At 41.1% G+C, this 255,863-nt stretch overlaps 1 protein-coding gene and 2 long non-coding RNA genes across 3 annotated transcripts; 2 read left to right on the forward strand and 1 right to left on the reverse strand.

Annotated features, from left to right (window-relative positions):
- Positions 1 to 6,625: 6,625 nt before the first annotated feature.
- Positions 6,626 to 229,327, reverse strand: LOC122438480. The gene is made up of 6 exons (XR_006268568.1): positions 229,109 to 229,327; positions 216,591 to 216,678; positions 98,321 to 98,375; positions 26,422 to 26,519; positions 15,193 to 15,312; positions 6,626 to 7,015 (listed from the first exon to the last, which is right to left on the reverse strand). It is a non-coding gene; the product is annotated as an uncharacterized LOC122438480 (long non-coding RNA).
- LOC122438482 lies at positions 16,786 to 30,438 on the forward strand. The gene is made up of 3 exons (XR_006268571.1): positions 16,786 to 16,949; positions 21,334 to 21,445; positions 30,279 to 30,438. It is a non-coding gene; the product is annotated as an uncharacterized LOC122438482 (long non-coding RNA).
- Positions 68,728 to 69,282, forward strand: LOC122438478 (ferritin light chain-like). The gene has a single exon (XM_043463370.1). The coding sequence runs from the start codon at positions 68,743 to 68,745 to the stop codon at positions 69,247 to 69,249; it is 507 nt and encodes a 168-aa protein (XP_043319305.1). The 5' UTR covers positions 68,728 to 68,742; the 3' UTR covers positions 69,250 to 69,282.
- Positions 229,328 to 255,863: the final 26,536 nt, after the last annotated feature.

Genomic DNA, 255,863 nt, shown 5'->3' on the forward strand with positions numbered 1-255,863 from the left:
AGCCCACTCCAGTATTCTTGCCTGGAGAATCCCATGGACAGAGGAGCCTGGCGGGGTACAGTCTGTGGGGTTGCAAAGAGTCAGACACAGCTGAAGCGACTTAGCAGGAGCAGTTGTCCATTAAAATGCCTTCCTGGGGAAGACATTTCTTAGCCTCTTTGGAGGATAGTGTTATAATTAAGTATTAGCAATGTCTCCTCCCTTGAACACCCCAACTAGAAGGAGTTCATCCTGGAGAGCACTGACTATGGGAAATCCTCCCCACCAGAGGCCAGGGCAGAGTGCCTTGAAGGATAGCTATTTGTCTTGTCCTATTCTCTTTGGAAGACTATAAATTCTATAAAGGCATAGAGTTTTTAATCTGTTTATCTACTCTATCCTAACAGGACATAGTCTAGGCCAGAGTTTCTCAGTCTCGGCACTGTGGACTTTCGGGGCCGTGTAATAATTCTTTGTTGGGGGGCTGTCCTCTTCATTGCAGGTTGTTTAGCAGCATCTCTGGCCTTGCTTCATACATTAGATGCCAGGACCATTGTATCTTGCAATTGTTATAATACAACCAAAAATTTATCCAGAATTTACTATATGAATTTAGGAGGAATAAGGGAGCCAATTCACCTTGGTTGGGAACCACTGCTCTAGAATCTTAATCAATACCTTTCAATGTATTTTATTACAAAAAAATTACAAGCAAACATAAAAGTAGAAAAGGAAGGGGTAATGAACCATAAGTATCCACACCGCTCTTCAATAACCATTGATATTTTATAAATACTATTTATATTAAATTCCATCTCCCATCACCTGCTATCTTTCTGGAGTATTTTAAAGCAAATCTCAGGCAAAATGTCATGCTACTCCTAAATACTTTGATATCTAAAAGATAAGAACTGTATAGAAAAAGTATTATCATAATAGCATCACATCTAAGAAGGTTAATAATTATTCCTTAAAACTATCTAATACTCAGTCAATGTTCAGATTTCTATGATTGCCTTAAACTATGGATTTTTTTTTCTTAAAATCTGTCTGCTCAAATCAGGATTAAATAAGACTATGTAATGCATTTAAATTTCTTTTTATTTATCTTGTCCATGCCATTAATTATTTTTAATATTTAATATGTATTTCCAATTACTGAAAGTGAGAGATGCTGAACAAATTTTGAGGCAAATAAAAAAGATTTCTGAAAGTTGGTATGAAATTTTCTTCCCTGAAGGTGATAAACACTCTTTTGCTGTCAATGTTGGTTTAGTTTTGCTCCAACTCACCACTGACACACTCATTTATCTAAAATATCATTTACTTCATGCATTTATAAATGAAAATCGTTATTTTATTTTTTAGTGCACTTGTAATGTTCAAGAGTTAAATTCAACACACTCCCTTGTCAAGAATGATGCAATGTGTAATTCAGAGAAGAGAAGAAACATGATCTCCCCCTGTTGTTTTCTTTCTTTGGTCTTCCAATTCAAAGTCAAGTAGAAATGGAAAGGCATCTCCTATTGATATTGCTTGCTTCTCTAATGACCAGGAAGTTCAGATATTCAATGCAATTGCTTCATCCCTTTGATCAGTGGTATACTCATGCTTAAGCATATGTTTCCAGACTTTCGATAATGACTTTCTCTTTGTGTTTATAGGATTATTTCTACAGCAAAACAAGAGTACGATTTATTTTTCTCCACAAAAGTAACCTCAGGGTGATAGGAAAAATTATACATCTATCATGTTGCTTTGTTGCTTGCTTGTAGAAGCTGCAATTTGTTTTCTTCTCTTGAAATATTTGCTTTCTTTGTGATATGGAGAATATTTGGACATATATTATGTATGCATCTGCTGTATGCATATATTCTTGCCCTTGGGTAGAAATCTAGTGTCCATGGAAGAACATGGCATTTGATTGAAAGCCACAGAGTCTGGTAGTTTTCCAACAGTTACAATTCACAGTTCTGCTTGAAGCAAATACCTCCAACTGTGGATAATGGACCTTCCTTAAGAATCTGAGACAAGTCACTGGTTAATGTCTCTGAAACAGCCTGTTAAGACTGTTACTACAAATTAGAGTCTGGATCATTCTGAAACCCAAATAGACTTCTTTCATCTTCCAGATGGCCGTCTGATTGGGAGCTGGGCAGGATCACATTTCAGGTTGTGACTTAATGATTCAGGACAATATTTATGGTTATTACTTGACAGAGGGCAGTGAGGAAAATTAAAGCACAGCCCCATGCTTCATTTATGACAAAAAACAAATTCATGACAGAACTGTAGATTAGAGATGGCATCTCCAAGCTCCAGGCAGAGCCCTGGCACCATTCTGGGATGACCCACTTGACCAGGTACAGCCTGCTTAGCCTGGCGAGTCCTGACTTCAAAACTTCCATTGATACATTATCTCTAGAAACTACCAAGCAAATCTCCAAATAGAAATCTTGGGAAAGGTATAGTTATGAGTGAGAGCTTTCAGAGGAGACAAATAATGCAATTATATTCTTCACTGGTATGATGACTACATGCAGCTGAAATATTATGTTTTGAGGCACATTTTAAACTTTATTATTACAGTTGGTAATATCAACAGGAGAAAAATAATTATGCCTGCCAGTTGTGGGCATTCTGTTTATGTAGTGTGTAATTTCTGCATTAACTTTTTCCTCTCAAACATGCTCTACATGATATAATATTTATCTCTTACATTACCCAGAATTTTAGGAATTCCATAATTGGGTGCTATGGGGAAGAGGAAGACAACATGGGGAAGATGGAGAAAGGAGATAAATAAAGCTCGAGGCAGTTAATGAAAGTGTAGATTGTCTAGAAGGAAAGCCAGGAGAAAGTTTATCTTGCTCCATTAATCCTCTACTCACTCTGTGAAATGAGAATGCACATATTGTTCTGGGGAAAAAAAAAGAGAGAAAACTAAACCATATGCCATTAATACATTTGACCAACTGTGACATTTTTTAAATAAGGTTTTAACTGGTTTTATTACACCAACTGTGTAATTTCAAAATGACTCCATCATCTATTATATCTATTATAAACAAGTACTTTGTTTAACCAAGCCAATAATAACCTTTGCAGACAGAGAAGGTTGGGATTTGAGAGAACCAAATCCTGATTGTTTAGATGAGGGGAAAGAGAGTCTTTGGCTAGAAATAGAAAAAAAGACTATGATTTTGAAAAATTGTAATTTATTACACAATTACCAATAAGTTGATATTTCTTCTATGGTGTATGGGAGCAGTGTCCAGCGTCTGAAGAGGCACCCACTACCCCACCACCCCTGCCCCGTCACATACACACACACACACACACACACACACACACACACACACACTCACTTTCTTGGTTGCACACTCACAATTTAGCTCCCAAAGGGATAGTAAAGTCTGGCTGTGTGAACATCACCAGGGGTGTCCTGCCGAGGCGGGGGTGGGGTTGCCAAAGAACATGTAGTCAGGCGACTTACACAGGAGTCTCTACCTCCTCTTTAGGCCTCTGCCTGGTCAGCCCAAACTGTGACAGCTGCTGATGGCAGGTGGATGGGAGGGCAGAGCAGAGAGAAGTCTCCTTGCCTTTCCCTTCCAGTGAGGTACATCCAGCACTCTCCTGGGTTCAATGAAAAGGCATCAGCGGTCTGGGTATTTTTTAGTTGGTAGCCTTTTTTTGATACAGGCTTTTAACAAATTGCTATGCTCATCACTTTTCTTTCTTTCCAAGCACTTGGCTTTGCTCCTGCCTTCTGGAGAAGCACAGGCTCTTTCATTTTGCAGGAGATAGGCTGGGTGCTTCTTTAGTGTATTGTATGTACCTTTTGTTTTCCGTGGTGTGCAGTATTTGTGGTGAGTGAGGCCACAGCTGGCTCCCTTGGTGAAGGCATTGGTGTCACTTTGGGCTGCTCCTTGTGGACACTGGGGGCCTGCGCCATGACTCAGCTGGAAGGACACAGCTAGACTCACATTCTGCTTCTATCTTCTATGTCATGGTCTCCAACCTCCGGGCCATGGGCCCATACCTCCTGCCAGATTAGTGGCAGCATTAGATTAGAAATAAAGTCAGAATAAATGTAATGTGCTCAAATCATCCCCAAACCACCTCCCCCCCCGCCACACACACAAACACACCAAGTCTGGGGAAAAATTGTCTTCCACAATACTGGCCCCTGGCTGGTGCCAAAAAGGTTGAGGACGGCTGTTCTATGTGATAGGAGGAAACAGTCTGCATGTCCAATTTCATCTGTAAAATGGGAACAATAATACCAGACTCAGAGGATTGTAAGGATGACATGAAATCAAATGCCTGAGACATAGGAAAGGTTGACCCCTGATCTCTGCAAAAGGAAAGCCATCCCACCCGGAATATCATACCATCTGTGTCTCACACCACACAGCTGGAGCAGGAACCATAAAGCCAAGGCCACAGGACAAGTGCCACTGGGTCATCCATGCTCTGTAGTGTAGCCCCTTCCCAGCACCAGCGGCCCATGAGATCCATCTTCCCCTCTTCTGATGCGACCTTGCATTTGCACCTTCATCACACTCAGTCCTGCAATACCCTTAGGTTGTTGTTTGATATTAACATCATCGGAGTCACCAATTTTGTCAAGCTGTAATTGATCTAATTTACTTTCTGGGCCAATCCTTCCCCTTTAGAAGGGAAGTCCAGGAGGCCCAGAAGATTGTGTGACTTTCTACGAACACCAAAGCTCACTTGTGGCAAAGTTCGGTCTCCAGATGCACAGGACAGCAGAGTTTTCCCCAACCCAGTCTCACAATATTATTTAACTTCTGTGTTTTCATGTGTGACTCCTACCCCAGCATCCACCCCAAATGCGCCAACACTGGTTTTTAAAGTTCCCTCCAGGCGTATCTGCTCACAGGCTGTTCTGCATTTGAAGGGAATAATCGATGAAAACTTGTTGAACTGGGCCAGTTGAGAGAAGGAAGAACTCCTAGACATGTCAGCAGACAAACATTTCAAGTAGCTTCCCCTTCAATTTTACAGACATATTGATCTGAAAAGTGATATGGATAAAATTTTCATGTAGGTAGAGGAGGGTTATCTTGAACCAATGGCCACCGCGTGCCTTCCCCCAAGAGCAGTGCCCTTGTGAAGGCAGGAGCTGGGGTGTGTACAGGGCTGCACATTGATACTGTTACTCAGAACACAAAGGGGAAGAATGTTCGAAGTATTTCCTGCACCTTATGATGAATAGGACCTCTTTACAACAGACTAACTGTCCTCAGACTAAGCAGCAGCTCCTCACCTGGTTCACTTTCAAGCCTAGTGGTGCAGGATGAAGGTACAGAACCCACTGGAAGGCACCGCATACATTCAGACAGAGAGGGGGATGCAGGGAAGGTGGAGGCCAGCCTGCCAATTAGGGGACAAGTGAAGCAGATGACACCTGACACTGGGTGGAGAAGGCGGGGGTTTCAAATACAGATCGGATTCCGTGTTTACCAAGAGGGCAGCTTTAATCAGGTTCCCAGTGTAAATATTACCAATATAAACCACATAATGGAGGTTAAATGGCCACTCTCGAGGTCATTGACTCTTGGTCAAGCTGGAAGATTTCACATCAAATGGACCATTGGAATATACCTGGAGGGCCCCCGTGTCTGACCGTGAAACCTGAGCCCACACTGACTCTTCGGCTGTGGATGGAGTGCGCAGGGTTGTGAGAGCAGCAGGGCTGTCTCTGCTTTCGGCTCAGGGATTGTAAACCAGATGCGCTGCGGCCCAGGGTTTCCACAAACACAGAGAGAGCTGTGCTTTCTTCGTGGCTGAGAATCAAAGTGAATGCTGGCTGCACGAGCTGATGTATCCTGCTCACTGATGTCCCCAGGGACGGACACCTGCTGGTCCTGGGAGGGGACCCTTCTCCTACTTGGTTCTGGAAGCTGTGGTTCCTCATGAACTCTCAGGCAACCGTTTATAAGGTGTGCTATGAATTGAGTTACTAGATCTCACTGTATATAGAGATAGTAAAAGTGTTAGTCACGTCTGACTCTTTGTGACCCCATGGATTGTAGCCTGCCAGGCTCTTCTGTCCATGGAATTCTCCAGACAAGAATACTGAGTAGGTTGCCATTCCCTTCTCCAGGGGATCTTCCTGATCCAGGGATCGAACCTGGGTCTCCCACACTGTAGGCAGATTCTTTACCGTCTGAGTCACCAGGGAAGGCCATAGAGATAAGGTCACCATATCAAACTAGAGATGAGCCTGGAGTGGAAATGGGGTCGACATAATCCTGATCAGCTAGGCAATTTTGAGCATGTCTTCCCCTCTTACTGTCTTCCCCTTTTGCTTTTGTCTGGCCATGCAGCATCATTTGTCTCGGTCTCCTATTGTGCCTGCTGCCCAGTTCCTAAAATCACTGTCCTCAGCCTCTCACACAGGCTTCCTTGCTGTCAGGAGTTTATGGTTTCCCAAAGAGAGCAGTATAAGAAGACAGTCTCCTGCAAGGAACTTCTCACAGTTAGAGCTCTCAGGAGGGGAAGGAAGGAGGGTAAACCCCTTCTGGATTGCGGGGGTTCACAGGAGATGATTTTTACTATTATTTGTTTAAAACCCTAACCTTCAAAAAAAAAATGCCAAGAAAGGTCGCAGTGAAAAGCATTTTAATGGACTGAATTTTAGAGAAAGGTTGGAAGGGAGGGTGTTCTTGATAAAGAGAATAAGCGCTCAGAAGGCCAAGGTGTGGATGTGGGAAAGCATGCAGTGTTAGTGGGACCACGAATGAGGGAAATCCACAATGAGCCTAAAAACACAGTCGGGGGCTCGAGGGGGAGTCTCCAACGCTGAGCAGAGCAGTGGGTGCTTGTACCTTCTGGGTAGAGAGGGTGCCCTGTTGGCCTCTGTCTCCAAGCCACCTAGACCTCTGGCTAGAGTCATTCCCTTTCATCCCTCTGCGTGTGGACGTGGTGTGGTCAGCCCCCTCTGCCCTCCTCCCCCTGGACTCCATGCAGGGAAGAGGCCACACAGTCAGAACTCTGCTTCCTGAGTCTTAAAAAACAAACAAACAAACAAACAAACAAAATCAGGTACCTTTATTTCACTGTACCTATTAAAAAATGAAATCATTGCCAAAGCCTTTTTTTGTTTTTGTAACATGCTAATCATTATGCTAAGAGATTTATGTGCTTCATTGCATTTAACGCACACAGCACTTCCACAAGGCAGAGTCCATTCCCAATTTACAGGTGGAGAAACTGAGTCAGGGACGTTAAGAACCTTGTCATACAGTGGAAGACATAGGGATTAAACTCAAATCTATCTGACGTCAGTCTGAATTCTTAACCAGGACTCATGGTGCTTCTTTAAATGAAATCACTGAAATGGTATCTTCTCAGCAGGTGTAGTTTTTGGGTCTCATTCAGTTCTAACCAGGTTTGTGGTAAATAAACAATTTGTCATTTGCATGTCTTAGCCCTTTCTTCCAAAAATGGGCTTGTAATCAGAACTATGGAAAGACGCCCCACCCGACCCCACCCCACCGCACCCCAAGGTAAACCTAAGTGAGAAGAACAGCGTGGACCGGCAGTGTGTCAGGCTGGCCAACTTTGAAGGGTGCAGAAGAGTGCTCTGTGGATATCCCCCCAGCAATGCTCTGCAGCAGCCAGGACTTCCATGACTGTCCAAGTTGGTGCCTTGCTTATCACCGAACTATACATCCAGGAGGAGAGCATGGACCCTATCCGGCTGTAGAGCACCGTGTCTCATCTAGTTCAACACAACAGGCCAGGCCAGTGGAAGGCTGCTGCCTGTGAAACGCAGCCCTTGTCATCTTTATGGGCACTCCAGACCATAAAACCCAAAGACAGATGACTGGAATAGCCACATTATCTCTTTCAAGGCAAAAAGGAGAGGAGGGGCACAGCGAGATTGATGTACAAATGTGCTAGTCTAAGTAAACAATCTACATAAATTTGCATGTGCATGGGAGCATTGTTGTAAAATGTGGTCTTCATTAAAGAGAGGCTGGTGATGTACCTTTAGGAGGGCCTGACGCCAGTGATTTCTGATCATCTGGTTCACTTGTCTCTTTGAAGTCTTCCTGTACATGGAATATTTGCCTTGTCTAAATAATGCAACAAAATCGCCTGGAGTGAAAGCCACTGAAATCTAGACAAGGTAAATATAATACCTACTGTATAATTAATAGGGATTAAAGATGGATATTCACGTGTGCAATTTCCAAGGTCTTAGAAACAGATACATCCTGGTGAGATATTTTGGAAAAATGATTTAAAAGAGGGTATCCTGGTTAAGAATTAACTGTAACGCACTGATCCCAAAGGAAAATAGAGTAAAGAATAATCAAGAGAGACCTAAAAGAACTTCCTTAGTAGAAAGATGGTAGGAAATAGTTGCTCTCATTCTCTCTAAGCCCAGGACTGAATAAATAGAGAAAACAGCCTTTAACAAAAGCATAAGGGATTTAGGTTAACAAAATGACAAGCCTTCTTTTCAGAGGATGGCTTTGTTCAGGCTTCATCTGCTCAAAGAGGCAGATGAAATGGAGGCAGAAAAATTAGGATGACTTGGGTCTCTTTCAGTAGAAGAAATAAGGAAAAAGGAAAGTGCTCAGGCTTGCTAAAGATAATCAAAAACAGAACTACAGTCACTGGAGTTAAAATTAAAGAACAATATTCCAGACTCCGGTTTTCAACTAATAGCTGAGTGACCTTAGAAAGTTATATTGCTTTTCTGGACTTTATTTTCCTCATCCGTAAGACTGGATGGAACTTTGACCTAGAAATATTAATATCAAAGGTTATTTCCAGTTCTAATACTTTGTCGGTTTGAGGTTCCAATGACAAGGAACAGTATGTTGTGATTTGCCTGCAATGGTCCTGATTTATGCCTAGTGTCCTGGAGTGATTATTCACAATGCACATTTTCACTCTCAGAGTATCCTGGTTTGGACCATAAACTATATGGTCACCCTACTGATAACAGTTACTATAACAATTTCCCTTCACACTTGCTTAGATTGTTTTCCACAGTACAGGTTTTATTCAAAAAGGCAATAGAAATATTTAGCTGAACAACTAGTTTGTTTTCTTCCAAGAAACAAATAATAGTAATAATAACAGCTCTTGTTTTTTAAGTTGACCATGTGCCTGGCCTTCTTGTCTAGGCCTTTCCAAGCATTAGCTAATGTGATTTCTCAGTAAACTCTAGAAATTAAATGTTACTCATTTCTCTTTTACATTTGGGACCATTGAGGTACAAAAGGTTAAGACAACTTGCTCAACTAAGGATTTGAACTTGAGTCTCCCTGACTCCCAGGCAGCAGCGTTTCAGTTTTCCATCACGTTGCTTGCAGTACTATGCATTTTATTAATAGCCATACTGTGCCCCCCTCTTTTTATCCAGTGTCTTGGCTGGTTTCAGCAGCCAATTATCTTGGATGTAAAAGCAAAACCTTTGCAAGTTCCAAACCATTCCATATGACATTTAGACTTACAGATGAAAATCTTCCAAAACCACTATGATTTCATGTGAACAACATCTTCTGCCTTCCAGCAAAGAAACTCAGACCCCTGGGTCACTGTGAAAGAGTCTTTGGAGCTCTACACTTTTTGATATTTACTAAACAAGGCCTGCCCAGAGATTATGGGGAATTGTGATGTTGATTAAACCATGATGTTCCTGTTACCCGGCAGGGCAAACGGTTGAGTGATAAAAGCAGTCCTGTGTTCCACAATCATTTTCAAAGCAAAGAAGGTCTGAACAAAATAAATGATTTGAATGCAAGACATAAACAACCAAACAGGCTGGCAAACGAGACCAGTAATGAGGCATCTGGGACACCAGTTCTGCTCCTGATGACTTTCAGGGCCAGCCTTGATGCCTTTCAGATTTTCAAAGAAAAATAAACTGGTGACAAAAGAACAGCAGCTGTGGGCACAATAAGGAAATTAGTTGGAGCAGATTTGTAATTAAGCATTGAAAATGGATCAGTATGATCCCTCCCTGCATACAAGTACCTTTCGTTTTTCGCCTCTTTTCAAAATTCCTTTTATTTTTTTTTCCCTGAAATAAACACACTTTTCAGCTTCAGTCATGCATGTCCCGACCTGGGATATTAGCTTAGGATATTACTTTTTTTTTCTGGGAAAGAAACAAGAAATTAGCTCACAACAAGCCCAGAACCCCGTGAAGTAAAATAACATTGACTTTGGGTTCCCTTTTTGTTTTTTTGTTTTCTGTTTTTTTCATTTTATAACTTTGGAAAGACAAAAGAGTTGTCTCCATTCAAAAGATTGTATGTTTATGTATAATAAAGGAAGGGTGAAAGATCCTGGGGTATTGGAAGGATGATTAAATTTCATTTCCCAATACACGATGAGGAGGAAAATTTTATGATCTTCACGACTGTCTTTGTATCATTTAACAATGGCATCACAGACAAAGCTTAGGCTCTAAAGATATTGTTATACACTGGAAGTTTTTTTAAAAAATAGCAGTATTTTTGTACAGAATGAATTTTAGTGTTAAGTATTTTGATTATGCCTTCCAGGCTAGAGATAGATCTCTGCCCCCCACCCATGTCAATCACTTAGTTGCCCCCACCTCTACAACCCCTATTCAGATACCCCTGTGGGTGTCATGGCTGAGAGTCTCGGTAGCTATTAGATGGGGACAGATCTGGGCCCTTGGAGAAATGGAAATTTGTGTACTTCTCAGAGGAGTGGATTCCTACTTTCTGGTCCACACCGGAGAGTGCGCCCTGTCTCCTGTCTCTTGGAGCCTAGCCCCTCTTCCCGTAAATCACTCTGAGCCCAGAGAAATGTAAGGGGAGCGGGTCAGACCCAGGTGTCCTGAATCATTAAGCATGCTGGCTCCTCTGGGGGGCCAGCTAGACCCTCTGAGTTTTGACAGCAGTGAAATGTGACAAGAAAGTAAATATCCTGGTGCCCCACTTCTCCAGAGGTCAGGCGTCCCTCAATCCGCCTTCTGGAACTCAGTTGAGAAGCAGGAAGGAAGCAAAACAGGCTTGAAGCAGCGGAAACACCAGTCACAAAGCAATGCACTTTAACTATGTCTAATTGACTCTTAATTAACACACACTCCTAACAATCCCATTTCTGTAGCCTCCCAGCCCACAGCGAATTAAAAGCAGAAAATTAGAGGGGGATGAGGAAGGATGGAAGAGAGATTAGTAGTGATCACACCGAAGGCAGTCAGAAATGATGACAAACAGTCTGAAATCAAAGGGAGAGATAAAAACAAGCCCCTTAAAAGCAGTCCCCAAATTAGCAAGATCAGCAGTCCACAGCCACGTGGGATCAATAGCATGGTGCAGCTGTTCTTGAGCACCATGGTTCCTGCTCCAACAGCAGAGACGACCCGTGTGAAGGAGCGAGCCTGTGCTGGGAACACAGAGACCCTGGCCAAGTGTCCATCTCCTCCTTCCTAGGTTGTCCACCCCTAGAGTGCTTGGGAATCTCCTTGGGACCTTGCTGTAAATATGGAGCCCAAAACTGAGGCCCTGCCCTGGGAGATTCTGATCCAAAACATCCGGATCCTCAGCCCAGGATTCTGCATCTTCATAAGGCCCCTCCCACGGTGATGGTGACTCAGAATCACACTTTCAAAAAACACGGCTAACTCCTTTGCCAAACTGGGAAATGGCTTCCTCAAATCATGTATTGTTCTGGGCCCTACTGCTTCTGTGAAAGAAAAGCCCTAGCATGTGATCTCCAAGTTCAGCCAGACCAGCTAAGAGCATATACTAATGTTTATGATCAACTCCCAGGCAGCTGCTGAGCAGTCAGGAAAGTGTTCATGAGGATGACAAACTGAGTCCTTTTTTCAAAAAGGAGTCCTCCCGAAGTATGCTCAGCCAGGGTCTCTAACCTTTTTATAATGGTGCACCTCCTTAGCAAAAATTTTGGGGATACTCACTTTGAATAGATGTGTATTTTTATTTATTTATAGTGTATACATATGCTACTAAAGTCATATATTGTTTTATCATAAAAACATATACAAGATAAAAATGAAATTAAAAGTTCTAACATCTTCTACACATACACTCCCTTTTAAGACTCTTGGGATAAATTTTAGGCCAAATTCTATTCAACATCCACTAGAATGTAAGCTATTTTGAGGGCATATTTTGCTTTATTTATCATTGTATTCAAGGCCCAGCACAATTCCTGGTTTGTGGTCCAGGAATGTTTTTGGGTGAATGAATGAAAGCATGTTTTGGGGTTTGAAGTGGCTAAGGTTTGGTTATTAGGAGTGTTCATCTATATGGAATATCGTTTTCTTCCATGGCAGTCAACAATGTGACTGAATAGAGAAAATACAGACTGAAGTTGAGAAGCATCATTCACATTCGAGGACACTGTCTGTTAGAATTTAGGGAGTATGATTAATATTTATGAAGCTGAGGAAACACTCTCTGGAACAGGGGAATGACTCATAGTTCATGAAAAGGTAAAAAGTGTTGGTTGTTGTGTAACAGGTATGCATTAAATACCATATGTGTTCATGAAGAGTTTTGTGTGTGTGTGTGCACGTGCCTGTGTGTTGATATTCTCTATGAAGTAGCAGTGAATTCCTTTTTCACGTACATTCTCTGTCAGATGCAATTTATTTAACTGATTTTTTTTTTTTTGGTTTGGGAAAACAAGGTAATATTTTTAAAATGTACTTTAAAATTAATACACATACTGGACCCTTCTTATGCAAAGACATTTAAAATCTTGTTGCTCACACAAAACATAATTGATGTTTATGTCATATATAGAATCACTTTACAAAGCCTTGTAGTTGTGTAGCTTTAGTATTTTGGTTGTCAAAGCGACCAAGCCTGAATTATAGTATCTGCCCATTGGTCATTGGCATGGCAATCTCTTAGTGAATTATAAGAATCAATGGTGACTGCTGAGACTGTGAGGAAGAATTTATCTTGGGAAGGAGAGGGTAGACCCATCTTTGAAGAAAATGCAAAATGTGATGGATACCTACCTTCACTTAGTACTAGCACTTCTTAAACTCTCTGGTCTTAGACCTCTTTACATTCTTTAAAATTACTGATGACCTGAGAGAACTTATGCTTATCTGGTTATACATATTAACTATATTGGAAATTTAAATGAAGAATTCTTTAAAATTTAAGAATGCACATTCCATTTGTTAACCAACAGAACAATGGGTGTGTGTGTGTTTGTCGATCCAGTGTGTTAGTTGTATTCAGCTCTTTGCGACTCCATGGACTGTAGCCCACCAGACTCCTCTGTCCATGGGATTCTCCAGTCAAGGGTACTGGAGTGGATTGCCATTCCCTTCTCCAGGGGATCTTTCCAACCCAGGGATTGAACCCAGGTCTCCCGCACTGCAGGCAGATTCTTCCTGTCTGAGCCACCAGGAACAATGATTATAGCCTTCAGAAAACTCGACTGTCAGCTAAGTAAAAGTGAAAAAGGCAAGTAACATTTTGATATTATTACGAAAATAATTTCAACTGAATGAATGCCTTGGTAGAGTCTCCAGAACCCGCAGGGGTCACTGGACCATATTTTGTGAACCACTGACTTTGCAGATTCTAGAGACAAAAACCTAACTTTGTCCACTCTTGGAAGAAGCTATCAACCAAGACATAAGAGTGACATCTGGCTGCTGAAGACTGAGGAATTTCACTAGAATGGAGACTCCGCTGGTGACAGCTGGTGACCCTCCATATTATGACAAAGCACGTACCGTGGTGTGCTGAATGTGAAGGATACGGTATTTATAAGAAAGACCTTTTCACCCCTAAAATATTTGGAACTGGTGACCTTGTCTTTTTGACATGATCCTTGACACAGTGACCCATGTTGCTGTGAATTCGTTGCTGTGGCTATCTCTGGAAATCATTAGCTTCTGGGTATGGGTGAAGAATTCTGAAGGGTGGTTGCTCCAGATTTCAGTCCTTGAGTTTCAATAGCATTATTCTTTTGAACTGAGATCTCTTCATTTCAGCAGGAATTTTCTGCTGTGTCACAAACAGGGTAGAAGAGGCAGCTGTTCTCTTGGGTGAATATTTACTATTTTCTTATTTAAAGTTTAACTATACAAATACACAAATATTTACTTGTTGAATGAATGAAATTTGAAGCATGAAATCAACTGAGTATACTAACCATGGTCTTGAAAGGACAGATCTTTTCTTAAGGCAAAATGGAGGAAGATCTTATCTCTTCCAGTGAGAGAAAGAAGTGGGGTGGACTCACTCTTGATAGAAATAAGTTGGTCATTTAGAGGTGAATCAGGGGCCATGGGGAAAGAGATAAAATGCCAATAATACCATATAAAATACCAATGCAAAGCCTTTTGTTCAAAAAGCAAGAATAAAGGGCATTAGAAGTAGTAAAATATAGAATGCTTTCCTTTCTTTCACAATCTCTCAACTTGTCACAGTTTTTCATTTGCTATCTGATATCTTTTTAAGTAAGTAAAAATAAAAATTTTTAATTATTGGAATGAATTGTACTGTCTTTATATTTTAGAATGCCAGTTTTAAATGCAAATGGAAGAACATTTCACTTGTGTGCAGAATCATTGAAATTATACAATTTGTTTTCCATAGTATGTTCAGTTCACTTCAGTTCAGTTCAGTCACTCAGTTGTGTCCGCCTCTTTGCGACCCCATGAATCACAGCATGCCAGGCCTCCCTGTCCATCATAGTATGTACATGCATATAAATTTAATTCTTACCAGAACAGTGGAAACACTTCACAAGACTCAGTTGTTTGTATTTCACTTCTTGAGACATGCACGTTCTGCCACACTTGGGAAGCAAATGGCTTCTTCCATAATATGCTAACCTTGTACTCACTTTGAGTCTCGTTAAAGTCCCACACAAAGTTGGTCCACCAGCATGCTATACTTGAAAGGCATTGCCAAAGCTATATGTGAATGGGGCAGCAGGGAACCGGGGATGTGCATTACTGTGCATATCTTCTCTGCTTGCACACATGCTCCTTTGTCCAATTGGACCTCACAAGTTCAAGGATAAAATTTTTGAAAATTTCAAGATGGCGATAGCTGTGGTTTAACTAAGCATGGTCCCCTACTGAGTATGGGGCATGGGGTCCTGTCTGACTGCACACCCATGAAGCTGAGCCTGACTTGGAGGTGAGGCTCCTGAGCTGATGGTGGAGGCTCATTCTGGCCAACCTACCTGCTCTGGGTTATGGTGTGTGTAACTCTCTCAAAGGTCAGAGGTCCAGGATTCCATGGGAAAATGCTCTTCTCACAGTGCCAGGGGGATAAGACAGCAGCAGAGGGAGCCCATGGTGATCTGTTGGGGTGCACAAAAGAAATTATTTAACTCATTTATCTACTTACTTTTTAATCTCATTCTTTAAAAATTTCCATGTGGTGTTATATATTTTCAGAATGCATAAAACATGTCAGCAGAGTACCACATGTATAAAATTTATAAATATATAAACATACACTGATGTGTGCACTCAAAAATGTTTTACTGTAAGGAGTACTGGGAAGAACAATTGGAAGGCACCACCCCCAGAAGACAGCATAAGGAATGAGTCAAGGAGTGCCTAGGGACTGAGGAGATGCCCATTTTGTTTACTTAGCAATGGCTTCCTGAGACAAGACTGAGTAGAAAGTGGAGACAAACCAGCACCCTGGCTGGTGTCAGCCCATATCCCAACCCCACCTTCCCCTGATGTGAGGTCAGCAGTCCTACGTGAGCTTCAGCCAGACAGGTGGACTTGAGTAGGTGGGAGGTCCTTGATTTACAAGGGGAAGAATTTAAGTTGTGTCCATGCAAGAGACCCAGGAATAAAGCTGGGGCATCACTGGCTCTTGTTGGATTCCTGTGAGCAAGAGAGAGACTAAAAATTCAAGGCAAAGCAAAAGGAGCCAAGTCAGTAGTAACAACTTATTGACTTCTATGCTGTTGAACTCACTATGAAGTGGGTCTTTACAGATGAGGAAATGGAGAGCCAGGGCATGAAGTGACTTGCTGAGGGTCATGGTTCTATTACCCTGTTCACCTATAGGTTGCAGCAGGCTGAGCAGAGATATCCCCATGTGGCAGGAATTAATAATCATCATCCCCATTTTACAGATGAGAAAGCCCGAGGTTCAGAAGAAGGCTGTAATGATCAGAACTTCTTCTGGACAGAAGCTGGGCATGTGGTCCATGAGTGTGTCAGCCTGAGTCAGTCTAGAGACCAGTTGCCATGACTGAGATGATGACCAGAGTGAACCCAGTTGTCTAACAGGGGTCCCCAACCCATAGTACCAGTCCATGACCTGTTAGGAACCAGGACACACAGCAGGAGGTGAGCAGTGGATGAAAATTAAACCATCCCTTTCTCCCTGCTGGCAGTGGAAAAACTGTCTTCCATGAATCCGGTCCCTGGGGCCAAAAAGCTTGGGGACCGCTGATCTAAGAGGGTGGAGGGATCCAAGGGCTCAAATCTTAATCCCTGGTTTTAGAAATGAGTGAACACAATCTTCAGCTGCTGGACTGGAAATTATAAACTCAATTTACTTTATCTTTCAAAGCAAGTTCAAGGGCATTAAGAATCTCTTTATAATGATCTCTTCGGTATTTATGATATCCCTAAAAGGCAACAAGGCTGCTTCATCTCATATTTATATCCACGCAGAGCTAAGGAGCAGGGACAAGGTCTTCCCACTTAGGATGAAAAAGATGCTAACCAACCCAAAATCCCTGTGCTGGCTCTGACACAGTGCTGCAAATAAGGCAGCTTCTTACTGTCCTTCTTTTCTTATTTTACCTCATTTGGTTAAACCACACAAGCTCCGTGCTTGGAACTTCCGTTTTCTTATCTTGAACATCATGTACTGTTCCAGCTCATAGGCAGCCACCCAGGAAGGAAGCATTTCATTCCTTTCAGACAGAGGGCCTGACTAGCCAATGGCCACGCTGTTGAAAGCTCTGTAAGTATTTAAGAAAATTCTTTTTGCTGCATTAAAAAGGTCAAGAACTGGAAAGTGTGCAGTGTTAGAGTTTAATAGTTATCTCTGATCTGCTTACCTTGAAATCAAATATCAAAAGAAAACTTGGAGAAGCAATGGTGAGAGAGACAGAAACAGACAGACAGACAGATGGAATCAAGTTCATGTCTCTTTCCCTATCCATTTTGAGTTTTCCTACATCCAATTAAAACTTAAAAAATCAATATATCAGGCTTCAACCTACTTCATACTTATTGGAAACCTAAATGGTGCTAATTCTTTATTGTAATCAACTCATTATTCAAATTGCTGTTATATGCTTATCATTTTCAATGTCACATGAAATGTGTTTTTATTCTTCTGTTTTCTTTTTGAACCAACATAACTTGGTTAAGCATTTCATAAAATATATAGACGCCTCAGTGAATGCATTCTTTGGACTTGTGGGGGGAAAAGGAAATTTGTCCAGCAAATTGTCAGTCTTACGGTTTTTGTTTTTTTTTTTTTAAGCTCCTGGTTTCTCAGAAAATGCTCTTTAAACGAGCTGTTTACTTTTGATTTACACAGCAGATGATTTTGAGAAGTTCTAAACTAAATAGGTAAAAAATGTTTCAAATGATGCAAAGATACAAAGAAATGTGACATGGAAAAATACCTGAGTCTGTCCTACCTAAAAAGTTATGTTGGGAATTAAATTGTGAATTGGGTAGAAAAAACCTCACACTCACTTTTTTTTTTTCTATCGTAGGAAATTTTAAAATATGCATTCAATTCTGGACCACTGGGAGTAATAGAAAGTTCACGGATGGTCTCAAAAAGCATTTCTATTATACTTTCATACGTAGGAAGCATATATAGGACTGAAGAGAAAATATATAATGTTTCAAATATCGGTTTTACTCTAAACACTTGATTCTGTATGACTGGAGAACTGTTTGGTTTAGCTCTTCTTCCACCTGCTCACCTCTGATCCTCTCCACAACCTAGAGATATATAACAGACAGCACATGCTTGGTTGGAATTCCTCTTTCTTCCTCTCCCTTGCTGTACAGTCTTTGAACCTTCTTGGCCTTCCATAAACAGTCTCTGAGAAGGGAGAAGTATCCAACAAAAATAGCCAGTGTTTTCTGAGGGCTTACTCTGAACCTCTCTATCTACCTTGACCTAAGCTCTTTAAATGAGCCACAGCATTTAATCTTTACTGCGATCTTTCAAGGTAGGTTCTGTTAATATTCCCATTGTAAAGTTGAAAAGCTGAGTCCTAGGGGAAGTAAGTTGCCCAACGATATATAGTTTGTAAAAGGTACAGCAGGATTTCAACCCAGGCAGCCCAGCCTGTCTCCAAAGTACACACTTGTAACCAACACAGACACACACACACAACCAAACACTACACATACACATAAACCCATCACCCCCAACAAAAGAGGAGACAGGAGTATAAAGGAATATAATGGTTGGAGGGATGGGAGAGTACTGACTTGAAGGAGGGCAGAAGAGAGGCTTGTTGGAAATGACCTGTTTCTTGATCCAGCTGCTGGGTTCAGGCATCTTGTAAAAATCTGTGGCACTGACTACTTGTGCACTTTTATGTATGGATTGTTGTTCAGTTGTTAAGTCGTGTCCAACTCTTTGTGACCCTATGAGCTGCAGCACACCAGGCTTCTCTGTCCTTCACTATCTCCTGGAGTTTGCTCAAACTCAAGTCCATTGAGTCAGTGATGCCATCCAACCATTTCATCTTCTGTCACCCCCATCTCCTGCCCTCAGTCTTTCTTAGCATCAAGGTCTTTTCTAATGAGTTGGCACTTTGCACCAGGTGGCCAAAATATTGGAGCTTCAGCTCACCATCAGACCTTCCTAGTGAATATTCAGGATTGATTTCCTTTAGAATTGACCGGCTTGATCTCCTTGCCCTTCAACGGGCTCTCAAGAGTTTTCTCCAGCAACACAATTTGAAAGCATCAGTTCTTCAGCGCTCAGCCTTCTTTATGGTCCAACTCTCATATCCGTACATGACTACTTGAAAAACTATAGCTTTGACTATATGGACCTTTGTTGACAAAGTGCCGTCTCTTCTTTTTAAAACTCTATCTTGGTTTGTCATAGCTTTTCTTCCAAGAAGCAAGCATCTTTTAATTTCATGGCTGCAGTCACCATCTGTAGTGATTTTGGAGCCCAAGAAAATAAAATCTGTCACTATTTCTACTTTCTCCCCATCTATCTGCCATGAAATGATGGGACCAGATGCCATGATCTTCATTTTTTGAATGTTGAGTTTTAGGCCAGCTTTTCTATTCTCCTCTTTTACCTTCGTCAAGAGGCTCTTTAGTTCCTCATTGCTTTCTGCCATTAGAGTTGTATCGTCTGCATCTCTGAGGTTATTGATATTTCTCCCGGAAATCTTGATTCCAACTTGTGATCCATCCAGCCCAGCATTTCGAATGATGTACTCTCTGTATAGTTAAATAAGCAGGGTGATAATATACAGCCTTGACATACTCCTTTCCCAATGTTGAACCAGTCTGTTGTTCTATGTCCAGTTCTAACTATTGCTTCTTGTCCTACACACAGGTTTCTCAGGAGACTGGTAAGGTGGTCTGGTATTCCCATCTCTTTAAGAATTTTCTACAATTTGTTTTGATCCACACAGTCAAAGGCTTTAGCATAGTCAATGAAGCAGATGTTTTCTGGAATTCCCTTGCTTTTTCTATGATCCAACAGATGCTAGCAATTTGATCTCTGGTTCCTCTGCATTTTTAAATCCAAAGTGTGTATTACACTTCAATAGAATTAAAAGAGAAAAAGGAAATGAGCCTAAATATCTTAATTATTTTTGCTCATTTCCATATATATATACATACATATATGTATATATATATACACACCACTGGGAAAATTGAATAGTCATTTGCCTTAAATAATCTTGTCAAAAGAGTCTCTGAGGGAATTTTTCCCATATGTAGGTAGCTGGGCAAGGTGCCCTGGATTTGAGTGGAGGTCTTGCTGCTAGATGATTTTGCATAATGACTTGATCTCTATCTCTCAGTTTACTTCTCTGCAAAACTGGGGATGGCTGATTCCTGCATTGCAGGGTAGGATTAAACGATCACTTTATATAAAGACTTGGAAGTGGAGATAATCTTGCCTTCTTTGATGCTAAAGTGGTGAGGGCTACTAGGGTGTCCCAGCAGGTGCAGGAGAAGGAGCACTGGGCTTCATGGCTAGTGACCTGGATTCTGCTTCTTAAATAAAGTGCAGATATTTAAAAGCCATTTCATTTATAGGGTCTAGGTGTGTTCCTTCTTCAGGTAAAAAGCTCTTTCCTTTACCACAAGCTGTATGACCAGATCCAAGATTAGCCAGATGGACACAAATGAATCCACTGACTTCTCCTTGTTCAGAAGGTGCAGACATTGCAAAAAGTACATTTCCCTGTCTCTGGAGTGAGTTGTGTTCCAGAATTAAAACACTAAGGTGGAAGTGAATGGATCTATCACATTTCTCAGCATCTCTGACAAAGACTGAATTCCAAGGAGAAGTAAATGAGGGAAGGAAGAAGTTGAATTTCTTGGACAATGTGACTATTACTGTGTCTGCCCATTAGCTTGATGTGCTTTAAACCAGTAACATCTGAAATCTTTGTTCCCTTCTTTTGGGGCGTCCATCACACAAAGCTGGCCTGCAGGCATTTGTAAGATGCCTACTCTCTGTAGCCTTTCACTGTGTCCATCCATACCTGATGGCTTGCCCTTCACAAAAGCCCTTTCTAATTTTGCCAGTGGTCAGCTCCACTTGCCACAGTCCCGTCAAAGCAGACAAATTAAACATGTCAGGTGACATATGGAAGAAAAGAGTTACTGATTTATTGAGGAACTTTTTATGGATAGGAGTTATTTCTCTTGGCCTGGTACCTACTCTCCAGGCTTGATCGCATTTCAAGGTACTACAGTCATCTACTCAAATATTCTAGGTCCTCAGATGTTTGTGTGCACACGTCTGTCTGTGTGTGTGCACGTCTGAATACGGTGGGGAAGCTGCAGCAAGGCTGTTGATTGCAAAGTGAGAACGAACGGGGAAAGTTAAGGCTCCTTCCAGTCCCCGCTTCTAATGATTTTCTGTGACACTATGGCTATCTTAGTTGAGAAAAGGACTTAGGGTCATATTGTTAATGAAAAAACTCTTTAGGTGAACAAGTTTGAAAACATTGTACTGTTTATTTGAAGAAGGACATAGAAAGCCCTATTTTTCCTTCTATTTTTGTTTGCAAATAGAATGCTATTGTGTCTATCTCTTGTATTGCTTTATAAAAAAAGACCCAGTGGTATGGGAAGGTCAGATTTGGGGGTGATCATTCTCCCTCTAGCTTTTCAGATGTCACAGCCAGATGAAGGATAATTTAAGAAGCACGGAGCTGGGTGATGGGTCTTACAGAGCTGCCTGTCTGCTGGACCTGGAGGAAAGCTTACCCCAGCAAGGTAATTTACGACAGAAGACAATGTCAGCTCCCTGCAGGCAGCACAGCCTAAATTCTCCGAAGAATCCTGTTTTATTGGAGAGAGCTGTAAGGCTGGAGACGGGATAAGTTATAGCTTTCCAGTGGCTTTCCCCTTCCTCCTTTTCCTTGTTGTGATTGTTATTTATTATTTGTGGGTACGGATGAGAGGGTTCACTTTGCCAACTTTTGAACTCTCTAGATTCATGGCTCCAAGTTTTGAACTGTCCCTGAACCTTCCTGCCTTCGAGTTCCTATTCTCTTAGCATTCTGCAGCGTCCTATTGTGAATGGAGAAAGACTCTAAAAGGTTTATTTTAAAAGGTTTAAATATTTTCTTAAACATCAAATAGAACTTAAAAAAAAAAAAAGCAGCAACCTGTTGTGATGAGTCAAGAATAAATGAGTCGAAAACATATGCTCTAAATTTCCCCCAGTTTATGCAGCAGGTTCATGGCTGAATTACTATTAAGCTTTCTTGGATTCAAAGTTGATATGAAATGACATGACAAGGGATGCGCCCAAACACATTAGTTCTTTTAGTTTCTGTTGCTTTGTTCCTTATTTAATATAAAATGGGCTTTGGTTGAACTCTGGAAGCTAGGGAGAAGAGAAAAGAGCAGGAGATATTTATAAGCATGTTTTGCCAAGTAAGAACTCTATTAGGAAACAGGGCATTTTGGCTAAAGAATTAAATTCTTGATTTAATGGTTGTAACATTAGGAGGTAGAAATACCTTTGAAGTCTCGGCTGCCTAGCTCTCCACTCTGTTGGAGCCCTTCTCATCATCTTCACGCCTACAGCTCACTTGGCGCATCCTCCTAAGCTTCAAGACCTGTCCTTAAGAACCCTGAGAGGTTATTTGGGTCTAGTACTGTCTGTGGCCAGTTGCCTTGAATATGCTTTACTGAAAGTGAGCCTTGGGGGTATGCGGTGGTAGCTCTGCAAAGGTAGCCGGGGATGAAACAGAGGAAATACTAAGACATTCTGTTCTTCCCTGTGGTCCCTGTGATCAGGGGTGTCCAATGCTGTTTCGACCTCAGAAGACCTGTGTGGGGACAGGGCAGGCTACTGGGAGTCAGAGGGCGTGGTACATGGCTGAAGTTTAGGGGCCGTTTGCCAAATGAATGTCCTGGCACCTGGGCAGCAAAGGCATATCTGATACCTAGAGGACGATACCCTGTAATGTGTGTTTGGGTCAGAGTAACCATGAGCCCACAAACCAGACAGAGCCACGCAAAGAATGTTTACTTTTGCCGTAACATTCCCCCATACATGCTTGGGAACACTAACTCACCATGTGCTATGGGGCTGCCCTGTTTCCCCACCTGACAAAAAAAACTGGGCTCGCCATTTGCCACCCACCTTGTGGGGTGGATGTGGGGTGGGTGTGAGAAATCCTACAGAGAGCTTAGGGATCCCTGGCTGAAAGTCAAGTACCCATACAAAGTACCAAGCACCACTTTTTAGCATTAGAGACAGATGCTCAGAGGGAGAACTAGGTACATTTTGCCACCAGTTCAAAACATGCCTTCGACTCCTGCCCAGAGAGTAAAACATGGTTGTTAAAAGTTGAGATGACAGAAAGTGCTGAAGAGAAGCTGCCAGGAAAACCCCTTTGCCCAGTCCTTGCCCCAGGGTCCCACTGCCAGTGGGGGATTATCTAAAGTGGGTGTCCTTAGAGAAAGCAGGAATTCTCTTCCACCACAGACTGTTGAAACCTTCCCATTTCACTGTTTTAAAAGCTGCAGAGAATTAAAAATAGAAGCTTTTTGGAGGGAGGAGAGGGTCCTTTGGGGGCACTCTGTTTGCTTTGGTTTCTATCTCCCTCCCTGGAATGCAGTAAAAACCTGGGGAAGTCAGCACTCAGAGAGGAGGCCTTTGCAGAGAAATGAAACCCCCTCACGCCAAAGTGAAGGGTGAGGAACTCTTCTGGGTTCTGGTTTTATAATCATTTCTGTTTATAGTAGGAAAGAAATAGCCCCCTTCTTGAATTCAGCACATGTAGTCTTTTCTTAACGGTTCCCCTCCTTATACAAACATGATCAGGCCTAGTCCTTCAATAGGTTATTATTTAGCAGCTAATGTTAAATACAGATGAAAACTTGCCAGTTGAATGAGATGACTGTCCCCCAGGTGTAAAAGTGCCATTCATACACAGGAAGTGACGATTGTAAATGGCGGCTGTCAGAGTCAAAATAGCTGGGGAACCGAAAAGTTTGTATATTCTTATGAAAGTTGAAAAAAAATGGCATGAGGGGAGGACTGTTTTGGGAGCCACAAGTCCCTGGAGCACTGATTTTGGTGCCTGGGGTCCTAAGAAAATGAGGAGGGAGGAAAGATGTTGGAGCTCAGGACAGTCTTCAGCTATTCTTTCTCTCTCTCTCCACCCGCCCCCACCCCTCCAACACACACACATTTACACACAGCCCTATGGCTTATTCTCCTGGCTCAGATTATATAAAATGCCAGAATACAGTAAGTGCTATTCTGGAATTATCTGAAATAAAGTTTTTATTGGGGATCCTAGTGTGTTGTCTGGCCCTGAAACTTTCACCCCTTTTTTCAGAAATCCCTGTGAGGAGAAGAGCCCACAAAGAGAAGCAAGTAAATATACAGAGATTCTGAACACGCTGGCTTACAGAGGGAGGGACCCAGTGTCCCCCCTGCCCTGCGGTGGAGCTGAGTTCCGGCTATTTCCCTCTTCCTCACCCCTGCCCGGCTCTAGTGTGTGGTGCTGCACCCGGGAGGCTGCTCTGGCGGCGACCCTGCTCTGGACGGGTCTTCCTCCCTCCTAGAGGCAGGACTCCGAATTGGATTTATCTGTGCCCAGTTGAGACCTGTGCAATACATAAGACGCTGAGTGGGTACACTTTAGTTACTTCCTTGCTAAGAAGAAAAAATTTCTCTTTACTTTCTTCAGTGAAAGAGAGATTATGAGAAAAGTCCCTCCTCTCTTTACCTCCGAAGGATGATATGAAAATGAAAAAGCTGATGTTTTTGACAGGCACTATCATGCTCAGGTGACAGGCAAGGCAATATTCTGTTTATTATTATGGTTCCCGCCGTGTCCCTGTGTGCTCATTACTTTCTCTCTCTCTCACATCACAGGGGTATGTATGGTCTCCCTGGGAAAAGACAATGGTGCAGACTGCTGATGAGAAAATTCATGGGGCCACACTAGACAAACATTTCAAATTATGGTTTCCCTGGGCATTGATCATGCTTCATTCCCACGTGAGGAAACCCAGTAACCCAGCTACCTTGAAAACAATAGTATGGGCATGGAAGGGTTGGGACAGACCTAAACATTTTAATTAATATCTCAAGAAATGCAAAACTTGGATAGCTCACGAATATTTGATTTATATAGCCTTGTGCTGTCTGGTAGCCATGGGCCACGTGTGGCCAGTAAAACATCTGAAATGTGGTTATTCTGAATTAAGATGTGCTATAATTACAAAACATGCACTGGCTTTTGAAAACTTAGCATGAAAAAGAGGATACAAAATACCTTATTAATATTTATTTCTTATGATTACATGTTGAAATGATATTTTGTATGTTTGCTTAATTATTTTATTAAAATTAATTATAACTGATTTTTAAAAAATGTAGTATGGGGTGGTCATCCCCCTACAGTGGTTTCCAGAAAATTAAAAATGCCATATATGGCTGCATTTGTGGTTTATGTTATATTTCTATTGGACAACCCTAGTATAGACTTAGAGACAGTGTGGGAACTGCTATCTGGAATTCAGTATTTAGGGATATGAGTGGCCTGAAAGGACTGTTGCTAAAATGTTGGGACAAATTGTGAAACACTTTAAACAGATAAAAGAGCAGTTACTGGGTGTCCCATCTAATGTAATCTTGTTGTTATATTCACTCTTCACTGTTTTTAAGCTTCTTTATAATTCTGCAATTTGTAGAAAGCTGATAATAATGAAAATGATTGTTACCTGTTAAAAAGCAAACTAATTTGGTCTGATGAAATGCAATTGATTATTGCCATATGCTTAGAGCCTTCGGCATTTCTGTGCAAATTCATCTCAGCATTCCTTGTAGTCCATATATGTGTGGTTCCTTGAATTATTTGATCCTATGGTAATATCCTACTTGTTGTCTCACTGATTAATGAGTTAAAAATCATCGGCATGAGTTCATTGTATATTTGTGTGAGAGTTATTGTGTTATTGTTTTGAACAATACTAGAAAATTTAGGAGTTAATGGTGGTCAAAAATTAACTACTCTGTCCTTCTCTCCTCCCTTCAACCCCTAGCTACACCTATGGTCCCAGTGGTGGAAGTACTTCTGAAAACCTGAGACAGGGTAGAAAATGCTTTTTTCTATAGAAAGTATATTACCCAGTGGTTTGCCACTTAAGCTCTACTCACATATAGACGAAGCTAAATCATGGGGTATGTTGAATTTTGTGAACGAGACAGAAAATCTTTCTACCTGGTGGAGTATTTGATTCTAAGAGAAGATGTGTTGAGTTCCAATAATGAAGCAGAAATCTAGGATGTAATTCATTCACAAGGCATACACTATGGATGTAGGCCTTCCTGGTGGCTCAGTGGCGAAGAATCCGCCTGCAATGCAGGAAACATAATGAGACACGGGTTCAATCCCTGGGTCAGGAAGATCCTCTGGAGGAGGACATGGCAACCACTCCAGTATTATTGTCTGGAGAATTCCATGGACAGAGGAGCCTGGCGGGCTTCAGTCCATGGGGTCGCAAAGAGCCAGACAGGAATGAAGTGATAGTACACATGCACATATGCACACACATAGATATTGATCAGGCACCCACTTGCACAAAGTCCTCAAGTTTAACAGCAAAAATATTGAAAAGAAAGTGAGTTGTTATAAATCTTTGTTGCCACTCCCCTGGTTTTTTCTTTTTTGTTTTATAAATGTTAAGAAAAAAAAAAAACAGCCTCATTCCTATTTTACCTTGCTGTCATTTTCTAAAAAGAACTGGCTTCCTTCAAAATAATGTGTGACGAGATGGGCCAGGCACATCTGTATTTCTTTCATATTTCCATCTGTTACTGTGAATAGAAAGAATTTGAACAAATGTAAGCAAATTAAAAATGTAAAATAGGCGATTCATGCACTCTGATTTTGTTAAGAATCTGGAAATACTACACTTAAGATATGTTTTGTTTCTTTTCTTTACTATTTTCTTAAAGAAGTCAGCTTTTATTAGCAGAAAGATCATTAAATTTTGTGAGTATTGGCCTCCAGCATTTAAGTTTTTACAGAACATGTGAAAGTTTACCGGTCTTTCACGAGCAGGGACATATGATTTTTATACATCTATAATTTTGAAAATGAAACATTTACTCTACAAATGCAGAACAGTTCACTTATAAATTTTATGTTTTGTGGGCTATTTTTTTTAGTATAAAGCAGCCACCTTGAAGAGTCCATTGAAAGTAAAAGTATACCACATACAATATTCTCCCCTATATAATCTGCCCATATGTAATTATTTTCATTTTTGGTTCTTTGGGAATATAACACGAGACAGCTTTAATAAAGCCCTGGACCCAGGTATTTTAATATCACAGTTTACTTGATGGTGTTACCAAGGAAAACAAAACATATGCCTTTTTATAATTTTCAGTTGTATGAAATTAATTTTTGAATTTTAACTATTATATTTTTATATTAAGAAAACTTCATATTTAAATCTTTCTATTAAGAAAAATTTTTGACAACTGTTAACAAAGAAGAGTATGAATTTGTGCAACTATTTGTGTATTAAGATAACACTGCTTCAAAAAATGGATTTAATTAAATAATTTTTGATGAAAGATCTTTATGTATTTTTAATGTATCTTATAAAAGACTTGTGATATATCTTAATTATCAATACAATGGGGAAGGAACACTGCCACATTGAATCTTCTATCATTTATTCAAAAATAATAGAATATTATAATTTAAAGATAAAACCAAGGTTTTATTTGTATGGAAAATGTGTTTCTCATAGAAGAACTTTAGTCTTGACCCATTTTCTATAAAAAGGAGCTATTATATACTTTGGCTTTTTTTAATACAGCAATTTCCTAATTGGTATTTTCTCTTAAGTTGATTTTACTTGTTTCTTCTCTAAGAAAAAGTGTGTTACAGTGGTGATTAACAGTTATTGCAAAGATACAGATTCTTTCTGGAAAGAAAAGAGTTGAGGAATCTTTTCCAGAAAATAGTTTTATTTTTTAACCTGACAATACTTGAAAGTTTAATAAAAAGATGATATTTTTATCATCTACTATCTATTCAGGACTAACAACATTTGGAAACAAAAAATTACTATTTATGGCATATACTATATTATTTATCAATACTATTAATCATATAAATAATATCACATCCCGTATATGACATATGGTTTCCTATGTCAGGAGATTCTCCATTGTTAATATGTCCATTATTCATGTGAAATATAGTTAAGAAAGGGGTGAATTCAGAAAGTACAAAAATACTTCAGATACTTGTAATTTGGAGTCCAGAAAATCCATTAAATGCCTGGAACTGTTAGACAAAATTATTGTGTTTATTATTATCTTGGAAGAGGAAATCTTTGTCAGAATACTTTAGAAATACTTTTGACCATCTCCCTTCAGAAAAGGTCCAAAATTCATAGCTTGCAGGATTGCTAAGGCCAACTCTATAACATCTAGATGAAGATTTTAAAGAACATCTGATTGTTTTGCCCATATGATGCCCATTCAATTTAAAAAAAAATATGATTTTCACAATTTTGGCAGTATGACTTTAAGGAGACATGGTTCTTTAAATAACAGACCACTTTTCTCCATCTTTCTTTTGAGTATCATACCTTCTCGTCTCCTGTCCCACAGTTTCTTTACCTTCTCCCCTGAATTAACCAAAGAAAACCTCATCGTACTCCTGATTTACAGAGGCATAGATAATTCCAACTTAACAAGTAGGAATGCAGTCCTGTGATCCATTTAAGAATGTGATCAATATATGATCATACAATTTGAGAAGGAAATGGCAACCCACTCCAGTGTTCTTGCCTGGAGAATCCCAGGGACGGGGGAGCCTGGTGGGCTGCCATCTGTGGGGTCGCACAGAGTTGGACACGACTGAAGCGACTCACCAGCAGCATGGTCATACAATGGTTATATGTCTGGAATAAGTTATTAAAGGAATATTGTGCTATCTATAAAGGGTTTTTATTAATTTAGAAACTCAGGACTCTAGTATTTCTATAAATGATATGAGCAAGAAAGTGATGAATTATTTACAGTCAACCATGATGGAAATGATGTTGTCAAAGCCTATTTTTGCTAGTACCATTCCAAAAGTTTATCCACAATTGATTCAAATTTTTCATTCTTTAAAGATTTTCCCATAACCTGAAATAATTTAACCTGCAGGGAAGCAGAAGTTGAAGGAAATTGCAAAGCAACCTCTGAATAATGAATATCTTGCCAGGAAAATGTGTGTGTTCTCCAAGGAAAGGGTGTTGGAAGAGATATGAGATGGCAGGAGGATCTTCTCTGACACAATTTTGAGTTTTCTACAGGAATATTTCCCTGTCTGTGAAGCATATAGAACTATGCTCAAGAACTGAGGAAGTTTTGGAGACATAATCAGAAAGAGAAATGCAGATAGGGAAGTTATTCAAACCAGGTCACTTCTCATCTTGATATTTTCAGAATTCCCCCCTGCATCCCACACTAGTGACAATCCATACAAAAGGCAAAACTTTTCCAGATGGTTTGGTGAATTTAATATTTTTTTCTCTATAAATAATAAAAAATAACTTTCAATTAGGGCTTTTCCAATTGAAAAAGTATACATGTAACATTTCGTTTTCACAATGATCTTTTAAAGTTGCTATAATAATAATATTATTATACTGACTTTTATATATAAAATACTGATGCTCAGACTCTTTTAAATCATCTGATAATACGCAGAGTGGAAATTTTTAAAGCCAAACTGCTGCTGCTGCTAAGTCACATTAGTCATGTCCGACTCTGCAACCCCATAGATGGCAGCCCACCAGGCTCCCGTCCCTGGGATTCTCCAGGCAAGAACACTGGAGTGGGTTGCCATTTCCTTCTCCGGTGCATGAAAATGAAAAGTGAAAGTGAAGATGCTCAGTCGTGTCCGACTCTTCGTGACCCCATGGACTGTAGCCCACCAGGTTCCTCCGTCCATGGGATTTCCCAGGCAAGAGTCCTGGAGTGGGTTGCCATTGTCTTTTTCAAAAGCCAAACTATCAAACCTCAAATTCCCTGCTTTTCTCCCTCCTTTTGGAATAAGTGAGATAGAATATGACATGCATTTTTTAATAAATTGTATTTGCTTTTTTTTGTTAGGAGCTTGGAGGGATATAATACGTCATTTTGTGGATTCTTCTAAATCCTTTGTTTAAAGAATCTAAAGTACTTTGGACTAACATACAATAGGCATACCATTTAGAAATATTTAAGAGAAGAGGAAATACAATTCTTTATTATGAAAATGAACTCACACTATCAGGCCAGGGATTGATACCAAATAAAATATCTTGATTGCTCCATATGTTGTTGGTGGCATTTTTAAAGGTTGGTGATTGGAAGAAGTGGCATCAGCCTAGATGGATCTGTGAATCTATGCCAGACCTCCAGGGTATACCAAAGAGCCTTTCCTCCTTCTGTCACTTCCTTCCATACTTCCTCATCCACTCAGGTGTATGAGAAGGTGTATGAGGAGGTGTATGAGAAGTTACCCGGGTCATTAATGTTTGGTTTGTAATGTGGACACTAACCATTCTTATTTTACAGATGGAAGCGGATAAGCAAAGAGTTGTTGTCAGACATCTACAGCAAAGAGAGGGATCTGTGATGATCTTCCCATGGTGCTGTGCCCTTGCTTCTGATGGCTTTGCAAGAGTACTTCAGAGCTAAACTCAAAGATGAACATCAGAAAGAGGAACCTTAAAAATAAAAATTAAAAAAAAGAGGAACCTTGTAGCCATTTTGTCTCAAGGACTGGGCTGCCTTTCAAACATAGAATGGCGTCTCACTAATATGGGATTAGTTTTCAACAACAGATGGATCTCTAAGTGAAAAGAGACCTCTTCGTTTGTCTGGTGGCATGTGGCCCTCTGCAAATTTACATGTGGTTCTGATTGTCATGAAGGGACCACACGACATTAATGCAATTTCCCCTTGAATGTGCCACCTTGCTATCAGCCCTGATGTTCAGGCATCCATGGTTAAGATGCAGACTTCCATCAGACCAGCATGAATGCCACAGAGCTTTGTGGAGATCTGCCAAAACCACAGGCCAGCATTTGGGAGAGGGGAAGGATGATGTGATTTCAATTTTATACCATCTGTCCCCAGATTTCTTTCACTACCAGGCTGGTCACTGACTTTGGAGAAGAGTCAAAATGCCAGGGCTCTGGACTGCTCTGCATAAGTTGAAAGGAGCCAGCAGTCCTGTGAACTCCACGGCTGGTTCTTGCCATGGGGAAGTGGACCGAGACTGCTGGCTTCCATTAAGAGAAGTATTGAAAGGCCTAATGAAAGCAGTGTTAAGCCTTCAGGAGCTGACTTCATGTCTTAGTGGCTGGGAAAGAGATGTCAGATTGCTTCGTGGGCAAGAGAGAAAATACAGGCAACCAAGGGAAAGGGAGAAGATATGCTGGCATTCTCAACAGGGGGCATTCTTTATTTTTTAATAAAAAACCAATTGTATGCATTTATTTTGGCTGCGCTGGCTCTTTGTTGCTTCACTGGCTCTCTCTAGTTGTGGTGAGCAAGGGCTCCTCTTTGTTGTGGTGTGTAGGCTTCTCTCTGCGGCGGCTTCTCATTGCAGGGCACGGGCTCTAGGGCATCGGGGCTTCAGTAGTTGCAGTTCACAGGTTCAAGAGCTTAGGCTCAGTAGTTGCGGTACACAGGCTTAGTTGCCCCAGGGCATGTGGAATTTTCCCGGACCAGGGATCAAATCCGTGACACTTGCATTCTTAACCAGGCAGATTCTTAGCCACTGGACCACCAGGGAAGTCCGGCATTCTTTATTTTGGGGTTAATAAAGCCTTACCTGCTATTGTCAAACTGAAACCATCTTCCAACCTCTTTCTCCAGGAAGATCTCACCATTCCAATAAGAACACGATCCATAAGGCAAAAACAGGGGAAAAAGCTTTTTTTGGCCAGTGAGTCAGAGATTTTTTTTTTAATGGTGGATTATTTTACACAAACTCTTGAGTTCTTATTTCCTTTGTTTCCAGGCAATCTGGATAAATTAATACCATAAAGGTCTGGAAGCCCTAAGATGTTGGTTCAATTCCCATCTCTGACACAAAGAAACTAAATGACTTGCAAGAGAATTTGTAGGAAAATCAACAACAATTTTCCTATCTGTAAAGGTTGGGGTGCCACTAGAACACTGTATGACATTTAAAAAGTTTGTTCCAAAAAAAAAAATAAATAAATAAAAAGTTTGTTCCAAATGCTAATTATTCACCAGTTGGCATTCCAGATCATGTCTCTTGACACCAGTAAGTTGCTTGCTAACAGGATGATGATATTGGTTTAACTTTTACATGTGAGTTTCAGAAATATACCTTTTTATAAAGTCATCAGAGAAGTAGAAGGTTGGATGCAGAAAAAAAACCTTCTGCCAGAATCATGATGTCAAATCCTGACACTTTACAATGAGGAAACCAAGGCCCAGAGAGGTTAATGACTTGGCTAAGGCCGCAGAGAGGGTTAGTGACAAGCCAGGACGAGGATGCTGGCTTTACCTTTGATCAGTATCACAATTCAGCAGCCATGGTGCTTTTCGTATGCCTGGTTTCTGTGATGATTCCTGGGGAAAGGATTTCTCGTGACATGGGCTTTTCATGGTTTGAGATGGGTGATTTTGGGGCAAGGTGTAAGGGCACTTTGTGATACAGCTGCTTCTGCACTGTGTTCAACACTCACTCCCCAAAGACAGAATTGCCAGCATCTCCATCAGTCGCAGGAGTCTTAGAAGGTATGAAATAAACACAGCTTGACAACTCTGTTCCCGTGTTATGACCTGTTCACCTCCCTGCCACTTCCAACTTGACTTCTATCTGAGTGGCCTCCATGTTATTTAAGTCAGCAGTGCTTTCCGAAATCACGCAGTGTGTGCTGAGGCTGCCAGGAGATAGGACTGTGCAGCTGGTGTGTGGATCTGAGCTCTTTAAAACTCCAGGTTTTGACTGGTACTGAAGGAGCTGAGGTCGCTCTGAAGGTTACCCGTAGTCCCCAAACTTCCAAGTGTTCTCATCCTTATTCTTAATCACTTTATGTCTTGGAATCACTACGATTCTCACTCTAATAAATATTATTTCTTGAACCACTCAGAAGCCTACTTCATCCTGGAATGTTCCAACTGACAGCTTTAATAAATTCATGGATAACCCCTTTAAAAAAAGTGAATCCAAATTACATTTTACAGTGAATGACACTAGCAATTCTACATCAAATTCATTCAAAAATGCCTGTTTGTACACAAATGTTTACAGTTACATTTTCCTGACAGCTACAAAGTGGAAGCAACCTAATGAATGTCTGTCAACTGATGACTGGGTGAACAAAATGCGGTATATCTATATGGTGGAATATTAGTCAGCAATAAAAACAGAGTACCGATCCATGCTGAAATGTGGATGAACTTTGAAAAGTTCATGCCAAGTGAGAGAAGTCAGACAAGAGAAGATCACCTATTGCATAATTCCATTTATATGAAATGTCCTGAAAAAGCAAATGTATAGAAACAGAAAGTAGATTTGTGACTGCTAAGGGTTGGAAGTGGGAATGTAGAGAGACATAGGATTGGAGAGTGGGCCCAGGGCTTCTTTTTGGGTGATGGGATTATTTTCAAAGTAGGCTGTGGCGATGATTGCACAACTTTGTATATTTATTGAAATCCTTGAATTATGTGCTTCAAATGAGTGAACTTTATGGTATGGAAATTATACCTCAGTAAAGCTATTAAACAAGCATGCAACAGATGCCCCAGCTCTTAGCATGGAAGACATTTTGGGGATAGAACAATGTCTGGTGTGATTGGACCCCTAAACTGATTCTGTGTTAGGGTTTCCCAAACCCAGCCACTCCTCATGGAGAACCAGCCACCTTCAAATCAGAGTAGGGGCCCTTGACATGATGCAACAATTTACAAAATCAACTGGCTGCCCTTGTGAGGTGAAGGCTGACAAAAGCCTCAGTTCAGGGACAAATGAATTCAAAGGGAAAATCTCATGACAGTGGCAGCAATTTTGATCTGCAATTAAGACACTTAAAGTGTTTAGGGTTGACAAGGAGTTAAAGTAAATGTTGACTCGGTTGTAAAGTTTTCACAGCCATAACTATGCAGAAGGGTCTTGCACAACTACAGGGTTTTATTTATTTATCCATTGTTATTGTCTCTAAAATAGTCTTTTTTTTTTTTTTAAAGAAAATTTCCAACCAGCACTGGGACTCTTAGCAGGGGAGACTGGAAACAGGTCTGAATAATGCATTGAAGATAATTTCAAAAAATCACCCTTTAATGAGTACCATATTCCCTCCAATTTTCCCTTATATATGATTCACCATTTTGCAAATACTGATATATAAAGAATGCATTGAATGTGGCAAAAGTTGAAGATAGCCCCTGTGGATAAGACCTAATGGACACCATCCTGAAATAATACATACAGCTCAGGCTCCAGACATGTGTCTTCAATTTAAAATAATTCAGCAATCATGTTCAACCAGAACCTGATTACACAAAATGGGACTTTTTAACTCCCAGACTTGGATCAAATTTTGAGGCCACAAAAAAGAGGGGAGATATAATATGTGCCATGTTTATATATTCCAGATACTGTGATTAAATAATCCACACACAGGTTTAACTGTTTCTTTGAGCTTATCAAGGCACCTATTACCAGTTTCTATCTGTAAATATTTGCTTTGCCTTCATGAGAACTGTGTAAAAGTCCTGGGCTGAGAGGCAAAGGAAGGAAGCTGAAAATCAGTCGGGTTCTTCTGTCAGAATATTATGGTTTTCCAAAGCACTGAACAGGGCTTCATTCTCCACTTTGTAACGGAGGCCCAGGAGGGAGGCGACGGGACTGCACAGAGGTGGCTGTGGCTGGGGCGCCCTGGGGAGCCTGGCGTGTTGTGTCCGCTGTGGTCTCCAGAAGATGCTCCATTCCCCTTGGACCTTTTATTTTATTTGTTTTTTTACTGAAGCATAGTCATTTTACAATATTGTGTTAGTTTCAGATGTATAACAAAGGGACTCAGTTATACTATATATGAAATAAATAAGCAAGAAGAATTTACTGTATAACATCAGGAGCAATACCCTGGCTCTTGTAATAACCTACAATGGAAAAATAACTTGAAAACACACACACACACACACACACACACACACACACACACACACACACACACGTTTATATCCCTTCGGATCTTTTACTTTGTTGCCAGCGGCCTTCCTTTCCTTGTAACTATGGCCAGATTCCTTTCTCACATGTAGGTTGAACCTCTGCCTGTACTGGGATTTCTGAGATGCTAAGTCCCCCGGTCCTTCTCTTTTGACAGACAGTCGAATACTTGAACTGCTACCATTATTAGCTACTTATTACTTCAAATTCCTTTGACCACAGGAAATAACGTATAAAAGTGTTTGGTGAATCCCAAGGAATGGTCTCTAGTGATAAGATTGTCAGGTGAAATACAAACACCCAATTCAATTTGAAATCCAGATAAACAAATAATTTTTAGTATATGTATGCTCCACATGTGGCATATGACAATCACATACTAAACAATTACTCGTTAAACTGAAATTTAAATTTAGCCAAGTATCATGCACTTTTATTTGCTAAATAAATTATATTGTAATGAGGTCACCTCCACATCACTAAGAGAAGGGTGAAGACGGGCCAGTTCATTTTACCCTTTATTAAAGCCTCAACCCCTAGGATTTGATGGTCTAAAAACAAAGCATCACACCTAGTTTACCATCTATGGGAACTTGGATAGGATTTGTATGCTACTGTTGTGTGAAAATTGTATAAATCTTAATTATCTTGAATTGGTTCATAGTGCTTTTCAGGTCTACTACGTCCTTCTACTTCTCTGTACATTCTATAAATTTTTGTGAGTTTGATATTGAAACTACAACTAAAAATCTTAATTCATCTGCTTAAAAAAATTGTAATATATAGTGGAACCTTGTTCTGTATTTTCCAAATCTCCCATTAATGTGTTATCATACTTTCATAATTTAAAAAATATTAAAAAAAATAAAAATGAAGCATCATACACCTGAGCATACTAGAAATAAAGGTTTTTGTATGCTTTGTTTTTCAATGAGATGAATATATTTAGAATGGGTGATTTTCTTTTAAAATTGGCAGTATTTCTACTTTTTCTTTAGATATCTTACAGATATTTTATGAATTAAAAGAAAAAAGCAGGGCTGTTTTCAACACTGGCTGAGGGAGGACTTCCTGTTATTTTGGACTCTGACTTCTGGGTCTGAACCAAGGGTGGAGGGGAAAGTGGCAGACAGAGCCTGGAGGAGGGTGTGCGGGGTAGGGGGTTGCGGGTAGTGAAGGGCATCCACAAACTTACTGTCTCACGAAGTCTGTTCCTACATATAAGATAGCAAAATTTGCAAGTGATCTGCTACCCCCTTCCATAAATTAGAGTGAATTCAATGTTATCTCTTTAGTAACTTCACTTCTAGTCACTTGCATAGCAGATGGGAGAAAAAGGTGGCTTGCAAGTCAATGGCCTGAGAATTTCAGGTAAATTGACTAAATCTCCAGTCATCTGTCATTCAGGTGACTGTCAGTTGTCACATGTGCTGAGGTAAAGGTTAGACCGAGATTCACCACTCTCAGATGATACTTCCTAGAGGGAAATCCCAGAGGTGAATTTTCTCAGCACCTTTCTCAGAAGATACAATTTCTTTCTTGCGGTGGCCCCCAGCCTCCTTCAGTTTATTAAGCTCACATATTCAATAAGAGAAGCTATCTTTCTTTCCTTCTTCCCCAATACAGCAAAATTTATTTTTTGCTTCCCTGGTGGCTCAGAGGTTAGAGCCTCTGCCTGCAATGCGGGAGACCTGGGTTCAATCCCTGGGTTGGGAAGATCCCCTGGAGAAGGAAATGACAACCCACTCCAGTATCTTGCCTGGAGAATCGCATGGACAGAGGAGCCTGATGGGTCCACGGGGTCACAAAGAGTCGGACACGACTGAGCGACTTCACTTTCACTTTCTGTGTCACTCAGGCTTGGTGCCTACCCTTGAAGAGCTTGTAGTCCCAAAAAAGGTGAAGGAGCATTTTATAAGGAGATTGAAGATGAAGGACTTTGAAGGCAATGGAAAGGGTTGAGAGGAGTTAAGGAGGATCTGAGTAGGGGAGAAAAAGGATAGAACATCATGGAATGAAATGGATTTGTGAGTTTTGCCTCCTCTTATTTTGCATGTTCTTTCTTTTGGTGAAAGTAGAGAGGTCATGGACAAAGTGACATTCCATCAAATCTCAAAGGCCATTGGTTGTAAGGCATGGAACTGTTTTTGTGTTTTAATATTTACTTATTTATTTAGCTGTGCCAGGTCTTAGTTGCAGCATGTGGGATTTAGCTCCCCAACCAAGGATCTAACCCAGGCGCCCTGCATTGAAAGCAGAGTGTTAGCCACTGGATCACCAGGGAAGTCCGAGTCACGGAACTGTTTTTAGCGCCACTAAGAAAGAAAAAGATAGGGCCATGGAAGCATTCTGAATTCAGAAACTTTAAAATGTTGAAAAATGCATGTCTCAGAATCTATGAAATACAGATAACTCTGCCTAATGCTCGGCCCAGAGCTTTGCATATTGTAGTTTAATTCAGTTTAGTCGCTCAGTCATGTCTGACTCTTTGTGACCCCAGGGACTGCAGCACGCCAGGCTTCCCTGTCCATCACCAACTCCCAGAGCTTACTCAAACTCATGTCCATTGACTCGGTGATGCCATCCAACCATCTCATCCTGTTGTCCCCTTCTCCTCCCTCCTTCAATCTTTCCCAGCATCAAGGTCTTTTCAAATGAGTCAGTTCTTCGCATCAGGTAGCCAAAGTATTAGAGCTTCAGCATCAGTCCTTCCAATGAATATTCAGGGCTCATTTCCTTTAGGATGGACTGGTTGGATCTCCTTGCAGTCCAAGGGACTCTCAAGAGTCTTCTCCAACACCACAGTTCAAAAGCATCAATTCTTCGGTGCTCAGCTTTCTTTATGGTCCAACTCTCACATCTATACATGACTACTGGAAAAACCATAGCTTTGACTAGACAGACCTTTGTTGGCAAAGTAATGTCTCTGCTTTTTAATATGCTGTGTAGGTTGGTGATAGCTTTTCTTCCAAGGAGCAAGCGTCTTTTCATTTCATGGCTGCAGTCACCATCTGCAGTGATTTTGGAGCCTCTCACTGTTTTCATTGTTTCCCCATCTATTTGCCATGAAGTGATGGGACCAGATACCATGATCTTAGTTTTCTGAATGCTGAGTTTTAAGCCAACTTTTTCACTCTCCTCTTTCACTTTCATCAAGTGGCTCTTTAGTTCTTTGCTTTCTGCCATAAGGGTGGTGTCATTTGCACGTCTGAAGTTGTTGATATTTCTCCCAGCAATCTTGATTCCAGCTTGCGCTTCATCCAGCCTGGCATTTCACCTGATGTACTCTGCATTTAAGTTAAATAAGCAGGGTGAAAATATGCAGGTTTGACATACCCCTTTCCCGATTTGGAACCAGTCTGTTGTTCCAAGTCCAGTTCTAACTGTTTTTTCTTGACCTGCATACAGATTTCTCAGGAGGCAGGTCAGGAGGTCTGGTATTCCCATTTCTTGAAGAATTTTCCACAGTTTGTTGTGATCCACACAGTCAATGGCTTTGGCATAGTCAATAAAGCAGAAGTAGATATTTTTCTGGAACTCTTTCTTTTTCAGTGATCCAACGGATGCTGGCAATTTGATCTCTGGTCTCTCTGCCTTTTCTAAATCCAGCTTGAACATCTGGAAGTTCATGGTTCATGTAGTGTTGAAGCCTGGTTTGGAGAATTTTGAGCATTACTTTACTAGAGTGTGAGATGAGTGCAATTGCACGGTAGTTTGAACATTCTTTGGCATTGCCTTTCTTTGGAATTGGAATGAACACTGACCTTTTCCAGTCCTATGGCCACTACTGAGTTTTCCAGATTTGCTGGCATATTGACTGCAGAACTTTAAATGCATCATCTTTTAGGATTTGAAATATCTCAACTGGAATTCCATCACCTCCACTAGCTTTGTTTGTAGTGATGCTTCCTAAGGCCCACTTGACTTCACATTCCAGGATGTCTGGTTCTAGGTAAGTGATCACACTATTGTGGTTATCTAGGTCATGAAGATCTTTTTTGTATAGTTCTTCTGTGTATTCTTGCCACCTCTTCTTAATGTACTCTGCTTCTGTTAGGTCCATACCATTTCTGTCCTTTATTGTGCCCATCTTTGCATGAAATGTTCCCTCGTTATCTCTAATTTTCTTGAAGAGATCTCTAGTCTTTCCCATTGTCTTGTTTTCCTTTATTTCTTTGCATTGATCACTAAGGAAGGAGTTCTTATCTCTCCTTGCTATTCTTTGCTATTCGTACTGTAGGTGGTCATGAAATATTTGTTGAATGAGTGAGTAAACAAAGATGGCAAGCAGAAATCCTTGGGTTTTATGATGCCTACAATCAGCCTCTGAAAACAGGGAACCAGACCTCTTTTGAGGTTTTAAGTAATCACTGAGAAAAGGCAGAAGACTGCTCTCTGATTGCTAATAGTGAAACACAAAGGAACAAAAAACTAAGTTGCAGATTGCATCTCTCCCATCTACCCCCAAAGGACTTAGGCCTCATGTGTTTTTCAAATAAAAAGTGAGTTTTTCATTCCTCTGTCCATCAAAAGAGATTTTTCTCTGAACAAAGAAGGGATCACTTATACAAGGATCACACCAAAGTGTGTAAGAATGTGTGAATGAGTATGTGTAAATTAAGGAAGGCAGGTGGATAGAATACATAACAACAACAACAAAAAATCCATAAACAAATCTTGCTGGGTTTAACATATACATCAGTAAACAGCACACACTCATGACTAAACCCACAGATCTCAGAATTGCAGCTTGCAACTGTGTCTCCTCTCTGTGATAAATATGGGCAATATTAATGTCATCTTCTAAGCCCCCAAAAATATAGCTGACTCTGTCCAACAGAGCTGGTGATACTGCTGCAGGTAAATCATCTTCGGATCAGAACTCCACGTACACATAATCTTCCGGGCACCTGCAAAGTCTAGGGGCACCAAGTGACAGGTCTGGAATATTGATATTACTTCCTAGCCTGTCCTACTTGAGTTTGGGTTTTGTTTTGTTTTTTCCCTACCAGTAACAAAGATATGTTCTCTGATATAAAACCTCCTTATGACTTGACTTCTAGTTCTTTTCAGGGGTCCTGCAAGAAAACCATTTCAATTAATCGTAAGAATTCTCACTGTTTTGGAAGAATGACCTGACTTCTGAAATACTCCTTTTAATTCGTGCTATTTTCAGGAGAATACTGTAAGAATCTCACTCTTTTCATCCTGCAGATTGCCAACCAAGGACAGAGCTTAAGAATTTGATCATTGTTAGAGCCTGTAATGAAAGGATTTAATCATTGTATGTGATTTGAGTGGGCATTTCCTGAGGGCCTGGCACAAATTATTTTTACCTAGTACCCTCTCAATTAATGTTGAGAGAGGGTAATGTTATTAAGCAAATGACTGGATAGATGAATGAATGATGTTGAGAGCAGACATCTCCTGGTAGTACAGTGCAGCAACTAGGATTTTCAAGAGCATATCTAAATTTTTGTTTCCTGAAATGCATGTCTGAAGACTGTGAATAAGTATTATGCAAGAAAACAGATTTGTGTTTAAAAAATGTTGAGATGTGGCAAATTTGACAGAGGTTTTTGAATTCTTTTGCTTGCTCATCACAAATTGCAAGTTACTAAGAACATAATTTCTGGCATGTTTTAAATACTGACATTTAGAAAAATGTTTTAAATGTATCCATAAAATCTACAAATAACATAGCAATTTGATATCATCTTACCATTTTTTAAAAATACAGAAACTCTTGAAATTTTACATTTCTTATTTCCATAAATGTATTATTTATTTTCTACTCTCATTCCAAAATTTCATCCTAATAGAATTGTTTTATGCTTAAAAGACTAGTTACTGAACATTTTATTTTACTTCTTTGCAACGACATGTATATGACTTGAAATACTTTTATTCATTGTATTTTTAATGCTCCACATTAAAAATTCTATTGATATTTAACAAAATAAAAACCTAAACTTTGATTTAAATTATTAAACATGAAAGTAAAGGTTACTGAATATTCACCTCTTAATGAAATGAAATAAGCTTTTTGTTCAACTCAGAATTCAAATAAAGTCCATGCGAGCATGCTCAATCACTCAGTCGTGTCTGACTCTTCGTAACCCCATGGACTGTAGCCCACCAGGCTCTTCTGCCCATGGAATTTTTCAGGCAAGAATACTGGAGTGGGTTGCCATTTCCTTCTCCGGGGGATCTTCCCAACCCAGGGATTGAACCCATGTCTCCAGCATTGGCAGGTAGATTCTTTACCACTGAACCACCTGTGAAGCAAATAAGGTTCATACATGGAGATTACATGGTTGATATGTCTCTTAGGTCCCCTTCAGTCTTTAAATCTCAGTCTCTTTCACTCTTTGCCTCTCTCTCCCCTTGTCTCTTAAACATAGTTATTTCATAGAAGAAAGGCTATTTCTTTCCCTTTCCCCTGATAAAAATAAAGGAACAAGAGCTTATAATCTTTGAATAAATGACAATTCTTCCCAAGAAAGAACATTCAAAAATTTATAATTTCTCTCTCTGTCTCTCTCACACACATATACCCACATATATATCACTGCCCTTATTTTTCTGGGTCCATAAAAGATTTACTATGAACTGGCATTTGGAAACAACTGGTTTAGAGCATACAGTTATCACTTATGGTTTCTGAATATATCCCACGATGTGGTGTGTATGTCAGAATTATGCCTATGAAATATATCTCATATATAAAACTTAGGTACTTCTCTCAGAAGTTTCCCTAGTAAAGTCACTATTGCCTCTTAATATGGCAAAACTACAAAATTTATTATTATAAGTCACCAAAGAAACACATGTTTTATTTTTCAATTCTAACTCACAATGTTCATAACATTTGACTCACAATATTCTGATGCTGCTTCAATACTGTAGGTAAGTCAGGCCCAGGTGAAACTGAGTCAGTGAGCCAACGCAGGCTGTGTGAGTTCTCATCCCTTGGTGAAGGGGGTTCCAGGCCCACAGCCCATTCTTCTGGGGCTGAGCAGGGGTTGAAAGACTACATGCAGGAGACCACCTCTTGCAAAAGACGGCTATAATTTGGGAAGCAGCAGAAATGAAGTTGAGAAAGTCAGGAGGGGCAGGATCATTGAAGGTTTTATATTGCAAAGTAAAGGTTTAGGGCATTATTCTGTGAGCAAAGGGGCAGCTCAAAGAGACCCTAGGATAGACGAACATAATGGTTAAATGGGGACTCTCAAGCAAAATTACCTGGGTTTGAATCCTAGCTCTGCTGCCTAGTACTGTGTGACCTTGCATAAGTTCCTTAACCTCTCTGTGCCTCAGTTTCCTCATGTGAAATGAGGACGATAGCAACAAGTCCTAGTGCATGGGTCTTTTATGAAGATTAAATAAGATAATAAGTAAAGTGCTTAGAAAAGTGCCTGCCCCTGAGTGATAATGTTGTTTTATTGGAAGGAAATTTAAGGACAGGATAACATGATTAACTGCTTTGCAAGCCATTTCTTTTCCTCAGTCTCCCTCTACAAAATGAAGAGATTAAGTCAGATGCTCTAAGTCTTCCCCACTGCTCTATTATTCTCTGATTGCAGTTGCAATGCAATGATAGACTTGCATTTGAACTTGAAAATGGACCTCAGTCCTCACCCTACCCATTTGAAGGCAGGAGACTGACAGCCTAAATGGAACCAAAGCTCTTTAAGCAGAAGAGCTCACCTGACTGTCAAGTGTGATCCAGAGAACTCTCCTGAGAAGCCCTCTTCCAGTTCTCAGGATAAAAAAAAAAGGCAAAGCTGTCTGATATCTTTTGAATTTACACAAACCAGGTCTCCTCCTGCCCCTCCTTCTGAGAGTCTCAGGCCAAATGAATTCTCAATGTCAGCAGAATTTTACATATGTTATGCAAAAGCACATCAACAGAACACAGAGAAAAGACATAAATAATGCAAATTGAGCATCCATCTTCAAACCAGCCAGATGACATACGGGGCCACAATTAGCTAGTCGAGGCCTGACAGTGGTCACTGTGGCAATATTATCTATGGGCAGCGTCCAGTTAGAACGGCACATTTGCAAGGCAGAAATATAGTGCTTGATAAGAGGAAGGGACAGAGAAAAATTGTGAGCAACTGTGAAGCAAGGGAGGGAGACAGGTAAACAAGGACCCTGAGAGGGACGGAGAGAGGAGGTGCTCGTGGGAGCACGGCCAGCATCGCAGCTCTGAACGAGATGGAAAATGGGTGTGCCACCCTCAGAGTCCTCACTTTGGCATCTGGATCAAGCTATTGATTCTCTTTGAGCCTAAATTACAAAGGGCTGTGAATTATACATGGAAGATTGTCTGGGCCCGTCCCTTAGCAGATGGGAAAACCATGGTGGCAAATGAAGTTAGCAGGCTGCCTCATGGAAAAAGCTTCTATGCCTTTCCTCCTTGATGTTTTGAGAGCCTGCATGGGGAATCAATGCCAGAACCATCATTGGGACGTTTTTCCATCATGAACAAAACAACCATTAAAAAAAAACAAACGCAACAACAATAAACTTTTTCCTTTTTGCAGACTTAAGAGACAAATTTTGTTTTCCAAGAAATCGCTACTGGTTTCAATTCTTGGTGGCTTGGGTTGGAGTGGGTATAAGATGAGTAACTCTGGGAACCCTGAGCTACACTGTCACCTCAAGAGGGTTTGACATTGGGCACAGGCAGAACAGCAGAAAGGTGAAGAAAATCAGCCATCCCAGGAGTGAAGCCTGCTCGCTTCCTCCAGCAGGCATGCTGGCCAGAACGAACAGTTTCTGTCTGTTGTTGTTCAATCGCTAAGTCATGTCCAGCTCTTTGTGACCCCCATGGACTGCAGCACATCAGGCTTCCCTATCCTTTACTATCTCCCTGAGTTTGCTCCAATTCATGTCCACTGAGACAGGGATGCCATCTGACCATCTTGTCCTCTGTCACCCCCTTCTCCTGCCTTTAATCTTTCCCAGCATCAGGGTCTTTTCCGATGAGTTGGCTCTTCACCATCAGGTGGCCAAAGTACTGGAGTTTCAGCTTCAGACCAGAACTTTCCTGGTTCCTTGGAGGGTTCCAACTGAGCTCCAGGAGCTCCAAGCAGTCAGCATAGCAAAATCTCAGAGAGAATGACACTCACTAAACAGCCATAAGAAGGCAAACAGGGAGCTCTATAAAATCATCCTTTCCTGATCAGTAGGCTTCTGGGGAGCCAGCAAGGATTTCCATAAACCTAGACTTTTGGAAACTATTTCACTAGACTTGCTTCCTAGGGGGGAGTTGTAACCCAGCAGACAGACACTCAAAATTACAGTAATCATTATAACTATGATAATGATGATAATAATACTAGCCATAATCATCAATACAAACATAATAAAAGCTAATACTTATTTAATGCTTACTCTGTGTCCATCACTGTGTGAACTGCTTTACATGCATTTTCTCATTTAATCCTGAAACAAGATTTTGAGGTAGATACTATTATCAGTTTCATTTTAGAGGTGATAAAACTGTGGTGTAGAGAAGAGAAATGTCTTGCTAAGGTCACAATGGTAGACTGACGGCCAAAGTGGTCACGATTCTTCACTCTCCCAGCATCCTCACTCTGCAGCATGACTTTGCAGGTTTTGGCTGGTCTCAAGGCTTGCTTTCGGCCAGTAGGATGAGGCTTTGCTCATAGTGTCTCCCTTCTGAGTCTAGACCTCAGAACTCTGGCCAAGCCCTTGGAATCTGGGTTTTTATCAGGCTGTTGAGGGAACAAGCCCAGATTAGCCTGCCAGAGGATGCGGGACCACGTGGAGCAGAGAGAGAAAAGCTGTCCCAACCAAGACCATCCTACACCTGCCAGCCTCCTGCGGACACTTGAAAGAGTCCAGATGTGTTCAGATGAGCCTGACCTAGGTGAGCAGAACCCAAGCCTGGTCTGCTGACCAGTGTGCAATAATAAACGGTCATTTTAAGCCACCAAGTTTTGGGGTGGTTTTTACATAGCAGTTAACAATTGAAACAATGACCTAAGTAATACTAGCATTCCAAACCAGGATTCTCTACCCCAAAATCCTTTGCATTTTAGCTTCTAAAATCTAATGACACATTCCCATCTCATTCACCAGCACCATCTTCTCCAATCCCATCTTTCTCTTTCCAGCAGCTCCCAGTAGCAGACATTTCTGATTGCCCACTGATACTCATTTTCTGACAAATGAGAACAGTTGGGATCCCTATCCCAACTCTAGGGGCAAATCTTGACTGAGAAAGCCAGCAATGGTGGCTGTAATCTCTTCATTGGTCATTTAGCAGGAGTGCACACATGACCTGTTTCTGACTATGAGCTGGGGCGGGGGTGAGGGGGTTGGGCCACCTGGAGGGCTTAGGGAAAAGATTTCCTTTTTCTTCTGAGAATAGAAACACCACAACATATAGTCTTTTATTGATTTTGTCTGCTGTCCACCACCTTGTAACAATGAAGGGGGACTACCTGAGTGGAAGATAATGCTCAGGATGGCAGAATACAGACATTGAGATCACTGGAACTACTCGGGCATGGAGACAGAACCACACATAGGATCCATACTGTTCTTCCTTTGAATTTCCCCTTTTCCCCTTTTGTTCAAGCCAGTTTTTTTGTTTGTTTGTTTGTTTGTTTTTTAATACTAATAGCCAGAAACATCCTAAGGGCTTCCCTGGTGGCTCAGAAGGTAAAGAACCTGCCGACAATGCAGGAGACCCAGATTCGATCCCTGGGTCAGGAAGATCCCCTGGAGAAGGAAATGGCAACCCACTCCAGTATTCTAGCCTGAAGAATTCCATGGACAGAGGAGCCTGGTGGGCTACGGTTTATGGGGTCGCAGAGAGTCAGACACGAATGACTGACTTTCAAAAACATCTTAATGGGTAGAGTTCCAATCATCAGCTGAAAGGACCATTTGGTTGTTGAGTCCATTATTCCTATAAAAACCAGATCAAACGCCTTTTATTCCTATAAGAACCAAACAGTTCAGAAGCCACTGAAGCTGATTCCCAAGAGGCAGACCCCAATTTCCTGGAGCCATGTATTTATGGCCCATATCTACTTCTTTTGTCTGACTTTAACAGTAAGTAGTTGCCCTGGGACTCGGAGCAGGATGACTGTAGGTTGGAGGTAAAGGCAGGAGACTTCTGGGAAGTTCTGGGGAGCATGACTGAAGTGTGGCCAGAGGTCCAAGGACACAACAGACATTCAATCAATGTACGTTCTTGTGGGGTATTCTCCTTTCAGCTGGTCCCAACTTTTCCTCTCCATCCCTCTACCCCTGGGGAGCACATGGTATGAGCCTTTATTCAGAGATGACACTTAAGATATTTAACACTCACTATCCTCAGATGCAGACTGGTCTAAACAAGGGCTGCAGTGCCGAGGCTGGGTCTTGGAGGCCCTTGTATTTGGGTCCTAGGGAAGTAGGGGGTCATTGCAGGGCGGGGGGAGGTAAAGGAGGTTCTTGAGGAGGGGTCAGGGCAGAAAGGGTAAAATAGTGGGTAGTGTGGGGCAGAGGGAAGGGCAGCAAGGACAAAATTTAACAACTTGTTCAGCCATACTGGGGCATACCAGAGTGTTCTACAATACGTGCTACATTTTATGTGTGTCTGCCTGCTCTACCAGCCTGTGTACCCCAAGGCTAGAGGGACTGCCATACTCACCTGCCTGTCCCCAGCTCTCAGCACAACCCCTAGCATAGAGCCCGTCACAACATGGTTGGATGAATTGCACAGAATCAACCACATAAACACCCAGATTCTGAACAAAAAGGAATCTGACTGGTCACAGCTATTTCCCTCTGAAACAATTATTTCTTAGGAGCAGAGTTATGGAGAGTTAGGGTGACCTCTGACATTCCAACCTCCTTTGCCCTAAGATGGCTCAAGACTCAACTTTCTCACTAAGCAGAGCAGAAGAAAGAGGGAGCTGGGGGTGGAGGGCAGCCCCCTGGGTCTTGCAGGCCTTGGTGCAAGCTGTGCCCAAGGCTGCAGGACCATCACCATCAGCAGTGACTCCATAGTTCTCATTGGGCTGAGAAAGGATACAAGACGTCACTCCAGGGAACTCCTAAAGTAAAGCCCCAAATTCCAGGGCTTGGACACTATCTAGTTATCAAAGGCACTGCTGTGTCTTACTCATCTTTCTTTTCCCTAACCCTAAGTGTGGCAGAGGCTCGGGGCCACCTGCTGAGAGCACAAGTGACGGAATGAATGAATAAGTGAATTAATGAATGAGGGCACCTCCTTTGCAAATAGTTTTGGTACAAAGAACATGAAATTAACTCAGGAGTCAGATTAATTTGGGTTAACTTCCAGGTTTTGTCACTTAATGGCTACTGAGTCAGGCAAAGTCCTTATCAGAAACTTAAGAATCTGTTTCTTGCGTACACATAAGTAAAATGAAACCAGCATCAAGGGCTTGCAACTCATGTAAAGTGCCTAGTGGAATACCCGAAGTACTAAATAAATTGTAACTTCTTCTCTTCTATCTTCTTCATTTCATCCTTTTGCTTTATGATTATTATTAAACTCACTTCTCAGAGATATAGAGATAATTTTGCACATTTTAGAACTGCCTAGTTTGAATTTTTTTCACCTAAATAATGTCCAGATGAATCAGCATATAAATGGTCTATGTCAGCAGTCTTTGTTATCCATGTATAAGTCATTCCTTTCTCCCCTCAAGGAGAAAGATGTATTTGAAACAAGCCTATGAAAGAATAACATCCAAATACAGCAGCAAGGACTTTAGTTTATCTCCTCCCTCATGATCTTTACTGAGCACTTAGTGTGACAATCACAGCACAAGCTCTTTACTATCCTTGTCTTCTTCCTAATCTCTACCTCAGCCAGGGAGGTGGACAATCTTTATTTTATAGACGAGAAAACTGAGATTCAGAGAAGTTAAATGGCAATGCCAAGTGAATGAAAGTAACAGAGTCAGATTCAAGACATGATGGGTATCTCCTGGCATCGATTCTTTGCTCCTCTCAGGTGTAGCATACTTTTGATTTTGCTGCCCCAGCTCCACCCCCAACTCCAATGAGTGACTCTAATCGATTTAAATCAACCACAGTAGCTTACCCCTTTGGCATAGTGATTGGCTCAGATGAACCAAACCTAAGCCAATCAGTGCAGGGCATTCCTCTAGCCAATCATACTGAAGTGACTGATGCTCCTTAGCCTGCTGGACAAGACCAGTTCTCCATTTTCTTTCCCTGCTGGCCCCTAACGAGAAATCCCTCAATCTTGCAATCTTGAAAGGAATTAGAGAATCAGTCTTAGGGTGAAGCTGAGCAAGTAGAGCGGAGAGAAAAGCCATTGCCTTTCTTGAGTCCTAGGAACAATCAACTCAGAAGCCTGCCCTGCCTTGGTCCAATATATGCCATCTGATTTCCTTTGTCATTACACCATTTTTACTTTGTTGTTGTTACTTGAAATTAAAAGCATTCTAAATGATAGTGCAAGAATCAAACACGTATCTGTTTGACCCATGAGCAGTGGCCACTATGTGGCACGGCTTTTCACTTCTCTAGCTAATAGTCTTGAAACTCACATGTTTATCGGCAGCCTGGAGCATCTCTAATGTCTTAGCCCATTTGCAGCATTTCTGGGGCAGTTTAGCTCTCTGGCTGGAAGGCTGATGCCCCAGGGGGTTGCTGGTGGGCACTTAAGGTCACTCTTGCAAGTTAGTGGTTGGAGGCCATCAGAACAAAGCTGATGTTATTTCTACATACAAAGCAATGATAAATGTCTTTGGGTGTGATTCCAGCCAAGGAAGACTTCAGAGAAACACAGGCTTCAGTGGGACTAGAAAAGCAGACAGCTGAAAGGCTGCTTATCAGGCCTTGATGTATTCAACATGTAAAAATGCTAACCTCCTCCAACTGCAATTGAATTTGTACAAGTGCTTAGAAAGAACACTGAATTTATCAGAGCTCGAAGTGCACAATATTAAAAAATAAATCACTGCTGGTGAAATCCTAGAGCTATCAGGAGATCCATTTGAAAAGAGAGTTAGCAAAGTCAATTTGAGGCACATTCATCAAGCTTTGAAATCAAGGAGGAGGCTCTGTCCACATGGGGTTCCTTCTAGCCAACCCAAGAGGATACTAGAATTTAAGGCTGAGAACAGCTGAAACCTGACAACTAGGAATCAGACCACAGGAAATGCTAATAAGAATATTTAGAAAGAGATAAAAGCAAATGCCCACCCAAGTAGCTGAGATCAAGAGGATGATTTTCCTGGGTAGTTCTTCCTGGGGACACCCATGGCAGGGATTGATCTTGGTTTCTACCTGCAGACCTAGTCATGTGTGAGCTTCTATTAAATATTAAGTTTTGAAAAAAAAAAAGAAGAGAGAGAGAGAGACATTCCTGGCGGTCCAGTGGTTAAGACTCCACACTTCCAATGCAGGGGGTGTGAGTTCAATCCCTGGTTGGAAAACTAAGAGCCCACATGCAGCACGGCTAAATAAATGAGTAAAAACATAAGTAAAATCATTAAGTCAATTTCCCTGGGATTCAGGTGACTATGACAATTGAGAATTTTTTGCATTGAGTGTGGACTCTCCTTGGCTGCCTGCAACTTCTGCAGGGACCTGTGTTGACCTCACTGGGAAGCATCAAACCATCATGCTTACCTAATCTGACCCTTGCAGAGGACTGGGTACCCTAAATTCTGACTGGTCAGTTTCTCTGATAGACCTCCAGCCTCAAAAAGTCCTCTTTTCCTAGATCCCTGGGCTGACCCACAGATGTGTGGTGTCATACCCAGGGCCCATCTCTACAGCCTTGTCTGTTTCCCCTAGACTACTCCAGAGTCCAAGGCCTGGCCCCAGTTCCCTCCCAAGTGCCCTATACTATATGAGAGGGAATGGCCCTGACCCTTTTGTGAGTATAGCACAGTGGTTTAAAGAGCATTGCTTCTCCAACCATCTGTGGTGAACAACCAGTGTTTAATATTTTCAATCTATCACTGAATAAAATGTGGGCTCCCTGTGCATACTAGCATGTAGCTTGTACCATGTGTGACTCACAACGCAATTTTGACATCCCTGAGCTCATCCATACTTTATTCTGTAAGATATGCCCACTGATCATGCACTCGATGTCATAGCAATGTCAAGTTATAAAAAATTCTAATGCTTCCTTTCAGTTTCTATACTTGTCACAGACTGGTGGCAAACAGTTCATATCTGCACTTGGCATTCTGAGTAACAGCATCAGTATCACCTGGGAACTTGCTAGAAATACAAATTCTTAAGCTCCCTCCCAAAGTTAAGGAATCAGAAACTCTGGAGATGGAGATTTGTACTTTTACCAGCTTTCTGGGTGATTGTAGGATCTGTGTCAAGCTGGAGAACCGTCACTCAGGCAGTTGGATGGGGAGAAACAGCACTGACAACAAGAAGTATGTTAGGAGCCTTCTTCTTTTAGAGCCTTAAGTATTATTCAAAGGAAATGGTTATATCTGTCTTAGTGACTCTGGAGCTCCATTTTTAAAGCTTTGAAATGTAATCTCCCTGAAATCAATGAGTAGTGTAAGTCTGCAGAAATGTAGTTACATACTCATCTTAACCAAGCCCACAATTTGGGTTTCAAAGTTAATCTTTAACAGATTTAAGAGTGAGTGACCATTTTATAGCTACTACTTACCCTACTCATATCTTTTGCACCATTCTTCACCAACTCTTCATTAGCAAACACACAGAGATGCTCAGAAGGAATCACAAGAGGCAAGGAATACCAAAGGAAAGAGGGTGAGAAACCCTGAGAGCAAGGATCCTGGAGCCCATTTTTGTGTGTCTGTAGTACCTGGATCATTATAGATGCTCAGTCTGTCTTAATGGGATGAATGAATGGATGAATGAATAAAAGGAACAATGAAATTTGATGAGCTAGAACACTTCGCAAAAGTATTCTAGGTTAATTGAACTTAACTGAACTTGCTGGTCAATTGTATATCCTTTTTGTTCTGGTTATCTTTGAAACACTTTCCTGAAAAAGTGTATTTTGTTTTTCACCTTTAATAGAATGCAAATCCAATGGTCATTTGAGCAAAAGACAACTCTGTTCAAGTGTGATGCATTCAAATTACACCTATCCTAAAGGAGATGGATAAGAAGAAACCCAAATTTCTTGGATCACATGAAACAGTAAAGTTGAGAATTCCATTTTTAAAAATTTTATTACTGAGAATAAATTTTTTTGGAAACCACATTCAGAGAAAAGCAAATAAAGGGGTTATAGCCCCCAAAGCATATGTCATTATTTGGGGGTGAAATGCAATTATTTTTATTATTAATACTTAAATTAAGCACAGCCATATTTGGTATTCCCATGAGCATAATTGGTAAACTGGTTCTATAGCAAGCTCAGAGATGTTCAGGCAGGATTTGTCAAACAGAAATAGGAAAATTAAGCACACAAAATCATATGATGTAAAAATAAAAAACAAATTAGAGAAAAGTAAAAAATGTATACCAACTGATTTGTATACAGAGGACCAAACAGTTGGAATGACGTATTCGCTGAACTTGACCAACTCTTTGTCTTTAGATGCAATGCTAGGACAACCCATCAATTTGAACAGTTCAGCCCTAAATTAACCAAATGGGCTGGTCAGTCTGAGCACCTTGAGGATCTGTCTGTAACATGTTTGTCTTGAATACAATGTCTTGTCTCTTTTAGGAAGGTCTTCAGTCACACACCAGCTCTACCTGATGGAGAATGAAACTTCTGTGGGAACCTGAATGCAAGCAGACCTGGAGGACCACTAACAACTTTCCTACTTTGGAACCCTTTAGGATTTGGGCCAGCTCATACTGGAGAAATTGATGGCCCTTTCCAAAATAAAGTTTTTAACATGACTTTAAATTTTAAAGGGTGACTTGAGTTCAAATATGAACTCTCCCTCTTAAGCCTTAGGGTTGCCCTCCGTAAAATGGGAATAATAATACAATCTGCTTTATGAGCTTTTTTGAAGGATTAAATAAAATAGTGCATATAAAGTTCTTACTGCTACACCCGGCATTAACATTATCTATCATTATTAAGCATCAAGTGTAGAGCTTTTCTTGGTTTGCCTAACATCTCCTTGGTGTTAGATATTTGAGTTAACATCCAAAGTCAGAGATCAGTTGTTTAATGCAAACTCTTCACTCCAGAGCTGAGTTTACATTATACTTTATGAGCTGGTTGGAAAGGAAACGATGCTTTTCCCACCCAAAATATATCGTCCCTAGAAATAGTCCTATCGATGTCCCTGAAGCCAAAAAGAAATGGTAATGAAAATATTATCTGGCTCTAAAAAGAGGGACAAACTTTAGTTTTGAGTTTTGAGAATTCTAAACTCATTGCCTGATAAGTTTTCCCTTATTTGGAAGTAGCTCAGATGAAATTCTAGAACCCTCTGCAGGTCACTCACAGTCTGTCCACTAGCTTTCCTGTTTGCTGTCTTCTTGTCTACTTACATCAACTCTTCTTAATATTTAAGAACTTCTCAGGAAATTCAGTTTTAAAAAGACAGCAAAGGAGCTTTGAATTGGCAAAAGTTTCACATTTCAGAAGTGATACTAATCTAAAGAAACACACTATTATCTTAGTAATTTCCAATTGTTCCTGGAAGCATTTTACTGCAGAGAGTATTGCCAGCTATTAAGTAGAGGAGACTCGTTTTTGGTTGCCAGAATTAGCTGAAATTAAGATCCTTTGACATCTTCTTACAGAAAAAAGTCAGTTTAAGTACAAACAATTTGGAATTTAATAGATTGTGACAGGTTATAAAATTCTATGCATTTGAAAGAAAAGCTTTGCTGGTGGAATAATGTGTTTCTAATTTACACATAATAGGCCCATGAAGCTATGACTAGAAGGACATTAAAGTAATGAGGAAATTCCAGTTATAGACACTTTCTGTAGAGATCTTAAAGATTATGATTAGGGCAGTCATTTTCCCAAGTACCTTATGCAGCTAAAGCCAAAATGAAGGTGGCCAGGACAAAGAAGGAGACTGGAAGGCGAATGGACTTCAGTTGAGAGGGTAAGAAAAGCCTTTTAGGGAGAGTTGCTCAACCCAGGGATGGAGGATTTTATTAACGTAAATAAATGCTTAACCTACTGAATATGCACTCAGGGCCTAGCACTGGATGCTTGTCCATGAATGGGGAAGAATCACCAATCATAGGAGCAGTGAGATAGGCAATGTGATTCTTGTGGCTCAGACTCTTCCCCAGGAAAAAAGAATTCCACTTGGCTTGGATTCTTTGTCCCCATAGTTGTCCAATCAAGCCCCTTTTCTATTCTACTCATGATGAACTCAATGCAAAACAGATCCACTGAATCCTTTCCTTATTTAAAAAGTCTCAATGCTACTATGTTATTTAAAATCTATGCTAAATGGCAGAAAATCTGGAGTGTGTCATTTGGTATGACTTTGGGTGGCTGTTCTCATGCCACACATTGACACAGAGATGGGGAAGTGGCCCGTGCAAAACAGCAGAACATGCTCGTAATCACAGGCACACGCTTCACTTTATTAGCAATTTGTATTTTCCTGCCCTATTTTTTGAGATCAGTTCCTCAGGTAAAATTCATATAAGCTAGAAACCTTCTTTCTGACTAGGAAGTAGTTGGAGACTTATTCCGTTATTGTTTCTGCTATGCAGCATATTGTAGGTAGTCAGTAAATACTAACCACCCACCACCCAAGTGTTAGAAGATCTGGCAATTTTGTTCTTTCTTTAAAAATGTCTCCAGTACAAATTTCATGGCTCTTCTCTTCTCTCTGTCTTCCAGAAAAACTTTTTTTGGAGCATGCTTTATATGCCAGATGTATTCTAAGCTCTGGAGAAGGAGATTTCTAGGTTCAGAGAACTTCCATTCTGGGAGGACAGGTAGGGAGGTAGGAGATAGTCAACTTAGAAAACAAAATAATTCTTCTTTACGTCTCATTTTCTTGCGTATCATGTCTCAGCTTTGGTTTGTTAGGGTCTTGTCTACCATAGAGGTTTTTATTAGCCTTGGCCTTAACTACTGAGTATGGGGTGGGGTGGGGGTGGGGTGGAGAGAGCGCGAAGGAAGTTTGCAAAGAAAGTGGTAGATGTCACCTCTCACCTAGTACGCTGCCATTGGGCCAGTCTGAGAAGATGATGGGTTTAGAGTTTAAAGATCACCATATAACCACAGAAGAGTAGAAAAGATCCAAATGAAACAGAGAAATGCTTGTGCCAGCAGTTTTGCCTCCCAAAGCCCCTCTCTTCCTGTCTCACTCGAGAGGCACGATATCTAGCTATACTACTTCCCTTTTTCATCCTCCATAATGAAGAGTGTCTTTGTGACACTGAATAGCTGGGCAGTCAGGTCAATTCAGTCGGAGAAAACAAACCCATCAAGTTAACATCAAATAGATACTTTTTTTAAACTTTCTAGTTGGTCTGTTATCTCAGAGTGTTCTAGAATTCATTTGTCTGTAACTCCAATTTCCTTCAAAAAAGAAAAGGATTTTCTTCCCTCATCCCTATGTGGTCACTGTGCATTAACCATGAATTAAATTTACACAAAGAAGATCAAAAGCCATGGTGGTCCCATTTATTTAGAATATACCATGTGTTTTCATTGTACAGAATAGAATTTCTTACTATAATAAGATGAGAATTTCCTTGTTACTGGAGAACTATTAATGGAATCCAGGTCTTTGCTGTTCTCAGCATCCTGAGGACTTGAAAAGTTCAACTTCATTCAAAGTGAAATCATACTCTTCTGAAAGAATTTTGGACATAAACTTGGGTTGCGGAGTAATGAGGGGTTGAAATTACTTCAGTGATCTTTAACATGAAAAACAGCCCTGGTTTGTGGTTAAAAGATAAGCTATTATCACTGCTTGGGATGCTAGAAAACTAAACTCCCAATAGACTGAAATTTGGCCCCCAGACAGGTCTGTGATTTTTTCCAGAGTAGGCCCATGCACCAGATAATCATATTCATTTCCTTGTAAAGAATATTAATTGTCATTTAGTTTTATCTTCACCTATCCCAAATCTAATGTTTGTATCTCTTAAAGATCCAAATGTAGTTAAAAATAAATCATCAGTTTTTTATACATGAAAAAGGCATAGCACAGATGTATGCAGTGAAATTCATATAAAGAATCCATGGAGGAACAAAAAGATGCAAAAAAAATTGCAAGTAGCCAACGGCACATCAGCAGCCCATGGTGTGGGAGGTATATATCAAAACTGGCCAACTCTCTCCATGACTTCACCATGACAAATAGAAGACTAAAAGCACCTTTAAAAAAAAAAAAGAAGTTCCCAGCAAAGAACATAGATGTTACTTGCTGCCATTTTTCTATAATCTTTATTTCCTGAAGGTGCCTGTACAATTTATGCAGTTGCTGAAATCTACACTTTAAACTCAGTATTTTGAAAATAACAGTATTTCCTTGTGGACATGTATTTTGAGCATACATGAATTTATTTAATACTTACCACATACCTATATGCAGGTCAGGAAGCAACAGTTAGAACTGGACATGGAACAACAGACTGGTTCCAGATAGGAAAAGGAGTATGTCAAGGCTGTATATTGTCACCCTGCTTATTTAACTTCTATGCAGACTACATCATGAGAAATGCTGGGCTGGAAGAAGCACAAGTTGGAATCAAGATTGCCGGGAGAAATATCAATAACCTCAGATATGCAGATGACACCACCCTTATGGCAGAAAGTGAAGAGGAACTAAAAAGCCTCTTGATGAAAGTGAAAGAGGAGAGTGAAAAAGTTGGTTTAAAGCTCAACATTCAGAAAACTAAGATCATGGCATCTGGTCCCATCACTTCATGGGAAATCGATGGGGAAACAGTGGAAGCAGTGTTAGACTTTATTTTGGGGGGCTCCAAAATCACTGCAGATGGTGACTGCAGCCATGAAGTTAAAAGACGCTTACTCCTTGGAAGGAAAGTTATAAACAACCTAGACAGCATATTAAAAAGCAGGGACATAACTTTGCCAACAAAGTCTGTCTAGTCAAGGCTATGGTTTTTCCAGTGGTCATGTATGGATGTGAGAGTTGGACTGTGAAGAAACCTGAGCGCCAAAGAATTGATGCTTTTGAACTGCGGTGTTGGAGAAGACTCTTGAGAGTCCCTTGGACTGCCAGACAATCCATCCAGTCCATCCTAAAGGAGATCAGTCCTGGGTATTCATTGGAAGGACTGATGCTCAAGCTGAAACTCCAGTACTTTGGCCACCTCATGCGAAGAGTTGACTCATTGGAAAAGACTCTGATGCTGGGAGGGATTGGGGGCAGGAGGAGAAGGGGACGACAGAGGATGAGATGGTTGGATGGCATCACCGACTTGATAGACATGAGTTTGAGTAAGCTCCGGGAGTTGGTGATGGACAGGGAGGCCTGGCGTGCTGTGATTCATGGGGTTGCAAAAAGTCAGACACGATGAGCGACTGAACTGAACTGAACTGAAGGTCTATTAATACCAGATACTTAGAAGCAATCGAAATGAAATGTCTCAAATGGCTTCCCAATTACTAAGGAATATAAGAAATCTGAAAGGAATTTTGCCAATAGTTTTCAAAAGTAGTACAAATGTATACACATTTTGACACTGCAATTCTACTTCTCGGAATTGATTCTAAAAATACAGATTATAATAAGAAAAATGGGAAGTAATCCAAATGCCCAATACTAGGCATTAAGGGAGCTACACATTAGCTTGCTCTAACAAACAATGCCACATCACTGTGGCTTAACACAATACATAGTTTATTTTTCTCTCACAATGCAGTCAGAGGTGATTGGCCTTTCATGTAGTGATTTAGGGATCCTGGCTCCTCTGTCTTATACTTCTATCCTCTTACAGAACCTGTAAGTCTTTATCTAGACCCCTACATTTATCCAACAGGTGAATAAACAGGGTGAGAGTAAAGAGAGATGTCTTGGTTGTTATGGGCTGGACATGCCAGACATCATTCTGACCCCATTCTACTGGTCAGAATGGTCATGTGATCACAGCTAGAGTCAAGGAATGCTGGGAAATGTTACTATCCAAGAAGAGGATATAGGATTGCTGAGCTGATGGCTGGCACATTCACAGACTGGCTCAACCCATGAATGTAAGTTGCATCTGACTCTTTGTGATCCTATGTACTGTAGCCTGCCAGGGATTCTCCAGGCAAGAATACTGGAGTGGGTTGCCATGCCCTCCTCCAGGGAATCTTCCCTACTCAGGGATCAAACCTGTGCCTCCTGTGTCTCCTGCATTGCAGGCAGATTCTTCACCGCTAAGCCATCGGGGGATACCTATCATTTCATATAGTCAATAAAAATTAAAATATTAGAAATAAAAAATTAAAATATGATATACTTTTAAAGACTTCTTTTTATTTTTATATAGAGTCTTTAGAATATGGCTTACACTACAATAGATTTCAGTTTGAACCAGCCACAGTGAGGGTACTCAATGGCCAGCTACATGTGGCCAGTTCTACTGTTTTAGATAGCACAGCCTGAAAGGGTGCAAAGGGTGCAAAGGGTAGGCTGGGCAACAACCTGAGGCAGTCTAGAGGAGGATGCTGTCTTAGGAAATCTTCGTGAAAGAGGTGGCTTTGGGATTGGACCTTCAAGGTATCAATAATCATATGAACAATAACCATGATACAGACAGCATCTAACTTTATTTTATGTATGCTTGCTTCCCTTGTGGGTCAGCTGGTAAAGAATCAGCCTGCAATGCAGGAGTTCGATCCCTGGGTTGGGAAGATCCCCTGGAGAAGGAAAAAGCTACCCACTTCAGTATTCTGGTTTAGAGAATAGGGTTACAAAGAGTTGGATGTGACTGAGCGCCTTTCTGTTCACTGTTGCTATGCCCGTCACTGGGCTCACCACTAGGGGTCGGTAGAAAAGACCGACTATCTGAATAGGGAGAACCCCAGTGGCAGCAAAAGCAATGACCTGCAGGAAGGCAACACACTTGAGAATATTTAGAGGAGAAATTGGAACAATTGGTTTTGGACCCTTAGGAAAGAAGCAAGAGAAAAGACAGGAAGGCCAATTGGAGCCAAGTTTAGAAGCACCTTGAATGTTAATGGAGAAAGTTCATTTATATCTAGTTCAGTAAGAATATGTGGTAATAATAACACAAAACATCCCCTAAATACTTTGTGGGAGGTGTTATTCCAGTGGTTAACAGACATTAACTTCCTGTGAGATAAGTACTAATATTTTCCCCATTTTACAGATGAAGAAACTGAGGCAAAGAGCAGTTAGAAAATTTCCCAAAACTATACAATATGTAACAATATTTGACAGAGCCTGAATTCCAACCCAAGTATTTCTGGCTCTAAAGTCCACCCTTTAACTACTCACAAAGACCATGAATTCTGGAACCAGGAACCCAGACTGGCATCCCAGGCTCTTGTCTCCCTTACTGGGACTTGAAGCAGTTGCCTAAACTTCTAAGAGCTTCAGCTTCCTTCTCCATAAATCGGGACATGCTTTGCCTGGCTACAAAGTGTTACTGGATGCAGAAAGGACCAATCATACTGACTAGCACCGAGTGGACCCCGAGAAACACTGGTTGTCCTGCAGAATGCCCTGGGGAGCACTTTCAGGCCTTTAGGCAGGGGAGCAGAATCACTGGACTTGTACTTCCGGAAGTTTATACTGGGAATACCCATCTCCCCTCATTACTCTGCTGACTTGGAACCGGGAGAAATGTGTTTGAAAGACTGCAATAGTCCAGATAAGAGGTGATGAGTACCTGTGCTGATACAGTAGCAGGGAGAATGCAATTGTATGGTTTAATTGTAGGACATTAAAGCCAGGACAAACACTATCAATGACACACTCCAAACTATCCTCATTTTGCAGAATTAAAGAGCAGATATTCAGACTTCAGTGACTTGGAAGTCATGAAACTAGTAAAGTCCTTCAATTTCCTGGTTCACTATTCTTTCCTCAACTCATAGTCAGAGCTGATGTTAGACTTCATCACCAATATTTCCAATTCAAAAATAACAAAGTTATCTCAGTTTTGCCTAAATCGTATACTTTCTACCCCTCAGTAGCATCCATGGACTTTAATCTCATTTAATCCTGTAAATGGCAACTCCCCCCACCCCTAAGGGAAGGTAGGTAGACTGGAGTCAGAACAATTTCCACACTACAGATGAGCCAACCGAGGCACAGGGAACGATGACTCTTATTTCTGGCTCGAATCCTCTCACATTTACTTTTAAATTAGCTTTCCAGAAATTAGAGTTTGTTTGAGCTTTGAAATGTTACCAAGATGTTGATACAGGGGTGCTATTCATAACACTTCACACCGAACAGAATCTCCTGGGGACAGAATAGCTTAGATCTTTTATAATAACTCACATTTTAAAATTTAATTATCCAATGATTCACTTGAAATTTTGTCCAAAGGAAGACTATTGTGTGACCAGTTGGAAACTGTATATTTGTGGTTGTTCTGTTTTAAATACAGTGAATGCAGGTATCTTTTCCTTAGAAAACTGTGGAGATGCAATCTGTGTTTGTCTCCCATTCACAGCAAAGAAATCAGTTTTCGTGCCTGTGAGGAACGCTCAATTCTACCACAGGGGGGCGCAGGAAACGTCCAGTGCTTTTTTAGATAATTGACACTAGGTGGCGCCGCTCTGCCAGTTTTCTTTACGTCTTTTTAATTTCTTATTTTTTATTCCTTTGTTTGGTAGCAATGTTAATGGGTTAGCCTTAGTCCTGTAAAAAAAAGGATTTTTATTTTTCCATCCTTTTAAAAATATGTCTGGGACTGTCATTGTGCATTTATAAAAATAGGATAAAGAAAGTAGAATAAGTTATTCATCAGTGTACCTTCCTTATATTTTGTTTTTACAGTAATTTTCTGGACATTCAAATATGAGTCCAAATCGAGCTTTCCTTTTTTGTCTGTCAGTCTCAGATTCTTTAGAGATTTCCTTTTAGTTTGATTTTAAAAGAGACATAATTCTGAATCATATCAGAGCTGTAAAAATGTAACATAACTCAAACACTGAAAAGAAAAATAGGTATCATTAAAGTCCCTTGTAGCTCAGATGGTAAAGAACCTGCCTACATTGCAGGAGAACTTGGTCTGATCCCCGGGTCAGAAAGATCCCCTAGAGAAGGGAATGGCAACCAACTCCAGTATTCTTGCCTGGAGAATCCCATGGACAGAAGAGCCTGGTGGGCTATAGTTCACGAGGTCGCAAAGAGCTGGACATGACTGAGCAACTAACACTACTCCTAAAGGAACTGAAAGTGATCCTCTGGTTTGGATTTGTGTAAAGAGGAATTCTCCAGCATTATTTAATTAGTCGTGTGTCTGAACCCCTCTTTGGAGTTCAAATTCCTAATTTTAAAAATCAGGAAGTTCCTTTAAATGTCCTCAAAGACCTCTTTCTAATTTGAATAGTGATGATTTTATGAGTACATAACCACAGTTGTGCTCCCTGCCTGCTCTAAACACATATGCACAAGTTACAACATAAAAAAAAAGAAAATCTGGGTGACGCTCAGTGGTATAATGCAGGCAGTTAAAAGTCCCCACTAGCTTTCCAGTCCATGTTACTCTACAGGGAATTCTGTGAGAATGAAGTCTGAACACAGAGGAATAAGCTGACTCTGGCAGAAACACACCCGTAGGACAAACCTAGTACAGCACTCTGGGTTTGCCTACTAGGGGACGGAATCCAGCTCTGACTCCAGCCCTTACAGGCTGGGAGATGCTAATCCATTAATTAGCACAGAGGCACTGAGATCCATGCTGGACACCATGAAGAAGTAAAAGGCCAGGTGCTGGTTAGCTCACAATCTAACAGGGATCCAAGTTGTCTGTTACTAGTGAGTTAGTAATAATGGGCAATACGTGCCAAAGGAGAGCAGGTCTGCGCCTTTGGCCTAAAACCCCACCCATTGCCCACAGGTGTCCTCCTGAGAATGCAGTCACCACTGAGGACTGGATGGTTGTAGAGAAATCTGCAGATTTGGGTCAGGAAAGAACAGGGAGGGGCTAGAGAGAGGCAGTCATGAAATTAACATTCCCTGCCAACTGGAAGCACAAGTTAGATATCAGAAGCAGTGTATTTTTTATGAAACAAAAGAAGATGGCATTGACATCAATGTATTGGGCTCCCATGGACCTTCACCAACCTGAAAGCTAGTATCTGGAAATCTGAAAGGCAGTGGGCAGAAATGGAGTAACAATCCTGAAGTCACACCATCCTTGATGATGGCCACCAGAGCTGGTAAAACCACCAGTGTGAGCTCATCAAACCAAATGGTTCATACGGAACACCCCTTCAAATGCAGCATTGGCAATACAGGCTCTTTTCTAAGCTCTACTCAACTCAATAAAGGCATAAACAGTTGTGCATCTTTTTGGATGCGATGCCAATTGTTCAGTATGACAGAGTAGCTAAATGACCTGCTGAAGACCATGGAACATATTAGCTTTTACAAAAAACCAGGCAAACTTGGAATTATTTTGTATTTGATGTTGTCTAGGCTTTGGAATACATGGCATGAACAAATTTTCTCCCTAGTGAGAACTACTTAATTGAAAAAGTGGCTGAACATAGTAAAAATAGAGTAGGCATGGGCCTCCCTGAGCCCTGCTGCCCTTCATAGTGATGAGCCTGGCAATGTGGCAAGTTCTCCTGGGGCATGGCTGGGGGTGGGGAGGGGTGGGGAAGTGAGAATCAGAGAGTGAGCGGGGTAGAACCCGAGGAGTGGAACGAGGCAAAGGGAGACAGATGAAGAAGCAGCCATTCCTCACTCCAGGGATATCTTCCCTACCCAGGGACTGAACCTCTGTCTCTGGTGTTTCCTGCACTGGCAGGTGGATTCTTTACCACTAGCGCCATCTGGGAAGCCAAAGAAGTAGCTGCTCAGGAGCATAAGGTCATGAACCAAACCTTTGTAAATCAGGAATGCTGCAGTTCAAGATGGCAGCAACAGTGGCCATCCACAAAAGTGTGGGACTTCTAGGAATGAGCTGGCCTTCCTTCTTCCTGATCTAAGAGAGATATTTCTCAAAGGGTGTTCCTCAGTGCACTGGCCCGCAGGAATGTTAATGAATGGGGAGAACAAATGTTTCTGCATCAGATTAGTTGGCAAAATGCTGGAGTCAACCAAATCTCTTTCCTGCCTGGAACCTTTAATATGCCACCATATAGTACAACTCTTTAAGAAGTTGTAAGGAGTGTTTAGGGGCTTCCCAGGTGGTGCTAGTGGTAAAGAACCTGCCTGCCAATGCAAGAGAAGTAAGAGAAGATCCAGGGAAGATCCCCTGAAGAAGCGCATGGCAATCCACTCCAGTATTCTTGCCTGGAGAATCCCATGGACAGAGGAGCCTGGCGGGCTACAGTCCATGGGGTAACAAAGAGTCAGACACGACTGAAACAATTTAGCATGCACACAAAGAGCATTTATCAGGTCAGTTTCCCAAACCATTTGAGCTCAGAATCTTTTTTAAAATCACAGAGTATCTCAAGACCAATGTTCTGAGAAACACCTCTTGGAAAATAATATCCTAAAGCATCCTAATTTATTTCAGATTAAATTCTATTTTAGCAATTCTCAGTGTGAAATTTTCAGGATAAAAGAACTGACAGAAAAGGAAAAGATTCATTGAAACACCTTTTTTTGTGATGTGATCAAAACCAGGGGTTCTTTTGATTTATTTATTGAAATCATTTGTGGGTGTAGACTCACTTTAAAGGAACGCTTTTCGATTATTTTTCTCTCAGCCCGGCTACACTTGGTCAGCTCTGCACCCCCACAATGAGGCCTTGCCTAGACAGTGCTGCCACCTTGGAGCCTGTATCACGGTGGCTGTCAGCCTAAGTGATAGCTTCTGCTATAAGAATAAGAAGAATAAATACAGTTCCAAATTTCTAAGTCAGAGATAGTGTGAATTGATATTGCACAGTAAAATGCAATGAGATTAAATCAATAACATCTGCAATAAGGCATAATGAAGGTAAAATTATATCTCTGGCTTCCTGAACAGCTGTGAATCTATTTTTAATGATCCTCATTTTTGGCAGTCAGCTAACAACTTCTAAAACGTCCTAGAAATTGGATTGTTAAGCAGATGAGCACTGCAGTGGCTCAGAAAGTCATTAATTTCAGCTGCCCTATCCATCTGCATGGATGAGATGGAGGCATCAAGAAATCACACCCCCCCCATTTGCCCAAATGAGCGCCCCACTAACTGGGCCTTGGGTGGCCCCACAGATGCTGGGAACAGTGAAGCAGGAGAGCTGGGGGGGAGAGGGTCTCTCCTGGGAGGACGGTAGGCTGTTGAATTAGAAAGAGAAAGGAAAGTCCTCCTCGCTTTTATAATGCCATAACAGCAATAATCAGCTTTCCAGTCTACACTGTGCTATTGGAACCTCAAATCCAGCAAAGGGAGCAGGGCATTCTAATGATCCCCATTGACCGATGGCACCCTGGGCTTCCACAACCTTGTTCTGCCTACGACTTGGTCAAGGTCACACCACCAGCAAGTACAGGAACCAGGACTCAATCAAGTCTTATTTCCAAGCCAGGGGCATTTCCACGGCCCAGCAGACCCCTTGCTGGTTGAACAGCAGTCATGGGAATGGCACTGTGATTTGAAATTGAGGAAATGTGGACTACCCACGTTTTTCTTAGCTGCCTGGCATCTTGGCATTTTGCTGAAGCATTTACTAGAAGTTGCGTCTGGGAAACAGGCAGTTGATCCCTTGGGCTGATTGTCCTGAGTCTGCCTCTCTGGGCTGACAGGGGCAGAAGCGTGGTGGGTGGCACCCCACAAGCAGATTCTCAGATTCCCCAGTTAGGCTCACTGGCTGGGAGGCTCAGGAGACCCCAGGCTGAATGGTGTTCCAGAAGATTGCAACTGAGAGTATAAATAAGCCATTTAAATTCCTTATTCACCTGAGAAAAAGTCAAGGGAAGGAGAATGCATTCCTTATTCTCTTCCCTGCACTGGGAAGCCCACGATATTGACAGAGCAGGTTTCTTGGACAGAAGATAAAGCTGCAGCTAAGACAAGCCATGAGTTTATGGCATTGACCCTGTTGTCTGGCTTGCTTTCAGCAGTGGCGCTGATCTTTTGCTGCCCGAAATATCTGACAGTCAAGACGTTTACGTGGAGCATGGAAGGTTTATGCTGTGGCATGTTTTTGGACTGGAGAGAAGAGTTTTGTTTCCAGGAGAGTCATCTGTGACAAAGTGTTACTGAGTAGAAAAGTAAAAATGAATACCTCTCTTAAGCTTGGGGATTACCTCTCTTAAGAAAGGGGATGCCTTCCAGTGGCTGACTTGATGGTCAGGAATGCTGTAAAAGAGGTGGGAACAGACCAGAGGGAAAGAGGCATTTTGTAATAAAGAAAGGATATCATAACATGCTAATGAGTAAAACAATGCCCGGGCTTCCCTGGTGGTCTTGTGGTTAAGAATCTTTCTGCCAATGCAGGGGACATGGGTTCGATCCCTGATCAGAGGTCTCACATGCCACGGAGCAACTCAACCTGTGAGCCACAACTACTGAGCCTGCATCCTGCAAACACTGAAGCCCATGTGCTTAGAGTCTGTGCTCCACAACAAGAGAGACCACTGCAATGAGAAGTCTGTGTACCGCAATGAAGCGTAGCCCCCACTCACCGAAACTAGACAAAGCCTGCCCGTAGCAGCAAAGACCCAGCACAGCCAAAAATTAAAGTTTTTTTTTTTTTTTTTCTAGCCTGAAGTGCTAGAAAACTAAGGTTTGCACGTGAAGATAATGGGGAACTGGGAGCAATCAGGGTTCATGTGAACCCTTCATGTGAAGGCGGACAAATGAGGCTCAGAAAGAGAAGGCAAGGGAGGTCTAGGGGAAAGTGGGAGCTGGCACTGCTGAGCTGATGTGGGCCAGAGGCAGTGCCCTGAGCTAGGGGAATGCTGGGGCTGTCCTGCACCAGGACCTGCTTGACATGCCAGGGGAACAGTGGCGAGGGTCTCAACGCACGGGGACCTGACACATTTCTTCTGGCCCCTGTGTCCTCTGCACTCCCTCATCTGTTAATGAACAAAGCAGACTTTTTGCTGTGGAAACAAGCTCATCTAGCTTTCTTGCTTAAAAAGAACACACATTGACTTGAAAGCATTACCTGGGGGACGCGGCCCTTCACTGCACAATGAACTAGTTGTCAGTGATGCAAACCTCACTCCTTCCTAGTTCACTGACAAGGGTTTAGTGTAAAGTTGGCAAGTAGGTTTCTTCTTATGTGTCGACCTCCATCTTTTGGCTCACTCTATTCCGAAGGACCATGAGGCTAGATCCAGGTTCATGGAGAAGAGTCTTGCATTTGGTTGATCTGCCGTGGATGAGGCAGGGAGGAGGCAAGTTGTCATGACCCTGCATCTCTACCCTTTGACCGCACCCACTGACGTGTTTGCATTTTAAGTGGAGCTGGCAAAAGTATTAAGTCACGGAAACCTCAGGCTCACAAATGAGGGAGATGAAGTGGATAGAGGAGAGTTTCCTACCGATTTCAAAACATACTACCATTTCAGGCTTTGGAAACAGCGAGTCCAAGTCACTGCTGATAAGTCTATATGGGGCTTCCCTGGTGGCTCAGAGGGTAAAGAATCCACCTGCAGTGCTGGAGACCCGGGTTTGGTCTCTGGGTTGGGAAGATCCCCAAAGGAAGGAAATGGCTACCCACTCTAGTATTCTTGTCTGGAGAATTCCATGGACAGAAGAGCCTGGCAGACACGACTGAGTGGCTAACACTTAACTTCACCTCAAGCCTTCAATGGAGGCTCTGAAGAAGGGCTAAGCAGAAGCCAGAGGCCAAACTAAGCTGTCCAGTTAACCTGACTTAAAGCTAAGGGTCAGGAAATTGGGACTATTACCCACCAGATATGAGGCAGCTGAATGGTCTTTTTCTTCCCATTGCAAACAGTGAAGGGGAATCAAATCCAAAGGAAGAAGATGGAGAGGGATGTATATCTGTACACACATTCACACACACACACAAACATTCACACACACATATAATATACAAACACACAGATCATACATATTCATCTGCATCACCTGTTTTGGAAATGAGGAGCACTTTAGAGAATGTAGTGCCAGAAGCCACATTCCCTTATAGGTCTGGGTTGGTTTGTTGTTATCATCACTAACCAGTTGAGACAAATGACCAAAGGCAGTGGGCCAGGAGCCAAGATTGGAGGGCAGCCACCTGATGGTCAGGTATCTAAAAACTGATGTCATGGTCAGTTGTGACTCCCTGGGGCTTCAGAGCAAAAGTCACAGAGTTAGCGAGGCAGTTTGCTTAGTGGCTCTGCACAGATCAAAACCTGGATGTTGGGGGTGTGTGGAAGCTTCGCCATGAGTTTCATTTGGTTTTGAGAGGATCTACAGGGCGTGAGTGGGTTTCCCCAGTGGCTCAGTGGTAAAGAATCTGCCTGCAATGCAGAAGACTCAGGAGACATGGGCTTGATACCTGGGTCAGGAAGATTCCCTCAAGTAGGGCATGGCAACCCACTTAAGGTGGCTTAGAGATAAAGAATCTTCTTGCAAAGCAGGAGACTTGGGTTCAGTCCCTGAGTCAGGAAGATACCCTGCAGAAGGAAATGATAATCCACTCCAGAATCCTTAGGAAATCCCATGGACAGAGGAACCTGGGGGATTATGACCCAGGGTGGGTCACAAGAGTCAGACACGACTTTGTAACTAAACCACCAGTATTCCTGCCTGGAAAATCCCATGGAGAGAGGAACCTGGTGGGCTACAGTCCAAGGGTTGGACATGAGCTGGACATGACTGAAGTGACTGAGCACGCATGTAGGGCTTGAGTAGATTAAAAAGTGGATTTTAATAGTATCTTAAACAAGAAGGTATCCCATTTCTGAGGTAACTCTACATGTTAATATCTTTCTCCAAATGATAGCTTCTTAATAAACTACATTTCACTGGTAGGTAGTATATTGTGATACTAATAAACACTGGGATTTGTTTTTAAAAGGAAAAGCCACATCGAATGTCTGCTTTGACTAGTCTACCTTATGTACTAACTTCACACGTTTGGTGTAAAATTTACTCAGCAGGCTTGAATTGCTGAGTCAAGGCACCTGCTGGATGTGAGGGGCATTAAGTGATAGTCTGAAGGTCTAGGAAGGAGTCGCAGCAGTTAGGGCTGGAACTTAATAGGATTAAGTGGTCACCACTTTGCCCCTTCTGGGCTCAGGAGCAGACATCAGCAAACACAGGAATCCACCACAGAAGCCACCAACACCCCTGGTAGGAACCAGAACCTCAAAATTGTTCTCAAGTAGCACACTAGCATTCCCTACAACTTGATAGCAGCTGACACAAACAAAATGAAAACGATTTGCGTTTAGGGGAACTCTGCCTAGTAAGATGGGTAGCTTTTTGTGCATTTTTCACAGAATGACCAAAAAAAAAAAAGTCTACTGAGATTTTACTTTTGCTAGAGGTCGAGATTGGAAATCATCTCCCTAATTAAATGATAATGGCTATTTAACATTTTGAGTCCTTTGCACTTTCTCCCAGATGCCTTCCAAAGTGGTGCAATATAGGGCTTCTTATCTTAGGGTCTATGAATCCCCAAGTGTGCCATGCATAGAATTTGAGAGTCTATGATCTTGGCTGTGAAAAAAATTAAATTTATTTCTATTTTTGCTACCTCTTAACTGAAATGACATTAAGTGACACTGTATAGGAGACAGGGATCAAGACCATCCCCAAGGAAAAAAGTGCAAAATAGCTGTCTGAGGAGGTCTTACAAATAGCTTTGAAAAGAAGAGAAGCAAAAAGTAAAGGAGAAAAGGAAAGATAAACCCATCTGAATGCAGAGTTCCAAAGAATAGCAAGGAGAGATAAGAAAACCTTCCTCAATGATCAATGCAAAGAAATAGAGGAAAACAATAGAATGGGGAAGACCAGAGATCTCTTCTAGAAAATTAGAGATACCAAGAGAACATTTCATGCAAAGATGGGCACAATAAAGGACAGAAATGGTATGGACCAAAAAAAAAAAAAGAAATGGTATGGACCTAACAGAAGCAGAAGATATTAAGAAGAGGTGGCAAGAATACACAGAAGAACTGTACAAAAAAGATCTTCATGACCCAGATAATCATAATGGTGCGATCACTGACCTAGAGCCAGACATCCTGGAATGTCAAGTGGGCCTTAGAAAGCATCACTAGGAACAAAGCTAGTGGATGTGATGGAATTCCAGTTGAGCTATTTCAAATCTGAAAAGATGATGCTGAGAAAGTGCTGCATTCAATATGCCAGCAAATTTGGAAAACTCAGCAGTGGCCATAGGACTGGAAAAGCTCAGTGTTCATTCCAATCCCAAAGAAAGGCAATGCCAAAGAATGCTCAAACTACCGCACGATTGCACTCATCTCACACACTAGCAAAGTAATGCTCAAAATTCTCCAAGCCAGGCTTCAGCAATACGTGAATAATGCACTTCCAGATGTTCAAGCTGGTTTTAGAAAAGGCAGAGGAACCAGAAATCAAATTGCCAACATCCGCTGGATCACTGAAAAAGCAAAAGAGGGAAGTGCGCTCGGCGGCCCTGCGGATCTGTCTCTCTCTTCAACAGTGCTTGGACGGAACAGACCCAGGGACGCCCCTTGCTCCAGCCTCCGACTACCCTCCAACCTTTTTTCCAGTCGCAAGCTCAGGAGTCAGCAACTCAGCTGTCCGATCACCGGGACCTGCCACCATTTTTTAACTCCTTATTACCGACCAATCATGAGCTCCCAGATTCGTCAGAATTATTCCATCGGCCTGGTTAACATGCAACTGCGGGCCTCCTACACCTACCTCTCTCTGGGCTTCTATTTCTACCGCGACGATGTGGCTCTGGAGGGTGTGGGTCACTTTTTTCGCGAATTGGCCAAGGAGAAGCGCGAGGCCGCGGAGCCTCTCTTAAAACTGCGAAACCAGCCTGGCGGCCCCGCCCTCTTCCTGGACGTGCAAAACCCATCTCAAGATGAGTGGGGTAAAACCCAGGACGCTATGGAAGCCGCCCTTCTCGTAGAGAAGAACCTGAATCAAGCCCTGTTGGATCTGCATGGCCTGGCTTCTGCCCGCGGAGACCCCCACATCTGTGATTTCCTGGAGAACCACTTTCTAGATGAGGAAGTGAAACTCATCAAGAAGATGGGTGACCACCTGACCAACCTCAGCAGGCTGGCTGGTCCCCAGGCTGGGTTGGGCGAGTATCTCTTCGAGAGGCTCACCCTCAAGCACGACTAGGAGCTTTTGGAGATCAGTGGCTTTTGAAGAACCTACCTAACATCAGGGCTGCCTGAAGCCCCTTTCTGCAGCCACTAGGCAGCTTTTTAACATCCTGGAGCCCTCTCTCAAGCCTTGGACCAAATGGAAACAATAAAGCTTTTTGCAGCAAAAAAGAAAAAATAAAAAGCAAAAGAGTTCCAGAAAAACATATATTTCTGCATTGACTATGCCAAAGCCTTTGACTCTGTGGATCACAATAAACTGGAAAATTCTTGAAGAGATGGAAATACCAGACCACCTGACCTGCCTCCTGAGAAATCTGTATGCAGGTCAGGAAGCAACAGTTAGAACTGGACATGGAACAACAGACTAGTTCCAAATTGGAAAAGGAGTACGTCAAGGCTGTATATTGTCACCCTGCTTATTTAACTTATATGCAGAGTACATCATGAGAAACGCTGGGCTGGAAGAAGCACAAGCTGGACTCAAGATTGCCGGGAGAAATAATCAATAACCTCAGATATGCAGATGACGCCACCCTTATGGCAGAAAGTGAAGAAGAACTAAAGAGCCTCTTGATGAAAGTAAAAGAGGAGAGTGAAAAAGTTGGCTTAAAGCTCAACATTCAAAAGACTAATATCACGGTATCTGGTCCCATCAATTCATGGTGAATAGATGGGGAAACAGTGGAAACAGTGACTGACTTTATTTTGGGGGGCTCCAAAAATCACTGCAGATGGTGACTGCAGCCATGAAATTAAAAGACGCTTACTCCTTGGAAGGAAAGTTATGCCCAACCTAGACAGCATATTAAGAAACAGAGACACTACTTTGCCATCAAAGGTCTGTCTAGTCAAGGCTATGGTTTTTCCAGTAGTCATGTATGGATGTGAGAGTTGGACTATAAAGAAAGCTGAGCACGAAAAAATTGAACTGTGGTGTTGGAGAAGACTCTTGGGTGTTCCTTGGACTGCAAGGAGATCCAACCAGTCCATCCTAAAGGACATCAGTCCTGGGTGTTCATTGGAAGGACTGATGTTGAAGCTGAAACTCCAAGACTTCAGCCACCTGATGCGAAGAGCTGACTCATTTGAAAAGACCCTGATGCTGGGAAAGATTGAAGGTGGGAGGAGAAGGGGACGACAGAGGATGAGATGATTGGATGGTATCACTGACTCAATGGACATGAGTTGGGGTAAAATCCGGGAGTTGGTGATGGACAGGGAGGCCTGGCGTGCTGCGGTTCATGGGGTTGCAAAGAGTCGGACACAACTGAGCTACTGAACTGAACTGGACTGAACTGAAATTTAGCATTTCCTTCAATAATGAGTGTCAGCAACAAACCAATGTTAGTACTTGTGATTGTCATTAACAGAAATCACAGATTTCATATCACATAACAGTCATTGCAGACATAAAATCACACGTGTTCATCATGACTCTGAAATTAAAATAGTTCTCAAATCAGCTGCTGGTTCTTGCTATTTGATGTGCTATTATAGAAGCACATATATAATTACTAGATCACAAATTTAGTTTTAAAAATATTTTGATAATGACATTTTAATATTATTGATTTTCTTTGTCATTCCATATATGATATTTTATACATTAAGATATGGTTTCATAAAGAAGCTCTGTGAATAGAAAGGGCATTCCCTTCAGATGAGCAGGCCTGGATTATGGTCCTTGACAGAAAACTTTGCTCAAGTCCCCCCACTTCCTTTTTCCTTTTGCCTTTTTTGTGGGCCAATTAAAATAAAGATAACATTCACATAAGATAAAATTCACTACATTAGAGTGTACAATTCAGTGGGTTTTAGCATATTAACAAGGTTGTGCAAGAATTATTATCTAATTCCAGAACATTTTTATTACCACCCCCAAAGAAACCCCATACATATTAGAAGTCACTGCCATTCTCCCCCTACCACCCCACCCCAGCTTCTGGCAACCACTAATCTGCTTTCTGTCTCAATGGATTTGCCTATTCTGGCATTTTAAGATTCTTTCATATCAAGGCGTGTATCAACACTTCGTTCCTCTTATGGCTGAATGATATCGCATTGCATGGAGGTACTACATACTGCTTATCCATTTGGCCAAGTCTTTCTCCAGTGTTTGCTTCTACACTTTCAAAATGAAGAGATGAGGGCAGACTATGGCCAGTTTTCAAACCTGTTTCTGGACCTCCTTTTAGCCTTGTTGTGTCGCTTTGCATACAGTTCTGTTTATACTCAATTCCAGGTCTCCCGTCCTCAAAAACTGACCTGTCAAATTCCTAAGCATGTGGTTTTAAATTCCATCTGTTGAAATCCACCAAAAAATTTTTAAATTGGTTTGGAGATCTTATCTAATTTAAGCATTGTGTGTCAATGATCTAAAATGGAATGCTATCTTCTCTTCTCCAATTTCTGTTTACAACATTATAGCAACCAAGGAAACTATGATGGGCTGGGCTCATGCATAGGAGACTGAATTTTTTGAAGTGCAATCAAGAGGTGGGGGGAAAAAAAGGCCATGGCATTTTGTATGCCCCAGGGAACAATTTAAGGTCTTATTTTAAGGTTCTTTGCCATTCTCAGAAAAAAAAAATTTTTTTTCACCTGTCACTTTAAAATTTCAGCAGATCACAACAGCTTATTTCCACAAGACTGTAACAGATTGGAAGATAAAGGGGAAAGGGCTCATGGAGATAAGGGACTAGCAATAAATCCTCAAACTGTGTAACTATGTTGTTAACAGAGTTCATTTGAGGATCCAAGACGACTTCTTAACTCATGGATTTTCACTCTCGTTTTTATTAGTTATAAAATAGCACCCACTAACTTTAGTCAGAAATAACACAAAGGTTTCTTATGCAGCACCACCAATACATGTGCATTGTCAGAAAAGAAATGAGTAAATTACTGATTATATTTTGAATTGTATGCTATCTCCCGTCCCCCATGTACATAAATAAAACACGAACCATCCGTGTTTTATCCCCCCACCTTTCTCGACATCAGCTAAGCTCCGTTTTGCTTTCAGCTTGTTCCTTTGTTACATAACCACATTCTCAGTCCATCCTTTCATTTCCTTCCAAGTGCTTTCCATCACGGCTGTGGTGTCTGAAGCTCATTACACCTACTGGCGTGCCGGTGCTGAAGCATTTGCTGTTCTCAGCCCAGCACATTCTTTGCTTGCAAATGCTTTAGATTCTTTTCCTTGGACAATAAACCAAGAAATCTGCAAATTCATACTTAATCTGTCATAGCCCTGTCACCCAATCCAATCCTCTCTAAACAAAATCCTTTTGGTGAGAGGAAGACAATACCTCTGTTTCATAAATAATTTTTCCACCCACCTTAATCTGCTGTCTATGAATATTAATGAGTCTCATCGATTCATGTCTCCATTTTATGTCTGATATTAGACACCTTCCCAGAAAGCTAGCTGTCAAGGTTGCAAAGGAACCTATTTCACTTTCACATTAAATTAGCAAAATTAAAAAGGGTGGATTCTTTGGCTTGTAGATTTCAAGAGATACTCCTTTACATTGTCCCCAAATTACAGATCAGTCCTTGCAGGAAGGAGAGGCGGGTCACTTCTTTTTTGTCTGCTCCTGGCAGACAAAATTGGTGACTTGATACCGAGAAAAATTTTTCAGACACCCATTAAATGTGCTTGTTTTATCTCTCCATTCCTTTGCTTGCCTTTTTAAAAATGTCTTCCTTTTTGAGTCTAGGTCTGAATTCCTATGAGGTTCTGCTTCCTTTGGCTATTTTTGCCTTAAAGTTCTTTGTGTACTGACCACAGATTAACTGGGATAGATTTCAGGGCTGCTGCTGGCCTATAAGAAATCTTTGTGAAAATTAAGAGAGTGTTCTGACAGACTTAATTAGGAAATTAATTTCCTCTAAATGGACATATTAGAAAGAGGAAACCCCCCTGGGTGAGCATACCTGTGGACCAGGATCCAGGGCCTCGTGAGGGGAATGTGGGCTGCATTTCAGCACCTACTTCCTCTCCACAGGGTACCTTGGTTAGCTTCTTTCTTAAATCTTTCACGTGTATCCCTTTGCTGGTTTCTTGAACCCAAAGTGTTTTGGAGACCCCAGAGATTTGCTTAGACCCTTCTCACTTGCAATTCACGTTTTTCCTCCTTTATTCTTTTTCATAGTATTAATGCTAAACCCCTTGTTTAACTGCCAGGTTTTATTGGAGCACCCTGAATTCATCTTTCCATCTTTGAGCAATTTGAATAGGAATTCAAATGATATCCTTGGGTACTTTTTGTTTATGTGGTTGGTTGATTTTTTAATACATGCTTTCACATGTTCAAAGACTTGTTTGCTGATAGCATTATTTGTTGCTTAAATGACAAACATATGGTCAGCTGCCTGAGGAGCTGTGCTATTTCAAGGGGGTTCAGGAAGCCTGCTCTAGGTCTGACTATACTCTTCCTTGCTTACTACTCAGGCCTGAAATTCTACCTTAAAACCATATCTTTTTAGATTAAGTAACTAGCAGCCCTGTTGCAATGTGTTACACTTGGAAAGAACTAAGTAGACCCCATTGTCCCTATCAGTCACTGACTTTAGTGAGAATTACTGTATCAAGTCCTATTCTAAGGGCAGTTAGGTGGGAGAATAAAGATGGTTTGGGGCATGTAATGTACTATCCCCCTAGTGGGAAGGTCTCTTTAGGCTGGCAGAATACACTTTGGCCATTTTGAAGGATCCTTTGGAGAACAAGAGACATGGAAGGCAAACTTCCCTTTGCTCTGTCTTTGTCTAGAGTAATCCCAGGGTAGTATTGATATTACCTCTTCAGCAGCCTTGGTGTTTCCCGCTGTGACTAAGGGTGGGACTCCTCCCCCTGTTGGAGCAGCTGGGAACTCAGCTTTCTTCCTTTGGCCTACAATACTCTCACCCTATTTTGACCTTGCTGTTTGGTATATGCATTGAACTTCTCAAGGGCCCAGGGTTAGTGATATTAACAGGGCAAGACACACATCTAAGAAATAATTCTTACATGAATTATTTTCATGTAAGATCTTTTCCCTCTGTGGAAAGATCTATAGGAGACAGATCATGGATGCAAGAATATTGGAGAAATAAGAGTTTTGAAAAAATCATCCTTAGTCTAGCCCTGGCCCTCTCAAAGTGGGCTGCATATATATCTGAGAGCACAGAACCGTGAGTTATGTAGAAACTAAACATGGTGCATCTTCCTGAGTGTCAATTTTACTAGGTAATTAAATGTCTTAAGTGTTAGTTTTAAATTAAAACAAACTTGACTGTATCATGGAATGGAATACAGCAGCCACAGTAATGCTTATAACAAGCACCAAAGAAAATGAATACATGATCATAGAAAACAGATTGTAGATCTTAGAAATCCTCTAAGCCTGTACTTTCACAAATGACTGTGGATCAGAGCACCTGCAGAACTTCAAAAGAAACTTCAAAACAATACCAATGCTGGGCCCCTTTCCAAATGGACTCTAGAATGCTGATATTTCTCCAAAGCCTCTCAGGTGATTTGAAAGGTGATTTGCATCCATTGTTCTACCTATGACATGCTTCTCACCAGGATCCGCTACATAGCATGTGGGGCCTAGTACAGAACAGAAATGCAGAGCCTTTGTTATAAATTACTAAGAATTTTCAATGGTGGCAGCAGAGCATTAAACTAAGCACAGAGCCTGAGGGCAGTGCCCAGTGCTCATGCCCCTGAAGTCAGTCCTGCCCCCTAAAAGCAGGAAGAGCGCATTCAGCGCCTGCTGCCACCTTTAGAGAAGGCCAGAGGTGTGCAGGTTGGGGAAGAGCTGTGTCTTCCTCTACATGTGCTAGTTAAGGGGACACACACATACACACATACACACAGCTGGGTGGGTAGTTTAAAGATACCCCTTGGTAGAAGTATTTGGCAGAGATTAAATGTGGTTTTCTTAATGTGAAAACACATTTGTTTATCTAAGTTGAGAATGAAACTGTCACATTTTGACTCTGACCTACCTTGGCTGGATTTTAAATTCTAGTGTATATTTTCTCCCCCAATCACAACCTCCCTCCCTATTCCCGCACAGTTTCTCATACATCTAAATATTTATCCAAAATTGTAACTCAGATTACTGGGAAGTGTTTTGTCCTTTTGACCACAACTGAGTTGGGGTCCCTCTCTGAAATAACTGTGTCTGCTGTTTTGGAGAGTGATGAGAACTAAGGTTACACGTATGCACACACATGCGCGTGCACACACACATGTGTGTTGGGGTTACATGCACACACACTTCAGCGTCAGAGAAGGAAAGGTCTGCAGAGCTTGTAAGGATTACAGATCTGAGAATAAACCTCACAATAAGGAGTTCAGGCCACTGTCTTCTCCTGAAGAGGAGAAAGCCTGCAGGATAAAGACTTTGGTGGGGGCAGGAGCAGATGCACATGTGTGGTCCTGGGGGAAATGCAGGGAGGAGAGGACCTGGTGATCTGCTGAAGGAACAGAGTGCATTTGTTCTCTGGAGATTCGGCACACAGGCAGGGTACAGAGAGTTAATGAACCAAAGGGAGGATAGGTACACTGGGGAATTCAGAGTAAGTGAATAAAATTCTTATTATGTCGTCTCTGGAATTAATATGCAAGCTTTCCTCTCTCCCAGGGCTTCTTTTTTGCATTGGCTGCTATGAAATACTTGGGGCCAAAGACAGAACAGAGCCCTAGAGGAAAGGAGGTGATTCACGTTCCTGGGAATTTGCAGCCAACCCGGGAGACACAGCAGAGAGAGGAGGCCAGAGCCTGTAGGATTGCAAAAGCTATCTCAAAGCCCTGGAAATCATTAGCCAGTCCTGATGGCAAGGGCAGTCTGCTCATATGGGTCTGTGGAGAGACCCAGTGTGGGTCGTTTTATGACGACCACTGTTCACCTGACGATCAGCCTTCTTGACGCCAGACCCCTGTCTGTCTCTGATACTTAATGTCTGAGGCTCATCCCTTATTATCCAAAGACCATTTTTCAACTCAGAACCTTATACAAATGAAAGAGTTCATTGAGACCTAGAAAGTCCATATGATGGAATAGCCCATAAACAGCATGGTTTATGTATGCTGAATGTATGACGGCAAGGCATGCACATGCAGAGTGAGGCAATGACACAAAAAAAACCTCAAATCCTGCAGAGACGTTCTTGTGGCAGTGTTCAGGACAGATTTCCAGGTCAGGTAAATATGAGCTCTGCTCCCACCTCTGTGTACTTGGAGACAGATTACTCAACCTCTCTTAGACTTATTTTCTCCAAATAAAAAAGACATTGTGTTGAATACCTGTTTTATAAATTTGTCTTGAGGATTAAATGAGAAGTTGTAGGCAAAGGTCTTAGCATAGAACATAGAAGGTAATCTTACACATACATACTATTTAGTAGGCTAGTAGGCACATAGCAACTATTTACTAGTAATTATTGTTAGCTATCAATCCTTTCCTTCCCTCTGTCCCCACTTTTGGGATAAATGAAAACCTCTGCCAAGAGCGACTTAAAAAGATGTTTCTGGTCAGGTTCTGGCTAGGTTTTAAGATATTCTTGTCCTAATTTCATGTACTTGGCTGGTCTTCTATGCCCCACAGGCCCTCGTCCACAAAAAGCCTAATAGCCTGGGTCATAACAGGCTTGGTAACAGGGCTGATATGTTAATAAAAAGACAGATTTCTCAGCCTCTGTCTTCTGTTGTTTTCAGACATTACACTGGGAGCTTAAGTTGCGACTGCAATCCTGATTTACTTCCTGATCAATTTGGACAATGCTGGAAAAGGAAGTGGTCCCTTCTGTTTCTTCCAGTGTGTGTCAAGAGACAAGACCTCAGAACTGTGACTCTTAGAGCTACCTTCTAGCAGCCAGAGAGAGAACTCACACAGATCAGAAGGTCCCATGGAGTACATGCCTTTCAAAAATGCATCTTTGAGCATTCTGTTGCAAAATGAGATAATTAAGGATGATGAAGTGAGATTTTTTTTTTTCAACAATGCTTTTCATTAATAGGATTATCTTCTGTGCCAAGATTATGGTATACTTTGGGAATCAAGATGTGGGTTTTTTTTTCTTAAGCTTTTGATTTATTTATTTGGCTGCATTGGTCTTAGCTGTGGTACGTGTAATCTTTCATTGCAGTGTACAGATTCTCTGGTTGTGGCACGCATGTTCAGTAGTTGGGGCACAAGGGCCAGTTGCTTCGAGGCATGTGGGATCTTAGTTCCCTGACCAGGGATCGAACCCACATCCCCTGCATTGCAAGGTGGATCCTTAATTACTGGACCACCAGGGATGTTGCTAACTTTTTTTTTTTTTTTTAACTTTTAAGTTTATATTGGAGTACAGTGCCTGGAGAATCCCATGGACAGAGGAGCCTGGTGAACTACAATCCATAGGGTCACAAAGAGTCAGACAGGACTTAAGCAATTTAGCATGCACACATATAGTTGATTTACAATGTTGTGATATGTTCAAATGCACAGCAAAATGATTTAGTTATACATATACATGTTTCTGTTCTTTTTTAGGGATTCCCTGGTAACTCAGTGGTAAAGAACCCACCTGCCAAGGCAGGAGACCCAGGTTCAATCCCTGGGCTGGGACAATCCTCTAGAGAAGGAAATGGCAATCCACTCCAGTATCCTTGCCTGGAAAATTACATGGACAGAGGAGTCTGGTGGGCTACAGTCTATGGGGTTGCAAAGAGTTGGACACCATTGAATGGGTAAAGAACAGTTTTGTTTTCAAGTTCTTTTCCCATTTAGGTTATTACATAATATTGAGCAGAGTTCCCGATGCTACATGAACACACTGCTGTATTTAAAATAGATAAACAAGATGTGCTTTTTGTGTATGTGAAATTATAGATGAGCGGTTTTTTTAATGCCCTGACTTAGAAAAATAAAAAGTAGGCAAACCTATGTTTCCCCCTACCACCATTCAATTTTTTAAAAAATTATTTTTACCAGCTCATGAAATAAAAATGCTGGAAACCACTGATATAGACCACCCTGGCTGTTTGGGGAAAGTAAATAACTTCCAGATTAGCAGCTACCCGGAACATTTCCCCAGATGATAGACCCCCGGGCTTTTGCTGCATAAATTATTTCATGTCTCTTATATGGTGAATACAGCAAATGAGGGCAAAAGGAATTTTATGAGAGTTCACAGGTTCCCCCAATAAACCAATGGTGTACAGTAAGGAGGGATGCAAGGTCAAGAGCGCTGCTCACACTCCCACTGTGGATACAACCCTTCCTTTATGCACACAGGCCTGAGCCCATTCACTGTTGGTGCTGATCCAGTACTTCCAAAATATTACATTAATATTTTAAAACTTTAAAAATAAAATATCTTTTGTTAGAGTTTCAACTTCAACCTGGTTTTGTTTGGGTTAAAAACACCATGTTTCTTTTTTTTTTCTTTGGTGAGGGTCCAGTATTGTAACGGGCTTCCCCAGTGGCTCAGTGGTAAAGAATCCTCCTGCCATGCTGGAGACGCAGGAGACTCGGGTTTGCTCTCTGGGTCGGGAAGATCCCCTGGAGGAGGGTATAGCAACCCATTCCAGCATTCTTGCCTGAAAAATCCCATGGACATGGGGTCGCAAAGAATCGGACATGGCTGAAGCAGCTAAGCATGGCACGGAACATTGTAAAACTGCTCCTTTCATCATTATAACTAGGAGGTCCCAAACTTCACTAGCCATGAGGTCACATGTCCAATGATATATCCTGAATTATGTGTTTTGCCCTATCTTCTCATGTTTGCCAACCTGCTTCAGTGAGTTTTTCTAAAACTCTCTGAGAAGAGTTCATGTGATTCTCTTAACTTTCCTGGGAGTTACATGATACTGGGCTCCATCCCTGAATGGGGGAGATCCCCTGGCAGAGGGCATGGCAACCCACTCCAGTATTCTTGCCTGGAGAATCCTATGGATAGAGGAGCCTGGTAGGCTACAGTCCATGGGGTCACAAAGAGTCAGACATGACCGAGCAACTTTCACTTTCACTTTTCATAAGATACTGACCAGCCATTGGACCTTCATACCATCCCACGGCCCCAGGTCATCCTTCCTGTCCTCTAGGCCTCAGTCTCCCTCATCCTCTCTTCACCTCCCAGGCCATCGTGGTTCATTTCTGCTGCCTCTGCCTGGAATGACTATTCATTCAAATCCTTCCCCTCCTCCAAGGTTCTGCTCAAGTCACATTTCCTCTAGGAGTTCTACAATCCCTAGCATACAAATGTCCTCTTCTCATTTTCCTGATGCACTCTGTACTCCCCAAATCCAGGGCATTGTGATGAATGCTGAAATGGCTATTTATGTGTCTATCTTCCTACCACTTCCCATTACTATGTGAGCTTCGGATGCAAGGACTACATCATTTTCTCCCTTTTCTTTTAACTCAGTGAAGAACCGGCACAGTGTATTAAACACAGTAAGTCTGGTAAATACTAAATAAAACCGAATTGCCTTAAATTCTCACTAAGTTGTTCTCGACTGATTGTCATACTTCCCTGGAGTGTTTAAGAAAAAACTCTGTTTCCGCCAATAGGAATATTTGCTCTAATCAGTCCACAGAGGGAAATAATGACTCTTGAACCTTCCAGGAAACCACAGAGGATGGGTAGCCTCAATCACATTCAGGAAGGTAAAGTGCCAAATAAGCATATGGATTCATGACAAGAATCCACACTGTGTCCCCCACCAGTCACTCCAAACAACATCGCTAGTTGATTTTGTGCAATATTAGCCTCTTTTAACCAGCCATCATTTCCTCTTTAAAAAAAAAATAAGAAGAGTTAAGGGCAAGTAGGAAAAAAAAAAAAGCCTTTGAATTAAAATCTTAGCTTTTCTTTGAACATCCAGATGATTAAATGAGATCCAGACGAAAGCAGGCAATTTCCAAAAAATAAAACCCAGCCGGGGGTATCTGCATTCCCTCATGTTTCTCCTGGTAACCCTGTGGTAAAGTAAAGTAATGATTGATTCAGAGAGAATTATGGCTATTATAAACTGTAATCAGTGGTGGATGAGAATAATTACACAAGGAAAGGGGGAAAAAGCTGAAACATGGCTGAGCAGTGTTCTGATGGATGGGGAAGTCATTTCCTGGCCGTTAATGACTGATTTTTCAACAGTCAGCACACAAGCTTTAATCCCAGAGGCGAGAAGGAGAAAAAAAAAAATGGCCACACTATTAAGGATGCTACTGATGTAACCTTACCAATTTTAATCTGAATATAGTTGGTGCCTAGCCCCCTGTCTGTCCCTGCAATTGCAAAAATACCCTTTGGGGGTGAGGTTAGGGCTAGCCTTTATCTGACAGATACCAGAAGGAGTTACAGTTGGAGAGAAATCCCCCATATCACGGTGGTGGGATACAGCATCCCGATGTCACAGCATTGTAGGTTGCTAGAACTAGAAGGGCCACAGAAATCACTTAATTCTCTGTTCATTTCATAGATGAGCCCAGAAAGGTGAAGGAACTTGTTCAAGTCACATAGCTGATCAGCTTTAGGCTTTATGGAGAAATTGCCCACACAGGACCAGAAGGCAGGTTGGCTTTTGTCAAACACGCGTGATGGGATCTCTGAGGGAGATACCTTTGCTAAACCTCTTTCAAATTCGGCATTAGCTTAGTCTCTTGCCCATTGAGCCAGGCTTTGGAGTTCAATATCCTGCCTGCATGAGTTGTTATGGGTGAGGTTACCAGAGAGCTGAGAGGCCGTGGTCTTGTTTTGGTTTACAGACCAGCAGCGAGTCCTGTAACCTGTGACACTGACACAGAGAGAGAGACAGAGGATCCAGTTTATCTTATCGTTTGCAGCCATAAAACAAGATAACTGATGGAAATAGATTAAAAGTCATAAAACTGTGTAAAGCAGAACAGCCAAAAGTCAGTTGGTGACAACAACCCCCTTTGGAGCCCCATGATTTCAAAGAGCATTTGGAATACTTTAGTGAAGTACTGGGTCTCTCTCTGTCTCATCTCTAGTACAGAGTCTCCTAAAGCAGAGAAGATGGGTGGTAGTGATGAGCCTGTGACAAATTCCAGCAACCTCTCCTCACTCCCCCACTCAAGGACAAAGCACACGAGAAGGAATGAGCGGGTCGTCTCCTAAGAAAATATGACTGCCTCTGGGACTAAATTATGTCAAGATATAAGATCAGGAATGTCCAGATGCTGTTTATCCCTTCTTAATTAAATTTGGACTTCTTTAGGGGAAAAAATACCTCAGTTCCAGGAAAAGTTGTTTTGATTCTGAGGCTATTTGGACTTTGTTTTATGAAAACAAACATTTTAATCAAGATACCACCATTCCTGAATTTTCACTGTGAAGGTATTTTCTGAAGCAAACTCTCTTGAGCAAGTAATAATTGAATAATGATAATCTATTCAGCACTGTTTAATCATCTCAGAATTTTCTCTGTTTCCACTTTTAGTTTCCTGAGACTATTTTCATCAGAATCAATCCCTTTCCAGGGACATTTTACAAAAATACTTTGAGAAAGTATTTGTCCACCTGGCATTCTTTTTACCCTTCTTCTATCAAGCACACCTTACTTGTCCTTTAGGGAACTGTGATTCCCCACATCTACAGGATCCCATATACCCACAAATCCCAGAGCAGCATCCCAGCCTGCCAGCCCTTCACCCCACCAACTCTCCACTCCACCAGGCCTCTACATGACCGCAAATGCAGAAGAGGGCCATGATCCTGAGGGCTAGTCCAGGTCCTCCATCCCCAAGCCAGAGTGATTGGCATTGAGAGGGTCATTTCTACTGAGCTTTGTTACGTAGATGCTGAGAGAGTGTGTGCATGCCTGATCAATTTGGAGCAACAGCTGTAAGGAGATGGTTTCTGAGCTGCCAGTATTATCTTCCCATCTGTAGGCAAAGAGAGAGAGAAAGAGAGACTGAGGGAGAAAGAAACCCTATATGTCATCCAAGCCCTTGGATCTATCAGAGCCTGACTTTTTAAATCTGATAATGGTGGACATCTCAGTTATGTGCATGGATGGACTCCTCTTGTGCTGTAAACTAGATGAAATCAGGTTACCTTCTCTCTAACTACTCAAAGTCCTGACGAAGACTAAAGCTTTTCATTGGACTCGCTCTGATTTAAATTTTGACCAGAAAGTTTAGTACTTATTTTCAAAATTGAAATATTTGTAGTGAATATATATAACAAAGACCTATTGTACCTTTTAGAGCAGAAACATGTATCCTTTGACTGTAACTTGGATTTCGAAGCCCATTATGCATCCAGTTACAACCAATCTTTGCATCATATGTTTGGCATGAATGAACAAATGATTGAACAGACAGATGAGCTAAAAGTCTTTCAGATATTACCCAGAACCTACTGGAGACCTCCATCCTGCCAATGAGCTATTGGAGTGAATAACTATTTTTCTTAACCATGCATGTGTGCAAATACACACACACACACACACACACACACACACTCCAACACTGTCCTATTAAGCTTAACTAGAAAAAAAAGGAAAAGCTCTCTGAAGAAAGTATTGGAAATGATTGTTTAAAATGTGATTTAAGGAAGCATGCCATTCCCCCACGCATGTGTGCATGCGAAGTCACTTCAGTCATGTCCTACTCTTTTCGACCTTATAGACTGTAGTCCATAAGGCTCCTCTGTCCATGGGATTCCCCAGGCAAGAATATTGGAATGGGTTGCCCTTCTCCAGGGGATCTTCCTGTCCTAGAGGTCGACTTATGTCTCTTATATTTCCTGCTTTGGCAGGTGGGTTCTTTACCACTTAGCGTCACTGGGAAGCCCGCCGTTCCCCCATAGGTAACACCAAAGGTTGGATCAAATTTTAAGAACTCCAAAGAGAGGCAGAAACTACAGAGGGGAAATTTAGATATCTGGCTCAGTGTCCCTTTCCCTTTCCCCCTGGAGTCCTCCCTTTCTCTGCTGTGTCTCTAAGGATCTAGTCATGAATAATGAAGCCCTCCATTCCTCATAGGCGTCACCCTGCTCTGCACCACACCTCCAGGGTGAGAGCGTGGCAAGCACTGAAGTCCCGACCAAGTCCTAAGCGCTCTCAGGTGCGCGGTTGAGTGCTCGAGGCTGTGGGCCAAGGCATTCCCAAGGCTCTTCCCCATTAGGGGATCCTTGGGGGGTGCCACATGGCATGAGGGGACCCTGTTAGACACAACACTGGTTGGTGACTGGCAGAACAGGCTGGTGGGGCAGTCAGGCCAGCCCATTGCACATGGTGTTCTGGAGCTGGTGCTGGCCTTGCTCTGCTCTGAGAGAAAACACCCTGCCTGGGCCTACACCATGCGTGTGGAGTGCAGTTTCTCACTCGGGAGGAGGAAGAGAAGCCGCCCCTGGGCACAGATATCAATGAAAATCACCATTACCATGATGGCACACAGCTTCACCTCCAGGCAGGGCCTTCCCCATTTTATTCTGTCAAGATGGCCATCTTCACGAAGAGTAAATGGATTATTTTGCAACAGTCACTTAACCCCAGAAAATGAAGACAGACCCTATCACAGCTATTGGGTGTCTCTTTGTCTTATCTGTTGATAGCCTCTTGGGTGTGACATATTTCTGTGGGCTTACCAGTAGGTCAATTTTCTGTATTGGTGGGGCTCTGAATATAATCATGAAACTTTATATATATATATCCATTTGCTTGCTTGCTCAGTGGTTTCAGTCATATCTGATTCTTTGTGACCCCATGGACTATAGTCCACCAGGCTCCTCTGTCCATGGAATTCTCCAGACAAGAACATTGGAGTGGGTTACCATTCCCTTCGCCAGTTCGCTGGCATGTGCCACCCCAAATCCCCTCTCGCCCGAGCTCCAGTGGTGCACCCACCACTTGCCATGATCCCAGGGAGGTCTCTTGCTTAGCACTGGCAAAGTGCACAGCCCCTTCCCTAGGATGTGGAGGGCAGCCCTGGCCTCAATGTGACTGCAACTTTGCCCTGCAGAGGAAACACCTGTGAGGCCAGTTAGAAAGCTGCCCGTAGACTCGGGTTCAGACCTCAGGCCGGCACTTTCCATCTGGCCTCCCCACGTAGGGCATCTGAACACGTAGTAGCTGAACAGTGCTCCGGAGGTGCTCTCAGCTATTTGTGTAAGTGATGGCTCCCTGTGAGGTGTGTGTATTATTCAGAGAGAGGCAGGGGGACGAGCTGCCTGGGGGCAGAGTCCTGCTGAGTGACTGAGTGAGTAATGGGCCTTAGCAAGGGCAGCAGCTCACGGCTGCCAGCCCCCACCCCATCCACATCCACGCTCCAGCCTTTGCCAGATCCACTTCCATTTGGTTGAGCCCAGAAGCACTGAACTCAGAAAAGGGTTGGGGGGAAGAAATAACCCAAACCCAGGATAGAGGACAAACAGTGTAGAGAAGCCTGTTTAGAAAAGATTTAGGCATAAAGACATTTTTATATATTTTTAAAGCACCAATAAATTCCTTCTCATAAAAATGACAGGAAACCAATTTGGAATGAAAGGGAGAAACTTACAGAATTACCCAAGATACTTGAAAGCAAATGAATACAAGAGAAAAGAGCTCAGAACCTCAGCAGTGACGGAGGTTGAGCTCAGCGCTGCGCTGCAGTAGTAGCCTGACTACAGACCATCCGAGGGGCCCTCCTGGAGGCTGTGCGGGTTCAGGGGAGAAAGTCGAGGCATGCGGGGATCCCAGGACCAATACAGCTCTCTACTGAAGATCTGCCCAGTGAGGTGTCTGCTGAGACCTGGCCTTTCCCCTCCCAGGGTGTAAGGTCCAGGTAGGGTTACATGCCCTGTGAGGGTCTTTGAGGGCCTCTTAGCCCTCTGAGTCAGCTGTTTTAAGATTGTCTGGGACTCTGCTTTCATTAACTAGGCCTATCTTCTTTCTGCTAGTTCACAATGCATAGAACATTTCTCCTAAAATTGTGAAACACTGATTTTTTTAAAAATGTCTACTTTTATTTTCTTTTCTCAAAGCTTAGCTAAATTTTAAATGAAAAAATATTGTTTTAAAATACATGTTACCTAGTTTTTTGATTACAGAAGTAACCTACTTTCATACATCTAGAAAAACCGAGAAAAGTACAAAATATTCACCCTTAGTAATTTTGGACGTTGTTCTTTTTTCTTTTCAGTGATCCTGGAATGATAAATGCTAGACCCTTGGGGTTTTCTTTGAATTGGGGCATTTTTGAGAAGTCCCAGGAAGTAATCTATAAAACACAGTATGCTGTAAAACACACTATACCAGCCCCTTCTCAGAGATGCTCAGAGGAGCTTTGCAGAGAAGTATCATTGTTAGACTTGGTTTACAAAGTCTCAAAATCTTGTTTGATTCCAGAACACTTTGTTTCAGGGAACATACATTGCCATCCTGTGGAACTATTCTGCATACACAGTTTTGAAACTGCTGTTTTATCATCAGAAAATGTAGCAGCCTGCTGCCTTTTCTTGTGATGCTGGCTTGTACGCTCTAAAGAGCAGCTGGTTGACATCCCCAGGCCCTCATATGATGATGTTAATTCAGGGGCTGGTCTTTGAAATACCATTGATTGCAATTCCAGTTTGATATATTGGATAGTTTTATTATTGTGCCTCCTCTTACTGTTCTGTTAAAAACATTCAGTGTCTTGTTTCCTAATGATTATCATCATCATTATCATTAATGACATTTATTGAACATTCACTGCTTCCAGGCACTGTGCTGAGTCCTTCACGTGAATTACCCTATTTAACCTCACACCAGCTTTATCAGGGAGACAATATTATTCTTCTCATTTATTAGATGAGAAAACTGAGGCTCAAATTGGTTAAGTAATGTGCCTGGGGTCAATTAGCTACTAAGTGGTTCAACCAGGATTGAAATTCATATCCCCTGTCTGTTCTTAACCATCACATGCTATTCATTTTAAATATCTCAGGTTCAAGGTTTGCAAACATCCATGGAGATTTAGTGTGCACATCTTAAGATCTTATGGACTTTTCCCCTCAACATATTTATAGCTCTAATCTATCTAATTACCTAGCTGCCTTCCCTTTTTCTTCTGGCCCTTTCCTCTAGCAAGTATTTATTAAATTTCTACTACATTTCAAACACCGAGTTAAATGTAAAAATGAAAGTTCAGTTTGAGACTTAGTCCCTTTCCTTAGGAAGCTAAGAGTTCAATGTGAGATTCGAATGAATGAGACAACACAGATGAATTGCATCTAGATCAGCGGGAGTCAGAGAGAACCCCCTAGAGTGGCTGATAAGAGAGGTGAATTTTAAAGCACAGGTGCCCACTAACAAGGCCAAGGACTGACATTCCAATGTCAGCTTTGTGAAAACAGACAAGTATGTGAAGGCCAAGGAGCCACAGTGCTGGAGCTGGGTTGGACTGAAATGAAAGCACTGGGCTCAGCCAGGAGGAAGACTAGCAGGACAGGTAGAGTCTGGTCTAGAAGAGACCCTGTGGGCTAAATGGAGGGATTTTAGGTGTATGGAGGATGAGAGAAGTTTGTGTTTTAGAAAAACCCCTCGACCATCAGTGGGGAGCTGCCTGAGGAGGAGAGATTAGGCATAGGGAGTAGAATGAGGAAGCTGGAATTTAGGGGGAAAAATAATACAGAACTTCCCTAAGACAATGACAGTTTGGTTAGATAAGAAGAAAGATATTAGAGAAAATTTGGGGGAAAAAATTGAGAAGATTTGACTGACTTTTAGATGTGGGAAGTGAGTGAGGAATAAAATGACCCCTGGATGTTTGTGGGGATGATGCAGGCAGGAATTAGAAACAGCAGAATGATAACCTTAGAAGACGGATAGTACCGGTGACCAAGGGAACCCAGGAAGAGACAAAGAGTTGGTGGCAGGGAGCCTGTGTGTCTGGCTTGGACAGCTCAGTGGGTGACCACTGGGATAATTTGGGGCTTCATCTCAAGAAACCTACCTACTATTTGGCTTGTCCATCCTCCTAGAACTGTGTAACACTGTTGTTGTTGTTGTTGTTGTTTTAAGCATGTTTTTATTTTCTGTGCTCAAATCTTAGCTAAATCTTAAATTTGACAAAATTGTTTTAAGATAAACATTAAGTACTTTTTATTATAGAAGTTATATATTTTTATTTTACACATTTAAGAACATTGAGAGAAGTACAAGATGTTTACCCTTCCTGTTACCTTAGAGAGCTGCGTTTGGAGGTTGTGTATTCTTTTTTTCTTCTTCATTCTCCCCCACCTTCTCTCATTTACTCTTATATGTATGCATTTTATTTAGTCATTTATTCATTCATTCATCTATTTATTCAGCTGGTATTTATTGAACATCAACTCTGTGCCAGGCATTGTTGTAGGCACTGGGGAAATAGCAGCAAGCAGCATAGTACCTCAAGGAGCATAAATTCTAAAGAGAGAAATTCTGACAATAGATAAGCAAAAGGATGTAAAACAGGAAGGAAGCGGGGCAGGGCACATCCTTTGAAAGAATAACATAGCCTGAGCATACAACATAAACTGATTAGAACCAAATGGGTCCAAGATGGTGGACAGGTCAACTTCCACCAGACCTTGAGCCACAGTATACACTCATTGTAACACATCACCAAAATGAATGACAGTCTCTCAAGTGCCATGAAAGTTATAGGGCTGACCATCAGAGACCAAAATGTGGCACAATTCCTGGAAATCTCAGTGGATATTTCCATTTTATGTAGAGTGGTCTGGAAAGACCTCTGATAACATGACACATTCAGTAGAGCTGTGAAAGAGTAGAGAAGCAAGCTGAGAAGCAAACCCAGGGAAAGTGTTCTGGGCAGAGGGAAATCGAGTGCCAAAGGCCTGGGATGAAAGGATGCTTAGCATATTTGAGGAACAGCTCATGACTGAAACAGAAGGAGTAAAGGGGAGAATAGCAGATGAAGTCATGGAGGGAGAGGGAGCCAGATCAGAATTGTTAGAGAACAAATTCTTGGAAGGACACATAGAGACCTGTTTAGGAGGCTACTTAAATATTCTGCTGAAGAGATGATGGTGGTCTGGACTGGTGGGGTTGTGGTGAAGTGGTGAGAGGCAGTCAGATCTGGATCCATTTCCAAAGCAGTGGGAAGGGATGTGTGAGGCAGGGGTCAGAAGATAACACTTTTAATGGAGATTTTGGTCCAGAATGTATAATATTTGTTTATGTATATACTTACATATCTTTTTATATAGTTGAAAATAATTTTATATCCTGCTCTGTCCCACCACCATTTATTTATTCTAAAAGCAAAAAAAACTAAAGGATGCGAACAGCAGACATACTTCCTGTTTACTTTTTTTATCCTTATCTCCTCTTTTCTCTTTTTTCTTGTTGGACAAAGAAAATATACATGAATTAAGCCATGCATTCTGGATTTTGCTTGTGAGGGGCCTCCGCTAGAGGCTGCACTTTATTTGAACTGTGTGGCCCATGGCCAAGGGAAATAAAGTTTAATTAATGCTAATTTTTCTAACCCCTTTCTTTGCCTTTTCAGCAAAATAAAACTACCTTTGGGAGAATGGGCAAGAAAAAAAAAAAGATAAAACAGATACCATACTACTAAATCTAGCCATTGATAGAGCAAAAATATTTTGCTATGTGGCTGCATTTGGTCATAAACAATAAAATAATTTTTATCTTGCTCCTTCCCCTACCTACCTCTCTCTAAGTTTGAACAAGTCAGTTGATTTTCATTTATCTTTGTTTCCTTAGAAGATTTAGACAATCTGTGAGTTTGTTTGCATTGGGCTGTGATCTGAGTGCTGGTCTTGGTTGGCTGTTATTACAGCTAGACTGTAGGGTATGGAGAGAGTCAGCACGGTGGTCCACCTGCTGGGATGCTCATTAGGGTACATTTGTTGGCCTTTCCCATCTGTGAAATCACCTTAGACTAGCTGCTTAGGGCCCAGCTACTAGGAAGCAATCTTTGCCTATTTCCATAAGTAACAGTTTTTCCTTAATTAAGTTGAGAAACAAGGCCTGTCCTTGTTGTTCTACAGTAAAGACCCTCAGTGGCTAGTATTTAAGGGGTTGCTTTCCTGCCTTTGGTCTACTTGCTGAACATTTTCAGGTTATGTTTATAAAGTAGTTAAAGTGTAGACTATGAAGTGGTCTCGAAGCTAGAGCATTCCCATGAGAAAATGGTATAACATAAAGCCTTAGAGTCTTATGGCTGGATAATTGTTTGAAAGAATCTAATCTGGTCCCATTCTCTCCCTCATTTCCCCTTGCCCAGATCAAAAAACAAAGGAAACAAAACAAGCGAATGAACACAAACAAAATCCTCCACCACTATCCTCCGCTATTACGTCCATCCTATTTTTAAAATGAGGAAGCCCAGGCCTAGAGTGTGAGCGGTCACCCAACCTGACAACTACAGAGCTAGCGTGAACCAAGTGAGGCTTGGCTCAGGGGGTTAGCACTGAGGACCCGGTGGCTGCCATGAAAACCCAAACACATTTGCTGTTTGGTTACTCTTTGGCCCTGGCTTTTGATAACATCACAAGTGAAGGCAGAGACACATCTCACCTGGACCACTGCAGTGGCCTCCAAAGTAAGATCCCTTTATAATCCTTTCTCTCCTCTAGTTCCTACTGGAAAGATCTGGGGCTCTGAAGCTGAGGGAGGTTGGGGTAAAGGAGTGGAAGCTCAGAGCTGCACAGAGATGAGACCAAGAGTTGTGACATGAAGCTGCCTTCAGTGGAGAGCTGTATTTGTTTATGAGCCTTCTTCCTGCTGATGGTGGAAAACACTTGATCTTCAAACTTCAAGCTACATCATTTTCTTCTGATAACAATAATAGACTCTTCAGAAAAAATTACTTTCCTCCTCTCAAGGGCTTCCCCTACCTTCTCCTGCACAAAGAGGCATCTTGGTTAGTTGCATGGAAAATCCATGTATCCTCTCGGCATTGGGATATTTATTCTCTAGGACTTTGCCGAATCTGTCACTGAGTGCCTGAGGTTGATGAATCTATCTGTGACCAGGCATGTCACTTCTGGTGGTCCTCTCATCCTCCACAGGGTTGCTTGTGTGTCCTTATGACATGGCAGATGACTTCCTGCAGTGAGTGATCCAAAAGGCCAAGGCAAAAACTCCAGTCCCTTTATAAGCTAGCTGTGGAAGCCATATGTCCCCACGTTTGCTGTATTCTGTTGGTCACACAATCAAACCTTGATGCATTGTGGGAGGGACCTATATAAAGGTGCAAATATGAGCAGACAGGGATCATTGGCATCCATCTTGGAGGCTAGTTTCCATAGCAACTGAGGTGTGTGTGCTCTGGTGGGAACAGATGACCCAGCAGACAATTTAGAGAGCTCTATATACCATCACTAAATTCACTGCTCTGTCAGTGAAACTTTCAATAATATATACACTGTGGGAGGGACTTGAGATTAGGAGGAACTCAAATATTTCTCATGTGGAAATATTCTTACTCACAGCCTCTTCATGTTCCTTAGTCTTGGAATTATAAATAACGCCCCCTCTGTCATTTTGTTATGTCAGAGGTAAATATTTAGAAATCCATTCTCGGTGAGCACCTTAGAGGGTAATGTGTCTTAAGCGTCACTTAGTATTGTGCAACCATCTCAGCCAAGGCATCCTCTAGATAGTAACTTGTTATTTCTCTTAATTTATGGGTGGTTTGTCATTGAGACTTACTGGGAGAAGAAAAGGAGGACCCAGAGGGTCCATGAAGTCTTTCCACTAGTCTTTATTTTAGATAGACAGTCCTTCTCACTTTTGTTAACAAAATTCATGCAGTGCAGTATACATTTATGGAATCTCACCATGTTAGAACTGAAAGAGATTTCCGCAATCATGCATTCCAGCTCCATTCTTTCACAGGGAAGGAAGCCAATGCCCTGATCAGTGAGGAGATTTGTCTATTATCAGACAGCTTATCAGAAGCAAACTGAGAACTAGAAGCCAAATTCTTAACCCCAGTCCATTGTGTTTCTTACTACTTCAAGCTGTTTCTAAATCTTCATTTCAAAAAATTTTTGATGTAAAATATTCTGCCTTTATCACAAGCTTTCTGATGTAGATCATTCCTTTTTTAAAAAAGGAAGTCATTATTAATTCTTCTGGAGTCAGAGTCTATTTTGAGAATTCCATGTCAGGTATAGGCTCACTTCCAGAAATATGCATTTACTCATAGACACACCGGAGAAGGCAATGGCACCCCACTCCAGTACTCTTGCCTGGAAAATCCCATGGATGGAGGAGCCTGGTAGGCTGCAGTCCATGGGGTCGCTAGGAGTTGGACACGACTGAGCGACTTCACTTTCACTTTTCACTTTCGTGCATTGGAGAAGGAAATGGCAACCCACTCCAATGTTCTTGCCTGGAGAATCCCAGGGACGGGGAAGCCTGGACGGGGCTGCGATCTATGGGGTCACACAGAGCTGGACACGACTGAAGTGACTTAGCAGCAGCAGCATAGACACACAAGATTTGATGCACAAATTCAGGGAGTGCAGACCACCTGAAGGCCATCCTAGGGGAGTGAGCAAGTCAGGTCACAAAGCCCTGTTTAAAAGTTTATTTATAAATGTTTCTTTAAAAATTAATGTGTTCTGTACTTCCAAAATTATACTGTAAAAATATTCTTGATGAGCTTTGTTTTCCCAGCATTTAAACAACATTCTCATTTAGATTATGTTACCGTCTTTGGAAGCTGAATTGTCTTCTGGCTTCTCTACTTGCAATGATTTTTCCTCGAGCCCAAAATATTTCTTTAATGCATCTTCCAAAGTATTCTCTTTTAGGTCTCTCCTTGTCTAGGGAGATTGCCTTTATCTCATTTAATTGAGAATATTTTTGTTTTATGGACTGTTTGATATTTGAAAGACTGTGAGGTTAAATCCACCACCTGTAGATCTTCCTCCACTGAGCATTAGGCATTATTTCATCACTACATGACAATTCCAATCAGAATTCAAAGCTTGCACTGACAGCTTGAGTCTGTGGGGTCATGTCTAAGTTTATCACCTAACAATCCAGGAATAGGTTTCTTTGGGTTGTTCATCTAAGTCATTCATTCTGCTGTCCAGCTAGATGAGTGTTTCATATCTTTCATATTTTCCTCCCTCCTCAAATACCAGTGCCCCTTCCCTTATCCTCATCTCAGATGAAGACCTTATTTTCTATTTCACTAATAAATTGCAGCAACCTGCAGAGAACTCACAGGCTCCCATGGCCATATCCTCCCGTCTCTCTGCACCTATACTGTGGGTACCAGGTGCCTGCTGATTAGGATAAGTGAACTGTTCAAGGTCAGTCCCTGCTCGTGCAGTAGGTCTTATTCCTTCTTTCCTACTCAAAGACATAGCTCCAGCAATCTCTTCTTCTTACTCAAACGTTACTCAAGTCCTTCTTTCTGTACTGAATTGCTCCAATCAGCATGCAACCCTACCATGATTTCTCCACTGTACAACAAAGCTATGATCAGACTTTTCTACTCTTAGTTACAGCAAAACTCCTTGAAAGACTTGTCTCTACCCTCAAGAGTGCATTTCTACTCCTCTCATTCTCTTCTAAATCCACTGCAACCATGTTTTCACCCCCACCACTCTGTAGAAACAGCCCTGGTCAAGGTCACCAATGAACACCATGCTAGTTACGGCAACTACTTACCCAGCCCTGCATGTGCTACCTATTGTGCCTCTGAGACCTGTCCCCAAACTTCCTGTTTGTCAAATGCTCAGCCTATCACAAATGGAAGGAAGGTGATTTTACCCATGTGCTCCCCAATTTTGATAATGCTTCATATCCAGCCCCCCTTTTTTATACAATAAAAAAATTTTTTTTTCTTGTGAATTTGTTTTTATTTTTATTGGGCTCTAGGGGATGGGATGGGGAAAGCTCTGTATATACAATAAAAATTTATGAAACAATTAAGTCCATTCAGTGGACTTGTATGGACTTCCATTTTACATAGCATGAAAATGACTTTCATTTATATGGAATGGAAAAATGGACTTTCATTTTACAATGAAAATGTAAAATTTTCTAGTCTACACATACAAAGAGGTGCGTTGGCAACTATCCAATAACCCTGGACTGTTTAGGAAAAGAGATAAAATAACCGAGACATTCTGCTGCCCCTGGCCCCTAATCTCTTGGCCTCAGTTGGAGCTATTTGGGCTTGAAGGATGTGAGCAATGGTCTCAGTGTTTGCTTTCCCTTTTCCTGAGGAGAAGGGCCCAATGTCTAGAATGTCACATATCTTACTTCAAAGGAAAATGCACAGCTTGGAAATGGAGTTTTAGGAGCCAAGCAAGCTACACCGTCTTAACAGACAGCAACCAAGATGGTCTCCATGGGCCCTGGAGTGGACGACTGTGCATCAGACTCCCATGGGGGGCTCAGACTTATGGACAAGACAGTGGTGGTGGACTCTGGTGGGTGGGGGAAAGCATTCCTAATAGAGCTACATTGGAAGGCACTGTGTTACAAGTTATTCGCAATTTATTGCAGTGGGATATATATGTCTTCCTCACCAACCAGGAGGAGAGAAAAAGGAACTCAATTCATCTTTTAAGAACTCAGACTATTTCTTCTTTGTCTCCTCATGGGGCATTCTCCATTCTATCTCCTTCCAGAATGAAAGGTTCATTTATTTTCCTAGATAAGGTCTGAATAAGGGCAAGATATAATTTAAATGCAGTCAAGGCTTAAGATAAATCAGTCATAAAGAGGCAATTATTTTATATTAAATCTGTGTCCTTTCTAAAAAGGAATTTGTATTTATCAATTAACTCATTTTCACCATTTAATTTTTCTAAAGGAGATCATGAACTTTAAAAAAATCATGATTTTTTTTTCTATTTGTAGAAAGATTTAGATCACTTGGGGATTCATATCATATTATAGTCATCTTTTTTCATCAACATTTTATAAATACTGAGAAGTACTGTAGATCTCATTTTTTAACTTAAACATCTAAAACTCATGCTACATTTCTGTCATACTTTCCAGATTATTAGATTAGTGTTAGGAATACACAACAGGCAACTGAGCATAGCAAAAAGTCCAATGTCATTTGCAACCAGACTTGAGTGTGAATTCCAAGCCTACACTGCAAGATCTGGGACTGGCTATTTAATCTTACAACATCTCAATATCCTCAACCAAAAATGGGGACAAAAAGGACATGTAATTGTAGTGAATATCCATTGTTTTTGCCTGTTTGTCATGCATTTTCTTTTCTTCTAAACCAGGTCTTTTTTTTTTTTTCCCCTTAGGAACTGTCCTTCCTCAACTCTTGGCCCATAAAGTCCTGCTGGAGCCCACCTCCCTCTAGGTTTGGGGTTGGACACATGAACTTCCATTCAGGCATCACATTTCCTTGGCCAGAGTGACAGGTGATAGGTATTTGTTCAACAAAGACCCTCCTCCATCAGCAAATCTACTGATGGTCAAATATAAGTCTAGACATTGAAGGTTCTGTGGTAACAGAATCCATTAGGAAAATGATAGTGAACAAGACCCCTAATATGCCTGCTTGGACCTACAATCCAGCTGGGAAGACAGACTTTAAATAAATAAAGACAGAGGACAAGACAGAGTCTGTGATAATTATGACTATGATGGAGCTGTGGAGGGGAAAATCAGGGTTCAGGGAGCATGTTGGAAACTGGAGGGTTAAAAGTCACTTTCCTGAGACTGTCTTTAGTTCCTTTCCTCATCCATAGAATGAGATGGACACAACTGTCCTTCCTATTGCCCCCTATGGGGTTTCAGGAGGATGAAATGAGTAAGCAAATGTGAAAGAAAGTACCCCACACGTACAGGGATATTATTAGAAATAGTCTATGGTGCAGTTCATGAAAAAATGGTACCTAATAAATTTAGGACTATGGAAAGAAGGAAAAGAGTGGGAAATTATATATTTATGGAAGAGTAAGTCAATTATTTGGAGGAAAATTCATTATATACTTGAATAGCTAGAAGGTTTAGAAACGTACCTTTCCTATTGTCGCTTTTGACTGGAGCTAATATTTGTTGAGATCTTTTCCAAATCTGCTAAGACCTTTTCTTTCCCCTCACTCCCCTCACATCTGAGTCCTGAGCAGAGAACATCTGTTTGCTTCTAATACCCAGCCAAGGTTGTGTTTTATTCTTTATTTCTCAACACTACCCAAAATACCTCCAGACATGCATACTGAGAACCTTCTGCTTGTCCAGCCCTATCCTAAGAGCTCTGTGCAATGTGACACAAGCCATCTCAGCATTTTTCTACTTCCCCCAACCCTACTTTACCTCCCCTTCCTCATTCTTGGAGGATGACCCCCCCAGCCACACACATACACACTCCTGTTTTTCCTGAGAAGTATAGGGCTGCATGGACAGTAGGGGTCCTTCCTTTTCAACTCTTGTGTCCTCTTCTATTGAACCTGCCTCAGAAGGGTCCTTTTTCCCTTCTGAGGCAAAACATAAGACTAACTCTGACCTATTCCTCTTTTTAAAATTTATTTTATATTAGATTACAATTGAGTGACAATGTTGTGTTAGTTTCAGGTATATAGCAAAATGATTCAGTTATGCATATACACGGATTTATTCTCCCTGCCCATTCCTTCTTCATTCCAGCCTTGGTCCTTCATTTATCCTACAAACTCTTCCTTTTGTCCATGCATAGCAGTCTCCTCTATTTTGGAAAGAGAATAGCTCTTGACCCTACTCCATCTTCAGACTAGCATGTGCTTTCTCTCCTTCCCACTTTTACTACTTTGTGGGTGAGTTCACCACACCTCTACCTCCTCACCACTGGCTTTTTCTGAATCTGATTCCTGTCTCTCCTGCTACTGAGATTACCCTCAAGAAAGGCTCTATGACTTTTAAACAACAAACAAAGGTGTTTTCTCAGTCCCCTTCCTCTCTGACAAGAGCAAGAATGTATGAAGAGGAACCAAAGAATTGGGCAATACAAAAAATCAGAAGGGGCCTGAAGAGGATTGGATCAAAGTGTGGGTTTATTCATGGCCCCATGTGCCTCTCTTCCTCTCTTCCTTTGAGTGGTCATCAACAATTGTGGCTGGGTGTGATCCCAGGTTCTCCTTCTTCAGCCCTGGCCTTTCTTTAGTCACTTGGGACCATTAGAGCTCTGGTGGTACAATTTGTAATGTAGTTTGAGAATGGCATGAACAATTTACATGGCTTTTAAATATTCTCTCTATTATGTCATCAAAACTCTGGGACTTAATTAAGGCATGCCACCCAAGGCTTGTGAGGCTCCTTGTCCATCCTCCAGAAGGTAAAGAGCTTTACTTAGAATGCATGGAAATAAATGTAGCCTGTCTGAACGGAGTAAGTGCTCAAAGCGCAGGAGCTGTTATGAGTATTAATGAGCACATGGGTTCATGGAGAACCATCCCTCTCATGGCCTTGACAACAATCTACCTGTTTTTTCCATTTTCTAGTAATCAGAAAAAAAGTTGGTTTGCAGTAATGGTTGTCAAGAGAATACAATAAAAGAGCAAATTCCTCTCTTTTCTCATATGCCAGAAATGAGAACCACCTTGTCCTTGCCTGGCCTCTGTGGGGCTGTTATGTGGTCCATTTCCTTTTCTCAACCATCATATTAACACTGTGAGGAGACTGACCATGCTGCCTGCCATGCCCTCCCCCTTCACAGTGGCCTAAACCACTGAATCAACCATTTCCTAGGTCAACTACTTGATCATCATTGACTTGATCTGAGTCTCAAAATGTGTTCTTTGTAAACTGTGTGGACTGAAACTTCTGTATATAAAGAAACACAGGAAGATTTTAACATTGTTTTAATGTTTCCACTCTGAATAAACCACTTAAACTTTGTACATCTCAGTGTAGTTAGAGAATATCTCTGTCTAGATACAAAAAAGACCCTGTGCTGGGAAAGATTGAGGGCAAGAGGAGAAGGGGATTACAGAGGATAAGATGGTTGGATAGCATCACCGACTTGATGGACATGTGTTTGGGTAAACTCTGGGAGTTGGTGATGGACAGGGAGGCCTGGCATGCTGTGGTCTATGGGTTACAAAGAGTCGGACACGACTGAGTAACTGAACTGAAATACAAAATGTCTTAATTTTTCTTTTGATCAATTCAGGATTCCAACTCAATTTCTTATCAGCTAGAGAAATCCCTAAAGTCTCAGAACTAGGAATAGGTGTGCTTCCAAATAAGATTGTTCTTTTTATCCTTTGGTACTAAGCAGCATGGAGTGGCCCATAGTTCCCTCTTTGCAATGGCCACAAGGAAGCTCAAGCTCACATTTGCAGCCTGATGTTGGTAAAGGCAATGATCTACATACACTAGCAAAATGTAAGGTCTATATTTTATATCTAAACTTAAATGGTAAAGAACCCGCCTGCAATGTGGGAGACCTGGGTTCAATCGCTGGGTTGGAAAGATCCCCTGGAGGAGAACATGGCAACCCACTCCAGCATTCTTGCCTCGAGAATCCCCATGGAGAGAGGAACCTGGAGGCCAACAGTCCATGGGATCGCAAAGAGTCAGACACGACAGTGACTAAGCACACACACTCTCTTGGTTTTGCTTATTTTTTTCCCACTTTTATCCGAATCCCCAACCTTTTCCTCACTTTTCAGATTTTGTTTTTATTTTTATATCACTGGCAAACATAAGTCATACTAAAATAAAATGCAAACTCTTAGTACAGCTGAAAAAGTAATCCCATCTCATGTTGCCCCGATCACCCTTCTAAATGCATCCCCCATCATTTTTTCCCTTGTTCACCCTGACCGCTGCTGCTCCTTACACTCTCCACGCACTTTTTTATCTCAGAGCTTTTGCACTTGCTATTCCCTGTCCCTGCCATGCTCCTCCCTATTGAGGCTCACCACTCCCTTCATTCAGGCCCCTGCTCCAAAGCCACGTCTTCAGATGGGCTGCTTCTGCCCTCCATGTCTAAAGCAGCATCCCCTTATCCCTTTGGCCTCGTACTCTGCTTTTCTTATATTAGAAACTTTATCATGGCCTCACATTACAGAATATTTTATATGAGGCAGACTAGGGGAGCGGCTATGAGCACAGACTGGGGAACCGAACTGTGTTTATATTCTATACCACTTACCAGTTGTGCAGCCTTGGACAAGTGATTTCACCCCTCGGTGCTTCAGTCTCTTCCTCTGTAAATAAACATGGTAAATGCTAAGTATCTCATTTGTAAATAAATTAAATAAGTACTACTTTTCATTTAAACCCTACTTGATCTGTCTTATGTATCACTATATTTTTAGCTTGAAGAACAGTGCCCAGTATATGGTTGTATTTAAATATTTGTCAAATCAATTCTCTTTAGGAATGAAGCAAGGACATTAAAAGTTAAGTAAACGCATTTTCAACCTGAAGTTAAGAAGAATATTGGGCTGAGATTTGAAAGACAGAGATTTCAGTTCTTGCTTTGTCACTTACGAGTTAGTTGATTTTAGGCAAATGAGTTAAAATTTGCCCAAGTCAACTACAAAACTAGAATGAGACATCTCAACTCTGCTCCAGAGGCATCGGGAAAGTAAATTAAAACTTTTACAAACCTGCATTTGCTCCATAAATAGAGGCAATATTGTTCCCCAAGGAGAAAAGGAAGCTGTGTTTATTAAGCGCTCCTATGCTGTAGACTCTGAATTAAAAGCCCTGGGAATGTGGAGGCTAAAAGCTTGCCTCACCTTGGGAATGCAGGGACTAAAGACTTTTTGGTCAGCTCCAAAGGAACTGACAGAATTGTAAGGAAGACAGAAAAGTCAGCAATTCCAACAGAGTGATGAGTGCTCTGACTGAGGTCCGTTCCGGAAATGCAGAGGAGAGGCACTTTTAGGTATGACCTTCACACTGAAACTTGGAGGATAAAGTGGAGATGTCTGGGTAGGGAGAGTTGTTTTGGACAAGGGTGTGTGTGCAGATGTGGAGCTGTTTTCAGAGCATGATTCAGGATCTGAAGGTAGTGCAGCCTGCCAGGTGGCAGGTGCCTGGGAGAGGAAGTGGCAAATGATGATGCAGAACAGGTAGGCAGGATCAGGTCTCATGGGGTGATGCTAAGAGTCTCCTCATTCCCCAATTCTTCCCTAAAAGTGGCCTGAGTACCTCCGCAGCTCAAAGATCCCTTTTTGCCCCAGGAGCCCTTCTAACTCCTATTGGCCTCAATGCCGCCTGCTGATATGTATGTCCTGGGCCTGGGGGATGCCAACAGCATTTCTCAGAGAGGAGCTGGATGATAACTCCAGTCATCAGACCTGGCCAAATTTTTCCTAGGCAAATATGCATTAAACCTTCCAATGCTTAACGAGAAGGCTGAAGAGAGTGTGTAAGCAGAAGAAAAAGAAGGGCAGCAGGAGTTAGACTCAATTGTATTCTCTTAAACACCTTGACCCTATTTCTCCTTTTCCCCAAATTATTTCTTTCATTGCCTTCTCCCATCATGGCAAATGAGTTATCCTGATGGCTCCAGTTCTCCAAACTGCTCTCTAGCTGTGCCCTTTGTCATGTGAGTTGTGGCATGAAAAAGCTAGATGTATTTCCCCACCCCCTTGATATGGCTTGGCCACGTGACTCTCTTTGGCTGTAAGAAATCATTGAAGGTGCTGGCAGGCAGGTTCCAAGCCTAGCCCTCAATTCCCTGCTGGAACCTCACCTCCATCACAAGGGAAAGCCTGGGCTGCAAGAAGAGGCCAAGTGTGAGATCGCCAAGTCATCCACTCTGAGGCCGTTCTAGAGCAGCAACCACCTCCACTCCCACCTCCACCTCCACCCCTGGCCCCAGCCAGTCAGGCAGCTGACTGCAGAAGCATGAACAAGGCCAGCTGAGAGGTGCCAAGCCCTGACTACCAGCAGAACCACTTACCCAACCCTTAGGCTTGGGAGAGATCATTACTGGTTGTTGGGTAAACTATAGAATTTTAGAAGGTTTGTTATTCTGGATAGCTAGCTAATATTCTTACCAAAATTCATTTCCATTTGGTTCCTCCTTGCCCTAGAAGTGTTGGGGAGGCATGACCCTGGTGAGTAAATTAGGGAGAGGGCTTGACTCACCATTTGGGGACCTCTTCTCTCTACTCTCTCATACCAGGATGTAAAGTTCCTATTGATATGAGTACTAATGGCCCAGAAGAGACACCACTTGTGCTGCAAGATGAGTTTTCCCTTTCAATAACCCATTTTTCCCTTTACCCACAGCATGACTCCTCTTCATTTCCGAGGCTCAAGGTCAGTGCTAATTGGCATGGTTGCTCAAAGCTTCTCCGGGCATCACATCCTAGAAAATCTTCGCAAATTGGAGGACCCAGAGGGAAATGGCAGAATTTGATCACAGGCTGCAGATAATTTCACTGGCTCGCCACGGGCCTTGTTTGCTGGTGATAAAATAAAGGCTGGGAGCTCAGCAAGCAAAGTGGCTCCAGAGCTGATGTGTGGCCAAATGGTCTTGATGAGAAGGCAGGGAGCTATAAGCCCAGCTCGCCTTTTAATGGGCACTTTGTGCTTGTCTGGCTCCTTGTCCTGAGGTGAGGGAAAAATCTATTAGTGAGATCCAAGTCATTCACTTCACACGCTAGAGCCATCTGGGAGAAGTCTTACTCATTTCTTTTCTGATCCCCTAATTGGAACTGCTGACGGACTTGTGTGTACCTGAGTGGCTTAAGATGGGGATGCTGAGAGCTCTAGTACCAAAGCATTTTAAAGGGCAGCGGGAGATGTCATTCACATTGTCTGCACATCCGTTTGGATGGATGTGGATGGATGCCAGGAGCAGCCGGCCTGGAAGGTCTCTGTGCAAAGACTGCTGATTTGCAGTGACCTCTGACTGCACTTCAGCTGCTAATTCCTGTTGACCCCAGTGAGCTGAGACTGAATGTATTTGAAGTCAGCTGGCAGAGAGTCGGGGCTCGTTTTCTCAGCCTTCCTTCAGCATCTCAGGGTAACACAGACAGGATGTCTTCTGGAAAATGCCTTCTGGCTGTGGTTTTCAGCGGCAGGAGGTAGAGGCTACTTCCAAATGTGATGTGAGAAACAGTTCAGATGTGGTCAGTTGGTTCCAATTAGTCACCCTCATGGGTCTAGAGATGACTGAAGGGGTTATGGACCAACCTTTTGGTTAATGGTTTACACTCTGACAACGTGCTCATTTAGTCATTCCTTGGGAGGTCAGGCTGGTTGTTTCAGGTAACGCAGTTGCAGCATCTCCATGGGAACTTGTGAGCATGAGTGCAGGTGAGAAGGGGTTCAGGGGAAGCCAGGATTCCTTCTGCACTGTGTTCCTTTGCATCTCACCGAATAGGCTCTTCCTACCTATGTAAGGCATTCAAGTCATTCATCAAATTTTTATTGAGCAACTACAATGTGCCAGGGACTGTCATGGGTGGGAATGCTACTACTCATGTGTTGCTCAAGAAGCACCGGGCTCTCCTTTGGGATACACTGTTCTTCTGATTCTCCTAGCCCCAAGCAGAGCAGCAGGACCACCCTCTCTGTTGTTTTTCCTTTTACCAGGTTGAACATGAGAGTCCTTACACAAGAATTGTTAGGCTCAGGTGCCAGTCATGCGTAGGTACTAGATTTTAGAGGGTGCTGAGCAGTACCAGCTGCCTCACACTTGGAGATCTTGGGTTCTATTCTTTGAAAGTGAAGCTGGGGAGCAGCCTCTCCAGCTAGAGGAAAAGGGGTTCAGGTTATCAACTAGCTTGTTGCTATGCAACCCAGAGACTGTCCTGAGGTCATTCCTTGAACAATCTTATTTCCAAAGCTCTATATTTGCACTTTAGAGCTTCCCAATATAAAAACCTTCATCTCTGGGCAAAACCAAAGTAGTGAGACCATCAAGCCACAGGGTATGTTGTAGTGGGAAACTTGGGGCCAGAGGATCTAGTGTTGACCCCCATTTCACTTTGCAGAAATGGCTGCCCACAAGATACCACATGAGGGACTGCCTGTGACTACCCCCCCTCCCTCCTTATATAGGAAGCATTCCCATAATATCTGTTAGGTGGGAGAATCCTGGGAACTTGTCCCTGGAGGCTCCTCATTCTGTGCCCCGAGGGCCCTGATTGCCTTTAATCTCCCTTCCTATCTGTATATGATCTTTATCCCTTCTTATCTCCTCCAGATAAATGAACATACTCTCCCTGCATTTGTCATATAGCTGGTTAGTATATTGGATCAGTCACACTTTCTTTCAGTCCAATCTATTATTGAGTGCCGAGAAAATCAATTTTTTAGGTAATAAAATTAATTTCTTAGCAACTAGATGAGTCTGCAATATCTGTAACACAACTGTGCCAAGGCATTTCAAAAAATCTACAAAGTGATGATAAAGTATCTACTCATTATAGGTTAATAAACTGATAGTATAAGACATTTATTCATTTTCATATAAATGTAGTGGCTACCCATTATCATGATTTATCCCCCAAATTTAGTCTTGTGTGCTTAAATTGAGAAGTTACAACATAGAAGGTTTATCTTTATAGCTGTCATTGGTGTCATATTTATATACATGCTACATCCACCAACATTTTAACAACTGAGTAGCAATATAAATTGAATAACTTTAAAGACTATATATGTTTCTCTCTAGTACAAGTGTACAGTCATTTATATCACAGCCTCATTTCTGTACAGACTTGGCTGCAGCAGAATGGAATCCAAATGGATTCAACCATTGCCCCCTTTTATCCACTTAAACACACAAAAAACCATTTGTTTCCTTTCCTATTGCACTACCAACACTTTTAATAGTAAATGGGAAGGAATGCCTGATGAAAGTATATGCACGATGAATTGTAACTTACATTTGCTGGGTAACAGTTCACATATTCATATTTTTCTATACCTTTTGAAGAGTAAGGCCCTACATCCTATGATATAATCACTGTTAGTAAATGTCCAGAGTCAGATGGACTTAGATTTGGAAGAACTCTGTGGGCCACTTAATCTTCTAAAGCCATTTAATCTTCTAAGCCTTAGTTTCTTCATCTAATAATATTATTTTATATTCCATATATGCATATTATGTAATAAAGGAGATAATATTATTTCCCTCCTATGTATGTTGTAAGGATCAATGGAATACTGTATGTAAAGTGTTAGCATTTAGAGTACCAGCCAAATTTATAAATAATAGTCAGAGTTATAATATTGCTATTATTTTAAAAGTTGAGCAAAAGAATTCCAGATCAAGCTCTCTGTACTTATAAGCTCTTCGAGTCAGGTCAACAGTTAGTTTATCTTTTTTCTAGGACTCAGATCAACTGAAGGAAAGAGTTGGAGTTCCTGGCAGTTGCTCTCCCATGGTAATTTCACATTAAAGAAGTTAGTGGTGGGAGGTCTGTATTAGCATTTTGGGCACCATGGTTTAGGGTGAGAAGATGGAGGCAAAGGGAATTTAGACTTTTGTCCCAGACCACAGAGTGGGAAACAGAGTAGAGACTAAAATGAAGGTCCTTTGACTTTCAGGTCAGTTTCTTTCAGTATCACTTTTCAAATGATTATTGAATTAAACTCATTTAGTATGAAGTTCTTCTAATATGAATATGGGGTCCAAATATTAGAACCTATTATTAGGGTTCTAATAATAGGGATTGTGTTCAAGTATGAAGAAAACTCTCTTGAAATTATAGATATAGTCCTGCCACATGATGTGTGCTAATATATGTTATATATCATCAAGACCCGATAGCTGCATTTCTATACTGTGTAATATTCTACAGCCTTTTTCAACTCCAGTAAAAATTAAATATTTTATTTTATAATAATGTTAGGCCCCTCCTACTCTTACTCCTGCCAAAAGGGGAGAGAGAGAGAGGAGATGGATGCACTTTGATTCTTAATCTTCATCAAGTAGAATTCAGATAAATATAGTTGCTAATTCCTAACAAATTAAACTTTGTCCTTTTATTTCCAAATAGTTTCAGTTTTTAAACCACTTCAGTTGACCTCGAATTTCCTTTGCAGTGTTATTTATTGCCGTCCATGTAGCTAGGCTACTTGAGAGAATGTAATGGAAAACTAATTTTAAAGTGCGCTGAGAGTACCAAATGACATGTGACTGATTCTTACAGAGTGGAGGATGTGTTCTTGAGTTGTTAGCGGTTCTCAGTACTATATGTCACCTCTTTTTTCTTGAAGTTGATGTAAGGGTACTTTAGATGCTATTTACATTAGACTTGACTTGCTTTTCTAGCTCATAGAGTGACAGGATCTTCTTAGGAGAGTGTGAGAAACAAAAAAGAATTCTGAAAAGGAAGGATCTCCTGACCCCTAAGAGTACCTGCTGCCTCTTTGAAGATCCCAAATTGGGCCCACCACATGCAGGCAGCAAGTCTCCAGCAGCAGACACAGCATCATTAAAAACTTCAGAGAGACCTGGGCAAACCATGTCACCATCCTTGTCTTTCAGTTTCTGCATCTTGAAAATGCAACTGCTGATACCTACCCTGCCTCTTAGGATTGACATGTGATCGTTTCATTATGTGATTGAGATCAGTGATTGTGTGATCATTGAAATGTGCATATGCAACATCCCTGCTGCACAGAAGGAGGCTATTATCACGACCAGCAGTGGTGCTGTAACAGTGAAAGTGAAGTGAAAGGGAAAGGCGCTCAATCGTGTCTGACTCTTTGCGACCCCATGGACTGTACAGTTCATGGAATTCTCCAGGCCAGCATACTGGAGTGGGTAGCTTTTCCCTTCTCCAGGGGATCTCCCCAACCCAGGGATAGAACCCAGGTCTCCCACTTTGCAGGCCAATTCTTTACCAGCTGAGCCACAAGGGAAGCCCAAGATTACTAGGGTGGGTAGCCTATCCCTTCTCGAGTGGATCTTCCAGACCCAGGAATCGAATTGGGTCTCCTGCATTGCAGGCAGATTCTTTACCAACTAAGCTATCAGGAAAACCCTCAGCAGCAGATTAAATATCAGTACATCAGGGAATGTTGCCATTGCAGCAGAAGAAATGTGGTCTCAGAGGCCATCAAAGGTAAACAGAGGTCTGTGCTCAAAATGTTGAGAAGAGAGGAAAGGAAAGTGTGGTTAGAGACTAGAGTGCTGTTGGCCCGAAGACAATGCTTTGTCAGCTTGAAGACATTGCTGTCAGGCAAACACTAGAAAGCCCTTGTTGAGAGAAACCACTGTATTATGTCTATAAGACTAGACTGTGATGGAGAGCATGTCACATGTTCTTCCAACAAAAATGCACACTCACATGCATCCTCAGGCCTCCTTTCGCATCCATTCAATAGCAAAGGAGTGATTAAGCCCCGCTATCTGCTGATGACTTGAGGTCTTTAAGGTCTTCATTTTCATGTGCATTATCTCAGTGCAAGCCCAGGGAACACATTAAAGGGGCAGGGTCTGCAAGGACATTCGGAGTCCAGATAAACCATTTTAATCAGGAGGAAATGTTGGACAAATCTAAAGGAGAAGAGGAGAGACTTTTTCTAAATGTTCTAGAAGTGAATACTATGTTTAAAAATAACTTTTATCAGACTTCTCTCAACACAATACCAGTGCTACCAGCAAAGATGTCATATCAACAAATCCTTAAACACAGGAAGAGAATCTGAAGTCAGGTTTATATTTTTAGACCTCAAGCAAAAAAACTTTTATAAAGCACCTACCTCATGCACACACAGACATTCATTCAGTATTTTACAAAATTATGCATCCTACATCTGGCACACTCCTCTTTCCTGGACCTCAAATCTGCCAGGGCTGCTTCAGAGGCAGGTATATGAACAAGACAGGAGCAATGAGAGGAAGTGGTAAAGGTGTGGCTGCCTGTCACAGACCAGGAAGCTTGAGCTAGGTAGAATCGGGATCCTCTCAAGGAGACATGACGTTTCTCATATGTCTGATGTTGTTGAACCATATCTCCACGTAGCTGAAAGTTTACCATATAAGCCCAGCCCATCTTCTCTCAGAACATCATGCATCAGTCTGGCATAATATGAACTGAAGTCCAACAATAAGAACTCAGTTGCTGATCAGCGTGGTCCCTCAGAATTTCCCAAAGAACTTTTCAAAGGTCTGTAGTTTCACAAAGCTAAAAATACTCAATTTAACTAAACATACTTTCCCTTTCATCTTTTAAAATTGTGGTTAAAATACACTTAACACAAAATTTACCATTGTAACTATTTTTAACTGTACACTTCAGTGACATTAAGTACCTTCATATTGTTATGCAATCATCACCACCATCCATCTCGAGAACACTTTTATCACCTGAAACTGAAACCCATTAAACCATAACTCCCCACCCCTCTTCATTTTAAATCTATTCATGCTGTAAGTGAAATTTAATGTTAGATATGGTTTTGATTCCCATTTTCTCCCTTGTAGGTGGCACTAGTGGTAAAGAACTCATCTGCCAATGCAGAGACAGAGATGTAAGAAGCTTGATCCCTGGGCTGGGAAGATCCCCTGGAGGAGGCCTTGGCATCCTACTCTGGTATTCTTACTGGGAGAATCCCATGGACAGAGGAGCTTGGTGGGCTACAGTCCATAGGGTTGCAAAAAGTTGGACACGACTGAAGCAACTTAGCATGATGCACACAGTCTGGATTCCTATTTGCTCCCTTTTTTGATGTCCTTATGTGCTGCTACACAAGATGCTGAAGAAGGCCTCTGGAAATTGTCATTTTTCATCACTGAACTGAGTTTTCACCAGATGCATTAAAACATTAAACTAGAGTGGGTGACAGTACTTAAATTCTGATTCTTGTCACCCCTAAATGGTTTCTAAAAGGGACACATTGAGACCATTACTAGTGACTACTCCAGATACATACTGACATACATTCCCCTGGTCAGTAATAGGGTATGACCTCAGAGGCTTGAGCTGGGGAAGGGTGCCAATATCTAGCATCATAATAGTTAGCCTTATTTCTCCATCCTTTCCTCTTCCAGACTTCAACATGCAGACAACTCTATTTTCCCTAAGATTCACTCCTCACAATTATTCCTGTCTAGAATCTTTTCAGTTGTACAGGTATTTTTATAAAATTCAGTATTCAAAATGACTACCTTCTACAATCTCACTGTGCACCTAATTGGCCATACCTTGACTCTCTTAAAAACCTTTAAAAATATTACAACAGGTTAGATGTACAATTTGGATCAGTATAACTTTAGGAACTGTCTCTTAGTTAAAATGAGGTTTTCTATCTTAGTTGACATTTAGCTAATCATGTCTTCACTTGTTCCTTCGTGAACTCTACAAGCATTTATTAAACACCCTCTATGTGCATGTTGCAGAGGCACATGAGTTACAGTCCAGGGGAAAGGCAGCAGAAACACCTGGCCAGAACATAGCACAGGTCCCTAGGAGACACGTTTTGAGGAAAACAAAATGCAGTGGGAACCAGTAGAAGGAGCAACAAACCATCCCTGAATTCACAAAGGAGGTGCCCCCTGAAATGATCCTGAACGAGGAGGAGGGAGTTGCCTGAGAGAAGGGAAGGAAGGTGTTTCCATGCAGAGGAGTAGCATGCTAACAGATATGGGGTGCTCCAGGTGGTCACGTGGTGACTGACATATGGATGGAGAGAGAAGCCAGACTCAGGATACTATAGGCAACATCCTAGGTGCTGGTGACTGGTTGACTAGATTTGAGGACAGAGGAGTGAAGGAGGAGAAGAATTAAGAGTGCGTTCTGTGATGACCTAGAGAGATAGGATAGGGGGAGGGGAGAGAGCTCAAGAGGGAGGTGATATATGTACAATTATGGCTGACTTGCATTGTTGCATGGCAGAAACCAACACAACATTGTAAAGGAATTTTCCTCCAATTAAAAAATAAATTTAAAAAAAAGAGCAAATGGACCTATTAATTTGAGAGACTAGGTAGCTGGTGACTATGTTCATTATTACTCTACCACAAATAACATGTTCAGTTTTAATAGCAGTTTAGTCTATGATTCTGAAAAAGAAAAAGAAAAATAGAGTTGCAGGAGTTTTCAAATAGACCTGTCCTCTGTCATTTTTAATAAATCTCAATGCAATATTGCCTCAAGAGCCAGTTACAGAGATATATGACTGTAACAACTGATATCTTCCCTTCACGGAACCACTAATTTATGACTTTTTTCCAACTTTTTATTTTGAAAAATTTCAAACCTACAGCAACTTTTGAAAGACTATTACATCTGTGACCCTTCACCTAGATTCAACAATTGTCAATATTTTACCACATTCTCTCCTTTTTGTCTCTTTCATTCTCTGTCACTAATGAGCCCTTTGAAGTGAGTTGTGCTTATTATGATATTTCAACTTTAAACATCTTCTAACAAGGACTTCTTCCTGCATAACCACAGAATCATTATTGCTGCATTTTGTTTACTCATGATATTCAAGTAAAACATTTTTGTTAAGTGTACTAAATAAGTGATGTTATGTACTCCCCCATCACATCAGAAGGCACATAAAGACGGTCTAACATGTTACTGGAAATGCCGACTTGGACCGCTTGGTTAGATGACACTCTCTAACCAATATTCTCTCCATTGTAATTAACAAGTAATCTATATGATGATAATTTGAGATCATGTAATATATTATCCAGCAGTATAACCATCTGTTGATGACTTGCCTGAATTAGTTACTACATTGGTAGGCATTATTTTTAAATTAGCTATTTTTTAATATTTCCTCCATCCCAGCATCTAAGGTCAGATATAATTTTTTGCTGTTGTTGTTTGTTGTCAAAAAAATGAGACCAAGGAAATCATCCAATTCTATGAAAACACTGGTCATGAAATAGAGCACATGTTAGGAAAATGGCCAAAAAGCATTGTGCAGCTATATTTTAGAAATCTACATGTATTTTTTAAAAGGATAACTCTTGCACAAGATTTAGTATTGTCCATGATGTCCAGCTTTTGTAGTTTGTGGAAGAAGCACTGTAATATGTCATTTAACATCGTAAAGCAACCTCTTGTCTGTCCACTGATAACTCATTGGCAATACACCACAGCTGTTAAGAGGCAGCTCAGGAAGACAGAAAAAAGACAAAAAACCCAAAACCTACAAGCTGACCATCTGACTTTAATTAGGAAAGAGAACAGTCCCCAAATGTACAAGGATGGGTTCTTTTGTAGGTCAAAGTAATATAGTGGAACTTAAAAAGAGGTAATATATTAACCCTATATGTGAAGGTTAGTTCATACTTAAAAGGATCTTATAATATGGAGACAGTCTCCAGCTTTCTGGACAAGCCATCCTGTCCTATAGCTGTAGTAAACACTCATCTAGGCACAAAAATCCATGCTTTCTAATTAATGAAGTCCCATTGGATACCAGCACAGTAAACTCCATCACCTGAGAAGACAAAGCCTACACGTACAGCAAGTTCTGTGCATGAAGAAGATGAGAATTTCAGTTTGGGACATGATAATCTAGATATTCACTAGACATCTGAGTGGAGAGACAGCGTTGACAGGTAAATATATGAGCTGTTGCTAAGGGGAGTGGTCATGACTGGAGACATACATTTGAGAATCATTTGCAGTTAGATGCTATTAAAAGCCATGGGACTGAAGAGACTCTGCAAAGGGGTGAGTATAGAGAGAGGAGAAGAGATTGATATCCATGGGCTGAGCCTTGGGGCACTTCAATGCTGTGAAGTTATCAAGCAATAGAGCGTCCAGCAAAGGAGACTCAGAAGAAACAGCAAGTGGGGCTGAAGGAAAACGAAGTGTACAGTGTCTTAGAGGACAAGTGAAGAAATCACTTCCATGGGGAGGGAGCAAGGAACTGTGACAACTGACAGGTGGATTTTGGTGGGGATTGACATTTGGATTTAGCAACATGGAGGGCATTGGTGATACTGACAAGCACAAGTCTGGTGGGGTGTCAGTGTCCAAATCCTGACGGGAATGGGTTTGTGTGAAAAGAGAAGAGAAAATGGAAGCAGTGAGATTGGGTCATCTTTCAAAGAGGCTTCGGTTTCAGGACATTTATTGATTTATTAGCCATAATACTAGATTTCAGCAGGAAAATCACATGATCTACCCCATAAATGTTGAAAAAACATCTGATTTGACAAAACTAAATGTCCATTCGAATTTTATTTTTAATAAACTCAATACAAGGGTTTCGATCTTGCCACTCTTATCGTTCAGTCGCTACATTGTGTCTGACTCTTCGCGACTTCATGGACAGGCTTCCCTGTCCTTCACTATCTCCCAGAGTCTGCTCAGACTCGTGTCCACTGAGTCAGTGATGCCATCCAACCATCTCATCCTCTGTCACTCACCTTCTTCTCCTGCCCTTAGTCTTTCCTACCATCAGGCTCTTTTCCAATGAATCAGTTCTTCATATCAGGTGGCCAAAGTACTGGAACTTCAGCTTCAGCATCAGTCCTTCCAATGAATATTCAGGGTTGATTTCCTTTAGGATTGCCTGGTTTGATCTCCTTGCAGTCCAAAAGACTCAAGAGTCTTCTCCAGCACCACAAATCAAGATTATTTGGAGTGGGAGGGAATGTGGGCCCTGGGGGGCCCAGAGCAGGGCCCATTGCTGACTCTTACTTGTACTGCCTGACTTCGAGCATATTGCTTTTGCATTTCCCATTTGCAAATGGGGAAAAAGCATAAAGACAGGAAAACAAATTGTCATATGAATGTCGGTTATCACTGTTTGGTATGAATCAAAAAGTCTTTATTTCTGCCTGGTTCTTTCTTTTTATTTGTGTTTCTGTTTCTCTATCGTTTGTCTCTTTACCTTTTCAATCTAACTTTATTGTTTCCTACTCAGGCCTTTCTCTTCTCTTTTTCTTACATTCAGTCTGTGAACTTAAGGTCCCTGTGAATGTGACCACTTCTTCTGAAGCAGCTTCAGCGTAGTCTTGTGCCTTTTAATGGGAAAGAGGTTTTGCAAAGTCCTTTTTGGCTGCCTGGTTTGACTGGAGATGGGAGATGCAGGTCTTTGGTGCACTAAAGGTAAAAGACCCATGCATGGCAACGAAGTCTTCATGCATCCTTTCAGAATTTAAGAACGGAGGCCCAAATATGCTCTGAATCAGTGATGCCTCTCCATCTTGACAGATTTTTTTTTAAAGTCTTTAAGTTTCACCCTTAATAGAAATAAACTGTAGCCATGTGACCCACAAGGACAATTTCAAGTCTTTGGAAAATTATTCTCTACTCTTTGAGAGCTGATGTGGTAGAAGTGATATTATACCTACCCACTAATTGTAATACTCAGGTTATAGGAAAGCAATCTATTTCATATTTATGTTTTCTTTTATGGGCCTGATTGAAATAAAATGGTGGCTGGAGTTACATTAGAGTTCTCTGAATGGAGTCTCAACAGAATTGGAAAGAATATAAGGTGGTTGTTCTGAGCAGAAACTTGAAGTATAACCGTTTCATTTGTTCTTCCAGAGACACTTTTTTGCGGTTTGTTTTTGGTTCTCTTCCAATTTGCATGTTTACCAAAATCCCAAGGAAAGAAAAAAAAAAAACCATTAAGATTTTTTCCTATAATCCATTTAAGTCAAAACTGGAGAAGAAGAGAGAGAAAAATTTGTAGCTTTCAAACACCATTAGTTTGCTAATGATAGCTTTCATCCTATGACAGTTCTCAGACTGATAAGATGCTCTAAACATCCACCACGAAGGAAGAGGGCCATTTACAGGCCCCCACTCTGTCTCTGCAGCTTGCACATGTTTTCAAACATAATTTCATGCCTGCTTTCTGACAGCTCATTAAACAAAGGCCTCTCGGTGCCTATATTGCCCGTCTCCCTGCTGAGAGTATAACGTATTTACGGCCTCTGAAGATTGCTGGCTGCTGGCGCCTTCTCTACCCTGCGGCCTGCCTGCCAACTGCTTATCAGTCTCCCCCAAAGGTGACATCCTCCTCGTTTGTTTAGGTAGCGATGGTCCCCTGTTTGACCCTTGGAGGCCAGCAGAAGCGTGATTAGGAGTGGCTCCTGCACCAGCTAGATAAAGGCAATCACGCGGGCGAAGACAGCGCCGGCTTCCAGGGGAGCCTCGGCAGGCTGAGCGCTCCCATTCAGGAACGCGCTGGCAGTTCGTTAGCTTGACAGCTGGCGGTGTACAGACCTTGTGGGATTTCTGCCTCGGAGAAAGCAAACAAGGTTTCGGGAGTGTTGAGGAGCTGTCTGGGGCTGTGTACAAGGGTGATCCGAGCGGATTGCTCCTAATTACCTGTCTCTTGACTGCCATTAAACCATCATTACACATCCAAAGCCATAAAGGGCCCTACGAATGTAGCACCTTATACTTAATTTTTATCCTTTCCTCCTGTGTTTGCCAAAAGCATTTTGCTGGGGTCCTGGGGGGGGGACAGATGAAGACATCTTGGATGGAGGGAGAGGCTGCAGGCTATATCCATCTGCCATTTGAGGATCTGAAAACTGGTAACAGGTTTCTGCCACTGCAGTGTTCTGGGGGTGAAGCATCATTTCCACCGAGTAGGAATGGGGAGAGAGCAGGGAGGGGAGGCAGGAAAGGAAGGAAGGAAAGAGAGCAAGACCTCTTTTTTCCTCATCAGGTGTCAGTTAATTCAACCTTTAGCTGTTGTAGGTTAATGGCCAGACTCCAGAGGCAGGATTTTTGTTAAAGCTTAAGACAATCTCGGCCCCTGAATGGCTGTGTTGTGCCTCTGGGATCCAGCTGGTGCCAAGGCAGACTAAGGTTATGGTGTGACAGCATTTGCCTCCTGGACAGGTGACAGTGATGGCTACCGCTGCTCAAGCACCTCCTACCAACGAGACAGCACATTAAGCATTTTCTTACAGAAGGTAAGAATTTAACACAATGCTACTCTGAGGTAGGCAGCAGTAGAACTATTACACCAATAATAAACATGACGAGCTTGGGCAAACCCTGGGAGATAGTGAGGGGCATGCTGCGGTCCATGGGGTCACAAAGAGTCAGACACAACTTAGCAACTGAACAACAGCAACAACCAATAATAGACTAAGGCTTAGAGAGATGGGAAGTCTCCACCAAGCTCCTAGTTAGTCAGCAACTGAATGCAGATCTGCTGGGTCCAAAGTCCCCACTTCTGATCTCCCACCTTCGGCCCAGTTGATGACTACACTGGAACACCACTACAGTTGCTAAGTCTGCTTCCCCTCTGCAAGCTCTCAAACCCCAGCAAGCATGCCCATCAACCAGAGAAATGGGGACTAGGGGAGACTCCCAGACATGCTGCATTAGGAGAGGCCTCCAGGCAGGGGATGAACAATCTTCCTTTTTTCATCTTTTAGAAGTCCCTTGGGTGATTCTACACAAAGGGTCTTCAGGCAATAGTTCAAGAAACGCTTTCCCAACTTGGGAGTTCTCCTGAGGAGAGAGCGGTCTCATTTACCTTGGTTCCTTTTGTACTCTATCAAGAGCTCCCAGCATGTAGAAGATGCTCAACAAATGCCGAGCAATCAGAGGACTGGTTCTGTTCAACGATTTTTCCTCTGATCTTAAGTTGTACTAAAATTCCTATATCCTTTAATCCTCTTGGAAGAAATCAGGGAATAAATCTTATCCAAATAAAATGGATGTTTCCAATATGCCCTTAGCAATGAAAGACAGGTGAAGTCTTTCATAATTACACTGCCTCCCCTTTACGTGCAGACAACTGAGCCTCTGACCTCCAGCAATTCAACATGGAGATGGCTCTGCCAGACTTTATTGTTTTATTAAATATTTACAACAGAACTATTGTTGCTAGGAAAGCATCCCCATGTGCACATTTGTTAGTTGATGGATATAAGCTTCATTATCTATTACATATAAAATTTGTTTGCCACACTATTTATAAATAATGTGAACTGGGTATAGTATATAGGTTCATGCATATGACAGTTTCTGCAAATTGATACGTGTGCACTTTAGTTCTTTTTCTTTTTTGTCTTTGTTTCTCTGACCTCACCATGTGGCATGTGGGATCTTAGTTTCCCAACCAGGAATCAAACCTATGCCCCTTGCAGTGGAAGCACAGAGTCCTAATCACTGGATAGCCAGAAAAGTCCATGTATGCAGTTTAATTCTTTATGCATGCTATTTTTAATGAATCCAGACTTGGAAAATGGGTATCACTGTCTTCATTTTAAGAAATAGGAAAGTGAGGCTCAGAGAAACTAAGTAATTTTACTAAAATGGCATAGCTAGGAGGTGGCAGAGACAAGATTTAACAAGCTCTGTATGAATCTAAAATAAAATACCATTTCTGTTTCATTATGTTGTCAAAAAACAAACCAATGATTTAAAAATTGAATAGAAAAAATACTGTAAGGAAGTTAGTAATTATTAATGATGACTGACTTTGGGAGATGAGATTTTGTTTTTTTATAATTTTCCATATTTTCTAAATTGTTTACATACAAATTTTAGAATTGTGGCGAAGTTTAAACACACACACATATACACATGTACTATCCTGAAACACACTATCTGATTAAACTTCACTATTGTTCATTTATTTTTGTTAATTTGAATACATGAGTTTTTGACAAAACAAAAAAACAAACCAGAGCAAATATTAAGACACAGTTGGACTTGTTCCTACAGGACATTCTTTCTTGTCATTGCTATGTACCCCATGGGCCCGGTACACACAAGTGATTCCACAAATATTAATTACTGAATTTGAACACAATTCCTAGAGCTGCCTCATAAGGTAGGTTGGCTGAATTCTATCATCTCCTTTTACCAAAAGGGGAACTGAGGGCTGGAGATGAAGTGACTTGCTCAAGAGCTTCCAGTTAGCCAACACGGGCCCGAGAACTCCAATTTAACCTATCTAACGCAAACCTATGTGTTTCCCAGGTGGCACTAGTGGTAAAGAACCCACCTCCAATGCAGGAGACATGAGACATGGGTTTGATCCCTGGGTTGGGAAGATCCCCTGGAGGAGGGCATGGCAACCCACTCCAGTATTCTTGCCTAGAGAATCCCAAGGACAGAGGAGCCTGATGGACTATAGTCTATAGGGTCGAAAAGAGTCAGAGATGACTGGAGTGACTTCGCGCGCAACGCAACACAGACCTAGTCTCTTTTAACTGTACAGCTTCCTGGTGCCTCTTAGGGCCAGATCTGTTCTGGAGCAAGATAGCAATAAAGGTTATGTTGGACCTTTCGTTATCTTTCTAACTGCTGTATTTCAGAACCCATAACCCATTTTTCAGCCTCACACTTACTCAGGGCCCACTGCACCATCCCTTGGATCATCCAACCCCCTTACAGAAGAGTATCTCAGTATTCCAGACTCTTTCTTCTCTTTCTCCCTCTTCCTTGCCTGTCAGTCAAAACCTGAAGAACTTGTGTCCTATTTGCTTAGGAAACAAATGAGTTAGACTATGATAATGCATGATGAAAATTCTTAGGTAACATTTTTGCTGTTTTAAAGAGGAGATTTATAAATGCTGGGCATTTGCCCAAAGGAATGCCCTAGTAGTAAGATAATTAGAAGATATAGGCAGTCAGTGGGGAGAAAAAATGAAAGGGAAAAACATACCACAAATACACTGAAAGAAAAACAAATGAAAGCATCATTTCATTTTAGAGAAATACTCAGTTAGTAGATGCCCAAATTTTACAATTCTTGGAGAGTCATTTGGCAAGAGATAATAAAAATCTTTTAAAAGTTTATAACCTTTGGCTTAATGAATCCAGTTCTGAGAATTCAACCAGAGGAATTATTCTTAATACAGAAAGAGCTTTGTGCATGAAGAAGTTCATTATTTATGATACTCAAAAATGGCAAAAGGGGCACTGATTATGTAAATTATGATACAATGGAATAATCATTACAAACCATGTCTGCAAGATGTTTTGAAATAATATGCAAATTTTCTATATTGTAAGATAAAAATGAGAAGAACAATGTAATTTAAATAGGCACTGAGATAATCATGTTCAAAATATTTGGAAGGTGGTTATCTAGAACTAATTATCCTTAGAAATTATGTTCAGAAATTACTACTGTATTTTTCTTCTTTTGATATTTTTCAAGTTTTCTTAAATGAAAGTTTTAATTTTCTAATGGAAAAAATTAAACTTATTTGCAAAAATGTTATTTTACTTAATACTGTTTTTTGCATAACTCAGGTAATATACAAGGGCTATATCCAAGAGTGACTTAAGAAATGAACATACTGTATAACCATGCAGAAAATAGTTAAGATAGCAGGTCTGATTGGTGTCCTTTTGAAAGTCCTGCCTACAAGTTTGACACTTGCCTGGGGTCTCAGAACTTAGATTTCAGGAGGGTTCCTGTCTTTGTTTGGGCTTCTATTACAAAATGCCAGAGACTAGGTGGCTTATAAACAACAAACAGCCATTTCTCACAGTCCTAGGATCATGGGATCAGCTGCTTCCTAGATGGGTGTCTTCCCTAGGTGCAAGGAATCTTTCTTGGACCACTTTTACAGAAGCACTTGTTCCACTGATGAGGGCTCTACACTCATGACCTAAGCACTTCTCAAAGGCCTGTGCTCCAAAGACCATCAATTGGGCATTAGGTTTCAATGGATGAATTTGGAGGAGGACACATTCAGTCTGATAGCAGTTCCCACCATCATTAACTAAGAGGGGCTCACTATATTTAAACTGTTTGTACAGACCATGCAGTTTAGGCTGAACACCTGCCTTCCCTCTGGGAGGCTGGAATTTGTGGCTGTTTCTGTGAAAATCCTCCAGTGAAAACTCTGGGCACTGAGTCTCTAACAGGTTTCCCTGACTGACAACATTTTACACGTTTGGTCACACCTGTTGCAAGGGAATTAGGTGCATCCTCTGTGACTCCTTGAGGGAAGTCACATGACTCCTTGGGGGAAGTCACATGACTCCTTGGAAGCTTACACCTGGTTTCCCTGGACTTACCTATGTGTCTTTTCTCTTGCCAACTGAGTTTGGTTTCCTATTACTATAATAAATCACAGACCTGAGTACAACTCCATATTGAGTCCTATGACTCCTGCAAGTGAATCTTCAAACCTAGGGATTGGTCTCAGGACCTCTCAGTATAATCATCACTATGATGTAACTCTAAAAAAAAAAAAAAATCACTTTCCATTTTCACCCTTAAGAATTTAACTATATATAAACCACAGACTGATGCATTTCCAAAATATAGCCTGGCAGTGCTTTTGCTTTACAGATGAGAAAACAAGCTGGGAGCTAGTAAAGTAATGCATCCAAATCAGCGTCGGAGCCCAGAATTCCTAATTCTTCAGTTTTTTCTAGAGTATTCCACCTCCTTCACAGATGACTGCTTTCCTGTGAACCAGAGACCATGAAACATAGTGGGCAAAGGATAAGCAATACTAACAATATAAAGTGGAATAAGAGAAGAGTAACTGAGGCTATTGGACGTAAACCAGCTCATGATGATAAAGTGGCTTTATTTCATTATTTATAAGCCATGTATAAATAGCTAGTGGTAGCACAGGGAGCATATCAGCGTGGTCTCAGGCTACAGATTCAGTTACTCTAAATAAGAAGTATTTTTAAAAGGTGAACCCGAGAATGAAAACTTGATCAACTTGCTTTCATTCTTTTGACTGATTGATAGTTCAAGTCATTAAAAATTAGTTTTGTTGGCATTACTCCTTGGAAACACATGTCCAACTCAGGTTGGCTACAACAAAAATGAATATTTAGATGATTATTTCAAGTAGGTCTGCTTGCTTCCTAAGGGGTAAATGGGAAGAGAGTAACAGGGAGGGAGAATCTTAAAAAAATAAATAAATAAAAACTGGATTGGATTGGGAGAATCCAATCAAATATTTCTTACACTTCAAAGATTTTATTCATAAAGTTCAGAAACCTGCCAATATTTATGCTCATCACTTACAACTTGATGACAAGATACTGTTTTTAAAGATCTGTGTTTCACTTATCATAACCCTCTTCAATAAAGGGATAAGACCTTTGATTATCTAATCAAAAACAATTTATTCTCTTATTGGAGTAATCTCTCCAAGTAAGAAGGCATTGGGGAAATAACGAACAGAATGACCATTTAGCTACATAGTAAGTGCTTACTACGCTTCTTCCACCTTCCTGTGTTTTCCTTAATCAGCTCAATAGCGGATGAGATTGGCTTCACACTGGTTGGAGGAATAGGAGAGAGTTCCACACTGATCTCTAAGAACAACTGATGAAAACATGATCCTTTTTAAACTACAGGGAGATTTAAAAACATTATAAATCAATATTTTATTAGTTCATTTGTCTTATTACATTTCTTTGGTATTTGGCATTTCTTTTGTCAATGGCAACTAACATATGCTAAAAATGAGCTTCTGAAAAACAGTTCTGGCATGTGTCCATAAGAGAAGAAGTCCTGGACAATTTATACTTTTGTCCCACTTCTTATTTCTTAAGACAACTTAAGAGTTCTTCTTATTGAAGAAAAATTTGTATCAAAATCTACTCTTCAATAAATACAAAGAACAAGATGTCTGGTTATTAGAGGTATCTGTCTTTGGGAAAAGCTAAAATTACTGTATTTGTTTAATGGGAAAGGACTAGAGTAGTTTGTTGTAGCAAGTCAGGTTTCCTGGAGACACCTTCAGAATCTGAGACAGAGATTTGCATGCAGTAAATTCACTGGGGAATGAACTTTAGAACATTTAGTAGGGAGGTGGGGGTAGTGGGCTTGGGCCAAGGGAGGAGTTGAACTGTGATACCGCTGTGACAGAGGCCTCAGCTGATCCCACTGGGAGCTCTGGAGTTGAGATGGCCCTTCAGAGTTGCCACAAATTGAGGTAACGAGGAGCATTTTTGTGTCCCTGCATGGATTCATCTTTTGACTCAGGCTACCTCTGAGCAGAGGGCAAGGCTGCTTCCTTTGGCAGAGGGCAATTCCCAGAAAGAATCACAGTTATGATCCTTCAGCAGCCACCCCTTCTGGAAGCTGAAAGAATGAGTGCCTCAGTCCAAAATGGGAACTGAGCAGGTATACCACATTTGTATCATTCTAAATCTTCATAAACAGTGTGCACAATCCAAAGAGTAAATCACTGGGTCATCCCTTTATTCAACATTGTACTCAGTCCTCAAACTCAGATGTCCAAGAAATATATTATCTTTGATGTTATCTAATTTCAAATCCAAGTCTATATCCTGCCAGGATCTATCGGAAATGTAACTTTAGATGTTCTTGGGCCTTCCTTTCCAAGTCAGGGTTATTTCTAGGCTCTAGGATCTAAAGCAGGGCCAAGGCTTAGAAGCAGGGAGGAATAGGAGATATTTATAACATGGTCATTCTGGTTGTCCCTGGGAAGATCATTGGCCCCTTTTGTTTATTCCCTTCAAAGCCATATTTGGGAAAAGCTTAGACCTATGGTCCTGTTTCCGTAACCATTCCTTCTGGAAACCTGCCAACTCCCAGAACATTGACAAGGAGAAAGGTCCCTTTCTTCATCATTCCAGGCCCACTGACCTCTTTATACCTGTGACCCTAAGGAACATCTTTCTGACTCAGGAAAAGTCCATATCTACAAACTACATTGACAAGTCACTCCACTTCTTCATATAAACCCCAATTCCCTTGAATCTCCAGCAAAGAAACATCAAATGCTTCTTTCCCAGAGGCAGGGAGGACTTAATCTTCAAACCTTCCTTGCAGGAAATATTTTCAGTCTACCTTTAACAAGAATCAAAGAAAGGGGGAAAAAAAGCAAAACAGTTCAGATCCCATATTAAAACAATCTAAAGATTAATTTTTTTCCAAATCACTTAGAAAAACTCTCATTTGCTACATATTCTGGCTACAAGAAAAAAGTAACATATTTTTCAATAGTCACAACCAATTGGGTTTTATATACAAGACAATTTCAAGAACCGTTGTCCAAAATGACTCTTAAGTTGAAAGGTTACCTCTTTGAGGCTGAGTTGGAATATAAACACATTGAAACATTTTCTTTTAAATGTATCCAAATTTTAGGCCGGTATTTCCCTCCAACCTAGCCTGTGTATTGTAATGATTTCTGTTAGCAAGCATTTTGAACTTAAAACCCTGGTTCTGACATACTGGCAATGTAATCAGCTGCAGGCAGCCCCCAATCTTTGAACGTGTTGCTTGCCAAAAGATTGTTTGCACATCTGTTTTTATTAGAGTATATGTTCTAAGTGTCACAAAACAATAGCATAAATTGTGTGTGTGTACATGAATTTTTTAAGTTCTTTATGGCAGGGATAGTTCCTTTCTCCCTTTCTTTCTCCTTGTTCATAGAAGCTATTACTTAATATTTATCCTATAAACCTAATGTATGTGCATGCAGAAAAAGGAAACAAAGGGTAAAAAATTTTAATCATCTATAATTTCACCACTGCTAAAATTAAGTTTGTATCCTTTTATCTTTTCCGATGCTAGGAATACATATTATTTCTTTTTAACAAAAATTATTATCATATTGTCCATTGTTTATTAGAAGTCTGTATTTCACTTGGTAATACATTGGAGACATAAAAAAGGCTGGTATCTTAGAAGATGGCATAGTCTCACTTTCCTTTCTGCACCTCTTCTAGGTTTATCCTAGACCTTGCTCTCTGCTCCCCAGTTTTCCACTTTCAATCCTCCTGCCCAATCTGCCTTTCCTCTCCCACTACCTGGGTCCCTTCTCAGTCTCCTGATTAAAACTTATTCAGTACAGCTGTTCTTGTTTAGGACTTGGAGAGAAATCTCGGTGACAATATTCATAGGTAGCATCTGAACACCCACTTCCAAGTAGCTTTTTAAAGAAATTTTATTATGCCCCCTCCCTATCCACACCTGCTCCACCCACCTTGCACCCAGCTCCCATCTATCAAGTCCCAGGCCTGTTGAGCCTCCATGCCCCCTCGTGCAGGGTTCTCCAGCACTGTCCGAGGGTGGTTGTCTTTGAACTCCACTAAGGTCCGCAGCATCCTTCTCCTGTGCATTCCTGGCTCCCAACTTTGATACTCCTACCTGTCTTACCCGGACAACACTGACCTTTCTAAAGCAGAGCTCAAACTGTGCCCCCCTGCCTACAGAATAAAGTCCCAATGCCCAGGCCCCTCAGCACCTCTTCAGCCCCATCTTCTATGACACTTAAATTCATACATACCATGAGACTAAAACTCAATAGGACCTGCAGGGCCCTCCTGGGTACAAAAACCTTTCTATGTCCCCTGTTTCTTGTTGGCAGGCCCTCCCTAAGTCCCAAAGGCAGGATCTAAACAGTTATTAACTAGGGAAGTGAAAAAATGCAGAAACAGAGGAATAGCTATCAACAACAAAAAAAATTAGGGTGGCAATAAAATAGAGTCCTAGTTCCTCCTCAAGGGATATACATAACAACCTGATTCATATCTTTGTGTTCTTCTGTAGGAACTAAGGTTCCCACCCATGGGGAGGATGGTAACTTCAAGCTGAGCAGAGGCATGGAGACCTCACACTGTTTGGAACCAGAAGGCTGATGACAGATTCCTGCAACACCAACCAGTCAGAAGAAAGTCACACAACCTGCAGCCCTTACCGCAGATTTGCCTTTAAAATCTCTTCCCTGAGAACCACCAGGGAGTATGGGTCTTTTGAACACAGGCTCCCTGTACTCCTTGCTTGACTCTGCAAATAAATGCTGTGCCTTCCTCTACCGCAACCTAGTGTCTGTAAACTGGCTTTGTTGCACGGAAGGCAAGCAGCGCCAAGTTCGGTTTGGTAACATCACAACCAAACCTATTTATTTTCTGTTCCCCTTGCATTCCTCAAACCTCCCCTGGTTTTCTCTTGCTTTTGCTCCTCTCATCTTCTCAATCTGAACATCCTTCCTGTCTCTGGCCCAGTTTTATTCTTCACCTGTGTATTTGTGCCTAACAAATATATAATGTTCACAATATGCCAGGCACTGTGCTTATCAGTTTCTTTAACTCATTTAACCTTATACCAACTCTAAGACACAATTACTATTATTATCCCCATTTTAAAAATGGGAAAACTGAGGTGCAGAGTTAATCTCTCTGCTGTTTGTTCAAATACTATCCAAATTTTGAGCCTCAGATTAAATGCCATGTCCAGAAAGCATTCCCTATAATTCTGAAATGAAATAACAAGAATGATAAGATGAAAGAAGAGGATATGAAGGAGAAGGAGGAGAATTTTTTTTAAAAAAAATGATAACTGAATGCCAGGCTTTCTGTTTAGCATTTAACTTGAATTGAATATTTCAATACTTACCACAAAGCTACAAAATTATCCTAACTTTTCAAGTAAGGAAACAGGCTCAGAGAGGTTAAGTGCCTTATTCAAAGTCAAACTGGTTTCTAAGTGGCAGAACAGGGATATGTCCCTGCCTTTGGGATGCCCATCATTTCCCACTGTCTGGTATATTCTATATAGAGTGCACATATCTGATATTGTGTGTGTATATTTATCTCCCTGTGCTTGATTGCATTGTTGTTTGCAATTATTTGCTGCCCTCACCGCAAGAGGATCAGAAACCCCAGATTGTGGCCATATGCAGTGCTTCCCTGTGGGAGAATGTTCATGCCCCTTTCCCAACAGGCTTGGCAACATGACTTGCTTTGGCCAATGAGATAGGAACACAACCTTTAATGGCCATCTTTTGCCTTTTTCTTTCCCAGTTTCCTTTCTCCTTTTACCACTGACATGTAAATGGTATGCTCCTGACAAAGGCTGCTGCTTCAGGCTGAGTTCCAGAATGAAATGAACATGATAGCTGATCTTCAGGTGAGATGAGCATAAGTGAGAATAAATCTTTGTTGTCCCACTGAGACTTGGGGATCACTTGTTACAAAAGCACAAGGTATCGAAAGCTGACTGATAAACTCCTCTTTTAGATGATAAGCATTTTGAGTGTAAAATATCTGATTCATCTTTGTATCCTCCTGTACCACTCCCCATATAAACATCCATACCCAATGCAGGCTTTCCTTTAGAAGTCTCTCAGTGTTGAGTAAATGAATGTAATAAATAACTGAAAAAATATAGGAACAACAACAACAAAACCAAATGTCTGCCTTCTAGGAACAAAAATTAAAAACCAAATGCTTTCCTCCTTCCTTCCTTCCTTCTTTCCTTTTATTCCCTTCTTTCCTTTCTTTCTTTCCCAATACTGAACAACCTGCAACTTGTGCCATACCTAGTATTTACCCAGTGGAACTGGTCTCTAGAATTAGGTGGCATATTCAAGCAGGAGGCACGTCAATTCTGACTCCTGATTTACATCACTATCAATAGCTCTATGAGAGAATATCCTTGCTCAGAGCCCAGAGAGCCCAAACAGTGCCCAGACACAGAACGTGCAGCCAAATATTTGATGGTATTTCTTGGATTCATGGGCTTCCCTAGTGGCTCAGATGGTAAAGAATATGCTTGCAATGTGGGACATCCAGGTTCAATGCCTGGGTCAGGAAGATCCCCTGGAGAAGGGACTGGCTGCTTACTCCAATATTCTTGCCTGGAGAATTCCATGGACAGAGAAACCTGGAGGGCTACAGTCCATGGGATCGCAAAGAGTCAGACATGACTGAGTGACTAACACTTTCACACTTTCTTGGATTCATAGATTGATATTCAAAATTCCAGAGAAACTGTGTCTCCTTTGTGAAAATTTTTAGCTTAATCAGTACTTCTTGACACTTTGCCACCACTTATGACATAATTTAGGCAAATCTGAGATTGTTCCCCCAGAGGAGTAACTCAAATTTAAATACAATTCCAAATCTACATAAATCTGCGAATCACTCTGAAATTGTGACTTGTTTAACAAAAGCAAATAAATAGCAAAAACAAAGTAGCTCTCTAGTTATTCAACATGCATAGCTGACACTGTAGGGAAATGAATTCAGGATGCTAACACTGAAGTTACAATACTTTGGCCACCTGATGCAAAGAGCTGACTCGTTGGAAAAGACCCTGATGCTGGGAAAGGTTGAAGGCAGGAGGAGAAGGGGATGACAGAGGATGAGATGGTTGGATGTCATCACCAACTCAGTGGACATGAGTTTGAGCAAGCTCTGGGAGTTGGTGATGGACAGGGAAGCCTGGCGTGCTGCAGTCAGTGGGGATGCAAAGAGCTGAACATGACTGATGATTGAACTGAACTGAATTCAGGCTTCATTTCTTTGCTGTTGTATCCACACATTCACTTGACTTGGCTGATAAGTGAAAAGGACAGATATTCAGAGTTCTTTTAAATTTCCTTCACTTTCAAGTCCAAAACATTTGTTATATCAGCAATAAAAAGTAATTTTATGAATTTGGAAGTTCACAAATTATCTCAGAAAACTTTAATTCTTAAAACTCTCATGATCTGAAATATCAATGAAACAAAACTTTTAAGCCCATTTTTACCACCTTGTTGCTGTTCACTTGTTATGTCTGACTCTTTGCAGCCCCCATAGACTGCAGCACACCAGACTTCTCTGTCCTCTACTATCTCCTGGAGATTGCTCAAACTCACGTCCATGGAGTCAGTGATGCTGTCTCATCCTTGGTTGTCCCCTTCTCCTCGTGCCTTCAATCTTCCCAGCATCAAGGTCTTTTCCAATGAGTTGGCTCTTTGCATCAGGTGGCAAAAGTACTGGAGCTTCAGCTTCAGCATCAGTCCTTCCAATGAATATTCATAACAGATTTCCTTTAAGATTGACTAGTTTGATTTCTTTGTAGTCCAAGGAACTCTCAAGAGTCTTCTCCAGCACCATAATTCAAAGGCATCAATGCTTTGGGGCTCAGCCTTCTTTATGGTCCAACTCTCACATCCATATACGCCTACTGGAAAAAGCATTACTTTGACCCTTCTACCACCCATGAGGGTTTTCAAGGTTTTTGTGATGCTTTCTTTGCTCCCATTTTTGACAAATATCCTATAAATTGGTCATGATTAAGGCCAAATGGTCATGATTAAGATCAAAGCTTATAAAGAAAGATGAGCACCCAAGATTTGATGCTTTTGAACTGTGGTGTTGGAGAAGACTCTTGAGAGTCCCTTGGACTGCAAGGAGATCAAACCAGTCAATCCTAAAGGAAATCAGTCATAAATATTCATTGGAAGGACTGATGCTGAAGCTGAAACTCCAATACTTTGACCACCTGATATGAAGAACTAACTCATTGGAAAAGACCCTGATGCTGGGAAAGATTGAAGGTGGGAGGAGAAGGGGATGACAGAGGATGAGAGGGTTGGATGGCATCACCGACTCGATGGACATGAGCTTGAGTAAGCTCCGGGAGTTGGTGATGGACAGGGAAGCCTGGCGTGCTGCAGTACATGGGGTTGCAAAGAGTTGGACACGACTGAGTAACTGAACTGACTAACTGAACACCAAATGAAAGAAGGTTAGAAATCTTGATTACATTTTCTATCTTAACATAGAATTATCCTGGCTTTCAAAGTTCACAGCAGAGTCTCCATTAATGAATGAAAAAATGAAGATGATATGCAAACTTTTCCTTGGATTTCACTAAGGTTATTGAAACCCCTTCCCGCCCCCCTGCCCCGCCCCATACTAGAAAATAACCAATCTTTTGCAAGATTTTTACAAAAACCTTTTTTTACAGAAAAGCTTTTTGCAAGTTTTTACATTTACTTTTTTAGACATTTAGACCAAAGTTCTCAGATGTTTTATAAGACTTACAAGTGCATACAAGATTTTTGCTAAACTATGGAGGTAAGCAGCATTTGACTCACACATCATAAACTGATGCCTCTATTATATCACTAAGTATATTCATTAAATGCTAGCTTCTCCTCTTTGTTCTGAAAAAATTTTTAAGAGCTATAATTATTGGTTATTGTTATTATTAATAACTCCTGAACAGACAGCCCTTGGTCTTTAAGTGCCTATATATATATTTAACACATAAGTTTCTTTTAATGTTCTCTGTTTAATTTGCTTTTCCTATATTTCACGATCCCTTTCTCTATTCAAGTTGAAGCAGGTTTGGGTTTATAGTCAGCAAGTTGTGACATATTGTTTTATAATTATAACTGTCCCTCTCACTGACACTCAGCTAGAACCCCTGGAGCTAACCTTATTAAGCACAGTGTTGTTAATTCCAATGTATTTATTAAGAATCTCTAGTAGGTGTCTGCTCTGGGAATTCCTCCTAAAGCATTTTGAACACAGCCAGAATTAATCTGACGGAAATACTAAAAGAAGACCTCTTTTCACTGTCCCTTCCACGCAGAAATGCCAAGCCCCGACCAGTTAGGGACAGCCTTGATCCTTGTCTCGATGATATATGGAGCCAGAACTACAACAGCAAGCTGGTACCACATCTGTCCACCAAGACTTTGGTTATAGAAAGGGGGCTTGGCTCCATCAAGATATTAACTTGGCACTTTTCATCTTCATTCAAATGCCTTTGGCAGGGAAGAAACTCTGAACCAACCCTGAATAATAAAACGGTAATAAAAATGAGAATCATTATCATTGGAGTCTCTGGATTTGATTCTCAGCAAAGAAAATGCAAAGAAAGTGCCTTTGAGGAAGAGCCAACATTCCGAGCTCTACCTCTGTCCTCCTCCCACCACCCCCCTCATCAATTCTTTGATGTTCATGGGGAAAATCCTTTATAGGGGCCAGATCCTCTCCTATTGCATTCCCTTCAAGCCCTTAAAACAAGAGCAAGCTCTTTCATTTGCGTGGTGCTCTTGGCTTACAAACTGCTTCCACATCCTCGGCCCCACCTCTGCAGTCCACTAGAGGAAAAGAAGCCTCTGTGTTCTCAGGAGGTACACTCAGCTCAAGTCCCTACCCCAGCCACCTTGCCTAAGGTTAAGCAGGTCCACGTTCCCAATAAGCCTTGTGTAAGTTGTAATTTCCTTAGCAGTTACTGGGCAGTACATACCTCTCACGCAGGTTTCTCTGATCTGACAGCTTGACTGGCAAGTGGCAGAAGCAGGGAGGATCCTGAGGGCTAAAGGAACAAGCCACGCGTGCCCGGGGCCAGGGCCTTTCTGCCATGGCTTCTGTGTTTTGCACACCTGCTGGCTCATGTTTCTGAAGGCAGTTGACATCTGCTGACCAAAAGTCTACCTGAGCCTGGAAGAAGAGGAGGCTGAAGTCTCTCCATTTCTATTCATAGATTTCAACATCTGTAACCCATAAACAACAAGGAGTAATGGGATTTGGGCCTCATGGTTCCAGCAGTCTTCCCTGCTTACTTGTGACCTGATCCGTCTTGTAGTTCTTTCTATGAATTCTCTTTTATTGAAAAACTGAATGTCTTACAAAATAAAAATATAAAAGTACAAAGTTGTATACAAGGAAGAAAAAAAAGTACACCTCTCTTCCACCCAAATTCCCTCATGCATTCTGTCAGAAGTGATAACTGTTAACGGTTACTTGTGTATTCTTCCAGGACTCTCTATACATATACAAGAACTACAACTATACATATACTACTCCATACATATCCGTATATATGTATATATGTGTAAATTAAATTTCTCAAAGAGTGAAATAAACCCACATCAATATAAAACCAGAAAAGAGGGACTTGCCTGGTGGTCCAGTGGCTAGGACTCCATGCTCCCAATGAAGGGGGCCCAGGTTCAATCTTTGGTCAGGGAACTAGATCTCACATGCCACAACTAAAGATTCTGCATGCCACAATGAAGATCAAAGATCCCATGTACTGCAATTAAGACCCAGTGCAGCCAAATAAATAAATTCAGTAAATAAACAGTTTAGATAAGAAGGAGAGAGTGCTAGACTATTCAGCATCACTCAGAGAACATGTTGTTGTTTAGTCGCTCAGTCATGCCCAACTCTTTGCGACGCCATGGACTACAGCATGCCAGACTTCCCTGTCCTTCACCATCTCCCAGAATTTGCTCAAACTCATGTCCATTGAGTCAGTGATGCCATCCAACCCTTTCATGCTCTGTTGCCACCTATGGACCAAATTCTTCATCAGTTTAAAGACATTCATATCACTCATACGTTAAAGCTTTTCAGACGATAAGTTAAATATACATTAAGCACTTTTTCTTTTCTTGGTAAGGCTAACAACCAAACTGAATAATCTTTCCTTATTAATGTAACTCCTTCCCTCCAAGGGAGCTGGTATCAATCAACTTTTAAAACAACAAATACTTCATTTCTGATAACATACTGGCTCCTTGTAAGTTGGTTGTTGAGCCTTTGCTTAGAAAACAAAGCTCTTTTGCATATTGAATAGGAGGGCTACTGAGAAGCATCCCTTTAGCCTCACGCAGTGTTCTACTTTGCTTCTAGCTAGCCAAGTCCTACAGGAACTTCGAATGGCAGAAATCATAGCCTTTACAAGTTAGCTTGTGTCTACTGGAAAAGACTCTTGGACCAAACAAACACTGGACAATACTACTGAGTCCTAACAATACTAACAGCTAATATTCACTTCAGTCACTCAGTCATGTCCAATTCCTTGCGACCCGATGGACTGCAGCACATCAGGCTTCCCTGTCCATCACAAATGCCCAGAGATTGCTCAAACTCATGTCCATTGAGTTGGTGATACCATCCAACCATCTCATCCTCTGTTATCCCCTTCTCCTTCAATCTTTCCCAGCATCAGGGTCTTTTCCAATGAGTCAGTTCCTCACATTAGGTAGCCAAAGTACTGGAGCTTCAGCTTCAGCATCAGTCCTTCCAATGAATATTCAGGACTGATTTCCTTTAGAATTGACTGGTTTGATCTCCTTGCCATCCAATGAACTCTCAAGAGTCTTCTCCAACACCACAGTTCAAAAGCATCAGTTCTTTGGTACTCAGCTTTCTTTATAGTCCAACTCTCACATCCATACATGACTACTGGAAAAACCATAGCTTTGACTAGACAGACCTTTGTAGGCAAAGTAATGTCTCTGCTTTTTAATATGCTGTCTAGGTTGGTCAGAGCTTTACTTCCAAGGAACAAACTTCTCTTTAATTTCATGGCTGCAGTCACCAACTACCGTGATTTTGGTAGTTGATTTCCCAAGAAAATAAAGTCTGTCACAGTTTCCCTATTTACTTAGAACCTCTCTGTTCCAGCCTCTACCCTAAAATTGCATGTACATATACATGTACCCTCTGTCCCCTTCAGGTAAGTATGTCTAGTAGTCATGCTTTATAGATGATGAAAACAGGTCTCAGAAAGGTTAAGCAAACTGGCCCAGGAGCACAGCTTTGCTCCAATAAATGGCAGGGAGGGAATGTTTGGGTTCCACAGCCTGTGCCCATAACCCCTTGGATCACTAAAGCTATCCCTCGTTTTTTGAAAGTTCACGTTACACCACTAAAGACATTTTACTGAAGACTTACATGAGTACTTATTGTTGATAACAGAAAGAAATCTGAAGAGGATTTTTGGTTTTCTAAAAACAAGTGACAAGTGAAAACAGCGGGGCCATTTGTTTTGCAGTGAGTGGTTACAGAGGCAGCACCCGGAACAGTGAGGGCAGCACCGCAAGCTCCATCCCCAGAAGCTCTCTCAGCATCGCAGCATCAGGCTGCCTTCACTTTGAACGGCATCTGTGAGCATCTGGGCTGTATCTCCCTTTATTTTGTGTACCCATTATCAAGAAGTGTCCTAATGTAACTGCTTCTTCGCTTTATGCCATGTCACCTTAGGAGAGTTTTCGCAGGACGGCCCTTCTTTCAGATATCAGGGGAGTCCTTCATATCATACCAGCTTTCAAGTGACACTTGATTCCCACTCACTGCATTCACCAACTTCCTCAGCAATCCCTCATGCTGTTTAATGCACACCATTCCACCTGTAAGGAATGCTTTCCTTTCTCCTCCAGCAAGGCTGACCTGGAGGTCCTCAGGCAATCCTCTGACACCTGTTCTTAGATCTTAACAGATGTCTCTGGGTATGAATTTTTACATTTGGCATCTTTTTGTATTTATTATAATAACCTGTAATTTGTATGTGGTTGAAAGACCTTCCTCGCTGTGGTAATGCCAATCTTGTCTCGGTGAATTCGTGCCATCAGAGAGAGGTGTGCCCTTTAATATGAAGGGTTAACCAGAGATGGGCTTCCCTCATAGCTCAGTTGGTAAAGAATCCGCCTGCAATGCAGGAGACCTGGGTTCGACCCCTGGGTTAGAAAGAACCCCGGAGAAGGGAAAGGCCACCCACTCCAGTATTCTATCCTGGAGAATTCTATTGACTGTATAGTTCATGGGGTTACAAAGAATTGGACACGACTGAGAGACTTTCACTTAACCAGAGATAGAGAGAGGGGCGAGCTCCACACCAAAACTTTCACTCTGCTATCATATGGATGTGCACTTTGGAAATCAAAATAAGTTATTTAATCATGTTTTAGGAAGTGACATGTTCAGAGAAAAGGGAAAATGTCTTAATTCTGGAGTGTGGGCTGAACACAGGCAGTGGATTATGACAAATGCTGTATTTGTCTCATTAGTATTCCCAGCAAGGACTGTGCTACCAAGAATCCAGGAATTACATTTTATCTGGGGACGCCTGCTCCTGAAGCCCAGAGAATCTTTGCCTTTGGAGGAAATACAGGTCTCGTGGTCTGCAGGCGTGTTCCAGAGTTGCTGTGGTTGCCGAGGTGTGAGATGAGAATGCCAATTTGTACGGAGCCTTGCCATTTCTGTGGGCCCTTGGGCAATTATGTTTACCTCTCTTATGACTCTCACTGTTTCATATTCACCACGCTGTCACTGGAGTGGAAGTGCAAGCAAGAAGTTATCTCCAAAGAACAAACTGGGCAAGCAAGAGCAAAGCTACAGCCCAAAGTACTGGAGAAATCACATGCCCCACTGAAAAACACACATCAGAAACAGCAATTCGGGGGTCATAACTGATTTCTGGGTGAATGGCTTTATCAAGCCAAAGGCCTTAATCAAATAAAAAGCCACTTTGAATAACTGCATTTGGCACAGGAAAACAGGCAAAGAACCCAAGAGATGAGGCCAACCCATCTCCTATTCCCTTCCACAGACACATCACCAACCTCTTCCTTTTCAGCTTTCCCTGGTGACCCTGAGAAGGTGAGCATTCCCTCCTGAGCTTGAAGCACAGATGAGTTAGAAGCTCTGTTGGAGCAGCACCTTGAATTTGGCACTGCTTTCAAGAAACACCTGAAACAAAGCTGTTTACCATCTTTTAAACTCTAGGGGTCCAAGTACATTTGACACACAGAGAAAGAGCAAAGAGCAGCAAGGGAAAATAGAGGGTCTGGGATCTGTTTTCTTCTTAGCCAGCTACTCACTCTCTTCTAGATTCTCGCCTCCAAAGCTGAATTCTTTCCTGATATGCTTTTAGCTTAGGAGATCCATTATTCTTTCAGTTTGAGAGACTAGCATGTAGTATAGGTAGGGATAAATGTAGGTGGAGGCACAGATGTAGAAGGAAACAGAAACGTATACATACAATTTCCTCCTGGCGCCATCACAAGGGTAAATAAGGACAATCGGCTCTGTTCTGCTTAATGAATAACCATGAGGTGGAGAGTGGGCTGTCATACTCAATGCCCTCTTTGGAACCAAAGGTCTTTCCTTCCTCTGCTCTTGCCCCTAACCCTCACTCTGCATAAAAACTATCGCGAGGCTAGATTTGAAATGTTCCTGTTTCTTGGGTTATGGATTCCTTACAGCCCTTCTACTTTGGGTTGCTAACATTTCAAGATAAAGTTCAGCTGTATCAGTAGAATGTAATATGAATACAGATAATTTTAGCTTCACAGTGTGCTTTCCTACCTGCTAAGAAACGAAAAGTGTGTGTGGTTTTCACAAATGGGATGTTGCTTACTAGATACAAGAAACAAGTATCTGGTCTCCAAAAGAGTAAGCCTTGGAAACGCTTGTCTAGTCACTAAACCAGACAGGTCTATCTTACAGTGAGGTTTTTGGTCTTTCAATTCCATTTTCTGCCACACTCAACCTATTTTGTTTATGTATAGGGGACTTCTGTTAAGAAAAATAAAGTAGATTAATGGAAGGTTCTAAAATTCTTTTCTTGTATGCCTAAGGTCCCTATAGAATAGATTTCATAGTTTCTGCAATAAAAGCAGCACCAGCTTTAGGTTTTCTCTGACTCAGATAAGTATCTTTAACCACTTTCAAGTTGAAGCAAAGGGAGCTTGGCAATGGGAAACTTTGGAACACTTTGATTCCCAAAATGAGAACTTAGGGGCACGTTGCAGATACATATGCAAGTCATCTTGTGAGCATCAGAAGGATTCCTGATCCCTATGCTACTTTCAGGATTCCCTGTGTCAAGACAGCCCCTACCTGTTGCAGTTAATATCAGTGTAACTCATGTACTCTGTGCACACACCAAAAGCCAGCTACTCAACTTCAGTGGCTCCCTCCAAAGCCAAACCTTGTCATTATGAAGCCCACCACCACCTAGCAGGTTGAAGACAGATTCTAAGTAGTAATTGAGCTGGATCCCTGCCAAGCAGTAGATAAGAACACAAGTAAGACAAAGGCCTTGAATCTGTCTACAGCATCCCCTTCATCATTTCTACGTAGGGGAGAAGGGAGGCCAGGTGGAGGAATGTGCCCCAGGAGGACTCAACAGTGATGGTCAGAAAAATGCAAACTCAGTCAGATCTTCAGGGGCTGTGGATTATGGCCTTGAAGGGAAATATAAGAAAAGAGTTAAGGCAGAAAGACTTAAATGTCTGGCTCCCTCTTGGTCCCTTGACTCTGAAGTGAGTGAAGATAACATATGCCCAGTTTAGCCTCACCTTGTTTTAGGGACCAGATTTCCTGATGCCTGGAGAGCTTTCCCATTTCCAGAGCAATTGCTTTGCAGATTCCACCCATTTTCCACTTTATATCTAAAACTTCAGCTCTTATTAAGTGCAGGTGCTCAGTGAAATAGAAACACAACTCCTGCCCCTTGGCTCTTTCAACTCAACAATGAAGAAGACAAACAGAAACCTAAGAAGAAAGTTCTCCGTTCTCCACTTTCATAACCCTCTTAGAGGCAAAGCGGAAAGTGTCTGACGTAAATATTTCCTTCTGGATCCTATTAAAAGAAGATTTTCCAGCACACAATAAAGGGACAAAGTATCAACAAATTGTCACTGCTCATCTGCTGGCTGCTCCTTGGTTTCTTGCTGAACCTGAAGCTATATCCACATAGAAACCTTCTCCCCCAATGTCTTTTCTGATACTGGCATTGAGACTTAATTCTACCTGTTTTTCTCTTAGGAAAAGGAAATTACTAGTTTCAGTTTTGTCTTTATTAGTTTATTTTCAAATTTCTCCTAAAAGCAGAACTTATTGTTTTAGATTGATAACACTACCCATCATTCTTTTTTGCTAAACAACAACGCAGTTCTCTCACTGAGAGAAACCTCTCCATTTTGGACCTCAAAGTTTATCCAATTCAGTCCTAGATAATTTTCTCCTAAGAGCTTTAAACTTCTACATGGATTCAATTAAGACTCTCTGTCATTTTAGAGGCTTGGGCAACCACCTTTATCAGAAATATTGAATCAATCCCCTTTGAGGACCTCACCTTTTCAAAATATGAGCTATATCCAACAATGATTTCTAGAAAATTCCCTTTGACTCATGAGCTGGACCTAGACATCGATTTCAGAAGATGGACCTACATTTTCTCACTAACTGGGTTTTGTTTTCTTCTTGTGATATAATATGGCCCTCATATTCCTAATACAAATTTATGAACTTTTCACTGCTGAATTGGTGCTATAAAAACAAAATAATTTTCAGACCAAAGGCCATGTATGTGTGATTTTGACAGCCCTGTGCATCATATTGCAAGTAACAATTTTTCTTAATATCAGCCATTGAAACAAAGTTATGTGTGAGTGATGTTGTTATTATATGGAACCACTGATGGCCAAGCTAAATGCAGTGTGATTTCTCTTCTGGAAATTGTTTGCTGTCTCTTCCTTATATGCATCCAGGCACTAAAAAGTCATTTTGACTTCAGCCTCAGGTTTCCCTGTCCCTAATTATGTGTTCCAAAACTTGCAAGGGAAATCAAACCATCCCAGAGAGAAATCATATCTATTTTGGATCATCAGATTATAGAAATGATTCAGGTGTTTGACTCATAGTTTTCCTCCTCTTAATTAAAACTCTTGGAAGTTAATTTATTGGCATTTTTAACCTATTGCAACATTGGCCTAAAGATGCAGTTGTTAAAATTCCTACCAGTAGTAACCACAGCAATAACCAGGTGGCTTTCAGCAATGCTTGTTTATTTTGAATGCAACATATTGGCCTTTCTTTATTTTTAACTTCACAAGGGGAAAACTCAGTATTCATAGTTTTTGTTTGAGGCTATAATCACCAGAACAAACTCGAGAAAAGAAAACAGAGCCCAGAGGAATGAAGAATAATTTACAATTAAACCCATGAAGATGAAAGGGAGAGAGAAAAAAGGGAATTAATGACTTAGCAAGAGTTCAGCCTGACCTGCTCCACAGTTCTGTTGACATCCTGACAAAACTCAGTATCACTTTGACCCACTGTGAGCTGCCCTAAAAGTGGCACCTGGTCTCAGTCTGGCCATGAGTGTGGATCTCAATCTTTTTTTTCTGTATCTCTGAGAAGCAGAGGAAGAGAACCTCTGAGAATCTGAACTTATTTTTCCCTGTTTGGCTTTTTTCAAGTTTCCTCCCTGTATTCTCTTTGTACACGATGTTTCTTTAAAAAATTTAACCAGTTTCTTATACATAATATTCAAAGGCATTTGCTCACATTTTCTTTCATTGACTTGCACATCCATTTATTTCATTTGTTCTTTCAGTGGACCATAATGAAGCTCCAAACAGGACACTGTACTAAGGGTTTAGGGAAAAGAGAGGCACACCAAAGTGAATTAGCAACATCCTTGACTTCCAAGACCTTAAAATTTAGAAGTGAAATAGGCTTTGTTCACAATGACCACATATGCACCATAGAGTATATTAAGCACAATAAAAGTTCATGAACAAAAAATTCTATAAAAACTCCAAAAAGCTAAAAATTTTTCCCTGGTAAGAAACTTATCATGTCAATGCATGGCAAAACCCACTACAATATTGTAAAGTAATTAGCCTCCAAGTAAAATAAGTTAATTAATTTAAAAAATTTTTGGCGAGGACTTAGCCTTGGAATGTATTTGGTAAGAGGGAATCATTTTCAAGAAACCAGAAAGAGGCCAGTGGAGAATGGTTGGCAGGAAAGATGGAAGAAAAGGGCACAGTCATTGAAGGACTGGAGCCTCCAGTTTTACAGAAGCTTAGGGCTCAAAAAAGAGAGTTGGAGAAGCTGACTGGGGGATGGTCCTGCAGTGAATGACACTCTGGAGGGACTGAAGTGAGGACCTGCAATGGAGAATCTGTCGTATAAATGCCTTATGAATTTCATTTAGGATAACAAATGTTCAAAGCTGATGGTGGAAATCTAGGCCAGTCCATATACTTTATGGATAAGGGACCTGAGGTCTCTATGGGTTACATTACTGTCTGAGGTCACACAACCTAATGGACACAGCCTGAACTAGAATTCTTCAGAGTCAGCTTTTTTATTGCTAAAAAGCAATAGAATTCAGTAAGAAGGAGATAATAGCATGAGAAGGCAAGATCAGAAGACAAATGCAACCACACAGCACTTTTACTCCAGATTCAGGATTGTTTTCTCAGAGTAGTAGAACTGTAACGAGGACATATATTTTTAGAAGGAGTGAAGGGTGGGCCCCAGGGGCTCTAGACTGGAAAAGAAGGGCTCAAGGCACAAAGAACCTTTCCTAACCATCTCACCCTTAAAGTGGTCTGTCATCCCACACACACAGAGCCCTTGGCAGCCTTCTTTTTGACTTATTCCTATCTAGAAATGGACAACCAAAGAATACTATGAAGGGAAGTCCATAGTACACCAAAGAATATAGGAGATCATCAAAGAAGAAAACATGATCCCAAAGGACACAGAGAAAAGAGACACTGATACTTCTTATGCTTGGAAGACGTGAGCAAACACTTAACTTACAGTAACTTCTCACCACAGTCACTGTAGCGTGGTAATACACATTCAAATGGAGTCTCCAGTTTGGCATGGCTGATAAAAGGCATTTTGCTACCCAAAGATTAGATAGTAAAGGAAGAGAAATTCCAGGTAAGTCAGATCTACCTTAAATGAGAATTAAAATTGTAAGGTTTGATTGTGACCCTGTCTTCAAAATAAAACTAAGTTCTATAAAAAGTAAGGTTATTGTATTTATTAATATAGAAATTTATCTTACAATTGCAACTACTAATTTTTAGGACTACAAATTTAAGAACAACTATTTATTTTTGAGGGAGAGGTACAATTTTTCCATATGGTTCCTTGACTTACATTCTACTTTCTCAGCATGATCATTAAGAAGGCTATTTCCTTTACAGAAAATTTGGTAGTGTCAAAGCTCTCAAAGGTTTCTTTAATCCTTTGATATCCAGACAGCTCTCTTTTGGAGCTACTATTCTGTTCTCGTCTACTATTGTTAACTTAAAGGAAAAACTAACAGATACTCTTTTGTCAAAGGCCTTCCAAAGTTGCAGGGAGTTTTTTGTTTTTTTTTTTCCTACCACTTGAAAATCTTCATCTTCACTTGAGTTATAGCTTTGCTTTGCAATTTATTTGCATTGTAGTTGCATCACCTGTATTTTACATCAGAGGGCAGTCCTCAGCCTGATGTCACTTAGTGAGTTTATTTCAAATGTACAGAGGTTCCTTCTCCTCATTTTTATCCTTTTGGATTTTGGAGCAGCTTCGGCTAGTTTATGTTCTGAAACTAAAGTGCTAGTTGAAAGCCTAATCATGCCCACACACACAAAATCCCCATATGCATATACCATCTGCAGGTTAAGACTTCTCTCTCTCATGTAACTGAATTTGGGAGGAAATGTGTTGCCACTATCATCTCACCAGTTAAGAAATCATGATTCTTGTGACTTCTAGAATAACAATTTTAAAGTTATTTATAAAACCTATAACATGATGCTATAATTTATATAGTGAGTCCTTTGCTAAGGACCACAGTCAGCTCACCTGAAGAACATGGGCCCACTGAGGGCTGAGAAGTGGCTGGTAGGGTTATGGGCTCCATATTATACCCCCTTTTCCATTATAATAAATACAACATTATAAATTCCACACGGGGTGCAACTTTAGGTCAATGACTCCAGAGGGATGTGGATGGGTATTAGTGATGGTGGAAGGTTCTGTGTCCACCTGTGATGGTTAATTTTATGTGTCAACTTGACTTGGGCAAGGGATGTCAAATATTTGGTCAACCATTTACTCTGGGTGTGTCTGTGAGGGTGTTTCTGGATGAGACCGGCATTTGAATTGGTAGACTGAATAGCTCAGATTACCCTCCCTAATGTAGGTGGGCCTCAACTAATCAGTAGAAGACCTAAATTAAAAAGGCTGAAAAACAGGGAATTCCTCCTGCCTGACTGCCTTGAGCTGGGGCATCACTTTTTTTCCCCCTTTGATTCAGATACAAAGTGAAATATCAGCTCTTCTAGCCTTCAGGCTGGATGCTTAAACCATCCACTCTCCTGGCTCTTGGGTCTTCAGGCCCAGACTGGAACTACCCTATCAGCTCTCCTGAATCTCCAGCTTGTTGAATGTTCTTAGGAATTGTTCTCCTTCATATATATGTAAGGGAATAGCCTCTGTATTAGATGTTCAAATCTCAGTTCTGTTGTATACTAGCTATTACTCATCCACCTTCCCTGTGTCTCAATCTCCTCACTTGGTAAAGGGGACTAATAATAAAACCTCTCCTGTCGGGTTTTTGTAAGGATTTGATAAATGAAAACACATGAGGGTATGTGGAATATAGTGAGTGCTCAATAAATACTAGCTATAGACTTTGAACTCAGAGACAATGAATCTTATATTTATGTCCCTGAATTTGACATCTTCTGGACCCCAATCTGCTTCACTGATGGGGTCTTGAGGTCTAACTCATGCTCTCTTTTCATCTCATCTCTGCCTTTCGTGAACTTTTGCTTGTTTTTCCTTCTCTTAACTACCCCGAATCACAACTGTTTCTGCAAATATTTATATCCCTGGGCTGACATTGTCACCCTGACCAAAAGAATCCATCTCAAATATCCAAGAACTCAGGATCTCAAAAAATGTTAGTACCAGAAAGTAGCTTTGAGATTATATACAAGCATTTTCTTTTATGGAGATAATCAAAAGTTATATATGCTTTTGGTAGTAAAATTCAGAAAACAGAGAAAAGATGATCATTCTTTAGTTCGCATAGTAGATAAAGTCACTTCATTCTTTGGACTCCCACAGCAATTTTTAATTACTTTCTTCTATAACAGTGAGGCTCTCCCTGGTAGCTTAGCTGATAAAGAGTCTGCCTGCAATGCAGGAGACCCTGGTTCGATTCTTGTGTCAGGAAGATCCTCTGGAGAAGGCATAGGCTACCCACTCCAGTATTCTTGGGCTTCCCTGGTGGCTCAGCTGGTAAAGAATCCACATGCAATGTGGGAGACCTGGATTTCATCCCTGGGTTGGGAAGATCCCCTGGAGAAGGGAACAGCTACCCAATCCAATGTTCTGGTCTGGAGAATTCCATGGACTGTATAGTCCATGGGATCACAAAGAGTTTGACATGACTGAGCAACTTTCACTTTCACTTTCTACAACAATGAAGGGTTTGTTTTTCCCTTGAGACTGAGGTCTTCAAGGCAAATTAGTGTCTGCTCTGTATTTGCCACTTTCACTCATGAATGGATGTATGACTAAATTACTGGTTAATTATGTGATAGAATAAGCAGGTAAGTGAAGGAAGAAAGGAAGGAAAGAAGGAAGAAGACTAATAAGCATTTCCCACCACAGTTTTATCCTATAGGAGCCAAATCACTGGAGGCTAGAATGGAAGTCTTAACTATAATTCAGGTTGTATTATATGTGTACACATTTTTATGGCTTACACTGAAAATTAAGCACTTGATAATGACCTATTTCATTTTTATGAATGTGTAAATTAGGATAATAAAACCTGAAATTAAATTCAAAGACCAGCTCAATTTGACCATCTACAGTTTTCCTTGTTGTGTCCTTTCTAGGACATTCAGCTCAGTATTTTAGCTCAGTATGTTTTTAAATTTTCTGGGTTATCTCTTTCCCTGTTTTAACTTTTTCATTGATTCCAATAGATTCTTTTAGAGATGACTGAATTTCCAAGGTTAGATGTGCTAAATAAAAAAATAAATTCACAAAGACATGTCTCATTTTGTGATTTTTCCTCAAGAATTTAGCTCAAATATAAAGAGCTAATAGAGTACATTTTAAAATGACATTGAACCTGGACCTCATCAAGCTCCTAGATCCATTACTAATTAGTAGGAAATAAAGACTAGAGAAATAGGGGGATGTAGTCAGCAAAACCACAATTGCAAAAAACTCTACAAAGCAAAGCCTGGCTCCTGAAGAAAATAAACAGAGAGCAAGGTGTGAAGAAAGAAGAGGGAGAGAGAAGGGTACCTATAGATTAAAAGAGACTTAGGATGTGCTCCAACTAAGGCCAGAGTATGGACCTTATTTGGATCTTGATTCAAGTAAACAAATGGTGAAAATAAAGTGACATTTATGAGATAATTAAATAACATACATTAAAAAAATAATCAGTTTTTAAAAGGTGAGGTAATGGTGTTGTATATTTTTAAAGTATTATTATCTTCTATAGATATATACTAAACTATGAGTAAAATAATTTAATTTTTCAGATTTCAAGTAGTATAGGAGAGACTTCTACTTCCAACCAAAGTGGAGTAACAGGGGGCTGGATTGATACCCTGCCTAAAACTTTCTCTCCTCCAAAAAAGATGAAATATATGAAACAATGGCTTTTAAGGCAGTGGACATCAAGCAAAAAAGGACAGTGTTCTCTGAGAGACCAGGGAAAAAATAAGAGAATCTTATCATTGCCACTGCTTTCTGCTTTGAGAAAGCATCTAGGTGATTGCCATCATCATCTAGATGCTTTCTAGATGCACCCGAAAGAGTCCAAGGCGCTCTCTGAGTTGAGCTGAGAATCCAAGAGGAGCATTGTTGGCAGGACAGAGTACTGTAAATGAGAGACCTACAGCAAGTCACTTTGAGCTTTCAATTAGATATAGGCCAGTGCATACAGGTGAGGAAAGCACCTGATGCTGCAGAAAGAACTATTCAAAAGGGAAAGAGGGTTAGGGTTAGGCTGGCTAAAATAGGTGAATTCTTTGAAAAACACAAACTACCAAAGCTCACTCAAAAAGAAGCAAACTGAACAGTCCAGATCTATTAAAGCAATTAAGTAAGTAATTAAATTATTCCCACAAAGAAAACTCTAAGCCCAGATGAATTTACCAAACACTTAATGGAGAAATACTGCTAATTCTACACACCCCTCCAGTAAATTCAAGAAGACAGAATATTCTAGATGGTCAGCATTATTCCAAAATCAGACAACCACATCGTAAGGTGGATATTTCTGTAAAATATCCACAGAAAATAGAGATTCTTACAAAGTTATTATAAGCTCCAATGAAACAACCAATGCTCAGATTCTCTCTATTCTACCTTCTGATTATCATCTAAGTCACTTCTTCCTGCCCCCAAGAACTTTCAGGTCTCATCCTATTGTATCTGGATCACTGCCCAAACCACCTTACTGTCCTCTCTTTCATTTTCAATCCCTCAAATCCAGTCTCCACACTCCATATGGAGGCATCTCCTTAAAATGTAACTCGTGGCCTCAGTGGCCCTCTGTCTCCAGGTTAAACTCCTTAACAGGCTTATAAGATCCTTCATGATCTGACCTGTTGGTCCCCAGGCTCATCATCTCTCCTCTTCCTCATACTTCTCTCTCTGATACAGTCACACAGACCTGTTTGCGCTCCTCAACACATAAGTCCTGGGCTCACTCTTTCTTCTGGACTCTGATACCCACTGTTCCCTCTTCTGGGAATATTTTCTCTACCCTACCCATTCCCATCTCATCTGCTTCTGGTTAACCACACATATTATTTTAAAATAGATAACAATTCTTCCATGAATCTTATCTGACTCTTCCCACCACCCAATTCCGGGTCACGTGCCCTCCTAATGCTCCCATAGATCATTTAGTTACCACTGCTATGTACCACTGCTACACTGTTTATTGTGATCTAGGACACTTTCCTGCTTATTAATATTTTCTCATTAGGTTCTTATCTCTTTGAGGTCAAAGACAATGTGCTGCTCACTGTGATCCTTCTAACACCCAGAAAATTCTGAGAGATAGAAAAGATGCTCAACCAGTAATTTTTAAATGGATAACAGTTCCATTTATTAAATACTTACAACATTCCAGACACTGTGCTAGGAAGTTTGCAGGCCTTATGTTCTTATTAGCGCCTCCATCCAAGAGGTACTATTCTAATATCCACTTTTCAGAGGAGAAAACTGACATACAGAAAATGACACAACCAATCTGACATCACAGATATCAGATATATTCTAGAGCCAGAATTCAAGTTCAAATCAATGGGTCTTTAGAGCTTATGCTTTGAATCATAGTCATCTACAAACAAATGAATGAATGAATTATTTCAACACCTACTTACTGAGTACCTAGCACATGTGGGCCTGTTCTAGGTCATAAGGATACTATAGAGAATAAAATAAACCAAAGTTTATGCCTTCAATCTTACATACATTGAGAAGACAGTCAATAAGCAAAACACATGAATAATTTGACACATTATAGAAGGAATAAAGGCAAGAAGGACATATTGAGAGTCATACAATTTTAAATATAATGATCAGGGGAGGCATTACTAGGAAAATGACACATGCACAATAATTCATGTGAATAAATGAACAAAAGCTTTTCTAACATTCACAGTGCTTCTCAAGCAAAGACTTTCAGATAAATAACAAATGTGTGGTGTTCAATACCAAAAAATAATTTGTTTTATATTTACATTTGTTAAATTTGGCAACTCTGCACTCATGGCAAATCTTATTTCTGTGTCAGGCCAGGAGGAGCTGCTCATTACCAATGTGGGTCTATGGGATCTGTGATTTTCTGAAAATTCTGAAAGATGAGCTTGCAGGGCATGGGTGTATTAGCATGCAGCTTTAGCAGACTTCTCCTTGGCAGGGCATTCAGCTCTAGAGCAATGTCTCCCATAAGCAGGAAATAACATTTTGTAGATCTTGACAGATGGGTCTTGCCCATGAGGGAGGACGTTTAGGACGATTCATACCAACTGGCATATCAACAGACTTTGAAAGAGAACTATTAAAGATGGGATCATGTCAGCTCTGATTTATGCTGAACAAAAGAAGCAAAACAAAGAACCTATTAGAAGGAAGATGTAAGACATTTAACATTTGAAGACTTTGAAAGGCTGGAGGGCTGCATGATTAATTCTTATTTTGCTACATTGTAAAATTCTTTTCAGAGAAGAGCTTAATAGTAGCATGATTTTTCATTGAACCTAAAATGTTGATATTACCTATGCCTGGTGTGCTGTAATCCACGGGGTCGCAAAGAGTTGGACATGACTGTGACTGAACAACAGCAAAATTTAGGCAGAACCAAATATGTGTACAATTGGGTTTCCTCATCTGTGCTCTAAACTATTTGACAACATGGCAAACTCTAAATCAAGATCAGTTATAACAAGTACACCCCCAATCATATGTCTTCTAATTCTTCCTTTAACTCCAATTTCAGTAGACTCCTACCTGACTCATTCTTCATGTGACAAGTGTAAATGTCACTTTCTCAGCAAGTATTCCTGCACCTCTTCCACAAACCTCTTATCCTTATCCATCAGAGGGAAGACAGTATAAAAACTACAATCACAGAAAACTAACCAAACTGATCACATGGACCAGAGCCTTGTCTAACTCAATGAAACTATGAGCCATGCCAAATAGGGCCATCCAAACCGGATGGGTTGTGGTGAAGAGTTCTGACAAAACGTGGTCCATTGGAGAAGGGAATGGCAAACCACTTCAGTATTACTGCCTTGAGAACCCCATGAATAGCATGAAAAGGCAAAAAGATAAGACACTGAAAGATGAACTCCCCAGGTCGGTAGGTGCCCAATATGCTACTGGAGATCAGTGGAGAAATAATTCCAGAAAGAATGAAGAGATGGAGCCAAAGCAAATCAATGCCCAGTTGTGGATGTGACTGGTGATGGAAGTAAAGTCTGATGCTGTAAAGAGCAATATTGCATAGAAGTGGTCAAACAGGAGATGGCAAGGGTGAACATCAACATTTTAGGAATCAGTGAACTAAAATGGACTGGAATGGGCAAATTTAACTCAGATGACCATTATATCTACTACTGTGGGCAGGAATCCCTTAGAAGAAACAGAGTATCCAAAAGAGTCCAAAATGCAGTACTTGGATGCAATCTCAAAAATGACAGAATGATCTCTGTTCGTTTCCAAGGCAAACCATTCAATATCACAGTAATCCAAGTCTATGCTCTGACCAGTAATGCTAAAGAAGCTGAAGTTGAACAGTTCTATGAAGACCTACAAGACCTTTTTGAACTAATATAAAAAAAGATGTCCTTTTCATTACAGGGAATTGGAATGCAAAAGTAGGAAGTCAAGAGATATGTGGAGTAACAGGCAAATTTGGCCTGGGAGTACAAAACGAAGTAGGTCAAGGCTAACAGAGTTTTGCCAAGAGGACGCACTGGTCATAGCAAACACCCTCTTCCAACAACATAAAAGAAGACTCCACACATGGACATCACCAGATAGTCAATACCAAATTCAGATTAATTATATTCTTTACAGCCAAAGATGGAGAAGCTCTATACAGTCAGCAACAACAATACTGGGAGCTGACTGTGGCTCAGATGGTGAACTTTTTATTGCCAAATTCAGACTTAAATTGAGAAAGTAGGGAAAACCACCAGATCATTTAGGTATGACCTAAATCAAATCCCTTATGAATATATAGTGGAAGTGACAAATAGATTCAAGGGATTAGAGCTGATAAAGTGCCTGAAGAATGATGGATGGAGGCTTGTGACATTGTACAGGAGGTAGGGATCAAGACCATCCCCAAGGAAAAAAAAATGCAAAAAGGCAAAATTGTTGTCAGAGGAGGCCTTACAAATAGCTGAGAAAAGAAGAGAAGCTAAAGGCAAAGGAGAAAAGGAAAGATAGACCCATTTGGATGCAGAGTTCCAAAGAATAGCAAGGAGAGATAAGAAAGCCTTCCTCAGTGATCAATGCAAAGAAATAGAGGAAAACAATAGAATGGGAAAGACTAGAGATCTTTTCAAGAAACTTAGAGATATGAAGGGAACATTTCATGCAAAGATGGGCACAATAAAGGACAGATTGGATCTAACAGAAGCAGAAGATATTAAGAAGAGGTGGCAAGAATACACAGAAGAACTACACAAAAAAGATCATCATGACCCAAATAACCACGATGGTGTGATCACTCATCTAGAACCAGACATCCTGGAATGCCAAGTCAAGTGGGTCTTGGGAAACATGATTATGAACAAAGCTAGTGAGGGGTGGAATTCCAGTTGAGCTATTTCAAATCCTAAAAGATGATGCTTTTAAAGTGCTGCACTCAATATGCCAGCAAATTTGGAAAACTCAGCAGTGGCCACAGGACTGGAAAAGGTCAGTTTTCATTCCAATCCCAAAGAAAGGCAATGCCAAAGAATGTTCAAGCTACCACATAACTGTACTCATCTCACATGCTAGCAAAGCAATGCTTAAAATTCTCCAAGCCAGGCTTCAACAGTATGTGAACCGTGAACTTCCAGATGTTCAAGCTGGATTTAGAAAAGGCAGAGGAACTAGAGATCAAATTGCCAACATCTGTTGGATCATCGAGAAAGCAAGAGAGTTCCAGAAAAACATCTACTTCTGCTTAATTGACTATGCTGAATCTTTGACTGTGTGGATCACAATAAACTGTGGAAAATTCTGAAGGAGGTGGGAATACCAGACTACCTGACCTGTCTCCTGAGAAATCTGTATGCAGGTCAGGAAGCAACAGTTAGAACTGGACATGGAACAACAGACTGGTTCCAAAACAGGAAAGGAGTATGTCAAGGCTGCATATTGTCACTCTGCTTTTTTAACTTACATGCAGAGTACATCACAAGAAACACTGGGCTGGAAGAAGCACAAGCTGGAATCAAGATAGACAGGAGAAATATCAAAAACCTCAGATATGCTGATGATACCACCCTTATGGCAGAAAGCAAAGAAGAACTAAAAAGCCTCTTGATGAAAGTGAAAGAGGAGAGTGAAAAAGTTGGCTTAAAGTTCAACATTCAGAAAATGAAGATCATGGCATCTGGTCCCATCACTTCATGGCAAACAGATGGGGAAACAATGGAAACAGTGAGAGACTATATTTTCTTGGGCTTCAAAATCACTGCAGATGGTGGCTGCAGCCATGAAATTAAATGATGCTTGCTCCTTGGAAGAAAAGTTATGCCCAACCTAGACAGCATATTAAAAAGCAGAGACATTACTTTGCCAACAAAGGTCCATCTAGTAAAGCTATGATTTTTCCAGTAGTTATGTATGGATGTGAGAGTTGGACTATACCGAAAGCTGAGCACTAAAGAATTGATGTTTTTGAACTATGGTGTTGGAGAAGACTCTTCAGAGTCTCTTAGATTGCAAGGAGGTCAAACCAGTCAATGCCAAAGAAAATCAGTCCTGAATATTCATTGGAAGGACTGATGCTGAAGCTGAAACTCCAATACTTTGGCCCCCTGATGTGAAGACCTGACTCATTGGAAAAGACTCTGGTGCTGGACAAGATTGAAGGCGGGAGGAGAAGGGGACAACAGAGGATGAGATGATTAGATAGCATCCTCGACTCTATGGACATGAGTTTGAGTAAGCCCTGGGAGTTGGTGATGGACAGGGAAGCCTGGCGTGCTGTGGTCCGTGGGGTCACAAACAGGCAGACACGACTGAGTGACTGAACGGAACTGAACTGATTCCTGCACCTCTAGGACTCCATTAAATCTCTGTGTTATCTGTCCCCTATCATAACACTCATCACACTGGTAATTAATTGTATAGTCCTCAACTTCCCCAGTAGACTGGTGTTATATATTCATCTTATCATTACCATCTCTCCAGCACCTAGCATGGTTTGGGCAAATAGATGGTGCTCAAACGATTGAACTTATTACAGAGTTTTCAAAGCATTGGCAGTATCACAATATCACAACCCTGAACTGACTACCTATGGATTCTGGTATAACTTTGAATGAAATCAGATTCATAGCAGAGTCAAGAAGAACAGTAAACTACAATTCTTTAAATAATAAATCTGTATAACATTGTTTTCCTAAGGGAAAAATTATAAACATGATTCACTGGAAAAAGGGAAGCCTCAGGACTCAATATTTTATCTTCTAAGATCAAATGAATAAAAGGAGCCAATATATATATGGTGACCTAGACTTTTCTTTCTTAAAGTAAACTGAGTACACATTACAGGATAACAAGAAAATTATGGTCAACAGATATACAAGTTGACTCCATATCATAAGCATCCACTTGTTTTGGTAACATATCCATCTAATGGTAAGATTCAATTTCTCATATCTCTTCCATATCTAGCATTCTATGTCTCCAGGATGCAATCCAGACTAAAGAGGTATTATGTCCACAGGAATAATAATATGTATACAGCTATCCCAGGGTTTTTCAACCTCAGCACTATAGATATTTGGACAGGATAATTTTTTTTTTCAGAGGAAGGACTGTCCCGTGCACTGTAGGATGTTTAGTAGTAGAACATCTGAACTTTACCTCTAGATGCCAGCAGCAACACCCCCCTCCAAGATGTGACAACTTAAAATGTTTTCCGATAGTGTCAAATGGGCCCTGGAAGCAAAATCAACCCCAGTTGAGAGTCACTAAGCTAATCTTTACAAGTATTTAAAACTTTTCTCCATTCTACTAAGTACTCACAGGAGCTATCTGGTTTAATCTTTCCAAAAATTACTATGATAGGAATAATCAGTATACACATTCTATAGATGGGGAAATGTTTAAAGACTGCTGAAAGTCACATAGCAGGTGAGTAGTGAAACTCAGGCTCATTGTCACTACCCCATACTTCAAGTGTTTTGGGGGTAGAAAGAGGGAAACTGGGAATTGGTGAGGGAGAGCAAAGTCCATAAAAGGTGCTAGCTAGTGTGGAGGATATCTATCAAAGGCTAGCTAGGGACAGCTAGGACTTTCCAGCAAAGGCCAGCTAGGGACAGCTAGGACTTTCTCATAGGAGTTTCATGAAGAAGGTGACCCTGGGGCAATCAGAGTCAGCCCATCTTCGTTTTCTGTTTGTGAGTCTGCCAGCTGTCAGCAGGCCACATGCTTAAGTAAACAAGAAAGACGAACAGGAAGATAAAAGCCAAAATTAAACGACTGCTGTTAGTATTTGTTCTCAGACATTTAGAAATAGTGAATCCACACGTTAGTCTATCGTCTGCATGTCAGATTTCAACCCAGGGTGTCAGACAAAATTTGAAACCAAATTTCTGATCCCAGAACTCGTTGGCCCACCCCTGCCCTCCATGTCTGGAAGAGCCAGAGAAAGAGCTCAGGCAGACAAAGCTGAGCAAGAAATCTCTGTGTGTGGTAAAAGTGTTTTATGATCAGTCCCTCTTCTGCATCAGGAAAAGAAAAGCAACCGCAGTGACATCGAAGGAGACTCTCAAGATTCCCTGGCAGGGGACAGTCCTCCAGTCTTGGCTGATGGAAGATATCTCAACTACCAGGACAGTGTCTCTGCAGGATGAATAGTTAAAAGCCCTCCATGTGGGATGCAGATCTGACTGGAGAGGCTGCTCCAAAGGAGATGAGAGGCTTCCTGAAGGATATCCACAGGCCAAATTCCCATCTCGAGACTTCCTACCCTAATCTTTCAGCTCCAAATCTCTCAGCACTACTGGGTCTAACTCAAGGGAAATGCTTCCACAAGTACACCAGGAGGCAGGCATAACAATGTACATGAACGCTTCTGACACCAGTGCAACCTGGATACAAACTCAGATGTCTGCAAATGGGAGAGGCAATGGCCAGCTTGTGGACAGTCCCACAAGAGAACACCACACAGCATTCAGAATGAATGAAGCAGCCTTTCACTTCCAGATAAGATGGAATATAGGAAGCAGGTTTACCCTTCTGCTTGAAACAAGTAACACACACACACACACCACAATCACCACCAGCAACAACAACAAAACAAACAAAACATATCAAACCAACAGTTTTCAAGGCACTAGAAATCAGGCAATGAAGGGTAATGATTTCTGAGAGATAAAAAACAAGTGAGACGAGCTCCACAACTACATGCAACTTACTGACCTAAAAGAATTTCTAGGCCAAGCACAGGAAGGCATACCCAGGTCAGGCTCAGTGCAGTCCCTGATTTTTGCCCATAAAAATACAAATTGTGTCCTATAGAGATGCAGTTGATATTGCCTATAAACACTAAGCAGTTTAACATTTATTTGTAATTTCATTTCAGCATCTTTATCTTCCTATATACATGTATTCCTTTAATTCTTCTTTAAACAGATTGTAACATTTTACAGGTCCCCTCATTAACTTATAAATTAAATAAATCTTTGACTCATGCTCACCTTATATTTATAAGAGAGTCGTGATTTTATCTTTTTAAAAAAATACCCTATTCTGTAGTACGCGAACTCACAAATAGCCAAAGGGACCAGCTACCTGCACGGGAAGGGGGCACTTATTGAAAGCCTACTAAGTGTTGGGCACTTTCATACATGTTATACAATAATCTTGGAAGGTACAACTCAATTGAAACATGAGCAAAAGACCTGAACAGACCCTTTGTCAAAGAAGATGTACAGATGGCAAATCAGCATATGAAAAGATGCTAAATGTTAGATGCCATTAGGGAAATGCTAATTAAAACAGCAGTGAGATACCACACACACCTATTGGCTAAAAGAATGTCTAAAATCCAGAACAATAATAATACCAAGTGCTGGCCAGACTGTGAAGCAACAGAACTTTCACTGCTGGTGAGAATACACAATGGTACAACCACTGTGGAAAACAGTTTGGCAATTCCTTATTAAAAACACTAAACATACTCATACCATATAACCCAGCAATGGACTCCTCATTGTCCCCTGAATGAATTGAAAACTTATATCTACACAAAAAACTGTACACAGATGTTTATAATAGATTTGTTCATAATTGCCAAAAGTTGGAAGCAACCAAGATGACCTTAAGTAGATAAATGAATAAACTGCAGTACACCCAGACAATGGAATATTATTCAGCAATAAAAATAAATCAACTATCCAGCCATGAAAAGAGTGGTGGAAGCTTAAATACATATTGATAAGTGAAAGAAATCAATCTGTAAAGGCTACAAATTTCAACTATATCAAACTGTGGCAAGGCAAAATGATGGAGACAGTGAAAGGATCAGAGGTTGCCAGGAGTCAGGAGAAAGGAAGAACGAATAGGTGGGGCACAGAGGATTTTGGGGGTAGTGAAGTTGTTCTGGAGGACACTATCACAGTAGAAACTGTCACTATACATGTGTCAAAACCTGTGGAGTTACACCATTGAGTGAATCATAGATGTTGTCGATGTAGGTTCATGTATTATAACAAGTGTACCACTGTACCGTGGGATGTTGATAGTGAAGAAGGGTATGGATGTGTGGGGGCAGAGAGTACATGGCAAATCTCTGTGCCACCTGCTCAGATGTACTGCTAGCCTAGGTGTGCACTCAGCCACTCAGTTATGTCTGACTCTCTGTGACCTCATGGACTGTAGTCCACCAGGCTCCTCTGTCATGGAATTTTCCAGACAAGAATATTGGAGTGGGTAGCCATTCCCTTCTCTAGGGAAAGAGTAAAATACTTAGAATTAAAATAAATGCAGGCATTATATATCAATACTTGTGGGAGTCAGGTAAAGTGATATTTAAAGGAAAACTTGTAAATTTCAACATTTTTATCATAATCCAAAAAGAGATAAAAATTAGCTATTGGTCAACTAAAGCAAGCTAGAGAACAAGCAACTGAGTAAACAAAAAGAAGGAAATAAAGATAATGGTGGAAATCAATGAAATTAGAGAACTTAAAAAATGATTAAAATATATGTTGACTCTGAAATCTAACATGCTTACAAAAGCTCACAGTAAAATTGACCATAACAAAGAGGAAAACCACAAATGAACAAAATATAAAATGAAAATGAGCCAACCTCAAATAAGGTAGAAATTTTTAAAGTCTTACAAAAGGATTATCAGGAATAACTATATTCCAATTGGGGCTTCCCTGGTGGCTCAGAGGTTAAAGAATCTGCCTGCAATGCAGGAGACCCTGGTTCGATTTCTGGGTGGGAAAGATCCCCTGGAGAAGGAAATGGCAACCCACTCCAGTATTCTTGCCTAGAGAATCCCATGGACAGAGGAGCCTGCCAGGCTACAGTCCATGGGGTCACAAGAGTTGGACACAACTTAGCAACTAAGCCACCACCATATTCCAATTAACAATACAACCTAGATGCAAATGCAAGTTTTCAAGAAATATATAGTCATTCAATACATAAAGTCATTCATTTGTGACCCCCACAGACTGTAGCCCGCCAGGCTCCTCTCTCCATGGGGATTCTCCAGACAAGAATACTGGAATGAGTTGCCATGCCCTCCTCCAGGTGATCTTCCCAACCCAGGTCTCCCACATTGCAGGCAGATTTTTTACCATCTGAGCCACCAGGGGGAGAAGGCAATAGCAACCCACTCCAGTATTCTTGCCTGGAAAATCCCATGGACGGAGGAGCCTGGTAGGCTGCAGTCCATTGGGTCACAAAGAGTCAGACATGACTGAGAGACTTCACTTTCACTTTCACGCATTGGAGAAGGAAATGGCAACCCACTCCAGTGCTCTTGCCTGGAGAATCCCAGGGATGGCAGAGCCTGGTGGGCTGCAGTCTACGGGGTCGCACAGAGTCGGACACGACTGAAGCGACTTAGCAGCAGCAGCAGCAGCAGAGCCACCAGGGAAGTCCATGAATACTGGAGTCGGTCACCTATCCTTTCTCCAGGGGGATCTTCTCTACCCAGGAATCAAACCAGGGTCTCCTGCAGTACAGGCAGACTCTACCAGTTGAGCTACCAGGGAAGTCTGTATAAAAAGGCTAATGTTTACCTTAAAGAATAGAAAAGCTGAGCAAACTGATACCATTTACAAAGATTGAAACAATAATTATCTCTCTATATCCACTACAACCCCTACATAAGGCACTTATATTGGTGAGATTTATCAAATTTTTAAGGAACAAATAAGATGAGACATTCTAGAGAAAAGAAAAAGAGAAAACATGTCCAATAAATTTTTTCAAGGTTAGTATAACCATTATACCAAAATAGATGTGGACAGCAGAAGATGCAAAAGGGTTTCTTAAGACACAAAAAGACATGATATAAAGGGAAAATTTTGGTGCTTCGTTGCTAAGTTGTGTTCGACTCTTTGCGACCCCATGGACATAGGCCACCAGGGGATTTCCCAGGCAAGAATACTGGAGTGGGTTGCTATTTCCTTCTCCATGGGCTCTTCCCAATTCAGGGATTGATCCTATGTCTCCTGCATTGCAGGTAGATTCTTTACCACTGAGCCACCTGGGAAATTACTTATTCCTTTTTAACCCTTTGGTAGTAGTTAGTATATGTCAGACAGTGTTCTATATGCTTCACAGTTATTCATTCATTTAATTGGCATAGCAACTCTATAAACTAGGCACTATTATTACCCTTGTTTAATAGGCAAGGAAACTAAAACAATATTCCCAGTTTATACAGCTAATGACTGATACTGTGACAACCTCAAAATGAAGATTTGTACTTTAAGGAACAGCATCACAGACAAAACTAACAAATTGAAGATACTAACAATATATAAAACTAACAAATGATTAGTATCTAGAACAAATAAAGAATTCTCAAAAATTGAAAAGAAAATCCCCTATGTTTTATAGTTACATAGCTGCAAATAGATGGGGAAATGATGGAAACGGTGACAGACTTCATTTTCTTAGGCTCCAAAATCACTGTGGACAGTGACTGCAGCCATGAAATCAAAAGATGCTTGCTTTTTGAAAGAAAAGCAATGACAAACCGAGATAGCATATTAAAATGTGGAGACATTACTTTGCTTTCAAAGGTCCTTATAGAGAAAGCTGTGGTTTTTTCAGTAGCATATACGGGTGTGAGAACTGGAAAATAAAAAAGGTTGAGTGCAGAAGAATTGATGCCTTCAAACTGTGGTGCTGGAGAAGACTCTTGAGAGTCCCTTGGGCCGCAAGAAGATCAAATCAGTGAGTCCTAAAGAAAATCAACCCTGAATATTCATTGGAAGGACTGATACTGAAGCTGAAACTCCAATATTTTGGCCACCTGATGTGAAGAACTGACTCATTGGAAAAGAATCTGATTCTGGGAAACATTGAAGGCAGGAGGAGACGGGGACAACAGAGGATGAGATGGTTGGATGGCATCACCGACTCAATGGACATGAGCTTGAGCAAACTCCGGGAGATGGTGAAGGACAGGGAAGCCTGGTGTACTGCAGTCCACGGGGTCACAAACAGTCAGACACAGCTGAGTGACTGAACAACAACAGTAACCGCAAAGCAAATTACTCCCAAATTTAACGGCTTCAAACAGTGCATTTGCTTTGCTCATGGAATTGCAGTTTGGGCAGACCTCAATGGGGACAGCCCATCTCTGCTGTACTGAATTTTAGCTGCAGCATAGGGAGGCCAAACAGTCTAGCAGGCCAAATCCTGTCAGTTTCTGTGTGGTTCATGGACTAAGAATGGTTTAAATATTTACTATTTGGCTCTTTCAGAAAACGTTTTCTGAACCCTGTTCTATGGCTCAGTGACACATGTATCTGAGACACATGTGAGACACATGTATCACAACTGGAAAGCGGCTGAATGCTTAGCTAGAGATGTAGGTGGGAACATCCAACACTGTTTTGCCATGTGGTCTGGGCTTCCACCAATATGGTGGTTGGATTTCAAGGGCAAGAAGAGAGAGTGAGAGAGAAAGACAAAGAGGGGAGGGGAGGAGAAACAGAGAGAGCAGCTGCATGGCTTTCTGCAACCTAGCTTCAGGAAGTCCTGCAGTGACTTCTACCACATTCTCTTCATTGAGGTTGCAAAGTTCTAAATTCATGCAAGGGGGAGTAGACTCCATATCTTGATGGAAAGTGACAAAATTCTGGAAGTAAATGTGGAATGGAAAATATTACTAAGGTCATTTTTAAGAGATATAATCTGTTATAAAAGGAAACCTAAAAGAAATGTGCAAATAATGTGAGTAGGTATAGCAGGTAAGCCTGGATGACTAATAAGCATATAAAGAAATAATAACCAGAGGAAGGCAAATTATAATGATGATATCTCATTAATGTCTACCAGATTGGCAAAATGTTTTAAAAAATCGTTTGATAATATTAAGCACCATCAGGATTGTGGATGAAACTTTATGCCCTTACAGTAAATTGTATGATTTAATGGAAAGCAATTGGAATAATTTAGTTAAATTCTGTGTATGTGCTTATAATCGAACATATCCACAGTTGGCATATATAATAGAAATACTGTCATAGGCATATAAGGAGGATGTCCATTATAACACTGTTTATATTAGCAAAAAATGGCAACAAATTCCCATCAATAGAGGAATGAATAAACAAACTGCAATATATGCAAGTCATAAAATTCCATGCAGCACCTTGATATAAATATATATATCTCAAAAATGTAGTGAGTGAGGAAAATAAGAAGTAGACAGGTATGATGTCATTTGTAAATTGAGAGCATAGGGAAAGGAACCCGCACAGGAGATGGTTAGAACTAGAAATTGAGGGGGAAAAGGTCAAAAATTAAATTTATTTTTCTAGGAAAAAATAGATTACTTGGAGAGCCTACTATAAAACAGTTATCTTAGGCCTTACTCCTGGAAATGCTGGCTTAGTGGGCCTGAGGTAGAACCCCCAAATCTGTATTTTTAATAACAGTTCTAGACTAATGCTAAGATCAGGTGAGTTTAGAAAACACTCTCCATTCACGTATTCAAGGTTGCAAATAAGTTTAGGTTTAGAATTCTGGTTTGCAACAGAAACTGACTCAGTATTATTGGGTCTCAAGGAGTTCAGAGAATTGTCAAGAAGCGTGCAGAACCCAGCATGGAAACAGCAAGAATGCCAGAACTGCAGGGGGCCTGAGGAACAATAGCTGGAATGAATGAAGAACAGTTATTTGCCATTCTTTTTATTGCTTTGCTCACAAAGCAATTTGAATTTTGGGTAGGAAGTACCTTATTGACATGGACAAAATCATCTCAATTCATAGTCCCACTAGCTTGTATTTAGTGGGAAAGGGTAATTCTCTAAAAATAACCCAAGGTTTTGCTACAAAAAGAAGATGAAATATATGATGGACAGTTATATAGCATTAATTCTCTACCATGTGAAGGCAGAGGGCAAAGAACCAGACATGGAAAGACGGGAGACATTGTGCAGCCAAATCAGATCTAGGTTCAAAGTCCGGTTATGCCTCATCCTGTTTTACCTTGAACAGTTTCCTTAACCACTTCTATGAGGATCCCTTAACCCTCATAGAGTTATGCTGTCATATGCAAAATGCCTGGGCTCTTTCCTTGCCATCTTGCTTGGCATTAAGGCAAATGGTCCAATGTGTTCATACAAATAGGATGGAGACCATGAAGTCTTGTAAGAAAGGCTCCTGCAAGTGGAATTTCATCATTGGGAATGTAAAGATGCTTGAAATCAGGTATAGGCTGATTTATAGTCCAGTTTTCAGGGCCAGTGTATTGAACCTCTGTCTTGAGGCCTCTGGAGACTCTCAGATGAACTGTCTAAACATTTCGAACCTTTGGAACTTCCATCATCACCACCATCATCACTGTCATCGCCTTAGGACTCATGTGTGCTCCCCAGTTTTGGCAGCACACTGATACTCGTTGAATACTTCATACACTCTATAAACAAACAAACTGTTTTCTTTCCTTAAACTCATTTGTTTAAAAAATGAAGGGCTTAAAACAAAGATTAAAACTAGCTCTGTGGTGATTTGTAAACAGGGCTACACCTGCTGCTCTCATCAGACTTGTCAGCTCCCAGGGCTCCTTCATAGTCCTAGGGTGTCTGCCTTCATGAAGCTTGTGATAACAGGGAGATATAAACAATGACGTCCACTCAGGGCAAAGGTTAAGTCAGTCACTTGGGTCCTGTAGGAAGGCAATGCTCTCAATAGTTCTGCCATGGCTGACTTTAAATACGGGTGGCCTCCGAAGTTAACAAAAGGTCAGCTGGTGAATTTACTCTGAAAGCCAGATTCCTGATCCTCCTGGTTTTATCTCATCCTCCCTTACCTCACCCAGGTATTAACTAAAGCACCCAATTCATTATGTTGTCAGGTTTTTTTTAATATCCTTTGAAAAGTTACAGATCCCACAGAGATACAGAGATTGTGGTAGAAAAGAATGTTGGAGAGAGTTTATAAGAGGATGAGATGTCATGAGTAAGAATGTTCTGGAAAGAATGGAAATGGCATATATGTAAGGAGAAATCCAGAGAGGTGCTGCTCATAAAGGCACAGAGGCAGTCTGGATAAGGAACTAAGACAGAAAGAAGTAAGCACAATGGAATTTTCTTGAGATTTTTGATGCAAATATATTTGGGCTACACTTGGATTTTGTAATAGCATTTTTAATTTCTGTAAAGTGTTGCCAAAGTAATTCTTATTAACCAATTTCACCCAATAATTTACATCACTATATACTCGGGGAGATGTATTCATTTCTGGGGTTTATCCAGGTGAGTAGTTTGAACAAAGTGACACCATGAGCAGATCAAATCAATATACAAAATAATCTTAACATTAAAATTTTCAGTTTTTTGAGACTCAAGATCCTTCTTTTCCTCATACCATTCTACTTCATTCTACATGTATGTGCAACTTCCTAAAATAAGAATTTTTAAGATAGCAATAAACTATGGAATATGTATACATCTGCACAGGAAAAATTATGTTGTAGAACAGGACCATGTTTCTTAAAGTATGGTTCGAGAAAGACATGGCTTGGGAAAGCTAGTAGTGCTTAAGAAAATTACAGCTTCCTGGATGTGCTTTAGACTCATTGATTCAGGGCCTCTGGGCAAACGAACTAAGAATGAGCAGTTTAGCATTCTTCCCAGGTGGTTCTCAGGCATGGTAAAGGTTTAGAGTCAATGTGGTAGAAAAAGATGTAATGTTTAAGGTAATATCCTTATGTAATATCTGTAGTGTAATTCTTTTTTGGCCGCACCAGAAGGCATGTGAGATCTTAGTTCCCCAATCAGGGGTCAGACCCGTGCCCCCTGCAGTAGACGTATGTAGTCTCAACCACTGGACCACCAGGGAAGTCTCTGTGTAGTATAATTCTAAATTTGTAAAACAGAAAGAATGCATTAAAATGCTCAGAATATAGACTAGAAAGTAGAATGACATCCACCAAATAAGAGCAGCTGTTATCTCTGTAGTATAGGATGATAAATGATTTTTATTTTATTGCTTTCCATATTTTGATTTTCAAATTTTTCTGTACTGAAATACATTGATATTATATTAGGAAAAATCTTAATTTTCCTTAAAATATTATTTGTATAGATTCTGAGGAAGGCCTTACTGATAAGGCCTTGTAAAACAAGAATAAATAAAGAATCGGGAAGATGGTTCTGACAACTGACAAGGATGGAATGTAGAAAAGAGAAAGGGTGCTCTTGAGTCAAGAGCCAGGGCAGGCGTGGGAAAGGGGTATTAACCTGTGGGCAGGAAGGTCAGATTTTAATCCCATGAGTTACATGCTAGATAAGTACTTGAAGCTGCATTTTAAGCCCTTAATGTTTGAGAAAAAAATGTTTAAATGTCTCACAGGGAAAAGGTCAAACCACAAACTATAGACCCCATTCTCTATTGTTGTTTTATTTCCACCTAAGGATTCTCTTTATCATGATGTATTTACTGAGAAAATAACTTTTCATGTCTCACAGAGGAAGAAGGCATCTTTCCCTGTTCTTTGCAGAGCATTCAGTGAGTAAATACTCATTGGGCACCTCCTATGGTGCCCAGCTCTATGCTCTGGGCTGCAAAAGATAAAAGCATAGTATAGTTTGGAAGCCTCTTTTAGGCTTGTCTTACATCAAGGACTTTATAATCTGTTTGGAGAAATATGAGTCCACTGCTTTAGGCAGTTAGCATAGCAATGCTCAGGTGTGTGGGAGAGGGACGTGGGAGACAGGAAGGCACGTTAGGTGTGGGAGAGCTCTCTGCGGGCTTGGCTCATGCACCAACCTGAAGGAGATGTTTAAGATGAAAGATGAATCATAATGTTTTCTGACAACTTCTCAACAAGTTGCAGATTTTATAAGGAAAATATTATCAGCAAGCAAATATAAAGAATAGTACTCTGAATTTTCTTTCTAAAATATAAAATGTACACATATTATAATGAGGAAACAAATGACAGTATTCAGTACAATAAACCATTGTGCAAATATGCCTTATTTTAATGTTTTATAGATGACTAGCATCATGTACCCAAAGATTCCCTTTTGTGGCATTTATACTTTAATAAATAGATATTTTTCTAGGCACTGCGTTAAGTATTTGGGAAATCTTTGTTATGTCAGGGTTTATTCAGAAATTGAATGCTTTGCATTTATTCAGTCTTCTGTTTAGAAAGATGAAAGTACCTAAACACTCATATCTCATCAATAATACTTTTCAGGTCTTTTCCAATCTCAAAATTAAATAGCTCTATTTGTGATTCTCTTCCCAACAAAGGACAAAAATAAGCTGCAAGTGTACGTAACACTTTGCACTTCAGTGCATCTGTGGCAGAAGAAAATCAATAGAACAAATAAGCACTGGGTACCACTGTACCCAACAACCATACACCAATACCTGTCTATTACAAAGTGAGAGTAGGAACATGTATAAGGAAGTGAATTTATAGTTTTAAAATTGTATTACATATCCCATTTTCCCAACATTTTCTTGAAATAGAAAGTAAAGAAGGAAATTCAATTTTCCTGTTTTACTGTTAGGATACATGAGATGCTAAGATGCTGATTATTTGTGGCTATGAACAGTGTGGGGAAAAAATGATTGCATTTAAAGTAACTGCTGGTTTAGTTGGCCTAGTGAAATAAGTGGTCAACTCAATGGAGGGTGACAGCAGGAGGATCTTATTCAGTGTGAAAGCTCTATCTGAGTTTCACTTACTGGACTTACATCAATACAAAAGCCATGTGGAGATTCAAATGTTGCCACTTTATAAAGATGTTGAAATAATTGGTTGATTTGGTTAAAAAAACAACCATCAAAATCACTTGTCTTGTGTAAACAGAAAAACAACCAGTTAATTATGTGAGGTTTCAAAAAGGGGTGAGGAATTATCTATTACTGAATGTATTTGATGCCTATCTAATCTTTTATTGTCCAGAATGAACATTTCTTATTGAATAAAGCCCATATTTAAAGACAGGCTCTGTGTTATTCCTGAGAATCAAGCCTATTATTTCCTAGCATTCCCCATCTTCTCTTCTCTTCCCTCTGTCCCACCCCTGCAAACAAATAGTCTGTTTCCACAATGACTCCTTGTGAAAAAGCAGAAGAGATGGATCTTTTCCTGATGTTTTGGGGCATTTGCATGAAGGTTGGAGTTTTAAGATGTTGCCTTCATTGGTTCCATTCCAGCACACCTAGTCTTGAGGGCCAGAGCTTGTGATCTTGAGTAAGTGACTAAGTTTTCTGTTTAAAAAAGGGATACTAGCATCCACCTGGTAGTCCCATGGACAAAGTTGTTTACCTTCTCAGAGCTTCAGTTTCCTTCTTTTTAAAATGATGGTAATAAGAAAGCACACTCTTCAGGGTCTTAGGCCAAGTACTGTACCAAGTGTTTTTCATACATTATCTCACTTAATTCTCACAACAAACCCCATGACACGAGCATAGTCATAATTTCCATTTTACAGATAAGGAGACTGAGACATAAAGAAGGTTAGTAGCCCACCCAAGTTATACACAGGGTAAGTGTACAAGGTAAGTGGTAGAGGCAAGGCTCGGGTCTAGGTCTACCTGATACTCAAGTCTGTGCTCTTCACCCACATACTCAACCCTCTCTGCTTCACACACACTGCCAATGGAAATCTGGCTTTCATATCTTATGTAGATGGCCTGAGGTCAGTGTCCAGTAAGTCCCAAGGTTGATACAAACACACTTTCAGAGAACAGTGGCCTAAACAAAACTTTTCCTGTATCACTCATGAAACACAAATTGGCAGGTCAGATCCCAGGTGTGTGTGTGCTTAGCTGCTTCAGTCATGTCCAACTCTTTGGAACCCTCTGGACTGTAGCCTACCAGGCCCCTCTGTCCATGGGATTTTTCCGACAAGAATACTGGAGTGGGTTGCCATTTCCTCCTCCAGGGGATCTTCCTGATCCAAGGATTGAACCCGTGTCTCCTGTGTCTCCTGCATTGCTGGCAGATTCTTTACCCGCTGAGTCATTAGGGAAGCCCTTAACCATGGCCAATTGGACTGGCTATTATGGAGGCCGCCAGAAGACAGCCATACATGGCCTGGACATGTTTCTTTCAATAGAAGTTGCTTTTTCAATTGACCGACACCAGACTAACCCTAAGGGACCACAGCTTGTATGCACTGCCCCTCTCTTTAGGGAGGATCAAGGCAGAGCAGAAAAAAAAAAAGAGGCTATGCCGTATCTGTCCTAAAGATGTTAGTAACTCTCCTCACTGCTTGCCCCACTTCAGAGCTGAAGAAACTGGGGCCCAAGGCCACTAGGCCTCAGAGTGCAACCTATCTCATGTTCCCAAGAGTGCTTCTAATTAATCACTCTCCTCCATGGGAAATTCTTTGGGCATACCCCATTCATGTGGCCTTGTGGAATTAGTCCTGCTGGACCAGTCCAATTATCACCAAGCTGTAGAGAACTGCAAGGCTCCTCTGTCCCTGGGATACTCCAGGCAAGAATACTGGAGTGGGTGGCCATTCTCTTCTCCAGGAGTTCTTCCTGACCCAGGGATCATACCCAGGCCTCCTATATTGCAGGCGGATTCTTTACTGTCTGAGCCATGAGGGAAGACTGCAATACATAGATATACATTTTTATATTTTTTTCCATTATGTTTTTTCACAGCATACTGAATACAGTTCCCTGTGCTAAAATGGCCATATTACCATCGTCCCTTTTAAATGCTCTTCCTCACTTTCAGCACTGCCCCTACTGCAAACCCCCAAAGACATCTGCCCTCCTTGACAACATGCCTGTGACTCTCTGATTGACTCCTTCCCCACTTCAAAACATATCAATCTATTGTCCCATTCTCAGCTAATCCGATAAAGAAATGTATTCTTCTGTGATAAGGATTTAATATGTGACATCAAACAACCTACTGAAGTCTTTCATTTTTATGATGTATTTTTTTCCTTTTATTGCCCCTGAGGGCTTAGCAATATCCATATGTAAAAAGAACTCATATCTTTAGCTGTTCTCATGTCCTAAAAGAAAGTGAAATTGGAAGTCACTCAGTCATGTCTGACTCTTTGGGACCCCATGGACTATACAGTCAATGGAATTCTCCAGGGCAGAATAATGAAGTGGGTAGCCTTTCCCTTCTTCAGGGAATCTTCCCAACCCAGGGATCAAATACAAGTCTCTTGCATTACAGGCGGATTCCTTACTAGCTGAGCCACAAGGGAAGCTCAAGAATACTGGAGTGGGTAGCCTATCTCTTCTCCAGTGGATCTTCCCGACCCAGAAATCAAACTGGGGTCTCCTGCATTGCAGGCGGATTCTTTACCAACTGAGCTATCAGGGAAGCCCAAAGTTGATGCATTGGCCAGGAATTGAATCCAGGTCAAAAGAGATCTCCCTATAACCCTGATGGAAACTTCCTGGTACCGCACATGTGAACAAAAGTTGATGCCTTGTCTTTAGCTGGCACGTACTTGGGATCTCATATCCTTGAGTCAGTGAAAAGTTCCCCTGAAGAGCATCTACAAATGGTTTACTGCATATTTAAGTGGGACTGACAGACTAATTGTTAGAGTTGGTTTTTCTTTTCTTTGCAGGAAATTCATGTCCCCATGTGCTTATTTATTCTCCTTGTATAAACTGAACACTTGCTGAAATCTTTATATATATATACATATATATATATATATAAAATGAGCAAGACTTTCCAGAATGATAGAATGATCCCCCTGGGACCAGAGACATAACTTTAGGTTGTGTCCACACAAAGGGAAATGATGAGTTGAAGTAATTATTGAGATGATTCGGGTAAAATAGCCCTTTTCTGCCATGAAGGGGATGGCATCGTTGCTAGGTTCAGAATTTTCCAGATTGGCTATTAATCTTGTTTTTCCACTCTCTGCTTTGTCCATGTAAATTATTTTTCAACTTGAATGGATTTTGTTTTTCTCATGAAGGTGGGGGTGTTGGGGAGGAATGGAGAGGGTAAGTTGGGGAAAACAACTGCATGTCATTCATCGAACTGGGACCTCATCCAGTTTGAGACCCAAGTAGGCTGCATTTCTATGTTTTAAACCATTCCAAATCCTCACCTTGGTCTGGTAATTAGATAAACCAAGACAAATGAGCCAACTGGCCTATGGTACTTCAATCACAATGAGTCCAGAACAAACACTTCTTCTCTCAATAATAGCTGTGCGCCACATCCCAGAGACATCCATTTCCACACCCTGGCTTCCTGGGTCCAGGTGATTGAATTTCTCTCCCAGTTGCGGCATAAATGTGCTCTCTATCACTGGCCATTTCAAAGCAGAAACACTGCCTTCAGTTTGGCACAGCCTGGGCAAGAAGAGCCTGCCTCATTCGGAGATGATAGCTCCTTTCACAGGCTTTATTATTGGCATAATCATTCTTCCAAATGGACCCCTGGAGATTTCTGCCTTCCCCAGCTGCTGTGTATTTTCTCTGATGGGTTTTTAAAAATAAACAACAAAAAGTTCCAAAGTCAAGGAATACTTAGGGTTGGTAGTGCTATTGAGATGGGTCAAATATCACAGGGCCAGTGAGTAGAATGGCAGATGCCAGGGGCTGGTGGCACTGGAGAGTTAGTATTTAATGGGTACAGAGTTTCAGTTGGGGAAGATGAAAAAGTTCTAGAGATGGTGGTGGTGATGGCTGCACAATATACTTAATGCCACTAACCTATACATTAAAAAATGGTTTAAATGATAACTTCTGTGTCCTGTATACTTTATCACAATTAAAAAAAATTTTTAAGAAGAGTCAGGTCCACTTCCAGCACTGGTCGTCATTTCATGAGACAGCTTCTATGATCATGGAAACATTTCTTGAGCCCCCCTTTTTTTAAAGATATATTGAGTGGTTTAATTATTCTAGGCATTGGGCTAAATGCTTTATATGCATGATCTCAATTAATCCTAACTAACATCTTCTGAAACAATATTTTTAATCATCCTGTTTTGCATAGTAAGTAGCTAAATCTCAGAGACATTAAGGTACATTTTCACAATCACACAACTACTGAGTGTCAGATGGAAGTTCACACTTACCTGAGTCCAAGGTCACTGTTTTTAACTACTACGTCATGCTGTCTGAATGAATCTAACATTGTAGAAAAATTCATTGAAAGAAAAGAAACCCTCCCTTTCTGGCCTTAGGTTCAGAGATCCTCAATATACCATCTGATGTAGAGCCCATCTTTTTTGATACTTACTTTTCTGTCCCACTCAATGTTGTAGTTACCACCCTTGAATTCTTGGTTCAAAGGGCAGATCAAAGACAGAGTGGCAGGATATATGCCATGGAGAGACAAACTGAAAATAAGAAATAAGAATGGCTTTCCTGATTGACTGTCTACTTCAGCAGAACAAGGGTTATGCCTGTGGACTCAGTCATAACTGGAAATCTGGAGCTTCTAGCTGTTTTGAAATGTGCATGGAGAGCTGGGAATGACAACAGCTGGAAACCCCAGGTATGATGTGAGTCTTAGCTAGACCTTCACATCTTCTTCCCATAGCCCCTGGGGTATGCCCAGAGCATTGTCTCAGAACATCTAATTGTTAGATCTAATAGTGACCTGGTTGTCAGACATTGTTCTACACTTAGAGAGTCAACACAGGTTCACTGAAGAAATGCATTTACATGATAATTTACACAATTTTGTTTACTTTGTGGGAGTGTGGTTGTTTTGTTGGTTTGTGTCCTTTTTTGTTATTCACACATCAAAACTATTCATCAGGATAGATAAAAAAGAAACGGAATTGATAACAGAGTGAAATAAGGGTCTCTACAAAGATCTTCGTAAAAACCTTAGAATGTTCTTTAAAGTGAATTCCTGGCTGGAAAGAAGAAAAAAAAAAGCAATTACATTTCTTGCAAGCCCTAAGGACTTTTGCTAAAGTGCAGTACACTGCTTCAGATGGAAAACAAAGGGAAAATCGAGTGGAGACGCTAAACCCCCAGCAGAATAACGATCAGTGTTAATGCTTTCTCACACCTTCTGCTCTGCCATTATTTCCACAGTGAAGTAGTTACCCAACAGCGGCCCTGACACCAGTACCTGTGCTCTTGCATTAAAATCTCACTTAATGAGACCAACTTGTGTGTCGCAACTGCTGTTTTGAATCATTTCTGCAGACAAGATGAAGTCATTATGTATAGGCATTGCATCTTTTTCAAATTATTAATGTGAAAAGCTAAAAATGGCCCCCAGCCACCTCGAGGCACAAGCATTCAGAGAGATGAAATGGCTGTTGGAGTTTTTACCAAACCTTTCAAAAATAACACTTAAGTCTGTCTCTGAAAGACTCAGAATCTGCAGGAGAAATAAAACTTTATATAGTCAACTGTGCTTTCCATAAATGGATGTTGCACATGAAAAAGAGACTCTGAGCATGAGCGCAAACAGTAGGCACGTTAGCATTTCAAGCCTTTGACTTTTAAACGATCCCCTCAATCACTGAGCCACAATTTCAAGGCTTCTCCACTGTTGCTTCACTTTCATTCTATCAACTTTTAGGATATGACCTTTAGCCTACTAATCTGCCTGTGGGGGTGGGGGTGTGGTTTCCCAACACATTTATACTGTATTCTGTGCATCATAAATATATAGTCATTTACAGTTTTCCCTGATTGAAATCTTAGAATTCTTGACTTTATGTCTCTGTTTCTCCATATCTGAATCCCCAATATTCTTCCCCCTCCATGCATCTTGACCCTCAAAATGAAAGTAACTAAGAGATAAAGAGATCTTGCAATGAAGAGAAGAGTTGAGTTAATAGCATATTATCTGGAACTTTAAATGAAACAGACTCCTTTAATAATAAGTTCATCTTTCTATAGAAGTGAAGTCTGACAGTCTTGAGAAAAAATGTCATCTTGTTCATGAATGGTTTAGTATCTTACCTGCATTTGATCTCTATATGTGCTCAAAGGAAATAGATGGATCTCTTTAAAGAAAGAAATGAGATGACAGTTTAGATGGTGTCACTGACCAACCTTCAGGAGAGATCAAGAATTGATTACTAAATATTATTTGATAGGTGTATAATGCATTGCCTGGAAACAAAGAAAATCAAATAAAATATTCTAATAATGTCCTAGACTGGCCAAGAATGAAGCAAGGAAGGGAAGAGATAAAAACACAGCTAAAATCATCTATGGGCCTATGTAGTCTTTTCTATTTTCATTAAACTGCTGAGGAAGATAGGAATAATATATGTATTTTAAATGTCATGCATAATAAGAGCAGCTGTGGTTAGAGGAGGCCAATTTAACACAATAAGAATGGCACTTCCTTTTAAAATAATTTTTGTCTAATTCCTATACATTGCATTCATATCTTAAGTCTTATTAAACCCTTTTGGTTGCTTTGTTTCTTGTCTTTTTTATTTTTAATGTCAGATTCTCACTTCTGTCTTCAGGGTTCCAAAAATCCACTTAGGCCCTTGTCATTTTCTTTCCAGTAGCTTTTTTATCTGGAATTTCATAAAAGAGAGTATTCCAAGGGCCCATCCAGTATAGCCAGCTGTTTGCTGAACTATTTCAAATAGAAAATTGATCCAAAAGCACCAAAATATTTTTCAGCTTTTAAAATTTTTTTCTAGGAGAAAGGAAACAAAAGGGAGAAATAAAAATGTGTGTGTGTGTGCACTCACATAGGTATGTGAGTGTGAGTACTGAGGAAGGAAATGTGGACCAGAAATCATTTTTTTATATTCAGGATAAATGTTCATCACATATTGACAATTAGCAGTACTACCCCAAAATTATTTCTAAAAGCCATACAATAGCAAGTGTACATAAAACTTCCTACAAGTCATCGCCTCTGAATCAGGCTTGACTTTGGTTACCAAAGTCTTAAAAGATGAACTGGGAAAGGCTACTGTTTCTAAGGGAAAAAGATTAAATAAAGTGCTTAAGTCAGAGGTAGGACAAAGCACCTCATCAGCCATCAGAAGCTGAAATAGCAATCAGCCCAATTTCTGGCTGTGACTTCAGCTTTGGATTCCTAACCTACAAACTGGTGTTTCCAAACTGCTGGTCTGAATTTTAACTTCCTTAAGTCCTCTGTTTCCTGAACAGTAGTGATTATGGTTTGACACCCGCCTCCTAACCCACTTTGTTCTTGAAGTTCATTGCGGATAATTTAGGTCATCAGATTTGCACTGTTGTTTGGGGATCGGAAGCTCTAGATTCAGTGATCCTTCGGTTTCTATTAGGGTGTGACAATTCTCAAAAGAACATAATACAATGGTATTTTCACACAGATCATCGTGTAACACATCTGAAGTCCAGAAACAATCCAGAATGTTCTAGTGCCCTTATCTCCTACCATATAACAGTAAAACTTCTGCATAACCTCAGTCCCTGCTAATTTTATTTGAAGTCCATTTTAATTTTCTTCTTCCTTCATTGGCCCTGAAGGAGAGTAAGAACTTGGACATATAATAAATTAAGAAATGGTAGAATTGGAGATGATTTTTAATTTCCTCTTTTACTTGTTTGTGTTTTGCAAGTTCTCTCTAACTAACATGTATTATTTTGAAACCAGAATAAGAATGAGAACCAGAGAAAGAATTAGATATTAACCAATAATCAGAGTCAGACTTCATTTTAATCTGGGCATGTAGTTGGGTTTCAGAAATCCAAGATGTTAAAAATCAAGCATTTCTTTCTAAAAATGATAGTTCAAGAGATGAGACTCTCCAATTCCATATGAAAAATATCAACTATCAATGTTAAGTTTGGGTTTTTTTAAATTTTTTTTTGTCTTTGGCTGTTTTCAATTTCTTTTCACATATAGTATTACAATCTGCTTCACTTGGTAAAGGAAACTGAGTCCCAAATCATAACTTTTGCTTTATTATATTGCGCCTATATTATCACCAGACATTATCTGTCTGGCTATATTTATTTGTCTGTCAGTTTCTTCCTCCACTGGAATAGTCTATCCATGAAGGCAAGGACAATGTTTGCTTTGCTCTCCATCATCTCTCAGAAGTTTGAAAAGTAGGTGCTCAATAAATGCTTAAGGATTGATAGCATGATTGAATGTTTATCTACCTAATGTCGGGACTTGAAGAGGTAAACAAGAAGATAAAAGGGTGAGTCAGGTCACCTTAATATAGATCCTGTTACCTTAGATGTGTCAGTATTTATCCGTATTGCTCCTTAGACCAAAAACAAGCAAAATAAAATGAAAACACATTTTTGTCAATATATAAAATATAGGGTTAATAGTTAATAGGGTCACAGGTGAACCTTAGCCAAGTTAATGGGAGATTGAAACATAGGCCAGAATGTTAAGTTCTTTGTTTAGAAACTCATGGGGAACTAGTACGCGAAACAAGCACAGGTAATGTGTTGTAAGCAACAAGTACCTTTATTTTTGCTTTTCCTTATCACTTTAAGTGTGAATTCCATGAGTCTGCCTGGCTCTTCTTTGCCCTCTGCAAGAAGACTCAGAAAGGCCGAACAATGTGTCTGGTCATTCCTAAGTAATAAATAAAGGTCCTACAGTTCAAGTGGAAAAAATCAGTATCAGTTCAGTAATTAAGGTATTCAGTGCAATATAATAATCAATACTCTGTGACTTCTTCCCTCTGCCAGATTGAGCCCACTTGCAGGCATAAGCCTGAAGCCAAAGGGAGACTGGGTCCGTTTTTCCCAGTTTCCTCTCCTTGAGTTGCTCTTCTCTTAGTCACAGATTTGACCCTTCTTGATCAGAGCAGGAAGAGGGAGGAGAGGTAAGGGAGACAGGCATACTTTTCCTGGAATGGTACTGCAGCATTGTCTGAGTCTGTTTGTGGTTTTTATTGATGGGGTAGTGAGCTGGATCATAAAGAAGGCTGAGTGCTGAAGAATTAATGCTTTCAAATATGGTGCTGGAGAAAATTCTTGAGAGTCCTTTGGATTACAAGGAGATCAAATCAGTCAATCCTAAAGGAAATCAACCATGAATACTCATTGGAAGGACTGGTACTGAAGCTGAAACTCCAATACTTTGGCCACCTGATGCGCAGAACTGACTCATTGGAAAAGCCCCTTTTGCTGGGAAAGATTGAAGGCGGGAGGAGAAAAGGATGACAGAGGATGAGATGGTTGAATAGCACCACTGACTCAATGGACATGAGTTAGAGCAAGCTCTGGGAGACAGTGGAGGACAGAGGAGCCTGGTGTGCTACAGTCAACGGGGTCATAAAAATTCAGACATGACTTAGTGACCGAAGAACAACCAGAAGCAGCACTTTGTCATCATGAGCAGTGGAAGGGAAACTGAAGAGAGATTGCTGGGTGCTCCTTATTTGGAAATAGGGTTATTGTAGATGTAATTAGGTAAGTTAAGATGAGGCCCTGGAGTTTGGTAGACCCTTAATCTGGTATAACTGGTACCCTTGAAAGAAGAGGGAAATATGGATACAAAGACAAATGGGGAGAATGACTGTGTGAAGATGGAGGCAGAGATTAGAGTTACGTTGCTGCACCCACCAGAAGCTGAAAGAGGCAAAGAAGCATCCCTCCCTAGAGGCTTTAGAGGGAGGATGATCCTGCCAACATCTTGATTTTGTACTTTTGCCTTCCAGAACTGTGAGAGAATAGCTTCCAGTGATTTAAGCCATCCAGTGAGTGGTACTTTATTATGGCAGCCCTAGAAAACTAATAGAGCACCCAGCAATCTCTCTTCAGCTTCCCTTCACACCTCAAGGCAGCCCTTCTGGACTGTACATAAGACAACCCTATGAGGCTCTTGCTCATATATGGGCTGCATCTAGCCTGGGAACACTCATGCATCCTTTTCTCTCAACAACTGTGGGAAGTCTGTCACTCTCCAAGCCACACTCCTTAATCCTGCTGCCATATACCTCTTCAGCCAAGCTCACACACTTTAGATTTCTCAGGTTTGATGCAGAAACCAGCATCTGAGCCCCCCTGGATTGCATAGGACATATCTCAATTCCTTCAGGCATTCTCTTTAAGGCACTTCTTCATGTGGGCTCCAAAACCTGCTGAGTTTATATATGAAGCTAGTAGAAGAGACTAACGAGAGCCTTTGAATCTCAGTTACAACTTTCTGTGATGGAGAATCTGATTGCCCCAGCTGTGTCAGGAGCCTGATCCCTCGAATCAACTTTGGCCTAGGGGCTAGGGTGGCATACTACAACTTCTAGAATCAATCACTGTGGGTGGGGAAAGCTCAGAGAACGGGGCTGTGGGCTGGGCAGGCTCACCAGAGGGGCCAACAGCACATCCTTGAGTGGAGCAGGGCAGAGTTTCCAGTTCCCCACACAGTTCTATATGGTTGCAGCCGTTCTGGCTCCCCAATTACCGTTTTTTATATTCCACACAGACCCCCTCCTTCTGTTCACATATTCTTTCTTAACTGGACTAATGCCATTAGTTTTGCTATAGTCTATCTCTGTCTAGATCTCTAGGTAGGTAAATCTTTAAACTCATTTTACATATATTTGATTTCATACATTAGTGTTGATGTAATTAATCAAACTAAGTTCTAGGGGAGAGTAAGTGCTGCTGCTTATGTTCACTAAGTTGCAGTAACATTTAGTTCCTTAAAATTTGATAGCTCTTAGCTTCATAAGAATTAAAATAAGAAAAATTTAACTCACTTAAGAATAAACTGCACTAGTGAGTTTGTGATTCTTATGAGAATAAATTTATCTTGGAATTTCATAAATAAAACATGTCATCTTATGAATAAACCAAAGTACACTTAATGCATTTTGAGCTTAGGGTCTTGAATTCCCTAGTATCTTGGTAAATCTGGGCAGGTCTATTCAGTTTCCGCACTTGCTTTCCTTCATTTCAAAAATGAGCAGTAATCACCTGTGCTTGTCTGTTTGTTTTTGCTTTTTTTTAGGGTTTTCTTTTCTTTTTTTAATTTATTTATTTATTTTAATTGGAGTCTAATTACTATACAATATTATAATGGTTTTTGCCATACATTGACATGAATCAGCCATGGGTTTATATGTGCATGTTTGTTAATATTCAGATTCCTGAGCCTGACCTCAGGTATAACGAATGAGAATTCCTGGGCTGGAGACTGAGAACCTGAATTAACCACAAATTCTTAAGGACATTTTGGGCACAGTGAATATCAGAATTATTAGGAAACAATATGATCTCTTGTAGTTCAAGCATTCTATGAGTCTCTTTCTGAATTAACATTTCTAATTAAACTGCATATGTTTCCCTCAGCCCTAAAAATTTCTGTCCAATTTTTTTCCCTAAAGGATATATCATATTATCTTTTTACTCAGTGCACCAAAGTTCTGGAAATATACACCACTCTGAGTAAAAGAAATTTGCTTTATAAAGGCACATCAGGAAGTGTACTGATTTGGGAATTCCAGCCCTGGCACTCACTAACTAGCCCTATACTTTTGTCAAGTAACCTAATTTTTGTACAATGAGTGATTAATCCTCAGAAAAATGGGACCAAACACGCCCAGTTTGAGGGTGCTGGTGAGACTGAGAAGCAGGCACAGAAGTGTCGAGGTTAACGGCAGGGATTCAGGAAGCAGACTGGACCCCAATCCTCCATCTGCTACTTTCCGGCTGGGGGGCGAGAGCAAAAATTCCCTACTCACTCTAAGCCTGAGTTTCCTCATTTGTAAAAGAGTACCCAAAATCACACAGGAGAGAGTCAGTACTAGGGGTCGAGTGAGTTAATATATGTAAAATGCTCTGAACAGGGCTTGGCATATGGCAAGCTCTATCTGAGTGTTGGTTAAATTAAAAACAAGATTCTGTACATGGCAGTGTTTTGCAAAGGACTAACCCAATGTGAGGAATTAAGAAAAAATGTTATTAACAATCCTGTTCAAAAGCATTCAGAAAGTCATGTAACTCTTGAAAGGTCTCTGAAGTCACAATAGAAAAGAGCTTGAGAATCCATTTTCTAAACCATCAATTATCTCTTCTGCCGTCATAATTAATTCCTATTGTTATACTTAATAATGGCCAACATCATCATCTTGGGAGTTATTGTTTCATTCTATTAAGCTATTTCATTACACTCAAACGGGCTGAGGGAATGTGCGTAATTGACTTGTGAAAATTATTCAATTTGCAAAAGAAATTCATTCAACATGTAAGAGAAGTGGGTCAAAGAAAAGCCACACTAACTAAATTATGAAGCCCTTCTATTCACTTTCCCGTTCTCCTAGGGAACATTCTTTTTATAATTAACTGAACAGATAAGAAAAATTTAATTGAACTTTATTTGGAATTTTGAATATGCCTCATTATTGTAGAAGTCCTCACCTTTTTCTAAACAGAGTCATTGACATCCAAGCCCTGGTGTCACGTGGAGACCATGGGAGGCTGTAAGATAGAGGACTTCCAAGAGGAGAAAACAGTGCTGGGGGCAACTGCTACTCCTAAGGGCCAAATACTGACTTGAAACTGATGGCCTTAAACCAGAGGTATCAACCTTTAACTGATGAGATTATGTCTTCCACATCCTTATCTCCTCTCCATCTCAAGCAGGAATGGGGGGCCTGTGAGGAAGGGGATATTTTTAGTAATAACAAAAAAAATAAACTACATTTTTGTCCATATTGTTGTTCAGTCCCTCAGTCGTGTCTGACTCTTTGCAACCCCATGGACTGCAGCACACCAGGCTTCCCTGTGCTTCACCATCTCCCGGAGCTTGCTCAAACTCATGTCTATTGAGTCAGTGATGCCATCCAACCATCTCATCCTCCTTTCCCTCCTGCCTTCAACCTTTCCCAGGATCAAGGTCTTATCTCATAAGTCAGTTCTTCCCATCAGGTGGCCAAAGTAGTAAATAAATGTAACTGTCAAAAGTTTATCATATTAGTAATATTACCTATTGTAATCATCATGACAAACTGTGGAGTAAACAGTATTATACCCTACTTCTTAAATTTTTAAAAAATTTACCATATATCCAAAAAAAGGTGGGGAGGTGAGAACACCATAAAATTGTTTCTTGATTTGTATACTGACAAGTATTTGGCCCCACTGTTTTCTACAAATATTGCTCATCTCTACAATTTTCATCTTTAAATAGATATCTAAAGATTCAGTGAGTTTATGGCTAAATGATGTACAGCTTTTGACCTATCATAGGTTCTTTTCATCTTTGAGGACAATGTGACAGAAGTCTGTCCTTTATTTTCTATTTTGAGAAGGAGCCAGAATCACCTTGGTTACAATTTTGTTGAGGCAAGAGAGCATTAAGCAGATTCTCCCAATTAGTAGTTCCAAAACAAGTGCTTTCTTTGCTCAGACCCTGAGTCTTTATTGTCTCTGCACAGGTTTTAAGTCAAAAGAGGGGGAGTTGTGATCAATGAAGAAAAGAATCATAGGGACTAGGAAGCCAAGGGAACCAGAATTGAGGGCATCCACAGTGAACATTCCATTTTTACCCAGCTGTCATGGTTCAGACGTGGTTCTAGGAGATCCGTCCACTGGTGGTGGTTATAGTTTTTCTTTGTTGTTAGTGTCTTGTTTGTGACTTTTATGTAATCACAGAACAAACACAACTGTGAGCTATGCTTTATGGTGAACAAAGCTGATTTTTTTATTTGTGTTGTTATGGTGGCTTTAATTTTTTTTTTTTTTTTCATTTCTGAGACATGGACATACAGAAATGTTTAGTGTATGCTCTTGGTGTCCTGCCCAAATCCCTTACTGGTGCACCCGTCCCCCAGCTGCTGTACAAATTGGCTGCTAACAGCTCCCAGCTGCACCCTTCCTGGCTCCAGAGATTTGCCATGGCCAGCTGGACATCAGAGCTCGGAGAAGCTTGGGAGGTTCTGCACCATCTCTCCTGCGAGGGCTGACAACCAGAGACTGACTGATACATTTATATAAGTGCCCAACCCCTTTTCCTTGAAAATGAACAACCACTCACCTCCAGAGCCTCCCATGAGATCAGGCTGAGGCAAGATTACACTTGAACCCACATCATTGCTTCCTTTCTTGCCTGCCCTGTACTGCCTCCCCCATTCTCTTACAGGTTTCATCTGAAAACAAGTCTCTCAATAAATTTGTTGCTCAAGAATCAGTATCCCAGGTTTTCTCTAGAGAATGTGACTTAAGACACTTGGGGGCTTTATGTTTTAAAGGGGCCATGCTATCAAATAAAGAGAAAAGAGCTCATTGTGACTCATGAGAGCAGGGCTTGAAAGTACATTCCTGTTCTTATGGTCAGAATTTGAAACAATTTGTAGTTTTGTAAAAACTGTTTCACTTTTCAGATGATAAACAGGAAACTTCCTGGCCTAAGATGAGACCCAACCTACTGAGTAAAATCTGACAGGCTGAGGCTTGGGGAAACAGACACCGGCCTGCATGCAATGAACAGAGTATTCTCAGCTTTCCCCTCTTTTTGGGTGGGTGGCTGCACTGCAAAATGGAAAGAGTGCAATGGTGACACAGGAGGAAAAGAGATGTTTCTTTTTCTTTTGAAAAAGAGGAGAATCAAGCATCATATCACTTCTCATGCAGAATCCTAACCATCCAAATAAATATGCTTGTGACCAGTACTTGTGGGACCTGGCTTTGGTTCTTGGTCTGTTACATGGCAGCTATGTGACCCTGGACAAGTCACCGAGCCGGTGACAGCCTCAATTTCCTTATCTGTAAAACAGGTAAAGTGGAGGGGATGGTATTTGAGAATATAAATACAACACTGGGAGCTGTGGATAGGCAAATTCCATCCCGCCTCATAAATCTCAGAGGAGAGGGGAAAACCTTATAACTGTCATAAACATGAACCAACTGTGAAAATTATGTGAAATCAGCTACATAAATTGTGTAGCATTAGTCATGGATCCATTTGTTCTGCAACAGTGTAAAAATTGCAGATTTCTCAAGTTAGAGGAAAAAAAATATCTGTCTACCACATACAAGCAACCCGAGCCTCTCCACCACATATTACATTTCGTCATGCTACTTGCATGACTAAGAGTAGCAGAATGGTGGGACTACAGGGGTCTTATGATCTCCCCTGGAATCCCTGCAAGTTATTGCTGTCTTTTCACTATAACAACATAGATTCTTCAGGAAACATAATCTGATATGTCTCCCCTTGGCTGAGCCCACCTCTTTTGCTAGGCAAAACAATTTTCATTCTGGGTGAGAAAGAGGTGTGAAGACAGACTAATGGTTCCTATGTCTCACCACATGTGCATGTGGTCAAGTGGAAGTTCCAGGCTCCATGGTCTCACTGAAGTCATGGCATGAATCATCTCTCCTGTTACCTCCAAATATCTGATTCCTCTGTGTAGGCTGGTCAGAAAGTCATGTTTCAAAAGCTTTGCCAGGAATGTCTGCTTTCCTGTGCTGGAAGTTGGTTTTACAATTTTCTTTTTTTCTTTAGAGTGAGCCTGGCAGAATGGCTTTCCCTACTTGGTAAGAACCACTGGAGTTTTAGGAAAGATCCTGGCATCTGTGTAATACTAACAAGACATCATTCCAGCATAAACAAAACAAGACACAGAAGCCAGTGAGCAGAGCAAGCCCTAGGACTTCAATTCAAAACAAAGTTCTCTACTAACCAGATTTACTGGTTTACATTTATGTTAGGGAACCTGCAATGTAAGCATGAGTGAAGTTTTAGACACAAAAATTCATTCAGCCAGTCCCCTTGGAATTCATTCCAGAGATTCCTTGAGCAATGAATTATCCATTTATCTACCCATTCAGTAAGTAAACATTTATTGATTACCCCTACATGGCTAAGTTCTGTTCAACAGAATGTGAGTGCAGGTGGTGTAGACAACTTCTACACTGTTCCTTCAAAGAGAAACGAAAAGCTACCCCTTTCCCTTCTTTCTCCTTCCAACCTGCTGGAGAATCTGGTTGCAAACCATTTTGGACGATGTATATGAAGGTAATCCATTAAAGGTGATGGAGCAAAAAGATGGAAGAGCCAGGACCCCTGGAGGCATCACTGAGCACTTGCCACCATATCAGCTCAGACTTTAACTTTCTTAAGCTACTAACATGGAATTGAAACTGTATCCTAATAACTAAAATGAGTGGCTAGGAACAACAGAATTCTTTTGCATTAACTACCCCAAAGCTTTTATAAATCTTAGAATGTTTGCACACCAATGTTCATAGCAGCATTATTTACAATTGTGAAGATGAGAAAACAACCTAAGTGTCCATCAACAGATAAAGGGATAAAGAAGATACAGTGTGTGTAGATGTATATACATAGATGCATACATACATAAATATATATATGGAATACCACTCGGCCATTAAAAAGCACGAAATTTAACACAAATGGACTTGGAGGGTGTTATGCTAAGTGAAATACACCAAAGAAAGACAAATACTGTATGATATAATTTATATACGTAATTTTAAAAATAAACTAGTGAATATAATAAAAAAGAAAGACTCACAGATACGGAGAACAAACTAGTGGTTACCAGTAGGGAGATGGAAGGAGGGAGTGGCAGGATAAGGGTAGGGAATTAAGAGATACAAACTACTATGTATAAAATAAGCTACAAGAATATATAGCACAACACAGGAAATATAGCCAATAATTGGCTATAAGTGCAATGTGACCTTTAAAACTGAAACACTATGTTGCACACTGGAAAATTATATTTTAAAAAATCTTAGATTGTCTATGGATACCATTGCAAAAGAATTAAGCTTCATATCTAGTGTTAGAGTTGAGGAACCCCCTTTTCCTCCCAAATTGTAAGCTGAGTTAAAAATAAGACAAAAGGGTAACATATATAAAGAGATCAAAATATCACTATAAATACTGATAACGCAGATATTGGAGGCTATGTGACCCAAGCTTGTGGAGAGTGGGTTTCCTAACACTGAACTAAACACCTAGAATTAAAAACAACTACCCAGTATTCACGGGGATAAGTGGTCAGCTACAGACCTACCCACTATGGAGCTGAGCAGGAATGTTACCACTAAGGTTCCCCCACATTAGGACTGAGGAAGAAGCATTAACTGCTAACATTTCAGGTCCCATAAGACAAAAGGTAAAAATTGAAGTCCATTTAGCTTGGAACTAAAACCTTAAGGTGAACAAAGAATCTTCAACATCAGGAAGACTTGGGCTTCGGATTGGCCAGTAATGCTGCATCAACTGAGGTTTTGATAGCTTGGGCTATTCAGGTTTCTAAGTGTATATCAAATGAATAGTCATGACAATTCTACAGCAACATCTTCTGTAGCTTCTCCATGAGATCACCACTTTGGATTTGGTCATCATCTCTCTGGGAGATGAGAATGGGAGGGCAGACCAGGTTCCTAGTAGAGGACTGGACTTTCCACAAGACCACGATTTTCACGTGTCTGATCATCCTAACAAGGAAGGACCAGAGTTGATACTGTCTTATTCATGTCAAATTATAAATTTCTTCAGTGAAGAAGAGAAGACATTCAGTGATCTCCATCCATAACTCAACCAGCCAGAGGACAGACCATGGCTCTCCATGAGAGGCTACATACTGCTTCTAGGGAGGGTGTTTGTGGGTGGATTTTTGGTTGACACAAATGATTGGGGTTTGTACTGACATTTACTGGGTCATAAAGTATCTTACATTCTATGGGACATTTGAACACAATAAAAAGCTGTCCCATGTAAAACATTCATTGCTCTGGTATACACAGACTTAACCTTGTGAAGCTCATGCCACAATGTAGAAAAAGGTCAGCAGAGCTCAGGTCTTATTTCCCAACTCTGCTCCCACAGTGTCCTTCTTGCCTTAGTAAGAGTCTCCCAGGAACAGGGTATTTTGAGGGAACAGAACTATAACTATTCCTAAATACTATATCTCAACACTACTAAATGTGTCTAAATGTATTTATTTCTTCATTCATTTAGTCAGTTAGTATTTGTTGAGCAGCCTGGTGACTCAGATGGTAAAGAATCTGCCTGCAGTGCAGTAGACCCAGGTTCAATCCCTGGGTCAGGAAGATCCTTGAGAAGGAAATGGCTCCCCACTTCAGTATTCTTGCCTGGAGAATTCCATGAACAGAGGAACCTGGTGGACTATAGCCTATGGGGTCACAAAGAGTCAGACACAACTGAGTGACTCACACGCATGCACACACATACACACACACACACACACACTCACACTTCCTCTATTCCAGACACTTTTCTAGGTCCTAAGGATATAGTAGTGAGTTAAAGGAAAACTGACCTATTCAACTTACATTTTTTAGAACAATGGCAAAATTCCTCTTTGTATCTAAAGAAACCAGGAATTATTTAGATTTATAAGCAAAAGAGAAAGAACACCTTCATTTTACGAACAGAGAAACAGGTTCAGAAAGGTTCAAGACTTAGTGAAGGTCACACAGTTCAAAGTCACAATAGCAGGGCTGGAGCCCACAAATGCCAGGTAACAATAGTTTTTCAGTATTTTGTTGCTCTGTATTTTATATCCATCTCTATGAGGAATGATATCAAAAACTCAAGAATAATAATCACTCTAGCTTTGGTTCATGAAACTCGAGATTGCTTCATCATAATCTCCCAAATTATCCTTCCCAGCTGGAAAACTCAATGAACAAATAGAAAAGTGAATGATTATAAGGAAGTCTTTCTAAAAATTTTGGAATCATTCAAATTTAACAGATATTTGTTGAGCATCTACTGTGCGCCAGGTAGTCTACTATGTGTTGTGGGGACTTCCAAGATAAATGGACCTTCTTCTTCCTACCCTCAGGAAAGTTACTGTGTTGTGAAAGAGACAGATGGTATATAACTGTAGTACTGGATAGAATATGATAAATGCTGTAATAAAATTATAAAGACCTGTGGGAGCTAAGAGGGAGAGATGAACACCAGCTCCTCCATAAAGTGTTTTCTAATTTCCCCAAATGGAATTTGAAATGTAACTTGAAAGATGGACAGAATGTTAATAAAGGTAGAAAGACCTGTTTCAAATTCTCTTTCAAGGTGACAAATCTCCTGGAGGTCAAAGAAAATCTGAAACCCAAAAATGACAAAAAGGCAAAGCAAGATAAGTTTTTGGCCATGATTAGACAGCTCTGGCCCTGAAAAATCATTGAGAATCATTTTACAGCAGGATGAATCTCAGGGTTTAGTAATGACAATAAAAGCAGTAATTAAAGAGACCGCATTTATTAAGCACACAATATACATCAGGAGTTAGACTCTTCATATTCATGCTTTATCTCATCTAAACCTCAGAACTCTTTGTAATAGATGTTATCATCCTTGTGTCACTGGAGAAAACTGTGCTATAGAGGGGACATGCCACATGTCTGAGGTCACTTGCACATGTCAGAGTTAGGCTTAAAACCCAGGATTCAGTGTCTCAAGACAACACTGACCGAGTACATCACAGTACATGGTGATTTGACGAATCTTTTTCCTCAAAATTGCAACACTCATTCTCCTGAGCTTTTCAGAAGTAAGTAAAAAGTAGCAAATCTCAAAAGGGACTGTTTAGCCAGCTTGGCTGAGTAACACCCCGTACCCGTCACACATCCTTGTGATGTTGGGCTTCCATTACAACCCCCAATGTGGTGTTTTCAGCCCCATCTGATCAGTTAGTAAATTATTAGCCATATCAGATTTATTCAAATCAATCCCTAAGATTTTAAAAGCCACTTCATATACCTTGAATCAAGGAATCAGAAGATATTCAACAAAAGACTTCATTTTCTCAGACTCTACTTCCTCTTCAAGACCCAAGTCAACTCTTAAGCCCTCGTGGAGCCTCACCCTGCCCACAACATCCGATTTCCTCATGGCTCCTGTTTCCAGTAAGATTTACATGATCCTCAGTCACATTCTACCTGCCACAGGAGGAATCCTAACTCCCATTACCATGTATACTTGATTCCATTTCATCCCACAAGAGAGCAAATATGAAAACCAATGCTTCTAGCACCTCCCTCAACTCTCACAGTTTGCCTTCTCCAAAAGAGGAAGAAAGATTTATGTGATTCAGTGGAAGGAGATGGGGTTAACTGTTAACACTCTGCATGGACCTGGGGAGAATGCAGGATGTCCCTCTTTGGACCTACCTGCCCCCTCACATTCAGGCATGGTGGACCCAACTTTGCACTTCCTCTCATGTTCAGCAAGTGGAAGGAGCAGATCAGGCCCTGGCAGGTCTGGTCTAGTCCCTGATCTGTTCAGCTTCTCATCCTGTGCCTGCCTGAGAGGTCAAGGATGTCTGGTACACTGGCTAAGTTCGGGAAGAACAAGAGGATCCTGCCACCCCTCCAATACAGCTGCAGCACTGAGAAGTTCACACTGGATGAGGATCCCCACCTGGCCTTCTACAAATGCTCTCAACTCATTAGTAACTTGGAGTGTTCTATTACCTACTGTGCATTCTCAGTACATTTTTATGCATACATGTGTTATTCCCTCCCCCAAGCCCCTGGTGGGAGCTCTTTGAACATAGAGTCAGTGTTATGTGATGGGAATAGCACTGGACTAGGAGTCAGATGACCCAGCGTCAGGCCAAGTTCTGCCTGGGAAGGTAGCTTTCCCTTTCCTCATCTGAAAGATGAAAATTGTAGTACTCAATTACTCATGCTCATCTCACAGGAGAATGGTGAGACTTAAAACAAAAACAGATATAAGAGCAAACTGTAAGTTCAGTTCAGTTCAGTTCAGTTGCTCAGTCTTATCCACTCTTTGTGAACCCATGGACTGCAGCAGGCCAGGCCTCCCTGTCCATCACCAACTCCCAGAGCTAATTCAAATTCATGTCCATCGAGTCAGTGATGCCATCCAACCATCCTCTGTCATCCCCTTCTCCTCCCACCTTCAATCTTCCCCAGCATCAGGGTCTTCTCTAATGAGTAAGTTCTTCGCATCAGGTGACCAAAGTATTGGAGTTTCAGCTTCAGCATCAGTCCTTCCAATGAATATTCAGGACTAATTTCATTTAGGATACACTGGTTGGATCTTCTTGCAGTCCAAGGGACTCTCAAGAGTCTTCCCCAACACCACAGTTCAAAAGGAACAGTTCTTCAGTGCTCAGCTTTCTTTATGGTCCAACTCTCACATCCATACATGACCACTGGAAAAACCATAGCCTTGACCAGATGGACCTTTGTTGGCAAAGTAATGTCTCTGCTTTTTAATATGCTATCTCGGTTGGTCATAGCTTTTCTTCCAAGGAGCAAGTATCTTTTAATTTCATGGCTGCAATCACCATCTGCAGTGATTTTGGAGCCCAAGAAAATATAGTCTCTCACTGTTTCCATTATTTCCCCATCTGTTTGCCATGATGTGATGGGACCAGATGCCATGATCTTAGTTTTCTGAATGTTGAGTTTTAAGCCAACTTTTTTACTCTCCTCTTTCACTTTCATCAAGAAGCTCTCTAGTTCTTCTTTGCTTTCTGTCATAAGGGTGGTGTCGTCTGTATATCTGAGGTTATTGATATTTCTCCCAGCAATCTTAATTCCAGCCTGTGCTTCATCCAGCCCAGCGTTTCTCATGATGTACTCTGCAGAGAAGTTAAAAAAGCAGAGTGACAATATGCAGCCTTGATGTACTCCTTTCCCAATTTGGAACCAGGCTGTTGCTCCATGTCCAATTCTAACTGTTACTTCTTGACCAGCATACAGATTTCACAGGAGGCAGGTCAAGTGGTCTGGTATTCCCATCTCTTTCAGAATTTTCCACAGTTTATTGTGATCCACACAGTCAAAGATTCAGCATAGTCAATTAAGCAGAAGTAGATGTTTTTCTGGAACTCTCTTGCTTTTTCGATGATCTAACAGATGTTGGCAATTTGATCTCTGGTTCCTCTGCCTTTTCTAAATCCAGCTTGAACATCTGGAAGTTCACAGTTCACATACTGTTGAAGCTGGCTTGGAGAATTTTGAGCACTACTTTACTAGTGTGTGAGATGAGTACAATTGTGTAGTAGCTTGAACATTCTTTGGCATTTCCTTTTTTGGGGACTGGAATGAAAACTGACCTTTTCCAGTCCTATGGCCACTGCTGAGTTTTCCAGATTTGCTGGCATATTGACTGCAGCACTTTAAATGCATCATCTTTTAGGATTTGAAATAGCTCAACTGGAATTCCATCACCTCCACTAGCTTTGTTCGTAGTGATGCTTCCTAAGGCCCACTTGACTTCACATTCCAGAATGTCTGGCTCTAGGTGACTGATCACACCATTGTGGTTATCTGGGTCATGACGATCTTTTTTGTACAGTTCTTCTTAATATCTTCTGCTTCTGTTAGGTCCATACCATTTCTGTCCTTTATTGTGCCCATCCTTGCATGAAATGTTCCCTTGGTATCTCTAATTTTCTTGAAGAGATCTCTAGTCTTTCCCATTCTATTGTTTTCCTTATTTCTTTGCATTGATCACTGAGGAAGGCTTTCTTATTTCTCCTTGCTATTCTTTGGAACTCTGCATTCAAATGAGTATATCTTACCTTTTCTCCTTTGCCTTTAGCTTCTCTTCTTCTCTCAGCTATTTGTAAGGCCTCCTCAGACAATCATTTTGCCTTTTTGCCTTTCTTTTTCTTGGGGATGGTCTTGATCCCTGCCTCCTGTACAATGTCATGAACCTTCGTCCATAGTTCTTTAGGCACTCTGTCTATCAGATCTAATCCCTTGAATCTATTTGTCACTTCCACTGTGCAATCGTAAGGGATTTTATTTAGGTCATACCTGAATGGTCTGGTGGTTTTCCCTACTCTGTTCAGTTTAAGTCTGAATTTGGCAATAAGGAGTTCATGATCTGAGCCACAGTCTTCAAGATGGCAGAATAGAAGGATATGTGCTCATCTTCTCCTGTAAGAACTCCAAAATTACAACTTGCTGCTGAACAATAATCAATAGGAGAACATTAGATCCCAACAAAACAAGATACCCCATGTCCAAGGGCAAAGGAGAAGCCCCCAAAAGATGGTAGGAGAGGCAAAACCACATTTAGAATTAAACCCCATACCTGCCAGAGACATTCAGAGGGCTTAAACAAACCTTGTGCACACCAGGACCCTGAGACCCCACAGCATCAGAGCCAGAGCCAGAACTGTGTTTGAGTGTCTCCTGCAGAGGTACGGGTCAGCAGTGGACTGCTGCAGGGGCAGGGGCTCTGGGTGCAGCCGACCTGGGTATGACATAAGCCCTCTTGGAGGAGGTCGCCATTAACCCCACCACAGAGCCACCAGAAATTACACAAGACTGGGGAAACAGACTCTTGGAAGGCACAAACAAAACCTTGCACACAGCAGGACCCAGAAGAAAGGAGCAGTGACCCCACTAGAGCCTGACCCAGACTTGCCTGTGAATGTCCAGGCGTCTCTGGCAGAGGTGTGGGTCAGTGGTGGCCTGCTGTAGGACTGGAGGCACTCAGTGCGGCAATGCATGCATGGGACCTTTTGAAGGAGGTCGCCATTATTATCATTACCTCCACCATAGTTTGGCCTCAGGTCAAACAACAGGAAGGGAACACAGCCCTGTCCATCAACAGAAAACTGGATTAAAGATTTACTGAGCATGGCCCTGCCCATCAGAACAAGACCCAGTTTCCCCTCAGTTGGTCTCTCCCATCAGGAAGCTTCCATAAGCCTCTTATCCTTATCCCTCAGAGGGTAGACAGACTGAAAACTACAGTCACAGAAAACTACCCAAACCGATCACATGGACCACAGTCTAGTCTTACTCAATGAAACGATGAGCCATGCCAAGTAGGGCCACCCAAGACGGACAGGTCATGGTGGAGAGTTCTGACAAAACATGGTCCAATGAAGAAGCGAATGGCAAACCACTACAGTATTCTTGCCTTGAGACCCCATGAGCAGTATGAAAAGGCAAAAAGATAGGATACTGAAAGATGAACTCCCCAGGTCAATAGTTGCCCAATATGCTACTGGAGATCAGTGGAGAAATAACTCCAGAAAGAGTGAAGAGACAAAGCCAAAGCAAAAACAACACCCAGTTGTGGATGTGACTGGTGATGGAACTAAAGTCTGATGCTGTAAAGAGCAATATTGCATAGGAACCTGGAATGTTAGGTCCATGAATCAAGGCAAATTGGAAGTGGTCAAACAGGAGATGGCAAGGGTGAACATTGACATTTTAGGAATCAGTGAACTAAAATGGACTGGAATGGGCGAATTTAACTCAGATGACCATTATATCTACTACTGTGGGCAGGAATCCCTTAGAAGAAACGGAGTAGCCAAAAGAGTCCAAAATGCAGTACTTGGATGCAATCTCAAAAATGACAGAATGATCTCTGTTCGTTTCCAAGGCAAATCATTCAATATCACAGTAATCCAAGTCTATGCTCTGACCAGTAATGCTAAAGAAGCTGAAGTTGAACAGTTCTTTGAAGACCTACAAGACCTTCTAGAACTAACACCAAAAAAGGGTGTCCTTTTCATTATAGCAGAGTGGAATGTAATAGTAGGAAATCAAGAGATATCTGGAGTAACAGGCAAATTTGGCCTTGCAGTACAAAACGAAGCAGGTCAAAGGCTAACAGAGTTTTGCCAAGAGAACACACTGGTCATAGCAAACACACTCTTCCAACAACATAAGAGAAGACTCTACACATGGACATCACCAGATGGTCAATACCAAAATCAGATTGATTGTATTCTTTGCAGCCAAAGATAGATAAGCTCTATATAGTCAGAAAAACCAAACTATAAATTAGTGTAAGTATTAGTTACTCAGTTATGTCGACTCTTTGTAACCCCTAGACTGTAGCCTACCAGGCTCCTCTGTCCATGAGATTCTTCAGGCAAGAATACTAGAGTGAGTGGCCATTCCTTTCTCCAGGGGATCTTCCCAACCCAGGGATCAAGATTAAGTTTCCTGCATTGCAGGTGATTCTTAACTATCTGGGCTACCAGGGAAGCCCAGGAGTAAACTATAAAGTGTCCTAAATGTGTAATTTATCACAGGCAAAGCCCATTAACAATTCCTAGGGAATAACAACAGAATCTGAATAATAAAGTTTAACCTTTTTTTCTTTGTCCTTTATCTTCCACTTGCTCATAGGGAGCCATGGGCACAAGCCTCACATCCAGCTGTTCAGACCAGAGTTCCTGGTGCAGAACCACCCTGCCAACATCTCAGCTTGGGGACTGTGTGAAGAAGCACCACATAAGACACTGTGATTCAAGATGGTGGCGGTTGGCCGTGTGCAGAGAGTCTGCACAGGGCCCTGCGATCTGAAGCCTGAGAAGCACAGCTGCACCTGACCTCGGAGAGCTCCACCCCCTCTCCTCTAAAGCAGCCCCCCACCCTCCACAGCAGGGCCGGAGGGTGTGTGCTCTAGAGCCGAACTCACCCATCTCCATTCTGAAGAGAACGGAGATGGGTGAGTTCACTTTGTTTCTGAACCTAACTTGGTCTCCTACTATTGGTGCGGGTGACACTGACCTGGAGGACCCCTGTTGAGGACCAACTCAGGAGGGCTGATAACATAACAGCTGGCTACTATTTGGGCTTTTCTGGTGGCTCAGACGGTAAAGCATCTGCCTACAATGCAGGAGACCCAGGTTCGATCCCTGGATCAGGAAGATCCCCTGGAAATGGCAACCCACTCCAGTACTCTTGCCTGGAAAATTCCATGGATGGAGAAGCCTGGTCGCAAAGAGGAGCCTGGCGGGCTACAGTCCTTGGGGTCACAAAGCATTGGACATGACTGAGCGACTTCACTTTCTTTCTTTATTATTACTATTATTATTATTATCACCAAACTTTCTAATAGAAAAGGGAGCCATCATTTATCACGTATCTACCAAGTGTCAGGTATTCTAAATACATTCACAAACCTTGAGATAATATCTAGTTTGTACAGCTCAGTCTAATGGTTCCCAAACTTTGCTGCACATTGGAATCACCCAAAGGTTTTTAAAAAATACTGATGCCTGTCTCCAGCCCCCAAGTCACCTGATGTACTTGGTATGGACCTGTATGTACTTGGTGTGGACCTGATGTACTTGGTATGGACTGTGGCCTGGCATTGGGACTAGTAAGAGATATCTCCAGGTGATCTGAGTGTGTAGATTGGACACTGTTGGCACAATCTTTTGACAGCTGAAAAAGCACTTAAGCAGGCTTGGGTGAAATCATATCTGAGGCTTTATTTTTTACCTCTTCACCAAACCATTGTTAAACTTCCAGAGCCCACTGGGAAGCATGGTACCCAACTGAACCATTGCCTGTCTGGGTGGTGGGCACCTGCCTACGGCAGTGGGCAGGGTCATCTGAACAGCTGTGGGGTTCAACCGTTGGGAGGTCACTCACTCCAAGAAGAAGCAGAGGCTAAAGGAAAATGGACGCCCTTTTAACAAGCTCTCTAGCCCTCTTGCTGACCTCAGGGTCACTGTTTTACTCTCCTAGGGGGTATGACAAATCTGGATATACTAATAGGAAGCTCCAGCAAGCAATTTAATAGTACCAAATGCCGGTCTCCCTAATGAGGAGGACCAGAGCATACTCTGTGGCTAAATTCACATTTCTCTCACTTCCCAGCCCATTTTTCTCCAGTTCGACTGAGTTCTTTACAAGTCGCTAGTAAAAACAGTTCAGGGAATTTTTCCACTTAAGGATGAAACAAGCACAGATCCCTTTCTGTTGGCTCCCTAAGCAAACTACATGTTTCCAAATAACAGCAGCACCTTGTAAAATCTTATAATCTGTTAGTTCTGCACATTTAAACCCACTTCCTTTCAACTTAGCTTTGTAAAGAATTGTGTCACAGTGAACTATAAATACCACAGATTCTCTTTCTGACTCTGCAAACTGGCCTCCACTGTTTTAATACCGCCCCATCAATTTCCCAGTTTCATTGGTCACCCTACAGGGAAGTAGATGATTATTACAAAATAGTAGTACATAACAGTCCAGCTACCTACAAAGATACCCTGAGTCTTCGTTTATAGGTAGGTATTATGTTTCTCATTTCACAGGTGGAAAACTGAGGCTGAGGTGAATGACTTGTCTTACAGTCATGCTAAGATTCAAATCTGGGTTTGCCTGACTCCAAAGTGTATACATATGTGCATTTGCCCAGTGTATCATATCACTGCCTTCTATATAACTTTAACCCCCAGAGAGTCCTTCCTAAGTTAGAGAGCACATGGAACTTTAGATCATTCACCTTCCCTTCCATAAGCCACAGCTAGTCCATATCGGCTGACTTGGTGCTTGACAATAGGCTGTTTGCCAGTTGTTTGTTGAAAATGATGCGAATGAAAAAAACTGTCAACCTTAGTTCATTTGTCACTCTGAAAGATTTCACAGTATAAGAAAATTCTTAAATCTTTCCTCAGCAACTGCACTGACACATTGGTAGTTTGCTTGTAGGTAAGCATTCGACTAGATAAGAGGGTGCATTGCACAGACCACCAGTGGGAATGTTCCTGCAGGTCCTAGAAAAGACCTCTGTTCAGCATGTCCACTGTTGTTTCTTATCACTCAAAAACCTCCATATGTCAATTACTAGGCCCCTCAACAGTCACTCACTAGAAGCTCTATGTACCAGAGGAGCGTAGACACACATAGTCCAAAAGGTACCCTCAATTGTGTTAGACTAATCCACTATTTCTGATAATCCAGAAGAAAATAAGATTCAGGGAGTTTTCCTTGTGTGAAGACAAAAGCCCAAAGAAAGAAACAAGTGTCAAAGGAAATACTGGACTGTTCTTTGGGGCCCATTCTGCCTTGATCAACAAGTCTTTATTTCCCACCACTCTTCACTTCATCATCTTGGACACGTTCCCTTGAACAGTGATGTGGTCAGCTCTGACATAATAGGAAATAAATCTGCAGCTTGAAAACTCTTCCCCAGGATCAAAAATCCAAAGCAAGGCACCTTGATACTGTCATCCCCAACAGGAAGCAAGGGAAGGAGGGAGGAAGGCGAGGGGATAAAAAGAAAAGCTGCCAAGTGACAGCTTTAAATAAAAGGAGCCAGAACTATCATACGAGGAAAGGAAAGCCATTTAGAGCCATTTTTTACAAACTGAAGGGTCCTTCCCTTTGATACCTCACAGTTAGGGTAAAAGCACCTTCCTTCTGTTCCACCTCTACGTCATTGTCAAGCTGACGGTATGATTACTTACTATTTTATCCTTGCCTCAGGGCATCAGCTTTGATCCCAAAGTATGAAAGCAACCGAGAAGGGAACTAACATGAACAGATGTCTGCTATACATCAACATTCCTCTGGGTGTTTTATGTACATTACCTCATCTAACTTAACTTAGTACTCCACCACAGCCCATTTTACAGATGAGGAAACTGAGCCACAGAGAGCTTATGTGGACGGACCCAATGCCATGTAGCCTGTAAGTGGCAGATCTGAGATTCACACTCACTTGTGTCTGCTCCAGAATCTGTGCTTATTCATTGTATCAATGTCAGTGAAGATTTTTTTGTTTTGCTTGGACAAACTTACCAGGATTTATCCAATAAAATGACGGTTACTTTTCCATGGATGAAAATATATGCCTCTAAAAATTCTGTAAGAATCAAATAAACTCAAAAGCTGAGGTATCAGAACAAGGTACTCATAAGCCATGAGTCCCTTCCCCTCAAGGCCAGTCTCTTGCTCCGTGATGCTCCCCTGACTGATTGTGACCCAGGCTACACTTTCAGAATAATCTTCTAAGATAATTGTAAGTCCCATGAGCCTTATCATTGCACATACACACCTTGTTGTTGATCCAAACAATGGTAACTTTTTCTGATTACCAGATAAGATGCCAGACTTGCTCTGAATGACTTATACATGGAAGCAGTAAATTAAACCACCCTTAAAAACAAGAGCATATCTCTACTGAAGAGCTTCACCAATATGCTGCTGGCTCTGAATTCTAAAAAGATGGTTCAAAAGTATTACCAATAAAGGCATTATCACTGGGGGTCCATCAGTATTCCAAGTACACTACCATGAAAAGATCTTTACTCATTTGCATGGATACTTCAATATGCTTTTAAAAATCAATCTTATTGCCCTGTACTTGTGCTTCTAGGGGGGTTACAAAGTTTCCATGTCTGGAATGTTATTATCATGGTGCTTTACTTTGGAGAAAAATATGCGTTAATCAGTTTAGGCTGACATAATGTATATCATAGATTAGGTGGATTAAACAACATAAGCTTATTTCTTGCAGTTCTGGAGGCTAAAAGTATAGATCAAGGCACCAGCTGACTCAGTTGCTGTTGAGAGCTCTCTTCACACATTGCAGATGGCTGCCTTCTTGCTCTCTCTTTACATAATGGAGAGAAAGTTCTTCCCGTCATCCTCTCCTTATAAGGCCAAAGTCCTATCAGATTAGGGAGTGCATGCTAAATCGCTTTAGTCAGGTCCAACTTTTTGCAACACTATGGATTGTAGCCCCCAGGCTCCTCTGTCCATGGGATTCTCCAGGCAACCATAATGGAACGAGCTGCCATTTCCTCCTTCAGGGGAATCTTCACAACCCAGGGAGGGACCCCATCCTTATTATCTTCTTAAATTACCTTCTAAATCTCAATGACCTTCTAAAGACCCTGTCTCCAGATAGTCACCTGAGGGGGTTAAGCCTTCAACATACAAATCTGGGGGGTGGTGGAAGGGACAAAACTTAGTCTATAACCATTTGTTATAGTGTTTTAAACTCAGTATCTTCCTTTAAGCAAGCAAAAATTTCCAGTGGCATTTGCATCTGGGATCCTGCAAACATATGGATATTCATTCACTGACCTCGAGGATGGACTATTAATTTGCAAAAATTTCTTTCCTGATATATTTTTACTTCCATATCTTTCTGGAAGATCATACCTGAAAATACACTAACAATACCACCTTTGTCTTTAAATTGGGTATTAATTGCTTTCTAATGCCAAAAACTGAGGCTAATTTTAGAAAAAAGGCATTTTTCTAGAGCATCACCTCTCTTTAAGAGCAAGAAACAGGAGAAGTGCCAATTGAAAGTTACCAGTGTTTCCAGTGTTTCTTTAAGGGCTTCCTCATTAATATCACTATTCTCTCCCTTGCACCAATCAAACAAAACTAGTGGTTTTGAGGACTACCCCTCAAGCATGAAAAGCCATAATAATAATCTGGGTCAGCTAAGCTGGAGATACAAGAGTCGATCAAGATTAATTCCCTAATTTAAAAAATATTTTGGTAGGGTGGAAAAGGGCATTTCAGTCCTGTCACCTCCACATACACCCAGGCCCCACGCATGACTGATCTGATTATTGTGGTGAGCTCTGCCCGTCCGGATTTCTATCAGCTCAGGGAGCTGGTGTGTGGGGGGCAGATATTGTAGCCTGCCCTGCCACCATTTTCTAGCCTCTGGTTACATTTTTCTCCAGAGCAAAGATCAAAATCATCATTAAGTTGGAGTCCCAACCGCACCTCCCCCTCTTCTCTCCTTTGAGATGACCTGCTTGTTCCTCTGATCAGCAGACCAGCAAGAAACATCTGCAGCTCAAAAGAAACACATAAACAGCTGCACTCCCTGGATTAAGGGTCAATAGACTTCCTGATACAGAAGATCCTCTCCCCTTACAGGGTGTCTGGTTCCGTTTGCACGCCACTATTAGACACTCCATGTTTCTTTCCCAGTTCCCTCAGCCATGCATTCGACCCAACCTGTTTTGAGCATCAGCAAGCTGTCACAGCCTTCCCCGCACCGAGAGGCTCCCTATTGTCCCCCATCAGAGAAGGGGGCTGCACCAGACACACAGCAGGCCCCCTGGGCTTCCCTTTGCAAAGCCCAAGAGAAAGATGCAGAGGAGGACAACAGCTGCAGTGCTGGCTTATTCTTGACAAATGGGCCTGTCACTCTTCCTATTGATTAGCAATATTATGACATTTCCCTTCAAAAAACGCAGATGTGGCAGGGCTAGTGACAAGACTGTGGCTCTGGGTGGAAAATAAGGTTTGCCATTGTTGTCTCTTCCCTGTCTGCATCTGTTCAATTTCAGGAGGATTTGGAAGCTGAGATTCTGGAGGTATTCAAAAGATTTGAAGAAGTGGAAGTTTTGACACTTACAGAAATAGCAATAAGCTATCACAGTAAACAGGGAAGAGAGAGGGCAGGGCAGATTGGTCCAGGACCATGCAGAAAGCAAGGGGCATCCTGGGTGATGGGGCCTCCCTCTGTCTTGGCAGAGCCACTCTTCAAATCTCCTGACTGCATAAATCAAGCCAAGGAAGGGTCTGTCATTTCTGTCCTTTGCATGAGATGCATGAAGGGAACTGGTGAATTGATGGTTCATTGCCTTCCTCCCTCCAAAAGTGTCTTTAATTTTCCCATCCTGGCCCTGTGGGACTGACGGTGTATTGGGCGGGAGGTGGGGGGGAGGAATGCACCTAATTCCATTTTCTTTCCCTTGTACAAAACATTCACATGATACCATGTGCCCACTTTCACTTGTGAAACTTCTGTGGGGCCCTTCCCCCAAGTCTATTCCCCACATCCATTCCCATGTCAAGGGGGAAAAAGTGTTCTGAATAGCAGTCCATTTAAGTAAAAAAGGAAAAGTGCATCTTGCAGTCCAACATATGGTACATTTTGAGGTAAATTACAGGTAATTCATGAACATTTCCAGCAGCGAGATTGCCATCGTGGGACCCTCGTATATCCATTACGTTCTATTCTCATTTTTGTGGTTAAAGGAATCTCTCAAGCCTTTGAAGCAGAAAAGGCAACACTCTCTGCACCAATTTTGTCCTGCTCAGGAAAGTTATTATACTACTAACACACGGGACTGATCCAGCAACTTGATTTAGGCAAAGCTGATGGAAAGCAGGCAATGAGGGGGCATATGTAGCGCGGGTTTTACATCGTGAAAGATCTGGGGGCTGGCAGGCGCAACAGTTAAATAAGAAAATAAAACTCCAGCAAACTAGAAACAGTCAGGCTGACACTACTGGATGAAAGAGAAAAGAAAAGAGGAAGTCACTTGGGGGATGGAGAGGAGAAACAAAAGGAAGGAAAATACTGCCTGTTAGCTCTGGGGGTGGGTGACGTAAATTAACGTGAGCTAAATGGGGTGTGACCAATTTGTAAGGCATTTGTTTCTCTCTCAGGAGATGGGAGATCTCCATCCCAAGCAATCAGAACTTGCCTTAGGCTACCCCTAGACTAGTCTCTATAACTGTGTTGACCACAACTCTTAATATACAGAACCCCTTGCAGCTCCAATTACATCCCTAGTCCAATAGCCTTGTAAATGTACTCCTGTGGCACTAAGTCTCTCTCCTTGGGACAAAACCTGCATGCTGGATCTGGGGTTCTTGAGAAAGGTGAAGGGGAGATGGAGTAGAGGGGAAAATAAAGGACAGAACAAGCCCTCTCGGAATATTTGGCTCCTCTGCATTGTTTGAGCAGCCTTTGTGTCTGGGCCGCCTGCAAGAATTACACAACTTCCAGCATCTCCTTCACATCAAAGAGCCTCTGGAAGAGCTCTCCAAGCTCTGAGGCTGAGCTGTCCTGTGCCTCCCCTACCCTCGTCCTAAATCAAGCTTTTATCTGCCTTCCCATCAGAACTGATGCTAAGTGTCCTTGACACACACATCCTCCAAATAATTTGAACTTGATCTGAGGCTTTCGGCCCTCTTGACTCAAAAAAAAAAAAAAAAAATTGCCTATGATTTGTTTGGCAGCCATCCACGTCAGCATAGGCAATTGTGGGCAGTGATCTTGATATTTGTGAAGGAGCAGTTGCCATGGCAACACAGAGTTCAAAGGGAGGGCCCTCCGTGGTATTAGAACAGGGGAGAGTGATAATGGAAGGAAGGCTTATATCTTCTTAGGGAGGGGCAGGAACTGGCCATGTCATGATGGGGGAGGAGGGCAGGGGAGGGTGGCCTGGACCATTTACCACTACATATATATCTGAACTATGCATGTATCTTGCATTTTTGGGATCTACAATTAATAGCTTAATGAGAAGTGTAGATGGCAGGGATTCTGAGGACTGTATCCAAGCCTCAACTCTGTAGTTTAACAGTTGAGTGCCCTTAACCTTGTTGCTCATTAGTTTCATTATCTATAAAATAAAGGATTGGACTAATAAAATTCCCACTTCTTTTCTATTTCTAAAATGCTCTGATTCAGTTATTCTAGGCAATCTAGGGACTTTCTGGATCCATCAGACAGTACCCTGATGTGGGTCACATTCTGCTTGTCAAGGTCTTGCAAGATGGAGAAATGGTGACTATCTGCCAACTCTGGGATTCAGACATTCATAGACCAAGTGCTTATTAAGCACCTAGTTGGTTCTAGGCACTGTTCAAGGAGCTGAGAGGGTGGAAAAGACAAACAAAGCTCCTATTCTCAGCAAACACACACTCTGGCAGGGGACACAAGCACCATGGTAATAAATACACAGTGGACCATGTAAGAGCAATATGGAAAGCATTGCCATGTTGGAAACAGCTTATGACTAACAACCCCTACACTGTCTAAGTGAACTGGGGGAGTGTCAGGGAGGCTTCTCAGAATAAGCGGTCTTTGAGATAAGATCTGAAGGATGAGTAGGAGTTAACTAGACAAAGGGAGGAAGGACATGGCCTTCCAGACAGAATGAAGGGCATGTGAAGCTTGGAAGTGGGGAGGAACTCATATGAGTTGTGCAGGGAAGGGGGACACAGCCCCATTGGAGCAAGAAGGTCACATTCAGCTGTTCTGTTTTCAACCTGGGAGGAAGGAGAGGTCACTGAGGGTTTATAAACAGGGTGTTGGCTTCTCAAGATTTACATTTATAAAAGGTCACTTTTGCTTCATTATGGAGGACAGTGGCAATTTGGGGGATGGTATTTGGATTTCAGAGACAAGAACACCCTCAAGACAATTGTAAATAATTCAGGAATCAAATTTCCTTTACTCCAAGTTACCTATTTTGATATTTGAGGGCAATTAAAAAAATAATCTCACAATTTTCTCTCCTTTGCCTTGCCTCAGTAGACACAATGCTTTAATGACTTTCCTGAACCCCAATTGGTTGCAACTGCCAAGGGAATTTGTGTGACCAGGGGTGAATTATTATTGATCTATTATTCTTCCAGAGTACCTCGCCTGCAGACACCTTCTTTTAAGCAAGGTAGGAGTTGAGCGAGAGTAAATTTCAGAAATGTTCCCATAGCCATTCACAGAGTTGCAGCCAGTAATGTATCTACTTTGAATTGGGGAAAATCTCAGCCTCAAAGATGCAGAAACTATGCCTAGAAAGAGTTATTTTTATGCCAATGCTTATTGGGGGTTTGGGGGTGTCAGATGGCCCACGACAGGAAGAAGTTCTGAGCAGCCAGGTTTTCAGAGGGAGAACAAGTTAAGAGTCAGCTAGGTGATGAGTCTGGGATGCCTGGGGGACAGAGGCCAGGCAGTGGATGGATAGCACAGGAGTCTCTTGTCACTTCTTCCAGTTAAAATGCATTGCATTTTTGCTATTCTTCTACGGCCCATGCCAAATGCTTTATGTTCCTTGTGTAATCCTCAGAATAGCCTCATGAATAGGCACTCCTATTATTTCCATCTCACAGGTGGTGAAGGGGAGATTTACTTTACCTGCTCATGGCAGTCAGCTTTCAGACCCTCACAGAGGCCCCTCTGGAAGGAAGGAAATGATGGGGAGAAACTCAAGGAAAGAAGCTTCATGCTTCTGACCCTTCTCTCCCTTCAATCTCATGCCCCCTTCCTCTCTTGTCCCTGCCTCCTTCTTCCCCACTCCTGGAGGGAGTCTGCAGGGAAAGATTTATGAATAAGGAAAAGCTCCCTAGCCCCCTTATAAACTTTATGGGCCATGTGGACATGTACAAATCAGATATAAACATGATGTCCAAGGCCAGAGTTCTGTAAATAGTGATATCACTGAGGAAAATCTCCAGGGGAATCTGGTTCCCGGGAGAGAACAGACAAGGGTCCTGAAAATAGCGTGTGAAGAATGATGAAAGCTGCTTTGAAGTGAGGCCCAGGGCCTGTTGTGTTTTCAGCAGCTTTCCCCCTGCAGCCCTTGGAATTTTAGCTGCAATAAAAGGATACCAAAAGAAAACAGCTGGTCTTCGGACTTGTTAAAGTAGAAGCTCTGTGTGGCCCTGTAGAGAGCGATGTGATGGTGGGAAAGCAGGTGTGAGGAGGAGGAGGGCTGAGCGGCGGTCTTCAGAAACTAGTGTGTGAGGCCCACCAAGGTTTTACCATACACGTCAGATGCTGGGTGGAGTACAGGGCACTTCCACTAAATTCTCTCCTTGGGTCCACACCAGCTCCGCTGGGTAACAAGGGAAGTATTGGCACACACATTTTACAAATGAGGATGCTAGAGGGTTGACTTGGCCAAGGGGAAGCCCGAGAGGGGTTATACCGCCTGCGTAAGTGTCATCTGGTGACAAAGCTGAGGGCGTGAAGATAAGAGGGAGGTTCTGAGCCAAACTCTGCTTGTGGGTTTTCTCATCCGTGTTCATGCTCGAGAAGGTCCTGTGACAGAGTTGGTTGCTGAGGGCCTGACACCTGAGGACATATTAGGTAGCATTCTCACTCATTGATTCCAGCATTACTACAGTGGTCCAGAGACCCTGGAGAGCAATAATGCCAGTGAGGTGGATGAGAGCTAGCTCTCAAATCCCCACCTCTTGGTATTCATACCTGTGTGCAGCCCCTCTTACACTGTACCGGGGTTGGCTGGTGTGGCCAATAGATATGACAAAAGGGGTAGCATGCCACTTCCGAGACATAAATAATGAGGCTTCCATCTCCCTCCACCACCCCTCCTCTGTCTCAAATCACTTGCTCTAAGTAAAGCTACCCGGCAGCTTGTGAGGACAATCAGGCAGCCTACTGAGAGGCCCCATGGCAAAGAACTGAGTTCTCTTCTCAGTAGTCAGTGAGAAGCTGAGACCACCCAACAATCACACAAACGAGCTTGGACCTGGATCCTTCCCCAGCTGAACCTTCAGATGACAGTAGCCCCAGGTGAGTGCCTGACTGCAGCCTCATGGGAACTGTGAACTAGAACCGGCTAACCTGCTCCCAAATTCCTGACCCACTGAAACAGAGATCATAAAGGTTTGTTGTTTTAACCTGCAAAGTTTTAGGGTAATTTGTTACATGCCAATAGATAACTAATATGTTGCATATGCCACATCTTTTCTGCTCTGAGGCACTAAGGACAAATGGAAGAGAAAGAGGACTGTTAAAATTTCTAACACTCTATTGTTCATCTAAGAAAGGTGTTGAACAAAATGCTACATTGTAAACACCACAGAAGATACACTTTTCCTAGATAGATTATGATGTTATCAATGGAACTAAAAAGGAATTCTGCTAAGATCTGGGGATATACACAGCAAAAAAACAGAAGTATTGATGGCAGACAACTTAGAGACCTGAGCTGAATCTCAAGAATGAGTAGGGGACAAGGAGAAGACAGCAAGGAAAGTGAGCCAAGTAACAAGGAAAGAAAGAGCAGAATATATATGAAGAACAAGAAAGATTTTGATATGACTAAAGCAAAGCAGAAAGTACCATAAGATGAAACTGGCCTGCCAAGAGAACATCAGCCTTGACTAAAGGAGATGGAAAACAATGGCCACCCAGCAAAATCAGCTTGTGGCAAGAAAAGAACAAATGTGGATTCACATAGTCCATGTGCAGCTGTACTGTCCAATACAGCACTCACTTGCCACATGGCACTGTCTAAATTTAAATTAATTAAAATCAAGTAAATTATAAAGTTTAGTTTCTCAGTTGCACTAGCCATATTTGAAAAGATCAAGGGCCACCTGGAGCTAATGGCTAGTTTATTGGACAGTGTAGATATAGAAAATTTCTATCATCCCAGAAAGTTTTACTAGACAGCTTTCATACATAGTGTTTGCTAGACAATATCACAAGTATACATTGATGTTTAAGATAAGCTGCATACAAAATCTATGTGCATCATATAGATAATATCCAATACAGTTTTAGTAGGCAAATGCTGCCTAGGTATCCAGGCTCAGATCGAATCTCTGGAATGTGCACTCTTGAACACATACATTTCTTAAAGGTAAATGATTACATAATAATAACTATAAATACACTTAATGTTGCAGTTTTATAGATATCAGCAAATTTCATCATAAAACTCTCCACAGTACTTTTTTTTCCCACTGAAATCCTGTTCACAGAGCTATCGTGTCCTAAGAAGCATAACTGGAGAAACTTTTATCAGCCAGGAGGAATTTGAGGAGAGCAACATGACTTACTGCACATTTTAACAGCTTTCATGGAAAACATTAAGCAGGGCTAGTGAGGAAAAGGCAGACAATTGGGCTATGGTTGCTGTGGTCCAGGAGAAAGCAGTGAGGCCCAAAGTAGAGCTTGGGTAGAGGGCCCAGGGTGAGGGGACAGAGATGCAAAAAGACAACCTGAACATGGTCCTTGCCCTGGAGACGATCTTGGTCTCGTGGGATGCCACGAAGAAAAGGAGAGACACATCTCTGTCTAAAGAATGAAGTCTAGCTACAGAAAACCATTTAAAGTGCAAGATGATGGCTCTGGAGAGCATTCCCCACTCTGTACAATTTGTCATGGCTGAAAACTGCTTCAGAAGATTAAAACATTCGGTTGAAGTGTTCTTTCTCTGGAGCTCTACTTTTTTAACCATGAACTCTTTATTTTTTATTTTGTCTTTATTTTTAACTGAAGGATAATGACAATATGGTGTTGGTTTCTGCCATACATCAACATGGATCAGCCACAGGTATACATATGTCCCCTCTCTCTTCTTTTCAGAGGAGATAGAGAGGCAGTCTGGATGATGGCTTTTGAGTGCAAATTCTGAACCCAGATGGTGGGAGTTCAATCCTGGCCCTACCGTGTGTGGGCTGCGTGACCTGGACAAGTCATTCACCTCTCTGTGCCTCAGTTTCCTCATCTGTCAAACTGAGCTGTCAGTAGTGTTTGGCTCACAGGGTCGAATGTCATGAGGTTGAAAGTTTTATTCCAAGAGCTTAGAACAGGATACGATACATAACAAGTGCTACATAAATATTTGCCCCTTTTACTGTATTTTTTCAGTCTTGACCAGCTAAGTTAGTAATGACCATATGTAACAGCTCAAGGACATGAGACCAATTGAGGCAGGTGGACAGCAGAGAGTGAAGAGTTTCGTGTATGGAGTTTCTGGCATGAGCTATTCAGCTGTGGGTGATAAGATTGAGGGAAATGCTAGGAGACACAGGTGAGCTTCAGTGAAGGAGGTGAGACAATCCCCTAGTTTACAATTTTTGGTGAAGCTGACATGGGTGATTGGGGCCCTACTAAGAGCATTGACTCTGGAGTCTGCTGTAGTTCTGCCTTTTACCAGCTATGTGATTACTCTGAATCTCATCTTCCTCACTGACTAAATAGAGGAAATAATATTGACATCATGAGGCTACTGGGATAATTAAATAAGATAATATGCAGAAAAAATCACAGACAGTAGGCCATTGATAAATGATAGTTTTTACTATACTTCATCACAAGATATTATTGATTATAAGACACAAACCAACCTTAAAAATACTAATGTGTTAAAAAATATAATATAGACAGGACAGAACGGAAGGAAAGGCTGCTTGCATTTACTGAGTTCCTTCTGTGTATCTAGGCACCACTCATTTAATTCTCTAACTGGCTCTACAAAATATGTGGCATCGTCATCTCCACTTAGCAGCTGAGGAAACTGAGACCCGGAGAGTTTATAGAGGCTGTTCAGAGTCACACTGCTGGTAAATGCTAGTATCCAACCCTCTCTAACTTCTCCTAAACCTTCAAATTGGCCCATTTCTTAGGCAGAGAGTGGCCCTGGTGGGGGAGAGGGCTGTAGGCGAGGGAGAAGCCACAAGGTGGTTGATTCACAATCTCACAGAAAGGCAGTCTGCTCAGGCAGCATGAACGTGTTCGCCTCCCCCCATCCTCTTCAGGAGGGGAGGAAGTGGGAGTTCAATGGGCACATGCAGAGGCTTGGCCACCGCGCTACTGCGCAGGGGTCCCCCAGTGAGGGTCAGACAGAAAAAGCTCCTTGCCCCTGCCCAAAGCTCCCCTGTGTGGGCCTCTGTTGCGCCTGACGGCCCTAAGCAGAGGCAAGGCCCAGAACTGGACCCCTCAGTGCTACCAGGTTTGGCTCTGCGGGGGTCCATGTTGTCATCGGGGTGAAGAGTGAGGGGTCTGACCCTGATGTGGAGGAGAAGTAATGGTCTCTGTTTTTCTCAACATTTGTTATGAATCCTGGATCTCACGGAAAACAACCTTCAGGGTGTGGAGAGACGGAGGGCAAATGGGAGGGTAAAACAGGACACAATGATGATGGGAAGGGGGAGCAGGAAACGGAAAATGGGGAAGAGGAGACAAGGTGTTCCTACTGATGCCAGCAGTGCCAGGACTACTGGGATTTCAAGAACCAAATTAAACTGAGGATGGAATGGAATCTATACGCCCACCCCTTGGGGATAAACCAGGCCTCATCAAACAAACAAGAACATAAACTCACATAAAGCCACACAAAGGTGCTAAAATGATAGATAAATTTGCACCAGGCAATCCCCATGTATTAACATCTTTTCTCTTTCTAATAACACTACAAAGTACATGCCATTACTCTCCCCCGTGGTATGGGGGAAGAGGGGAGGAATATGAGGCTCAAAGACATTAAGGAAATTTCCTGGGTCACATAGATGGGAAAAGGTAAAGTAAGGTCTAAATCCAGGTCTGCAACCCACCCCAGTATTCTTGCCTGGAGAATCCCCTGGAAAGAGGGGCCTGGTGGGCTACAGTCTATAGGGTCACAAAGAGTCAGGCATGACTGAAGTGACTTAGCACACACACATGGATGATTCAAGAGGCTGCACACTGACCAGACCGCCATACTGGTCAGGAAATTTTTGAAAATTTCTATCTAAACATAGATGATGCAATACAATGGCAAGTAAATGCTTTGAAATTGATGTCTGATTTGCCTCTAGAGTATAAACATTAAATGGTGGTTTAATTGCTAAGTTGTGTCCTACTCTTGTGACCCCATGGACTGTAGCTTGCCAGGCTTCTCTGTCCATGGGATTTCCCAGGCAAGAATACTGGAGTAGGTTGCCATTCCCTTCTACACTGGATCTTCCTGACACAGGGATCAAACCTTGGTTTCCTGAATTGCAGGCAGATTCTTTACTGACTGAGCCACCAGGGAAGCCCATAAATATTAAATAATTCTAACCAATTATTGAGGGCCATTTATGAGCCATGGTCTGAATAGACTTGTTCCATAACCATATATGGTTTAATATGGTAAAATTTAATAACAAGACTCTAAGGTAGAACTATTCAAAAAAGATCTTAATGACCCAGATAACCACAATGATGTGATCACTCACCTAGAGCCAGATATCCTGGAATGCAAAGTCAAGTGGGTTTTAGGAAGCATCACTACAAGCAAAGCTAGTGGAGGTGATGGAATTCCAGCTGAGCTATTTCAAATTCTAAAAAAAAAATGATGTTGTTAAAGTGTTGCACTCAACATGCCAGCAAATTTGGAAAACTCAGCAGTGGCCACAGGACTGGAAAAGGTCAGTTTTCATTCCAATCTCAAAGAAAGTCAGTGCCAAGAATGCTCAAACTACCACACAATTGCACTCATTTCATACACTAGCAAAGTAATGCTCAAAATTCTCCAAGCTAGGCTTCAACAGTACATGAACCAAGAACTTTCAGGTGTTCAAGCTGGATTTAGAAAGGCAGAGGAACCAGAGAGCAAATTGCCAAAATCTGTTGGATCATAGAAAAAGCAAGATAATCCCAGAAAAACATTTAACTATGCTTAACTGACTATGCTAAAGCCTTTCACTGTGTGGATCACAACAAACTGTGGAAAATTCTTAAAGAGATGGGAATGCCAGACTACCTGACCTGCCTCTTGAGAAATCTGTACGCAGGTCAAGAAGGAACAGTTAGAACTGAACGTGGAACAACAGACTGGTTCCAAATTGGGAAAGGAGTATGTCAAGGCTGCATATTGTCACCCTGCTTCTTCAACTTCTATGCAGAGTACATCATGTGAAATGCCAGGCTGGATGAAGCACAAGCTGGAATCAAGATTGCCGGGAGAAATATCAATAACCTCAGATATACAGATGACACCACCCTTATGGCAGAAAGCAAAGAAGAACTGAAAAGCCTCTTGATGAAAGTGAAAGAGGAGAGTGAAAAAGTTGGCTTAAAGCTCACCATTCAGAAAACGAAGATCATGGCATCTGGTCCCATCACTTCATGGCAAATAGATGGGGAAACAGTGGAAACAGTGAGAGACTTTATTTTCTTGGGCTCCAAAATCACTGCAGATGGTGATTGCAGCCATGAAATTAAAAGACGCTTGCTCCTTGGAAGAAAAGCTATGACCCTAGACAGCATATTAAAAAGCAGAGACATTACTTTGCCAACAAAAGTCCATCTAGTCAAAACTATGGTTTTCCAGTAGTCATGTATGGATGTGAGAGTTGGACCATAAAGAAACCTGAATGCCAAAGAATTGTTCCTTTTTGAACTGTGGTGTTCGAGAAGATGCTTGAGAGTCCCTTGGACTACAACGAGATCCAACCAGTCAATCCTAAAGAAAATTAGTCCTGCATATTCATTGGAAGGACTGATGCTGAAACTCCAATACTTTGGTCACCTGATGCGAAGAACTGACTCATTTGAAAAGACCTTGATGCTGGGAAAGATTGAAGACAGGAGGAGAAGGGGACAACAGAGGATGAGATGGTTGGATTGCATCACCAACTCGACATGAGTTTGAGCAAGCTCTAGGAGTTGATGATGGACAGGGAGGCCTGGCGTGCTGCAGTCCATGGGGTCACAAAGAGTCAGCCGTGTTGGAACAACTGAACTGATAAGGTAGATATTATAGTCTCCCCTTTAAACAAGGGAAACAAGAGATTTAATTTGCTTGTATGGATCAGAAAGAGGATCCACACTTAGGTGTATCTGATGTCAGTGCTCATTCGCTTGCCTTGATGCCAAACCCCCGACTCATATTATCTGTTACATGAAATAGCTGCTTATAGTTAGAATGTAGAAAAAAAGAAAAGGATGGCTGGTTTCTTTCTGTTTTTGTGTGTGACTTGTGCATCTCATATCTATCTAACCATAATTTGGTGCAAGTTTGTTAGTTTGGCTCCCATCCCCACTTCTTACCTCTGATACTCTAACAATCTGTTAGCAGTGTACTACACACTTACATCCCATTTACACCCCCACATATTTCACCCTAATAATTTTGCTGAATGGATAATGCCAGCCTGAGTTATTGGGAATAATTCAGGAATGGCCAATCACCACGTAGGAAAACTGGCCAATTCCATTTCCTCCTCAGTGATGTGCCAGCAGACTGCAGAACTAGAGGCCACCTTTCTCTAATTCTTTATGTAACTTCGCATCTTTTCCTGCTCTATCCAGCTGCTGGCTGCTTGCAATTCCCCTTAGGCAGTCTGCTGCAATTTTCCATGTCCCAATCTTATCCTCCATTACCAAAAAAAAGATGGGAAATATAATGGACTAAAAGAATTCTGATAGCAGATGCCAGACATCAAATTACACAGGTAGTAATCACACAGATTAAGAAACATAATGAATACAATATTCAAGCTGAACACAATGATTTTTTTCAGTATGATACAAGCTTCCTGTTAATAAAATGAAATAACAATTTTCTTCTTATTAAAGCTAAAGCGATCTCTATTTTCTAAAGGGACACATGTCACCCAAACCCATGAGCTGAAATGATTTGAAACTCAGTACACACAGAACCAAATGGACTAATAGACATTTTGGCTGACTCTTACATTTCAGATTGTGTTGCTATTATTGTTCATTATAGAGTAGTTTGGAGGTTTCATCTAACATTTCTAAAACCTTTGTAGAGACAAATGTATTTTTCTCAACACATTAGGCACAGGAAAGTACTGATGTGGGAATTAGGAGACCTGGGTTTTGCTTCACCTTCCGTGCTTAGATTTGGTGACCGTGGATATAGAGAATGATGTACCAGGATGAAGTGGTGGGAATGGTCTGCCCTGGGAGTAAGGGAAAGGGGGGTGAATTGTCTATAGAGAATTTTAAATAAGAGCAAAACTGACTGAAGCCAGTTTGCTTTTTATTATCATGATTCATCCATGCTCAACAGTGTCAGTGATAAAATGCTCCTCCTTCCCCTGAAATCTTTTATTGGTCTAAGGTCTAAGCAATTGATTCTAATCAATCAACCAAATATATATATAGATACACACACTTCAAATGAGCACATTCCTATTACTTGTCTTTTAATAAACATTGTATGCTACACAGAAATTAATTTAAAAACTCCCAGTTTTTAAGTTGGGCTCCAATAAGCATGGACTCAACTATATGCATCTTGTTTCCAGAATCCGTTTGTAATGATTGGGAATCATTCAAGTTTGCTTTGAACTCAGTCTGCATCTTCAGCCTCAGGATATGATAGACTCCCAAACAGTAGATTTGGAATAAACATTAACAGCAAGTGATTATAAAAACAAAACCCAGAACTTGAGTTACTTCAGTTGTGTCTTTCTATGTGACTACTTGAAGATTTTACTTGTTTAAAACTGACAAGAGGGAAACAGTACACATGGTGAGATGTAAAATTTTTGTTTGACAAATGCAAATTTTCATTCGTTCATGGAATATTTAATGGAATTTGAATCACGTCTTTCCATCAAAATGTATCCTTTAAAAATATTAAACTGTTTTACAACTAAAAAACCTCCCAAAATAGTGATTACTGATTATACATGTTTATTACTAAAAATAATTTCATTGTATAGAAGAAAGAGGTGTTAGAAGTGATCGACTGGGAGAGTCAAATACATTAAGTACACACTAAGGAAGTGAACCCATCTGTTTAGAGCTTCTTTCTTAGATCAGAGGCAGTGTTTCCCAAGGAGGGAGGGTCTATAAGTCACTGGCTCCCTAGTTCCCTGAGTCCTGCCATGAAATTAGGAGTCCAGTAGATGTGGGAAGATCTTCCCCCTGAACCCTCCAGAGGATTATATTCAAGTTCTGAGAAATCTTATCATAAAGCAAAACCATGTTTAACCTGGTTAGCCCCAATGGTCGTTGAACCATTTGGGCTGTATTTGGAGTAAGGGTCAGTGAAGAATGGTGGGGGCAGGGGTGGGAGAAAGTGGTCAGTGGCTGTTCGGGAGAGGGAGATATCTATTACCATCATGCAGAACTGCAGAATTCAGTTTGGGTTAGACCAGTGGGTTCTCAATCTTTACTGCATGTTAAAATCCTCTGGGGAGCTCTTTAAAATCTCCATGCCCAGGCTACACCCCCAATTAATTAGATCAGAATCTCTGGGATAGGGGTGGAGCAGACTCAGTCTTTCCAAACAGCCCCCTCACCCGGCCCCTGCCGCCAAGGTGATTCTACTGTGTAGCTAAGGCTGAGGATCCATGGGTTAGACCACCTGAAGTTATTCGTCAGCTCAAGTTGTGCGGGTCTAGGGCTTTTCAACCCCACCACGTTCCCTCCCCATGAGCAGACTGGCGACAGGAAGCAGAAAGAAGAGGCAATGTGACCTTTCTGCTTCAGTCAGGGAAGGGATCATGCTACGGTTCCTACCTCCCCAGCCCACCTCGGTGACCTGAGCTGGCAAGGCTGTCTGGAGCCTGTCAAATAGAGGATGCCATTAATAATAATAAAAAACAAATGGTTCCTTTAGCCAAAAAACTCCCCAGAAGTTGAAAAATGGGATATTTGTGCACTAAGATGGTGCCCAGATGCCTTGAATTGTAAGAAAAGCGGGGAAAGAGAAGAGCTACAGCTGGTTTCTCCATTTCTAGGTTGATTTGCCTATTAACCTCCTGGAATTTTGAGCAGCGGTTCGTTTAGCTTACTTCTCAGTCCCACAAAGGCCCTGCCTCTGGGACACAGTGTGCAAGGGTTTTCATTAAAAAGTTAACATTTGCCACAGAGTTCAGAGCTCCCTCAATATCTCATTGAGAAGAGGGGAAAACAGCTCAGCTTCAATGAGGCAAATGTCGCAGTAAGATAAATGCTAACGTTTTTTTGAAAGCCACTGTAATTAGTCAAAGAGCAACCCGCCATCCCACACTCTCGGGTCTTTCTTTTTCCAAGGACCTCCTCCTCCTCTCCTTACTCGGCAAAACCCCCAGGGCCATTTCCAGTTTTGCAGCCTCGGGGGCACAACTACCACCATCAGTGGGCAACCTTCAAGCTTTATCTTCAGGCAAAATCAGGCCCAGTGTTCTCAAGAACACACTTGCCGATTAATTTCAACTTTATAAACTGTTCCCCAGCTGTACTCTGACAACCAGATTCAGGAAGCAGAGATCTGATTTGGGAGGCAGTAGAGTTGTTCCCGTAAGGCTTCCATGTTCCCACCTCACCCAATTCCTTGATGGGAGTCATGTTTCTGGAAGAGGCTGTGGCAACAGGCAGCATGGTGTCAAACGGAGATTTGTCTCCACTCCAAGCACATCTCCTGAGTGCAGAGGCAAGCGCTGCCTCCCATCTCCCTGTTTGTTGCTATGCCCCCTGCCCAACACGTGTAATTGCTCTCTCCTGGTCCAGTTTCAGGCCACTAACTTCACCCAGTGGTAAATACCCCTATTTGGAAAGAGCACTGTTGTTCTTATCTACCTTCAGCAGCACAGAAATTTGACCAGTTAGACAGGGTCACCCATACTCTATACTGAATACCATCTAGAGTCCTTGGGAGTTACACAACATCTTGAAATCTTCCCAAAATGTTTTCTATGGAATATTAAGAGCAGTTACATATAAAAGGGTTCCCATACTAGATAACAACTGGCACAACATTGTAAACAACTTCTCCAAGGGATCGTCCCAACCCAGGGATCGAACCCGGGGTCTCTTGCATTACAGGAAGATTCTTTATCATCTGAGTCATCAGGGAAGTCTCTTGTAAAGCAACTATACTCCAATAAAAATTTAAAACAAAACAGCTAGCTACAAAAAGCAGAAAAACATTGTCATTTTTGGTGAGACAGAGCCTGGCTGGTATTTTCAATGAATTTGAAACTTAATAGACAGGATCCTTGACTCTGGGGAAAAGGAACACAATTTACATTCTAAAGGAGCTGGGCCCTGTTTTCATATAGCAATTTTGAAACTAACCACAAGAATCCCACAAAGGAGGTTGTGACTATCACTCCATATTTAGGCTAGTAAAACAAAACAATAAGATACAATAAAGGCAACGCTATTATAAAATCTTAAAGACCTTATTTCTGAGCTGTAAGAGGATGAATTTGGAAACAAAGCTGATCTAATTCAGATTTAAATTGCAAATGATCTCAGCAGATTTGCCATATGCTTCCACTCCATTTTTTTGTTTGTTTGTTTGTTTTAAGGATCTAAACATTTTTGGTAACTTTAAAGAAAAGGGATCAGGAGTTTCCACCTCAGGGTGGCTCAGATGGTAAAGAATCTTCCTGCAGTGCAGAAGACCTAGTTCAGTCCCTGGGTTGGTAAGATCCCCTGGAGGAGAACACAGCAACCCACTCCAGTATTCTTGCCTGGAGAGTCCACATGAACAGAGGAGCCTGGCTGGCTACAGTCCACGGGTCGCAAAGAGTTGGACACTACTGAGCAACTAAGTGCAGTGCACACACAGAAAATTGCATATAATTGATGTAAACGATATTGTGTGATTGGAAATCTGTATACATGTATGCCACCATCACCACAAACCGGATAATAAACACATAAAAGATCTGGAGTTTTGAAAGCCCTAGCAAACTTAGTGGAACAAGCACCCACAGATACTCCTGTGTGTCTGATTTCATTTCCAATCTCATTCTTCTTGCCCCATAATAAAGAAGTCAGTAAGTCTTGGGGAATAGGGAAGTTCAGAGGGCACCCATGTACTATTGTTTTCACCATTATATTTCTGGATGCTATTCCGTCTACTTAAACCAACCCAAATCTCAATATAGCACTGCCAAAGCTGATTGGAAAAGGACAACTATAGGTTAAACTATTTGAAAATTCTAATATTCAATCATTTTAAACACACAAAAAAAGCAATTACATGCAGCCAGATTTTCTACTAAATTAAAATTTAAGCCATAATTTGATAAACATTTTCCTAACCTCTTAAAAGAATTCTTCTTTTAAATCAAGAGGCAAGAAATGAAACCTACATCCTTTTGGAACCTAACAGGGCCAACTGGTGTTTGAAACAGGACTCAAGTCCTGTTTCACATTTATTTTGAACAACGTGCTGTCTGGTAACATTTTTCTGTTCTATTTTTAATGGCTATAAAGTTTCTATCACATTCAGTAATTATCTTCAATCTCAAAAGGAGAAAGGAAATTCCATAATAAGAACTACATGCAACACTGAGTGTACAGGTGCCAGAAAATATTGTTTTGTTTAGTGGAGATGAGATTGTAAAAATATGGCTCTTTATAATGCATGTTCTCGTTTATTTATAGACACTATGACACTCACTCAAACTCCTTATTTAATCACTAACAGAAACATTATTTCAAAAGGGAATTAGGGTGGTGAAATATATTTTTAAATGGTATATTCTCTGGAACCATCTCATTTTTCCATACTATTATGATAATAGTAAACCATAGCTACCCAGGGAGGGGGAGGAAAAGTCAGGAGGCAATTTAAGCCACAACAAACAAAAATGTTTTAAATTTCTCAGGGGCAAGCTGCACTCCATCTTGAAGGAAACTGAAAGGGATATCAAACAGAATTTATTGTCTAATGACCACCCCTAGTTACTTAGCGAAAGCTATAAGACAAAAAAAACAGCAGCCATTAAGAGATGAAGGGCATGCAACAGAGAACGAGCTTGAGACATCACTAATTCTATGCTTTGGGATGGTGACTATCTTTGATAATTAGTCGTTAATTCATTGTTGCATTTTTAGATAAGTCATATTAAGCAATTACATATTCCATATTACCATGATTATTTTTGAAAGGGTAAAATGATGACCTCACTAATTGTGGATTCCATTCAGTATAGTTAAGAATAAAAGTGGCTACCACCCTGGCCATTCACAATGGAATCATTAATAATTACATCTTTCCACTCATGAATAAAGTACATTAACTGGATGCTAGAAAAGTAGAATAAATAGTGCTTTTCTGTCTACTAAAAAAGTACTTTCCCAAAAGAAAAAAAAAACAAAACTTTTTCTAGAATACAAAATGCTGTGTTTTACTTCTATCAAAGTACCTACAAATATATATCTATTTCTTAGAGTCTCCTTCATTATTAAATAGGAATCTCCTTCAATAATTGAGGCAGAGTTAACTATTTATATTTTTTTGTTCAAACCTCCATGTCTTAAGTTTACATACTTCATGGCGGGTAGGTTTGCAAGGGTTTATTGTAAAAGGACATTGGACTAATGGTTCTGATGCAGAATATTAACAGTGGAAAAGTTTTACATACTCACTGATAAATAAAAGGAATTTTTCAGGATACCTAATCACTTTTAATGAAGAGGCATGGGAGAGAGATAGAACGTTAAAAAGAAGGAGAATATCTGTATATATTCCTCATAGACCCACTTTGGATTTCTCTGCTTGGTTAATAAAGCCCTGTTTCTGTGTTTAATTTTCTCCTGATACAGTGAGTACAAAATAACCCACCAAACCCATCCCCATTTCCACCAAAAGCCTAACAGATGTTGAACTTCTGATTTGAACAAGATCCACTGCAGGACCCCAGACTGGCAAGACACAGAAGTCGATGGCCCCATGACATTTTAATGCATTGGGTTTTCTTCTGCTGACCCACGACATGGGTAAATAAAGATAACCTTTACCAAGAAACACAAACTATTCCCAGGGCGCCACTGGGGGATTCCAGCAAAGAGAAAATGTCCCCCTAGCATGAGCTGTCATAACAGTGACTGTGAAGAGACAGCACGTCAGCTAAGTTATGGGTGATGAATTTTAGAAATCTGACTGCTGATGTTAGATCTGAACACAGAACGTGGCTGCAGAAAACCCTATACAAAATCTCCTTGTTATCTGGTTCAGATGAGTGTTTTTCTCCACTTTGCTTCTCATTAACTGTTTAGAAAGGGTTCTAAGAAAGAATCTAAGAAAGAATCCCAAGTTCTGCCTATTTAGTTGTTTTTGTTTTGTGGCTTAAAGTACAACACGTTACCTAATAAAAATCACACCACATTAAACAGGCTGTGTTGAGTATGCTGCAGTTAGTGTGACTTTACTGGTGTTATTTTAAGTGTCTGTTCTCTGAATTCCCTTGGAATTTATGCTGTTAACTCCCACGGATATGAACAGACCTCCCAAGCCTGCAGTTACACACGCTGTATATCTATCAGGAGGCAACTTAACTTCTAGACGCAGCACAGACGGCTGCATTTTGTCCCTGAACACTTGAGTTCCTGAACACACTTGTTTGAAAATGTCTCTTTAAAATATACGGTTTAGCTGGACAGACTAAAAATTTTGTGTAATCAGAGAGAATGTTTAGAAAACATTGTTTGGGGAGGAAAGTAATGCTTTAAAGCTACTTCCAAGAGAATAAATAATGCAATTCTCCTTCTCCGGGGCCGTGGGTCTGCTGGCTTTAGTACTGCTAATAAAACAAAGGAGAGACACAATCCTCAGAAGGGGGTGATACAAAAACATCAAACATTTAACCATTTGGCCTGGATGCATGTACAGGGGCCAAAACCAGGCCATTCCACTAATACAACAAATACAAAATAGCCACTTCAAAGGCTTTTGGGGGCGGGTTGGGGGAAAGATAAGGCTGAAAACAAAGAAAAAACCTCTTGATGATGTCTGTGGCTGTATATCTGAAGAAAAAGTATTCATTTTGTCAAGAAAGGTTTTCACCTAATTGTAAAACTTTAGAATTTACTTTATACTTAGGCTGAGGGTATTAAAATCCTTCCCTCTTTATATTTATTTGGTATTCTTATATTACAACATAATTTTGTTCTGTAAGCCACTCCATTTCCAATAAGAGGAAATTCATCCTAACTGGGATAGGTTTTTTTCATTTGTAAAAACTGATTCAGAGAAGTTCTAAACAGCTAGCTGAATGTTATAGAAAACAGGAGTTTAATTGTGTTAAGTTCCCAACTTACCTTGATTTATATTACCTAATGAAATCTAGTCTTGAAAAATCATGAGTCCTGATAAAAACCATAGATTAGAAAATATGTGAATATTAAGGTTTCCTGAATTTTCTTCTCATCCAAACCCATCCAAAAGGAATAGAAAAGGGTGTGGAATCACTGAGGGAGTAGCGCCACCATCTGGACATTTTCAGAATGACTGCCATAAATTCCTTCTTTCAAAGGTGAACTCGCCAACTGCACATTTATCTTGGGAAAGAAATTTGTTCAGTTTACCTAAGTGTCCTAAGACACTTAATCCTTTTCCTGTACTGTTGTCCCTAGAGAGAAAAGAAAGATTCATTCCACAATGGAGATGATGTTTTTCTAGACATCTGAAGAGTGAATGACTCATTGTAAAGAGCAGAGGGGTACAGCCTGAAGGGGAGCTGAACTGCATTTTCAGCTTGCAACATAGACACACAGATGGTTAGTGCACCTGTGTGTGTTCCAGAGCATTAAAGTTCCTCACCTGTGAGATGAGGGTGTAACTATCTGCTTACAGGGTGTGTGTGAGTGCTTAGTCGCTCAGTCTTGTCTGACTCCTTGTGACCCTATGGACTGTAGCCCACCAGGCTCTCCTGTCCATGAGGATTCTCCAGGCAAGAATACTGGTGTGGGTTGCCATGCTGTCTTACAGAGGATCTTCCCAACCCAGGGACCGAACCCAGGTCTCCTGCATTGCAGTCAGATTGTTTACTATCTGAGGCACCAGGGTAGACACAGGATAACTGAGGGTAAAATGCCTGTTAGGTGCTTAGTATCTGGAACACAGTAGCAATCAATAATGGGGGACAGTATTAAAACTGATAGTTCGGGACTTCCCTGGTGGTCCAGTGGCTAAGACTCTGAGCTCCCAGTGCAGGAGGCCCAGGTTCGACCCCTGGTCAGGGAGCTAGATCCCACATGCTACAACTAAGACCCAGAGCAGCCAAATAAATAAATAAATAAAATTAAAAAAAAAAAAAAAAACAACTGATAGTTCTTAATGTCTTTTCAAACATCTGAATGAACATCCAGGAGGTTGGCAAGGACCCCAAGACATTGCCAGGTCCAGTTTCTGTCCCAGAAAGAAAGCTTCTACACTTTTCAAAGAAAAGAAAGAACTTCCATTCTCTCAATGAGATCCTCTTCTCACCGGGTTCACCTCTGACCACCTGGACTGTCTCCCCCTCCAACCTCAATGACCTCCATCTCCACCTCCCACCCAAATGACAGAGTCTCCTTCCAGCCCCCCAAGAAGGCCACCTGCCTCCCATCCCCAGGTGTTTCCTCATCTCATTCCCTTCATCCACCTGTGCAGTCCACCTTTGCTTTTCCATGCCCACTTTACTTGGAAGCTCAGGTTCCAACTTTTCTGAAAGTTTCTCTCCCTTTCTCTTTCCGACCACGCTGGAAGGTGTCCGTGTCAGTGGCTCTTTCTTTTCCCTCCGCTTACAGCTTGGCTTCACTTAGCCATAAACTCCTGATGGGCAAGGACAAGGTGCTAAATGTTGTTGTGCCCAGAAAATTGGCTGTGTGTTTGCTTTTATGCCCCTGGAGAAGGGAGTGGCAGTATTCTCGCCCGAAGAATTCCATGGACAGAGGAGCCTGGCCAGCTAGAGTCCGTGCGGTGGCAAAGAGTCAGACATGACTCAATGACTAACACTTTCATTCACCTGCTTTTATGACATTAATCATAAAACATGAAAATATGGAAAATACATTTCCATACCCACAAGTTTGTAATTGCCAAACTTTTGAAGACTCAAATTGATCATGAAAATGAAAGCAAAATCCATGACCTAAATTAGGAGAACAGTCACTCATAAATTAGCAAACCTGGAGGCTAAGATTCCACCACACTCAAAGGAAGAGAAGAGAAGACTTGCCATTTTCTTTTGGAGACAGTAACGTCTCACTCCTATGTAGAACCTCTTTTCCCCAAGCAGCCCATGTAAGGGCCTATTTGTGCATCCTTATTTACCATCCTACCATCTCTCTGAGGTAGCAGAGGAGGCTCCTGAAGTCAAACGAGGAAACTGCAGCATAGGGGAAGCCTAGACTATAGACCAGCTACTACTGACTTTAAGTTGTTTAACCTCCCTCACAGTCCCTTTCCTACTCTGTAAGATGTTCATGGGCAGGAAGAGAAGGGGGCAACAGAGGATGAGACGGTTGGATGGCATCACTGACTCAGTGGACATAAGTTTGAGCAAACTCCGGGAGGCAGTGATGGATAGGGAAGCCTGGCATGCTGCAGTCCATGGGGTCACAAAGAGTCAGACACAACTTAGCTACTGAATAACAAGATGTTCATAATATTTCTGCAGAGAGTTTAGTGAGGAGTAAATGATTGGCATGGTGCCTTAGTGCACACACAGGGCCAAATGAGTTTGCCCGGAGAGAATACAGGTGTTTGAGGATTCCTCCCACTGGGTCTTGGGCCATCATTTCAGAATTTCCTAGTTTCTTTCTTTAATTAAGTGTTTGAACACAATTTTATCCTGGAATCACCAGCAGAGGTCACTCAAGGACAAAATGAATTCTTACCAACCCCAAAGCTTACTTCTAAGTTGAGAGCTGCATCATGATAGTTAAAACAGCATAATATTTTATGATACCACTTCGTTTTAACATCGTTACTTGAAATTTCCTATTAAGAGCTACATCACAGCAATATGATCAACATTCTGCTCACAGCATTTTCTTCACTAAAGTCTGTGTGAGAGCCAGCTACACACCTTCTGGCCAGAAAAGTAGAGGATACAGTGTGTAGAAGAGGGGTGGGAGAACACCATCACATTCCAGTGACATAGAAGGAGTCTGAAATGATGATCAGATCAGGCAGAAAGGACCCAGGCTGCACCTGCATAAGCAGTGAAGCAGCGGCTAGTGGAAGAGACGTGACTGTCTCAGAGACTCAGATGTGAGTTTAAATGCTCTGGGTGGTCTGGTGATGATATTGGGAAAAGGCCTGCCTGCAGTATGTATTATACAATAAATATGTGTGAATAGACTTAAGGTCACTTAAAATGAAACAGAGACATTATGAATGTCACACTTCATGATTTTGGCTTTTTTAGTTACAAATACACAGTACTTCACAGTTTAAAAAATGCTTTCATATCTATTATGTTATCTCACCTTCAAGATAATCTCAGGAGTGTGCAAGATCACAAATGCTTCTTCTGGGCAGCTGCCATATCTTATGGTGTTTTGAAGCTACCTCAGGTTATCAGACATAAGAGGCACTCAATAAATATTTGTTGAATGAATGATTAAAACCGATAAAACTAGAACTTGAATTACTTATTTTCACACAATTGTATTATTTGCATAGGGAATTTAGTATACAAATATACTTGCTTTTTTGGCCAACATTCTAAACGGCAACAATATCTCTAAGCAGGCTATACTTTTAGACACTCATCAAAATTGGTAAAATCCAGCACAGGGCCTCAGTGTTGCTACCTTCCTCTATGAAGTTTATGGAAGTTAAAAATCTTTCAATGGGCTTGATGGCTAGAAGGCTAAAGATTCTATATCAGTACATGTAAGGGTTTTTGCAGAATTTACCCCAGGCCACTCTCATGGTAACCACATTTCATGATGGCCCTCTCTGTTTAATAGTGGGGTGGTGTGGGGAGTGGGCTAGGCAGGAGATGTCACATTCACCATAGCACTCGACAGAATAAATAGAGCCAACCAGTAAAAACAGTGATGTGGCAACTGGGTACATACAACACTAAACTGATTGGGTAAGGATGAGGCTCGCGCGTTCCTGGTGAAGAATAGAGGAATAAAACTCAGAGAGCTGAGAATAGTTAAGCTGCCTACATGGTATTCCAGCAAGTTTGTTTGAGGGATAAAGATGAAGATGACTTGTTAAATAGGTGGTAAGTTAAATATAATTATTGGGAGACTTACATTTAGGAAAAGAAAATCATAGAATTATGAATCAGAGATCATCAAGATTTTATTCATCTATGTTTGGTTCATATTTGTTCCAACTCAATTAGACAATCAGACAATTGTAATTGTTAGAAATTTTTTTTTCAAATTTTGGCTCCTTTCACCTTTAGTCAATCAAAGATTATGCAGAACAACTCTGATCTTTCTAAGTGGCAACCCTTCAAATGCTTAAAAACTGGTCCTTACAGTTTTGTGCAGAACAAGCACCCTCAGTTTTTTAGTGTTTCCATGTGTTATTCTGCCAACACTTCACCCTTCAGCTCTTGTCTTTTGGCCAATGGACTTGTTTAAAGAACTGTTCAACAAGAAAATTAAAAACTGTGGGCCTTAATGAAGCCAAACCTCACCTCATGAGCATCCATAACCAACATCAAGTTTATCACCTCTCAGCAGAGTTTACCTATCTCTCTGGTCTCCCTGTGATGAGATCTGAACTTGTAGCCCATTTCCTTTACAAAACTCAAAGTGCACCAGCCACATAATCTATGCTCATCAGGTTCTCATAAGAGAGTGTTTGCTGCCAGCATTTTTCAAGGGTGAGCAAAGGTGGAATACAGTAGAAATCGGAGAAAAATTGAAATATAAAGGTGGAAAATAATTTACCTGACTGACACTGTCAGCCAATGCCCAAGGAATGAATAACATCCCAACATCTTGCTCAGAAGGATTTAATTTTTTCCTTAGATGAGACCACACCACTTGTAGAGATGGTTTGGCAACTGGAGATCAGAGGGCGACAGCCTGCGCGTTTCTTGATCCCCTGGGGAGGACTTGGCCTCCCCTCTGTGCAGGGATCTCTCCGCTCACCCAGCAACAATCCAGTGCCTGCCTCCCAGCTGGGCTAGAGAGCAAACACTCATCATGTTAAAGGGGGTCTGGCCACCAGGTGTTGTCTTACTTGCCAAGTGCCTTTCAACAGCAGCCAGGATGTGAGATATGCCCTTGATGGGCATAAATGGATACGGTACATGCTATCATTCATTACGGAAGAAGGAGGCAGCTTGTGCCTTGGAAAGCATGGGGTTTTGTCCAACCATGGGGTTTTGTCCAACCATGGGGTTTTGTCCAATGGGTGAGGATCAGAACTGTAAGCAATGAGAGGGGTCCTGAAACACAGGCCAGGCAGAGGCCAAACACCTGGCAGGGTTAGTTCATCGCCAATAATTTGATTCCAGTATAGGTTATGCATTTTGTATCAAACGTAGGTGGTTGAGAAATGACTAGGTTAAAAATTGCAGTAACCCACACCACAACTCACTCTCTCCCCCCATCTCTCACTCTCCCTCTTTCTCCATCTCACACACACATACACACACACACCATAATGTACACAATGAAACCTTCCTTCTCAGAGGAAAATTGCAGTGATCCATCTCATAGCAATCTCCCATCTCAGGGGAACAGCATCACCCAGGAAGGGCAGATTTCTGCTTCCCCCATGGCAACTGGCACTGTCCTCACTGGCCTGAACCCTGGGTCCATCAGCTGCCCTTTGTGGATGATGGAGTATGGGCTGGCAAAGTGGTGATTTTCCACTGGAGAAGCTAAGAAAGGAGCTGGGCTCTCAAGGTCACCTCACCCCACCCCCACTTTCCTAGTCACTCTGGCTCTCTCTCAGGACAGCTTGCATCTTAGCTGAACGTGACGAAAGAAAGTTGGCCCCAGAGGTGTCTCCGAGTGTCTCTGCCCAGAACTAGAGAGAAGTTTTTGGCAGAACTTCCAAGCTACAAGCAAATTCCTGACAGGGTTTGGCAGATCACAAACAATTAGGTGACTGCACTTTGTAATCAGCCCATGGGGATAGCGAGGCTGTGAGACAGCCAGATTTCTGGTAAAATCTTGCTTTGGTTGGAACCAGGAGCTTCTCAGCATCCCCAGGCCTCAAGGAGGCTGGAAGGAACACCAGAACTGCTTATTTTGGGCAAATCTGAATTGTCAACAATCACAAAGGAGCTTCAAAATGGCAACCATGCTAAGTCTACCAGGTCTCCTAAATCCACAGGGATTGTCTGTTGGGAGAGAGGTACGCTGCGTCCTTGAAGGCAAAGAGCCCCCTTTCCGTCTTGTTCCAAATCTATGCAAACTGTGAGGCCAATCACAGTGGCTAATCAGCTCTCCTAGCAGGAGGGAGAAGTGAGCTGAATGCTCTGTGGGCCTGGTGCCTGCCTCCAAGTCACAGTGAATCAAGTTCAAAATGGAGAGACTTCTTCTGACTTGCAGCCTCAGGAATGATCCACACCTTCCGAAAGGGCTCCTTCCCAGGTCAGGGGCTGGGAGGGAGGCTGTGAGCCATCTGTGAGGAGTGGGCATGCCTCAGCTGGGCTTCTCCGAGGGCAGCCCCACCGAGGGCCTCAGGGCCGGAGTCCGGAGGCCCACCTGGGTGCCCTGGCACGGGGCCTGCCCGCAGCCTCGGAGCGCTGTGCACGCACCCGGGTCTGTTACCCAGATGTGAAGGCAGCTTGACCTGCCCGGTCATCGCTCGCCACGCTTCCCCAGAAGGGAAAGACCGGGGCTCCAGCACGTCTTTGCCCGCGGTCCCTTCGGGTCCAGTGGCAGCTGGGCTGCCCTCTAGTGGAGCACAGGCTCTGACGAAGGTGGAAGTGATGATTCTGGCACTTCCTAAACGGGCCGCAAGTCAGCTCACAAAAATGGAGACTGAATAAAAGAAACCTATTTTAGGTTGCAGTCTCTTTGGGGGCGGGGGGGGGGGGGGGGGGGGGGGGACTCCGTTTCTAAAGGGAGTTTACATGCCATGGAAACAAATCCCAGAAGCCCAGTTTCAGCTTATTAGCGCTAAATTGGCCACAGCAAATGAGCACTGCAATTGTCAGTGACCTGAGGTTTTATAAGCACACTGGGACTGTTTGCAGAGATTTTACATGCTCCCTGCAGAGCAGCTGTGGTGAGGCAATGAGACCCGCTATTCCATTTCCAAAGCCCAGAATAGCAATGAAGCCACCTCATGGTGCCCCTCCATGCAAGGGTCTCCTGGGGCCAGAGGCTTCCTTGCAGTCTTTGCCCTACAGCTTAGCCTTATTGAAAAGGCAAGAACCGGAAGTAAAAGGAGCCTTCATATCTGTTTAAAATGGATTTGGAAGAGCCCTAGTTTGGCAGGGTAGTGGTGAGAGCGGCCCATGAAATTCAGCGCTAAGGGGCAAGAGAGAATGTCTAGTCTAGTTCCCAGCACTACGACACGGTGGGGGACGGAAGGCATGGATGACTGCTGAAGTGAGCAGAAAACTCTCCTCTTGCCAATAGTACACAGCAGGGAACTCGGCAGGGAACAAAGTCCAAAGATGCCTTATTTTGTTATTATTTTCTGTCTTCTCTTATTAAGTGTTATCTTTTGTGGAGTTTACATCCTAAGGACAGATGAAAAATATGTGCATGCACGCTTTCAGTAATTAAAAATCTGATCGGATCTGGGAAGGAAATAAGCAAGAGGTTGAGGAGTAAGTGGGAGCTTGTGGAGACTGGTGAGAAGGGTGTCTGGAGCAGGCAGGACAGTGAGGGTGGAGGTGAGGCCTCTGAGAGAAGCAGGAGAGGGCGTTCCAGGCAGGGGCGCAGTGAGTGGCGAGTTTCTGAGAGAGGGGAGAGCGCAGACGCTTCTGGAAGTGAAATAAAGCCTTCAGTGAGGAAGAGAGGCACGACATTACCTTACGGAGCTGGGCAGATGCTCAATCAGGTGGAGTGCTGTTGCAAGAGTTTTTTAATGTTCCTTCTTGAAATTCTGTTTCTTCACGGCTATGAAATAACAGTATTGTGGTTCGTCACCAAGCACTCTTTGTCAACTCATCTTTCTACACACACACACACACACACACACTCCTGAGGGTTGTTGTGGCTGGATTCCTTACCATTTATTCTCTCTCTCCTCCCTTGCTCTGAGCCACTCTATGGCATAATAGTTCTATGTTAGTGACTTTCAATTCTTTCTTCTCCCAACTCCAGTATTTAATAAAATGATCAATTAATTAATTCAGGAAATACAACATCTACTGTATATCAAATATTCTGTTAACTTCTGGGACTATAAAAAATTTAATAAAGCCCCTACTTTGTTCTCTTGGACCTCCACCTGGGGATTGGATAGGAAGGGTGACTGTAGGAGGACAAAGTGAAGAGGAACATGCCATCCATCATAGGGGTTTAATGAGACAACGTTTGAGTTGGATCCCTAAGGAGGAGGAGAAGATTTCCATTGAGAAGAAAGGGCTGTAGACAAAACACCAAGACAAAAACCAGCACACACAAGGCACAGAAGAGGAACTGGCCTTTAATTGACCAGGAGTGGTTCTTTGCATCCTCCTTACTGGGTCCCAAGGCTGTTAGATGGATATGTCAAAGTCTAAAGAGGAACCATGAAGTACCATTCCCATAACGGTGAGCACCCTGTTTGTGAAGAAGAGATTCAGACACTGTCCACACATGAGAAGGATGTAGGTTTGATCCTGGGACAGTATCAAGAAGATGTGGCCATGATCCTGTGGTAGTTTATCTCAAAGGTAAAGCACAAATGAACAAAACTGATAAACCGAAGTCACAAATTAGATAAACAGTCTGCTCTTGGTAGTTATTAGCACTTTCCTAGAATCTCTGGGTGTAGGTAAGAGACCCTCAATATGGGGAGTGAAATATGGGCACAGTCTACTAGTAGGGTTGCTTAACAGATGATTAGACACTTGGAAAACAGCACCTGTGGGGAATGATGAATAAAACTGGGATTGTAAAGCATGGGGAAGACGGAAGAGTGATGACATGACCACGATATATAAAACGCTTTATTGGGGGGAAAAAGAGAAGGTTTTATCTTCTTTAGAATTTATTTTCTCTGGGGACAGAAGGGAAATGGTATACATGTAACCAAAAGGGCTTAGAATGGATATAAGAGTTTTCCAGACAAAGAAGTGTTTTTAAACTATGGCCAATGCTTGTATTTCTAACATAATTTATGAGTGAATCTACGTAAAGCATGTTGAAATAGATGGCGACTCCTCTCAGAGTAGAAGCTTTATTCCTGGGCTGAAGAGGTCAAATTGTCTGTTAACCATATAGAATGGGCCATTTCAGCCAACGGTAAATACCTCAGGTTCTTTATAAATATTTTTATTTAAATCCTGTTTACTCTATATCTGTGTACACTCTCTCCCCTAATATTAATAGTTCATATTTTCATTTTTTGCCTTTGCTTGCATTATCAAAGGTTTTTTTCTGGTAGTTCCTAAGAAAAGCTCCATTTATTAATATTTATGCCTTGATCACTAAACCTTATTGCCATCAGAGACAGAATTCTTATGCAAACTGCATTCTATAAACTTGTACAATAAATGAAATTCAAACTTCACCACACCTTTCTGATGGAGGTTTGAGGAGGTCCAAAGACGACAGAGAAGATAGAGGGTGAGAAATGAACTGTTTGCCCATAGGGTCATTAAGAGCCCATTGCAGGATGGAAGATAGAACAAATCTATCCTTAGAACAAGAGAAGCCTTGCAACTCAAATTGGAAGCCCTGTCAGAAGCAGCCCAAACAATAATGAGTATCTGCAAACCATGAGGGGTTCTTTGTACATCTTTTACTTCATGTATACCCACACCTCCTTTCTCCCCAGCGCTCTCCCGTCCCTAGGGGATGTCCCCCAACAGCTTGTGAATTGGTGGGCTACTTGCCTCACTCACCCAGAGGGCAGCCCTGACCATGATCGTACCACATGTCTGGTGAGTCTGAACTGGGACTCTTGCCTGAGGGTTGCCAGACTGCCAAGCACTGCAGGAAACACCAGATTCTAAGCACCATCCTGTAGGACCCACTAAATAGACCTGCCACCTCTACCATCAATCAAGCTGCAAAGCTGTCCGATGCTCTGTCGCTCTTTGTGGGAAATCTATAGTGTCTCAGAAGCTTCCTTGTTGCCAGCCTGAATAAAGCTGCTAATTTGGACCTAACTTATTTTTCAAAACTCCTCCCAGCTCTCCAACTTTGATGTCAAACTATGTTAACAATGGCTGGCTTGGAAAGTCCCTGTAGAATTTGTAAGAAATTAATGTTAGCTTCCTCTCAACAGAAACCTAGGGCTTTGCAAAACACACCATATGCTTGTCACTTTGCCAATGAATCAAGATGTTTTTGCAGTCTTCTGAGTCTAAATAATTAATGGTAATGTCTAAAGATTACCCCAAGGTTCAGAGAGTAAGGATCAGGCCTTTCCAGTGTCCGAAGTTACCCAACCTCAGCCCAGTCCAATATTTCATATGATAAATGGTCAGGCTTCAGGACCACACACCCCCATCCACACCCCACACATTGCCATTGTTTATTCCCTTTTCCTTTTCCCCTCTCTTCTTTCTGCTGTAATTAGATTCTTCGGGTGGCTTCAAGTAAGTGCTGCCTCTTCCCAACTCTCAAATAATATACTTCTACCCAGGTTTCTCCAGCTTCCCTTAATGGATAAGAGTGTGTATGTAATCATTTATCCATTAACATTAGCACTGTTCTTATCAAGAGATTAATTTCCTTTCAATACACTCTCACCAACCAATTAATCCAAACCAAGAAATCAAGTTAAATAAATCAATGTGCTCAGTCGCTCAGTCGTATCTGACTCCTTTGCGACCCCATGAACTATAGACCGCCAAGCTCCTCTGTCCATGGAATTTTCTAGGCAGGAATACTGGAGTTGGTTGCCATTCTCTTCTCCAGAGGATCTTTCCCACCCAGGGATCAAAACTGCATCTCCTGCATTGGCAGGCAGATTCTTTACCACTGAGCCACCTGGGAAGCCCCCTAAATAAATCAATAGCCCCACTAATTTTGATGATTGTAGGGATGATAGCTTTTGCCAATTTTTTTTAAATAGTAGATATTGAGTTTTTTCTTTATAAAATAAAAAGACATCTCCATGATCATTTTAAATATTTTCTCTTCACTCAGCAGAACTCTTTTTTCTATTTTATAATCCTATGGGAAAAAATGAACTTACATTACTTAGTACTTATTTTCGATGCATCTCATCTCTCATCTTACCTTGTCAAAATGAAGTGCTGTTCAGCCCTCCCCTAATGGGCCATTGTGATACTGTCATTGAATAAAAAGAACCGTTTTGTGCATTGTAGAAGATGATAAGAAGCAGAATTCATGGAGTAATGGAGTGTTTCCTATATGCCAGACAGCGTACTGAGAGCTTTGCAATCATTGTTTCATCTGATTCTCTAAAAGTTCATCTCTGGATTAGGAAATTAGGACTTGACAAAGTTTCAAAATTTTTGTCCCAAGTCATACAATCAGTCAGTGAAGAAGCTAAACTTTGAACAGGAAGGCTCTCTAGTACCTCAGACACTCCTTAGATTTATTCCCTACAGAAGGCTGAACCCAAACACAGCTCTTCCAGGACACAAGGTCTTAGACAGCAGGGTAATGAAACTTCTCCTACTACTAATAGCAGCCTTGATACAGCCTTCAGACTAGGACTCAGCTGAAGCTGCCTTCCAAAAGACTTCTTTGTTAATTTACTTCAACTAATGAGCAAGAAGGAGTTTCCCTAGTGGATCAGTGGTAAAGAACCTGCCTGCCAATGCAGGAGATGTGGATTCCATCTCTGGGTCTGGAAGATCCCCTAGAGAAGGAAACAGCAACCCATTCCAGTATTCTTGCCTGGGAAATCCCATGGACAGAGGAGCCTGGCAGGCTACAGTCCATGAGGTCACAGAAGAGCTGGACACAACTGAATGACTAAACAACAATTATCAAGAAGTCTAATGTTTACTGACAAAGATTTTAATTTATAATCTTTTCCTATAAAAACAGGAAACACCCTTACTCTAAGTTCAGCTTATTATATTCATTAAATCATATTTATGTTAATTATATATATTTCATGGTAGTTCATACTCCTATCTTTCTCTCTCGATTGGGTGAATCTTCAGAAATATTAACTGATAAAGATGAAAGTCAGCATGTAGAATAACTGAGTTCATGGATAGTACTTTGAAATAATGACGAAAAGAGCAATGTATTGACCATAGCAAGAAACAGTCTTCCAATAATTCAGCAAACTTTCAGATACATTTTAGTATAGTTCAGTATATCTGTGAATTGAACTCACAAGCCATGCTTAACATCTTAAGAATGAAACCAAAACTACGATGAGATATCACCTTACATGGATCAGAATGGCCATCATCAAAACATCCACAAATAACAAATGCTGGAGAGCATGTGGAGAAAAGGGACCCCTCCTACACTGTTGATGAGAATGCAAATTGGTATAGCCACTATAGAGAAAAATATGGTAGTTTCTTAAAAAACTAAAAATAGAGTTACCATATGATCCAGCAATTCCACTCCTGCGACTATATCCAGAAAAGATGAAAACTCTAATTAGAAAAGATACATGCACCCCAAGGTTCATAGCAGCACTATTTATAGTAGGTAAGACACGGAAGCAGTCTAAACATCCATCAGTAGATAAATGGATAAATACATATACACAATGGAATATTACTCTGCCATAAAAAGAATGAAATAATGCCATCTGCAGCAACATGGATGGAGCTAGAGATGATCATACTAAGTGAAGTAATTCAAACAAGTATCATTCAATATCACTTATTTGTGGAATCTAAAAAAAAATGATACAAATGAATTTATAGAAAGGTCTTGGGCAAAATAAAGACAGAGTCATCCTGACCTCAGAAGCATTGACAGCCTTGGTCAAGTAAGGCTGCAACCAGTGGATGAGTAGAGTAGAGTGGCCACTAGAATGGTCACAGGGTCATCAGAATGGGTGAGCAGGAGTCTAGGACTCCGGGCCCAGTGCCGCTGGGCTGCTGAGTGATGCTGATATGCAGTCCCTGGCATCTCTGAGCCCACATTTATTCATCTGTAAAGCCTATGTGTTGGAATCCATCATAAGTCTAGACTTACCAGATTCTGATGACAGTTACAAAACTCATTGCATAGTTGGTGAAAATAATGTTCGTTCTCCACTTAAAATATAAGCAGAAAAATGATTAAAATTTTTATAAATGTAAAGTTATCAAGGTTGAGTTAAAATTCCCATTATTTCCCAATAATGGGAAAATACACATTTCATTATTGACTTACTCTTGTATTAAGTAAGACTACTAATCCCCAGAGGAATAAGGTGTGTAGAATCTTTATCAAGGGGGAAAAAAATGCCCTTTGACAATACTTGAGAGAAGTTTTCTCTTGTACTTTCATTTCATTTTGAAGGACAGTGGCTAGAATTTGGACATCTACAGAACAAAAGTTGGCTTAAAGCTCAACATTCAGAAAACTAAGGTAATGGCATCTGGTCCCATCACTTCATGGAAAATAGATGGAGAAATAGTGGAAATAGTGGCAGAATTTATTTTTGGGGGGCTCCAAAATCACTGCAGATGGTGACTACAGCCATGAAATCAAAAGACACTTACTCCTTGGAAGAAAAGTTATGACCAACCTAGACAGCATATTACAAAGCAGAGACATTACTTTGCCAACAAAGGCCCATCTAATCAAGGCTATGGTTTGTTCAGTAGTCATGTATGGATGTGAGAGTTGGACTATAAAGAAAGCTGAGCACCGAAGAATTGATGCTTTTGAACTGTGGTGTTGGAGAAGACTCTTGAGAGTCCCTTGGACTGCAAGGAGATCCAACCAGTCCTCCTAAAGGAAATCAATCCTGAATGTTCACTGGAAGGACTGATGTTGAAGCTGAAACTCCAATATTTTGGCCACCTGATGCAAAGAGCTGACTCATTTGAAAAGACCCCAATGCTGGAAAAGATTGAGGGTAGGAGGAGAAGGGGACGACAGAGGATGAAATGGTTGGATGGCATCACTGACTCAATGGACATGGGTTTGTGTGAACTCCGGGAGTTGGTGATGGACAGACAGGGAAGCCTGGTGTGCTGCAGGCACACCAAAGAGTTGGACACAACTGAGCGACTGGACTGAACAGAACAAATGACTGTGTTTCTTGAACAAATATTGGCATTTACAAGAGGAAAGCAGTTAACATAAATTAAAAGAAACCTGAGGCATGCCAATTGCAGTATATAGATCTACACAGTACGGGAAACTTTGTAAGACAATCAAGTGTTATATTGCTATTCGTTCTTGCTAATTCTGTTTGGTGTTCTAATGGCTTTGAAGTTTTTTCTAAATACTGTACTCACTTATTGGATTAGAGATCCAATGGATCATACTAAAATACTTATGCGTAGGGCTTCCCTGGTGGTCCAGTGGCTAAGACTCCACACTCCCAATGCAGGGGACCCAGGTTTGATCCCTGTTTGGGGAACTAGATCCCACATGCCACAAGTAAGACCCAGTGCAGCCAAGTGAATTTTAAAATAATAATAAATAAATATTTATCATCACTGTCTTGTATATTTTTCTAGGTAGCAGCTCCATTAGTGTTAGTGTGATGATGGTCATTCATAGATTATCTGAATTTGAACTATCCACTTTGTGGATGATCTGGGACAAAACTTTAATCCAAAGTGGCTTTCTTTTCTTTCATCAAACAATTATGACCAAGTAATACAAGTATATTTTTAAATCAGCCTAAGAAAAAAAAAAAACTGATTGCATCTCAAAAATCAAACTTTAGAACCCCCCCAGTTCTGTTAGCTCCCCACTACTCTCAAATTTAGTTTCATTGTTTAAGTTCCTCAGAACATAGAGCATGTATGAGAGAATATTTGACTAATGTAATCCTCAGTATTTATGCACATAAATATGGGGGGGGGGGTGAGAGGGAGGGAGGAAGCAAGGAATGCCAATACAAGGACATATAATAGAAGCAAATGGTAACTTGAATCCCCAGGACCACACAGCCAACCGCTGAGTTTCAGATGGTATTTCAGAACCATCCATTTGAGGGAAACAAAGGAAAAGAATGTATGCCTTGGCTCCCACCCCCTCAATGGTCAGAGGTTGTCCTATGGGGCACTAACTACCCTGCATTTGTAGGTTGCACATGTGTAAGCACTGAGCAGTTTCATGTCTACCCCCGATAGAGATGTGCTGGGTAGGAGGAGAGGCAGGCACGGTCAAGATGCACCTGAATGAAACCAGCTGAAGCCCATGCAAGTGAGTTCTGGGAGGCTCTGAAGTAATGTGTACAGCAAGCTGATGTGCATAAATATAGAGGATTGACTACTATATGCTCTATTATGATCTCTTGGGTGTGTCAATGCAGAAAAATGGAAATTGAGGCCTAAAAGAATAAAATCAAGGGCAACTTCCACTTAAGATCTCTATATTTGGAGTTAAAGTTTTGAAAGCATGAATTATCTAATTGCCCAGTTTCCCAGTTGTCTAATGTCTCAGTTCCCAGTTTCACCTTAGGTGTATAGTATCATCAATAACATAATATTATTTTAATTACTATATTTTTAAAAGTGGAAAAAAATAAAAATAAAAGTGGAGAAAGTGGGTTCTAGGGGCATTATAAAAATTGAGAAGTGATTCATTACTATTAATATCATTGTTTTTAAAATGAAAGAGTAGATATTATCCAGTTAAATTTCTGGAAGTAGTTATTCTAAAATTCATTTTCATTTTGAAACTATATTCTTGGAAAAAATTTTCCATTTTTTTTACTATTAACTAGAAAAGTATTAATTTTAAAATATTATAAAATATCTCAAATACTATGAATTACATTTGCTGTATACTGAATGACTGGGTAAAGTATATAATTTAACTGAGTCAATAGTGATAGATCACCTCAATCATCACCCATCAAGTTGATATAAAGATTAAAAATATATTTTTCTACTCCTATGAGGTCTGTAATCTGGTTAGAGAGACAAACACACATATAAAGCTGAAAACAAGTGCTTTCACTGAACCACCTTGGATTTTTCCAAGGGAGAATGGAGTTTTGGGGGAACTCTGGGAATTAGTAGCAGTACTGATGGTGGTGATGGCTTTGTGAAAAAAATGGGTCTTGGAGTTTTATGATTTTGAGAGAATTGAGCCCTCTGTTGAAACCAAATAAGTATTTTTTGAAACCAAATAAGTATTATTTAGACGCTTGGACAAAAAGCAAGTTTATTTCTCCTGGAAATCCTACTTGTAATTCTGCTTCTTCACTTTTATGTCACTAAATTATTTATACACTAATGGCATATTGTTGAGGCATCCCCTTAGAATACAAAATAGTCCTCAGAAGACATGTCAGATGGCTTTCTTCCATACAAGCTCGTTCCCAAACTGGGACCACTCCACATTGTCTTTAAAAGAAATGCCAGCACATTCGCTGAAAACAGATTCCATGTCTCTGGAGTTAATGACAGGGGAGTATGCTCACAAGATTCCATCATTAGTGGATCTTCTGGATCCTAAGAGCTCAGTCTCTCCAGTAGGCTTTCTTTGAGGTGGGTTTGTAATTCAACCACCTATATGTTAAAAATTCAGACAACTGGGTTTTAACACAGACCCAGTGAATCAGACCTTTTACTGTTGAAGTCAGGGGGAAAAAAAAAAAAATATATATATATATATATATATATATATACACACACACACATATATATGCATATTTCAATTAAAATATATACATGTATATGTATATATATTTCAATTTCCCCAGATTATTTTTGTGCATGCAGAAGGTTGCAAATCTTTACTTCACAAAGGAGCTGACCTGAAAGGGTAGAGAGGCAGATGTTTTACATTATCTAATCTGGCTCTTCTGCTGATGTCATTCTCCCCAAATCTCCTTGGAAAGATAACCACAAAGCATACGTGGCTCCTCTCAGGGAGTGGGGTTGCCAAGGGCGCCAGGAGTCAGGACAGGCTCTAAGAACTTTGGGGACCAAAGAAGGAACCTCCTGACACATGACTGGATTTGTATTTAAATTTGGTTTTTCCTGCTTTGTTCCAAATGAGTGACTCAAGAACTAAAAGAGGAAAAATTATGACTAGTGACTCCAACAGTGAAATATATTTAAATGGAAGTAAAACCAACAACTCCAAATCCATGGTCTTGTTCTCCTTTTCACCCCTGTGAACTTCTGTGTGGGATATGAAAATTTCTATCATCCGGGGGATTTCCCATCACTGTCATCCTGGTAATTATCTTTGTCTCTCCTTTTTCTTAAGATTGTGTATCTTCCTCTTTCTTGGTTTACTCTCTCAATATGGTGGAGCATCATTCAGTAGTTGCCTCAGAAAAGGTGTATGTGAAGTAAATTATTTGAGAGGAAAAGTATAACTTGTTCAAGACCAATATCCTACAAACTGACCTACCAGCAAGTGTTGACTTCTTCAAAGCTCAGTTTAAACAAGATGTGCCTGGTGCTTCTGGCAACTAATGCCAACCATCATCATTTGGATCTCTGTTCCCCAGTCATTCCAGGAGAAGGGCTGGTGCTTTACTAACCATGAAAGTTGATGATATAATGTCCACCACTACTTGACTCTTCACACGGCTGCAACCTCAGGGCTTGGATTTCAGCACTTGGATCACTCTAGGGGTGGGGTTGGTGCTATCTCCAATTAAAAATAGTATCTCGGCAGAAGAAGACTGGAGATATGTTTCGGCCAAGTACCATTACCCTTGTATCCTGGCCTCTGATTACGTAGAGAATGTTTTGATGCTTCCCTAAGTATGCAGTTAAAAAACCCCAAAGTCCAAGTATCTGAGTACTTTCTCCAGAGTCTGACATTTAGCTCTGTCAGACTATGCTCTCTCTTCTCCAGGGTGTTGTGAGCAGTGGGAAAACTTCACACCTGCTACTGATGCTGTTACCATGAATATCCCTGGTGAACAGTGCTCCAGAAGTTCTGGTATACATGCTATTTAGACATTTGCCATTGTACAGTATCTTGAATGTGTGAAAAAGCTGCTGTTCTCCTGTTCCTGTCCCATCCTCACTGTCCCCCCAACACCCATGCCATTCCTACCATCTTTGGGTGGGTATAAAATTCTGAGTTGAAACAGTTTTCCCTTTATAATAAATAAACAAATTAATTCACTGTTTACTCAATTTTACTGTTCAAGAGTTCAATTCCAGTTCTAATTTCCAGTCTGTTGTATCTGAACTATTTGTCTCATTTTTGCTTATGACCTGTTTGGATTTTGCTTTTTGTTTTGTTTTTCTCTTTTTCTTTCTTTTTGGAAACTTAGAATCTTCTCCCTAAAAACAGTATTCTGAAATGTTATACTTATATACCTTGGCATAGGTATTTGTTTAACCTGTTAAAAATAGATTAAAGGACATAATTATTAGGCCCTTTCTACCTAGAAACTCTTGTACTTTGGGGATGGAAATTTTCCCCTGAGTTATTTATTTGATGACATCCTCTATTTCTTCAAGGTCTTCCTTTTATTCAAATGTTGGATGTCCTGGACTAATTCTCATTTTTTTCTCCTGTTTTCCATTTCTTTATCCTCTCATCTTTTCTCAAAATGTTCTCAATTTTGTCTTCGAATTCTTCTTGTGAATTTTTCATGTCTGCCATCATAATTTTAATTTCCAAGAGCTCCTTTTTGCTTCCATGTTCCTTTCATATAGTCCATAGCTCACTGTTTTATAAGGTATCTTCTTTGTTTTCTGGGTATAAAAATGAGTTATTTTGTTGTTGTTGTTACTTTTTTCTCTCCTCCCTGCATTATTGTTACTATTTTATTTTGATTTCTATCTTTCATATTAGAAATTATCCTCAAATGTCTATTGAACTTTATCATAACAATCACGTTTAAGGTGGAGACTTAGACTTAGTTGGAATCTTTACATAGAGAGGTTAACTCTTTACAGGGAGAGCTAATTGATTGGTTTATCATATAAAAGAGCTTGTGATTAAAAAAAACAAACGAGGAAAAAAATCTCCTCCAAAAATGTGTACCTAAAAGTAATCCTACATTCATGTATGGGGATCACATATTAAGAACTCCTTAATTAACAAAGTAAAAATGCTCATTGCTGTTTTTATACCTTAGAGCTAGTTAATGATCAAATATTTTTATAGCCTTTTCTTGAACACCTTGACTAATGGAAGCCCACTGTAAACCAAGACAGTCCATTTTTTGGGAACAGGTCTATTATCAAAAAGATATTCTTTGTTTGATCCAAATACATCTCTCTGTTATGTTTATCCTTTTGTCTTATTTATGCTTATTGGATATATTAAAATCCAATCAAAGGACTTCTTTTCTACTTGGAGCTTTTAACATAGTTTATATTAATCTTATATAAGTAATTTAACTTCTCTGGGCTAGCACTATAAAACCAATACCTCTGTTTCCCTGAAAATAACAGTTAAAAAAAAACTTAATATATCCCCCCCCACCCCTGCACAGTCTCTCAAAGATAATCCTGGACTATTGGGTGCTTAGATTTGTATTCTGTTGAGATATAAAGATGCCAACTGAAGTATTTAGAGAGCATAGATTCTGTTACGTTGGGAAGAGTTTATTGCTGTGAGTGGGTGGCAGATGAAAACTAGATTTGGTTAGGCTGGGAGCCAGAGAAGACCCTGTATCAGCTACACTTTGGGAGTCTTGAGACAGAGTTATCCAGATAGGTCATAACTTCAATGATACCAGGAAGCTCCTTAGCTTTTGACATTTTACAAGAGCACAATACATGGCTTTATTCCATATCTACCCTACACTAATGAGGTTAAAGAGAGCAAGCTTGTTCTTTCACAGCCACTCCACACAAATCCTGGAGCACAGACATTATGCAACAGGGTGGCCAAGGAGCTTGGTAAATCTTTTGCAGACAACAAAAGCCACTTGTTCCTCCTACATACAGCCAAAGAGAAGCTGATGACAAACAGCCACCAACACATAGGGGTGTGATGCTTTCACAGAGGCAAAAAATCCTCAACTTAAAAACAAACAAACAAAAAAACCATTCTTAAGCTACCACCTGATTCCTTTAAAAGCCTTCACAGATCATCCTCAGAGTGGAATCAAGAGTGTTGTATAACACAGGGAGCCCAGCCTGGTGCTCTGTGATGACTTAGAGGGATGGGGTGGGATGGGGGAGGGAGGCTCTAGAGGGAAAGGCTATATATAGAATTATGATTATAATTCACCTTGTTATATGGCAGAAACCAACACAACACTATAAAGCAATTACCCTCCAATTAAAAAAATAAATTAAAAAAAAAAGAGTCCAGTAAGCTTTCTATCTCACATTTCCTCCCTTACCTTTAACATCACAAAGGTGGATGAACTTCCAGGCTCTAACCTGACTCCACCCCAGCACCTGGCTCTCTTGCCTTTGAGGACTAGCCAAGAATGAACTCAGCCGGAGAGAATGTGCAGGGAGTTTGGGAGCCAGGAAATCAGGAGCAGAACAAACCCTTCCTCCCGAGGTGATGGGCTCCACAGCTGTCCCAGCCTCAGAACCCTGCAGTGCCAGTCAGGAGCCTGGCTCTGCCCCACCTCCGCCTCTACACGCCTGGCAAGGGGTCTTTTTGTTGTTATTCTTTCTCCTCCTCCTCTCCCGATTGCAGGCCCAGTGTATGCTTGTCTTGCAGCCAAAGATAAACTCCAGGCATTCAGAAGGCTACTCTAAATATCCAAATAGAGCACTGCCTGGGAAAAGGAACAGTTTGTCTTAGGATACTTTCCTGCTTGCTTTTTCCTTTTTAGCTCATTCTGACTAGGCAACACAGGGTGTGTGGGTTCAAAAAGTCTCAGCATTTCAAAGTATCATGAAATGTATCATGAAATGCTTTTTCCTTCTTAGCTCATTCTGACTAGACAACACAGGGTACAGGGATTCAAAAAGTCTCAGCATTTCAAAGTATCGTGAAATATATCAACCCTATTTCATCCTTGAATCCCACATTCCCACCATTCTATATCCATCTTCCATCTTTCTTCTATTGACATCAAATTTACTGTTTCCCTAAGAAGTGCCCATATTTGCAGACAGTGCTATTAGAATTCTCTTCTTTCTCTGCATTCACTGTAGACATTTGGAAAAAAAAAGTCAAATTTGTGAGTGTGTATGCTGTGAGCAGGAACTTTCTCCATTCCTGATATGCGTGCTTAGTCAGGTCTGACTCTTTGGGGCCCCTTGGACTATAGCCCACCAGGATTCTCTGTCCATGGAATTCTCCAGGCAAGAATACTGGAGTGGATTGCCATTTCCTCCTCTCGGAGATCTTCCCGACTCGGGGATCAAACCCGTGTCTCCTGTGGCTTCTGCATTGGCAAGTGGATTCTTTATCACTGAGCCACCTGGTGTTTGTGTTCAAGCCCAGAAATTATACAGCTTGGGAAGTCTTTCTTCAACGTATGGTATACTTAAAAATTAGAAAGACATCAGGATTTACCCCTTTAGAGGAGCAGGACTGAAAACAAAATTCTAAAGGACATTGTTGTGTTTAGAGTTGTGCTCATTTGAAAGAATCCAGCAGACACAGTGGGAGACAAGAAGATTACTTATTGCCTTCTGGAGAGGATAGTTGATCTAGCAAATGCCATATTCCACTCCAGCTCAGTAAGAAGCCTTGTGTGTTCAGTGACTTATTAAATGCAAAACATGTACAGTCTTCACTGAATAATAAATAGATGCAAACAATCCCTAAATATGACTAGGAAGAGAGAGCAGAGACAGTGAACATGAGACAGAGGCTAAAGACAAACGGTGCAGTCAGAAGGGGCTGCTGGTTGTCCAAAGCTGGGGCTCCACACAAAGGTGACCTCTGGACAAGTCAAGCGAAAGGGCTCAGAGAGGCACCCCGGGGGTGTACTTGGAAGTCAGATCACACTTGCAGGATAAGGATGAATGTGACTTGTTATCGTCTGCAAATAATTGGATCTCTACCACACGAGAATGAAAGTAGAATGGGGACAATGTCTGCTGCCCAGGAATTCAGCATGCCAATTAGAAAGCCATGGGCAGGGGTAGCATCAGAAGGTGCCACATAGCATTATGAATGTTCCCCTGTCTCTGGGCAGACATTTGTGGGCCCTGGCGAGGACATAATGGATGGTGACTGAGTTTTGTGCCCTCCTCAGCACAGGAGGTGATGTCCACAAAGCCAAGGGCCAGAAGCACATGGGGGTTGGAGAATGGACATTTTCCTTCTGTTCTTAAACCATTCAGTGAACAGCTGGGTACTGAGAAAATAAGCAGGTGATTTCAGATTTGCAAAGCTGCATCCTGACCCCCTAGGCAGAGCCTTTGAGAACAGAAGGTAGGAGGCTGACAGAGATAGGTAGATGTGGGCATCTGAACCTAAAACACTAACTCTGATTACATATGGACCCTTGAGCCAGCTGCTAGACAGGACTGCCATGGTGCCAGGAAGCTGTCTCTCTCTCAGCATGGAGAAGCCAGATAAGGACCACCATTTGGTGAAGATTTCTGTTGAATAAGTTAATTCTTGAATTGAGAATGTAATTTAAAATTCCTTCTGGTGGTAATTCTATGTTTTGGATTTACTCCTATAAGCTTCTAGAATTTTCCTGTGCCTACTGATGCCATTTATTGATAACAAGTTCATTTCCACTGGTGGAAGGGTCTCCAACCCATCCCCCACCTTTCCTTCCTGTGTCAATGAGAACAAAGATGAAAGGAAACAAGGTGGGAGATATGCAAAAACTGTCCCACAGAGAAAGCAATATCACATTAATTAACAACAATTCCAGTACTTGCAAGAGAGTGTGGAACATTAAACAAGCTAAGTGGCCTAAGCATTACTGTTCACAGATATTTGCTGCTCCTCCCTCAGAGGGTTTTATTTTCTTACCCACTTGGGCACATGATGTGCTTTCTAAAATGAAATGAAAGCAGAAATGACATGTGTTATGTGTCACTTTATGCACAGGCTTAAAGACCGCTATAAGATAGTCCTCTTTTTTCTCTGCCAGGAGATTGTTTCAAACAGGGGCTTCTCCTTCACTGTGGGTCCCTAGAATGGAGGTGATGTGGAGCACGGATGGATCTGATCTGGAACAGACATGTAGCATGAATGAGAAGTAAACTTTTAATATTATATGCCACTGAAATTTGAGGATCTTTTGCTCTAGCAGTTTAATCTGGCCTATACCAATTAATACAAAGTACCCTTAAAGTATAAGTCAACTTTGGTTTTGAAATATATGTATATTAATTTAAAAGACTGATAAGCGCTACAGCGAAACAATAGTGATTATTTCCTGGGTTGGGGATTATGACTTTTTTCTACTTTATGCTTTTCTATAATTCCTAAATGTTCTTCAGTTAACAAATATTGCAATTAATATTAAGAAAAACATATATATTATGTTCTTTAAGAGGCAAGGTAAGGTGCTTAGACTGAAAGTTCTATTGTGAGTCTCACCACTCATCCTAAAGTATGGGACTTTGGGTGACAAGTGTAGCATCTTTAAAAGTATCCCTAAGATCTGCACCATTAACCCCAACTGACCTCCTGTACCCCTTCATCCTTGATTCCCCTCAGCTCACAATCCCCCAAGCCAGACTTGACTGCAATGTGCTGAGGTCCCCGTCTGCAGTGTGGTGGTACACAAAGCTAACATTCACTTGCACAGAAGAGCCTCCATCCTTCTTGGGAGCTGTGTGAACATGGCCTTCCCTTGTTTTTCATTTGTGATCATCAGAATCAGACTTCTTTTCTAAGGCCTATTCCTTCACTATCAAATGCAAAAATGTCTATCTCTGGGTATGGGAATAGAGGAAATACCTCTTTCCTGCAGATTTATCAGGAAATTAATAATATATCCCAGAATTAAAACACCTTGATACGCTACTTAAAAAGACTAAGTAGGGATTTAAAAATCATATCAGGGTGAATCAGAAAACCCACCATAATTAGAAAGTCATGGCCTCACTCTCGGTCTTTTCAAGTAAGGGTACCAAGGTGTTTTATGCTAATTACATTATTAAATTCCTTTGTGACTCAGTCAGGATAAGAAACACTATGTGCTATAACAACTAAAAACCTTGGTAACATCATTATCATAACAACCATGGTAATTTTCTCATTTCTAGGCTAATGTGAGTCAAGAGGCTCTCCTGAGTGGATTTTCTAAAGTAGTGATCCCCAAACAAGATTCCTTTTATGTTGAAACTCTTTTTTCAACAATTGCACTATGGTTGACATCAGAGGGGGAAGAGAAAGTGATCATACAGGGACTTTTACGCAATACCTGAAAGTGATAGACATCATTTCAGACCATGTTCTGCTGTTTAGAAAACCACTAGATGCACCAACCAGAGAAGGAAACTGGGAAATGGAATCTTCTCTGTGCTCAAGAAAAAATAAATAAGATGGATAAGCATACAGCAGGTTGCTGACTCACTTTTATGTTTTAGTAATCAAATATCCATTTTATTCTTTCTTCAGCACGTGGAACTCACTCACTTCTTCTAAGAGGAGCAATTCAAAGTTCTATCCAATAGTCGAATCCAAAGCTTGAGTCTTGGATCTCCGGGAGAAGTGCAGATGGGGAAGAAGAAGACTTCCCCATCAGGTCTAAATGAGATTCCTTTTGATCTGATAACCTGTGAACTAAAACAAAAAGCTGCCCACCCCATTACCCTACCACATAAACCCCAACAATGGGAAATGTATCAAGGACAGCCTCAACAAAGCCCTCCATTTGGAAGATGAAGAAGGGAAGTCCCATGTCAGTCACTGAACCATAAGAATTCTGAAGTCCCGCTGAGCAAATGCTCCAAAGGACCCCAACCCTGGAGAGGGGACAGTACCTCACTAGGCCAGGTTCTGTTCTCTGGGTAGAACTCCTCTGCCCATTGTTCTCTAGGGCCTCTGGCTCTGCCCACAGAGGCTCCTCTTTCTTTGTTGCTCTTCTTGCTTTGAGGGCAGCCTCATAGGAATTAAACAACATTTGAAGCTGTCTCCTTCCAGCTTCATGTATCAATATGCCTGCTACCCACCTATATCCCAGTTATGTCCTTTCCATGAAGAAATCAAACTTTGGAAACACCAGGTTTCAATACAGAAAACAGACAGTGCTCTTGATAATCTGAGCAAGAAGAAGTTGAACCCAGGGAGTTAGAGGACATGCAGCAATTGGAAGGTCACGAGAGCATAGCTCAGGAAGGCCACTTTCAAGAAATACAGAAACACAGGGTGGGAAGCCACCACCAGTCACAGCTTCTGCAGCACAAACATAGTTGATTCTTGGAAAGACTTTCAATTCAGTTGGAAGTCACTGACAATGATCTCAGTTGCCTGTAGCACAGAGGTAGATTATTCTCAGGAAGATGTTGTAACGTTAAGTCACCAGCAAATCCTACATCAGCTGTCTGCTCATGCTTCTACAAGGATAATAGCTCCTCCTTTCCTCCTGCCTCCCAGATTTCCAGAGGTACCCCCTTTGGTTGAATCTGACAGAGACTCTCCTGACAAGAGTGTCTGGGAAATGTAGTTTCCATGTTTTATCACTCCGTGGTTCAGAGAAGACTTCTTAGAAGTGTGGCAGTGTTATTGAAATTCAATAATAATATTCTTCACCCTGAAGTTCACAGCAGTTATTAAAAGTCATGACCATTTTGACCATTATTCTTTTCCTGCCTCATATTTGCATCTGTATCTTCCTTGTATGTTGACAGTGAATGTGAGTACAAAACACATCATTCTGTATCATGAAAAAAGTAAAGATTCCTTAAGGGTCTAAATTTTTGTCTCTGAACCAGGAACCTCAAATAAATCTGATCAATGGCAAACATTATTGCCAAGTGGGAAAACTATGCAATGGGAAGTGAGCCTGGTGAGTCCAACAGAGAGTTTGATACTAGCATCCTACCTGAAGGAAAGTTACATGCCTGCTCCAGATTTTGTTCTCATCTGGAATAAAGGGACTAGACATGTGGTTTCTAGACTTTCATGTAGCTTTGGAGTCCTTCTTCAAATGAAGTCTAGTGAGGAGTTCCAATAACTGAAACAGATAATGAAGGGGCTCGTGTGTGCATACTCAGTAGCTTCAGTCGGGTTAGACTCTTTGTGACTCTGTAGACTGTAGCCCACCAGCCTCCTCTGTCCATGGGATTCTCCAGGCAAGAATACTGAAGTGGGATGCTGGACCCTCCTCCTAAGGAGGAGGATTTTCCCAACCCAGGGATCGAACCCGCATCTCCTGCATTGTAGGCAGATTCTTTACCACTGAGCCAGCAGGGAAGCCCAATGAAGGAGCTACTTGTTTGTAACAGAATAGACACTGAAGCCCAGTATTTCCTGTGGCAGCTCTAGATAATCCTTTAAGCTCCAGGGGGCACAGTTTTAAAACTCCTAGATGAGATCTATAAAATATCCTATCTACTTCTAAAGTAATATTACACAATCACTTTCCAAGTCTTGATTGTTGGAAATAATGCCAAATGCTTATATATATATATACATATATATGTATATATACATACACACACATATATATTCAGCAAGCTCTAAGGCTACTTTGTATTCATATATGTAGGGCATACTCAATATAATTATAGTCTTCCACCTGTTAAAGTGAGCAGGTTCAATATTTTGAAAGCATTCTGTTTGTGACCCAAAACTCAGATTCCAAATGCTATATGACTTACTTTGAGATTTAATGTATCATTATTCAAACAATACTCTGATAGCTGGAACAATTCCACAGAAGAATGCCCATAAGCACTGTAAAAAGACAAATGAACAGGTGCTGCTTAGGGGACAGCAATTAGACTTAACCAGAAATTGCTGACATTGTCATAAACCAAGATTATTTCCAAGAGAGGAGAAAGAATTTCACAGCATTCACCAGAACTTCTCAGCTATATTAAGTGGAAGACCAGTCATTGTTAGGGTCCACTTGGAGTAATTTAAAATATAGTAAATGCAAGAAAGCAGAGGAAATAGAAATGTAAGATCACAAGAGCTTTTTTTTTGACAGTTCTGTTTTTTTGCCCATTTTCCAATTGAGATTCCATGTCTTTCTTTTCACTATACAATATTTAATGGAGCCATTGCAAAGGCAAGATCATGAAGTCTGCCAAAGGGCTAAAGTAGAAGAAGCCCATTGCAGTAACATCAGGAGCTCAGGAATGTCTATAGTTTTATCATTATCTCAGTCTGTTTGGAATACTAGTACAAAAATGCCACAAGCTAGAGGGCTTATAAACAACAGAAATCTATTTCTCAGAGTTATGGAAGCTGGGAAGTCTAAGATCAAAGTGCCAGAAGATTTGCTGTCTTGAGAACCTGCTTCCTAGATAGTCACCTTTTGGTTGTGTCCTCACATGGCAGCAGTGACAAGGAAGTTCTCTGGGTCTCTTTGGTAAGAACACTAATCCCATTCATGAGGGCTCTACAGTTTTGACCTAAACACTTTCCAAAAATTCCAGCTTCAAATACCAACACATTAGGGATTATGTTTCAACACATGAATTGGGACAGAGCACAAACTTTCAATCTACAGCAGCCATACCCTAAGGATCATGAGTGTCTGCCAGCTGTGAGATGACCCCCTGAATCTCTGGAGCCTGGGACAACCCTGAACTTGGCCCTCAAGCCCTCTCATTTCTTTCTTTTTTTTTTTTTTTTTAATTTTTTTATTAGTTGGAGGCTAATTACTTCACAACATTTCAGTGGGTTTTGTCATACATTGATATGAATCAGCCATAGATTTACACTTATTCCCCATCCCGATCCCCCCTCCCATCTCCCTCTCCACCCGATTCCTCTGGGTCTTCCCAGTGCACCAGGCCGGAGCACTTGTCTCATGCATCCCACCTGGGCTGGTGATCTGTTTCACCATAGATAGTATACATGCTGTTCTTTTGAAACATCCCACCCTCACCTTCTCCCACAGAGTTCAAAAGTCTGTTCTGTATTTCTGTGTCTCTTTTTCTGTTTTGCATATAGGGTTATCGTTACCTAATGAGATGGATGAAACTGGAGCCCCTTATACAGAGTGAAGTAAGCCAGAAAGATAAAGAACATTACAGCATACTAACACATATATATGGAATTTAGAAAGATGGTAACAAGCCCTCTCATTTCTTTCTGATACCAGCATGTGGTCACAGCTCTGCAAAGCATCAGAAGCAGTGTGGTTCTTTTGTTTAAACATGATTCTAAACGTGCCTCTAGATCCTCGACTTCCTCAAACATCAACTCACATCCTGCATCTTATTTGGTTCTGTCTCTGAGCCCCAAAATCATGGTGCCTTCTCCTCTTACCTTACAGCCTCTGTGACTTAGTTAGAGCTGCTAGTGTTGATTCACTCTAGGTCTGGATCCTCTCCTCTCTGCAGACGAAAATGTCATAACATACCAGGATGTCATAATATACCAGGATTTTAATCTAGGCTATACCCCTTTCTAACTGATGACCCTCAAGTCACCACGAACCTCAGTTTTCTCACATGTAAAAGGGAAATGATGACACCCACACCTCCTAAGAAGCATTAGCATAATGCATGGCACGTAATTGTTGTTGTTCAGTTGCTAAGTCATGTCTGACTCTTTGCAACCTCATGGACTGTAACCCGCCAGTGGCTCCTCTGATCTCTTTGAGTTTGGTCAAATTGATCCCCATTGTGTAGTAGCTACTCAACAAATACAAGTTATCTTCTCCTTCCCCCTTTCCCTGACAAGTTCCATGTACTGTATCCAGAGCACTTTTTAACCCCGTAGGTGATTGCTAATTTTTTGTTGTTGATAATAATGCTGGTAACATTCTATCTGAAGCAGAGCTGAGGAAGGCTTGTGGTAAAAGAAGATAAATATACTATTCTTCATCTTTTTGATCCTCCTTTGAGATCTTTAGGGAAGATCCCATGGGCTCCCTCTGGTTGGATACCTGATTGACGAATCACAGAAGATGTTGTGGAAGTCATGTATTTTTCAAGACCTCTATCTGAGTCAGCCCACATCAAGGGGAATTGGTGGCCTGACCATTATCAGTGAATTTAAATGTAATCAAACCACAAATGAGTGCAGGTTTTTTACTTTTGGTTATCTATAATACTACCACAAATTTCCAAATCTCTGGTTTTTTTTCTATTATAGTGGTGAAATATACCAATGAGTGTTTTTTTTTAACACCTTGATAAAACAAGAGCATGATTCAGAATTACAATCATCTTGAACTTGTTTTCCTCTGGGGGAAAAAACAAAAAACAAACTACTAATCCAGGTCACCAGTGCCCCATGAATGTCTAGAGATGTCTCTGAGCAAAGTGGTTCAGTTATCAAATAAGACTATAAAAAAAAAAGTAATTTTTGCCCGCAGGCTTCCTCTGACAGGATTCCTGATTGAAGAATCATGGAAACCACATATTTGTAAGACCTTTAAGATTCAGTCTACACTCCTGGCATTCTCAATATTCACGTTTAATTTAGTTTTACACAGAATTGATTGTTCAGTTGATCTGGGGTTATTTCAGAAGAGCTATTAGGCCTTGGGGTCCACTGGAACCAATTGAACACGATTTGAGAGAAGTTGATCTGACCCAACCCCTCATGTTAGAGGAGAAGTCATTGAGACCCAAAGGTGTCATCTGTCAACTGCCAGAAAATCTGAGTTCCAGATCTTCAGTGCTCTGCCTCATCTACTGCAGTCTCCTTGTGGCAAGACATGGCTCTCAGCAGAATCTCCTCCTTTCCTGTGTTACTTTTCTGTTGTATTATTCTCTTCGTGCATATCCATGCATACACATACCACAAATCAGAACAACATCTTCCTGTGGCCCTCTTCTCCTTCAGTGGGCAGTGCGTTAATCCCATAGAACTAGAAACAGACAATAACATGTGGGGGTGTTGTAAAGGCCTATGTTTGATTTCACTCAGGAGCCAGGCTGTGATAATGCACTCCTTCATCGTTCATTCCTTTATTCCACAAAGGTGTCCTGAATGCCTGCTGCACCTGAAACTGTGCTAGGTGCTATGGATACAACAATCAGTAAGACACAGTGCCTGCCTTCAAGCTGCTTCCACTCTAGTGCGAGAAACAGGCCTGTAGCAGATGAATGTAATGAAGCTATGAAGCTACCATGAGAGCAGCTAATTTCTACACAAGCCACAGAAAATCAGGGAAATGTGATTCAGAAAATAATATTTTAAGCACCTCCAAAGAGTCACATACTGTTTCCCAAAGCACTTGAAGATCTTGCCTTAAGAGCTGGAAGTGTCTCATTTCAATTGTTCAAATTAATCACAGCAGTAGCACAGATAATACTAAATAGGAGTTAAGAAAAAGCCAGTTCTCTGCTTTAGCAAATATCATATATCATGAATAACCATCCCCTCCTCCCAACCCACACCCCAGACTGCACCCACAACCCCTGCCCCCCACCCTGCAATAGCAGCTTGCCTTGTTAATTGCGTTTTCTCAAAGCAAATGCTAACATTGGTTTATATCCCTTGAGCACACACCAGCTGGATAGTAGGAGGAAGCCTGTTCAGCATTAAAAATTGACCGCAAATAATTTAGAGGGCAGACAAGCCACAGGCAGATAGGAATATATCGTTATTTACAACCAGTAAAAAAAACTGTCCCGACCCACCCTGCAGCGCCATCTCCCGTCTCTGATGGGGTTGTAGTCTTGTTCAAAGTTTTAATAGACTCTTTTTACGAATGCATCAGTAGGAGCATAAACAAGGTCACATGAAATTTAGAGGACGTTAATGAGACCTATGTAAATTTAGACAGCCTGGAATGCAGTTATTAGATCGTTTTCAAGTGAATAAAACCTGAAATTTGCTTTTCAGTTTGCAAATCATCTCACCAGCAACTGCCCACCATAAGCACTCTCCAAAACCCATAAAGCAACGGGTCTATAAAGGATGTTTCACGGAAGAGCTGAATCAAATTAAACTACCGTTTACTTTGGCCGTAGAAGCTCTGACAAATAAAATGAAAGATGCTGTTGCCATTTTCATCAACTAAAACAAATCTTTGCTGGGGAGAAAAAGAAGAGAAAAAAACTAAAATGTCAGTGGCCAACACTGTCATTCCCTGCCATTCAGTAAATAAACATAATGTCTGTTGGTTGTCATGGAAACGTTCCGCTTGATTCCAAGCATCAAAGCTTAACAATAAAGACACCCTGATATTTGCGACTGGGCACAAACAACTCTTTTGGCATTTCTCATGAGCTCACAAACACAAGAGCCATTTTCCCTGTTTGTTTTCTTTCTTAGGCATGAATGCATTTGCTTTAGAAAAAGAAACATGTATCTTAGAAACCTATCAAAAATATTTGAATACAGTTACCTCACCAATCTCAGCTTCCCCTCCCCGCCTTTTAACATTTGCCTGAGAAGAATTTAAATGGCATATTTAGTCACCACATATTGCACTTCCTGTACCTGATGCTGTGTAAAAGGGATTGATTTAAATCATTTACAGTAACCATGTGGGGGAAGCGGGTTTGATTTTCAGCACCAAATGCTCCTAGATCCATAATAAGCAACCACAAATACAGACAACAAATGACCGTACTTATCATTGTCTCTTCTTGGGTAAAGAATTGTTCTGTAGTAAACACTCATTACACACTTGCAGCATTCAACAGGAAAGTGGCTCAGATATGTGAGCAGAGATATAGGATGCTTAACCCTCCATCTCCCAGGTAACCAGTCTCAGAACTGCTGGCTACAAAAATCCAAGAATGTTCCTAATTTTTTTAAATCATGGAATTTATAACCCCTCACAAAGCAGGAATGTACCAAGTGTAAAGGTTACAGCTGAGAGCTACTAAAGCTTTAGAGGAAACTATTGTTAATAATGATCAGCTGAAAGAGGAATATAGCTCAACCCTCAGAGCATCACTCAAACATTTAGCATTTCTAAAGCCCTAGAGCCTCTGACAAGCTAGGCATAAATCAGGGAGGATTTAAATTCCTGATTTTTTGGCATTTTTCAAGCTATAAATCTCACACATTCTTAAAACCACATTGTCCCATAACCAGAGCTGAGGACCAGAGTGGGTTCCAACTGCAGCTCAAATAGAACTGGAGTGAGGATGCCTGCTTTTATTAAAGCATTCTAAAGTGAAGCCAAGACGGGCTTTCATTTATCCCAACACTCTACCAGGCTTTTCTCATCTTTGGAGGTAGTCATCTCTGGATTTTTCTATAAAGATCCTATTAATCCATGTCTGCATATGTGAAATGGTTTGGATAGTCAGCGATAAGGAAGCACTGAAAAGGGGAAACCAAATGGTCTATAAATGAATCAAGTCAATTCAGAGTTTCTCAGAGTGGGCTCCAGGACCACTTGTATTAGGAATTCAAGCTCACCTGCTGTGTTGAGATTCAGCTTCTCCAGCCTGACTGTTTTGTGTTAGTTTCCGCTGTACAGCAAAGTGAATCAGCTCTTTGTCATTCAGTCGCTCAGCCATGTGCGACTCTCTGAGACCCCATGGACCATACCACGCCAGGTTTCCCTGTCCCTCACCATCTCCTGGACCTTGTTCAAGCTTAAGTCCATTGAGTCGGTGATGCCATCCAACCGTCTTGTCCTCTGTTGAATCAGCTATACGTATACATATAAGGAGCCTGCACTTTAAACAATGGGCCAGGTACAAGCAGTAACCCATAAGTGTTTGCTACGATAAACTGAAGGTAGCTATATGGGCTTCCCAGGTGGCTCAGCTGTAAAGAATCCACCTGTAATGCAGGAGATGCAGTTTCAGTTCCTGGGTTGGGAAGATCCCCTGGAGAAGGAAGTGTATTCTTGCCTGGGAAATCCCTCCAGAGGAGCCTGGAGGGCTACAGTCCATGGGGTGGCAGACAGTCAGACATGACTTAGTGACTAAACAACAATAATCATTTGTTATATTTGTTTCTTCCAAGAAAAAGTCATTGTGCACTCTCATTTTTCTATTTACTTTTCACTGTTTTTCAAATAGATTCTTCTCCCATGTTCTCTCCCTTCTGAAGGGCTATGGGAAGAGGCTTTATCCCTTCACACGTTTACCAAAGAGGCTTATGCTCATCCTGAAGGGAGTGATGTCCCAGGGACCCAGAAGACCTCTGTGACCTTGACTAAGCCCTGCTTCTCTGAATAGCAGTTTCCTCATAATTTGAGTTTTTCAAACTTCAAGTATACTGCCATGTGGTAAACTCAAGATTCTCTAACCCTGGCTAGAAAAGAAGTCAGAATAAGGGGAAATGGAAAAGAGAAAAGCCTGTAAAATATTTTTGGCCACTTAATCTTCTTTTTCAGCAGTTGGGGAAAGTCTAATTAGAAGACCTTCTTACTGTAGTACTTTGTATTTCATAGCATCTTGTTTCCTTAAAGCTGGAAAGAATCTTTACCAGAAATACGCACTGTGGGCTTGCTGTGGGCAGTGATTCCCAGGGAGCCTGTAATGTGAGAAAGGTCAGGAGGAGAGGCAGTCCTAAGGGTAGTAAGGGTCACTGAGCTGCTGAGTGACTTTTAGCCACTTTTCTTTTGAATGTACTAGTCTAAATATATTTGTGTAGGTTCTTGCCTTTTTGTCCATTTTGTGGACACCGTAGAAAGGAGGGAATTGAAAAGCTTACCATCCCATTTTGTTTTCACTTTAGAGTTCTAAATTCCATAAAGAATAGAAACAGGAGAAGAAATAGGGACCTGGGAGGAAGTTTGCACACTGGAGCAAAGAAGAGGAATGGAACAGTTGGCACACAGCAGGTAGTAGGGGTGTGTCAACAAGTGAGGCCGGCTCAAGCAGGATCCATCACATGGCACTCCCCCCAACATTCCCGATTGGTTGCCTCTACCATGTAGGCCTCTGGGGATTCTCAGAGACTCCTTTCTAGGCCTGCAAAAGTATGGGGACACTCTTGTTTCCTCTCAGTCCTGGGAAAGCAGTGTTTGATTTTCCCCAAAGGAGTTTTTCTAGCAAACAGAAGAAAAACAAAACCAATTTTCCATAAACACACAGCAGCATAAGAGATCCTTGAGTCTAGACCTGCTCAGCTGACTTTAACTCACTTCCAACCAAGTCCAGTTCTTCTGGCACAGATCCTGGAGAACCACTCCCAGAATCTTCTCCTCACCCTTTCCTGCCTGGAGTGGGTGCTAAACAAACATGCTCTATCTCTTAACCAGAAGTTGAATTGAGTTTGTCCCCACTTCCAGGCCTGGTAGGGGTTTTGATGTTTTTCTGAACATTATTTCCCAAGCCTTCCTGGGAGGAGACGTGGATGAAAGAGGGCTTTGGAGAAAAGAGGTCAGGGTTCAAGTTGCCAGTTATTGCTGACAGTCCATATGACCTTACACAAGTTGCTTATTTCTTACTTAATCATCAATTGCTTCCTAGTAAAATGAGGCAGATAGATTGTATGTTGTTGGTTTAAAATTTGACCAAGAACATTGCCGTGTGCTGAGCTTAGTCACTCAGTTGTGTCCAACTCTTTGCAATCCCCTTGACTGCCAGGCTCAAGGGGACCCCCCCAGCCCACCAGGCTCCTCTGTCCATGTGATTCTCCAGGCAAGAATACTGGAGTGGGTTGCTATGCCCTCCTCCAGGGGATCTTCCCAACTCAGGGATAGAACCCAGATCTCCTGCATCACAGGCAGATTCTTTACCACCTGAGCCACCAGGAAAGCCCAAGAACCGTTGACCATTTCACAAAGTCATATGACCAGCGGCAACATTAGGCATCATATTAGTTATCAATATAGTACACCTGCATTTCCTGGCTTTGTAGTTGTGTTATCCCTGAGATGTTCTGATAAGGTGTTAACATCTGACACTTTGCTTTTCTGATGTAGTTGTGCCCAAGGATTTACATACTGAGATACACATTGTGTTGTTATTCTTTTTTTAAATTATGTATATAGGTAATTTATATTGTTTATGAACTTCATTACAATAAAAAGGACATTATGAAATATTTGTTATGAAAGGGGCATTGGGCCTCATACAGTTAGGAATCACTTCTCTAGGAGGTAAATAAAGGCTGATGTGATAGATTTGTGATTTATCTCCATGAAGGTGATAGCTAATACCCCAGGGAGGAGTCAGCTTATGAGATGTCTGGTTCGGAGTGCCATGTCTTTAAAAGTGATGGAGAAATAACCACTGGGTAGAGGACATCACACAAGAACACAGCTCATCAAAGTTTGTCCAAAGCCCCCAGTAAAGTGCTACCCCATGGTCTATCTGAGACTCTAATCTTCCATTTTCCCACCAACTTCATTGCATGTGATTTTCCTCCTTGGACTTGTCAGCTTGCTTGAATCAATAGATATTACAACCGACCTCCAAAACCCATTCTACTAGCAACATTTTCTTGGACACCTGACCTCAGTCCAGTCTAGTATGGTGCTCTACTCCCACTGGGCTTTAACTCCAGAAAGCCATCTTGGTATCTGACCACAAAAAGGAAAGAGATCAAAGAGGAAAAGTGTAAAAAGAGGAACTGTAAAAAATGACCTTCTTTGATCAGACAAGAGATTAAGCTCCTGCTACCTAGTGCCTCTCAGTCTCAGCTTAAGCCTTTGTTCTCTCCCTCCCATGAATTCTGAAATTCATTCAATTTTATGTTTTTATAAAATAGCAAAATGTCTCACTTTCTCAGTCCGTGATTAAAATCTAGTTGTTTATTTATAGGGCCATTTGTTGCTGAAACCTCTCCTTTAAAAAAAAATAATAATTGCTTCTTCAGATGGCTTTCTTCTATCTGCCAGAAGATGTCATTTTGGGATAAGGCCATTCAAACTTGTTCAAATCTGAGCAATAACTCAACCAAAATGAGGTCAATGTAAATGACTACCCACAACGGGGGAAAACCTGTTAAATTAAATCCAGAGTAAGTACCAACATATCATGTAGTGAGAGTTACATGTGTCAGATGAAGGAGTGTTATGAGGATTAATGAGTCCGTTATTTAAAAAAAAACACTTTGGGATTCTTGGATGAATGGCATTGTTGAAAGTGGGGGTAGGGCTGGCATTTACAGATTGTAGTTATATCAAAGACTTGTAACAGACTCTGCGGAAATGTAGAGAAGGCAATGGAAGAACTTAAAACATATATTTTTATTGATTGTTGTATTTTATACTACATTTAGCAGTCCAAATACTGAATTCAGCAAAATGCAGACGTCAGTGTCTACTTTGCAAACTTCTACAGAGAGTAATGTAAGCTTATCTGAGAACCTCAGAATGGTGGTGTAGTCTAAGAATCATTAGGGCAATAGCAAGAACCAATTTAGGAGAAATTCATTCTTACTCCCCTCAATGGTTTGTGTAATTGGCAGACGTCAAAGATGGAGAATGTTAAAGAATTCTCTGTTGGGTAAAGTATAGTCTAGCCAGAGGCAGTGGTATGATTCCAGCCTGTTTCCCTATAATGCTTGATGTTGTCGTAGACGGTGGGAAGTGTAGTCAGTTGTCCCTAAATGCCTACAGGTCTCAGCTGGGCTTCCAGAAGACTGAGTTTTTCTTTCATTTTCACCCGCTGGTTTCCACATTGTAAAATGGGCAACTGAGATCATCTTATTCTTTGAGATCTGTATAAAATGGTCCCAAGTCTCCTATCACCTCTCTGGTGCAGTTTGACACCCTCCTTAGCTCTCTCTGACATCCCGGGGACTGTCTTCATGGTCTCCTTTGACCTTGAGCACCTGCTGCAGCCAGATCCTCTCTCACAGTCTCTTCCTGCTATGTGATCACCAATCCAGCCACAGAGTCCAGGTCTTCTCCTGGGCTCTCCTGAAGCCTGCTAACATAAAGCCTTTGGTGTGTAGGAGCACATTTTACTGAACACTTACACTTGGAGCAAATGGCACTTGATTCATACAGACAAAAACAGTTTAAATGACAGAGTCCCCCAACGACCTGAGGGCCAAGAACTGCTTCTAGGCCAGTTTTCTCTTCCAGTTTCAGTCTCCAGCAAAGCCACAATCCCAGGATGCCCTATCTCCTCCCACACCCCCCTCTCCTGTACTCTTTCTGACTTACAAATTCCTATTTATTTTCAGTGCAGAGATGTGTAGCTATTTCTTTGTGATCCCCTTCTACTTCATGCCCTCAGAGCATTGCCTTCCATTCTGGGTACAGATTATCAAGATATTTCCTGACTAAAATGGCTTGTTCAGGAAAGAAATGAAAATGATTCTTTTCCCCAGGAGGATTCTGTTGCCTTCCATGTGGAAGCCTAGGTCAAGCTGCAACTACTCAGGACCTTTGGAGGGAACTGCCTTGGGCTGTGCTGCCCTCTGGCTGCTTTCTGGTGAGGACCCTCTCCTTCCACAACCACTGCCCACGTGACACCCTTGTGCCCAGCAGAAGTGACAGCATCCACGCTGAACTCCATCCAGATAGCACTGCATGAACCTCTCCTGCATATTAACACATGTGCGGGCGCGCTAAGATGCTTCAGTCGTATCCGACTCTTTGTGACCCCATGGACTGTAGCCCACCAGGCTCCTCTGTCCATGGGATTCTCCAGGCAAGAATACTGGAGTGGGCTGCCATGCCCTGCTCCAGGATGTTAACACATATGCAACATTAAATGCTTCCACAGCGCAAGAGGAATCTCATCACAGGAAATTAGAGATTCAGGTACAAAACACCACTCTGCCTGCTCTGAGAGGAATAAAAGATCCCTAGACTGAAGAAGTCAAAAGAATTGTTTACTTGAGTTTGTTTTGTTTTGTTTTTGGTCCCACCGTGTGACTTGCAGGATCTTAGTTCCCCGACTAGGGATTGAACCTGCACCCTCAGCAGTGGAAATATGGAATCCTAACCACTGGACCATCAGGGAATTCCTCCTATTTGGGATGGTTTTATTTTTTTTTTTTTTGAGTCATAACTTTTTACAATTAAATTGGACATTATTTTGAGTAGATGATATATGCATGCATATTGCATTGACTCTAAAAAGGTACAAAAGGGTGTGGAGTGAAACGTTAACTCTTCTTTCCTCCCTCGCCCACAATAGCCCAGCCCCCCTTGCCAGAGGCAGCCACAGGGAACAATTTCTTCTGAATCCTCCCAGAGAGCTTCTGTGTACTAACAAACATAAATATGGGTTTTTTTTTCCCTTAAGCATCTTGTGCCCACTCTATATAGTCTTCTGCCCTTTGTTTTTGTTTTCATTTAACAATATATCTTAGAGGTCATTCCTCATCAGGAAATAGAGAGACTCTTCATTATTTCTTTGGCTCCATCATTTCACATGGTCTGTAAACACCATAATATAGTCAACAACTGATGGACATTTACATTGCTTTTAATATCTTCCCAGTATGAACACTCCTGCAATGAATTCTCTTGTGACTATGGTATTTTAACCATGTGCAATATATCTCTAGGGTAAATATTTTGGAATGAAACTCTTAGGCTAAATGGTATTGCATTTTAATTTTATTAGATGTTGCTCAATTGCTCTCCATATAGACTCACTCATTTACATTCCCAGCAATGTGTTGAAGAGACAAGGATTTATCTACACTTTAAGAAGTGGGTAAGAGTTGGAATGACATATAAAAAGGTGAGCAGAATTCTGCTAAGGAGAAATGCTTTCTCCTAGTCTGTAAGCACTTTGAGAGCAACTGCACTGTTCATCACCATATCATCCAGCCAGGAGCACAATGCCTGGTGTATGTAAATATGTAGACACCTGTTGATAGCGTGAATGGCATGGTAACAGTTTAGGAGGGGGACCAAACCTAGGCTGTCTGAGGGAAAGAGAGCAGACCAAAGGATCTAGGGTGTTATGTATGATGGGGAAGAAGCTAAAATGTCATTGCTTCTTTTTGTCTCACCTAAGAAATAATTTATGCTCTAGTCACTGTTGTAATCAGGATGAAGAGAGAAAGTGTGATGAACTCTATCATGGAAATTACAGCCTTCTATGGAAAAATATTGATCATATCATCCTTGAAAGATCATTAACTTGCACTATTTTTCCAAGCACTGGTTATTAGTTCGTCAATATGTAGCCACTGGATAAGGATGTTGTACATCCAGACTGATGGTCTTGGCTGCCCTTTTGGTCAGGCCAGTTGCTGGAGTTTCCTCACAGGCCAGCAATTCATCCTGATCATCCATCCCATGGGAAGAAATGATCGAATAAGCTTGTGATCAGTCCATTTTGAATGTGAAAAGCCAACTGAGACCTATCAAGGGAATGGAATTTATGTATTCAGTCACTGGTTTAACAATCCAAGAAAATCAGTAACTATTACGAGGTAGGTAAATTCATGTAAACACACATACAGAGGGACAAATATGCTTCTTAAATGCTACTACCTGCCAAGCTCTGTCTTTATATTATTGTTAAACTTCACAACTCTAGGTTTTAGTATTCTCCCATTTTATAGACAAGGAAACTGAAGTCTTATATAGGTGAATTTGACTCTCCCATGATAACTTAAATTTTAAAAAGTGAGGAAACAGGAATTCTAGTCTAAGTGTACATGGTTCTAAACCCATATTTCCACTCTGCTGTTAGACTCAAATTGCAAGTATGAACTAATGGCATGGTCATTCACCATTCATTGCCATTATCACACATCTCTTTCTTCAGGCTGTCTCACTAAGTCAGTGAGATGGCAGCATTTTACGACATGCAATTAAATCTCAGTCTCACTCATATGCAGGCCAACTTCTCCAAGTAACCAGTATTATACCCTTTCCACAAAAAATGGATTAGACTTTAGATCTTGTAACGGCACATTTGTAGTACATGACTTTGTTTCCAGAACACATCTGATCACCCTGGGCATTAGGGATACTTCAGCATTTAGGCTCCACATTTATCACAGTGTGTTGCCTGCAATGCTGTTTTTTTTTTTTTGGTACCTGGCTCATCAGAGAGACCACTAGTCATTTTAAAACCAAATTGAGTTTAAATACATTTCCTTGACGCATCTGTTTTGTTAAATGTATCCCTCGGAACCAATATTAAAAGCCAATGCCATTAAGAGGGCATAAGGTAAGCTCATTTAGTTGACCAAATTGTATAACACAATGAATTAATATGGTAATATGCCTTTGGAGACCAGCAGCAGATAATAGAGGTGAACAGAGGAGCTGGAGCCTGGTTTTGGAAAAGCAAAAGCAATTCATCATCATGCTATAACAATACAGGAGAACATTTCTCATTTCCCACATGCCTTCCCCCATGCTAAAAACCTTTGGGTTGTACTTTTTCAACACCAACTCCGCCCACTACTACTTTGCTCACTTAGACTGCTGTATTTTAGCCATGCAAAGAATCCTCTTATTTGTGTACTGAAGCAGTGGTAAATAAGTGGAGATTCTATTTATAAGTGAGAGGTGGTGGGGCATGAAACAGTGGAAACCAGGCCCTTGCCATCCTGCAGAACAGCAGCAAAATATTCTTAAATAGACAGAAGGCAAAGACAGAAGCAGGTAGAAGAGAAATATGGTCAAAGATTCCATCTCTCCTCCCCTCGGAGTTAAACATTAGAAATGACACACTACGTAAATTGTCAGTCATTTCTTGGACTCAGTCCTTCTCTCAGTGGCTTGAATTTCTGTTTCTATTGTACCTGAAAGAATCTAATTAAAGCTTATTGTAGTTGGTCAGCAAGAATCTATACCCTATTGCTTAAAAAAAAAAAGCTAACTAAATGTTTTCTCTCAACCATAAAACTATATATGCTCATTATAGAAAACTTTAGAAAACACAGAAAAGCATAAAGGAGAAAATACAAAGTCATTTATAACCTCAATTCTCAGAGATACTACTATTAATACTTTAGTATATTAATATCTATTTCATATACCATTACATAATCTTCAAAAACAGGATTTTAGCTGTAAAGAAAATGATTTTTAAACATTTCTGAGATTGAGCATTTAAGTTTTCTTTTTTTATTATAAACAAATTACTAAGCACTTCTGCATAAACCTTTTACCTCAGCTTTAGTTTCTTTGGGGAGTACATATTCAGCCTAATAGAGAAAGTGGAGAGGAACTAAAGAGCCTCTTGATGAAGGTGAAATAGGAGAATGAAAAAGCTGGCTTAAAACTCAACAGTCAAAAAACTAAGACCATGGCATCCGGCCCCACTACTTCATGGCAAATAGATAGGGGAACAATGGAAACAGTAACAGACTTTACTTTCTTGGGCTCCAAAATCACTGCAACTGTGAAATTAAAAGACACTTGCTCCTTGGAAGAAAAGCTATGACAAATTTAGACAGCATATTAAAAAGTAGAGACATCACTTTGCCAACAAAAGTCAGTCTAGTCAAAGCTATGGTTTTTCCAGTAGTCATGTATGGATGTGAGAGTTGGACCATAAAGAAGGCTGAGCACTGAAGAATTGATGATTTTGAGCTGTGGTGTTGGAGAAGACTCTTGAGAGTCCCTTGGGCTGCAAGGAGATCCAACCAGTTAATCCTAAAGAAATCAACCCTGAATATTCATTGGAAGGACTGATGCTAAAGCTGAAGCTCCAATTCTTTGGCCACCTGATGCAAAGAGCTGACTCACTGGAAAAGACCCTGATGGTGGGAAAGATTGAAGGTAGGAGCAGAAGGGGATGACAGAAGAAGAAATGGTTGACTGGCATCACTGACTCAATGGACATGAGTTTGAGTAAGCTTTGGGGAGATGGTGAAGGACAGGGAAGCCTGGTGTGCTACAGTCCACGGGGTGGCAAAGAGTCGGGCATGGACAAATGACGGAACAATAGCAAATGTGACTAAGGACTCACCAACAGAATGTGAATGGAAGTGATGTGTGCAACTTATGCCTAACTTGCTCAGAAGACAATTTATTTTCTTGGATTTTTTTCTATTTTTTCTCTTTCCCATTAGCTGGAATATGACAGTGTTAGTCCTTCAGTTGTGTTCAATTCTTTGTGACCCCATGGACTATATAGCCTGCCAGGTTCCTCTGTCCATGGGATTCTCCAGGCAAGAAGTAGTCATTCCCTTCTCCAGGGGTTCTTCCCAACCTAGGGATTGAACCCGGGTCTCATGCATTGCAGGCAGATTCTTTATTGTCTGAACCATCAGGGAAGCCCACATCTATATGGAATATGACCACATATACATATACACATGTGTCCATATATATGACACATGGAATATGACCACATATACATATGACATATATGTCCATATATATGACACATATGAAATATGACCACATCTATAAGCCAGCTGTGATTTAGTAGATGAAGTTAATGACCCCCATGTGATGATGGAACAAAAATAGGGCAGGCACTGAAGTCTTTAAGTGACTGTATGGAGCATAACTGCCCATCAGCCCAGGCCATCAAAGCTTTGGTCCACGTCACTGTACTCTGGGGACTCTTGCTAACAGTCATTCTGCCTTTACTACAATTTATACTGTGAGGAAACTTTTTTTTTTTTGCCCTTTGGGGGCATGAAGAAAGAAAACTAAGGTCATCAGCTTGCCACAACTAGCCAAGATATATTTAATTCTAGATTAGTCTGTACTTGTCTGACTGAGGGGGGAAAATGCCAACTTTGTGTTTTGGGATAAAAAATGTGGGTCTGGCTCATGTTAAAAAGTAAGTCATAGATGCCTGACCCATTTTCTAGGGATCTCTATCACCTAGCAAATTTTTTTTTTCCAAAAAAAAAAAAAAAAACTCCTGTTTTCATAGTTCCTAGTGAAAGAATTATATGAGCAGGCAGAGAAATAAACATGCAAACTATACTCTGCATTTCATTGACAAAATATTTATACATCTGAAATTGTGATAGTAAAGCATTAATTTAAATCATATTTGACAATCCTAAAATATTTTCATGTTGATCTTTTTCACCACTCTCCCATTTTCACCTTTCCACTAAGGGAGCTTTGTAGTCAGCCTTCTGGCAAAGAAGGGAGAAAGGAAATTTTAAGTCCTTTTCCTCTGTTGCCACAATCCTTTGACTTCCAACTTGACACTTTACTTGAACTCATATCCAGATGCAGGAGGAGAGCCTGTAAGTTTAGTGTCTGGGTCCTCCTGAGAAACAGAGTATTCGCTGGGAACATTCTCTTCTAGGGACAGAAGAGTCTGAAAACAAGGCTATCAATGCTCCTGCCAGCCACCCAATTGATGCGGGCATGGAGCCCACACACAGAGAAGGGATAGTCACTTCCTCTTCCCCTCATTCCCCATCCTGCAAAGCAAGACCCAGCCACCCTTGTTCCAGAAGGTACCACCTCCACCCTCTTGGGCATTTCCAGGGAAAATGAATTCAACAAAGCCTCCTATTCCTTTCAAGTTTAAAAATCCCATAATTCCATTATTTCTAATTGGAAATTTTTTTTCTCTCCAATGGGAAAGCCAAGTGCTTTACCCCAGTCTGCTCTGTCTACCCGAATCTCTCTCAGCCTATTGATAACCTCCCATTGTTCCCCCCTAGCTTTCTTTAACACGAACAAATTTTTTTATCATTGTCCAACCATTCAAGTCAGGTAATGTCCAGTTTTTAAATTAGTGATTGGGCAATCTGAAATCCAATCTGTCCATAATTTTTTTTAAAAAGTTACAATAATTGTAACCACAACCACCCCTCCCAACATGTGAAAAAGAGAGTGAATCAGATTGGGTCCAGTACATCCAGTCAAGTCCAGAAATATGTAACAAAGTACACTCCCAAACCACAGGGAAAGGATTTCTCAGCTCTTTCTCATTTTTTCTACTCAGACTCATGTATGTTCAGACTTTCCAATCACTGTCTAAAGAAACTGAAAGCTCTTTATAGAATATAACCTGCTGCTGCTATTCCTAACTCAGGTACCCACCAACAATCCTCATTTCAATGTTTTGAAGATTAGATGATATTGAAAATATTTTATAAAGGCTATGGCATGATAGATAATTAATATGTAATAATTTGAAATATACTTCTGGTTAACAATCTGATTGTATTAATGTAAATGTTGAATTGACCTAGCATATCTTCAAAGAAACAGCAAACAAGAATATCATTATTTTACTGCTTTGTAACAGTGAACAGGATTGAGAAAAACTTTTTCTTCATGCAGCTCTGCATTAAAATCATTCCTTATCTAGAGACAACATCTTTGATTGAATTTAATCAGAACAATCATCCTCCAAAAATTTATCATTGGCTTTGCATAATACAAGGATCTGATACAACTTAAATCTTATACCATATTATCAACTGACACGTAGGTCTTGGGTAGACCAGCAGTATTAGAACTTTTTAGCTGTACATTGGGTTGATGGTGTCAAAAGTCATGTAAACACAGCATTTCAGTTAATTTATTTTAAGTTCATCCTCTCCGTCTGTTCCAGACTCCAACTTAGATCACAGAATCGCTTCCTTCCTTTTCTGGCAGAAGAAAAAGTCAACACAGCTTCCCTCCCAGCTATAAAATAGACAGAGAGACCAATATATTTTCGAAGACCATATTCAGTGATAGTCAAGCTTAGAGATAATGCTTTATTGCAACCACTGATTATAAATAGTGCAATAATTCAAACAGTCACCTTCCTTCCATTGTTTGACCCCGAAATGTTAAGTATAAATATGCAATGCTCCTTTCAGACAAATGAGATTTCAGGAAGCAGAATTGCTTTATGATCAAACTCAAACCTATTTAATAAAAAGCCTTTAATAGAGCTGTGGTTTAAAGCCAGTCAAAAGCAATGACATATGATAAATGTTCTACCTTATATGTGCATGTTATAATGAAATCATAAGGATAAGTCAACCCAAAGCTCGCATTGTTCTTGTGTTCATCACTTATATGTTGAAACACCATATTGTGATTCAGAGCTGAGAAAGAATCAACACATTAAAAAGGAAAAAGAGAGAGAGACAGAAGTATCACTTTCCTTCAGATGTAGAGAAGGCAATATGAACCCTTATTCACATTGTGCATGCACACACGCCACTCACAGCTAAATATATACACTCCTCTAGTGTCTCTGGGCTCTCATTTTAATTTTAGAAAGATGTATTAAAGAATCGCTCCATCAGAGAAAACTCTGAACCCTTCATTTTTAACGGTTAAAAAAATCTTTATTTCCAAAGTCAACTGTGAGTACTTACGCAGGCTCCAAGTTAGTCCTGAAGAGAAACGTTTACTGAGTCACTGTCATAGCATAAATGAAGCTGGAATCCATCTTGATGATTGAGATCACTTAAATAATTACTCAGACCTAAAGCCCAGATGTTGGACTAGGTGATGTTTCCAAACTCTTCACAAATATTAATCAGAATTCAAAATACAGAATTGGAATTCCTGGAAAGTCTCTGGAATTTCCCAAACCATAAACTATTCTTAAAATACTTTAAATATTCTTCATACTCTTTACTCATCTTCATAGATATCTTAAAAATTGTTTACTTAATAAGCATTAACTTGATCAGTATTTACAAAGAAGTATAGCATATGGAAAATATTGAAACATTGGAAAACACCAGCAAACATTTGGTAATATTCAAATAACATTGAGATGTCCTAGCAAAGCTAATAGCACTACAAAGAATCAAAGGCTAAACTCCCCATTTAAGATCTTATCTTGCTTCCAAATTCATTATTTCTTGGACCACCACTCATAGGATTTGTATAAAGTATACTATGTATATAAATTCATTAATATTTATTTTATCTGCATGAATGAGTCACCAACAGCAGCAGACTGGCCCAGGAACAGATACATAACAATGGCCTCAGCTATAAGCAAGGCTGGCTGATAGATTAAAACAGCGTCTCCCTCTGTGCTTCTAACCAGTTTCCTGGAAATGTCAACTTTAACCTCAGAACTCTCATGTAAATGAGAGTAAATGTTCCTTGGTCATGCTTTCTTTCAATTTGGTGTCAGTGGATTCCTTCTAATCAGTACTTGCTCTAAGTTGATCATTAATCTTTAGTTCTCACAGGAGAACTATACTTTTTTCCTCTTTCCCAATTTCTTGACAGGTTTTCCTGGAGATTTAGAAAAAACACGGTGGTGGTGGTTCAGTCACTAAGTTGTATCTGACTCTTGTGACCCCACGGACTGTAGCCCACCAGGCTCCTCTGTCCATGGTATTTCCCAGGCAAGAATACTGGAGTGGGTTGTCATTTCCTTCTCCAGGGTTAGAAAAACATAAGTTTCCTGAAAAATGTTGGGATGGAATTCCCATGTGGACACACTAGCTTTGACAGGAGAAACACAGCAGTGAAATAATGCAGTCTCATAACAGCATTTTGCTATATTTTCCATAGTTCCCAGCAAAAATATGAGGAACATGAAAAATGGTTCTTCAGCCATTCTTTTCTCTTAAACCTCATCACCAGCTCTCTGCCCCTCAGCTTCCTCAGCTCTGTATAGATACCAGTGCCCTTCCCTAATAACAGATCCCCTGGGAACTTAATTCTTAGTTCTATTTCATCTCTGGTCACAAAACTGATTCTGGCAAGACTGGACCTAGAACAGGATGTTCAAACCATGTTGCATGGAACACTCCATGATCAGAGAATGTCTGAGGGATATCTGGGGGTGGGACTTATGCAGCCCCTCATCTCTGCTTTCCAACACAGTAACTCCACATCTGTCAGTTTGACACAGCTTGTTTTTACTATAAATTGTTTTGTGTGTTTAAAGAAACAGTTCTACTATTAAAAAGAAACAGAAAAGAGATGGCAATTGCTGACTCAGACTGCCCTGCAAAATCTTGATAACCTCTAGTGGTGCAGATCTTGGGGAGACCGAAGTTAGTTTCAGGCCAGGGCCTGAAAATCTAGTGCAGGTGGGCCCATTGGAAAGGGATGTCTGGAGCACAAGAAGCTGGCCAGAGCCATCTCCCCTCTGCTCAAACCTGGGTGGTAAACATGGAATGACCCAACCTTTAAAGCCCAACCCCAGACTGACTGAACTGAACCTTCTTGATCTTCCTGGCCATGCATAACCCAACTGAACCACTCCAGCAAACCAAGGACAAAGCCAGAAATCAAAAGGCCTGCAAACCCAATTTCTTTGTATCTCTAAGTCTTTTTACTTACCCCTCCTCCCCCAAATGAGTTTCCTATGATATTGCAAATGCTCCCATGG

This window comes from Cervus canadensis, chromosome 3 (assembly GCF_019320065.1).
Source record: "Cervus canadensis isolate Bull #8, Minnesota chromosome 3, ASM1932006v1, whole genome shotgun sequence".
NCBI lineage: Eukaryota > Metazoa > Chordata > Mammalia > Artiodactyla > Cervidae > Cervus > Cervus canadensis.

Bases quoted from the DNA above. Each gene is read 5' to 3' on its own strand.
- LOC122438478 (XM_043463370.1), top strand. From the start codon at position 68,743: ATGAGCTCCCAGATTCGTCAGAATTATTCCATCGGCCTGGTTAACATG.